Genomic DNA, 288,021 nt, shown 5'->3' with positions numbered 1-288,021 from the left:
TTTTTTATTAAGTGATTTTCCTACAGTGTGTAGGGAGTGTGTGCCGAAGCAGAAAGAGAGCCTCCTACCTACAGGGTGGTAGTGAAATGATAATGAGAAAGAATAATAATAGAAAAACAAAAATCCTCTGGACACTGAGCCCTTTTCCCTCGTGTTTTCTAGCATGATGCTCGCTACGACAAATCTTAATCAGGGTCAACTGAATGTGAGAGGAGGAAGGGGGAGTGGCATCGCTGTGAGACTTTCAGTGGCAGCTGAACGTCTCCTGCTTACAGAAGCTCAGCTCCTGAAGCTCCGCCCCCTCCGAACCTCCTGCCTGCTCAAAATCACCATCCAAACCACTCTGAACCTGTCACAAAAAAAGCACATTCACACCCAGCACTTACTCGTTTGGGAGATTCACTGGCAGTTGCGCTCTGACTACGAATTTTGTGTATCTGAAGCTTGTAGAACTTTGACCATCGGTTGTGTCACATCTGTTCAGTTGAGGATGGAATGTGTGGACATTCTAGAACACTGAGAAATGTACTTGATAAACAAAAACAAAAGACCTAAACCAAACAAATATGAACCTCGTCACCTTTCAACCTCCGCTCAGAAACACAAAATTATTCTGTACTTTTGAAACACACTGACTCACATCACCGTCTCTAAATTCTACGCTCTGAATGTCCTCAAAAATGCTCTATGTATTTATGGCATAAATGCTTGTTTGTTCCTTTGTCATATGGTATGAATCTATGGCCAATTTGCTTGATGCAAATTAAAAAAAAAAAAAGTACACACCTTGTACAACAACCCCGTTGGCAGGGACCTCTGGGACAGTTGGCCCTGGCTGGTTATGAGCTCTGTCTGTTGAGTGTGTATGAGACCTGTACAAAGTTCCCTATAGGAGGAATGTATGCCACCGTGGCGCAGGCTCTTTAACAGAAGAGTACTCATTTTCTCAGACTGCAGCAGTCTAGCTTAACTGCATCACAAAACAATGTTGTTCAGAAAAGAAAGCATTGACGTACAACGACAGAAAAAAGCGCAGACACCAAGTCGGGACACGAAAAGCCCAAGGATGAATGTCTGAATTTAGATAATTATCATCAAGTGTTTTGTTTTGATTGCTGCTTGGTTTTTCACAGCTCTCAAACGTTGACAAGATGTCTGAGAGCCGTCATCACTAGCTTTTACCATAAATACCTTGTTTCCCAAAAGCATCATAGCATGCTGGCCTGTGTACTTTTCAGACTGCAGCAAGAACGTGAGTAAAGGTGGCGTGGTGATTTTAAGATGGCGGCCAAACAGACTTAAAATAAAGCCACTTTGAGATGCCTTTCAGGAAAACGAGGCCCTGCTGACTAATCTGTGCCGACTTTGTGTCTCAGCTCACTCATGCTAAAGGTTGTAGCATCCTGTACCACCGATGGATCAACATCTTAAGAAAACCTTTACGGGCTGCGCGTGCCAAAGCCAACTCGACACTGAAAACATCTCCACCGATTCCCGTGCTGAGATGGTTTTGAAAAACGCAGCTCTCATTGTTAAACAGAGCCTGTCCGGAGGCTATCCCACTATAGATGTTTGTTACCATACTGATATTAATGGAAAACAAAAAATACAAAATTGTAATAACAATAACAATAATATGGAGTACGACTGACCCAGCAGTGAGTGTATAGTGTCTATGTCTGTTACTGACAACAAATGAAGTAACATCTAACGTCCGAATGAAAAGGCTAATAGTAGTTAAGATTGAAATGCTTAAAAACATTAATAGATACCAGCTATTAAAAACAAAAACAAAGAAAAACATGCATGTGTAAAAGCATTAGTTTACCCTTCAAACTTTGTAGAGATCTACCAAACCACAGTGTGTAAGAGAGGGAGGGGTCGCAGGGTGTAAGCCAAATATAATTACAACACCCGTGTTCAAAGAGATACAAAAACAAAGGCGTGTTTGAAGAGATGTGAATAATCTTCTCTCCCCCGGTCGAGAAACCAGACTTTTTTTTTTTTCAACCACAAAGTGACATGCAGCTTCATCTATCCCCTCATCGCTGTCAGCAGTTAAGCCTGTGAAACACATCAAAGCTCATTGTTCAGTAAGCAACACGCTGCAAGTCGTACAGCTGTGTTTTCAGCCCCTGACCTGCTCTCATAATGGCTCTGACGTCCATCGACACCGCAGTCGGCTGATTTGATGCTCTCACTGTGCTTGTGAAATGAAATGCAACAGTTTGGCACTATTTAAGCATGTGAAGGAGTGTAGACCTGTCAGTGAGTGGCTGCCAGGGGTGGCAATACAAGCAGCCTTTTGTTTTTTAGCGCCCACCTAACAGCAGCTCTACTCAACATGCAGTGATGTGACAAAATTCACTTTATACTGAAACACAAGGGCCCAATCCCATTTCTAATTTTTAAGGGCATTGCAAATATGCAGTCTATTGTTATAGTGATTTTTCTTGCGCAGGTGACACGGATTCTTTTGCAGTTGTCAGGACGTTCGCAATTGGTTCACATTTTAAGTTTCCAGCTATCAATCCATCAAATAAGTCATCAACATTGCTTCATTAGTGAGCAACCAGCAGTGCTCTGTAAGCTAACGTTAGCAACCGGTGCTGCTGCCCTGTCAGTCTGCACTGATATTAGAGGAGTAAGAACAAGTGCAGCATCTTCACAGCTGGACCTATGATAAATTTCGGGGTCAGATGACGTCAAAAGGGGGGAAAGTGACATGAAATTATGTCTGATTTCAGGACTGTCATGCACAAATACGCACTAACAATGTAACATTAGCTAGCAAGCTAGTTAGCTACCAAGATATTGGCATGGTAGCAATTTCTTTGTCGCCATAATACATTAAAACAACATTAAAATACAGGAATCAGGACACCCTACCGTTAGATGAACACGCAATATGGAGGAGTAACGCTAAGTGGCAGGGGCCAGGGGATTGGGATTGGGCCTTGGTTTCCAAATCCATATTACTTTGCATATCTCTAACATTTTACACTGCCCGGCCTCACTGGTATGAATTTTCCACTTTTCCAAAATGCATTCAAAAAATTATGTATCATAATGTGGCTTGTACTTTTCTATCAGGGCCAGGATGAAAGTTACGCCCAGGTGAATTTCAAACAGTAAATGGGATCAAATAGAGGTTCCAACAAAAGATGGATTATAACCAGACTGCGTCAAAACCAGCTTTATCAGTCCCAGTGTGTGCAGTGCCAGATTACCATATTGACATGCCACCTTTTACCCTCTACGGCAGTAGTGCAAATCAGACCAAGTCGATCACCCAAGTATACACATACAGTAACAAAACCCCCAGAACACATACACAGGAGCGAGAGGGAGAGAGAAGGAAGGTGAGAAGAGATGAAAACAGAGAGAGATCACAAGATGGCTTTTTGTTGTTGTTGTTTTCGAGGCGGGCGTAGATAAACATCAGTGTCTGAGGTTTCTTTGGTAGCACAGTCAGGTGGTTTGTGATGATTTTCTCCAAAGTGTTTCTCACTTATCTTTTCTTTCAAATGTCGGGCATCTCGTAACACAAAAGCAGAACACAAAACTACTGTTAAAGAAACAAACAAACAAACAAAAAAAAAAAAACAAAGAAGAAAATTAATAATTAAAACACCGCCTTTCCTCTCTCTCTTTATGTACATATAACTACAGACACTTGCTCAGCTCCAAGCTGGACATGCAGGGAGGATGAATGATTGGAAGGAGCAGCTCGATGCTCCTGTCGAGTCCCAAAGTCGAACCCTCATCACTTGTTACTGATTATTCTCTGGCGTTACCACACCAGAGGACAGAAGGGGAAAAAGAAACGGCCATGTTGTTATTGCTTGATTGATCCTCTATGAGTGCATAGAGAGAGAGAGCAGGCTCGAGGGTTTAAATGTTCTTAGCAGACCAGCAGGCAGGCATTCCCTCTGGGATGCTGGTGACAGAGCAAAGTGACAAGGACATGGGTGTTGGAGCCAGGATGATCGGGAGGGCTGGGGGAACAGGGGCAAATCCCTCTTCAACCCCTCCTCCTTCAGGAGACCACAGAAGGGGAGTGGTTGTGATTGACCATGTGACTGTCGGGGGAGGAGTTTGGGCTGCTGCCGGACGACGAGGGACTCCCCTTGTTCTTAATCTGCAGCCAGGTCTCGCCCAGCGCCTTGGCGAAGTGGTCGTCCACTGAGCCTGTGATGGACACAGAGTTGGTGGGCTCGGGCTCCTTGTAGTTCTTTCCGAGACTGCGGCGGAAGTGCTCCTCTATCACCGGGTCGCAGGCTGTGTTGGCTAGGACAGGGAGGTAAGACAATAGAGAAAGAGAGATTTTAGTTCTCATAATAAAAACAGAAACATCTCTAAAACTCACTTCTATAAAGTTCAGTGGCCAATTTATTGCCTAGCATCAGTTTAAACACTGGTAATGTGCATTTTAAGTCAACGGAAAAATACCAACTCCAACATCTACTTCACTTTTTCATTGCAGTTTTTTTAATATTAAATCACTGTTTTAAATTTCACTGTTAACCTCAATGAGATCATAGGGATTTCACTGGGATCATAAAAATGGCCACAGTTAAGTTATCAACCCACAGAAAACATGACCCACACTCACAGACAGGCTGAATAAAACAGACATGAGTTTGGCTCAGGCCTCCTTTACAGTACAAAGATAACAGACAAGGTAGTAAATAAAGCATGTTGAGGCCTCTGAGACTCTCTGACAGGAAACTGGATGATTTTTTTTTTTTTTTTTTTAGTATCACTAGTTATATAAGTCGGTCTGAATGTGGAGAGTATGAGCGGTTGTGTTTTCTCTGGAGGGTGATTTGCACTCATGGAGAGGTTTCCCACAAACTGCACTGTATGGGAAACTCATTTTTCCAAAATTATATCCAATTTTAGGGACAAATGGGCCCAGCAAAGGTTACTTAGTAACAATCTGTGTCAATTAATTACTGAGATACGTTCATCCATCACCGTTCCCTCTGCCATGAAGCTAAAACTGAATAAGTAAAGAGAACTAGGATGTTGTGTGTTTTGTGTTTGTTGATCAGGACGCATGAGTGCACTCACTGTTGATTCTCCTGTAGTTGTTAGCGAGGCTGGCGCAGCCGTTGTGGGACACTGGACAGTGAGACAGGTTGCAGTTACGGTTGTTGGCCGGGGCGCATGTGATCACTGAAGGACGATTCTACAACACAAAAACACAATTCTACATTCAGAGATCACAAACACAACATAGACAATTGTAATTACGGGGTGTGCAAGAAGAATAAGTAAAAAGAGACCGCATTAGAAAAATGGCAAATATTCAAGTAAAGACGGCAGACCAAAGGGAGGTTTGAAGCTTGAGGGAGAGCGAATGATTCAGTGACCACCAGGGTTTTAAAACATTTTTGGTTAACAAGCCGAATAGGAAATTTATACTCCCCACCATCCAAAGAGCCTGGCTATTGAGAGCACATTAGTCACATCATGTGGGGGACCTACCAGAGATGAGGTTTTACCCAGCAATTTGCAAAAAGATGTGTAGTCAGTACCAGAACCAAAGGAACAGGATGTGCAAGTTACCTGCTGGCGTTCCACTGCGCTGACTGTGTGCGGCACTGTGGCCATAGCTGCTGTGCTGCTGCGTGCAGACTCCACCATGCTGTTTTTGGTGAGCGCCAGTGGCTGGTCCATGCCGGCTAAGCTGGCCAGGTGGTGGTGGTGGTGGTGGGCATGGCTGTACAGGTGATTGCTGTGGACTCCCAGAGCGCTGGGCACCACCACGCGCTCGATGGGGCTCCGGCTCCGGTCCTTGGAGATGGGGGAGCTGCGGTAGTCTCCGTTAGGTTTCCTGGGAAACAGAGAGAGGCACATGAATTTAACCTGCACACTGGGTTGTGTATGTATGTGTATTTATTTTATGAGTGGGATCTGATAGCGCTCTACTGACTATGCATCCAGTTACAAGACGTACTGAATCAATTTTGGTTTAGCCTCAAACAATTCTAAGTAAAAAAGAAAACTCAAGTTTTGTTTAATAGTTAACATATTTGCTCTTTGGATTAAAGACAACCCCAATGTTTTCCAATTTGCTCTTTACTACTACAAAGAGGAGATTTCATAAGAAATCCAGAGCTTAAACAAATCTTTCTATTTTACCAACATGACCCCAAGTTACCCAAAACCCAATCCTCGGTTTGTGGGATGAGCTCAAAGAAAGATGAGGAAAGACTGGTGGCAGATGGTGTGTCAAAGCAGAAAGATGGACAGAGGAAAAAAAAGATGAGCAGAGGAGAGACGAATAAAGACAGCGAGATAAAGAGGGGCTCAGAGAAAGAGAGAGCTGAGATGAGGCAGAAAAGAGGGAAGATAAACAAAAGAGCAATTGTAAATGGGGCTCTGTGTCAAACACTGCAGGACCAGCAGAAGCTATTAATACTGACCTCACACACACACTCTTCTCAGATTGCTGTGGGGTTTGATAAGACTGTTTTATACAAGCACATGCTCACACACACACACTCTCTAAGTCTAAGAAGGAGGAAGGAACACTCTCCTAACTTTATCTAACATGGATGGACTCCAAGCGTGTCCCTGCACAGAGGGGCAAATGGGCACAAAGTTCAAAGCTCTAAAGTGGTTTCCTCAGTAAAGTGAATCAACTTTATCTCTCCAGTGAGCCTGGAGCCGGCTGCACGTACTGCTGTGCGATCCGAAAATCCTGCAGTCCTAATAACAGCATAGACGCGAGCTGACGAGTTGTCTCCCTGCATCTCAACACTTGAAGTTTACATCCCTCTTTGTATATTTCTCATTCTTCTACTCCACAACACATCGTCCACACTCACAACCATGACAGCCGGCTGGCCACACACTTTCCATATGAAAGAAAATGACTTCCCACCACAAAGAAATCGCTCCGCTCTCCCCAAACTGTGAGCTCATATTGTAATCATTGAAAAAGCAGAGATAAGGGTAAGGGATTAAAGCAACGACAGTTTGACACAACACAGATTTTGGCCTCTTTTATTTCCCTCCTCCCAGCTCTGACGATAGTGACTTTGAAATGTTTGATATGTGTTGAAGTGGTGGTGCCTGATACCGTGCACCTGCTTGCAGTTTAACAGGTAGCAATTATTTTTCTCAGTGCGTCAAATGTGGTCTGTGTTCTGTGCGTGTGTGTTCAACTGTGTATTACACCCTTACTGCAGCTCCACTCCCCTTCTACACTTTGAGGCCCAGTTACAGGGAGCAGGATTTACTGTACTCCTCTCTCGCTATCTCCTCTTTTCTCTCCAACTCCATACACACATGCATAGACACATCCATTCACAAATTAATACATCCTCACTGACAAAAACACTACACATAAACACTCAAGTCTCAACTGGGGGGAAAAGCAGTCACATTTACTATACAGAATGGACAGAATACTACGTGAAATTCCCTCTTTATTCTTCACCATGTGGAGGCATTTCTCCAGAAGAAGTCTGAATGGGAACACACAACAGACTTGGAATGAAAAAGCTGCAGCAGCCCTTTAAGGTTTGTTTGGATGCAAACAACAAGTTCAGGCAAACAGTTGTAGATCCATGTGACCAGGCAACCTGACTGCTGGGTCAAGCATCTGGAGCCCACAGCAGCGTCCTACACAAATAAATAGTCTCCACAGAATACAGAGCAGGAGAGAGGAAGAGCTGAGGGGAGGAGAGGGGGGGCGGGGGGGGGGGGTGGGGGGGTTGCTGCATGTGAATGGTCCGGACCTCTACTATAAGAAAGACTGAGGTCGGTAGTTTCCTTCGTTTGTGCCGAGCGCTTACATTAGCAGAGACCCCCCTCTTTCTTTTTCTCTCTTTGTCTTTCTTTCTCTTTTTTTCCTCACAATCGGCTGCAAACTTCCTGAGGGTTAAAGAGGGAGAGACTTGGCAGCCCTTTTATAAACCCTGGCCGACGGCTCACCAACAAGCTTTTATGTTTTCCCATAGTGGCATCACTTTTCTGTTTCATTCTTTATCAAATAGTCAAAAAATAACTGCACTGTAGAGTTAATCACATAAATATCGGGTCGGAATAATCACAAGTGTGCTCCAGTGAATATACTGTTTGAATTATTTCTAGAGAGAACATCAACTTTTAATCAAATGCTACAAACCACAGCACTCCTGTATAACTCTGTTATCTTCAAATAAAAACAATCATCAGATTAGCTTGGAGGCAAACAGATAATAACGCTCTCCCTCTCTCATCCCCCTCCCAGCAGCTGGGTCTCGAGTTAGGTTGTGGAAGTTGTTCCAAACTTTAATCATTGCCAAAGAGCAGGCATGCCCACATCCTCACACAAGAGGGGCCGTCGCAGAAGCCAGTGAACGGGATCAACAAATCCGACCAATGAATGGCGTAGCTGTCGAATCCACCGCCCCCGCCTTCCCCTCGCCTGATTGCCCACCAAACCCAGGACCGCATTTCATGCCAGGGATCAGGCTTTCAAAACCCACCCCGAGTCTTTGTCTCTCTTACTCACCTCTCAATTATTGTTAGGGTCGCAGCTGGGGAGAGAGGGAGAGGACGCAAAGGGCGGACAACGAGGGGTAGACAGAAGACATGGGCATGGGGGTGGTAACGAGGGCTAGAGCTGAACAGAGAGGGTTGCCAGGTCTGGGGCTAGAGGAGAGGATGAGAGCTAAAAGTGGAGGAGAGAGGGGGACAGCCTTTGAAAAGTAGAGAACTCTGGGACTTGGCATCTACAAGTGGTATGGGGAGACAAACTGAATTTAAAAAGAGGCAAGAGGAGTGGAGACGGGGGAAGAGGTTGGGGACGCAGCTTAATCTTATTTCACAATAAATGTTCACTGGGTTACTTATAACTCTTGGATCAAGCATCAATATGGAGTTAACATCACACAGCAGTGGGGCAGACAAAGAGGAGCTCAGATCTAACAATGCATGTATAGACTGAGAGAAAGCACTCAATTATACAAAACCCAAGTGAGCTCTCATTACCAGCATGTAGACTGCAGGTATTTATAGCAAGAAACCTCCTGCTGAAGTGACTGTCCCTGCAGATTGTACCAGCTGTGGCTAAATATCTCTACTCATTCACTTCTATCTGTATTTCAGATACTCAATAGTTCACTCAAAGGTGAGCAGTAAGTTGAGATTTCAGACACTAATCATTTTGTGTCATCACTCAACACTCCTTTTCACATCTGTAAAAAGTGGGGCATTGTATTGTAGGATTATTAGGAGGAACTTCTGTGTCTGTAACATGATGCCATGGGGCCAAAAAATATCTTTTCCTCAAAGACTTACATTGTGAAAGCGATGTCTGTAAATCAGCGGATACATTTTTTTTTTTAAATGTCAGTACCCCCGCATATGCCTTGTTTCAAGATCGGGATTTGATTCCTGCAATCAGATAACATTTTGAAAGTCTAGAGGAGCTGAAAAATTAAATCATTTTTACCCCAATGTAAGTAAGAGGAGGGCTTAACTGGAAGTTAGCTGCTTGACTGGTAGAAGTTAGCTGCTCGGCTGTGCTTGGTTGCTGTAGGTCTCCAGTGCCCTTGCTTTCTGAGGCTAACAATGCGGAAGATCTTGCCAGTTTCATACTATGGGAATTGAGCTTTTTTGGCTTCATGTGCCACTAAGCAACCTTCATATGAATGAGTGGGGGCCGGCCTCCGACGCTTTATCTGATTCTCTTTATACATACAAATAAAATGGCAAACAGTAAATATGTATTTCATATTTAAATATGGGAGCACAACCTTAGTCACAATGTTCTGATAATAAGTGATATGTATTTATTGTTCATGGGAGATTTCAATAGATAGTTCTTATAGGTTATAAATATTAATGAGCAACATAGTGGTGTTTGTATCTCAACAAAAGCTGGTGACAGATCTGGCTTGATTACTGATCGGTTTTAGAGTGTAGAATAGATTCAGATTCATACTATGTGATCACATTGGAGTGCACTGTTCACCTACAGATGAATAATTTGATTTTATCATTCATGACACTGTCCTTATCCAACTGGTAGAACACTGAGTGCATTTTGTTTTATTCACCCATTCTATATAAATTTCAGACTTGTCAAGAGGTGTCAGCTTTTGATTCTGAATGATAAATTCACCTAAATGAGCTTTAGATTTTTGATACTCAAAATCAAAACCAGGATCTGTAATTCTGCCAGATACCATGTAACCAATCTTTTGAAAGAAGGATTTGAAAATGTGTATGACGGTTCTAAATAAAATCAATAATCTGTTTATCTTCATGAATCAAGACTCAAATTTGGATAAAATCATGACCTTAAAATTGAAAGTCTAATCAAATTTTGGATTTGGAGAATCGTGACACTCCTAGTGTCAACACCTATAAAACCTAGCTTGACAGTTTTTTACATTTTGGATTTACTGTGGACCACCTCTATGTTGTATGCAATTATATGTACAAAGAGTGCAGAGGCGTGATCCTCCCCATCTCAGACTGACTTTTTCACCAGTTCATGTTTTGACATTGAGAACCGTGTGACTGACGTCAGAATGGACATCTTGACACAATGAACCAGAGAGCAGATATCTATTTGATTCTATTTTACTAGAGCCTGGGTTATGTGTAGCCTGACATTAGTGGTAGTCACTGTGGTGGGCATTCACTGGAAGATCCCTTAATTTAAAACCCAGAGAGTCCAACCCTCAATACATAAATGATATAGTCATATATCTCGAACAATATTACACCGCTCAGATCTGTCATTAAGTACAGCCTTTTAAGTAACCATTCACATGACACCCTGTCTTCAAGTCGACCTCAAACTAAAGATCACAACTGTGATCATGTGTTTGAATGACTTAAAAAGAAAAAAAAACTGTTGCAGGGCTGTACTCGTGTAAAATCTCAAAACTTGTAATTTGTTCTTGCTGGCTTAACAAGCAGCTTTGTATGAGCTAACTCGCCTAATTATCACAATGAAATGCTAAATAAAGCAAATATAAACATATATACTGAATACTTTAAAAATATGGTGTAGTTTTCCAGCTTTAGCTCGACAGTGCACTGCCAATTTGGTGAGTTAGCTATATTTTACTTTGAGGCAAAGATACAGGAGCTATAAAAGTTCTATGCCTTTTCTCACAATTGTGCTCTAAGGTCTTCAGAGAAAACCTCACTATAAATCTTTGGTTGGGCAGAGGTTCATATCCTACTCCTTTAAGAAATAAATAAAGAGCGAGAACACAGAGAGAGAGGGAGATACACACAGGAAACATCTGGGAAGAATCAGGGCATAGAGAGCAGAGGACGACAAAAAAGAAAAAAAGCAGAGGAGGATGAAGGCTCGACCACAGGTTACAACCAGGCCCAAGCTCAGCAAGGTCTGCACAAACTCACAAAATGGATATATATATACACACACACACACACACACACACACACACAGTAAGCCACAGGGCCTACCCAGGCTATGTATATAAAGTATACAAACATCTCAACACAGTTTACTCTGCTCAGTCCAGGTTTTAGTAGCAGGACTGAGCGGAAGTTAGCAATAATATTTGTATCCTTTAAAAAAGAAAAGTCAAAACCCAGAGGAAATATATCCTAACAGACATCATTTACAGACTATGACTGGTATAAATCAAGTGATCGTCCTTGACATAGAACAATATTAAAATGAATTCATCAAATGCCCTGTTAAATCATGCATTACATTCAACATCTACAACAAGTGAGATATTTCCAAACATCTTTTCACACAGCCATTTTAAATCTGTCAGATTTCCATTCATGCAGAACTACTGATAAAAATCAAGCCTATATTTGACAGTTAACTGACTGCAGAGAAAGAGAACTGAAGAAAATCCTTTGTTATCAAAGCTGGGACCGATCGGATATGGGAACCACCACAACAAGAAGGCAAAGAAAACAACATGAGAGCACACACACACACACACACACACACACACACACACATAGATGCACACACTCTCTCTCTCACACACACACACACACACTGGAAACAAAAACACCCACATGCTCTCCCCTCCTTTTCTCACATGCTCACACACTACATAAATAGTCCAGTCCCATGTAAAACAAGAGGGTAACAATGACTTCACCTGGCTTGGCCACACTCACTCACACAGACTCCTCCTCCTCTCTCATTTTCTCCCCATTTGGCCTATGGGGAAACTTCCATGAGAACAACTTACTGATGAAGTTCCCAGTAGAAAGCAGCTGTAGTTTGTGTCCTACAGTACTTACTGCATTACACTGACTGAATTAGGGTTTGCTTTTAGCTCCTATATCTACAGAATTACCTCTCAGAGTAGCATGTGAAAGAAAGATTATATACTACTGTGAAAAACATGTGGCTTGATTTCAAATCTCTGAATCATTGTCCATATGTCGGATTTTTAACGACTCAAATAATGGTGTGAAAAGAAAAGCCAGTTCCTCATGATTATCACGCTAAAGAGCAAGAACAAGAACTCGAAAAAGGAACATTTGCTCCGAGCAATGACTACCAGACACTGTTTGCTGAAAGTCTGTGTTACTATGTGTTACTAGTAATTTACTGAACAAAACAGTTAATATTGAAAAAAACAATGTGGTTATGATGAAAGACAATAAATGTTTTGTTTTGTCTGAGAAAATTAACAAACCTAGCACCCACTTAGTCACATGTAACAGGCTGCTGCAAATACACTTTCCTGCAGCCATATTCCCCAATTAAAAGCCTGAACAAAACCTCGCTCTGTGACTGGCTCTTATTCTTGAGGAGGAATGAAACAGCTGAGCAAGAGGACTTTTTTTATACTGGTGGGTCTACAACTGCGGAGTGGCGGGCAGGCGAGCAGGCAGCAGCAAGCTTCCAGCCCGCAGGCTCCAGTGGACAGGATAAGGCTTCTTTGTTCAAGACTCCTCCTACTCCTCAGAGAAAATGAGAAAGTAGCCCCTTCTGCCTGACAAGGAGTCCTCTCAGCACGCACGCACACACACACACACACATAATCACAGATGGGCAAGCACACATGCATGTATGGACAGTATACAGGACGACACATGAGCATGCATACCTGCACAAACACATGCAATCCGCATGTGTTTGTGCAGGTAGTATAGACGTACTGATCACATCCACATATCAGCCTGCCACTGGGACTGCCTATGTTTTCAATCAGACTTTTATATGCAGATTTATCATGCCATAAACTTTTTTGTACTGCAATAGTGACTTCGCTATTAAAACACTTAAATACACAGGCTGATGATAAAAGCAAACCCACTCATTTAACATGCCTGTTAATACTGTCCCACATTTAAAAAGAAGCTTGAGCTGGATCAGAAAGTTTTCTGTCTCTCACTCCGGCCTGTGCCTCCCCCACTGATTTCAGCTTGTAGTGATTGGACAACAAAAGAAACCCGAGCTTCCTCCTTCACAGCCCCGCCTCGAGTCTAAGGTGTCAGGTGTCCGTCTGTGTGTACAGTCACCAAAAATATGACTAAACTTGCAGACAAAACTACAAGCAGCTCGACAAAGTGCGTTATTTAGTGACTGGTGTTGTCAGCAGAAAGAAAAACTGCCGTTCGAGCAAAACAGAGAACGTTTTTTTGTTTTTTAAAAAGGAGAATGAACACAAAAGCTCCTATACATGCAGGAACAGTCAACACTGAGCAGAGCAATCAGTGCAGACAAAAAAAGACAAGCTACACAGACAGAAGCAGCCAGCAAACTCCAACAGCTAGAATGGTGTCAGATAACCATCTCCGGACATTTGAACTGAGTGTGTGTGCTTGTACGTGTGTGTGTGTGTGTGTGTGTGTGTGTGTGCACGCATTGCGGGGTTGCAGGGGTTCATTTTCTGGTTTTCTGTCTAGCTATTTCCCAAGAATCAAGTCCATCATTTTCAAATTAAACCTAATCACTGTTCCTACAATTGACAGATGAGTTAAACGAAGCAGAAAGCTCAGAGACGTTAAATAAAGACGAGTCGACGGTGAAGTACCCTACAGTGTTTTCTATAGAGGCTGTTTTTACCCGCTATTTTTAGCTTGCCTTTTTCTGTAACAACAACCCATCATTCTCCACTTTAGCGTAATCACTGTTCTTTGGCCGGGCGCAGCAGTTCAAACAAGGAGGGAAACTTTTCAGAGGCTGTCTCTGACTGCAGGTTTCAACAAGTCCCTTAGCAGTTACCTTTGCCAGGGAAAGAATGCCCTCAGAGAAACCTCAAATTAAATACTAAAAATAAAAGATACATTTATGATGGCCCCGAGGCAAATGTTTTTTTTGTTGTTTTTTTTTGAAAAAAAAAAAAAAAAAAAAATTATATCTTGATGAAGCTTTAGAGAAAGCCCTGGATTTAGCTTCAAGTTGCAGCAAGTCAACTAGCAATTGACTTTTCTTGGGTAGAGATTAACCCACAGCACCTAGAGTCAAATGACTTCAAGGTTATAATTAAAATAAAGATTAAGTAAAGGGATTATGGCTTATCACGGGTTACTTCTAGGAAATAATCATGGTACAATGAGCAGTTTGAGAAGTCTTTAACATCAGACTTTTTATATAACTTTTACTTTCACAGAACCTAACTTTAATTCCACAAAATGGTTGCATTTAGAAGCTGTGGCAGGGAGTTGCAACACAAACTGTAAGCTGATATGACAATAAGTCCCATTGTACTTTGTCAGAGCGACTTACAAAATAAAATCCAACTCGTGACACATGAGTAGGAGCATTTGCTTATCAATGTATGCAGAAGTTAACCACAGCGTCTGTGAAAAAATGTCTTGCATAGAGCGAAAAACAACTGAGACAACAGAATAAAAAAACAAGTGGGAAGATGGATTTACTGCCTAGTTAAAGAGTATAATGATAATTCTCCCACCACTGACACATCCATAACAAGATGACTCTGCACAAATGTCAAGATGCACAAGCTAATCCTTTGTTATGTGAGCCCAGACGGTCACAAGATGAAGGAACAAAGACCATTCCCCCTGTGCCACTAGAACTCTTGATTCAGAAGTCATAGATTTCCCACCTGCACCACAAGCTGTGCCAAAATACCCCTGCACTGAACATATGCAACTTTTGTCATGGTGAGACTCACCAGGTAAAAGCTCTTAAAAACTGGATCCTCTCAGATATATTGCCAATTTATTTATCATCTGTATGCCATGTTGTGAAGTGCTGGGAACACGTTGAACATACAGATCATTTGGCAGAGGGGTGGATTATACTGCAGGAGTGATTTTCAACATTTGCTGCCTCTGTGTCTATTACAATTAATTGTAATTGCAGTGAGCACAAGCCGACTACAGCTGCAAACTTTCCACTTACCTTTAAAGTCTAAATGTGTTTGACACTATGAAGAAGTACTGGCTGTTACTTTAACAGTGATTTTAATTTAGGTATTTGCCTAATGTGCAAATGTGCAGCAGAAAGTGTTGGTGCAAGCATACACACAAGACAGTATGTGTGTGCATCTACACATGCATCTGTGTGTTTGCACATGCCTAACCACATAAATACACTGCCAGTAACTGTGCTCTTTTCTTAATCCCTGGGCTTCCAGTATATCCAGCATATCATCTACTGTGTTCCATTGTGTCACCTCGGAGCCATGTTGACTGACAAACATAACTGCGATGAAACGAGTGACATACAAACAACAGCTGTCACTAATTCGTAATATTACTTGTATTTTCAGCAGCGGGACATATTGAAGAATTAGCATGCATGCAAAACTGCACAGCTCTATCTAACACCTCCTTGACTGCCTCTGCAATAAATAGCAATGGCTGGATTCCCATGACTGACTCAGTCAAACCGAGAAAGAGCAGGAGGGGGGGCCTCTGACACCACTGCCCCCGGCCCCAGCACTCCTTCACCGCCAATCAGCGCTCCAGAATCTCTGGAATCTCTGGAAGTGGGAATGTGGGAACGTTGGAGATGTGAGTAATCTTTCTGTTGTGCAGTCCCTGTTTCCAAGCTTCCAGAGTTCTGCGGCTATAAGGAGAACTGTGGAGCCGGCTAAACCTGGCGTAGAACCCTGGAGTCCAAACTGGGACTTCTGAGAACGCCCGCCTGTGCACAGCTTCAGCGAGCGAGGAGCCCGCAAACACATGGCCAAAAGAAACACTGGCATACATGAGTAAAAAAAAAATGTGTACGTGTGATCGAGACAGAAGACAGAGACAGAAAAGATTAGAATATTAGAGATCCATATTTAGTAGCACCTCAGGAAATGAGCATCTAGAGAATACTTTATTAAAAAGTGTCTGAGTGCCTGCCCACTTGTGCGACAACAGATGTGAGTTCCTCAGTGTGTGTACTCACAGCTGTGTGGCAAACAGTCGGCTCATCTTTGCCACATGCTCGTTGTCATCCATGTCGCTGTCTCCCTGGTCCCCGCTCAGCTTCCTCTTGGTGGGGCTGATGGGAGGAGGACCTGTCCGGTGGTTGGAGATGGAGGAGGAAGATGAGGACGACGATGATGAAGAGGATGATGATGAGGAAGAGGATGATGACAGAGACAGGGATTGGAGTCTGGGGTCCCCCCTCAAAGCTGCTTCACCTGAGAAGGGGAGAGTGAAGAAGAGAAACGATAAAGGAAAGACAGAGAGTTTTTAGTGATGTTGAACCTCTATTTTGAGAAGTTTGAGAATTTAAACATCAATTTGAGGGGGAGACTGGATGAGCACTACCTTTGCACAAAGATGAAAATACAGTAAAACAAGAACAAATTTAAAAGTATAGCACCGGTGCAGTAAGCAAAGAACTGTGTTATTATACAGTCAGATTATTTATGAAGTTTGCAGAACAACATTTGGCTCTACTTTTGGTCATTTCAAACATGACTGTCAGAATGAACTGACACTTGTGTCGTTGCTGTCAACTCTGCTTACAACACATCGCTTAACCATGGGTGTAAATTATGGTAATTAGTCAAAATTATGGTATTTTCAAGTAGAACTGTTTTATTGCCACTTTAAACAAGCTGACCACATAAACTACTTCTCGACAGTGTTACTATACATGTTGTGTTCCAGCTCAAACTTTGGATTTTGTTGACTTATACAGTTTGCTGAGTGAGGCACAAACTTTTGGCACAAGCAGAGGAGTATCTGGTTAGGAATGTTTTGGAAGAAATAGTTGTGGATGGGCTCTGCATACGTTTGTGTGTGTGGTGTGAACTATTTCTCTCTGTGTGTACGACTCTCTCTGCGAACCCCCAGTCTTGTCCTGGGTACAGGAGGCCTACAGAGGCGTCAGTGAGTGGGAGTAAGAGCAAAAAGAGAATCAGGAAAACTACCACTGGCTCTGTCTCAGCACGGGGACTTTCCACTGCTTCGACCTCATGTATCTGTCTGACTTTTCCCAAACAAAACACAAAGCCCAGACCAGAACTCCCATGCTACGTGCAGCTTTCTCCATAACTACTCCCATACAACATTTAGTTACTAACACAACCCCTTGGACTGCAACACCAATTGGTTACTCCGGTTTGATTTCAGTTTTATATTACAAAATAATGTTCAAATGTATTGTTGATTATGTTTCAGAGATTTGTTTCACAGCAGTGATTATTTCACAGTTGAGATGAAATCATTCAAACAGTACTGTTTACATTTCTACATTAGGGATGTCAATTTTGCTTTCAGTAGCCCGACATCCATGAACCAGTATCTAACCTAAAAAAAAAAAAAGACCGGAAATACAAGCAGCACTGTTCCTTTTGGTCCAGCATGCTGTTGATTCCATGAGCTTTAGCGCCACATTTCGAAGCACTGTCCATTTAGAAGATACCCATTTAACATACCCATGATTTAACAGGTTTTGCAGGTCAAAATTAAGCCACTGGGGCAACCAGAGGGGAGACCAGAGGGTGGCCACAATGTTTCCAAAGCAATGCCACCACTGGTTGGGATGGAGTAACCAGTGATAATCGCCAGATGAGCAACAATTGATCTACGGTTAACCACTAACATCCCTAGTCTGAATGTCCGAATGTTATTCTACTCTGGACAAAAAATACATGACTTAGGCCTACCATTTGGACAATCAGTCATAAATAAACCAAAGGCACTAAGTACTAATTAACCTGCTGGATATTGCTCATTTAAAAAAAAAAAAAGATTCCAGTGAGCTAAATAAACAGCATTTATTTCATTTTTATTTTGTACGTTTTTAAAAAATTCAATATGAATGAAATTGGCACTTTAATTACTGTTGGCAGTAGGGGTGAGATTCACCAGAGGATCCACGATACGATATTATCACCAATATCACAATACTATGCTGTATCAATTGTCCCCCCACCCCTGGTTAGCAGTATAACACTATACTGTTTGTTCACTGCTAACATTTTCTCAGCCATGTTAACTGCCAGAGGAAGTTTCCTGTAAGTTACAGTCGACAGTTTTTTTGTAAGAGGAGAGACCTCTTGATGCACGAAGCCATAAAATCAGGGTAAATACCAGTTTAAACTGATCTGAAAACAATTACATCATTAAGTCATTCAGAAGGCCGGCGTGCACGCACACACACACTGAAAAGGCTTTGTACTGTAATAAAATGTGTGCCCTATTCCTCCACTGTTCCTCCATGTATGTTTAGTTTTAGCATGGCCTCCCAAACAACACGGCAGCTCCTCCCCTCTCTCCTTCTCTCCCTCTCTCTGGCATGTTCCTGCTCGCCCCATTGTGTACCATGGCAACAAGGGTGACATCATTGTTTTTGGCAGGACAGAGGGATGGCAATAAAAGAAGGGAGACTGTGACACCACTCTGTCCAATCAGGACCCAGGATACATAATGGCTTGTTAGAGGTTCAGGAGTGAATCTGTGAGGGTTTCCCCGGCCAACAAATAAGACATTTGACCGTATAGAGTCAGACGCTGTTGACCTAACTGCTGCTCAACAGTGAACCTGCATTACACTCAGTTACCACTTAGGTTCACCTATCTAAAACTAATGCAGCCCTGCAATAACTCCTACATTCATGAAGGTTATAATGTTCAGTTTTTTGCTGACAGTTGACGTTTTAATTTTAATTAACCAATATGAGGCATGGCTCTTTCACAATAACAGACTTTTACTGGTAAAAATTTGTGTACTGGTGATTCTGAAATGATATCTGCACAGCAGCAGGAAAAATAAAATGCAGAAAGCTCTCTCAGCTCTACCCTACTGTCTATCTATTCAATATATTTGTTCAGTACATAAGAAATACTGCAATGTTGTGATTTTTTTTCCAACCGGCAGACAATCAGTGGAATGACGGCTGCAGCACAGAAGTAAAACTCCTCTCTATCCCCTCTCTGCTCCCTCAGTTCATTAGGTCCACATGATCAAAGCCTATTTCTCTTGACAGAACTTCAAACAGCTTGGAATCAGAATGAGATTGGATTACAAACAGAGGTGAACCTCTCTATCTCTTCATTTCCCTCTCTCCTTCTCCCACTCTCCTTTCCCCCCTTCAGATACTTAAAAAAAGGATGAGTCCAAGCATGTCCTCCTCTCTCTCTCTGCAAAGCAGCAAAGTGATTATTTTTGGCAGGGTTCCTCAGTAACCTGAACTTAGCCCACTGGGTTGTCTTTATTTTCTAAGTCCATAGAGGTTTTAGGCTTTAAATACATAAAGGACATACAAAAGGGTTCTTCCACAGGAGTTCTTGCCTGTGTGAGCTGAACTTTTTAACCGGATGTTAGATTGGTTTGATCTCTGACATAGAGAGGAAAGAGGAGAGCAAGACAGGCGTACAAAGAGGGAGAGAAGTTGACAGAAGTACAGTACGTGGCTTTGAGGAGGTTTTCAACCTTGTTTATTTTCTACTGCTCAGCTGCAAAAAGGGACAGTCAGCATTCCCCTGTACCGCTCCCTGCCAGGCTACAACTGATAGCAGCTTTACAGAAAGAGAAAGGGAGAGCTGGAGAGAACAGACAAACAGGGAAAGAGAGAGATAACATTGCATATAGCACATATCCTCCAACAGAGTCTGGGAGCAAATCCCTCACACAACTGACTAAAAACATCATCATATAATTTCTAAAAATACAAACAACAGCACAGTTAAATGTGGTTGGGAGATACAATGATTTGAAATTAAATTTCAGCAATCAGCTGGTGTGGGATTGCAGGATACTGGAGCAATTGTTTACCATGCTGCACATGTAGTGGAATTGCTGAACAGCTAATCAACAAGCTTCCTTCCTCAGTTACTGTAACAACGTTATTGTGTGATTCCATGTGATGTAATGGGTGCTAAAGTGCACACTGGGAAAGGTTACATTCACCATGGTTTGACTCTTTAGCAAGACACCATGGTTTGACTTCAGAGCTCCTTTCCTGCCATGCTACCTGGCATCATAAGCACCGAATGCCAGCAGCTCAAGGGCAACAACAACTTATGACTTTATTACTTAATCCACAGAACTGGTTCCTATTCAAAGCCAATTTTCAGTATGCAAAAGCACTCCATCTATCCAGTAAAGACTTTCACACAAGGGGTAAAAACAGGCCCAAACAGATAAGAGAAAGTCATTTTTCTATTATATTAACCAAACTCAGTCAGTCAAATTAAAGTCAGAATTGAGCGACTATAACCCAGTTCACACACCTGGGATTACTATCAATCTTTCTTTTTACTATAGCAAATATATACACCCAAGTCTGATTCACTATGTCGTTTCATTTTACATTCATGCACCAGAAAAATTGTGGAGGGAACTGGAGTAATACCAAAGTCTTCTTACTTAACTTTAACTATTAATGCATCAGCCAAGAGACAAAATAGACCTCAATAAATTTGTTCTATTTATCTTGTTTCTTTTTCATGGCACTGACATTATGCTTACTGTATGTCACTTCACATCCTTCCACAAATCGACCTGATCTTCAAACAAATCATTAAACCACAGGTTACTGGGAAAGACAGGATAATGCAAGCTAACTACACACTTAAATCAAATTTTTAGATTAATATATTTATACAAGCATCAGATTATGTAGACTGATTTGCAGTATGTAGTTGTAAATATGCTGCATACTGTATTAACACACCTAACACTTGTCTTGATCAGGGTATGAGATAACTGGTCATGTGTCACATCTGCACTTGCTAATAAATGTTGATGATGACAGCAGCGTGAAAGCGTCAGAACAGATCTGAAGCTCTTGAGACAGTGTACCACTATGTGTGAGCAGCTACGTGTGCATTTGTCGGAGAATGTATGAGTTCGAGTGCTCAAGCATACAATAACAAGTCAGCACACCCACACTATCACAAAGCTCCTCCAACCCCCTTCTTGGCTCAACATGTTTGAACATGAAGGGCTTTTCTTTCACTCTTTCTACTGGTTGGCTCTTTTCCCTCTTCTTTTATCTTTTGTTTTCTTATCATGAGGCACATGATGGAGTCAGATTTTAGCTCAGTCAGCTAAAAGCAACACTCACAAAACCAGAAAAAAACAATAAATGGGCCTGCAGAGATGTGCTTCCCGAGATAGAAATAAAGCATTGTGTCTAACCCATCACATGCAAGAGACACCCAGAGGATATACAAGGATAGGAACACCACTAAAAGTAGTCCCCTCCCCTCTTCACTCCTGTAATTTTCTTCACTGAGATGGACAGGATGAAACATGAGAAAGCCCAAGCTTTGCAGTGACACAGCGAACCCTTCAGATTGGCTTCAATTCCAGGCCTGGGGCAGTCCTATCTGCAGCACTATCACCACACTAAAGAGAAAGTTTTACAGTCACTGAAATGTCTCAAAAATGGCATGCGTGCCCAAACTCCTGAGCTAAACTTGAAAAGTCACATGCTTAAAGCTACAGTTTGGTGTCACACAATTGTCAAACAGGAATTACAGCAACACAACAAAGCATTAGAAACAGACAAAAGTACATGTATGTTGACAGACACAATAATCACATGCACAACTACTTAAAGAGAAACATGTTCCCACTACCTGCTCCTGTAAAATGGTAAATTGGCCACCTGCCAAACTGCCTCTCTGACCCTCCCTGCAAATCTGTGAAATGGTTTTCAGTTGTACAGTCCGAATAGGAGAGCTATTAAAAGTTCATTATATGTTAGATGTAGAGAGGAGGTGCTAACTGTGGCACAGTGGCATTAAGGGGAAAGTAGGCTAATGCACAGCAGAGAGGGGGAGAAGAGATGAAAAGGAAGCCTGCTGATCAGCTTCTCAGGAAAATGTTTTTGGCTGGAGCTTTTGTGTTTTGTATCAACCTGGGATGGAGATTAATCATTAGTCACCGTTTTTCAACAACAATCCTATCATGCAATCCAAACATTTTTGCTCCTACTATGTCCTGCGTAGTAAATTCCTTGCTTATAAAGATATCAGTTGCGGTTCATGACAGAATCTAAAAATTGTGATTGGACTTTTTCTCTTTTCAATGCTGGAGTTGGTTGTGAATCAGGAGTTGGAAATTAGCACCAAATATTCAAGTGGCTGCTAGATTAGCTTCACTCTCCAACCAAAAAAGACAAAACAATCTATTGAGTGGCTGGTGGATTTGGCAAGCCACCAGCCACAGTTGCAGGTGGACAAAAAAAGTTAATTTCCAACCCTGTTCTGCAGAACAACTCCCATCTACTCTTCCCCCCTGCAGAGGGACACAGAAAGCAATTTGTATTCAGCCCCCAAAAAGACTGGATGATATTACAACGCCTGACATGTGAGCATTCACTGTAGGGCACAGGACTGGAGTTACAATCCTCCAAAGCCAGTCACATTGCAAATATATGGAAGCTCCTGCTCTGTGCATTCATGCCGTAACACAAAATCCAACACTGCGTATGTAGAAATAACACATGGTGCATGCTAGGAAAAACAGAGCAAAGACAAGATAAACCCCAGCCTTATCAGAAAGACACTGGGTCAGATCACTAAACGACACACTGAGTCAATCCTTCAGACTCTGTCACAATCTGATTCAGCTCAAGCCAGACATATAACCACGAATATCACAAAGTCAGGAATGCAGGAGGATGATGAATAATAGAGAGCAGAGAGTCTAAATAGCTGAGCTACTAGTAATATGGAGTGAGTCAGCCATAGGAGGAGAGCCATGAAATTCACACACACAACTTGCAGCCTGTTCGTCAGCCTTTGATCTCAACCATTAGCCGGATCCTCCTTTCGGAAAATGGGTCAATAATGGCACAGAAAAATGATAAAGACAGGCTTTAAAAAGCACTTCCGGTTGTTTTCAGATAAACTAGCAAGTGAAATTTTAAGCTAACGTTAACTACGTTGCTAACGGTTAAAACAACGTCCCGTGGAGGAAAGAAGTTGGCACCACGTTCAAACCCTTTAAAAGTCATTAAAAATGTGAAGTAGATTTAATTATAAATCGAGCAAACATTTATTAAATTAACATATATGTTTAAAGAAACAGGTTACTCTGCGTAGCTTGAATAAAGTAAGTTAACGGCTAACGTTAGCTTAAAAAGTTGAGTGAAAACTTCGAGCAGCGTTGCTGACGTTCACTCACAACGTTAACGGCCACAAACAAACAGCTCTCCTTCACTTTACCTTCGTAGCAGAGAATGCCAATGTTGTTGTTCATCTTGTCCAGGTACTGGTAGTTCAACAGGTCCATTTTCGTTAGTAGCATTTATCGAGTTTTTACAACAACACCACAAAAAAGACCAGCTTCTTTTTTTCTTCTTCTTCTTCTTCTCTCAAGTCGACGGTCAAAAAGCTAAAGGCCCAGCCTCCAACTTAAGTTTTCTACAAACCCCCCTTTAATAAAATAAAAACCCCGTGCGCAGAGTTTATGATACTTTTTTTGAAATATGAGTACAATAAACGTATCGCGGTGATAGAGAGGTGGAAAAAAAGAGTAGCGTCAGTTCTCCTCACAGCCAGCTGTAAGTCGACTGCACTGACACGCAGGCTATGCTTGGTATGACTCCTATGCTGCACCAGTGGTTTCCTCTGGTGCTGAGAGGGGCGCACTGGGCATGCTCGCTAAATCCCTGGAGCGCCTCAAATATCAGGGATGTTTTACGCGCAAGATCAGCCTCTCCAAACACATCCAGACACCCAAAGAGCTGCAGTAATCCCATATTAAATTTATAGGAAGGCATAAAGCATATAAAAATGTGCAACCAGCACCAATACTGCAGTTTTGCAAGTATGCCCTATATAGTTGAAATACACCATTAAGTGCTGTTAGGAATGAAGACATGATAGGTGGGGAGATTACAAAGTGCCATAAAAGTATGTTAAGACTGCTATAAACTTATATGACTGCATGAGTCTCTGTCTGCTGTGAATATTATAGTGAAAGCATAGGAGCTATAAAGTCTGATAAGTCAGTGTAAGCCTGTCTGAATGGGAATAATGTAATGATTGTTTAAAGCAAAATGGTAGATGATAAGAGAAGGAAAAGATTTAAATTAATAAGAAGTGGGGGAGATAGCAAGGAAACTGTGCTTCTCTTAAAGGTTTCTACATCGTTTTTCTTACTTCAATTAATTTTTTCAATCCCAATTTGCCTCAAAGGGCTTTACAACATATGACACCCTCTATCCCTGGACCCTCACAGCAAATTAAGGAAAACTCCTCCTGAAAAACCCCTGGAGAGTTTATGTGCCATGTTTGTTACAACAGCACAAAAACTAGAGTAGACGGACTTTTCTTGTACCATGATCCCGCCTCAAATAGGAATAGGAAAAATAACAGTGTATCTTTATATTCTATGTGTAATATGACAACAAAAATCTGTGCAAATGTCTTATAGTTGTCTTATAAATGAAGGAAAAGCTGAAGTTGATGTTAACAGATATACAAAGTTACCCAGGCCCTGTAAAGCCTCCACAGTTTCAGAGTGGTTCTCTCCTGCCCCCTGGTGTTTGAGATGGGCTAAACCCACGTTCAGTCTTCAATAAAGGGGACTGATGTGGATTAAAGCAGCAGGCACATGGGATGAGAAGAGGATAAAGGTATAGACTGTGAATATAGCTGTAATCAGATGACATGGTTTGTGTGTAGAGGGGTAAAGAACAGCTTCTTCTGGGTATCTGAGTGAGAACATAATGAGCAGGGTGTGCCCGCGCTGCAGAGCGTGAGCTTATACACAAACACACGTTTGCCATGTGCATGTTTTCATGTGACACGTACCCCGCAAAACACACAGACCGGGAAATGAGAGGTGTCAAGGAAAGCTCAAAGTAGGATAGTAAATACCTGCGATGTCAGTGCAAACTCAAGAGGTTAGCCGTAGCTTTGAAGTCAAAGTAGTGGAAATGACTCAGAGAGACAGAAAATGTAAAATCCAGTCATACACAACAAGGAAAAACAGCAAGGGAGACAGTGAATTATGGGGAACCTAAAGGAGAGGTGAAGTTTTCAGCCAGGTGGATTTGCTTTTATACCCTGGGCTCCATGCAGCACTGTAGACTACGTCTATCAGACAAAGTTATGGCTGGTTCACTGACCTCTGTCTCACTAACACAGGCCTCTCCTAACTTCTAACACAGCTCCACACTGGATTAACAGACTAATTACACTGAGGACTTTACCCCCTGTCTCACCCTCTCTCTCACGTACACACGCAGAACACAACTTCAAAACAACACGAAGACGGAGTGTACCCATCTATTTACACATGCACATCTACCCTAACTCCCCCTTACGCCTCCCCCTTTATTTCTCCTACACTCACAAACACACACAAAAGGCCTCTCCCCTCCCACCCCTCTAACAGGGGCTCTGAACTAAAGGAACATGGCTCTTGTCTCATTGGATACCCATTGTTTTCAGTTTCACACACACACACACACACTCAGAGAGCAGCAGACAGAGAGTCCATTCAGTGTGGCTGCTTCTACTACAGCTGGTGCTGCATGTCACAACTAACTCAAAGGCTGAAACTCAGAGCAGTGCATCTGAAACAGTATGAGGCTGAAGCCGAGACATGTTGCTCATGTGTGAAATAACATACAAAAAAGTTGTTGCAGGAAGTCAGAATTAAATTGTTGCAGGCTTTGTAAAGTTCCACATTTTACAATTTTTCAGGAACAATAAACCACAAAGCTGCGATCAAACCGCTCAACTGGTTCAGGTGGGAGGCAAAGTCCATCCATGCACACAAATGTCACATGAACATCTTTACACTAGGTCAACAGAGGTCAGCAGAAAAATATCAGAGCCAAAACTCATCCTCTTCGTCTAAAAGCTGCCAAACCAGTGCAGTGAATGAACAAGTAAAATAATGTGAAACCACACCCACACCTGTGACAATTACTGCCAGGAGTGAAAGTGACCAAAAGAATGTGTGCGGCCTGCACAAATAATAAACAGAGGTTAAATAGACATTCTGACTCCCACAAAAACAACAAAGTAGACATGACAACTCCACCTTTAAATGTTGGATTCCTTCAAATTTAATTTGTTATACGGTGCAGTTAAAAATGTTTTTAAGAGGTAAACCAATTTAACCTGAAGCAACTTTTAGAAGAGTCTAAAACAGACAAACAAAGAGAAAAAAGATACAAAGTGTAAACAATTTAACAGATAAGATCTGTCCTTGGCCATGCAACGAGGCATTTTGGAGCTCCCTCAGGCAGATAAAGACTTAATAGCTCTCCAAAATCTTCTTCTGGATGATTAAGACTGTCAAAGATGGCAAAATGTCCCATCTCCATTCTGAGCTGTTGACCACCTGTCTGGCTCCTCAACTGCCCAACCTTTGTGTCTCTCATGCAGTGAATTAGTCAACTCAGAAGTAAATCATCAACAATCCTTTCATCTATATTTACAACAAAAGGTGAGTTTCAAAAAGCACTAACGATGCCATTATACATAAAAAGACACCATGCAGTTTTCACATTCTCAGTTAGGGCTGAGCGATATAGAGAAAATCAATTATCACAATATTTTTGACCAGAAACCTCAATATCGATATTGAAATTTTACAGTAGGGTTGACTCTTAGTGCTCTTACAAAATATTTAGCCTGCACAATTAGATTTTTTATAAATAATAATCAGTAATGTGGACACAAGGACTAAGTGGCAGAGAGCTGCATCAGGTCGGATATCCAGCAGCTGACCCTCAAAAAGGGGATTCATAGGTGGTGTTTTGTCTTAATTTCATATCCAGGTTCGGTTCTGGGTGACAAAACAAGGAGCATGCAGGTGGGACTGTGGGTGTGGATGATGAATATATTACAATAAACTGAGAATAATAATTTAATTTGATGTTTTAACATTTAATCCTTTGACTGGTGACTCTGTGTGTCTGCTCTGTCTTCTGTGCCGGCTGGAATATAAAAGCATCAGGTGCATTATGAGCAGACATAGCCATTGTGGAGATGTGCTGCTCCATATTACAAAAATAAGCAAAAAATAATTTAATTACTTTCATTTTAAACTAAAATATCTTAGATTTACTGTCCTATAATGATCACTATAAACATTTTGCCTAACCAAATTACTTGAAAAGTGCATCTGAGTATAGGATTAGATCTGGTGTCAGAGGGCTGGGTCAGGTTACAGAACAAACTGTGCTAAGCAGGCACATAATAATACAGTTAGAACAGTCTGGTAAGAAAAATTACATAACGTCACTGTAATGCAGCCTTTAAAACCAGGAAAAGACACCACTTAGGATATTACGATATCCAAAGTCTCAGGTGATATCTAGGTTCATATCACAGTAAACATCACAATCTAAATAAAACAAATCAAGTATACACTGTTTTTAAAATCACATGCATTGAAATTTTTAGACCTGGTCAAATTTAAAACTGCAATGATCATGTTTAAAGCGAGAAATAATTCACTTGACAAGGAGAGGTTGTGTTAGGGGAGTACATATTTATCTTGTAACACTGGGTGGTACTTGGACTGTAAATAAACTGGGTTTATTACTTATTTATTTAATTTGGTGGTAAATAGACTGGGGATAGTTGAAAATAAATTTGGGAATTTGTTGAAATAATATATGAGTTAAAAGAAGAAATGTGAGAAAGGGGCAGGGACTTGTAAGTTTTACTTCTACTGTACCTACTCCTTTTTGGACACTGTTATCTTTGTCTTGTTCATATTTGTTTATATTTTATTGTGTTTTGTGGTTCAAAATAAAGTCAATCATTGATTCATTCATATAAAATTGTTTTACTGCCTTTTGTCTCATATAACGTTTAATAAAAGCTTACTTTTGGGAGCCTTTCTACATCAGTTCAGTTTGGTGTTGCTGCTGGTTATTAGCTTCTTAATTTGTTTCCCTGTGGCTGCCGCGTTTACTTCAGCGCACTCATTTGTCTTGCAATTACCACACACACACACACACACACACACACACACACACACACACACACACACACTTGACTTCAAATTAGCTTAAAAAGTGGAAACAGTCTCTAACACAAAGTCTTTGTTCTGGGGCTGGCATGCTGTAAGACTGAATAAGTACACTAAGGAGATTAATGGTTACACAACAAGTTGGTGAAATTCCACATCTTTCTTCCATAGGCAGGGACACGCTGTTACACATAACTTAGCCCACTGTGGTAATAACCATTTCTCCTCACTGTTTCCCCAAATTGCTCCATTCAGCATGACTCAGATGTGGAGAGAGAGGTGCTTGCTGTGAGGCTGATGACCCACAGTGATGTCAGCTGTAGAGGAAGGCGGGCTGTGGCATCACCGCTGCTATAAAAAATTCAAGTGTCCACGTAATTGAATGCAAAGCTTTGTGGAAAAGCATCACTGGCTCACTTAACCTCATTTTACTGATGAATAATTCATCTGCTACAGACATGAGCAGGTTTATAATATCCTCTGTCCTTATAAAATAAGCTCTGGACCTCGTTCATCCCTTAAGTTTACTTTAAAATGAGATGGGTTTAGGATCTATGACTGCGCCCACCCATTCACCCATCTTTCAATAAGTAGTGTGGGTATACAACTGCTTTTCATCACTCCCTTCCTGTCATTATCCCCCTTACTTCCTGCCTGTATATTTATTTATCTAATCTATCACGCCACGGCGCAACCACACCCACTAAATCCCCTGCAGTGTTGTGTGTCTCTCTGAACAGGTCTGGGCTTCTCTGTAGAGTGGGTGTGTCTGGATAACAACACCGCACAGGCCAGGTGGTGATTCATCGTAATGCTTATTAACACGCTCCCGTGTTGTGACACAAACACTGACAGAATAAAAGATCGTAAAATGATGGTTGAGTGGAACAAAAAAGTGCTTCAGAGTTTCCCAACCTTGAATTTTGTCTTTCAGTTTACTTAATCAAACTTTATGCCTTGTTGAAAATGAATAAAGGAGGAATAGCTTGTTGCAGGTTTCTCAAGAGGGCCCAAACTTTATCACAAACACAATCTTTATTAACCCACGGTGGATTAACAACTTTCACTGTGGCAGAGATCAAAGGTCAAATCCTTGTTTACTTTATGGCGCCCTCTGTTGAAATACCACCACACCATTATCAGCTTTGTTTACATGGTGACATCATGCACTGAAGACATTTATCCCCTCTAAAATTCATTGTCTCAGCTCTTAGCGTCAGGGCGGTTACTCAGCTGTGACTTTTACACAAACTTCGAGGCCGTAAAAGGTTTGATTACACGTATAATGCTGAATAGGACAGACCGGTATTACAAGTTAGGATACTGTGGTGTTCCACAATTTTCAAATCATCTAGAAGTCAAACTTTTGACAAAGTCCATACAGATAAATCCCACCAGCAAACAAACACAAGGTTGGCTTTCTGTGAAGACATTTACATCACCTCTGTGGCACTCAAAAGCACAATTACACAGCAGCAACCAGACACCAAAAGGTTGTTGGGAGTGTTTGGGTAGAAAAGATCCTCAACACACACACACACACACACACACACACACACACACACAGGAGAGGAAATATCAGGTTGCTCCACCGAAACAATGACAACAACAGGTGATTGTGTGGAAGTGACGCTATTCGTCATTTCCCACCTTTGTTGTCTGTGTGTGTGTGTGTGTGTGTGTGTGTGTGTCAAATATTGAAACCTAGTGTTAACAAATCCAAAGTTTTGTTTGCTGTAATCATTTCCTTTTTATTTCTTGTAAAACTAGGTACAGTATCACTACAGTAGAATCTGAGGCTTTATTGGCCTAGTGTGGTGTGTGTGTGTGTGTGTGTGCGTGTACATACACACACGCAGACACACACATATGTATATAATATATTACATATGTATATAGGAGAAATGAATAACATTGATTATCTTGTTACAGTGCAATGCTCTGCTGGGAAACTTTGCGTCCTGGCATATATATGGATGCTACTTGACGCGCTCCACTCACTCAAACACCGTTGCAGACCAAGCAAACCCCCTCATGGCAACATCACTCCCCGATGGCAGCGGCCCCGATGGCAGCGGCCCCGATGGCAGCGGCCCTGATGGCAGCGGCCTCGATGGCAGCGGCCCCGCAAGCAGGACAATGCACTATGCCACACAGCAAAAACTGTTCAGGAATGGCCCAAAGAACATGAGGTCAAAACATTGACCTGGCCTCAAAACTCCCCAGTTCCCAATTCAACTGAGCATCTGTAGCACAAGAGTAAGATATAAAACACAGCTTCATATATGAGGATTTTCCTTCATCACCAGTACAGATATTGACACGCTGTACTCGGCTGATACTCATACTCAGAAGAAGTACATTTCCTGTACTGGATACTCGTTTCATCCAAGTACTCGGCTCAACCCTACTAACTAAGCTAACTGCCGGGCTAACTTCCAAGTATTCACTGTAGACACTGTAGGCTCTTTCTGAGGATCTTGAGAGCCACCTTGGGTCGGAGGTGAGTCAGCAGATAGTCTGCCACAACGAGTCCTCATGTGTGAACAAGCCTACGAGCAAGTCGCCCCCTCGTCTGTGACTGGGACTGGATATCTGGCATGCAAGAAAACTGGAGAAGTCTGACACGACTGACAAAGAGCATCAGCCAATGAGAGGCGGGATACGTCCCACGCCAGCACGCAGGAGGACGGAAGAAATGTGAGGAGGACAAGCCGCAGGGTTGCCACTTGCCAGGTCCGCTTATTAGCCGTGACTTTGGGCTTGTTTCTAAAGTGGAGTTGCTTATTTGGGCTTGCTCTCTAAACGTTACCTTTCTCTCTACGTCTAATTAGTTATTTAAACGCATGATAGTCGCATCTTTTGGGCTTGTTTCCATAGCTCTGGTTGCTTGTTTCTCTCCCAAGATCTGGCAACACTGACAAGCCAGCGAGCAATAACAACAATGGCGGCATCCACAGAATCACAGGGAGCGCGTTGTGTTTGCACCCAGGCCCTGGAGGCAGATCTGATTCAACACTGGGAAGAATATCCATGCCTTTACGATGTGTCGTCTCCAAGTTTGGTGACATCACCGCGTTATCTGGGGCTCTGTCGGAGAGGGCTGAGTGGAGAAATCTTGCGGTGTGCACACACAGGTCGTAACGCAGCTGGCGAGACTCCCGCTGACAGAAACACACATCACCAGGTATGAACACTCAAAAGATTACGATAGTTTCCACGACACAAAATCAGGGTGAAAATCGTGTAATGTGAACTAGCCTTTATGGTCTCGCACCTGGTTGCTAACTTTTTCCGACCTCACCTGCGCAGTGTGGGGGTACATGCCAAGAAACATTACGAACACAGAAAATAAGAAAATACAGCCAGTGGGCAGAGTCTCTGCAGAAAAATAGGCCGCCACACACTTGGTGTGGGTCGTAACCGATGATTCACAGAGATTACTTTGGAATGAGTTAATTGTTTTTTTTTAATGGAAATCCTGCATAGTAAATCTTTAACCACTAGTCCATAAGGCGCCCTCTCATATAAAGTGTGTGTATGCCTTATGAGAGTTTGGTCAGCATTAGTGACCCTCCATTTAATCATCAATGCTGGTACAACATCTGATCTGTTCATATAAAGATTGAAGTCATAATATTGTTCTTCTAAGTCTCATTAAAGTCCGAAGCTGTGATCCTCAACCAGAGTCGACACATTTCATCCAGCTGGAATGAGGACCACATGGACACATGGCAAAATGTTCTCACAGCCAAGACATCATCTGTGTCCTATAGTCTGTCTGTTTGCTGAGCAAACTGCCTCACTCTTCTTTCAAACTGACCTGCTGTCTGCGTGTACTTTTTTTCTCCTCTCTTATACAGTCTGAACTCACTGCTCTATTGATTGAACTCCACTCTTCCCTCACAATGCAACATTGAGCCTTGGCAGCCTTTGTTAAATGTTCATCTTGAGCCTCTTCTTTCCTCTAAATCTTTTTTTTCTTCCAACTCTCCGACTCTAATTGTAAGTGCTCTCCGTCCCTCCACCTCCTCCTACCTCCTAGCCTGCCAAATTTTGTTTACAGCACAAACAAAACACACATAAGGCAGACGGTTGCTGTGCTCTCACCGTTTGGCGATGCAAGGTTGGCTATCGACTGTGTTATTACAAGTATGCAACTGCCTGGAACACAACTCAGATCTGATTGTGAGATGCAAATCTTTTCTTAGCAGCAGGCTGAGATTCTCACGTCTCGCATGATGACAGGACAGGTGTAAAGGAGAAGTCTCTTTCAAACTAAAATTTGGGAAAATAATGTTATCTAACTTTGACATAGACAAATTCTGGTCAGTGTCTGTTTTGTTTCTAACTAAAGGAAGATCAAGCATTTCATATACACAACATCAAGCAGATCTTATTTCTGGTAATGGAAAATGAGCCGTGCCTCCATAAGCGGGTGAGACCAATGACAACATTCTCGCCGTGCTAACAATTAGCTGGTACAAACTGACCCCAGAGGGCTTATCATTTATTGGCCAAGACAGCTCCTACGTGGGACAGTAGGCTCGGTGCCATTACCACTCATGTTCTGCATCTGTGCCTGGATTACAGCCTCGGCATGTTCAGATGCCGTCAACACAACCTTATCGCTGGATGCCAAGACTACAAATACAATACATACTTCTCTGAGAGGAGTATGTTCACACAGACTATCAGGTATTACCATGTACCACCCGTCCTATCTTCTTTAAAGGAATGTATATTCTTGCACAAAATAACCTTGAGAATACTTTCTGAATACCATATACTGGAGTCATTAATCAAATAAACTGACCTCATTAATCACAAAAAAAAAAACTCTCAGCAGGAATATTTTTTAGCACTATGAAAGGTTAACTTTTTCCTTTGTGGGAGGCTTTGCAGTCCTGTTTGATTTCATTCTCAGTAACTATGGCGAATGCTATCAAAAAGAGAGGAATGTAAAGTATGTGTGGTCAGCACGGCTCTGAGAAAAGTTCCCTCGCTAAGACAGCAGAGCTGGTATGGGACCAGTAAGCGTGGCATTTACTGAGAGCAAATGTAGGACATGAGTTCTTACACATTTTCAGTCCAGCAGCCAATATTGAGAGAGGTAGTTGGAGCCCTGAGTACAAGAAGCAATCACTCTTGTCAGGTGAGGACACATAAAAACCTGAGCATCTGACTATTTGACTCAGACAACTGTTAATAAAAAAGTGCATACTCCAATTAACGTGCCCTAACATGTTGTTTATCACGTCAAAATATGGAAAAGTGGAACAGTCATTGCCAGGATTTTTTTAAACAAAGTTTTCCACCATTGGCAAACACAGCCTCCTTCCTTCATTCCTCCAACAACCTTTTAGAAAAGGTCAGAATAATGATATTTGCACTTATCCAAAACCTACTGTTATCTAGGTCTTTCATAATGTTTAAAAGTGTGTTTCTCCTTCCAACCAGAAATGTGGGCTTTTCTTGTGAGCATGCATCTCTACCCCACAGCCTTGCAAACTGTTGCTGAGTTGGCTTGTGTACAACAAATCCATGACATTACACAGAGCTGACCATGAACATGCAAGATGCCGTGTGTGGCAAACTGCGGTAAAAACTCAGCTGACATGCATATTCTGAATGCACTGTATACATGTCATAATAACATCAGCATATCCCACGTCTTCATCGGAAAATGTTTCATTTGGAAAAGTCCTGATTCGGAAAATCCACACAGAATACGCTGTTTTCATTAAATTCGGAATATTGTCATATTTGTAATATTAGTGGAATATTAGTGTCCACAGAAACTTCTTGCTGTCAGGTGGAAAGCATCAGCTGGGGCAAAAAGTGTTCTGTGAGTTCACAATGACAGGGAAGGCATTACAAAGGAATTTAACAAATTAAATTTGGGAGGGGAAAAAAAATCACTTACTGTTTATATCTAAACGCAGATGGAACAACAAACAGCCGGTAAAAGTAAATCATTTAAACCACATGTTTTCAAGCTACACACAAGTATTTAAGAAATGAGACAATTGTCTTTCCACAAGTGAGAAAAACATGAACAAACCATTAAACAGTGTGAAGTGATTACTGGTGTGTAAATGTATACGTCTGGAGAAAAAGCAACACAGTTTTACTTTTTTTTGTTTTTTGTCGAAGTGCAAAACAGAAATGCTTGAACAACAGGGGTCGATTGTATTTAACCTTGTGACTTGCAACCTTGTGACCCTCTGACACTTGACCTTTGACCCCGTGACCATGGTGACCCTCTGCCCCTCTTAATTCTTAATGGCCGCCCACTGAACCAAGACACTAACAAAGCTGTGACACTAACGTAAGTGCCTGTGTGTGTGTGTGTGTGTGTGTGTGTGCAGAGTAGTGAGTTAAACTGCAGTGGGAGGTGTATCTAGAGGCACAGAGAGATGAATGTGGGAGGGTAAGACAACAAGAGATAGACTGATGGTGAGGAGGAGTGACTGGGAAACTGTCACTTCCCACAACCAGCTTTTCAGTTATCTCGAATAGGAAGCACTGAACAGATTTATTTACACAATGTTCACATTTAAACCAAGTCAAGCGCTCTTTGAGCAGCATGACTGTCCAGTTAGCTGCACAGACAACTCACCTCTAGAGAGACCTGTGCATGTAACGACTTAAATCCCCATTCTTTTTGATAGAAACTACATATACACTTATAAATAAATAAATATACACTTGTTATAGTGCTTCACAATCGTTTCACATTTTGAGAAATGCACTTACTGAGGGGATCCATATCTCTCTCATGTCTGTCTGCTAAATATGAAGCTATCAGCCAGTTAGCGTAGCTTAGCATAGGCTGCATTTTAAATCCCATACTATCATGCTATTTAGTTTGTTTGTTAATGTCAATAACTAATAAAAACTTCTAGGAGTAAATAACTTTGGTCATGAGTCTGCTGCCTGATGTGCAATTTAGGAAACACTATATAAAGTGTTGTGATAGGGTTACCATTACAGATGGATGACATGTTACATGATTATTGAGCTTTGCTTTGGGTACAACATGGTTTGGGCTTTTTGTTAGCCATGCTAGTGGTCCGACTTCAGGGATGTCAGCACACCAACTTTGGTGTGAACTTTGGCACACACATAAACTTTATGTCTGCTAAACATCAGCTTGTTAGCATTTAGCAAACTGAAGCGTTATCTAGTGGCAAGAATGCCGAGGAAATACACAAGTTCACCTGCAGTTCGCATAACAGCCCTAGTAACATTATTCCTATGGATGTGATGAAAAAACAAAACTCCAGAGGGTCATCATTCTTGCAGGTGCCAGTAGAGCTGAACAGGTATGGATTATCATGGTAATGCGTATCCAGCTAGCAAGGAGGCTCTCAGGAACTGGCATGGTAAACACAGCGCAGTGGGTCCAAAAAGATACTGCTGTGTATGTACACAAAAGAAGGTTGAACAACATATTGGCCGTGTGGTGCATATGCAATTTCGTCTGCAGCAGAAGTGGGTGCATTCCGAATCTTTTACCTTTTACTTTTAGTAGGCACTGCAGCTGCCCTTAATAAGTACGTACTGTTGCATGCAGTGTGCACACAGTCGGGACATACTACTTTCTCATAACGTTACACCCTGAACTTTGACCCTCTTGCTTTTATATCCGTCATTTTTGAAATAAAACAAACTCCACTCACCGGGTTTGCCAGAGACGGAGAGCTCTGCTTACTTTGCAGTGTATGTTTAACTTTAAAGTTATAACTGCACCGATTGTAGATTTTAATATATTTGCGACAGTGAAATTACATCTGCAGTTCTCTTTCATTGTTATTTTTATAGTAATGTCCTTTGGTTGTTTGTAATATTTATGATTATTTTGTTCCCTTCAACAATCAATATTCCTATTATTACTATTCCACTGGTCATCAGTCCTCAGTCAGTGTATCGTTCATGGCATGAAATTTGAAGTTAAAATAAAGAGTATGAGATTTGGAATGCAGCAGATCTTAACATTATCACTGAATGTTACCTATTTTGTTACGTATATCTTCCACTGCGCAGAGGATTGTGGGTCTGAATAGCCAGAAAAGCATGCTGGCTTGCATACTGCAAAATCGGACTGGATGTAGTAGAACATCGTGGTACTTTTGGCATACTGTATTTGACATAATATGTGTTGGGACATACTGAAACATTTTCTAGCATACTATATAGTGTGTTAGTATGGGTATTGGAACACACAAAGTGTTTCTTGGGGACAGCACAGTGACTTCCTGGAGTCTTGTTGTCAGTGTGAGGTTACCAGCAGACTCCAGGAAGAAGCCAGGCAGGCTGTTTCCTCCTGTTTGCAGTCGTTATACTGTACTAAGCTGAGCTAACTGGCTGCAGGCTCCAGCTTCAGACTGAAAAGACACATAGAAGAGTGTTTTCAACACTGAAAAATGTTCTGCCATTAAAAAGTTTTTTTACCAATAGTACGACGAACAAGATAAAAAGTTACTTCAGTTTTTTTCTTAACAGTCAGGAGTCCACAAAAAGAGCAGAGTGACCAATTATACAAAGTACAACCCAGCAAACATTTGTCTGTGGGGCCCATGTGGGTGGTAAATGGGACAGAAAATGGGTCTTATATTGGATTGTACGCAGGTTCCATATTGCTCCAATGCCAATTGCCCACATGGGTAGGTTTACCCAAGTGAGCCCCGGAACTGATGCCTATTTCGGGCCCATACCCACTTGGTACCTAGGTAGCCCTAGCGTAACCAACATGGGGCCCACTTGGGTAAACCCACTCTTGGGCATGTGGCATGGAGCCAATATGGTGCCTGTGAACAGTCACATATAGGGCCCATTTTTTCAGCCCATTTGCTACCCACAAGGGGCCTGCATACAAATGTTGGCTGGGAAGTACTGAATTGAAAATGTTCTAACAAACAACAAATAGTTGATGAACTGGACAACAAGTCATTATCATGTGTTAAAGTAAAACAGTTTGACCCTGAGAAAGATCAATGTGTGGCCAGTGCATTATGGTCTTACTGTCTTTTAACAGACGCAGTGTGCCCTTGCTGCACTGTGATTCATAACAGTGAACTTCTGTGATACTTTATTATTTGACCCACAAAAACCATTTAGAAGCAGAGGGGTGGACACCACAGTCCCTCACCTCCTGTTTAAAGGAGTAGTGTCTCAGCCAAGGGCAATGGCAGCATTCCTACAGTAATACCTCACACACAGTAAATGTCTTCTGTGATGAGTAAAAAGGGAGATAAAGCTGGTGTGAGAGAACAACAGCAGGAGTGTAATAATGAAGTCAGTGTTAAAGTGGGACAAGCGTTACTCTGTACACCGTCTGTACATCACTTTGACCTGTTCAGCCATGACATCGTTATAGCCTAGCGCTCATAAAACTTAACTGATAACCAGGATTTATCTCCTGCAGACTCCTTGACCCACACAGACACTGATAACAGCCGATAACTCAAACACTGTTAACAGTTAATGACATCATAGTGCTCCATTTATCAATAAACAGCAACAGGCACTGACTGCAGGACTGATAGGGGAGTAGGTAATAAAACACTGGTGGTGTTCAAGACAATAGAGCATGCAGTCTTTCATGCATACACCTGTGTTTTCAACTTTTATTGCACACACACAGAGCCACAGTGTTCATGCACGAACACACAAGATGCCAGTGTGCGCCACACTGCCCCCTACTGTTTTGTTCATGACTGTTGTGTTTTGTGCTGCAGACTTTCCACTATCAGTTTTTAGGCACGAATTACAGTCACTCACCGATTCCCACACTGGATGGCGTGACACCAAAACAAGACACCTGCCAAGCTGCAGACCACTGTTGGAAACCAACACACAACAAGCCCGGCTGGTTATATAGCACAGTGGTTCCCAACTGGTGCGTCGCCGGTCCATTCTGAATGACCGCAAGTGACTTGCAAATGTATCAAGTTTGTAAAAAAACACACTTTATTTTGAATCACAGTGAATTTCCAGCACTGAGCTTTTATTTTGAAGTGCCGTTTCCTGCTGTAGAGTGAGTGACTAAAAGAAAGCTACTTGACAGAGACAGCAAACTAATGCAAGTATGATGCTGAATATATTACACTGTGTGGCCACTGAACTAATGACTAAGAAGAAATCTGGATCCTGTGGCTGAAACCAGTTGGAAGGAACCACTGATATAGCAAGTTACTGCTTTGCTGCTTTTTAAGTATAAAACGTGGGCATTTTTATTGACCCGTCACTGTTTTTCCAGCAGCTTTTTTGGTGGCAGGGACTGTGCTCCCCAAAAAATGTATTTTGAGCCAAAAGATGTTTTTTCCTAACCATAACCAAGTGTTTTTTTAACCTAGACGTAACCACACATTAACCACAGCATTGTTACAACATAAAATTTCAATGTATCTGCTACATAATAACATGCAAATGTAACGTATGCATTCCTTGCAGAAACATACAATGCCAACAATTTTCTGGCAGTTCGGATGACAATGACAGATGAGTGAAAAAATAAGTTAGTCTATAATACTCCGGGAAAAAAACAAACCAAACCAATCAACTTTCGGGTGCAAAGAATTATTTAAAAGAGCAATGTAGCTGCAGTCGATTCCTTCTCAGGAATCAGTGGGCAACATTAGGGAGGTTTTTAGCTTTACTGACAAAGACTGGAAGATAAAGTTTAAAAGTACAACACAGTAAATGTCACGGTGTGTAAAGAGTCAATACTGACAGGACCTTCACACACACTGCTCACACTCTGGGCCAAGACAAGTTATATTACATCTGAATGGGTCACTTGGCTTTAAGTGGGCTATCTGTAAAAGTACTACAAGCTGTGCCATCTCCTGTGAGGGAACAGTTCGACATTTTGTGAAACATGCTTATTCACTATGTGGTCAAGATTTAGAAGACGAGAAGACTGATACCACTTTCATATACGTGCAGTACTGGAGCTACAGCCAGAGAGCCATTAGCTTACCTTCAAGCACCTCTGAGCTCACAAGCTGTTTAATTCATACAAAAACCAATGCATAAAAAACACATGTTGCAGTTTTACAGAAGGTTATGTGCTGGACTGGCTGGGCTGGAGTATTGTTATCATGCAGTTGCAACAGACCAGCAGAGACTCCAGGAAGTATTCCCTTACTGTTGAACAGATAAACACACTCACACTGCTCACACAGGTTTTAGCGGTCCTGCAAAAAAAGATCATTGGCTGCCTGAATTTCCTCAAAGCTCACCATCTTATCTGTGTTACTAAAACATCCACAGACCACACCATGTGTTAAAGTTTAATCTCCCCTAACTTCAAAAACACCTTAACAAGCCCTGCAGGGGAGAGGAGTTACAGAGGTAGAGTTGCTGCTCACCATCTGCACGCTGACACTATTACGTCTCCTTGTTTAACACCTGTGTCACGTTACACTGAGGAATACCTGTCAGAAACGTGGACAAGCCAGAGGGCAAACCCACTCCTTGCTGTAAAGCTCCACACACACACCCAAAAACCCAACCCATCCCACCCACAGGCATGAGTCCTCGGTCAAATTACCTCTTACACTGAATGATGTTCGCCTCCAGCAGGGTTTAGACAAAGTGCAATGATGCAATCGCTCTGATTTCACTTTCAGTGTTGATCTGACTTCACACCACTGAGCACTGACAAGCTCTGACGAGTCTCGACTGCTTACTTACTGAGAGGGCGTCCATACAACACTAAAAGATTCATAATGTGGAAAGTCTGATTAACCAAGATTACAGTAGTTCATGCGTACGCTTTGAGTGAGGGCATCTGAGACTAAGACTACGGCAGGAGTGAATTAGGGTTTGCCTGCTTGCCCAGTGTCAGAATCTGATTTCATACAATCTGTTCAATGCAAAACATAGTCCCTACACCACAGTCCAAATTTTGCCCCAAGTTGGCCATCAAACGAAATTTAAATGTTACAATCCTAACCCTTTGCCCTAAAGCCTGTCCATGTTTGACAAGTATTCAGTTAAATGTTTGTAAAACAGTTCAGTTGTTCAGTCATAACTTGTGCTTCCAATGAGCTGCTTCATGTTAAAATGTGTTAAATGTGTATTTAAGTCATATTTAATAGGTATCCTCCCCTAGAGACTATACACGTCTGGCATCCCCTGAAGCATGCAGCTAGCATGGCCTAAAAACATGAAAGAAGGTTCATAAGGCCATGGCGATGTTAACCCCTCTGAATCATTCTGAGCTGAGAAATATCATGTTAGTGTGTGAGTACATTTTTAACTAGATTACCCACAATGCTAAAGGGAAACATTTTAACACCATGTCAACAGTGATGAGGAAATTTAGACAGTGGGTATGAATTATTTGCAACACATTCTCACTCCCTACGCTTGGTTAGTGGCCCGTCACATCAAAATATGACGCTCTCCTTACCCCTACTGTGTCAGTTTCTGTCGTTCAGGGACAGTAGGTCAATTTATGCTCCTTACATGCATGGTCTCTTTTTTAAATAACTTTCACAGGAACACTTGTTAAATGTATAGTCTTTTTCAAAATAGACTTACAACATGGAAAAAAAAACTTTGTATTTAGGGTTACTTCCCGAGGATGAGGCAACAAAAGCAGTGGTTATGTTTAGAAAAAACATCATGGATTGACTTAAAATAAGTACGTTTGTTCCAAACATATTATAATGCCGCGTGATAGAACTGAGGTGACACGGTGCTACAGTGGGTAGCATTGTCGCCTCACTGCAAGAGGGTTCCTGGTTCAAACCCAGGGTGAGGGAGTCCTTCTGTGCGGTGTTTGCATGTTCTCCCTGTGTCAGCGTGGGTTATCTCTGGGTACTCCGGCTTCCTCCCACAGTCCATGCAGGTTAACTGGTGACTCTAAATTGCCCGTAGGTGTGAATGTGAGCGTGATGTGTCAGCCCTGTGATAGTCTGGTGACCTGTCCAGGGTGTACCCCACCTCTTGCTCAATGTCAGCTGAGATAGCCCCCTGCGACCCCTAACAGGATAAGCAGTTATGGAAAATGAATGAATGAATGAACGTGATACAACAGCATGTGACATACATATGACATACGTCTTGACTGACTTATGGATTCGCAACACGAACAGTGCACTCCTGGGTGAAAGTCTGGAATTCGTCTGACCCATACACCTCCCCTCCCACCAACCCTACGTGGAATTTCTTGCTCTTTACACTGTGGTAGTTGCCCAGAGTGTCAACAGATGCCAGGGCTGTTTCACACTGCCGCTAAAGGGTGCCTCTGCCTGTTGGAGACTGACGGGCCACTGACCAAGCTTCAGTATTTGATGAGTTGGGATTGAGATCAGGTTGGCATTAACGACATGTACCCAAGTGGCTAAAATCACACAGTCCAATGCAGCCTTGCAGTGAACACAATACATTTAAAGGTCCAGTGTGTAGGATTTAGTGGCATCTAGTGTTGAGGTTACAGACTGCAACCAACTGAAATTTCTCGTGTAGAAGAAATACGGTGGCTGATGCAATAACACAAATGGCCCTATCTGGAGCCAGTGTTTGGTTTGTTTGTTCTAGACTGCTGTAGAACAACGTTGTGGACTCTGTTGTTATGGTTGTTTGTCCATAACCTACAGTATGGACTTCTCATAGTGTTATTCAGCACCAGAATGAGACTGAGCAATATAGAAGGGTCTGTTTTAATGGACTGCTTCCCTTCACCGAGAGCTAGGAAAACTGGGGGTGTTTGAACAAACCATGGAAACTATAACAATGAAGGGGGGATTCTGTAAATGTGTGTGTGTGTGTGTGTGTGTGTGTGTGTGTGTACTTTCTCCAAACAAACAAGCAGGATCTCAGAGTACAGCATGTGAATCTATGCGCGTGCAGAAGTAGAGCAGAGGGCACCGTACAGATCTCAGCCAACCACCTTCTCTTGGCACCACTTCATCTTTTGTTGTGGTTCCTGTCAGAAACAAAAGGTCCATATTCCATGTCTTCAGTTGGGCCCTAAACCACCAGCTCTGTTTGGAAAGACTGGCTTTGATCTGACATCCAAGACCCAACTAACAGAGTGAGGGCTTACTGCCTGGGAATGTCTCTCAATTCACACTAAAACCAGAAAAAAATTACTCTGAAAACGTCTATATTCTAGAGAACTCTGAGGTACAAACAAGAATATTTCGATGTGTCCTTGGAGCTTGGCCTGCAGTGAAAACAGACTGTTTAAGGTTGATCTCAAATACAGGTTTGCTCCCAGGGAAGGGTGGAGCGCACGGCAAGATCTTCCAAGTAGCCACCAAAATTGCTATGGAGGGGTGACGGCAAGTATTAAGCATTTCTCCGCATTCACCATTAAATATAAGGCACAGATTACTTCACTGCTTTTTTAGTGTGTGTGTAATTACTGTACACTCAAGGTCGCTGCTATTTGACTTAAGACCTGTGATTAGTGTTGTTCACAGACAGCCTGTCCTCCAGCCAGAAGGTGGGAATTCAAACTCAATGACAGCAAAGATGTGCATGTGTGTGTGTGTGTGTGTGTGTGTGTAGAGGAGATTTCACTTATTTGTGTACACTCAAATCAATGTAGAAAATAAACTATGATGGCATTTTTGTCACGCTTTTTCTATTCGAACAAAGCATAAAAAAAGGTTGCGTAAATTGCTGCCCTATAACATCAACTTTAGTTTTGCTGATGACTTTTTAAGCCCCGAGTGTTGCCTGCAGGTGTTAAAAAAAGACATTTTGACATCTCCTCCTAAACCATATATCCGATTCGTACCAAATTTTCAGTGGATCATTACTGGACAAAGGTTGTCAAAAATTATCAAAAGCTTGTTGATGATTCATCAAGCTTTGATGATATTGACCAATCAACTTTTGAGCCAATCATCACAAAACTTGCAGGAAATGAATCTCAAGCGAAAGCTCTGTCAGGAAGACGACACTTTTTCATGCTTAGGCTGTAACTTTCTTTCTCACCCGGCCATTCACTCACATGCTCATGCTCTATCTCACGCTGTCAGTGTTCAGGGCTGTCAATCAAGTCATCTGCTGTTCTACAGCTGATTTACAATCAACCAGTAGCAGAGCGACACACCTTCTCCATCAGCCTATCATCTTACTGCTCCTCATTTGGTTCATTTTCTGCCCGCAGTCCTTGCTGGATGCTGCAGCTGTGCGTACCCTCCACCTCCCCATCACCACCTAGTCTTCCCGAATGCAGCCTCATTTTGCCTCATCAGTCATCAACCAAAGTCATCAGCCACCACCTCCTCCACCAGTGTCTAGACTCCATGGGGTGATTTATATTTATATTGCTGCCAATCAGATGTCCCATGATCACAAATAATTTCCCTCCGGTGTCTAAGTGCCAAAGACTTATGTTAAATCTTGTCAGCTGAAATCATCAGTTAATCTGTCAGCCACTAGGGGGCATCACAAATGTAAAAATAAATAAATAAATAAATAAATAAATAAAAATTTAAAAAAAGTGGGATAATACAAATCATACTATAAATAACAAATTGTTGATCCAGTCATTACAGCACTTGCAGGGTGTGTTGATTTCTAATGTTGAACCGCATGTGTAGAATTATTTTGAAATCAGTCCACATGGGGGCGCCACCAGTGCCATCACTTCCAATAGCCTTTTGCAAAATTTGGCCATTAATCAGTGAACATTTGTTCAAACATCACCAAACTCAGTGGACGTTTTAAACTAAGACATTATAGCATCTCCCCAAAATGTTTCTGCACTTAACCAGTAAATAGTTTTCTTTTTACTTTCACTACGAACTGCAGCAGTGCTTACAAAATATGTACTGTCACATGGAGTATGCATACAGTTGGAACATACTACTTTGTCATAATATTGCACCTAGAACTTTGACCCTCTAGCTCATATATACGACACAATCCATGGCACGAAATCTGAAGTGGAAATAATGAGAATGGGATTATGAACGCAGCAGATCTTAACATTATCACTGAATGTTACCTATTTTGTTACGTATATCTTCCACTGCACAGAGGATTGTGGGTCTGAACAGCCAGAAAAGCATGCTGGCTTTTATACTGCAAAATGCTACCAGATACAGATTGGCATACTGCATTTGATCTAGTATGTATTGGGACATACATCATCAACTGGCAAACCCCAGGGAAAAAAACACTCACTGTTACTTCCTGTTAAATCTTGAGTCCTGTGAGCACATTGTAATAATAATAACAAACATTCCTGTCACCTCCGCTCTTTCCTCATCTGGGTTATGGTGGCTGGTTAGACAACACAAGAGAATTTAGTGAGTGTACCAAACTGAAGTGTTAAAGTAAGATGGACACACACTTCCTGCTGCTATCAACCTATTTTAATTATTTTGTGTGCAAATAGCAATTTGAAATTTGACAGCAGAAAAAATCTCAAAGGTTTAACAAAAGTCCAAACTTTAATAAAAGCTATCGTGGACAGAGTTTTCATTTTAGATAAGTGCTCATATCAAAGCAGCCTTAATTAATCCAGACCAGGCCAACAGTTCTGTTTTAGGAAATTACTGTGGTATATTTCCCCCTTTGGAGCCGAGCAGAGCGACCTGGGACCAATATAATATTCATGACCTGTAATTCCATTTTCCTCAAGACAGCATTTGTGTAATTTTCTGAGAAATTCATTTCCAGCAGAGATGGGTTATCTGCAGGAGTGCCGTTTAAATAAACTCAACAATGATTTTCACTTCAGCCTCTAAATGCTGTGAGCTGCAGCGCCGGCCCTGACAAGCCCCACTCGGTTTTGCTGAGTTACAGCGGCTGTCGTGAAGGCAAGCCTCTCCCTGTTCTGCGCTCTGCTATTAAGTCCTGCACAGGCAGCACAAAGGCTTGTCATAAATGCAAACAAGCAGCCAGAGGCTATTGACTCAACTGCCTGGTCGACCTAGTTGGCCGACTGACTCGATGTTAGTTTGGCAGACTAGCTGGTTGGTTGACTAGCTGAGTGGGTTGGCCGGCTCGCCTGTTCCTCCTGCACTATTGTGGAAACAGGTCGAGTGCATTGTCTTTGGACAAAGAGGCCATGCACGACCCAAAACAAAAAGTGACATCAGCCCAGAGGAAAAAACAAAAACACTGCAGGGGAGCGAGGGAGCAGAGGAGGAGGGGAGGAGAGCTCCCAGGCCATTTTACTCATGAGTGCAAGGAAGCTCATATTCAGCTCATTTAAGCTGAAGCATTATGGGAACAAAGCGGTGACACGGGAGACATTACAGCTGAAGCTCTTTCTAAATATTCCCAGTGTCTCCATACGCCAATGAACACAAGTTGATTATCTATAACTTCTCTATATATATATAGTTGTTCAATTATTTTGCATCTCTGAAAAAGACTTTCTATGCAGAATTAAAAAAAAAAAGAAAAACAGTGTACAGACTTTTACAAAAGCAATCTCTCTCAGTCATCACTTACGACCCACTAGAGATGTGTACCAGTGTATCTATCTGCACAGACTCCGCCCTCTGCCTGTATTTTCTTATTTTTTCTTATACCCCTTTTTCCACAAAAAAATTAGCACATGTACGCAGGAAATTTAAAGCAGGAAAATCCACTAACAATAGCCGACAGACTCCTTTGCCTGTAGACCAGAGCCGTGTTCAGCGTCATTAACACGCTGGAGAACAGGGCTAGTAAACAGTAGACTGCAGCTTGGAGGCCAGTGAAAATGTGACAACTCCTTGATGTATGGACTCTTTGAAGAGAAGACACCCCCAAAATATAAAAAACTATTTTAACTCATTGTTAGTACTGTGTGTTTCAAATTATGGAAAACCAAATGTGCGATGGTCACACAACAGACTGTCATAGTTTCTTTAAAACTTAGTGCAGATCAATAGTATTAGTAACAGTATTTTGTGGAGGCGCATCTTTGACAATGTAATGATGTGCCGGAAAAGGGGTGAAAATTTCAAGTTTCATGTTTCTACCATTGCGATTCGGAGCCAACAGGAGCTGGAGCTGACAAATATCCATGACTGCTGCAGTGTCATTTGTCCTGGAAATGATTGCTAATTGTAAACTTTCCTTTTAGATACCAAAGCCAGATGTTAGCGGGTGTTAGTGGGTTTTTTCTCCACTGGGAAAGAAGCTATATTTTGCTGTGTTCGGGGCGTTCCTGGGCACAGCCACAGGTAAGGTCAGGACTTTATAAAAAGGTAGCGACCAGGTGCCAGTAAGCAGCACGCATCTGAGAGGAAGCTATGAATCTCTCAGACACAGCGCCAAAAAAAAACATAAATATAGAGGGGCAATATGCCAAGCAGACAAAGCTGGGGTTGCTTTTACTTTGACTTTTGTTGGCGATACTGTAAACAGAAAGTGGTTAACAATTCCTTCATTTACTTTTATATAAGGAACGTGAAAAACTTGTTTTCTCAGTGTGAAATGGTCGTAACAACAGCTAGCCTGCACTTCTTCCAGATTTCAAAATTCATTTCTTTTAATGGAGTTAAGTAAATTTGTTCCTGTGATGCTTGAGGGATTTCAAATTCCCTCACACCAACAAATTCACACGTATATACAAAAAAAGTCACAAATCCACCTGCTTGTCACTCCCAGCTTCTTTAAATGTCTCCTCTACAACAGTCAATAAAGTGCTGCACAGCCACAGAGCAATTATTAAATCCATGACACACCATCTGCCAAGCTGTCAAAGAGAATACTATAAAACAACAAACTAAACTTTCAGCTCCAAACGGTGCTGATTGATTATGATTAGTATCTACTGAATGTTAGGTGTCCTATAGGCTTCACTCCACTGGCCGTGGAGAGGCCTGCTGACAAGGATTGGCCATTTCTCCTTAATCTAGGAAGGAATTTTGATGGAGCCAGAAAGACGCTGAAACTGAGGTAGAGACAGATAATGAGACAGACAAGCACCCCACCCTGATTCCAGTGAGAGCAGGTTAACACAGGCAGGCAGCTGAGTTGTTTAAAAACAGGGCTGATAGCCGTTGAGTGCAGTTGGTCTTATTTGCCTGCGTATCAGCAACCTCAAGCTTGCACTGCACAAAGACGGCTTTTGTCTTATGGCAGAAAACAGGGCCGAGGCTTATGCCTGAACATTATGCTGCACTTCATCAATATGCAGCGCGACTGTAATCATAGAGATGGTTCCTCCACAGGATGACTTTTGACAGCAGGACAGAGACAGAGGGAGCGAAACTTCTTCTGACACACAAACACAAGAGGAAACTTACTTTCTTCTTCATTCGCATGAACAAATGATGCTGCTCTTGACAGAACATCCAGTGGTGTCTCCATGCTTGGATACCTGCGGGACAAGAGGGGAGGACGCTGTGCTGAACATGAGAGCTGTGTGGCTTTTTGTCTCCACGGAGCATTTTATACAAAAGAGGAGTTCACATTTGATAGATGTCACGTCATTAAGAGCTCCACAGGCCTGCCATTACAATCACAAAGGAAATTACTATTATCCTATTAGGCATGGGATGCTAAAGAAATCTCATGTCACAATTATTCCTGGCCAAAATAACTGCAATTCATGATATTAGGCCCATAATCATCAAAATGAAACTCTCAAAAAGGCACACAGGAAACATACAGGAATCACTTTACCTTACATTTTGTTAACTTTTTTTTTTTTTTGCATCACAGAGAAGACGGATACCTTTCTTAGTAAAAAACAAACAAACTTTTATTTCAAATGTCAGCATCTTTTGATATGAAATATGCCGATGTTTGATTTTGTGTTTGTTTTTTTAGGTTGTCGTGTATGCAGCCTGTTTTTGCAGAGTCTCTTTTACTGTTGACTGCTGCTGCTGGACACAATATTCGTGATCATTCCAATACTGGAATTTCATCATGATCAACTTCTTGTGACTGCTTGTTATCACTTTCCAAATTAAAATCTCGAATCATCCCATCCCTAATTCTTATTAAGAGGTTTGATGTTTGTCAGCACCCAAACCAATATGATACCTGAGTTTTAATACAGACACCAAAATTACTTTTTTTTGGTGGCATAGTTGTACAAGAATTATGTTTTTCTCCACAACCGTTTCACAAAATATGCCAAACTTCTCAGCGCAGCAGTTTTAAGTGTTGTCTTCATGGGATAGTTTGTGGGATTTAGTGACATCTAGTGGTGGCGTTGCAGAATTTAAACATCTCCTGTATGTGTAGGAGAACTACATCGGCCGATGCCAAAGTGTGAAAAAGCAAATGGCCCTATCTCGAGCCAATAGCCAATTTTACACTGCCTGTTGAAGGCAGGAATATCTTGCTGTTATGCCACCTCGCCATTCTGTACATAAGGTACGATGGCGAAAAGAGGGGACAGAGTTGTCTCGCCTCTGAGCCCCCCCAAAACAAGGTCTGTATCAAACATAAAGCCGGAAAGATGTAACCATGGGTGGAGCAGGCGTTTTATTATGTTGGTGACCCACAACGGGAGATTTAAAAAGCTGTTAGCTGTTAGCAGTTAGCAGCTAACTCATAGAAGGAGAACAGCGGTGGTAAATTTGTCAAAACTGAGATTCGGGAGCTCCTCACCCTCCAAGCAGAGGATGAGATCAGCTGCCATATAACAGAGAAGGTAAATGATTGTGACTGGCATGTTCTGCCATTGTTGTTGTTTAGAAAGCGCTACCGATGTGTATGTTACATGCACACGTCACACCCGTCATGCCTCTTTTGATTTCAGGATGCCAGTGTATAAACACACACTGGAGGGGAGTGAAAGTTAAGGCAGCAAAAATCCAAATAGAGCAGGCAGGAGGGGTGGTTGATGGGTCCAACAAACATTGACTTTCGCCCAAGAGAGCCGTGTTTGCGTCTTGTAAGATTCTAAAGCCAAACCCTGTTCTATTTTCCTACACCTTACCACATTTTTTTGTTCCCTAAACCTAACCATGTGTTTTTGTTGCCTAAACCTAACCAGGTGTTTTGTTGCCTAAACCTAACCACGTGCTCTCGTTGCCTAAACCTAACCACGTGCTTTCGTTGCCTAAACCTTACCAGGTGTTTTTGTTGCCTAAACCTTACCAGGTGTTTTTGTTGCCTAAACCTTACCAGGTGTTTTTGTTGCCTAAACCTAACCACGTGCTTTTGTTGCCTAAACCTTACCAGGTGTTTTCGTTGCCTAACCAGGTGTTCTTGTTGCCTAAACCTTACCCAATGCTTGTGGTTGGGCTTGTTGTTGAAGTAAAAAATATGTCAATTTGCAGTGTTGCACCGATGTAGTGCGTTTATTTCCTGTGAAAAGAAGTGTATTTTGAAAGAAGACAATGCATGTAACAGGTAGAACTTGACAAGGTGTCCCAGAATGTCAACAACCCACGCACCCAGGGTACCTTTCACAGCGTATGTGGACGTGGAAAGTCTAGACCAAAACGTTAATGTGTGACGAGGTCGGAGTGAGAATGTGTCTTAACAAGATTCGGGGAGCAGTACATATTTGTCATTTTAGCTTAAAAAATACTTCAAGTTTAATCATTATTATCATCTAATCTTTAAACAATTAGTAAAATAATTGTTGATTAATTTTCTGATAATCAACTAATTGATTAATTGACTAATCAATGCAGTTCAAATACAGACTTGCAGGGACCACTCTGCATGAGTACTGCCGATGATACTTCTTTACTTACACTTAAGTTATGTTTGAATGTGGAACTGTATGAATTTCTTGATGAGGGTTAAGGTCAGCCTTGCTCCTTTGACAGGGTATAAACAACCTACATATTTACTGTTACTGTCCTACAGTTTGTTACATAAATAATGACCTTCCTGTGATGTTTTGGACCCCATCCTTCCAAAAATGTCCGCATTTTTTGGTGGATTTTTGTCCCTCAGTGCTGAGCCTTCAGTGTAGCTGTGCTATGAGAGGTATTTATGGAGAAAAACGCTCCAGCGCGCTTCTCTTCCCTCTTTCTGCATTCCTGAGATACCTTTCCCTCATTTCTTCAGGAAAACAGCGTTTGCGGAAGATTATCATTAAAAACTCTTCCTGCAGCCTCAAACTAAGCTGCAAACACTTTCAGGGTTGTTGTCCTGCAACTCGTCACAACAACACAACTCTGTCTACGTGGTGCGCGTGAAGAAAGGTGACAAACTTTTACTGAAAACGTGCGTAAAAATGACGCCGATTATTGTTATTATTATTAGAAATAGGAGCAAGTGCGTCTCTTGTTATTCCCACCAGTGTTGTATTTATATCGGCGTGACTCAGTGCTTCCTTATCGGTCCCTTAAGAGGTGTCCAGACAGAATAAAAGGCGAAATACAGCTTTAACTTCAATGTGTCCTCCACGCACAGTACAAGAGACACCGTAAATGTCCCCAGATCCCCGCAGGAGGACAACATGTGGCTTAAAGGGGGTTTCTTGACGTGACAAAGTTTGGGAACCCGCCAGACCCGCTTCATATCGTGAATGAAATGTTCACCCGTCACATTACGAGGCAGATATTATTCCAGCTCTGCCCTGTGTGTGTTTACACCCCAGTCTTTTTTATTTACAAGCTGAATATTCCACAACTCTCTGAATGTGCAGAAAGAGCGCACTCTCATCCTACAACCCCCGAAACAATGTCAGTCAGACACAACTTCATGTTTACAGCACACATACCTCCTTCAAGCGCCACTTTGGTATCTTCCAGTGTGATAATATCCACACAGAAAAAACAAACAAACAAACAAAAACAAAGCAGTATATTCCACAGAGACACGGGACACAAGCCGCGGTCACACGGAGCTGTACGGGCAGAGACAATAGTAGCAGAGCTGTCGGGACAAACTTGGTTGTAGGCTAAACGAGGAAGAGGAGGAGGAGGGAGGAGGAGGAGGAGGGAGGGAGGAGGGAGGAGGGAGGAGGGCAGGAATGCCTGGAATGATGGAATTCAGTTCCTAGCAGGTGGTGAAAGTGAAGCGCGCTGATTGGTGGAGGGCCGCAGCGATGATATCAGCATGTATTATGATAATGACGCATTGCATCACATCCTCTGAAGGTTAGGCTGCTGTCACCGTGTTTACTGCACAGGGAGGCGTGTGTGTGTCTGTGTGTGTGTGTGTGTGTGTGAGAGAGAGAGAGCTGATGAAACATTTAGGAGGTGAGTAAGCACAGCTCCCGCCCTTAACAACCACTTTATGTGCACCTTTGATCATGGCTGTAAACAATTAGCTTCTCTGTTTGTTTGTCTGAATGCACATTGATCGTTATCAATGGGGATTAATCGTTATTTAGATCTACATTAAACATAATGTATATTATTGAATATTTAATAAATGAGCAATAACACACTATAATGTGGTTGCACACAGATTTACAGTCATTTCTGAGTGCTTTGTGTGTTTATTATACATTAAGAAACAGTTAACAGTTAAGCATGACTTGCACTTTCACTCTCACACTCCTGTTGTTTTAAAAATGTATGAGCTTTTATCCTTGGGGTCCATCTGACCTCAGCAAGTTAAAGATACAGTGTGTAGGATTTAGGGGGATACATTCAAAAAATATCTGAAAATTAATTTGTAATTTTTTAATTATACATCTTTATTGAATTAATGGATATATAGGTAAAGTTGTTCTTGATGTTTATTTAGAGCTGGTGCCTTAACTTTTGCTATCTATCAATAACTAATCTGTTTAATACTTTTGTATTTCAACATTGTTGAGTATGGTGAACTAAAAAAATGTGTATTATACTGAAATGTGGTAGAATATATAGTGGCTGTTGTCATGTGATTGGCTGTAGCTCCTCGTGCCTGGTGCCTATCCCAGCTGACACTGGGCGAGAGGCAGGGTACACCCTGGACAGGTCACCAGACTATCACAGGGCTGACACATAGAGACAGACAACCATTCACACTCACATTCACACCTATGGCCAATTTAGAGTCACCAATTAACCTGCATGTCTTTGGACTGTGGGAGGAAGCTGGAGTACCTGGAGAAAACCCACGCTGTCACAGGGAGAACATGCAAACTCCGCACAGAAGGGCTCCCACAACCCTCTTGCTGTGAGGCAGCAGTGCTAACCACTGCAGCACCGTGCCACCAGAAATGGAATATAATAATGTAATTAATATAATTCTTCAGTGTATGAGCTCCTGAAAATAAGAATTGTTGTGTTTTTCGTTACCTTAGAATGAGACGTTTACATCTACATAGGGAGCGGGTCTGCGTCTGCTGAGATCACCATGTTGTACCGCCATGTTTCTACAGTAGCCCAGAACAGACAAGCCAAACACCACAGTGAGTGAGCCAGGTTATGAAGCCAGTTTTTGAAATGGTTAAACAACAGTGGTACTGCAACACCTGTGTCCGTCACGTGATGCCATTGTGCCCCAAATAGCTTTTTCTACCCTAACCTTTTCTTTCACATTGGGAAAGAGACATCTGTGAGTCAGTGGCTAATTCTTTTTCAGTGTCACAATGTCCGTGAAATGGCTCATTAAATTTTGGAAAGTCTAGAAGAGCTGCAAGATTAAAACATTTTATTCCCATTTAAGTTAGCAGAGTACTAAACACGAAGTAGCCAGCTCGACCAGCGGTAATATGTAGTGCGTCTGCTCTATGGGTCCGATGATGTGGAAGCAGTGCCAGTCATCCAGGTAATTTCATACCGCGGAGATAACTTTTTTGGCTGTATCCTCCAGTGAGCAACTTTCATAGGAACAAACAGGATGTCCCATCCAATACTGTATCCAGGGGTCTCATTTATAAAACAATATGTAGGATCCATACTTCTATTTTTTGACTGGAGTATGTCATCAGAGTAATTCATGCATTTATTATAGTAATCTATTTCAGATTTAAGCATAGATATCATGGACAGTATCAATATCTAGAACAAACTCTAGCAGAATTGAAGCATGGTTGAGTCAGGTGTGTTAAGGTGTGGCATGGGAGGACTCTTGTGAGTAAGACACCTCACAAAATGGCGCTCATCAGACAAACTTTAACATGACATGAGGTCAACTTCACATTCTCCATTATATGTAACAAAAAAGTCACAGTATAGTTTCTCTAGGTTTTTTTTATCTTTTTGAGCAACACGCACACAAAAGTGTTCCATTAAACTCATCAGCAGTATCAAAGTCTGCTCACTCAAAACTTACTTAAACCTGGATCTATCTGCATGACTGCAGTCCTGCAGGCACACGCCCGTTTAACTTCTCTACCTTGCATGCGTGCCAGTTTGTGGGCGGGCACATTGGCACATACCTGTTGTGCTAAGCTGTGCCAACTTATCTGTGCACGTACCTCCTAACCACAGACGGTGTGATTGTGTTGAGGAGGAAAGTTGACTGCACTTTTACTACTTAAGAAAGTTTAAATGAAGTCCTGAAGGCCATGTGGTTACTTTTTCTCAACAGGTTGGAGAAATGGCCTCAGATATGATGGCGGCTGCGGCCCTGGGTCGACCTTTCACCCTAGGAATGCTCTATGACGCGCGTAAAGATGAAGTGATCCCAGGTAAGTCTCGACTGAGACTACAGTGTTATTAAAGAACTAACTATATCTGCCTGTCACAGCTCTGCTTACAGGAAATCATTTAATAAAGCAGTAACACTATTTTAACCTCACCTGTTTAACTTTCATGCACACTTTAATAACAATTAGCAAATACTTCTTAATTCTGTAATGTAGTTGTGACCATTCTAGGAATCCATGATATATTGGTGACCGATGTATTATCCTGCAGCAAATGGGAAAACTAAAGTCATTATTGTTGCAGAATTTCAGGTCATAATTACGTCCATTGAGCTATTTCACAACAGCCCCAGTATAGGGTTACCCTGTGAAACTAGACTGTGAGTAGGGGTCGACTCTATATCAGTGAAAACATATTTTTAGGGTGAGTTGATTTAGTAGGCCCTACTGGAGAAACGTTTAAACAGGGAGTGAGAAGAGCTCAAAACATTTCGGTGCAATTGTTTATTGTGTGTGCAGTCTGGCTGCTCTTCCTCTCTTCTATGCTCCCTGGCTTGATGTCGTTATTTGCATGAGTTTGGGGCCGAGCTCCTCTACCCAGCAACACACACACACACACACACACACACACACACACACACACAGAGCATCGGCTGAGACCATGGCAGAGAGAATGATGCGATTATATTTTACTCGAGTTGATTACTCACTGTGTTTTCAAAAATACTGTGATACCCAACTATTGTGAAATGTTTTCAAATGATCCCATTGTAATCAGAGGTCTAAAGGTACATACAGGAAGTCTTATTGTTCAGTTCTTATTGTTGTCATATTAGGTTTCCATACGCCCTGTATCCTGTACTTCTTTGCAATAAATATATAAGCTGCTGGCAGGATAAGCTGCAACATTCCAGAAATGTAAATGATTATCAGGGCTCCCTGACACGATACAATATCACAATACTTTAGTCTCGATACAATATTATTGCGATTTTAAACGTGTTGTGATATGCTGAGTATTGCGATAAAATATTTACTGATATATTGAGATTTATAACGTGTTTTCACCTGCAAATAATGTCTCCAAAGGAAAACTAAGATAAAGCAATTGATTTTATTATTCAAGTAGGCTACCTAAAGTTTATCTGTATTCGTCATATTAATAATTTACGTAATAAAAAATCGATACGTGGCATTGTGTGACGATACGGTATTACTACAAAAAAATATTGCGATACGATGCTGTATCATTTTTTTTACCCCACACTTAATGATTATGTTTATTTCCCTGTGACATTATATGAAAGGAGCTCTATGCGACATCCAGAACATTAATAATACCAGCAACAAATATTTCTATGTTAAGTTATAGTAGAGTAATGAGCAGAGAATAGTCACGCTCCCTCTGTGTGTGTTGTAATCCGAGCTTCTCTGTTTGTTGTTGTGGCTGCGCTTATGTTACATGTTACATGCAATTGTGTCCATCAGCAAAATTCACCACAAATTCACACACAGTGACAGGACTGACTGTTCGGCATCACACAGCTCACATTACCTAATGGTTATTAATGGCTTTAATGACAAAATGTAGCTGTTTCGGTGATGGTGTCGTTAAATGGCTCGGAGACGGATGTTAGCCGCCGCTGCTGTGTTAGCTTGTGCTAACCAGGCAAAGAGAGCAGGAGTGTGGCTCACCTTCAGCGCTGCGTCGAATGGTAGCAACAGCTGCTGATCACAGTTATAGTCTAATTCTAGGAAACACAGAATGCTGAAGCCAGGATAGCACCACAGCTATTTTTGCAATTTTTTCTTCTTCTTTTTTCTGTTAGCTCTGTCAGCACTGTTACCGTTGCTAGCATCATTAGCTGCTAGGCGCAAGCTCAGCCACCTCTGTGTTGAGAGCAGTGTCCAGACAGCCCCTCAATCATACATGTGCTCTGCATGTCGCATACTGCTGCTTTAACAAAATAGTTTTCTTGCTTTATCAAATGTTTTTTCCGCAGGTTTTAGACTGTGGGACGGTAAAGCTCTACAGGAGAGGATAACTGAAAGTCCTCAGCGCAGCAGTGCCTTTGCCATTTCTGCATCTGACTCCATTGAATCCAAGTCCTCTCTGCTGAAGGTCGATGCTTCTCTGAAGGCCAGTTTCATGTGTGGACTGTTTGAAGTGGAGGGATCTGCTGAGTATCTGAATGACAAGAAGAAATTTAAGAATCAGAGCAGAGTGACGTTTCAGTACAAAGCTACCACCCACTTCAAGGAGCTGTCACTGACACACCTTTCAGTTATGAACCCACAACAGATAAATGTCATTAAGAAGGGCTTGGCAACACATGTAGTCACGGGCATCCTTTATGGAGCAAATGCTTTCTTTGTATTTGACAGTGAGAAGCTAGAAGCCAGCAGCGTCAGGGACAAAGAGGTCAAAATGAAAGCTGTGATACAGAAGATTCCTGATTTTAATATTCAGGGAAAAGTTGACATCAAGCTGACTGAAGCAGAAAAAGCCCTGACCCAGACTTTCTCCTGTAAATTCTACGGAGACTTCATTCTTGAAAGCAATCCTGCAACATTTGAAGAGGCAGTGAAGACCTACGCACAACTGCCAAAGCTACTGGGGCAAAATGGAGAGAATGCGGTTCCAGTGAAGGTCTGGCTGATGCCGTTGAAGAATTTGGACTCTGAGGCTGCTGAGCTGACGAGTGGGATCAGCGTTGGACTGGTGAGGAAGGCTCAGGACACCCTGGAAGATTTGAGGGAAATAGGAATCAGATGCAACGATTCTCAGGAAGACAGAGTGGTGGAGAAGTTTCAACACATTCAAGAAGAGTTAAGCACTTTCCAAAAACTGTGTGGCGATTACGTATGTAAACTCCAGAACACAATGGCAGAGAAACTTCCCTCTATCCGTGAGGGTAAAGAAGATGAGAGATCAGTTGAACAGCTCTTTGAAGACAGAGACAAGTCACTGTTCAGTCATGACAAACTAAGCAAGTGGCTGGATCGCAAAGAGAGAGAGATTAACGTCATCAGATCCTGTGTGGACACCATGGAGGGAGCAAAGGTCGTCCTGAATCAGTCCGAGCTGGACAGAGAGATTCTGGCTCCAGGTGTAGAGCACGTTCTGTGCTTTGTTTTCACCTCCATGAAAAGGGGTGACACCTTAAACTCACCGAAAATGGGAAGTACTGATGAAGAGCAGTGGTACTCCTCAGATGGTGTTGTGATGAAAATGAGAAAAAAAGCCAAAGCTTTCAGGGACCTCGCCAAAGCACTGAAGAAAAACAGTAGATTCTGTTTCCTTGTTGCAGCCATAGAAAATAAGAAATACACAGGAGCAACAATCTACCACTACAAGGACGGCATTCTGGACACTGAGGATTTTTCAAAGCCTGACCTCCCTGATGTGGAGACCATCACTGACAGAAGAGATCTGATCTGGTGTAAGTCATTTTCATGCTCCTTTGAGTCATAGTCTACGTTCACATTATAAGCAAATGTTGCTCTCATGTGACACAGATCTGATTTTTTTCAAAGCAGTGTGGTCACAGAAACCCAATTTTTTTTCCAATTAAATCCAGGCCACTCTCATATGTGGTCCTAAATCTGATACATATTCAATCACTGGCCATGCATCCCTGCCTCATGTGAGTACTGTGGATCCCCAGAAAAGGAACAGAGACACGAGTCAGAACTGAGACACCTCATGAACTAAGTGGCCTAGGAACTGTGGTATGTTGAAACGGCCACCTTAATTTCATTTAGTCTTTTTCTTAGAAATGAATAAAATGCTGAGATATAAGCCTACTGTATATTTTTTTAAAACTTTCCTTACACCCCTTAAAATCAAGAAGGTACCACTACCCCCCCCCCCCCCCCCCCCCCCCCATGAAGCTTTGGTGACCCCTAGTGGGGGTCGAGACCTCCAGGTTTGGACCAAAAGCCCACTTGTACCACAGCTTATTAACCCCAAAACAAACCCACATTGTTCCAAAGGGCCATTTCTCCGAAAATGCCCTACACACTCTCTCATACTGAAGCACATGGCTATTTTTTATGCAGAATGGTGTCATCGGTCATTAGGGCAGACATCCGTTCACACTGATGTCACATCTGGGTCACTTTAAACATGAATGTGAACCGTCGAGGCAGATCTGGGGAAATCAGAATGGAGCACTGAGGCCTTTAATGTGAACATAGCCGCAAATACACTGTACAGATTACAGAAACCTGTTCAACCATCAGAATGCCTGATACCGTATTTTGCTGTGGTCTCTCCATCAGATGCCTGCGATCTCACCCTGGACCCGAACACTGCAAACAACTACATCACTCTGTCCGAGGGCAACAAGAAGGCAACGTGTGGAGCATGGCAGACATATCCTGATCACCCAGAGAGGTTCAGTAAATACCCTCAGGCGCTGTGCAAAGAGAAGTTAAATAAGCGCCATTACTGGGAGGTAGAGTTGAGCACTGGTTCCATTGAATCTTCTTATGTCGCTGCTTCGTACAAGAGAATTGAAAGAAAAGGAAGCGGCCCAGAGAGCGTCTTTGGATCTAATACCATATCGTGGACTTTTGGCCAATATTTATCATCTAAAATACGCTCACTTAGGGCGTGGCATGATGGTATGGTGTGGGAAATTCCTTTTCCCTCAAGCTGCTGCAATGTAATTGGGGTGTTTCTGGACTGGCCTGCTGGCACTATGTCCTTCTACAGAGTCTCTTCTAACACACTGAGTCACCTCTACACCTTCCACAACACATTCACTGAGCCTGTTTACCCCGGCATCTGGGCTAATAAATATAACAATTTTGTGTACCTGCGTCCAGTTGAATAAGAGCAACGAAGAAGACTTAGATTCCTGGTCTGTTAATGGGGATATGAGTTTACATTTTAAGTTTAGTTAGTCTGTCCCTCAAGGATGTTGCCACTGCATCATTTAACACAAATTCAGCCAATGCCCGTCAATTCTTCATGACCTTGCAATTTTGTCCAATCACTGCAAATTTGGTAAAATCTCATTTCACTGTTGTGCTGCAGGCAGTGTATTGAATTACTCAGCATCCCCCTCTCTTTCTCTGTTTATCATGAAACTGCTGCTGTGGGAGTGTGAGCTCCACATGTGGGACAGAGTCACACACATACACGCAATGACAGAGCTAACTGTTAGCATCACATGGCTAATGTCACCAATGGTTATTAACAGGTCGAATGACAGAGTCGAGCCATTTCAGTGTGAGATTACGGTGAGATTCGGTGACAGGTATTGAACGCTGCTGCGCGGCTTCGGCTCAAGCAGCAAAATATGACAAATGTTGATGAGATCACGTTGTGTTGTGAGCAGCTAATGCAGTGGGTCGTTTAGCTGCCCCCTTCCATCCACCCCCGCCATCACAAATAGATTCTAATTCTGTGGGAAACACTGATTCCCATAATAATAAGCTCTACATAATGTACGTGACAGCATCACAACTATTCTTGCAATTTTCCCTTGCCCCACAATTTCATTGCAAAAAAAAACCAAAACCATATAACTATACATTACAACATGCATTACATTTTTGTAGAAAAGCTGCAGTGAAATCAGGCATTTCAGACTGCAACAATCTCAACTTTTTTGGTCTTTTTGCCTTTTAATTATAGGACAGCTTGAGGTTGGCAGGACAGGGGGGCAGAGAGAAGGGGGATGACATGCAGCAAAGGGCCGCAGACTGAATTTAAACAAATGCTGCTGCAAGGATTCAGCCTACATGGAGAACACAAACTACTAGGTGAGGTCGCCCCAGTTTAAGTACCACATTTTTCCTTAAACATGCTTCAAGGTAAAAGATGCAGTATTGTCAGTTACTGTTTGTAGACACACTTGTCAATTTTTTTTATGAAATGCATTCAAAAATTGCTGATGTAACTAGAGACCATTTGCAGTGTGATCAGAAGAGCCGCAATGCCAATCTGCAACCCTAAAACGAAGGTGGGCCAGGATGTAAAGTGGCGGCAAATGGCCCCTTCCATACTTCCTACCCCCCTACTTATAGCATCCTTGCTCTGACCACACCCATCTTCAAACTGGGCCTTCATTATGATCTCAACTACACACCTCTGAAGTATCGTGACAGCATCTTGCATGGTTGTGACGCAATGGTGGTGAAAAAAAACTGTCCACAGAGAGACATATAAACGTGGCAGAATACTCAAAACAGCTTCTGTGGTAGTTCCCACTATGATAAGTGTCACCAGGACCAGATTTTACCATGACACACACACATATTCACAAGGTGAAAACAACACCAGCCCGGCTGTCGCATCTGGTAACAGACTGACCGTAATTTTCTGTTGATCAGTTCATGCTGATTCTGTGCGCAGCCTTCCTCTCCAACTGGTCTGTGCTTCACAGCTTCACAATCAGTTAAACATCTGAGTGCTTCATCCACCGCTGAGAAGAAGTACTTATAATGCAGACAGTGATCCCCGTCCCTGTTCAGCTGGCTTGTTACTGATGCATCACTGTGTATGGAGTATTTCATGCTGTAGCTGGTTTCAGAAAAGCTCATTTTTGCTATGTTATATACTGACTGGTAGTTTAATCTACCTCAATACATGTTTAACAAAATGATTGTCAGTTTTGTGTATAAAATTTTATCCTGCAAAGTAACTAATAACTACAGCTGTCAGAACACTTCCCTCTGAAATGTACTAAAGGAGAAGTGTTGGATTGACTGTGGACTGCACAAATGTTAAACTGAATCATGTCAGTGAAAGACGTGTGTGGTCAGCACACTGTGATCATAAATAAAAGCTGTACAAACTGCCGAGCACTGATTTAATGTCTTTATATTTGAGGTAAATCTAAAAAAAAAATCCTTTAAACCTCTCTGGTGTGTGCGCTGTTGTTATGGTTGTTTCCATGGTGTCGAACTGAACAGAGGTACATTAACCTTTTCTTTTCTTTTCTTTTTGGAGCCTGAAAAGGTTTTGTGAGATTTTGCATCCTTCTTTTTTAAACCTTTGATTTTTTTCCTTCATGTCTCTCCCTCAGTTTTCAGTCTGCTTGAACCTTGTGCAGCGTTTTGTTCTCCACGTACAAAGCATTACTTTGATTGAAAACTCTTTACACAAAATAACAAAATATCCTTTTGTAAAGAGAACTTTCTACAACCAAAAAGCATTTCTGACTGGCTGATCAAACTTTCCAAACTTTTGAACAGCAGTGTGTATGATTGAGTGAAGCAGTAGTGACGTAACTTGGAGGAAAAGTTTGAGTTTTAACTTCAGATGGCGACAATGTTTAACAGCACAGACTTTTCTGATCATTTCCTCACATTTAGGACTTAACATGAGGTAAAAATAAAATCATGCTACTGAAAACAGAGTCATAATAGATGCTGTTGTATTAAAATATTTATTAAACCCATTTCTTTGAACTGAATTAGACCACAGCCAGTATTGGTGACCTCCAGTTGTGACTATGACCAGTTCATAACAGCAGGGCAGCAAAGAGATAAAATGTAACAGTGAGGAACATTTTCATGATAAAATAAATGTGATCCTATTTTCTATTTCATGAATACAGACATAAATATCGGACAACCTTTTTGAGATGGTGTTGAAGAGCAAAGAGATGAAATATTCTTGATCTTTGGCAATGTGAGAGGAGGATAACAAGTGTGTGTGACATGTAACAGTGGTCCACATCTGAAAGAGTTCAACGAAACCCTCTCACAACACTCAATTCAAAACGTGGCAGAAGACACCAAAGTATTTTCTTCATTATACTTGTGGTACTTGATGTACGCTGTGCTCACGCTGATTTAGTGCTGTGGCTCCAGAGATAGCCGATTCAGCAGCTCCCCGCCAGTCACTGTAGTCATCTCGCAGAAAGGTCCTTAGTACCATTAAATGTCAGCCGTAATTCAGTCACGCTCGTAAAATGTCACCCTTTTTTCTTCAGCTTTCATGAACTGCATGATAACAGGCAGCTGTATAGACGATTCTACGCTATTCAAGACACGGATTTACACCCTGCTCAGCGATCCCATTCATAGAGGCGACGCAGTGATAGAACCAAAGGAGAGGTGAGTGTGTGGTTCTTCCAGCCACAGTTTGTCGGGGTAAAAATCAGAGGATGGACGTGGATTATCTGGCTGAGAGTTCAAAGAGAAAGACCTGGAACAGGATCAGGACATCTGTGAGACTGACGGCTTCCTCCTCCAGCCCCTCCACATCTTCATCAGTTTCTTGGAGCTGTACGACACCGTCTTCCACATTCCTGAGAAGGACACACAGGACATTAACTTTAGCAACCACATTAGAAGAACACTATTTCTATATTAAACTAGTTCTTGGGAAATTTAATGAAACACTTTAAAGAGGTGGTGTCTGCAAATATCAGACATATTGAGCATAGCGTTAGTTCAGGCACGTCACTGCTCTGGCCTGCCTACTGTTGCTGCTTCCTCTGCAAGCCACTCTGCAACCCGCCTCCACACCAGCTCCTCCTTTTCATGCTGTGTCTGACTTATCAATGTCATTTCTGTTTGTCATTGATGCTGCTCTGTCCTGTTCCCGAGGGGTCTTTGCTGCTGCTGTCCCTGCCTTAGGCTTTACATGTATGCGCATGGAAGGGCAGGGAGATTTGCTTTCTTTGCCTCTGGCTTTCCTCGTTTGCACGTGGAAGGGCAGAGAGGTGTGCTCTCTCTGCCTTATGCTTTCCACATAGGCATGTGGAAGAGGCTTTCTGCGTAGGCCCCGAGGAAAAGTAGAGAGGCCCCAGAACAGAGCCATGCCGCCAAATATAATACTGCAAACACAAATAAGTTTTCTTTGACTAAAGTGTTCCTGACTGAACTTAATCTGATGCTTTTTAAGACCTTTTCAAGATAATTTTTAACCAAATATGAGACAGATTTTTGGACAAATCATATTTTTCTTATTCAAGCATTGCAGGTAAGTAGAAAGGTAAGCAGTGTATATATGTAGTTCCCTGCAGATGTAGGTTTTATTTAGGAATATGCTTATCAGGTTGAGTTTTGCCACCAGGTAAGTGAAAAAACAATGTAAAAATATGACAACAATATAATGCTCTGTGGTAGGTTTAAAGATTCGTAACATCAGAAATGTGGACAAAGAGCTTGACTCAGTTTGACAAAAAAAATAGAAGAATAAATTATATTACATAGAATGTTTGTTGCAATTAAGATTTCACAAAATTTAAGAGTATTTAATTAATTTTAAGGCCTAATATTTTATATTTTTTAAAGGACCTGCAGACACCCTCATACATGTCCAATTTATCCATTATATCATTTCCATTTCTTTTCTAATTAGAAGGTAAGGCCGTGTTAAAGCAATAGTTTGACATTTTGGTGAATAAGCTACTTGGCTGTCCTGCCATGAGTTACATGAGAAGATTGATACCACTCTCATATCTGTACAGTATGAAGCAACACCCAGCAATCAGTCAGTTTAGCACAAAGACTAGAAACAGGGGGAAACTACTAACCTGACTCTGTCCAAAGATAACAAAATTCACCTTGCAGCATGAAGCCATATATTGTGATTTTTGCACCTTGTTTCTTTTACAAATGCAATATAATGTGTAAATTAGAAAGCTTTAGAGGTGCTGGTAGGTTATATCTCCAAAGACAGCATACAGAAATAGTCACTCTTTTTATGTATTTATCTGCGAGAAAGCAAATAAGTAAAGAGATCTGGAGAACCGAATCAGCCTTTACAAACAAAACATGACAATGTCTAATTTAGGATTTTTCCCCAAACATCAAACAAAGAAGAAGAAGGTGCCTACCAGCTGTTGCAATGCATTTGATACTCTGTGTTATACTGGAGGTTTTCACAATCGATGCAATACCTGAGGAGAAACAAGAACATGCTCAAACATGCAGTTATACAACAACTAATATCTAATAACTCTGAAATATGATTGTATGATATGATACTTGTGGCTACAGACCATATGATGAGACAAAGTCAACACAAGAATCGATAAAGGATAAATTGTTTGCCATTTACTTGATCTTTACTCTGAATCAGCTTAATTCTTTCAACATGACGTGAAACAGCTACACACTCATAATGTCCTAAAAAATGACACTGTTCAATCTAGCGACAGATTAACATGATTACATAATGTTAGATTTGTTTATTCAGATGTGAAGCTGTATCTCAGACAGCACTGGGACAATCGGGAATACATTTTAAGGAATGTGCTCCCATAATTAAAATTACATTTACTGCTCAAAATGACAACCTGATCTGCTACAGTACAGATTTAAATGAACCCAGGAGTGATGATGCATCTTGGAACTAATGGGCCTTAGTTTCCAAAGGATGACATGTTTATTTGATTTACTACTTGTTTTGTTTTCCTGTCCATTATCACAGCACATCTATTCCGAGCACGTTTTAATAATATATTATCTTTGTTAATATACTGAGTCAATGGATTCCTATCATTATTCATTTTGTCACATAATCGTACTTTATTTAATATTCACCACACACGATATCACCTTTGATCTGTACACGCAAAATGTATCTCAAATCGCATTGTGTGAGTTTTAATGAAACATCAGAGAGCAATGACTTTTTCCCATCCATCTATCTATCCCTCTCTCTGCCTGCCTCTCCCTCTATTTGACATCCCTCCACCCATTCTGTAGCCCAAACCTTGCTGCACGACAGCTCCGCAGTCTGGGTCCTGAGCAACCTGCAGCAGGATCTCCTCCACGTCTCGGTTTTTCCCCGGAGGATCCACCAGCTTCGTGATCCTTTGCTGGAGGGTCCGAGGCAATGCCATCAGCTGAGTAAACTGTCCCTCTGGGCTTTTGTCAACCTGCAGACAGAATGAGAAACAAGAAAAATGTAGACAGAGATACACACAGTGGACTGAATACCAGCAGCAGAGCCGACAGCCACATCCATGTCACATGTGAGTGGTCAGACACAATGTAGTCCAACATAGAAATCAAATACTATCAAATACAGGACTGATCTTAAGGTTCTTTTATTTGTTTTTAAAGCCATACATGGGCTGGCACCCCAGTATGTTGCTGAACTTCTCTGCCCCTACTCCAACTCCTGACCTCCTAGATCTTCGGAACAATGTCTTTTAACTGTCCCGCGATCAAGGCTGGTGGGTAAGGGAGATCGTACTTTGTGGTAGCTGCTACAAAGCTTTGGAATAGGCTACACCCCTAATTTCCCATATGCAGGGCTCACAGCGCACACTTTCCAAAAGCATTATTCACTGCAAAATGTGTTACTCACACACTTAAACACGCCTAACCACTTATTCCTGTTACTCCAGGATAGTGTGATGAGTCGTTCCTTGTTGGTGTAAACATTTAATAATAAAAAAATATAAGATAAAACCTTACAATTATAAAACATGGAGAGGAATATATATTCATGCCATTCAATGTGCAAACACAGACACATTTTCCAGGTTGTATTAGTTGATAATGTATGGAACGCAGGTAACGGGGCAAAGTGCCAGGTGAGTCACACCCCATTTAATGTTTACTACCGAGGCTGTGAGTACACTCTGTACTGTTCAGGTCAAACCAGTGTTCCTGTTAGTTATCTCGGCCAGGTGTAAGCCTGGAGGGAATCATGTGCTCGGTTGTTTGTGTGTAGCTGTCTGTCTGTCTGACCGCAGCTTATTTCACAAACTACTGGACCCAACAGCCTAATATGTTTTGTTCAAATTTATGACTGTAGGCTCAAGGACCTCTTGTTGCAGTAATTCACAGTTTACCTGTTTTACTGACTACTCTCCTCCTCTAGGCAACAAAATCACATTGCAAAAGGCATGTCCCGCAATCACTTAGCCTAAGAACAAGCCTTACCGTGTGCTGCAAGCCACATTTTCCCCTTTGACGTGGCTAAAAACCTAACATCCATAGAAAATTTAAGTCTCATTTTGAACTGGAGCATCTTCTAACTAATTCCACATCTGAATTGTTATGATCCACTAAAGTTAGGCAAAATAAAGGATGAATTAATCCCTGTATTTGTTATTTCCACCGCCATCTTGACTGTAAGGGAGCTGGGAGGGACAAATGAGTGAGATTCAACCCGTCTTTGTTTGTGAGGAGAGAGACGTAGGTAGGGTTTTATTGGACATTGTGTCTTAGGTTTGTCTCCATATAACCTGTCTGCTCCAGTTACACCTTGATAACGTAACTTTCTTATGTAACATATCATCTTCCCTTCATCTCACCACTGTCATGTATACACACACTGGATACACAGCCTGCCCTGCACTCTCTGTTCCCCACACATGTCCCACACACACCTGGCACTGAGACGTTTTTATGTAAGAGTTTCAAGGTATCACATTATACATTTTAATTTTAGATGTATTTCAGATTTTGCAGCAGACGCCTTGTAACTCCGCAAACTTAACTTCTGAGGAATAAATCTCGAGATTAATTTGTCACCATGACACCCATGGAATTTTGACTCACACTTTTGGCCCACAGGTAATAAAATGTAAGTGTTAAACGAGGAAAAACTGTAGATGCAGCGCACAATGTACTCTCTGTTGCTCACATATTACGTGAGATTATAAAAGTGTGTGAGTGTGTGTGTGTGTGTGTGTTCGGAGCCATATTTTGTATTTTACCTCCAGTTTCCCGTGGTGTGGTTTGTAGACCACTTGAGGGCAGTCTCGTAGGATGTTGCTGTACAGGATCCGGAAGTGCTGAACGTTGTCTTTGACGATATTGACCACCTTGGATTTATCTTCTCCGATCACCATTCTAAAATCCCCTGAAGAGGCACAGACAAAATGTTTTCCCCTAAGTGTAATATATTGGCTTTGAAGTGTTTAATCTCTTGCTGTAGGAACTGAGATAAGATACGTCTTTATTGATCCCAAGAGAGGAAACGGAGACCTTTGTGATAACTCTCCCCAGATTAGCATACTGTTTGCATGCCAACAGTCGTAGGGTCAGCATTCATTTATCTGCTTCAATTTCACGTTTGTATTTGTATATATTAACCAGATAAGTTTTGTGTCATGAGGAACTTTCACCATCAGTCTAATTACTTTCATTCATCCATCAGAAAACTAACTCAGCTGCTAAGAGATGGGTTACCAATAATGTCCAGCATGTTGAATCACACTGTACTTGCATTTAAAAGTTTTGAACCACATAGGCCAGACTGTTATTACAAACAGTATTTGTGTGTGTGTGCACTATGTGGGAGAGAAAGAATAGAAAGGAAAATTATTTTTTGTGTCTATAATCTGATTTGGTAGATTTGTGTCTCAGCGTGCCTGCATCTTAGAAATGTGTACATGTTCAATCTTATCCTGTGGTTACCAGCATAAGAAAGACCAGCTATCTGCAGGAAGAGGTCTTCCTCAGTGAAGCTCTCTGGCAGCATGAGGAAGGAGGCTATCACAGCACTCTTCAGGTTGGAAACCAGAGCAGCGCGGAGCTTTCCGTTCTCATTCTGCACCAACATCTTCACCTGCGATGGGTGGGAACACATAAAAAAATGTGCGAACACACATGAGTATGGAAGCAAACATTTGTGCACATGAGCAAAACCTGAAGATTTAACTGAATAGGTAGTGATTATGGAAAACATAGGAATATAAGAAAACATCTGACTGGTTTGACAAAAATTATTTTGTCCAATAAATGATTCAGGGTTCCCACACATTTTTATGGACAGGATTTTAAAACTGTTCCATGACTACTTGCCCTGTGTTTTTTTTTTTATATCAGATTCAAACTCTATTCAAACATAATTTCAGCTGGCATACATGAGTAGGGAGGGAAAATGAAGAAACATGTGATGGTAAACAAAACGTCACATATCGATACATGTTAGAGCCATGTTAGGTAAACAGCTACAGAATATACATTTGCTGTTGTGCTACATTATGTGTAGGGTTATCCATGGATGATAACTGTAACAATTTCATTACACAAACAAATAAATTCCATGACTTTTCAAAAACTTTCAATGATTTTTACTAATTCCATAACTTTTCCAGGCCTGGACAATGTGAATTTTCCAGCTTTTCCTTGACCATGAGAACCCTGATGATTGCACAATAAAATAATGAGTTTTAAACAGCTTGGTTGTTAGGATTGATCCATAACAGTCTGATCAAACAATAAATAAATGTAATGATTGTGATACTGACTGGTTTGTGAAGGCGTCCAGCAACATACATGGTGTTCCAGTGCATCAGGTCATCTATGAGAGACTCTGTACTGATCACACCATATTTAATTATCTGAGAAGAAGAGGAGAAGGTCATTAAATTACATAGTTAATAAAGTCTAGTAAGATAAAATAATACAACAAGCTTAAATAAAGTTTAATAAATAAGAGCAAGAGATGAAGTGAATTACTGTTATCCATAAGTTTTATGCCTCAAACTCAGGAGCTAATCGTACTTTATCTCCACTTAAAACGAATATTGTTTGTCAAAACAAACACTAAAATCAGAACAATAACAACAGTGAATTCCTGTGAGAAACAGACACCACAAACTGTGACGACTGAAGAAACGCATGTGAAGATTTTAATATTAAGTGAGAACTGGACTAGTTCAGTCATGGTGGACTGAGTTGGTTGGTTTAGAAAAGATGCTGAAATATAGAAACTAGAGTCATTTACCCTCCCATCCACAGGCACCAGTGTGTTGTAGTACACCGAAGCCCCGTGATCGTTTTGTATGGAGCTGATCATCGTGGGCCCGAGCAGCTTGAGGATGGAGTAGTGTTTGCGATTCTGCAGCAGATTCATGGTGTGCCACGTCACTGGGTCGTCCACCGCAAACACAAAGTCAAGCATGTTCTTCTACATGTATCAAAGGCAAATACAACAGCATCACATTTTCTTATCAAAGGAATACAGATACAGCTTCAAATTCTAACACTCAATATTGTTATTTATTAGCTTTCACTGGAATCAAATTGTGATGACATGATGACACTGTGTTAATTAGATTCTGTTGCTCAAATTAAGAAAACTGAGCAAACTGTTACAAAAGACGATAAAACAAATTAAACTAATTAAATGAATTATTGTTACACATATGTGAAGAGGTGTGTCTGACATAATGCGTAACAGTGGAGCAGAGCTCATGACATTGTAAACATTTGGATTATTTTAGTAGTAGTAGATAGTTAGATTTATGGAATAGGTGTTTGGACGATAGATATTTGTAATACTGTGATGCACAATGAATTTAGGCCTATATCAGAGAAATATTCATAATAACACAGTAAGATTGATTTCAAAAAGTCAGGATAATACAGTGATATTGATTCAAATATTATTATTCATAGAATGAGACTGATTTAAAATATTGATATTTATATAGTGATATTGACTTTAACCACATTGCCATCCCTTCATGGACTCAGGGTGTCTACAGGTATCAGACAGTTCAATTTAATGCTTCATAAAACCTGTTCAAGACCACTTCAGGACAAATTCAGGACAGATTTTTTTGGACAAAACATGTTTTACTTATTTAAGCATTGCAGGTAATTAGTACATATGTGGTCTTGAGCAGAAGTAAGTGTTATGTAGGAATATGGTTATTACAGTAAGTTAAGTCCATCTACATTTTGCCAACAGGTAAGTGCAAGTATGAAGTAAAAATGACAGTATTATAGATTTTTCAAGATTTGTAACATTATAAATGTGGACTTTTACAAAGAAAGCCTTCACTCATTTTCACATAAAGACATTAAAAAATGTATAAATGATACTGGATAAAATGTTTGTAGAAGTTAAGACCTCACAAATTCAAATTTAAGACTATTTAATGACTTTTAAGGCTGTTGTAACACTGAATTTAAGACATTTTCAGGCTTTTTAAGGACCTGTAGACACCCTGGTACTAGGGCAGTGCCTAGCTCCTGACATGTAATTAGTTTGTGAGTGAGGCGCTGAAAAACTATCATGATAAGTGTCCTTCTTCAAGGAAAATGGACCATTGGTGTGGCTGAAAAAGACTACACAACAATATCCAATGTGACTTAGTGAACTGGCAGGACAGGTGTCACCTACCTCCATTTGACCTTGGTTGGTCCCGTGTTGTTTGAAAACGCCAGACCCATAAGCAAAAGCTAAACTGATGTCCTGAGGAAACTGAGCCAGAATCCGTCTGTAGAGCACACCGGTGTTGAACACAGCTGGAAGAGTCATTTTGAACTAGCTAAGACAGCTTTCCAGCAATAACACGAGCTGGTTTATGAGCGGAATAACTAACCAAATAAAATATAAACTGAAGTTTCGGCCGCATAAAATAACAGATACATGTCAGACTGAGTGGCTGACTGCCACCAAACACGGCCACCGCCACTGAATAGCACTAAAATTGACACTTTCAGTGTTTTAATACGTCCATCAGGTCAGTTTGTTTCTGTGGTGTGTTTGACAGTCGACTAAAGTTGACGTCACGGAGTGCGCTGCGGGCTGGAGGCTCACGGGAAATGGAGTCAGAGATGGAAGGTACGCAAACTGAGCCGTTTAACGCCTAAAATAAGCACTAATTTGTGCGTTATTTTGCACGGAACTACATTTATGATTAAATGTAGTCGTGAAATATAAACTGGGCAACACACTGCATCGTTTTAGTACTTTTTCAAGTTCAAACAGCTCTAAATGTAGCCAGTAGAGGGTGGTTTTTGACCAAGTTTAGCTGGTTGGCGATGAGGTAATGCTGATTAATATGGATGGTTGTGTACACCCAGATCAGATCAGTCACCTTGCAACTGCAACAATCAGCTTCTCCCGTATTATGCAGTGAGAAAGTCCTATCAAAGGAGAAATTATTTTAAAAGACATCAATCATATGAAGTCAACATGAAGCTTTTGACTAATGCCTTTATTTCCCTCTGTCTGGTAAACATGTCACTGTTTATTTTCTCCTCTTTTGACTGATTGCATGCATTGTTCAGAGGTTATTGAAATACACACAGATATGCCTATGTTTGACTTACATTTAGCAGCATAAAAAGTGCTATTAAGTGCTAAAGAGTCAGATTTTGTTTTGTTTTTTGTGAGAGAACAGGATGACTCCGTAAAAGTCAGGGCAGGTCATTCATTTAGATTCAGTTAGGTTTCCTCTATCCTCAAGTTTCATTTTCTCAGGTGTTTAATTTCCCTATTGCATTACACATCTTGGGAAATAAATCTATGAGAATCTAATCATCCTGACTTGATGATGATGATCACTCCTGTCAGGATCCAGCCACATTTGGCGTCAGTGTTTGGGGCTTTAACTGCAGCTGGGAATATTAAATAAAACCTGTGAGAGCAAATAACGGCAAATACTGCATTTAAAGGAACAGTGTGTGAGATTTAGGGGGGGATTTAGTGTGATCTGACAGTGAGAGCTGCAGATTTCAACCCATTAAAACTTCTTCCCGTTAGAATTCCTTCAGTGTTCATTGGGCAGGAGGTTTTCACCTGGAGCCGAATTATCCGTAGAGGCCTCTTGTTCTTCAAAACAAACAGACCAGGTGATTAAAACCGGTAATAACACTTAATTAAGCAGTGTCACATTACAAATCAGTGTTTTTCCAACACTACGCAGCATGTTATCCAGAGCCAGTGTTTGGTTTGTCCATTCTGAGCTACTGTAGAAACATGGCGGTGCAACATGACGTACTCTGTGGACAAGAGCCTGCCCCCTATGTAGATATAAATGGCTCATTCTAAAGTAACAAATACAGTCTTATTTTCAGGTGATTATACACCAAAGAAAACAGACTTATATTTAATCCTACACACTTGATCTTTAAACCTGTATATTCATATTTTGACAGCTTAAAAAGTCTCTCTTTTCTTAACAACCAAATACCTGCTTAAAATGAAAAGACACAACGCACATCCGTGAAAGTAGAATTAATCGTGACAGTGGGAATCCTGTGAAATTACTACTGCAGCTGTAAAAGCCAGAAAGCTTCTGAGGCCATCATCCGTCTTCTCCCCTGCATTAGTCGCTACTCTTATGGGCCCGATTCTCACATCTATTTGAATGAATTAATATTGAATGTGAACCCATGACAGCCAGTGATACATCTGCAGCTCATTATGGGATTGTCAAGAGTAGAACAAATATTATCTTCTTAGTAATTGCCATGAGCCATCTTTTTCAGCCAGATGAATATTTATAAGGTCACTGAATCCTGACTAACAAGCTCTCTCACTCTGTGAAAGGACCGTAATTCAGGGACTGTGAAGCAGCAGTAGGAATAAAAAGGTAGTTTTGGATTTGTTCATCCTATGCTACATCATGTACGTGTTGAATTAATGCTTAACCCTGGAGAAGTACTTAAGTCCAATATGCTTTCTGCTAGCCTCCAGTTATGTCTTCCTCCCTGCGTTTTATAGTCAGTGTGACTCTGTGAATCTATATCATCATCCTCACAGGAGTCTTTCTGTTGTGTATTCTCAAGGTAAAACTTTTTATTCACTTAAAGTTTAAAGCTACAGTTGGTAACTTTTATATATATATATATATATATATATATATATAAACTTTTTGTCTTATTTGCCTAAACTGTGAAAATAAAACATATTCTTCTGCCTCCTCACAGTGTTCCTAATGGCAACAACAGGAAACAGCTGTCAGTCATGTCAATTACTGCTAGTGAACTGCAGTCAACCTTTCAAATTAGGCAGCGCTGATCAAATATGACTCAAGATTATGTCATTGGATTAGATATTTCTCACCTCAGATATTTTGAGAAACATATTTTAGTGTACTGTTTAGCTGTAAAATAAGAATGTTGTCCTCCAGCTGGTGGGCAGTGATTGGTTTATACTCAACTGTTTTAAATATGGCGGCCAGGTCACAAACGTTTTCATTTTACAGCTAAACAGTACACTAAAATATGTTCCTGAAAACATTTGAAATCTTGATTCATATTTGATCAGCGCTGACTTATTTGACAGTTTGACCACAATTCACGAGCAGTGATCCTCAGTTCTTACTGGTTGTTTTTGTTTATGTGCGATGGAGTCATGCAAATGCCATTAAAGGCAGACAGACGAATGTGATTGCTTTTCACAAATGATCTGTCTCATGTACTACTGTCAGGATTTAGTGACAGTTTCATCAAATATGACAAAGGCTGAAGGGTTTTTTAGGAAGTATACAGACAAAGATGGATTATGCTGATGGGCTGGTTTATTTATTCATCTTGGCTCTGGATGTTATTTAGGATGTCAATAAAGTTAAGATGGGGTTTGTATATTTAATATCTGCGATTGTTGTTTATTTATCTATATTAATGGTTGTTAAGTACATTTGGGATAGCTGTTGACATCTTCATTTTTAAATGAGAGATGAATAGTGAGAAGGGGCTAAGATTTTATAAGTATAGCCTACACTTCTTCCTTTTGCAACATGGTGGTGCAGTGGTTAGCATCGTCGCCTCACAGCAAGAGGGTTCCTGGTTTGGACCCAGGATGGGGGCCTCGCCACCATACTGAAACACCAAACATTGCCCACCAGCAAGAGGAAACTTTCTCATTTTACAACTAAACAGTACACTAAAATATGCTTACATGTCCTCCCCGTGTATTCCGGCTTCCTGCCACAGTCCAAAGACATGCAGGTTAGGTTATATTCACTCTCACAATATTCACTCCTCTGTTAGCTCTGGTTTGCTCTCCTCTGTTAGCTCTTCCCTTCTCAAAGAAAATATCAGACTTTTTAGCAACTGTGTACACGAGCTAATCGCTAACTTTGTGTGTCAGCCATTTGGTGCTGAGCATGAAACATATAGAGGGTTAAAATACAGTCGGTAAAGGCAGTGAGAGTCACCCAAAACAGTAAAGTAGCAGACTGTAGAACCAAAAGTTGTAAGGCACTAAAATCCTCTGTAGAGCTGGAGGGAACTGCAGAGCTGGGTGATGAACTCATGACACATGGATTTTTTTTTACATTGTTAATGTAAACATATTCTTTAGTGCAGTTTTATTCATTCATTCATTCATTTACCGTAACCACTTATCCTGTTAGAGGTTGCAGGGGAGCTGGAGCCAGCTGACATTGGGCGAAGGACAGGGTACACCCTAGACAGGTCACCAGACTATCACAGTGCTAGTGCAGTTTTAAACCTACAAAAACGTTTTGTCTACTGAGTCTCTTATTTAGACCTCCAGCAAATAAAGAGCAACATTGTTTTCGAGTCAAGTCCAGTATTAACTCGTGTTTAGTTTTGTTTTCAGTCTGCCAGCTCCTGAAGGAAATATGTGGCTCTATGGCTGCGAAGTGCTCCACTGTGTTCACCATCTGGGTTCCTATTGAGTCTGGCTGCTGTTTGGTGTTGAGCAGGTAGTGTATAGTGTTTTGTTTGGTTTTTTGCTTTTTCACTGGAAACAGCTGTGTGATGTGGCAGAAAATGGCACTATGAGAATGGTGGAAGCGAAACAGCAAATCAGCTTCTGTAAACAATGAGCTGAAACTCGCCAAAGCTCGATGTCAAGGGGAGCCACAGATTCAGGTGATAATGGACATTTTCCACAGCAGACATTTGAACCTGTCATGGTGGGAAAAGCACAGGTGTATTCAATAACAATAATAATAGCTGCATTCCACTGAGGGAGGTCCTTGTATTATCCACGCTGTCTCACCGGACACTTACTGGAATTGAGCCATTGTTAATGTCCCCAATTTCACCTGTGCTTTTCCTGCTATGACAAGTCAAAATGTCTGCTGTGGAAAAGGTCTATTCTCTGTCAGTTCATCAACATGCACCACCCCTTTCCCCTTCACCTATCCTCTTCAAGCTGCCATTTGATACATTGTTATTGAAAAAATATTGATTACAGATGCTATAAAGAAACCACACAATCAGGGTCGGCCCTCAACTTTTGGGAGCTCTAAGCAGGATTTGGCACAGATTATTGTAACGCCTACCACTACACATGGCACCAAACCAACTTGTGCATTGTAGTTTAAGCACAACTTAAAACTTAACTACACAATCAACTCCAATTGGCACAGTGATTATTTGCCAACCCTTGCCAGCCCACAAAAAGAGCACGCTCAGACTTGCTAACAGCATTTCCACTGACCCCTCGCATGCTCTAAACAGACACTACCAACTGCTGCCCTCCAACAGGTGATTCAGAGTCCCACCTTTGAAACACAACAGGCTGAAATATTTGTTTATGCATCAGTCTGTTGTTAAACCAAAATCAGTGTGCCGCTAATCAAGATCTGAATCTGAGGACATTATTTGATGTGTTCCATGGTCATGACTGTATGGTGTGTATTTATGGGTATGTGTTGTTTGTGTAATTGTATGTCTAATTTGTTGGTGAACTTTTGGAGCAGAGTTCTCTGAGGGCGCAAAATAGATTTCAGAATAAACTGACGATAAAGTTGTATCACATTGTATTGCATTGTATCGTATCATATCGTATCATAAAGTGGAACCTCTTAGCAGCAACACTGTCTTTAAATAGACTGTAGAAACTACAGCATTTGTCTGTTACCCCCCACCCCATGAAAGGTCCTTCTCAGGGCCTTTTTTGTTTTATCTGGTTGTTTAGTCTTATAACCTCAGCAGAGAGAGCACCTATGAGGAGCACCATTAATCTCATATATTCGCTAGACTGATCTCCACAGAGGGTGACACTATGGTGCAGTGGTAAGCGGGGTTCCAGGTTCTGTGGTTCCTCCCACAGTCCAAAGACATGTACGTTAGGTTAACTGATTACTCTACATTGCTGTAAGTGTGTATGGAAGCGTGAATGGTTGTCTGTCTTCGTGTGTCTGCCCTGTGATAGTCTGGTGTCCTGTCCAGGGTGTCCCCCGCCTCTCACCCAATGACAGCCGGAATATGCACCAGCAGCTGGTCACAGAGTCACAGAACACAGTCTGAAGGTGACAGGTAAGCAGGACACAGACAGACCAAGACATGCACTGCCCAGCTAGGTTAGCAAGAAGGATGAGAGAGAGATGCACTGCAAGCTAACACATCAACCTAACATGACTGTTACTATTATGGTTACTGTTATTTGCTGACCTCAGACTTGGAGAGGAGAGAACAGATACCTCCGTTACATCCTCTCATCAAAATTGTTGCTTTTTTCGACAAATCCTCCAAAAAGCAGCAGGTATTGTAGCTTCCTCTGGACATGGTCTTGCAGTTCTTGCTTGTGGGACATTTCAAGCGCTCTTGGGGGCCCTCTTTTAACCAGGAGGGGCCCTAGGCAGCAGCTTAGTTCACTTATGCACCAACTGGCTCTGCACACAACATAGTCATAAATGTGTGAAAATGAAGACTAAAATAGCTTCACTTTTCAACACCTTTCATGCTCAGTGTTACCAGTACTTAACCATAGGAGTTAGAGGGCTTAACACAGTGAGATAAAGAAGAAGAATAAAACTATTGATCATGGTTTCACAGTGTTTTCTTTCAAGCTGAGTCTATTTGTCTTCTTTTGTAAAGCTTATAAAGCAGCATCAATGTGGTTGCAAGCAAGTAAACAGGAACAAAGGCTTGTAAATATACATAGCTAACTCCTGTGATAATCCTTCCCATCACACAGTGTTTGTGTGGGCCAGTGTGAAAATGAAAAGTGAGGGGACTGGAGTGAAAGAGAAGACTGCCTTTGTAACTTTTTGTTTGGCTCCAGAACAAGTAATTAAATCCAATCAATGTTCGTGGTGATTGCAAATTGATTTTCTAATTTGAAGTGATTTGGCCGATGTGTCTGTCCCCTGGATTGGTCTGGAGTGGCACATGATTTACAGTTTACAGTATCTCTCCTTGAGTTTGAGTGGCCGCCTCAGGAGCAGTTAATTTGGATGTCAGCAGCTTCAATTGTATGGCTTGGCCAAGACCCAGACTCAAGTTTACTGCTGCTGTTGAAACATAAATAGTTGATCTCTTAGTTCACAGGAATTTCAGCAGGTGTATTATAATACAACTACAGGAAGAGGAATAAATTATAGTGAATGGTGTAAATCCTCTGAGGCACGCTAAAGCTCACCTGACAGAAATAATACACCAGCTTGCACACACACACACATCTGTCATGTATGACTACAAACACAGATACAAACACACACGCACACATGCACTTACTAGGGGAATCTTTTCAGCTTTTGCATGCCTGTTGCCATGGAGATTGCCATTGCTGCCCATGCCTGGTGAAAGAACATCAAAAGAAAATGCACCATTAACCACACAAACAGTCACACAGAGACACACGCCTCTGTAGATGCACAGCTGTTCCAGGCACAAGAAGACACAAACAGAAGCAGCCACTTTTATCTCACTCCACCGAAGGGTTACAGTGTCACTGAGCAGAGAGTGAGCCAAAGATATTCATGCTGCTGGAGTCAGGAGCTGAACCGAAATGCACACTCAAGGTAAAATTAGTATCTGGAGTGATAATGTTAATAGGATACTTGAATGTCCTACCAAAATTAGATTAAAATAGCTTCAGATGATTTTTAATGACATCGATGCTTAGCTGATAGACCTTCCTCACAGCAGACACTTCTACTTGTAGTAGCTAGAAGCTTAAATGTTAACAATCACACTAACGATGGCTCTATTCTGTTCAAGTAAGAGAGGCAGTCACTACTTTTACACAGACAAAATATTCTGTTTTTTGCCTTTGTTACAAAAAAAGACAATAGTCCTACTAAGCTGGTTACATGGCTAATGAAAATGAATATTTCACTTATACTCCTAAAGTGGCTTTCTACGAAGTCACTGCGTTGTTGCATGTCAATGAGTTCTAACTGACGTGTGTGTAGGCATCAGCTGTTCTGTTCATTCATTGAGTCCACATGTTTCTCTTACTTTTCTTGCTTTTATTAACTTACATTCAACACAACTTTTTATCCAGAGATGGTCAAACAGAGTTAGGTAGCTTAAACGCATTGATAACCGCCTCACTATCTTTCTCCCTGACGCCGTGACCACAGTAAAAAAAAAATCATGTGTCTCCCAGGCATGCAACACACCTGACTGCATTTCCCTGTCCATCTAAATAAGACCCTGTGTGTAGGTGACTGCAACACTGTGTTCATTAGTGGTATTACAGGAAACAAAAACAGGCAAACACAAGGAAAATTGGCTCTTACAACCTTGTTACATGCAGCTATGCATATTCTGATTAACATGCCCTAACATGTGGTTATCACATCGCAATATAGTACAGTGGATCGACTGGAACTGCTTGTGCCTTTTTGCTTCTCTGCATTAAAATACGAGTTTTTCAAAGTTTCCTAATGGTGGCAGATTTGTTGGACTGTAAAAATAACAGACATAGCTACCATGACGTCACTCCTGTTTTGAAGCCTCAAGTTCGGTATTTGGGTCATCCCCATCTTGGTTTTTTGGAGTCAGAAGTGATCTTACTTGGGAGAGGTTGGTGCTATGGAGTAGTGAGGGGTGGATCTGACTGAGAAGATAAGGAGCCTGCCACTCAATGCAGCCCTCCCTCAACAATGCATGAATTTAAGCTGTAAAAAAAATGTAAACAGATAGTTATATAAAAATGCTACCCCCGTACAGTTATGGTGAACGAGGGCATTAGTTTTTTGTGCCAGGCTGTAAACGTGCTTATATCTGCTGTAAAGTTGGCCATTTTAACACGGGGGGTCCACAGGGACTGACTCACTTCTGGAGCCAGCCTCAAGTGGCCGTTCAAAGAACTGCAGTTTTTGGATCTTCCATCTTGGCTTCATTTTTCTGCCATAGATGGACCGTACAAACTCAGCCTCCCTCTTTCATTCTTTAACCACCTTGAAAAGTCGGGTGTTGCAATACTTTTCTTCAAAAGCCTTGTAAACTGTTGGCAAGTTAGTTTGTGTATAACGTCTCCATGACATCACTCAGAGCTGACCATAGATAGGCTGGAGGCCATGTGTCACAAACTGTGGTAAAAAACATCAACAAACAAACACAATGTGTTTTGAATTACGTGACTATTATGACGTGCAAAATTCAGCTGGAAGCAGGAAGTGATGAATCCATAGGCTATACTGCATGATTTGCATATAGAGGGAAGTGACTACATTAAAGGGTTGGATGAACCTGAAGGCAGCAGGTATTGTAGAAAATTGAAACTCATGTTGACTACAAGAGTCTGGTGGACTATACAATTTTGTGTACAGTTGGGTCCTGCTGTCTTGTTTTTGGCAGAGTTTGTAGTCTTTGCCTCCAGTTGCCTGCCCTACATCTGGAGAGTGCACCGATGTATGGTGTCATATGCAAAGAAGCTATGAAGATGCATATTCCACATGTCTTAATGGGTGTAATGCTACATTTGGAAAAAGGTCTAATTTAGATTATACAAATAGAGCATGCTTTTACATGACTTGTATCACAGTTTGAATATTGTCATATTCGTATTAATAGGAGAATGTTAGTGTACATGTAAATTTACCCAGTGAGCCAGCGTGCACCATACCAGGAAACTGAAATCATATTAGCTAAATGGAATTCAGCCATCATTAATTTCATTATTTACACCTGCGCTTTTCCTACTGTAATAAGTCAAAATGTCTTCGGTGAATAAGGTTTGTTGTGTTTAAATGCATTTTATGGGTAAACATTGTAGTGGAAAAAAAATCAATGTAACAATAAGACAGAGGCACATAATAGAAATTGCCATAAAATCAATAGCTGATGTGATTCCAGGCTGCATTGTTCCAAGTACATTGGTTCATCACACACACACACACACACACACACACACACACACCTGTCAGACCCAATGAATTTTCCACCTCCTCCAGCAGGCAGCTGCTTGTTTTCTCGTATCAATCACCTGAATGTCTTTGTCAACACTAAGACCCTTTATCCATAGTTGACAGCTCTGAAGATAGATATGCATATTGAGTGCATAATTTAGTGCATGTCAGGTCAGTGGCTTGAACACCTTTATTCTGACTATGCAATACATTTTAAGGCTGTCCTCTGAAAGTCAAAGATTCGAATCATCAGTCAGAGACCCTTCAGTTGACTGAAGTCGAGCAGTTCCCCAGATGTAGCTGCAGAGTGAGCGCTTCCACGCTGCTCTCTGGTGGCATTCAGGCCCATAGGTAACGTTATCTTCTGCTTTCTGTGTAGAGGTGGTAAATTTACAGCTCACAACACCTTAAACTAAACAGTCTATGGCTTTTGTTTATTATCTGATGTTGGCAAAAACATTTCCCATCTGTTATTAGCATAGTTAGCACTCATTAGCTTAAAGAGCTAACTTCCTTGTTTACTATATTACGTAATCATAGTTGTAACCCTGAATGTCCTGCCGAACCCTGTTCAACTCTATATGGAAGACTGACCACTAGCTTCTACCCACAGGCCATCAGACTGCTGAATAATAGCGTGAAACACAGCCCAGTTGGATGCTCAGTTTGGTCAGTGGCATTATTGTTACATGGTCTCATCTCTGTAGTATTATACATATTTTCTCTTCAAGCATTTTAAGATCAATGTAGCTCCTGTTGATTAGTGATGAGAAAACTTTGAGAATAGGCTGGGCGATATGGAGAAAATCAAATATGACAGTATTTTGGACCAAATACCTCATTCAGTCAGGTGAAACAGCGCAAAAATCATAACAGCCTTTGAATATTGCTCTGTTATGGTGGACGTGTGGGGATCATATTACAGCCAACCAGCATTGTTTTAAATGATGATCTCATCATATTGCCCAAGCCCAGACGATATCCAGTCTCATATCATGATTACAGTGTAATATTATTGTGGTGTCACATGTAAAAAGGTATTAAACCCTTAACTCTTAAAAACTGGATAAGCACTGGACCTCTAATGCAAATATTTGGTAAAATACTGTGTACTGTAAAGGTCTAATATGTTAGATTAATTGGCATTTAGTGGTGGTGCTACAGATTAACACCAACTGAAACTTCTCCTGTGTACAAAGAGTGTAGGAGAACTACAGCGGCTGAAATGAAAACATGAATGGCCCTGTCTAGAGCTGTGTTTGGTTTGTCCATTCTGGGCTTCTGTAGAATAACATGGCCGACAATTCTTTGTTTCAGGTGATTATAAACGCAAAATTTTAATGAAAGCATAGTTATAAATATTAGATGCTATTTCTGCTAATAAATGCGCCTGTATCCTACACACTGGACCTTTAAGTAGTCTGTAAACAATTTTGTCTTTTTTCATATGCCATTTTATTTAATCAGTGGACTCATGGAAATGCTCTTTAATGTTCCACTGTTGCATGCAGTGAGTGTGTAATGCCTGGGCATCTTTATATTTTCAGTCATGTTTAAGTCCAACAAACCTTTTCACAGTACGCTGTTATATTTCAGCTCCACCTCGCCCGCTGCTGCACCACTGACCTGAAAGCTTTGCCGCTGCTCCGCCTCCACCTCCACCTCCACCCCAGCATCCACCTGTAGGTCTGTTCTCCAGGGAGGACAGTCATTATCACTGCTCTCCAAATCTCTGCTGTGCTGAGCTTTGTGTATCATGGTAGGTGACAAAGTCAGGGGCCCCAAACACCGGCAGTTATTTATAGATATTCTGCATTCATATGATATTCCACTCCAGGTTAGCTGAGAAATGTTTGTGATGCATGGAGGTGTTACTAAATCTTTGCTTCTGCCTCTCTTTGCTTGTGGTATGAAAACGGCTCATCAGTATGCTGATTTATCATTCCTGTTGTGCTTTTTATTGTTATCCCTCCCAAGCCAATTCCTCTTCTAGTCGTTGCCATGGCAGTTTTGAATCTTGAATTTTGGGTTGTGCCTAAAAATGCACAACACAACTCGGCCTATCGCAGAAATATCAACATCATCTCTCTTCCCCGCTGCAACACACTCTGCAGAGTAACTTCTGCTGTATGTGTGTGTGTACATGTGCATGCAGGTGTGGTGCGCACACGCCTGGTTAAATGGTGTTTTGGGGGGATTTGCTGCAGATATCTGAGTCGTGTGTGTGGGTGTTTTAATCTTGTAGCTCCATCCATCCACACAGAGCTGTTAAAGTTCATTCAGAGAGCTATCTTTTATTTTTTATAGCTCGGCTGAATCCACATTATTCTCTGAAGTAGCTTCAGAGGCTAGGACAGACATTTCAATCCATGTTTTTTTTACTTGTTTTTCAACGGAGTCATAGCATCAAGACTCATGTCTAATGCAGGAGGCACAGTTAGGCCTCTGTGAAGGTTGACCATTGTAAGGCTTTGTGTTCAGAAAGACTCAGACTGTAACTTTATAATAGCACAGGCGCATAATAACGCTGTTGTTTCCTGGGTTGAGCCCCCCGTGTTTTCAATTAACCTGCTGGTGCATCTGAGGTTGCTCCCAGCAATAAAACTTCCATTTATTCACTTTTATGCTTCAGTGTTAGCTGCCCCATTACAGTTAGTCATTAAAAAGTTATGTATCAATTGAATAAAACTTGGATTGAGTTGAAATCGACTTGAATTATTCATTAAAATTTGGGAATTTGCATTCATACACGTGCCCCCACTGAGGTTTTAGTGTGTATTACACCGTGTCATGAGCACCTACTGTCGATGCCAGATGTGCACAGAGCCCAAATGCACTGATTTCTCATGGATTATCTAAATTGAGTCAGTGAAGCCACAGGAGGTTTGACCCTGGCATACTCACCCACACACGCTCGGATATCTGCAGAAAATCCCTCAAAGCAGCATTTAACCAGGCCTGTGCACACACACATGCATGCACACACACACACCAAATGCTCTACCTCCATCAAAAAAAGTGCTTTATATTCTAAATTTCTCATCTCATCTGCTGATAAAAATGATCACATTAGTATTTTCATTACTAAATGACTTAATAATGATTCATTTCATTCATTTCTGTTAAATAATGAATTAAATTACCCACCCTTTCACTCAGCTACATGCTGGTCTTAATAAGGACACTTAAAAGGGGAAGACAATGTGTTTGTTTGTCAGCATCTGTGTGTGCGTGTGTGTGTGTGCACACATGTGTATCTCAGTCTCTGTCGTATATGCGTGCCTGTGTTGACAGATGAGTGATGCTCCCAGCATTGTGGATCTGCTGTTTGTGTATTCTTTCTGTGTTTCCTCCAACGCAGCAGCACAAGGCAGAATATATCACACTCTCCTCTCAGCTATACCGTAGCTACACAATACTTATCAACACAAACTCAAAAGTGGGGAGGTGAGGAAGGTCGGGAGGCCGTAATCTTTCTCAGTCAGGGTACCACTTTGTTAGAAGGAGATTATTTATGCCGTAAATTCCAGAGTGTGTCTTCTAATACACAAATTGCCGCTCTTTAATCTTTGGCTCCGTCGCCTGCGTGAATTCATGCACACACGTATTATATAATAGCTGTTTGGAAATGTGCTATGTGTTGTGTATGTGTGTCATGAAACATGTAGGCCAGGATGAGCTTAGGATGTCGCTACAGTTCACACTGCAGCTCTGTGACTCACTCGGCTCTCTTCTGGTTGACTAAACACGGCCCCCCCTTCCTCACTGGGCTCGACACATCGTGACTACAAATGTGCATCCTGCATGTTATGCAGAAAAAAGAAGAAAAAAGAAACCTTTTGAGGTCGATTTATTCATTATTTTACAACACTGTATTCGACAGCAGCGCTGTGTGACTTGAGTCTGAAGAACAATTTATGTCTCTTTGGATGTTTTTTATGACAAGAAAAGTGGCTTCCCCACATTTTGTGTCATCCTGCGTGCCATAAATTTGGATGCACCCTCGAGGCATTTGTTTTCAATAAATTTAAAAGCACAGTCCACATCTCTGTAGCAGTTCAGTCGTTAAACACTAAACATAAGGTGCGAATGAAAAGTGCGTGCTGGTGGCTGATGGAATGCGGTGCAATATTGTGCAGTAAGAGATGTGGCCGTGTGAGTGGTTTAGAGTGCAGCTGAAAAGCAGCCCTTTGATGGCATAAAGGTCAAGGAATACATTTCCATCAATTGAGATAGCATCAGTGTAAACCCAATCTGTACTGAAAGCTGCTCGCTTCTAGAAATCTCAAAGCTCGATACTGAGTGTGTCAGATCTGATAAATGCTCAGAGAATATTTCTAAATTAGTGAAAACTCAACATCCTTTAAGGAATAATTGACCTTCGAAGTCAATATGGAAGTTCTGTGAGTCTATATTTTCTTCCACTGCAGTCTCTTTTCTACTTCATGTGCTTCAGACGTGTGTGGGATTTTCTTCCCGCTTGAATAATCTCCTTTCTCCCTCTTTTGTACTGTCATCGTCGGCTGTGTTTTTTTTTTTCTGAAGCAAAGCTTGGAGCTGCACACAGTGCGGACGCAGCCTGCTGCTGGCATTTAGGAAGAATACTCCTCTCATGCCCTGAAATAGTGACTGTATAATGAAGCCAGGCATAGGGAGGAGATGTTTGTTAGGGAATAAGAAGTGGGAGAGACACCAAAACAAAAAGCGTGACGCATTAAGGGGTGTAGAAAATAAACTGTATCTCCTTAACCGAGAGGAGCGTATGTATTTGAGTTTGTGATGTGTCGTCAGTTGTTTGGAGTGTTTTGTTTCGAAGTTAAAGTTTGCTGAAACTGTGGATTTGCTGGCTAAACAGATGTAGAAAATATATTATTTGCATTTGATTTTCATAGACTTTACACGCTTATGCTACATTTTCTTTAAAGGAACAGTTCACTCCAAAATCAAACATGCACGTTTCCTCTTACCTGTAGAGCAATTTATCAGGCTAGATTGTTTTGGTGTGAGTTGCCGAGTGTTGGAGGTATCGGCTGTAGAGACGTCTGCCTTCTGTCAAATATAATGGAACCAGATGGCACTCGGCTTGCTGTGCTTAAAGTGCCAAAAAAAACAAAACAAATTGCATATGACAAACTCCATGCAGAGGGAAGCATGCATCTAGGCTACTGCTAGCTCTCCTAGCACCACTGAGCTAGCTAACATTAACTTAGCAGAGGAGGACACCAATAATGTTTTCATCTTACACCGTCAGAAGCACGCTTCCTGCTGCACAGTGATAAGGTTGACAGGTGTAGTTTGGTAGAAAGGAAATAGTTCCTACATGAAACTGCTCACAACAAGGTCCGTGGATTATGCGTCATGATTTCTAGAAAGAGGCATTGATGTTGAGTTTTTCAAATGTATTTTTGGTGCTTTGAGCACCACAAGCCGAGTGCCATGTAGTTGCAATATATTGAATAGGCAGCAGGCACATGTACAGCTGTTACGCTGCTATGCTAAACCCGGCTGGTAAAACGTCATCAACTAAGTCTAGCAAGCCCATTACTTAGTGCCTCTCTCTACGTGTTGCATCAGACTTGAGAAGTGTGCCTTGACTTCCTTGGGTGAGTGTGACCTCTCCTATCTGGGGGTGTGTGTGGTTGACTCCCTGCCAGGCCACTGCTCTCGCTCCTCGCCGTTCTGTCGGACCAGTCGGCTGGGCAAGCTCGCTCTTCTTCATGGTTGTTCGGAGTGAATGTGTATTTACATGGATTATTTGTAGTGTCAAACCCTTTCTCAGTCTCTTTTGTCTTCAGAGTGTCTTGCCTCCAGCGTCTCCCTTGTGGCTGCCCGCTCAGCCCAAAAGCCTCTCCAGCTCTCCCTCCAGGTGTGGCTAATTGTGGCTAATGAGTCATTACCACCAACCCCCAAGTGTGACATCAGTGCGGACCCTGCCTCTTACCACCTGCCTAAACCGCACCCAGAAGACATTCATTAAACTACCAATAAAGCTATCATAACAACGGCGAATATCTCCAGCACTCAGCAAATCACACCAAAACAGCCTAGACTGATAAATAGCACTACAGGTGAGAGGACCAATATGTATTTTCGATTTTGGGGTGGACTGTCCCTTTAAGTAACGCCATCATCACCTCCATGTGCTGTTTCTTTATGCTGCAGAAGAGCGCACATTACTGAGGAGCAACACGTTTTACTGGAGGGAATCATCTGACTGATTAAATCAGTCAATAGAAACCATGAGAGAGCAATGAATCTCTGTCCTTCGCCTCTCGTCCTGTCTCTATTTTCCTGCCATCCTCTACCCAGAGCGGTCTGAATTACAAATCAGCCGTGCCCTCAGTTATGCCACATGCTTTCAATAGCAAAATATTGGTATGAGCACATTCTCAGAGGGGAGTGGGGGGGCGGGGGGGGGGGGGGGGATTTTTCAGCTCTATGAGAATGAATCCACGAGAAAATGTGTCAGCACTGTGACATACACGAGCCCACAGTGGCAGGAAAAAGGATGAAAGGAAGACAGGTTGAGAATGAGGGTGGAAAGATGGATGGAAAGATGGCGGGAGAAGGAGGAGGGGCTTGCAGAGCAGGGTGGATGGTGTTTCCATCTCTGAACTCCACCTTATGCGTGCTCGCAGGAAACCCCTTCCAGTGGCTGCACACGGCACGCAGCGCTACAAGGCTGCAGCACGACACACGCACACGTAGCCTATGATGTAGGAGGATGATGACAGGAGGGAGGAGGAGGAGGCGAGGGGGGTGGGGAGGGGGAGTCAGCCAGTGAGCGTGCCGAGCGAGGGAGTAAGGGCAGAGTGAAAGGGTGAGATAAGAAGAGAGAGCAGCATCTCTTGAGCACATTCAGCTCACAGCAGCTCAGGAGGCAGGACGGCAGAGCAGAGGGGGGAGAGCACCTGCACCTCACCAAAGGGGGCGACACCACACCTCTCTGTCTCTCTCTTTCTCGGACACACACTCTCACGCGTCACACACACACGCATTAGTGAGGAGGCGTGAGGCTCAGGAGGAGGAACATCACATACACGCACGCTGTTTTGCTGGCTTAGCTGCGCTTTGGAGAGCTGTCTGTTGAAGACTGGACCAGAGCTGTATCCATCGCTTCATCCATCCTTTTCCTTCCTTCCTGCTTTCCATTTCTCCAACTCTGGAGCAGCTCTCCGTCACGCACTCCTCGATCATTTGGAGCGATTTGTTCTCTGTCATTCATCTAACCTCTGATCAGTGTGTCTCCCTGTGCAGCCACCTCTGCTTTTAGTTCATTCAAGAAGAAATCAAGAGACACACTTGGAGGGCAACTAACCGACCGACCTTTCAACCGCAATCATGAACTTCCTCCGACGCCGTCTCTCCGACAGCAGCTTCATGTCCAACCTGCCCAATGGCTACATGACAGACCTCCAGAGGCCTGACCCACCTGCTCCTCCTCCCCCAACTGCCACCTCTCCTTCCCAGCAAGGTGCACCCCCAGCTACGGCGCCCGCCCCTGCCCTGTCGCCGACCAAAGCTCCAGCGCCAGCCCAGGCACCCACCAGCTCCCCCGCAGCACAGGAGCGGCGTCTGAACCAGCCGGCTCAACAGCCTCAACAGGCCCAGTCCACCTCCTCCTCTGGCGGCTCCTCTGGCTTCTTCAGCTCCTTCAGCTCCATCACCAGCGTGGTCAAACAGACGGCTGCGTCCGCCGCCGGGTTCGTGGAGCAGTCGGCTCCCTCTCCGTCGCTCTCTAAGAAGTTCAAGATCCTGTTGGTCATTGATGAGCCCCAGCATGAGTGGTAAGATGCAAATGACTTTAGTGACGGGTTGAGTGTTGGCCAAATGATGATGGGAAGTTGGGTGGTTGTGTTGGCTGGCAAGCTGTTTCTTATCATTTTTTGGGAAGCTCTTCAAATTTGGTGTAAAAAATATTTGGGTTAAAGTCAGCCAGAAGGAATATGATTTACTGTTAATTTGAAAAGCAAACTCAAGTGTGGGTGCATTGGCCTAAAGCTGACTGACACATGTAATTGAGGTTGATTTTAATCTTGCGCGAATCCTGAAATGAATCCCTACTCCCTTTTTTGTTTGTGTTCTGTCTTTGTATTCAAATGTCTCCTCTCCTCTCACTAAAGCTGCTCCCAAAATAGAAACAGCTCCATTAATCTAAACAGACAGGACAGCTTTTCTCTGGGGTTCGGATTCACACATCCCACCACCAAGCTCTGTCACCTGCTTCTGTTTTTGTGTGTTTATGTGAACCTTTATGACGCCATGTGCGCGCATGCTTATGCTAATATCTGTGTGTTTGAGAGCTATGAGTAAGTGTTTCCATCACTTGACTGCACAAGTTGGCTACCAGGATATTATCCTTAAGCCATCAACTCGTATATCATACGCTGTCATAAAGGAGCATGTAGCTCTGAATAAAACATCACAAACACAAGTGAAATGTAACCCCTCGGCTGTGTAATAATGTTTGCCATCCCATTCGCTGCTGTCTGTTTCAGCAAAATCACATTTTCAGGCTATAAAGCTTTTCTGTGTGGATGTTGATGATGGATTTTACAGCCGTTCATTGCTGTCATTATCTCGATGTAGTTTCATCCTGTCAGCCCTGTGTTGGATGGCTATGTGACAAAGTGGCGACACTTTTGACCTTTTCAGTTTAATGGACATTCTGGAGTGTTGTCATGTGGCCATTATTGTGTACTAGCCCACATAAAACTGAGTGTGTTTACTGTTGCAGACAAAATGTGATATGGTCAACAACAATGACAAACTGTTTCCAAAGTCAAGAGTGGAGATGCTTTTAAGCCATTACGCCCGAAAAGTTCAGTGACAACTGAGTAAACTCCATCTGTGGAGGAAGACTGTGTGATCTGGCTAAAAGCTCTATGTGAGTAAGGCCCAGTTCAGACCAAAGATTTGCTATGAGACGAGCTAAAACCTGCTAAAACTGCACGCAATGGTGAAACCTGCTAGTTTATACCAATGCAACTAGACGAGATGGTGTACCGTCTCCATAGCAACAACTCTCTGCACTTCCATTCTAACTTCCGGCTTTTCAGGTGCAAGTTAACGACTCCAAAGCCAAGTCAAGACCAAAGATTGCCGACGAGAGGAGTTGAAACAGGCAACTACCTGCGACACGCCGTTCTGCAACGTTGTAAAAACCTGCCGATTCACACCAATGCAACAAGATGAGACAGTATATCATCACTATGCTTTTCAGGCTTATTTTGTGGCTGAATATAATATGTAACTTCCTAAAATATGAATGAAGATAGTGATAGTGAGATACTGGCTACAGTTGCATTTGTAGTAGTGATGAAACTGCGAAAAACAAAAACAAACGAGCATCAGATGGACTGTATTCATAATAAATACGCCACGATAAGTAAGTAGCACCAAGAGGTTAGTCAGCGAGAGTAGTACAGCCAGCAGCAGCAACCCACCGCCCAACACCAGCACCCCATGAGAATGGAAACCAAGGGCTAGGCGGGGACGGAGCACCTGCGAACATGCCGTCTGTGGTCATTTTGACTTGTACAGCGGACTTCACTGCAAGCCAACTGGGGAACAGGTGATGAGCTTTACTTTCTAAAACTAGCTGCCGGCGGAGTCGCAGGTGACACCATCATCCGGCTTGAGCGGAGCTCAGAAGGCCAGTTCACACCACTGCAACTTTTCTCTGCTACGTTCCAAAACAGTTTCATCTCGTTGCGAATCTTTGGTCTGAAAAAGGCTAAAGCATACTTTGTATTTTTGAGTATGTCTCTGCGACATGCGCACATGCAGCCAACCAAACAACACCAACACACCGTGAGAACATATGTGTTAACAGCTGCAGGGATGTAAATGGGACGGACTGGCGGGGACGGAGGGCTGTAGTCAGAGAATGCCACAGCAAGCGAACAAGCTGCCTGCGGACAGTTCGCAACTGACTCGACCAGCTGACTTCGCTACAAGCTAATCAGCTGTTGAAACAAGGGACGTGCCTTTCATTCTAAAACCAGTCGCTGGCAGGTGACATCAGCAGCCGGCTTGAGTCAAGCTGTAGCAGGCCAGGTTTTGTCTCATCACAAATCTTTGAACTGGGCTTACACAGAGCTTGAGTTGAGATTGGTTTGTCAACTTTGGTGGGAAAGCTGGCTGTACTCTATTTGAAAATTTGAATATGCTTCAGTGCACAGAAAGTATATGAATACGTCCCTTGTTGGAATTTTGTCACTGTAGGTGTCTGATCCCAAGATTTAAGTGTCTGAACAGTGTAAACTGCAAATACAGCTTGTGAATGCGATGCCCCATTACCCAGTTTGGCCCACATTCCATTCTCTTTAGTATTCCAATGCCACAACACTACTATCTATAATCTTGTCTGTACTGATGGCATTTTCTTCCAAATAAACTGGTGCCACATACTATTGATGAACCAGCGTCAGAGTTACAGACACTTGTATATAAAACAGCCTGAATGCTAATCCACTGCACTAATGTGTTTAGTGCAGTGGATATTATTCCCAGCACAGGATTATCTCTCCAGCATTATGCATGTGTGGATACATGCATGACTGCTGAAGTTCCACCACACTGTACTTGCTGAATGTGACTGTCAGCTCTACATTATGCTAATCCTGCATCTCTCACTGTGAGTGTTTTTGGTGGCTTATGATTGGATGGCTGCCACCATCATGATGCGGCGATGTCTGAATGTCAGACACTGTATGTGAATGCATGTTGCCTTAACAGTGAATGTACATCAAGATCGCATATATGTATGAGGATATGAAACGCTTTTTCAGACTGTGATTTTAAGCTGTAAAATCTGAATGGAAAAAGATTTGTGTTTACTACCTCTTTGCACCTGCTGAACACATGAACCAGTGCCAACTGTACATAGAAAACAAATAAACGTCTGAGAGTTTATTCTTACACAGCAGCTGATTTTACAACCAGATTGTTGCCTTCTAAAATCACTGCAGCCTGTCGTTGCTGAAGCCTCTCTTGGCGTACGACAATCATTTAGAGTGATTTGTAACCACCACTGATGATGTGGTTTGACTTTGTATTGTGGCTTCACAAAGAGGGGATGTGATTGCTCTACATTTGTGAGATATGCACAATATGCATATATACTGCGGGTATTAAGTGAGCATAATTTGAAGCCAATGTAGAAATACATTTTTAGGTATATATACACAGATGCAAGCTTCACATATAAGAAATGTAATGCAATGAATTCGCAGCTTCACTGGCATCAGGCCTTGTTTCCAGAAGTCCTCCCATCTTGTTTATAAACAATATTTCATCCAAAGAGCTCAACATAAATATTAATGTTGATTCTTTGGAAGGGGGGGGAGGGGGGGGGGGTGGCGCTTGCAGACAGAGCTTCCCTTAAAGCATCTAGGCCAGAGAGGCCTTCTGCTAAATGTTATTGATTTTCCACTCAGCAAAGAGCGGAGCCCGAGACTCTCTGTAATATATCCTCGAAAAACAAAAAGTCCCCCTTGTAAAGATTCTGTGTGTCGTTCACATCTAGGCTGTTCTGATCAATCAGAAATGAGAGGACCTATTTGTCTGTTTGACTTCAGCACACACAGATTAAGTTTTTGATGGATAGCATCAGGCTGAAGCCAGACTTTTACTCATCATCATGAACGTCTGTCCTTCAGTTTGAATGAAATTGAAAAGTTCGACTACAAATTAGTGCACATTGTGGTTTCTGAGGTTTGATGCCATCACTTTACTACTTTACAACTACTTTGTTACTACATTACACTCAATACAACTTTCTTGCATGATTTAAGAACTCCAACGGGGTTGATGGGCAGGTTTAGGCAACAAAACTCTTTGTTAAGGGTTTGGAAAAGATCGTGTTTGACATGAGTCACATGAGCCGTCTCATGTGACTAACAACATAAAAGTGCAAAAGACTGCAGTTCCTTGAGTGGCCACTTGAGGCTGGCTCTGAAAGCACGTCAATCCCTGTAGACCCCCATGTCAAAATGCCCAACTGTACAGCAAAAATAAACATGTTTACAGCCTGGTACAAAAAATTATTGTGGTCTCTATTGCTAATTTCCCTTTCTCACCTATTTACATTTTTATTAAGGCCTAAAGTAATGCATACTTAGGGGGTTTGTTACATCCACTCCTCGCTCCTCTACAGCACCAGCCTCTCACACAAATATGCTCAATTTTGACTCTAAAACATCAAGATGCGGTGGCTGAAATGCTGAACTTGAGGCTTCAAAATGGGAGCCGACAAAGCAATGGGTGAGGTCACAATAGCAATATTCATTATTTTTACAGTCTATGCAAACAACTCATGTGACAAATGAGTGACTTATGACTCCCTCAACTACAACTAACTAACGACTGACTAACGTCAGACTAACAACTCACGTGACGAACAAGTGACTAGCGAGTTACTAACGAGTGACTAAACAGTGACTAAGGTTTGACAAACAACTTACGTGGCTAACGACTGACAAATGGCTGACATGTCAAAATCACTCAACGCTGATTCTCAGTTTTTCATGGGACATAAATACTGGTCTCCTGAGTTAAAGTCCTGTGCTTGTTGGACCAATCCACCTCCTCTCCCACCCATTCTGCAGACTGTCACACTCTTTATACTACGGCTGTTATTCTGAACGTCCTATAATGACCAGGCCCCCAGGAAGTGCACTGGGCTTTGAAGCCAGTTTTCATAGTGGCCAAACATAGTACTGCAACTTCAGGATCTGTCATGTGATGCCACTGGGCCCAAAAAGACCTATTTACCTACAGACTTACAATGTGAAAAGACGTCCATAAATTAGTGGAAGAATTTTTTGAGTGTCACAACCCTTTCACTATCAAGATTTAATCCATTCGGTCCAATAACATTTGAGAAGTCTAAAACAGCTGCAAGATGAAATTATTTTATCCCCATTCAAGTTAGTGGAGCCCTAAACCGGAGGTCAGCAACTTAGCTGGCGGAAGTTGGCTGCTTGGCCGTGCTCGGCCCAGTTGGCGGTCTTAAGTCTCCAGTGTGCCTGCTCTGTTGGCCCAATGATGCAGAAGCAAAGCTGATCATCTGGGTAATTTCATACACGGAATGATTTAGGCATGTGTCACTGAGCAACCTTCATAGGAGTGAACAGAGCCCTGCCACCAGTGCTGTGTCCAAGTCTCTTAATACATCCATGATAATGACACAGATAGGTTTACATTAGAGTTGTCTGAAAGCCCGGTGCATCTCATTCAGATGCTAAAGAGTCCATTGTGCATCCGTTCCTGATGCAGACGGCTGCTGACCAAGCAGCTGTTTTGATGCCCTGGGAAAGAGACCAGGCTGCTGGGAATCACATTTGGTATAGAACAAGTTTCTATGAATGAAGCAATGTAATACTACTGAGTACCAGACCACTTGTCATCCAAGAATCTGATACAAACACGGCCATTTTACACTCTCACTAATGAATTACAAGTTTGACGAACAGATTGATTGAAAGGCTAAATGGGAAGGACATGCAGTCATTATTGGTCATTTCCACCTGTCAGTTTCAATTACCTAAAACACCATAATACACACTCTCACAGTGGTTCTGATGATATGTTTGTAGTGGATGATAGCAATAAGAAGAGATGAGGCTTTTATTTTCTCTTGCTCTGTCTGTCTTCTTTTAGTCCTGTGTGCCTTCATTTACCTTTCCCTGAAATTAAACTTCTTCTATTGGCAAATTTGAACTTTACTCTCTAAATTGATGTAAACTTTGCATCTTGAAATCGACAGGTAAACTAGACAGGCAGCTAACAACATGCCATAACTCCAAATAACACTGGCATCCCCTTTGGCAAGCAGTAGCAGGTAGTTACATGAGTACAACTACAGGTATCAGGACTCTTTCTGCGTCTGCTCATTCCTTTTGCACTCAAATATCGACTGTGATGCTATGATGGCGTACTCTGACTGTGCCACAAAAACAGACCACAATGGGACTCTGGCAATAAAGTGGCGAGATGAAAGAGTGAATGCATTTTGGAGGCAATTCAGAATGTGTGTGCATGTGTGGCCTCATGTCGTCCTTATGTAACAGACCCGAGCCAAAGAGGTTGCTGAGGGAAGAGACGGTGTCCTCCAGGGCCTTTCAAGGTGATATCGGCACAGAGGGGAGGATGAAGGAAGATGGAGGGAGAATATCTGGGAATCTCCCTTTATCAGCTGTCTAAGTGATGCTCTTTCCTGTTTGTCTCTGTGTGTTATTCTCTGCCTCTTTTCTCCTTGCCTCCCTCTCCCTGCCTTTTATCGTGACAGTCTGTGTGTATGTGTGTGTGTGGCTCCAGAGAAAGTGCTCCGGGTTCCTGATGTGATGAAGTAATGAGAAGAGACGTGGTGATTCAGCAGTTTCAGCCCAAAGGCCACATCTGCTCTCTTTCTTTTGCTCTCTATATCTCTCTGCATCTCTCTCGCTGACTTTTTATGCTCTGCGTTTCTTTATCTCTCTGTTTATCTATTGAGTATGTTCTCTGCAGCTTGTGCCCGAGTACCAGTGAGCATATTTATCACCTATATTGCATAAGTACCCATCAGAGGAGATTATTTTGGACTGTTGGCTTTTGTTATGACTCATGGCGAGGGGGGGTTGTTGGTTTGACTGCAGGTTGACGCACAGTTCGCCGCCGACCAGGGGTTGATGGTGAATGTCATCCAATCGCCCTGCAGTTAAAAGCTCAAGCTCTAACTGGTTGGTATTTAAGAGCGTACTGATAAGCCAACAAGTAGAAACATTTGAAACTGCCTCACAGAAATGGTGGGGGGTGTAAACGTTCCTTTAATCAGTTATTCCTACTGTGTCGTTTTCTCACAAACTGTCTGAGAAGCATCAAAACTAAAACATATGAGAAAATGCATCACATTTCTGTTGGGGTTATTTTGGCTTCCTGTGGTTGCACAGCAGAAAAGTGCTGTTTTAATCAACTTAAATTATTTTTAGTATGATGACAACAACCTGCATTGAACTTAAACAAGAACATTAATGGGAACCTGTTTTGCTTTTACTTATTTTTTATATATATATATATGATGTTGCAGAGTCAGATATTCATATTAAACATGGACAAAGTTTTAAAAAATGTGGTAAATATGTAAAAGTGAGCAAGAACCTCCAGTGTTTTTTTGTTTGCTTTTTCTGACTTTTGAGACAAGCTGGCGTCAGCTCATGCCAGATTTCTTTTTATGGTCATCTCCTCCAGGCATGCCACTGTAACTGGTGACACTCCATGCTAAAGTCAAGGAAACACAGTCTTGTTTGCGGATGTTGTTAATTTCTCCCCGATTTCACATCATATTCCTGCTGGAACATGTCCGGTTGTGTTTACAAGCTTTTATTGGAAAGTGCTGCTTTTCTCCGTTACAGTCATTCCTCATTTGCAGTGCCTGTGCAGAGATATGGAAGACCTGGAAACGCTGACCAATTATAGCAGACCGGGCTTTTTCGGGAGGGGGACAGGCACTAAATGAAGTGTCTCAGACAGCCCGTCACAATGACGTCAGTTTGTTAACTGGAGACAAAACATGACTCCAGGGCTGAAGGCTACATAAGAGTCTTAAAATGTTGTCTTGGTGTGTTGTTGAGCCAGAATAGAAGGAGTCATGGTTCAAAACATAATTTTTAGTGCATAGCAGCCACTACAAACTGTCAACAAAAACAAAGACAACTCGGGTTAAATGTGATAAGACGAAAGAAGTGGGCGGAGGCGATCATCAAAAATGCTCACATGTGCAGCACACACTTCATATCAGGTTAGGGAAGAAGTATTTACTGTTGCAGGGATGAATAACGTTATGTGTATTAAGAGTGTTAAGAAGAATATTGGATTTCTCTGTAACGCTAACCTTTTAGTGCATTAGCTTCGATAGCACAACAAACTGGAGGAAACTGTTCAAGTGTCGTAAGATTGGCATAGTAATCAACCACAAAGCCGACCATCCCACCTTCAGCAACCCTGTCAAATCATCCATCCACTGAGTGAGAGCATAGGGTCGGCCAGTCTGGTCCTGTTGCTCAGCGTTTACTTATTCAAGTAACAATCGGAGTTCCCGAGAGTGAGTGACCTGACATGGTGCGTTCGAAATTCAGTTTGCCGCTCTACACTAAAATGAGAGCCCTCTTGGTCGATCACACATTCGCTCCATTCGGCTGCTGCTTCATCTCCCCAGACAGAGTGCCGAGAGAGTGTTCTGCCTTTCTTAGAGTGCGGTGCTCTGAATAACGGAACTGTACATTCTGACAGTGTTACGAATTTACAAACAGTCCACTTTGTGCCAGAGTGTGCTCCGGCACTTGGAACGAGTATTTCTGAATGCACCACTCGCATCATCTTTCTACATTGTCTAAAACAAGCCAAAAGAACTCCCTAGCTAGCGTTGGCTAATGTCTGTGGAGAATTGTTTTGCCTCCAGCTAAGCCCCACCCACCAAAATACAAAATATGTCATGCTGTTTACAGTAAAAGCGTCTATACGTGGTATAGACTCTATACAACTGAGACATCGCCGTTCACACTTGTGTCCATCATGCGTTTCCTGCTGACCACTTGTGTTTGGATTACATTACTGCCTATATCACTTCACATCACCTCAAAGGTCAAGAGGCCAGTCGCACAGTTATTACATCCACACTCTCGCTAGCTGCCTGCTAGTCATGTAAGTGCTTGTGTTGGTGCAGCTTAGATTTCACGTCAGCAGAATTCAACATGTCTCCTTACATAGGGCAAAACATTGGACAGTTACACAACACTCAGTCCAACTTGTAAAATGAGGACATTATAGAGTGTCAGCACCCTGTCACCAAAACAGCCAACACGTCCTACATTGATGATGTGGTTCTTGAAGGGGACGCATCAGGACACATTAGTGTTCAGGGTTTCCTACACATTCATCTTTGGAGCTGGACCATTTGTTAAGAGTGCTGTTGGCATACCATGTACAACCCCCCCTATCATCTACTGCTAAACATAGATTCTAATTCTCTGGGAAACACTGAATGAGATGTTTTCAAATGTGAGTGGTTTAAGTGATCAGATAATAATGCATCTTGGTGTTTGTTTGCACTTGTATTTAGCGCTTTCCGCTTGTAAAATGATTACCCAAGATGCATTAATACCAGGTGTAAACAGGCTCAGACGGGGAGTGAACACAGACAGTATGAGGAAAATATAGTGTTTTTGAACATTAAAGCATGTAAACATGATGTGGTAGAAAATCAAAATACAAGTATGAACCAGAAAATGAGCATAACAGGTCCCCTTTAGGTTTGTGCATCTCTGTGTGGTTGCATTCATGCATGAGTTTAAAAAAAGCCTTTAATTTTCTCCATCACCTGCAGAGACAGGAGTACACAGTGAGAGCAGGTGGGGAGGTGGAGCTGAGTATACCTCCATCAACATCACACACAAACACACACACACACACACACACACACACACACACATGAATTTACAAGCACCTGCATGCTCTGGTTCTTTTCCCCGTCATCTAATTATAAACGACGGGAAAACAAAAAGTGTTTTCACACAGAATTCAGCATTTTTTGGTGATATGCAGTTCTTCGTGTCTGCTGACCGAGTTTACTATAAAACTGTGGTTTGGGAATAAAGCACGTCATTCTTAAAGGTTATTTGCCAGAAAAACACTTTTTCACAACACACCCACATGCAGTGCAGCACATTCACTATAAACAGTAAACAGGTCACGCTGTTTAAAGGGTGCTCGTGATTTCTTCTGGATGTAGTTATGATTTTATGGCCGTTATTAGGAATTATCGGTGCCATTAGGGTTCTCTGCTGCTTGTTCACACACACACACACACACACACAGGCTGAGAACTGACCTTATTACAGCCGGTGGCGATGTCATGTTGACTTTATAGGGTCCTCATGGTTTCGACCTTCTGATGTCTTGTACATCTCAGCTGTTACAAGACCAGTGGCATTTTCAGCCCATTGGATGATACAGAAACAACTCCAAGGTAAAATTTGTAATCTTCTAGTTTTGGGGGTTCAAATGGGTCTGTCCTGATAAGAAAAATGAAAGCATTTATCGGTTGGCTAATATGATCTAATTCACATTATCTAATGCCTAGCTCACACGACATGACCTGATTTTTTTCTTTGGAGCTGCCCAGCAAAAGATCAGAGATCAGAGGCAAATCAGCGTTGGCTCAACGTTCGCAAAACAGCACACAAGCCCTGTGTGTGACCTGTTCAAAGACCAAAGCTTAGAAGCTACTGATGCATTACAGAAACATCCAGCAGGTTAAACATCCGGACCTGTTTGGGACTTTGTCAGGGAGCTACAGCCAATGAGCGCACAAAATATAGGTTGAGGGGGAAACAGACATACTTACATACATACCCCCAGGAGGGGGCGTTTGTTTCCTGTATGCTTTGCATTTGCATCATGGATTGAAGTTGTTGTGTGCCAATGAAAACAAAACATCCTGTCTCTCACGTCTTGTCACATCTCGTGCATATTTGTGATAAAACATAGTTTAGAAATCAGACATACTCACTGGGGATTCCTCCTGGTAAAAGATCTTGTAGCATGTGACCCCTCCATCACTGGTCAGTCATGTAGTGTGAAAACAACAACTCCTGATTTCGAGAAAGCAAGTTGAGTAGTGTGAATAGCACAGCAATCTGACACTTTTTAAGACTGTGTTGTGTAAACTTGGCTTAACAAGGACCTCTAGTGGCTGTGTGAGTTATGTCTCAGCCATTTAACCACTGGAAATCATTAATCATTAACGAAGCGCTAAGAATCATTGATCAACAAATCATTTATTTGCCACATGAATACACAATGTAGCTCCAGTGAAATGTGGTCCCATCAGCTCCTTTAACTTGTGCACTGTAGTTAAATCCTTTTTTTTTTGCGTCTTCTTACATTGTTGGCTTTTATAATTGCCCATGTTTCCTGATGGTTCTGGTAATCCATGGTTTCTGGTTGTGGAATGATTTAACCATCCACACATGCCGACTCCAACAAGACGGCTGCATGGTCGCTCCTCCTCAACACGAGCAGCGTCACTCTGCAGCCACCTCTGAACAGCGTATAGCAGTGATCCACAGCAGGAAAGTGACGGCGTCTCACATTCACTGTTAGGGCCCATTTATGCTCAACGTTAAATACGGATCTGGATACGGACGGAGCCTTCTGTCCATGCTCCGCGTTCATTTCGTCCGTATTTCTGCATGTTTCCATAAAGCTTCTGGATACGAGCCAAACGGAGCAGTACCACCGGGAACCATGGGGGCAGTGTTGCTGTCACTACCCGATACGTAGCTCTAGTGAGACACAAAGAAGAAATAACAATTCAATTTCTCTCATCGGCAGTACTAGAGAAAAGAATTCTCCGTCCTCCAGTCGCGATGTATTTAACGGTATCACCGACCATTGCCTCCTACAACGCTGCCTCTGTTTTTGTCTTTTATGCAAGAGGTACATTATCAATATCTCCTCCACAGTCGCCATGTTTGTTTTTGAGTTTGTTGTTGTCATAAACTTTTGACTCTGGGCTGCCTCCTGGTGGAAATATTGGTTAACATCCATGCCAACGTAAAGGGTGCATGGAAGTATGTGGGCAGTGACGGTAACATCGTTTGAAACGGACGTATACATTTTCGTACGTAAAGGGAGCATAAATGAGCCCTTACACCAGGCCTTATTCACAATAAAGCACACATCTTCTTTTGCTTGCCTGCACAATGGCTAGCAGGATGCTAGTTTGACTGGTGATCATCTACTCCATCTTTTCCTCCATGTTTTTATTCGAAAAGCTCAAACTGGCTAGCTTGCAGAAGTAGGCAGGAGGAGAGTTTAAAGACCCCTGAGTGAGACAAAAAGCAACACTTGCAAAATAAGAGCATAAAATTGGCACAAATTCAGTGGAGCTGGAGAGACGACTGGAAACATCCACGCCTACGTCATGGCCTGACCGATCCTAAACTTTGACCTTCGGTAATCAAAAACAGAATCTTTTCCTGACCTTAACCAAGTAATTTTTGTGCCCAACCCAACCAAACTTTTACTGCAGCAGTGGCAGATCAGGAACAAGTATATTGCTGTGAGGAAGAATTTCCCTTTGGGGACAATAGAAGTCAAATTCAAAATTCAAAGCGGTCATGTGAATAATTATTTTAACATTTGCAATGTTTTTGTAAGGCACTCAGAGAACATCCTGCCTACAGTGAAGTCAGATCAAAAACCCCTCATGTAAGATGTTTTACAATGAAAAATAACATTTGTTGTTTAGTTTGGAGGACTTGTTCCTTGTAAACATATTATCTTTAGATGGCATCTCAGAAACAAACAGCCCTGAGGTGTCAGATTGTAAACATAATCACTGGCATTACAAAATAAGACCCACTGACCAAGTTGTAGTTCTCTAAAAAATCAACTAAATCCATAAATAATTTATATGTTGTGTTCTTGAGAGTCTTTGAACACTCATATATATTCATATTTTACTGAACGGTAGAAACATATGCTGGTTTCACTGGGCAGCTTTCATGCATTTTAATTAAAATGCTTATGCATCCATACTGTCTCTGCGAGGAGTACCTAGATAAACAGAAGGCTTATGCTCGCTCCCTGGAGACCAGACTAATAGTGAATGCAGATGTAGCACTGGCTGTGTCAATACCGACTGACTAATAACCAGCGTTAAGGAGAGCTTTTATCCCTGTGGCCTGGTGGGGCTAAAGATCACCCATTGCATTTATGTCAGGGAAAGCAGTTAGCCTCTTAGCTAATTTAGACGTGACAGGAAGTTAAATATCTTCTCTGTGTGTATACAGTATGTAAGTATGTTTTCTTTTACATTTTCATATCTGTGCTGTTTTTTTTCTTCCTCCTCACTGTGGCAGACATTTTGTAAAGACAATTAGATAAGCACAGCACTTACTGCCCGTGTCCTACTATCTCCATAAATTTACACCTCAACAGGCTGTTTAACTACAAGAGCCAAACAGCTTGAGTGGTTTTATTCCAAAAAGTATAATGTAACCAAGAAGCCACATTACAGGCTGAATGACTGGTTAAATGAATGATGCCAATACAAAACTAACAAGGAGCAAAGGACCCGATTGGGATCCTTTAAAGGAGTATACACCAATAAATGAAATTGTACTCAAAATCCACATTTTGAGGTTTGGTTGTCTTACTATAAAATTATGAAAACTCTGTGTTTTCTCCTCACTGACTTGGTCAATCCATGTGAAATTTGGCACAGTGGCAGAGGGTCATGGGAGGATGCGAATGAAGCAATATTACATCAATTGGCCAAAGGGAGGTGCTATAGCAACTGATTGAAATTGCAAACTTTGAATGGGCATATCTCATGCTCCGTATGTTGTAGAGACATGAAACTTTGCACAGAGATGCCTCTCCTCATGAGGAACAAATTTGCCTCAAGAACCCATAACTTCTGGTTATATAGATTTTCCGCCATTTTGAATTTTTTGAAAAACACTTAAAATCGATCTCTTCCTAGGAAGTTTGACCGATCTGCATGAAACTCGGTGAACATAATCTAGGGACCAATATCTAAAGTTCCCTCTTGGCAAACGTTGGAAAACTTACTAAAACTGAGCTTCTATAAGGCAATGAATATTGTGGAGGGCGTGGCTCATCACATAAAGGTGTATAACATCTCAAGGGTTTCACCAATCACCACGCAACTTTGTAGGCATATGACCACACATAATCTGAGGGGACCCCCCCATTATTGACCCCATCAAACAAAATGCGGGCGCTAGATAGCTAATTTCTTATCTAGGCCTAACCGCCATATTGATTTTTACTAAACTTGGTAGATATGTAGAACAGGACGCCTCAAGGTGACTGGAGAAATTTAACTCTAATTGGCAATTGGGTGGCGCTATGACAACAGAAAAATGCTTAAAAATGGCTAAAATGTGACCGATCGCTGTGGCTCCCCCTGTGGCCCAATGTTTGGGGTTTTTTTTTTTCTAATTTTTGGTATGACTAAGTCATGGTATGGTATGCTGTACATAATCACGGATACTGTCAGTGTGTCATTCTGTCAGTCAGTCATTCTGTCTGTCCCACGTTTTTCTACTCACTGACGGGGTCAATCTATGTGAAACTGCACATAGGCATTGAGGATTGGCATAGGTAGAAGGTGACAAAGCTACCAATGGGTATGGATTAGTTGAGCTAATGTAACAGATACAGGGTAATGAAGATATCTATCTGTTGGCTTGTTACTTTAGCTGGGGATGGGCGGTTTGATAAATATCAATACTCTCAATACTATGTTTTCATAGATTGATCCTAGCATCAATAGGATGATACCAAAAAGGATTAGTTTCTCTCTTTGGTGTCCAACATATTCATATTTTAAAGTTAGAACTGTCTATGCAAGCAATACTCTGTGGTCGTGAACACATGTAGTGCACTTCAGACCCAGCAGCTTCTTCTTAATTTCACTTTCACCTGATGTTGGCAGAAGGAGGATGGTGAGCTCACCTCCCAGCCTTCCCGTTTGCTGCTGGGAGCTGACGCCTAACCACCAACTGTGTCATGAATAAAACTGCATGTGCATCTGTATGACTGTAGCTGTCCGCAGACGTTCAGTGCAGAAAGCATGTTTGAGCCGGACTACTTCAATCCAGCACGTAATAGTCATGATGGGTTATTGAAAGAGCAAATAAACATGAGAGAGAGAGAGAGCTTGGAGCTGCCACCAAAAAGAAGAGAGGAGAAGGAGAAAGCCTCAGCATCCAGACATCTGACACAGAGACAGAGTTCACTGGCAGAGTCTGTTCAGAGAGGCTCAGGCAAGGAATATTCAGGCATACAGCAGCCTGGTAAAATGAATATTTCAGTTAAATCAGATCCTCAGCACTGGTTATTGTTACCTTTTCAAACTGTAATTGGTCAGCACTTGCTGTAACTTAAGCAGACTAATTATTTACCTCATATATCATGACACACTGCTTTCCCCCACAAAAAAATAGCCAATTTTGATAATAAAAAGTGTAGTATCAGTATTCAGATATTCTAACTTGTCATACTTGGTATCGTCTCATGTTGCTATTAGCCTATTTTCCTTCTCATTACTACTACAACATATTGTAGTGTAATGCCCTCTCCTTGTGATACACAAAACATTTAAAATATCTACAACTCTTAAAAACAGCTGCTGGATGGTGGGTAAAGAACTATCAATAGCTAACATGTTAGCTGAAAGCTATTTTTGCCCATTAAAAAGAGTCATTTAGACTGGTGAAAACTGTTTGGCCACCACTGTCTGTCTGTGCTGCTGAAAGGACTGGAGTGGAGAAATGGACACCAGGAGTGAGACGTTTGTTGTGAATTTAGGCTAAGCAGGCATTAATATACTCATTAAACCCTATAATGCTAATCCTATTTTGCTGTATTGTTTGCTTGCACTGTTTTTCCCCTCTTTTTTAAATAGGGAATACCTTACTTAATAGAAACATGTAACATGTGGGTCTGTACTTTATATGTCTAATGTATGTCTAAATGGAGGCTTATTGTAACGATCTGGTACCAAACTGGGACTCAGTTGCAGAGGAAAACATAAAACACCAAGAACAGTTTATCAAATCCAGATCTTTTCTTAGGAGGTCAGGGGTCAAACAGGTGAAGGCAGTCAGCCTTAAATCCAAGAGTCAAAAACCAAGAAATAATCACAAGGAAGAGGCTTGAAAGCATGAACACAGTAGGGCGGCAATTACAATCTGGCAACTGAATGGGGGGAAACACTGGGCTTTAAATACACTGGGTTTGATTCCTAACTACACACAGGTGAGTGGAACAAGACACAGGTGAAACACATGAGGTAATTAACAAAGGCAGGAAAACTCAGGAAGTAAAAGACACACTAAACACAAAATAAAACAAGAAGTGGACACAAACACATGAGCATAAACTTGACAGAAAATCACACTCATTCAGTATTGACTACTGAAAAATGGATTCCCCGTATTAGAATATAATCCTTTTTAAGATTTAATTTGAGAAAAACAAACGCCTGGACATTCTTGTGTCAATACGTACAAGAAAAACCTCAAAGACTTTGATAAACCCAGGCAAAATTTACTTAAAATGTAGTCGAAATATGTCTGTAGTTTTCACAGATGGTTATGCAGGGCAGTGGTGACAGAATTCAAATGCAGACTGAGAAGCAGCAGGATGAATGCAGTGATTTATTGATGACATAGCTCACAGGCAGGTACAGGTAGGCAGAGAGGCCGGGAGGTAGCCTACAGGTCCAGGTAAATATTAAGATAACACATGCTCAAACCGGGAGGCACAAAACAAGACACCAACAAAGACACTAGGACTGAGTGACAAGGGGTGGATAAAACTGGGCTGGATGAATAGCAGACCGAGCAGCAATATACACAAGTGAAGCTGACACTGTGACAGGACTTACCATACTACTTTTTAAGTCAGCTGTCAGGCAAAATATTCTACTCAAGGATAGCGTCGCTGCGGATGGAATATTTTGCAGAGTAAATATATAAAAGCGCTGCACTTCAAAGAGCATTTGATGCACATTAGTGATTATCAATGATAGAAAAAATCAACTTATCGCCAGTGATAAGAGCATCAGATGAAAGATCAGTGCCCCATGGGACAGCCTGAAATGTATTTTTCCTAATTTGATCTTGCATTTTGACCTTTAGCCTGATTATAGCATGTGCACATTGTACAAACAGACCTCTTCAGTCCTCCTTTATTTAATAGCCTCTCCAGGAGGATGAGGAGGCACTAGTAATGAGCGGATCTGAACAGTTGATTTTTTTGGAGCTGCTACATAAAAGCCTGTCACTCTGTCAGAACACAAGATACTTCTATTGAATCTATAGTTAGATATAGGAGACACAAGCATAGATGAGTTGTAGATCTCATTACTTTTATAATAAGAAACCTGTTTTATCAACCAAGATAATTCATAAATGATGAGGCAGTGTAGATCGTCACTGTGGGTGCTGCAGTGGACTTACTGAACCGACACATTGACCTTTACTATCTGCTGCTTGCAACTAAGAACACATAGAAAAAGGTCACCTGGGAGAAGGGATTTGTCGCATAACACAAAGAAACAGGAATTGTATTGATGTATTGCTGCTTGTGTTTGTGTTGGGTGTTACCCCAACTCCTCTGCAGGATTCCAGTGATAAACTCCCTCACTATGCACGAGGCGCGCAGATACCTTGGAGGGCCATAAACGAGACCAATCAGCACCACAACCTCTGGTGAAATACTCCACTGTTGCTATGGCAACAGGTAATCCTCTTCAATAATCGTGAAAACGTGTGGTTGAGAGGAGGCATTTGTGTGACCACAAGAACACTGTTTGCATTTAGTTTCTCTGGATGAGTCGCACAAATAAATTTAATACTTAAGACATCAAAGTGTTACGGTCGCACACTTAAAATTAAGCTTCCTCATCTCACACCTCTCTTCTTGATGTCTCTCTACAGCTCACCTTGACCTCTGTAGACATTTTATGAGCAAGAAAAACAAAAGAACAATAAGATCAAGTGATGACAAATTTAGTTAGGTGCCCTGACTAAATTGGGAATGATTAATAGTTGATAAACTCATGTGTTTACAGACATGATTTGTTACATTATTTAAAAATTTGTTAGACAAATCTACTGGCTTTCCACAAACCTAAATGAATAGAGAATAATACTGACATGGCTGTGTCAAACAGACCCTTATTTGCTTTAGAACGATTCCATGATTTTAGTTTTTGTGGCTGTGGACACATTTTAAAGTTTGCCAAAATCACCTCACAGCTAAGGCAGAGTTAGACTTGACTATACTAGCGACATGCAGCCATGTCAGAGGTGTTCATACTGTAGTTGTTCCAAACAGCCGAACTCATAGGTGCGGTAAAAACACACTCTTAGCCCACAGCTATCTTTAAAAATTCAAACTGAACTTCTACTAGCCCTAGGTTGAATGTCAGTTGAAACCATAGACTGCAATAAAGATGGACGACGTGACAGCTCCCCAAAAGTGAAGCCAACGCATCTTGATCAACCCGTGCTTACTGGCTGCAGTATAGGTCATAAATCCTGGCCCCTCCATATTAGTGGATGAGACATAGGCCAAACTAAAATCTCAGTATCTGGCGAAAAGGTCTAGAAATGTCTGACAGTTAAGATGAAGTTAGAAGCCAAACATGTTTAGTAACATTGAATAATCCTGAATGGTCTCACTCTGGGGTGAAGTTCTGGGATATGCCAGGAAATCACACACACACACATACACACACACGTAAAGTTAGGTATGATGTTTGTCTGAGGAGGAGTATAAGAATGTTTGGTGAACTGCTCTACGGTGCTGTCTCATTGTTGCGGCAATTGAAGTTGTAAGCTGTGTCTTCAACAAAGTATCTCACAAGGCTACGATTGTCCCTGTGTCCTGAAGAGTCTTTTTTCAACATATAAAACACTTTCTGTGTAACTGCATCCTAAAGCCCAGTTCAGACCAAAGATTTGCAATGAGACGAGTTGAAACAGGCAACTACTTGCGATGCGTCGCTCTGCAACGCTCTAAAAACCTGCCGGCTCACACCAATGCAACCAGATGAGACAGTGTATCATCTCTATGCAACAACTCTCTGTACCTCTGTTCTGATTTCCAGCTTTTCAGGCTTATTTTGTGGCTGAATATAATTTATAGCTTCGTAAAATATGGATCAGGATAGTGATATAGAAATACTGGCTACGGTTGTGTTTGTAGTAGCCATGAAATGGTGACCCAGTGTTCGACACTGGCACACTGTGAGGACGGACACAGAGGGCTTAGTGGGGATGGAGCACCTGTGGTAGCAAGCAAACACACCCTCTGCAGTCATTGTGACTTGACCAGTGGCCATCACTACACGCTGATTGGCTACTGAAACAGGTGATGTACTTTCTGAGCAGCAGTAGCTTAGTCTATAGGGACTTGGGTTGAGAACAAGAGAGTCGCTGGTTCCAGTCCCCATCCAGACTAAATATGGAGTCTAAATTGGCAGCTGGAGAGGTGCCAGTTTGCCTCCTGGGCACTGCCGAGGTGCCCCTGAGCAAGGCACCAAAACCCGAACTGCTCAGGGCGCCCGTCAAAAGCAGCTCCCTTGGTCTGACATCTCTCTATTCATTGCACGTATATGTGCTGTTTGTGCATGTGTTTGTATTTCGACCTGTGTGTATATGACAACACGGTGAAAAAAAATTGGATTTCGCCTCAAGGATTAATAAAGTATATCTTCTTAATCTGCTCTTCTTACGTTCGACCAGCCATCGGCGAATTGACCAGATGAGCTGCGAGTGACACAATCAGCCGGCTTGAGTCGAGCTCAGATGAGCCAGTTAATACCGCAGCAGCTTTTCTCTGCAGTGCTCTAAAACAGTTTTGTCTCGTCGCAAATCATTGGTCTGAACTGGACATAACGGAGTTCAAAGCCTGCCCGTATTTTTCCTTTTTTAACACACGCAAGAATAACAGTAAACAAAACACAAACACAAAACAATAAGCCCAACAATAATTAAGTAGTTACTTAGAAACCAATCTGGAAATCCATCGGTAAAACAAACAAACAAAAAAAAACAACTTTTTTTTTTCTTCCTTTACCTCTGGAGGCACAGCCCGGAGTTTTTCGACTAACGGAAGTGCAGGGGCCTCGGCGATCGCTCACGCCCTTCACTTCCAGCGGTGCCCCCAGGGAATCGCCGTGTTGTTTACAAATACTTAGGGTAGAAAACCAGCAGAGTTTATATCACATTTTCCACATCACTATATCACCGTGTAGACTAATCTGATGTTTGTTAAGTCTATAAACACAATGACTGAACAAACTATTTCTGTATGCACGCTTTGTAAATAATAACAATAATAACATCGTAGATTAGCTGGGCTAACCGTTAGCTGTTAACGTTAGCCGTTAACGGTGTCTGTAATAACCATAGACTGTATACAAATAAGGTAATAACTCAATAAACGGTCCGTGAATAAAATATTTTTTCCAGCAGATATCTTAGTTACAACATGATTGAGCTAGCAAAGCAGTTTTGTGTTGCTATGTGTGGTATTTATTCAGCTATGGGAAAGCACGATGTCTAGAAAGCATCAGTGGCTGCAGCAGACAGGGACAGTTAGCAAAGCTAACATCAGGATGTCATCTGTTAAAAGCCTCCTGTTGTCGGATACGACATGACACTACTCCAGTTAGCTCAATCATGTTGTAACTAAGACATCCGCTGGAAAAAATATTTTTTTCACGATGATGAGACGGCATTTTGGGTGGAGCGGTCGCTATGGACACGGAGCTTGCTGTTTCTGTAGGTACACATTTCTTGGGGACACCTGCACATCTCTGCCACGCCCCCTTCATTGTGATTGGCTAAAGCGCAGCATCGTTCAAACTCAAAGCCCCGCCTCCCCCCCCCTCTCTAGTCGTCTTTCACACAGGCCTGCCGACAGATTCTACAATGTAAATTGCAGAATCTGTCTTGAGAGATTACTTAGAAACTAGCATTAGCCTTCACAACACATAAGCTCCAAACAGCTCATAAAGAGGCTTTCTTGGTTAGCTGTAAACTGATCATAGAAAAAAAATTCAAAACCAAAAAATAGGTAATCACGAACCAGCTGTGATCAAAGGAGCACCTACAGATGATGCTCCGACAAGAGCATGTGAAGAAACAGTCAAAGATGCCTGTCAGTAGCTAGTATCTAGTCAATAGGCGTTGCCGCTGGCAACAGAACACCCAACTGAAACCAACTGCTTCTGGCAGAATGTGTCCATCTCCATGACAACAGAGTAACCTCCATCTGCTCACGACTTCATGACCCAGTAATACAGCTGAGAGCCCTCAGAGAAAGCCAACAAGTCCTTGACCTTGGGCTGTGATTATTTTGACAATTCATTTTTATTAGTCTAGGTACTACAATCCAGGCTGAAGTGCGTCAAATTGGATTGTTCTCAACGTCCACGTGTATTTTTTTATTTATTATGTAAAGTAGGTTTTTGAATGGAACTTGCAACTCATTCACAAACTCATACATTCACATTTAATTATCCGACAGGCTGTGGTGCTATCTACAATGTTGAGTTGTTAGCTGTAATGGAGAGTTCCTTTTCTATTCATCACAAAAAGGGCGACCTTGAACATGTTTTCCTGCTCCTGCTGAACATAATTTCTTAACAAGAGGGAAAATGGCTGCTCAGTTCCTTAATACAAAAATTGGCCGGCTAACCGTTGTGTCAGATTAAAGCCAATACAAATTCTAACTGCAGCAGTGGAACAATTAGCACAATCGATAACTTGTGGTCCACGTCTCGCTTAAGCACTTTTGTTTTGTTTTATTACTGTACATATTTACTACTCTATGTGCTTACACTAACTGTGTAGACTGTGCCGTCTAATAACAATAATCCTTTAGCTTGAGTCTGACACGACCGACTCAGGCATGGATTTTCCACACTTCCCTTTCACTTCTGAATACGCAGACTGAGTGTTTGTGTGTTTCTGAGAGATCAGAGAGCAGTGCTGGCACTTGCTGTGATAATATCACCAGCAGAGGAGAGAGAGTTATTATGCAAACACAATGGTTTAACTAATTTCCTGACTCCAATTACAGCTGAGCAAAGTAGCCGGCAATTACATGCAGTATAGTTTTTAATAATAGTCGACCACATGCTGTAGGTGTTGTGTGTAGAATAATTGTATATCCTTGTTGAAGGTTAAGCAATTGAACTATAAACTGTAATTAGCAACATCTACAGCAACTGAAAAATACACTTACTAGGATATAGCTGTGTCAAGGCTGCAGCTATCCCTCTCTTCAAACGCTCCATCTTTTCATAATTGACGTGTGTTAATTATAAATTCCAACCTAATGGGATTTACAAGATGGATGTCTTGCTGTATAACTGCCTCCAGGCTTATAGGCATGGTTATAGTGTCTGATTAATCACACATCTCTAACTTTGTGCGCAAAATTACAGCAGAGGAGGCATCATTGACGTCACACACACACACACACACACACACACAGGGCATGATGTTATTATTATCCATAAAGTCAACCCCACCGTCTGGACAGTTGTGGTCCAGGCGAGGGGACATTTGACCTCCTTATTATTTGACCCCATTGAGCACAGTTCATGAGGGACTGCATTTTGTGTACAGCAGCTGGGGTACTTTTCTCACACACATCCACACACACACACAGACACATTTTAAAATACAATTTAAAAAAAAAGGTGACTTGATAACAATGCTTTTTCACCGCTTTCATAACTGATTCCCAAAATCCTGTTTTTCTCTTCCATCTAACAGCAACACAAACACACACATGGTCTATCTCTTCCATCCTAGTTGCCATGGAAACTAATTAGGTTGTTTCCTTTTTTTTATTTCAGAGGCTGACACACAATATGTGCTGTGTTGTTGTTGTCATTAGTGTAGAGTTGCAGCCTATTAAAAGTGCTCATGGTGCAGCACAGTTTCCCTGAGCCTCATAGAAGTTGGGTCTCGACTATAACACCTATTCCCTATAACACCAGCCCGACTATTAGCTGAATGTAGTTACCACTGCACAGTTTCTGTAGGCGTATCTAAAGACACTCCAAACATCTTCATATTCTTATCCTGAACCTCTCTTATGGTTATCTGTGAGGTTTGTCAAAAAAAACATCCGGAACATGCAGGTAACTAAAAGTCCGAATGAAAGCAGAACAAAACTAAATTGAAAACCAACCAGGAAAAGTACAATGAACACATGTGAAAAATCCAAACACAAGATATCAGGAAGAAAACGGAGCACAGAACGACATCAAGAACACAGGGATGAACACATGATGAACTGATGAGGAACAAAGGGAAACACACAGGCATATATATGCAGAAAACTAATCACAAGAACGAGACACAGCTGGAGTACAAGGACACGGGTAAAAGGAGGGAGATGGGGGTTGGCTATCAACAAGGGTGTGGAGGAGAACACTAGGGTGGAGCAAACAAGACACAGGTGTGAAGGGAACTCTGGAAACAGGGAAGGACTAACGAGACAGGTGTGACAGACAACAGGCGGGAAAATACACAATGACAGGAAGTAAAACCAGACATGACACACGAGGAGAGAATCTACAAAATAAAACAGGAAGCAGATTAAACATGAATGACTAACATGGAACAAGGAACGCAAACAGAAAACTCCAATGCAAAGCCGAAGGCTCAAAACAAGGCTGTCTGGTTTGCAGTGAGTCTGAAGCATGGAACAAAAGAAAATGGAAAATCCAGACCGTGCTCTAAAGCTTCCTGTTCCACACTGTGTGTAGGGAAGTTTCATTCACAAAAATGTGAGCAAAGAGTCAATCTCTGAACCCATCAGCTATTAGGCTTAAGATGATTTAGCTTCCTGTGGCAACTACCAATATTTGTGGGATTCAAGTGTTGCCATCCCATACCCCATGGAGTGGGGTGGCTGGGCTCAGCCTTAGAGATAGATTAAGGAGCTCGGACATGCGGAAGGAGCTCAGAGTAGAGCTGCTGCTTCTTTGCATCGAAAGGGGTCAGTTCAGGTGGTTCAGGCATCTGATCAGGATGCGTCCTGGGAGCCTCCCGTTAGAGGTGTTCCAGGCACGTCCCACTGGTAGGAGGCCCTGGGGTAGACCTAGGACACACTGGAAGGATTACATATCTCATCTGGCCTGGGAACACCTTAGGGTCCCCCAGGAGGAGCTGGAAAGCAATGCTGGGGAGAGGGACGTCTGGGGTGCTTTGCTCAGCCTGCTGCCCACGTGACCCGGCCCGAGATAAGCAGATGAAAATGGATGGATGGAAGTGTTGGCAGCGGATATCCAGATAATGGTTTTCCGGGCCAAGACTTCCTCTTCTGTGTGCTGTCCATTGTTTACAGACCAAGTAGCAACTTGAGATCCAAGAATGTAGTTTTAGATGAGAGACGACTTATCTCTAAAAACTGATATCTGCATATGAATGCAGATCTTTTTTTTTTAATCAAATAAAAAGCTAAGTTGTCATCTGACAGTATCCAGTGGGTTCCCAGATTGCATTTCTGCCAAAGCATTCCACCTCTTTTGTTCTCCACACAGACAGACCTGTTACTGTACCTGTTGTTAACCAAAGCCCACTCAAATGCAACTGGTCAATACTACTTGGACTGCAAACCGAGATTACAACTACAAATGCAGGACAGAAACCCTGCCATGACAGAGTCTTGTTCCATTTCCTACAGTTTCTTTGTACAGATATCTGTTCATTGAGGTTACCGACAAGTGAGACGAATAATTTGACGCGGCAGTTTCAGGTCCTACTGTTGGAAATTAGCAGATAAAAAGAAGTTGAGCAGAGTCAGTGGTGGTGGGAATATTAACAATACAGCTGTGCATGAACCGGCATCAGAGCAGTGCTGTACTGTGGCAGTCACAAGCAAGGTTGGCACAGTTTGACATGAGGTCTAATGCAAAAATATATGTCTTTTTAAAGCAAAGTGGTCCATGACTAATATGAGAAGTGATCAAAGGGGATGTGACAGTAACAGAGATATAATGAGAGCATATTATAGCCTATACAGCAGGTGTTCATACACTGTCAGGTGGAGCAGAGGATAATACTGGTCATCAACCTGCACACAGACCATGAGGCAGCTGTCGGAGTGAGAAATATGCCAATTAAAAAATCTAAATGCCAACTAAAAAAATCTGTTCGTCCGAGTGGCTCCTACATGAGGCCCAGTGTTCCTTGTATCCTGCAGCTCATGCCATTAAGTTATACTCTAATTGTACTGAAAGTACACATAATTTGATCAGCTCAGGAGAAGTGCAATGCAATAAGCTGACTAAGCGATGGTTTTCCCCCTCGAGCCTGCCCCGTACGTACCCAGAGCACTGTACAGACAGAAGCACCTACCTAATGGCATATAAGTCTGCTGTGTGATTAAACACTGGGCTGAGGGCTTCCCAAATTAATTCTGAGGTTCTGTGAATTCCCCCAAGCAGAGTTTAGATGGAGAGTCTTGTCTGTTTGGTGTATCCCTTCTCTCTGCGAGCTGAGGGAGGAGTCAGTTCAGACTGCCTCTGGTTGTCCTCCATTAGGCGACGGTCGATGTGAAGCACTGTTAGTTTTGGAAGTCAGCAGGGAATCAGGGTTATCTGACAGATAGAGGAAGTGAGGAATAATGGGGAGAAGAGAGAAACCAGACACAGGAAGTAACTTTCAGTAAATAAGAGGTCCATGAAGTAAAGTAGAGGAATAAAAATAGAAACTATGCAACAGTAATCTCTATAAACAGATGTATGCAGAATCTATAGATGACGGGACGAGAGTTTGGTATCGAAATTTGTTATTCGTTTGTAGTCTGAGTAGTACTGACCAATCACGTTTGAATGGCAGGTAAACAGTTACTGTGGAGAGGCAGAACACATTGGCTGAAATTCAATCTCGGAACCCATCGGCTATCATCTGATGACTTTATATTAGCTTCCTCTAAATCAGCTGAAATTAGTTCCACATGGAAGAGGAAGTCTTGACCCACATATCTACTAGCTACAACAGATCAACCCGAAATACTGCCTCTGGCTCCCAGAGGCTGTATCGTCGACAGACAGTAGCCGATGGGTTTGGAGACTGATACAAAAGCATTTAGAGACAAATGACATGGTATAGGAAGTGGCGCTGATGAAGTGACAGTGGTGTGATTAGTAGCAGCAGAGTAAACAGGTCTATGTCAACAGTGTACACGAGGCTAATATGATATGATGAAGTGATGGTACTCAGTGTTTGTCCGTATTAACATAATAGAATATAGTGCAAGAGTCAATGTAACATATTAATATATTATAGTGTGGTACATTATGATATAGGATGGGATACTGGACACAGTATAAGGTGTAAGATTGTGGTAATAATATAACATAATCTATAGTATAGTATAGTACAAACAGTTTATGGTGTAATGTAGCATAGTATATATTACAGTATATATTACAATACAGTGTAACATAATATCAAAATCACCTTTATTGGCCAAGTATGTGCACACATACAAAGAATTTTACTTTCAATTAACTTACACAGAAACAGACAAAACAGCCAGAAACAATGACAACAGAGCTGGACAAATTAAAGCAAATAGACAGGACTAATTTGAACACAAATATGTGGAAAAATAGATGTTGCAGTGTAAATTTTATATATAGCAATAATATAGAAAGGCACCAATGACCAAAAATAAAAGCTACAAGTACAAGATATACAGACAAGTAATATGAGTGAGTTTTTTTGCATTACTCTCAGTGACTTAGAAAAAAAATAGGGGTGGAACGATCCATGGATCTGGATCGATTCACCACTTCAATAATTCAACGATCCAGTGTCATTGATGCAAAGCGGAAATATCGATCTTCCATTGATCATTGTCTTTAGGATACCCCTTTATTTTTAAATTCTGTGTCACCGTCAAACAGCAGCAGCCAAATGGCAAGCGGCCAAGAGAAAGAAAATGGGGATAACGTTATTTATCTGCTAACTTCTTACATTAATGCAGTAACATTAGCTGCTCTGTTTCATTCAGCTGAAAAAACGTGCATTCAGGCTAAAATTCAACTGTGCTGTTCTGTCAGGAGACACGGTGACTTTAACCACCAGTGAGTTATAAAAAGTATGAATAATACATGTAAGTTGTTAAGCTATGAGTAGAGGAAAACTCCACTTACTGCTAGGCTAATTTATGCAGTGTTATGTGCTTGAGCTAATAATGAGTGACCAGCAAAAAACAGTTGTTTTATCTGAACCATGAACCTTGGCAGTTATTACTGTGCTGAATTTTATACTTCAGTTAACTGGCTGTTGAGAGGTGTCTGCCTTCTGGGCTTTACACCAGATAGGCCTGAAGTTTTAGGAGAAAGATGATGGTTTGGGTTAAGATGAAAGTATTTCTTCCAGAAAGGTTTTTCTGGCAGAAAGCCCTTGAGGTTTACTTATCCTATGTGCTGTTTTATGTGTGTTTGTGGAGTCAACTTAAAATATTTTACCACTCTTTCAATTATTTACATTATTCATGTGTTGTTTTTATCTTTCATGGCCAAAAGCAAAAAAGAAAGGGGTGGCAGCTTCTTCTGTAGCGGACTGTGTTAAATGGACACGTCAGATATACTGTAATATGGTGTCATATGGTGCAGTATCATATGTAACAAAAATGTACGGAGTCAACAGTATGGCGAGATATATATCTGTCCACCGAGAGACAACGGAGAGAGGGATAAGTGAGTGTCTCGAGAGATGTGTGTGTGTGTTTGTGTGTGTGTGCATGTGTGTGTGTGTGTAATGGCAGATAAAGCTGGTTAGAAAGGCAGATTGACATGAAAGAGAAAGGATGGAGGGAAATGAGCTCGGCAGAAGCAAAGATTCCTGATTTCTATCCATAACCATTAGCTGCTTATGGTGTATAACAAGAAGCTGCATCAAATAGAGCTCCAGGCTCTTTTTCCCTCTGGTAACTATCCTTCAGTGTCTGTTGCTCTTTCCCCTCCTTGCTTTCTCTTGCCGTCTCAGTTCAAGCCATATAATGAGAAGCTCCAATCCATCAAAGGATCAGATAGGCTTAAAGCCAGTCTGAGCCGCTGGCTGCTCGGCTCACTACCGTCTCTTGGTGTTGCCCACATATGAGCTGCCAGGCAGCACCTTGTTTTACAGCAAAAAGTGGGATGCAGAACAATGCATTTTTTTATGCTTAGTGTTTATTTATGTACATAAACAAAGATTGTCTCGAAATACATTATCTGTTTAACCAGCTGGCCACAATGGCAGCACAGAGTAGTCAACACACTGGGTCCTATTTAGAGGATCCACACCACATGGTCTTAAGTGGGGCGTGTCCAATTCCACTTTTGCTAGTTAAAGTCTGGGTAAAGCAAAAATATGATGAATTTGTCACACCACAGAAAAATGTGTTATTAACACCCGGCCGAATCTGAATTGTTAATTGTTAACTAACGTTTGAGCTTCTAATATTATATATTAATGTCTTTTAATTCACCCTCTCTGTGTGAGTGGTGAGTTTGCTATGTTCTACAAGTCGTCTTAGCTCTTTCAGACTAATAAATACATGAATAAACATCTCTATTAAATGCCACAATGATATAAACACAAACTAGCCTTTCAGTTGTTTTAGCCGGAATCAGCTACCCAGCCTGGCAACAGTTACTGCTCACTGCTGTGGGTGTGTGCTTTGTGCTAAGGTTAGGGTAGGTAACGGGAGATTTAAAAAGCAGCTGATAGCAGTTAGCGGCTAACTCAAAGAAGAAGAACATTTGCCATAAATGTCCACAAGTTGGGAAAATTATGCAGTTTGGGAGTCCCTTAGCCTTTAAGCAGCGGACGAGATCAGCCACCATATAACAGAGATGGTAAATGATTGTTATTGACACGTTAATGCCATTGTTGTTGTTTAGAAAACGCTACTGATGCTCATGTGACATGTCACACTATAGGCCGATGCTGTTTTGTTACATGCCATGCCTTTTGATTGTGAGGTGCCGGGATGTGTATAATCACCGACGTCATTTGGTTCTGTGTTAAAATGCAGACAAGGCATAAAGTAGGGACTTTGTAGCAGCCCTGTAATGCAATCTCTTTGAACAATGGCTTCTCTTAATGGGGAGCCAGACAACAGCTCTGTAGCCGTGCTCACATTTTAGAGAATGGAGTTAATTTTTTCCTCATTAATGATCTATCATTTTACCCACATGCAGCCCATCCATGCTTGGACATCCGCCCCCTTAACTTACTTGTTGCTCCGCCGCGTTTCCCCCTGATGCCACCAGGCCCTGTCAAAACAATACTGGCAACTGGGCACGTACCATGCTGTTGTGAAAGGACAGCTTTTTTTGTAGGGATCTGACAGCAGAAGTCAGTGATAAAACACCAGTATTTGACGACTTCAGAGTGAGACTAGGTTGTGTAGGCTCATCTTACTATCTGAATAATGCGCCCTTTAAATAGCAGGAAAAATCTGTGCTATGGTTTTTATTGGTCAACGGTGCAACTGCTTTGCTGCCTTGGAATAGCAATAGGCCAACAGTGCGCCTGACCACAACTCATTTCAAGACTTACAAGCCCATGGGTGCAGAGATAAGTGCCGTTACATTTGCTGCTTAAACAACATGGGTGCTGGCTGTGAAAATTACCACTGCGTTGAGTGGCAGTTTGGACCGGGTGTAAGATTGTGCTCATAGTCACACAAAAACACATAATTACTCAAACATTTATGTTCCTTTGGAACACAACTTGAATGTCTGATATGAAGGCAGTGTTTGCAATTCAAGTCAAGTTTATCTTGTGAATAATGCAAAGAACAAAAATGCAGTTTTGCCAAGTTTATAACAAACTCTAGGGACAGCAGCGATTATCCATCTTGAATATCTAGTATGATATCAGTTAGACTCAAGAGAGAGCATGTTTTATCTTCCAAAATCTGTCTTTAATTTTTTATAATACATATTAGGGGTGGATGGTGATATAGATAAACTCTTGTGCCACAGTGTATTAAATTTTAGATTATTATAGGGATATACTGTGTATGGAAATACAGCAATTTCCTCCAAGACTGAATTATTGAACGAACAATATGCTTTTGGCTAATCGAGTGAATCAAATACAAATTGTGGTGCTTCATCATTTGAGGCAAATTCACTAACTCCTATGTTGCCATAAAATCTCTGCAGTTGACTCACAGCATACCTTTATACCACCCAAACCTCAGCGACATCAGTGGCATGAAATTATCGGCTCTGACAGTGTTTGAGAGGTGACGTCCTGCAGGGGCCGCTCGCACACTCTAATATTAATCAGATAAAGTGTTTTGTGAAAGATGAAGAGGTTTAGATAATGAGACAGCTCTGACCTTGGTTCCACAGTGTTTTGTCATCACTTTCTGCAGCAGGCCACATGCCATCAGCAGAGAGCACATAAAGCACCACATGGCAACAGGGAGACTGCAGACCCTATACATATACTGGTACACAATACAGGAGCAGCATCTGTCTTCCGATAGCTCTGCAGCGTCTGCCGAAAACCTGCTCCTCTCTCTCAAAACTGAGATGACACATTGTAAAGGAGCCATTTTTCACTATGTGGAGAAAAAAATGATAATTTACACACAAGTCATCACTCTGTAGTACAGCAGGAGTGGAGACAGGAAGTGGAGAGTGGGACTAGCTGAGTCTGACTGTGACTTTAAATTCAGCGAGGCCTGATTCACTCACCAGGCTTTTAGGGTTTTAGCCAGCTTCAGTATAGCGTCAAATAGTAATTCTCCCAGGTCTTAAATGGTTCAGTTGACCATATGGTGTACGGTGCAGTGGTGCATTTTGGCAGGAAACACAGCACAGTTAACACAAACACACACTCACACACATATCTGCACTTCTACATTTGTGAGGTCCTCGGACATAATGCACCCTACAGCACCAAATCATTATCTTAAAGGGACAGTTCACCCAGAATCAAAAACACGTAGTTTTCCTCTCACCTGTGGTGCTATTTATCAATCTAGATTGTTTTGGTGTGAGATGCCGAGTGCTGGAGATATCGACAGTAGAGATGTCTATCTTCTCTTGAATATAATGGAACTAGATGGCATTTGGCTTGTGGTGCTCAAAGCACCAAAAAAATACATTTGAAAAACTTGACAGTGATGTTCCTTTCTATAAATCATGTCCCACTTACTCAAGATAATCCACAGACCTTGTTGTGAGCAGTTCCATGTAGGAACTATTTTCTCTCTGCCAAACTACCCCAGCCTACCATATCACCGTGCAGAAGAAAGCGTGCATCTACCACTAGCTCACCTAGCACCACTGAGCTAGCTAATGTTACAGCTCAGCCAAGAAGGACGCCATAAATGTTTACATCTCCTGCTGTCATGAGCGTGAGCCTCTCGTCCATGAGTAGATGCACACCTCCTTCTGTGCAGTGATATGACTGGCAGGTGTAGTTTAGTGGAAAGAAAATATTTCCTACATGAAACTGTTTACAACAAGGTCTGTGGGTTATCTAATTTTGGGGTGAACTGTCCCTTTAACCATTGCAACTACATGCCTTGCAGCAGGAAAGCACTGAGTAGTTTACTTTACCTTCACGAGTGAATCCACTGGTCACTACAATTCAATCTAAATCATCTGATTTAATTCCAAACTGCTCCTTTAAAGAAGAGAACTGGCTAAAATATCCTGACTCTGTAAACTGGGCCTCAACAGCACACAAACACACTATTTTTTTTTTTTTTTTTAAAGATATTTTTTTGGGCATTTTTAGCCTTTAATGGATAGGACAGACAAGTGTGAAAGGGGGAGAGAGAGGGGGAGTGACATGCAGCAAAGGGCCACAGGCTGGAGTCGAACCCAGGCTGCTGCAGCAACAGCCTTGTACATGGAGCGCCTGCTCTACCACTAAGCCACCAACGCCCCACAAACACACTATTATTGATGTTATACACACCACATATGGTGCATGGCTTGCTCGTGACGTGCAGCTCTGTGGTAGGTGGAAGTGTCAAACTGTCAATATGGAGACACAACAAACTGAAAAGGCCAAGCGGGAGATCACTTCCTCTCTGTGTAAACAGACAGCACACACACATACACACACTTAAATCCACATTCTCACACTAGAATAAATACTAACACTTTAACTGTAATACAGTGATACATGATGTCATCAGCGATGTAACTGTTAACTCAAACCTGCTTTCAGATTACCTTACCACCTTTGTTGGCTAAAATGCCGCTGTAAGAACAACAATGACTCTAAAAAAAACAACTGGTTTTGTTGTTTGTTGGTCTTGAGCAGTGGTTGGCAGTTTGGCAGCCATCTCGCCTAGATGACACTCCATCCACCATCCCCTTCACTGATGACAAACTCAGCTCAATACTGCATCACTTTCAAACAATCAATCAACCATTGTTTATTCAGGGAAAACTGACTGAGCATTAAGCTCTTTTACAGCAATGCCCTGAGTTCCCAGTCAGTGAAGTATAGCAACTGCAATGAAGTGATGAAAAAAAAAGTCCACAAAATCAAATAGGTAACAGCAATGTCTATCAATAATTCTGAACAGCAAAAACAAAAACAGTAACATGGCAAAAAAAGTTTAAAAATAAGAATAGAGTCTGCCATAAAAGACCGATACATAACAACAACAATAAAAACAGAAATATGTAGAAAATTATGTCTGTCAACTAACCAAAGCAGGAACACTGTAAAATAAGCATATCATCTAGCATACACTTGAAATGATCTGAGGACACATACCTGTCTAATTTAAATACCTCTTGTAACGTGTTCTATTTATTTGGTGCAAAAAAACTAAAAACGAATTTACTGAGCTCAGTACTGATCTGAGGGGTTTCAAGGGATAAAAATCCATGTAAGTGTGTGTGGAGAGAAGTGAGGTAGCAAGCAATGGAAACTTTAGAAATGCTGACATGATTTGTATGAAATCTACAAATGTAACATACTTCAGTCAGGAACACTTTTGTCAAAGAAAACTTTATTTCCATTTGCAGTATCATATTTGGCCATATGGCTCTGTACTGCAGAAAGCCTCTCTCACATGCCTACATGGAAAGCCTAAGGCAGAGAGAGCACACCTGTCTGCCCTTCCATGTGCAAACAAGGAAAGCCTAAGGCAGGGAGAGCAGCAGCAAAGACCCCCCAGGAACAGAACAGAGCAGCATCAGTGACAAACAAAAATGACATTGATAAGTCAGACACAGCATGAAAAGGAGGAGCTGGGGTGGAGGCGGGTTGCAAAGTGGTTTGCAGAGGAAGCAGCAACAGTAGGCAGGCCAGAGCAGTTTAAATAGGGCGCCCTGAATGAGATTCGCCAATTGGTTGCATAGAAAGGAATCATGTGATCTATCAGCTGACTCCCTTCCATCAATCAGCTGCTCCATCAGCTGATGTAGCTGGGATGCATGCTGAGCTTGACATCATGCCCTGCCTGAACTAACGCTATGCTCAATATGTGATTTGCAGAAATGTAAAATTCCAACATTATCTTCTGGTGACAGGGATGATATAGTATAAGCAAATGGTTATAGGTATGATCAGTAACTAGGCTACAATATGTACATGACAGTATGATAAAGTAAATAATGTCGTATAAGCTCCTTTTTGGGTTTTTAATGTCTTTTAAAAAAATTTGCCATTGACCACAAAGAACATCACAACTCCACCTTATTTGTCCTCCTGCTTTTTCTCAGTCATTTTCTAATTGACAGTCATTGTTTCAGTGTCTCCCTGCAACTCACAGTTATCTCACAGAGTCCAGATAGATCAGTGGGTAAGTAACTGAACTACTGTACGTGATGGCTGGTGGCGGATGTCACTACTTCTAAGCTATCCTCTAAAGGAATAATTACTGCTACGCTAAACAGATTAGGAAAGAAGAAGGGATGCGTCAAAGATGCCTCTTTTTTTTAAACCTGAAAACTAATTGTGAGGGCTGTTTTCTGTTCTCTGTAGATAAGTGTGTGTGTGTTTGTGTGTGCGTGTGATTCCATAAGTGCATGCACTGTGGGTGTGGGGCTTGTGTGGGTGGAATTGCAGCCACTGACTGTGTGTGCTACGGGCTTCCTTCTGCGTATATATCCACCCATGGGCAGTCATATGACATGTCTAAGCAAGCACTTCTCCAAAATGGCTTAAAGAATTATGACAGAAACACATCAACATGTAGCTCAATGTGTTTGTGTGTGTGTGTGTGTGTGTGTGGGTGTGTGTGTGTGTGTGCTTGTGTGTGCTTGTGTGTGTGTGTTTACATATTCAAAGTGCGCTGCCTTTGAGTCGTGACCAGAAAATATCCTCCTTCCTGAGCTCGTCTCAAACACCCACATTGAGGTTTTGCTGCTGCCGACAGGGAGCTGCAGTATATACTGCGCTGTGCATGTATTACATGATGTAGCGGGAGTAAAGGGCATAGAGGGAGCTTTGGTGAAACAGTGGCCTACTCTCTTCTGTACTGCAGGAATCCTCGAAACATCGACCTCAAACTGGCACGCTTAAAGCAGTAGAAAAGAGGTTTGATTGGCCCTCATCATCTGCTTCCAGTTTCTTCCTCACAGGTGGTGGAGCTGCTGTGGAGGATGCTGCTGTCTCTAAGAGACCCTCTGGTTTAACCCTATAGTGCACTAACAAACCATTTATCATGGACGACACTGATGTGAAGTGGTCCTCGGGGCCCGGACCAAGGTCCTGTCTGATCTGTCTGAAGATCCACATTTCACTTCGTTGGCTTTTAACCACAAGACAAGTCATAGATGCAGTGTCTTATAGATCATCTTCCTCATCTGTTTTTCTACTCAGCCTCCTTGGTTTGTCCTTTTTCTAATCATCATACCCATCTTTATCCTTCTCAACCCAGTGGTAATAAAGTGTCAGCCATGCATTTCCTCATGACAAAGAGCTGTAATAAAACAAAGAGAGAAAAGAGGTCGCCCAGAGGGGGGAAATCATCTTCAAGCTCAATTATTTCCAAGAGGTGGTATATTATGTTTCACAAAATCTTGTTCTGAGGTCCCTTTAGGATCTGCAAATTAGGGACAGTTTATTGGTTTTGTTCCCATGTAATAGCCTGTTTTTTGGGTCTACATGATGGGTAAAATGGTCTCACTTTATTTTGAAAGTCAGTAGACTGGCTGCACATGTTCACATTCACATCACCGCTCCTCTATAGCATTTTCTTCATATTTTTTTGTTTGACTGGCTCTTGATGATGTTCCTGTCTCTTGTATTATGAGCTGTTACTCTTGTAGAACTGCATGGATTAGTCTATTAATGGACTAATTGGTAACTATTTTGATAACTGTTTCATAATTTCAGTAGTTTCAAGCAAAAGTGAGAATGATTCACTCAAAAGTGATTATTTGCTGTTTTTTTTATGGTGGTCTATGATATTAAAGCTGGGGTACGCACTGTATTTTTAAATTCATTGGGCAAAAATCTCAAAATAACCATTGAGCATATTGTAATTCAAGTGGTCTGAGAAAACTAGACTTCTGCACCTCCTCTCGGCTCTATTTTCAGGCTTTAGAAAATCTAGCCTGTGATAGGAGGCTGTCAATCACAGGTCACTTTAGAGAGAGGGTGTTCCTATTGGCTGTGCTAAAACTGCAAATGCACACGCACGTACCTTCAGATACATATGCACTTCGCCAGGAGGAAAGCGATCAGCAGCTCTGAAGTCGGACCCCCAATCAATGACCATAGCAACCCAAATCCAGCATTGGGTTGGATCAGCGAACTTTCTGTTGCTGCCATTACACAGGTGAGACCTAGTGCTGCCGATAGCCATCAACCTGCTTTAACCTCTGGACAAATTCATGCTGCTACCGCTGCTAACAGGAAGTTACAGTGCTCTCACACCTGCCCTGTTTAGTTCAGTTGAACTGAACCCAAGTTTGTTTGCCCCCTGAGTGCGGTTTGTTTAATGGACCAAACTATTAATCAAAAACATAATTATTAGTTGCATGTTGTCTCACTTAGCATTTCACTTTTCTAGTCCACGAAAAGACCTCAGAGTCAGTGAGTATTTTGGTATTTGTACCCAGCGTCATCTTTAACAACCAAACTTGTCATCAAAACCAGAATACTGGAGCTGTAAGAGAACAACTGTTTTCAGTAAAGAAAAGATAAAGATTGAAAGACAAACAGACTCTTTCTCATTTAGCTACACAATGTCAGGGTATCAGACTTAAATCACTGGTGATTAACAAGGCAATTAAACGAGCTACAAGTCCCACAGAAAGCAGAGGTCGGGGAAAATTAATCTTGTTTGAGCCCCTGAGACACTTGCATGATTTTGTTTTATTAGTGTTCATTTAGCAGAGGTTGGAGGAATCTGCTCTGCATCATATTACACTATTAGGTTTTACCTCCCAAGAGACCAAAATGTTCACACAGACTGACTGAATGGTAGTAATTTGGAAATTATCCATCATGTGCACAACAATACAATTCATTCTAAATGTCTCACCCTGTGAGTAAAATCCACATTATTATTTATATAGATAAGTCAAGAATTAACTGTCAGTCTTAACTTTTAAGACTTTAGGTCTTTATAGAATTATGCATTTGGACATCTACAATTGACCCATGACCTTGTGCTGAGATTGTGTGTGCAGCAATTTGCATATTCTGCTAATAGGGAATAGAAGTGACTCCTGTCTGGATGGTAAAACTCAGATTTGCGAATACTCCCACAAGATTTCATGTCCCATGTGTCAAGTGATCATTTTAACCCGAACCAAGATCATTATCTAACCCCAACTTTTTTGCCTAAACCTATCCAGACCTTAAAGAGCATTGCCACACCATAAAACAGCAAGACAAGAACATTTTGAAGAGGCTCGCTCGCAAATCTACAGCTACCATCTAGCCACGACCATGGCATGTGGCGTCATTAATTACGAGTATACCACATTTGAAGGGTAAGATCTGCTGGCTGTTTACAGACAGTGACACATAGAACTGCTTAACTAACACAAAACACTACTAAACAGTGAATACAATTTTAAACACTAAAATGTAGACTAATGTGATACGTTTAATTTTGATAGATGCTGACAGATTAATTATTCATGATTAACTGATGTTATGTTAGCATTAAGTTAGCAGAACATGTTATCTTGTCATTGTCCGGGTGACTGTGTAGGTGGCATTTGGCTTGTAGATCTAAAGGTCCTGTACCCACCTGTTTGTAAACTTGGCTTGGGCTTCCAAAGATTTAAAGATACAGTGTGCAGGATTTTCCTAAAAACAATCTATAGACTCTCAATCATCGCTTATGACCAACTAAGGGTGTGGTGTTTTTCTGCAGAGACGCTGCCCTCTGCCTGTAATTTCTTTTTATTTATTGCGTGTTTACAATCAGTAACTCACAATTCTGCATAATATACCTTTAAAGATTTTAAATTGCTGACAGGTGTAGGCACTTACACCAGACACCACGTGGACATTAGTTACCTTGAAGGTCTAACTGTCACGATCCTTTGAACATTTTAGATTTTCAGGATGTTCATTTGTAAGGATCAATGTCACGAGCTTGTCTTTATTTTGACATCTGTCTTTTGCATGTACTTAGACATTTCTCATGATGAACAATTGATAGATTACATGACTAGTCCGATGACTGTTAATGACAGCTACAGCAGCTACGGGCGCTTATCCACCAAAACTGGAGGCACTGCACAAGAATCCTCCATGACTCCCCATTCCTTGAATATCATTTATTTGTTCATTCATTTTCCATAACCACTTGTCCTCTTAGGGGTTGCAGGGGGGCTGGAGCCTATCGCTGCTGACATTGGGCATGAGGAAGGGTACACCCTGGACAGGTCACCAGACTATCACAGGGTCCTTATAAGATCATCGACCATGAAATGTTTCCGTGAATAAACTGAAACTGAACTGAAGCTTTTGAAGCAAAATACTGTAAATGAGTCGATCTGAAGTTGATGCAGATACATTAGGAAACATGAGCATTTTTAAAAGATGAGCTTGACATGTGCTTACTGATCCATTTAGAGGCTACTGAATCTTATATTTACATTTAACATACAGGCTTAAGGATGTCAAAATAGTTTAGTGAGTTTAATGTCACAAAAGGTTATTAGGTGAAATAAATTTTGTGCTCAGCAGCTTCAGGAATTCTTGAAAAGCACTAAGTGAGCAAATGACAAACACTAAAGGGATACCATGAAAATAATGCAGTTGATTCTTACTCTAATTTTCATGTGGGAGAACTGCACACAGAAAGTGTCCTTGGTCCATGAAAAAATGCACTGTGATAAAATAGTGTGAAAAAAATCAGAGGTGTCGTTTTCTTCCTATGTTAGTTTAATTCAGACACTATCACACAAAGCTGTGATTTCTGACAAAAGAATGTATTTTTAGTTTATTATTTGTCCTATTGAAATTAAAGTGTAACTGTTTTCACATTGGTGTGAGATAGATAGGATTCTCCGACTTGTAATTGTGTGATAAATCCTCATAAGTGACAAAAAAAACCAAGAGGAAACAGATTTTACTGGAACAGGAAGGTGCAATTTATTTATTAAACCCTGCGGCTACTAAGCATAAGTGAACACAGAATATTTAGCATCACCATCATGTGGCCAGTGAGGATGCAAGACGAATAATTACATTCCAGCCTTCAGGAGAGAGAGGAGAGGAGACTGAGGCGAGGACAGGCAGGAGGAGGGATGATAATCGGTATGCAGAGGCCAGGATTTGAGAGACAAAAATAAAACCTGTGACGAGAGGAGGGTAGGAAGGGGCTTCACCTCCTGTCTGTGATGTCACTAGGTGTTAGTAAAATGAGAGTAGAGGATGATCGGAAGTGAGCAGGGGACATGAGAACTGCAGGGACGTGTTTTAGAGGGGATTGAAGAGTTTGGGGAAAAAACACTTAAAAATTGAAAGGGTGGACTGAGACAGAAATAAATGAAGGAGGACAGGGGAGGAAAGATGCTGAGGAAGCAGCAAAAAGCATGGCTCAGACGGACATAAAGGATAAATGAATGGAGAGAGAGAGAGAGAGTGTGTGTGTGTGTGTGTGTGTGTGTGTGTACGAGACAGAGGGCTTAAGAGAGAGAGACAGGTTAGCGCTGAATGGTAACCGGAAAGATTTGCGACACGTGTCTCCATCGTCCGACTGTGCACCATGGCGCATGACTGCCCCAGGGCCGCTGCACTCAGCCATGCCATGGCTCAACGATCTCACACACACACACACACACAAACACAGTATGAGAGCCTGACTGGAGGATGAAAGGGTGAGTGAGAGGAACAGAGCGGATAGAGGAAATGGAGATTGAGGTGTGGCGAGAAGTCAAGTGAGGGAGTGAGATGAGGCGGGGGAGGAGGGGCGAGGCGAAGGCGGAGGCACCTTCAGCTTCAGATGTTCAAATGGAGAGACAGATATTTCCACTGTACTGTCCTGTATGTGTGCACCAACTGCTGCAGCTGTGTTACGCTATTCCCTGGACTCATGTATTATTGTTGCCCAGGTGAGCCTTAATATCCTGATTAATCAAAGCTCAGATATTTAATGGAGTGTGACAGCTGGTTCAGTAATGAGAGTACAGCAGGTCTCTAATGTGAAGCCACAGTGAGGCCACCGAGGCTCAGAGGGACTGCCACTGCCTGTGGCTTGTTGGGCTCCAAAACATTTATTATCCTATATGTGTTTTATACCTTTTGTACATTGTGAGTTTCAAAGACTGCAGCGATGCACAGAGCTTTAGAGAATATTAGATTAGCAAAGCAAACTGTGTGTACTCAGGGCTTTGTATTTTTTATGGATATTACCTTCTTGTGTTGTTTGTTTTTTACTTTTAGCAAAAAAAAAAGTGGAAAGTCTCTGTTTGTTGACATGCATATTCAGCACAATGGTCACAATTCTCTTTTTACTGTAATAAGTATGAATATATTTCAAAGAACAGCTTAAAACATGGTGTGTTATAGTCTATTTCTAAAGTCCTTCAGGTCATTATGTGTTTCCCTGGAGTGTTAGAAAAGAAACTCAACTCAATGTTTGTATAGTTTAAGAAGAGAAGTTATGTAGCCTATACTTGGTTCTGTTCTTGCTCCCAGTTCTGAAATCAGATAGACTTGTCTTTGGGCCTTTTTTAAATATATTAAGCCTCCTACAGACTGTGAGATTTAAGCAATCTTATAATTTTAGTGCAGCCAACCAATTGGTGAATCTCATTCAGGGCACCATATTTAAATTGCTCTGGCCTGCCTACTGTTGCTGCTTCCTCTGCAAGCCACTTTGCAACCCGCCTCCACCCCAACTCCTCCTCTTTATGATGTGTCTGACTTATCGATGTCATTTCTGTTTGTCATTGATACTGCTCTGTTCTGTTCCCGGGGGGTCTTTGCTGCTGCTCTCCGCATGCGCATGGAAGGGCAGACAGCTGTGCTTTCTCTGCCTTATGTTTTCCACGTAGGTGCGTGGAAGAGGCTTTTTGCATAGGCCCGAGGAAAGTCAGAGAGGCCCCAGGACAGAGCCATACCGGCAAATATAATACTGCAAATGGAAATTAAGTTTGTTTGACTAAAGTGTTCCTGACTGAACTGAGTGCGCATGGATGCTGCGTGGGTTATTACTTCTCCAACTATGAGGCACAACATAGGCACTATATACTGTGGTGTGTCTCGGTGTGTGTGTTTGGTAGCTGCTAGGTTGCTCACCTGGCACCTGCAACTCCACCACTATTTCCTTCCATGCTTTGTCCTTTTTTACGCGACCATGGTAAGAGCTGGAGGACACATTATACAGGCAAGGCTTCTACTGCCACAACTCGACAAGGTTTTCCTCTTTGCTGGAATCCCACACATTACTTTTTATAAGTTCTCCCTAAAATCCATTTGACTCTGAAAATACTGTACAACAACATTAGAGAGCGGCAAAATAATCACCTCTGTAGGATCCTTCCTTGGAAGGACTCGTCCTACCAAGGAAGGATCCTTGACTTTGAGAAACACCAAGGCGATAAAAGCAGACATGACACATACACTGTGAATCTCCAAAATGACACAGGGAACAGTTTAAACATGAAAAAAGGGAGAATTCAAACAGAAAACCCTACAAACAAAATCCTAGAGATAAGACTGCAAACCAGAAACCCTGGATCATGACAAGGGGTGCGTCCCCTGACAGAGATCTGGGCTAATTACTTACATATTAATTGTCAATGTTTGTGTATTTACTGGCCCCTGGCCTCCTGTCATTTTGCAAAAGTGGCCCCCACGCAAAGCAAGTTGAATATCCCTGCTTCAGAGAGTCACCACTGTGACAGCTAGACTTGATTTGAGTTGTGATGAGTCATGTTTTTCACACATCACCCCACTCCATTGCTCTGGCTGCCAACCTCTTTTAGAATTCATTTTCAAGTGCTGTTAATAACATACAAGGCTTTGCACGGTCTGCTGCCGGAGTATAAAACGTATTCTCTGACCGCTTATTATCCTATGAAGCCCCACAGATCCATCAGGTCGGCCATTTTAAATGTGAACTGTCTCCAAGTCCAGGTTAAAGATATATTCTGCAGGGTTTTCCTGAAGACAATGCCTACACTCATACAGAAGTAATCCCTCTCAATCATCACTTATGACAAGTTTGAAGTGTGTAGTGGTGTATTTATCTGCAGAGACTTTGCCCTCTATAGTCTTATTTTCTGTATTCAGGATATTTATGGGCATGTTATGGGAATTTATAAACAGTATCCTGCATAATGTACCTTCACAGGTGCCAAATGGAGTTTTCTCGGAGACAAAATAATGACTACACTGAGTGTTACTCAGCAAAGTGCATGTGCCCTTGAGCTCGAAGAAATGTGTTGAACGCATTTCCTTCCTTGTGAAATCTCATAAAACCTAAAAAAAAAAATTTAAAAAATCCAGTTTTTAAAGTATTTAAAAACCAGCGTTGTTTACATCCTTGTTCACCAGCTTGCAGCCTCACAGTCTGACCTAATGGTTATATCAGACACCTGTTTTTTATTTAACGTGTACATAAAAATAAATTCAGAAAGATGGTGAATAAATAATTGAATGAATGAGACATACTCACAGAAATCAAATGCCTAATAAAATAATCTGGTGCCAGGACGATGCTGCTGGAATCCTAAGGTATGATATCTATGATAATGTTTAGGTTTATTCTGACAGTACACTCACTCATACTGGAGCCATTTGTTTGTTTTGCTGTTGTTTGGACATATAGAAAGTGGACAAGATACAAAGGAAAACCTTGGCTAGCTTCTATCAGACAGGAGGATCACTGCTGTCTCTTGTCATCACCTCCATGCATCTTCTTTTCTGACCTCCTCTATGCCTGCACACACTAATACTGTATGTGAGTGCAATACATCTGCACTCCATGTGATCCCATGTGCCAATACTAATGGCCCAAAACTCCCTCTAATCATACAAGAGTCGAACATTTCAGAGCTCTCTATGTACTTATTCTATATAAGCACATTTTCAGATGGAGGGGCACAAACAACTTCTCTTTGACATGCTGTACATCCACTCTCTCCTTTTAAACTCTTTCTCTCTATCTCTGACACACACACACACACACACACACACACACAACAGCAAAGCTGGGTGCCTTCCAAGACGCAATTAATAAGTTGCACTGAACCACAAAGAAGCAGAGGTCCTTGGTATTACCATTTATGTGACAGCCATTATGCAGAATAATGAGAGAATGAATCCACATTAAGGGACTGTGTGTGATTGGGCATGCGCTGAGCGTACACGCAGAGCTGAGCAACCCCAGTGAGTCTCTTGCTTTGGATCTTTGCTCTAATGCTGACATATAACAGACTGTGTGTGTCACCGTCTTTTTTAGTCAGCTGAGTGATCCTGCAGTGCCCCCGCGCAGTGGATCAGGAGGACCTTGGATTGTTTCTGATGTTTCCGTATGGCCAGAGTATCCGCATCATGTGACTCCAAGATAACTGAAGTTTGTAATGAGCAGGATTTTTTTTCCTCTTACATATTCTACATTATGAAGATGAACCAACAAGCCTGTAAACTAAAGCTGTAGTTGATACCTTCAGCTATACAATGACAAAGCTCATGACCCAGCCCCCATTTCAGAAACAGTTGAGCAGAAAACTATGAACTGCCCACTGGCTGGAGCAAATGCTCTCATTTTACAGCCAAACAGTACACTAACATATGGTTCTGAAAGCATGTGAGGCGAGAAATAAGCAATGCAGTAACAGATTATTGATTCATATTTGATCAGTGCCTAGTTGGAAATTTTGGCCACAGTTCACGAGCCACGATTAACATGATTGACAGCTGCTTTAGAGACTCCTCTGCTCTGACTGGTTGTTTTCCTTCAGCCGTGTGGAATCTAGCAAATGCCATTAAGCTGCTTTCACACTGCAGCATGGTAATTGCCCTGACAACCGTTAACCTGCTAGAGTGTTCCCCAAAAAGCAAAGCTCTTTTAAAAGCAGATACCACTAAGGTCCACGGCTCTGATGCCAGGCAGGTGCTTCGGTGAACACTCGCAGAAGTACAAGGTAGCTTGTAGCTGCTATACTATAGCACGACAACAGAAATCACTGAAATCACCAAAAAATGTCTCCATATATGGACAATTTACCAGTCATCTGAAGTTGGGTGGGAATGTTATCCCAGGCCCAGTTTTCCTTATAAGCTGCTAGAGCCGTAACTCCATTTATTCAGACACAAACATTATCAGCTTCTCCATCTTGTTTTCTTTCTGCTTATGTGATGCCCGCTATTTTATTGACCAAAGCCAGGGAGCAACTGCCAGAAGTTTAACAAGGTGAACTCAGTGCGGCAGAGCAAAATCTGTGCGTGTGTACCCCTACCGCCACGTTGGAAACCCGTTCCACTCTACCACCTTCCCCTCACTGAAATGACAGGAAGTGGTGAGTTACTGTGCGGCGGTGTGAAGCCCCTTTAAAAGAGGAGGAGAAAGACTGACATGATTTTTTTTTTCAAATACTATTGTGTCTCTTCTAATACTGTGTGATGGTTAATGGGATATTTAAACATAGCTGGTTTGTGCATTTAGTCCTTCTAAGGCAAGCTCAGGGGTTTAGCGTTGCTGTAGCCCACAGGAACAACGCTTAGCAACACTATCTTTTCTCCAAGTGAGGATTGGGATATATGCAGCTCTCATAATCTGGTCAAAATTAATATATATATATATATATATGTTTAAATGCTTGAAGATCCACTCATTACTAAAAGTGTATGTCATCCAAGAAAGACAATAAAAACTAAAGTAATGATCAAAGTTGTCAGATTGAAATTTAAAGTGTGCTGATGGATCCACCTTGTCAACTCATGCATTGAGTGACATGACAAGTTCTGTAAAAGTTCCACCTCAAAAGTTGCCGGCAGTCAGTCCAGTGAATTAAGTTATTTTTTTCTCAGTCTACAGCTGCTACAAGAGCCAGCAAAACATCCTTTATTTTTATAGTTACAGTGTATTAATATAGCCTATGTAAATATCTTTATGGTATGAACAGTGGCCTCAACACCAGCCACAGCTCAGCCCTGAGCAGAGTGACCGTCCGCTATTGACCAATCAACAGACTGCAGTGTTCACAGCTCCACCTTTTAGTACCAGATCTGTGTGCTAGGTACCCCAACAGAGGGGGGACCAAAAATTGGGGCAGTACGGAACGGTTCCATTGGTACCATCCACAACTTTTCGCAGCGGAAATGGAAAAAAATCATACTGAACTGAACCATACTGTACTGCTCTGTGGGAACACGGCTTTAGTGGCTGAAGTGTCTCTTTACCTTTCACTTGATCTGTCGTTTGTTACACAGGAAAATAGGGTCCAGGTTGAAAAATGCCGAAGTTATACTTTAAGGGTCCTTGACAAGACAATGTCTGAGAACCAGTGGTTTAGGCAACTGAAGTGACTTGATAAAGGTTAGGGAAAGATTATGGTCTTTTAGAACAAACCAACTTTAATTTGTTGTAGAAGACCGGATGCAAACCATAGTCTGGTCACATAGTCAGAGATTCACAACCAAGAAGTTGGTTGTCAGATAAACACAGTGTTTAAACAAACAGTTGTTGCTGTGTTTATGTTCAGGACTGAGAGAGAACTAGACACTTCCACTCTCTCCTACACACTTCTTTTCACCTGTAGTTTTATCAGCACAAACCAGGAGTTACTTCAACCTACTACTTCAGCGACACGTCTTCCCACCCACAAAGACCGCCTGCTGCATTTGATCGAGCCAGATTAATCTATTCGTCTGTGTGGTTCAGAGTATTGTAAACAAACCGGCACATTCATCATGACTGTTAACGTTGTGTACTCTCCTCCTGTACGGAGGGATGCAGGTTAGGTTGTTGTTGCCTCTCAGGTCGCACCTGCTAACAATAAACAACAGCAGGCATCTGAATATAATTACCATGTCCTCATATTGTCTTCTGTGTGCCTTTTTGTGTTTGTGTGTTTTTATGTGTGTGATGGCGTAAGATGTTAATTATCTTGCAGTGATAAATGGTAACATGCAGCTCAGGTTTAATCTCTATTAACCCTACTTCCAGCGCTCCCCGGTTCAACAGACTAAACTGATAAATCCATTACAAAGTGTAAGACAGCTCTTTCATGGTTTCTTTTCATCTAACTCTCCCTTCTCACTGTTAACACCTTCTCTTGTCGTCTTTGTCCTCCACTCTCCCTCCCTCCCTCTCTCTGTTGGAGAGTTTGAAACTTTAAACAAACCAGTGAAGGGAGACTGAATCATCTGTTCGGTTACTTAATCAGCAATTTGGAGGCTATATAAGCTATAAAGCTTGGTGAGATATGGATCCAGTGGGGTTTATACAGTGTGAAATGCTGCAGATGCCCTGTAGTGTTCTTTTAAAAATGGCATTGTTAATGGTAGCTGTTACACACAGATGACCTTCAACATGTTCACATACACACACACACACTAAAGGAAAGACCCCTTTCTGTTACATTTACCCTTCATGAGGCTGTATCTATTTTTTCATACCTTCTTATTTTTCTGTACAGCCCTAACCATGGAGTCAACATTTCAAAATTTTTAAACTCATTTCCTACTGTATTAATTTATTTCTTCATAAAAAAAATACATCTGCAGTATACTACAATAATATGCAACGCATGAAAGCTACTACTGTCTACATAAAATACTCATGCAGCTCAACATAAACGATTGACACTTTACTCAGACTTCACCTGGCCTAACTGACCAATATAACATGATAAAGACACTAATGTTAGACGAATAAGCCTGTGAGTCGTGCTCTGTTTGGGTACAGCAACACCTCCTAGACAAACCACACACAGAACTACATTACACTGAACCAGCAGTAAAACAATGGCAGTTTGTTAGGTTCATTCATGATGAACACTTCCTTATGTTGTGTTCACACCAGGCACAAATAAAACAGTATTCGCACGTGAATTACATGTAAAATCAATGTAAAGACGCAAATAGATGCAAATAAATGTGACACAAATGACGCAAAATATGCGAATTAAGCGACATGAATTAGGCAAGTAGCCCCATTTTGCATCATATGCTTATTCACAAGAGTTAAAAAATCTAAACTTCAGCAACCAATGCACGCCGCGACAGCCAATCAGCATTGAGATCCTCCGGGGCCGTATGACGCAGAGGACGTACCACAGGAAGTTCATCAATTCAGCAATTTCACATGTATGACGCGAGTTATTTATGCATATGAAGCGAGTCAGCACAAAATATTCTACCGTTCAAACTCGAGTGAGTAACAACGTGAAAAATTTGGATGGCGTTTGATGTGAACACAACATGGTGCCTGGTTGCCTTTGGTCGGATGGCATTTTTTAAATTAATATACTGGGATTAATTTTTTTTTTATCATTTTTTAAGATATATATATATATATATATATATATATATATATTTATTATATATGCAGAGGTTCACTTAGACAAGTCTTGATGAGTTTCAATATTTATGGCCCACAGAATAGTGAATACATAGGAAATAATACCAACACTTGGAGAATGGAATGGAGATGATATGTTCAACAAAATCATGGGGCAAATAAACTGCTTTTGTAGTTAAATGTGACAGTACTCCCAAATAGGGGCAGAGGCAGTTTTCCTTTTCACTCGTCCTGTAACGTTATCCCCACCACTTATGGTCACCATTTTTCTCAGCTCAGCTGCCTGTTCCACCAGTAGAGACTGACCTCTGGTGGTGTCTGCTCAACACTACATCACCTCAATACATCATCTCCCTATTAGTTTAATAGAAAGAGGACTGTCTGTATTTTTGAAGGTATAGTTTAAGCTACAGTAGGTGTACCTAACAAACTAGCAACTGAGTGTGAATGCCTGATGGTATTATCCTCACATACTTCACATTCTCAGAAAGATGAACTGATTTAAATTAGTTTGTTGCTTCAGAAATTGATTCTTTTTTTCATTATTCATAGATAAACTCTAAACTAAATTAATAATATCCCTGAGGTCTGTAATTTTCTATGATTAAGGTATGAATTAGTGACATGTAATAATAATAATAACTGGTCCAGATGAACGAGCACCTCCGTTCATCTGTATTATAAAATGCATTACATGTCTGAGCTGGATCGGGAGGTGTTCTCTGCAGAAGGGAACACATTTACAAATGGGTTATAGAGTCTTTCTGTAATTTTTTTTCGATCATTTTAGACAGGATTATCTTGCCATCATGATGAGATGAATGAGGTATCTGTAGCCTCAAGGAATAATCCATCGGTACATTTTATCTTGGCACACACAGGACAGACTGCTTAGCCATGCAAATTGCATTTGGGAGATGGTTGGCACATTAAGTAAAGCTCAGACACTACCTGAGCTCCAGCAGATTTATACTGTGGACAAAACCCTGCGCACAGCAGTGATTACTGTGATGCAGTACACGATGTAAGCACAACAGCACTAACGATAATCAAGGGTGTACTTTGTGTTGGTTGGTACACGTTGTACCGACCACTCTGTTGATAATATGGTTAACTTAAACAGCAGGGTTCTTGGATCACTTTCATATCAGCTCCACGTTGGTAATTTAAACATCCACAAAGCAGAGCGGCACCAGCACTTATTAATCCATGTCCCAATAGCACTGCAGCTATATTCCCTTTGTCATTATTCACTCCAGTCTGTCTGTGTTCAGTTTAATCAGTACAATATACAATATAGTATAATCATTTGAGGGGTCTGTTGGTAGAAAGAAAACAGTCCCTTATTAATTTGTACATTTACGATACAAACACAAAATGTTTTGTCAGTGGCACCTGAGAGCAACGTTTCCACAACAGTTCTGAGTGGTCACGAGATGAGTAGCGGAGGAGGAACAAAGAAAAAACATATTTTTTCTACACAAATTTATGCTAATTTTTCCAGATTTTCAGACTCAATTCTTTGTTGGAAGAAGAAATACATAAAAGAAGGAAGAGACATTAAGTCGTATTGAATTTGTATTTCAATTTTGCATTGATATCAGGCTTTGGTGACACTTCTTTTCCCATGTAACCCATCACGTCTGCGTTGTTTCACCTAAAAAAAAATTCACATTATGTGATGTTGGCTGATGTTTTTAATCTAAATGTGCACATTGGTTTTCCTTGTTATGGGTCTCCAAACAGATCATGGCTCTGTCCTGCAGCTGCAGAGCTCAATTCCCCTTTTTGGTCCAATGCGTCATGATGCATGACCAAACAGGGCAGGTCCGACCTTTTATCGCTTACCAGACTGCAATTATGACCAGATTAATTTATTAAAGGCTCTGATTAAAACTGGCTGGACTGTCAGAGTAAAGTCCTTGAGCCAAACCAGGACTTGACCATATGCTACAATCCCTTGTAGTTTGCCTCTGTGTTACATTTGTACTAGTCAGTGAGCCTTAGATCTACAATAATAACTAGATGCTGGATCCTAAGGTGGAGTTGCTGTAGATGGTGGCATATAAAATGAATCAATAAGCGTCCCCTTCTGACAATAATAGGAAACATTATTGAGAGAGCTGACCAATGTTAGCCCTCCTGAATAGCTATTATCATTTATACAACAGTTAGTTCCGGCCCTGCAATCTGATTGGTCGAGAGACAGTAAAACCGTGACAATATTGGAGTACAACATCACGGTTATTTCACTGTGTATGTATCACTCTGCCTCACAGCTGATTGCAATCAACAATCAAATCAAAACTGACGGTTAGTGTCAGTTAGGTCAGCAGTTGCGTTGTAGGCTAATTAATTCATCCACTGTCAAACAGCCAAAAATATGGATTTATTTCCTAAAATAAGTTTTGAATTGAACTATGAATGGTCATCAGAGGAAGATGAGGGAGAGGAGAAGCTGAATCCATCTGAGCACACATCCAGGTTTGTCAGTGTTTCATCAGCGGAGCTCAATGACTTGGAGAAAAGCAACATACTGTCAGATCAGAAGGCAGAGTCGGCTGTGCCTGTGAAGCGACAGTCCACCATGCAGTCACCAGAGACTTATTTCACCGGCTGCACAATTAATGGAAACGTGCAGATAAATGTGTATAAAGAGTAAGTGCCTGGCGCACCATGTCTGCATTACATAGCAACGGTGACAGCGGAGTCCTGAGGGACCTATTTTTGGTGGCGGAAGACAAATAAAATGCTTAAATTATCTATTTTGTCCTCATTTTTCAACATTTCTTAATCAGCCTTGCTTATTTAACTGTTGAACTGTTGTATAAAAGCAATATCACACTCGAGCTCGTGATGTTGTACTGTGATGTTGTACTCGGCCTGCCGCCTCGTGCCTACGACCGAATCACAGCCGTGACGATATCACAGTACAACATCACTCCCTCTCGTGTGATATTGCTTAATTATCATTAACAGTTTGAAGGTTGGTTAGTTATTGATAATCAAAGACATGTACAATACTGCCTGCTAAAGGAGGCAGATTGGCACCAATGTGTGTTAGAGCGCTACGCAATGACGTATCACTCCTAGGGATGGGTATCATTAAGATTTTAACAATACTACTACTCTTACCAATAGTGCTTATCGATACGGTACTTTAAAGGTTCTTCTGGAGGTTTTTAAGAGAAAAAAATGAAGCAGAAATAAGAAGAGAATTAACATATTTTCTGTGTATGTTAGTCCACCTGTATGTGATGCACTTTCACTAGATGTTTCAAAGATTGCCTGTGTTTCTGCCCTTGCATGCACAGCAGTTGTGGAACCTGTGGCAACAAGCAGTGTCGGCATCAACTCTTGTGAAGTATAACTATACTTAGTAGCATTTTGCTGTGTATGTGTGTGTGTGTGTGTGTGTGTGACGCAGAGCAGCAGAGCTGACCCCGCCCCTTGCATGTGCAGCAGGCTGTGAAGCTGCGACACAGCGAGCTCTCCTCTGGATTGAAGAGCAAAAATGCATCAGTGTTGAATGTCTTAATCTTACTGCAAATTAGAAACGGAGTTGATGAGATGAAAACTGTACATGTAACTTAAATGAACAAGAAATATATGTTCTGAATTTCTCCAATACCGTGAGCAGAACTGTTAACACTGGAACTTATCATCACTACGGCCTTTAATAATTCAGCCCCAGGACCTGTTTATTACCAGGTTTCAGTACCCATCTCTAATTGTCCTGTTTGGGTTGAACTCATCTCAACCCACTGATGAGAGGTCACAAAAAGGCACTACTTTCTTTAGAGGGGTCGTAAACCAGAAGGTTGGGAACCACTTCCTTCGTTCCTCCACTCTCTGTGGACAGAAAGACGGTAGCCCAACAGCGTGCACTGTGTTGTTGTTTTGGAGCAGGATTTCCAGCCCTCTGGTCAAGTATCTAATTCCTGTACTCAATGACCAAATAAAGGGAGCTGGATATAGGTCATAATTCCAAGTCAAGTCAAGTTAAGTTCAACTTTATTGTCATTTCCCTCTCCAGTGCCACTGTTGCCTCCTACCACGGGCGGCTGTGTCAGGGGGCATTGTGTTGTAGGTTAGGGCTGCGCAGCTCGTCCAACAGTGTTGTCTACAGCTGCGGTTTGTCAATTTTACTGGAGATTTCTTTGCCCTAAGTCCATGTCCAGAAGCGTCTCACATTCGTAGGTCAGATGGGAGTCTTAGGGGCTGCTGCATCTGTGCGCACCACCATCTTTGCTTTACATGTCAAATATTAGTTAAGATGACCATGTTTTAGGTGTCACAGCTTAGTAGGATGTGGACTGATTCACTGAAGAGAAGTAAAAATAAAAAAAAGTTATTTTATGTCAGGTGGCTGCAGCTGATTGATGTCAGAGGCCCTCTGGCTTCATCTATACTCACCACACTTACACTAGATAAACACTTTTTAAATCACTTCAGAGTTTACTCATCTTTGCATAAAATTTCATGCTAATGTCAGCCTTAAAAGCTTGTTTCCGACATGACATCCATATTAAAATGTATCCCTCTGAAAATGCAAGTTTTGCAAGTTTATCTCCTCAGTGTCTGGAAAAACAGTAATTCGTGAGACCCTTCTGGTTGGTCTGGTGAGGCTTTTAATGGGCTTCAGTGTTACCCCTGGAAAACAGTAATTGGGGAATCGACTGGAAAACAAACAGGCCAGTTAAAAGCCTGGCTTACTGCCAATACCCAGGAACGACATAGGATTGATAGCATGCTGTGCAATAGAGCAGTAAATTGCCAAAGCTTTCATCACTATATTTCCTTTTGGTACTATATCAGTATCTTTAACTCTGCAGTGTAATATTGGACTGTGCAGGATATTTAGCTTTTGTTTTGCTTATTTTAGTGATGTAGATGTAAATCTGTCTGATAAAATCACGACAGGAGGATAACACAGGTAATAACTTTAAGCTGCAACAATCAGTTGGCACCGTTTTTGTGCAGGTGCAAAGCTGGCAAGGCAAATGAATGGTCATTTTGTTTGGTTATTTTGCTCTGTCACTCCAAACAAACTCATTGGTGCCAAGGTAACTATTGTGATTCAGCTGAATATCTGTTTATGTAGATTGGGTGGTCAAGTGCAGTTTTGGTACCCATTTTGACATGAAATTGTGTTTCCACTGGATCAAAATCCTTTTTTTGGAAGCACCTTAAAGGGAGGGTTCACCCCCAAATCAAAAATACGTATTTTCCCTCCTACCTGTAGTGCTGTTTATCAGTCTAGATAGTTTTGGTGTGAGTTGCCAAGTATTGGAGATATCAGCCTTAGAGATGTCTGTCTTCTCTCCAATATAATGGAACTAGATGGCACTCGGCTTGTGGTGTTCAAAGTGCCAAAAAAATACATTTGAAAAACTTAACAGCAATGTCTCTTTGCAGAAATCATGACCCAGTTACCCAAGATAATCCACAGACCTTGTTGTGAGCAGTTTCATGTAGGAACTTTTTTCTTCCTACACCTGCTACAACTGACCATAGGTGAGGGTTGGGACGTAGATGGACCAATAACTCAAAAGCTTAGCCTTCCTACTGTGTATGCCGCACCAAACTGCTGATCCATGTCAATAATGAGGTCGCGGATACAAGCGGCCAAAATGAGTTTCCGCTGTGGGGTGGCTGGGCTCAGCCTTAGAGATAAGGTAAGGAGCTCGGACATCCAGGGGGAGCTCGGAGTAGAGCCGCTGCTGCTTCGTGTCGAAAGGTGTCAGTTGAGGTGGTTCAGGCATCTGATGAGGATGCCTCCTGGGCGCCTCCTCTTAGTGTTGTTCCGGGGAACTCCAACTGGTAAGAGGCCCCAGGGCATGCCCATCACAAGCTAGAGGAATTGCATATCTCCTCTGGCCTGGGAACACCTTGGGATCCCCCAGTGGGCTGGAAAGCTTTGTTTGGGACAGGGGAGTCTGGGATTTGCTCAGCCTACTGCCCCTGCAACCTGGCTTCGGATAAGTGGTTGAAAATGGATGAATGGATGGACCCACCAACTGTATCACTGCACAGAGGGAACTGTATATCAACTGCTAGCTCACCTAGCACCACTGAGCTAGCTAAAGACCCAGCTCAGCCAAGGTGGACGTCATTAATGTATACATCTCTTGCTATCACAAGCCTCTCGTCCATGAGCAGATGTACGCTCCCTTCTGCACGGTGACACTTGGGGGGTGTAGTTTGGTAGAAAGAAAATAGTTCCAACATAAAACTGCTCACAACAAGGTCTGTGGATTATCTTGAGAAACTGGGTCATGATTTCTGGAAGGAGACATTGTTGTTGAGCTTTTCAATCACACTAATCACAATGACCGATATCTCCAAAACAATCAAGACTGAAAAGCACTACACGTAAGAGGAAAAAAATGTATTTTTAATGTGTGGGTGAACTGTCCCTTTAAGCACTTTCTTTGGATTTGGTTGGTGGTTGGTTCTTAAATCACCTAAATCCTTTTCATGAGTTTTGTTTCCTTCCACTTGATTTAACATTTTCATCTAATATGTTTAATGAGTGTAAATCTTCGTGTTTAATATGACTGAGGAGTATGTACTGATTCAGTTTACACAACTACAAACATCTAATTTAAAAATTATCATCAGTCTTTGGAGGTAATTTGGAGCGCTGTATATTTTGTGCTTTGGGACTTTGTACCTTCTTGACAAAAACAGTTCCCTCTGAGGCAAAGCCAACTGGACTCCCCACATGGCCCATTAGTAAAATGTCTGCTGCTGCTTCTAAAGATGGAGCCCACGTCACCAGTTGGTGCCTGTTCCAGCTCCACTTGCTGATAATGTATTCCTTCTTGCAAACAATGTAAGGTATTCATCTTGCTCCAGACACTTCTTCAGATTACACCATGCTGTGCCAACAATACCCTCAGGTCTGATAATGTATAACCATTTCCACAAGAATAGAGCCCAGTACGTTCCTTATTCTGCTGAGCCACAGGTCACTCTAATCCATGAGGGAGGGAAAAAGAAAGCTACAGTAATATTTGTTGTTGGGGTTTTTGGCCAGTAGGTGGCAGATCTCCAAAACAATAGACCGTATAAAATAATTGACGTAGCCACCATGACAGAAAATGTAAAAAAAAAAAAAAAAAAAAAGCGTACTAAACTGCACTGCACTGTACCGTACTGTACTGTACTGCTGAGTAAAAATGGGGCTTTGCCTTTGGACCCAGTCTCAAATGACCTTTTGACGAGCTGCAGTTTTTGGCACTTCCACGTTGACTTAATGTATGGATAATGCGTTTGCAGGCAGTTGATTATTTACACTTATTGCAAATATAACAGCAACATTATCATTCGTTTAAAGTCGTGTCTCCGGCACTTCAGTGTCCACCAACTCGTGAGGGAAGTGTATGTCTCTTTAGGTTTCACTACAACTCCTACAGTCACATTATAGTAAAACAGTAAAGTCACACAGCAGCATCACCTCTGATGTATATGGTTGCTATTTCATGGGCCTCTCAGTGTCTGAGTGCATTTGTCAGATCATTGCAAAAAGCACTTATGTAATGCTGTAAATGGAGTGAAGGCGACCTCTGTAAACGTATCATTTACTACATATCTCCTCTGCGTTTACCTTTTTATCCAGCTGGTTGTTGTAACCTGGAACTTTGTGTTTGTGACTCTGCCTATCAGGCAAAGTGCCAATAGGTGGATCAGCAGTTCCCATGTCCTCTTTGTCTCTGTCTCCCTCTAAAATTAAACACCATGCTTCAAGCGTTGTCACGACAAATAGGCGGTGTGGGCGGAGGACGAACATGTGCGCACACACACACACACACACACACACAATCACACACACACACACACACGAAACCACACACAGCAGTGCACTGCACACATTCTGAACAAAAGCAGAACAATAAGTGAAGTGATGATGACTTTCCAAACAGTTTGATTGTGTCAATTAGATAGTGATGAGTGTGTGGGAGCTGTTTGTAGGTGTGTACTGTTATAATCTGTATGCGTTAATATGTATGTGAGATAAAAGGGGGATGGGAGGCTTCACCTCACATAGGCAGATGTTGTATAATCTGTCATGTCGGCTCTTCATGATGCCGACATTAGATGCAGCTCAGAACATGGAGAAAGTCTTTGGATGGTGAATTTAGCCGAGACCCTTCAGTATTTGTTTCCGGTTTTCTGTGCGGCTGATTTGGCGAAACCTGTGTTTGCCAATTATTCTACCGGTCTCAGAATTCAGGGAGCAAAACAGACAGTGTGACTGTGGCTCAGAAGGTGAAACAGGTCATTCACTAATCAGAAGATCAGCAGGGTTCGATCCCCCGCTCCTTCAGTCCACATGTCGAACATGTCCAACTTGCTGGGCTAGTTGGTAAACCTGAGTCTGTGTAAATTAACAAAGCTGTCTTATATAGTAGCTTTGGCCACCAGCGTATGAGTGGTTGGAAGGCTCAAGAGGTGCTATACAGATTCAAGTCCATTCACCAAAGACTTGTTGAGCAGATACCTTGTTATAAATAAACCAGCAACAGGTGTATCTCTTTACAGTGCAGCCAAACAAATTCATGTTATTTTGATAAAGCAGTGGGCTTTTTTGTCATGCCACGAGCAAACAGGATCTGATTTCTGGTCGCAATGTAAGTAGTTGTCAGCAGTGCAATGTGTTCTTTTTCATTATTTTTTAAAAAACGGTTCCACTGTCAAAAAAAAAAAAAAAAAAAGATGAAATTGATTTCCTCTGACTGCTGTGTGCATTTTTGCCCGAGAGTTTCCTCGTGTGTAGGGAGGCTATTTTAAACCTACAAAGGACTGGTGGACTTTGACGCTGGTGATGAAAACTCCCCTCTGGTTCAAGGGTAGAGCAAGTCATCCGCCAATCGGAAGATCAGCAGTTTGATCCCTGGCTCCTCCAGTCCACATGTCGAAGTATCCTTGAGCAAGATACTGAACCCCAAATTGCTCCCGATGGCTGTTGTGAGTGTGTTAAAAACTGAGTAGCAGGTGGTACCCTGTATGGTAGCCAGTGTGTGAATGTGTGTGTGAATGGGTGAATGTGACTCATCATGTAAAAAGCACTTTGAGTGGTCAGATGACTAGAAAGGCGCTATACAAGTGCAGGTTCATGACTATCTGGGGTTGTTCCTTATTCACTGTGAGGGTCCATGGACAGACGGATGTCATATGCTTAAAAGCCCTCAAAGGCTAATTGTGATCTGTGCCATTGGACTTCATGGATCAAATTCAAATTGAAATCTGAAATGAAATTACTATACGTGCAGCCCTTTGAGGCATGCTTTACGATTGGGCCACAAGGAACTTTTGACTTGACTAATCTGTAAAGCACTTGGGGTTGCCTTTGGGTATGAAATGTGCGATATAAAATAAATTTGCCTTGCCTTGTGTTGTCCTGCTCTTTTGAGATCTTTGCCTTTAAAACTTAAGCTGCAACTCCCATAAATGAAACAGAAGGGTACATAGTTTGCTCCTTTGCGCTGCTCGAAGGATATAAAAATTAAAAAAAAGCAACATTTCCTGTCTGAAATAATGCCCTGATTACTCAGAATAATCCTGACACCTCCCCAACAACTGTTTTCTCCAACAGCTATTTTCTACTGAAACACAACCTCTAACTGTCTGCTTCTCTGTGCTGAAACACATGCCCCAGTGCTCCTGCTACACTGCCTGAGAGCACCCTGAGAGGGCCTGGTTAATCTTATCATCAAACTGAGAAACGACATTAAACATGGGACCTGAACAGAGACTGAAATCCTGTTTTTACTCAAGTGACAATGAGCCGACTGCAGATATGAACCCGAACTTGTTGCCAAGTGATGAACTCGAGTGCTGCTTCAAGACACCATTTTGTGGCTGACTTCTTCAAAACCTCAGTCACCCTTGAAACAGTCCTCTTGACTATTTCTGTGATTAGGCTGCGTGCTTTTTAAACAGTGTTCGCAGGTGTGTCCAGACAGACAGCGAGACAGAAGAAGACAATAGGTAGACAGACATCGGGATGAGGTGAACATAAAGTCTCATCTGTGCCAAGCCACAGCAGGGTTGTCTGCAATAATTTATCTTCTCTCCATCTTACTGCGGACAGACACTCTGTCTTAACCCACCATGAAACCAGGGAGAGCACTCACCTCAGTTTTACCTCACGGAGGAATGAATCAGACTTTCAAGACTGGTCATCTCATCGGAAGGATCAGGGGCATAAGGGACACTTTTGTGACTGGAGATATAAAACTGTAATAACCTATACATCTCCCTGCTACAGTGGGATGGATTGTCCACCTGGTACAGTTGCTGAGGAATACAGTGACATCTGGTTTGTGGAACTGCTTCTCGTGACACTATTCCCAGCGGAAAAAAAGGCAGTGAGTCACTAAAAAAACACCTTCGTTTGGTGGCTAAAAAAGCTGCCGGAAACACAGCAATGACTCTTATGACACAACCTGTTTTGTTGTTTGTTGGTCTCAAACAGTGGTCTGCAGCTTGGCAGGTGGCTCACGTAGGTGACACGCCATCCAGTATATGAGCTGTCTTTTTCTTGGAAGTTGAGGAGAATGGCGGATGGTGTGTCATCTGGTGAGATGCCTGCCAGGCTGCAGACTTCTGTAGAGCACTTTTCGACAGCAACAAACAACAAAACCGGAAGCAATTTAACGAGTCACTGCTGTGTTTCTGTTTGTGACCTGTGGCTGTTTTACCAGAGGCTTTTCAACCTCAAACGTGGGTATTTTTAAGCACCCATCACTGTATCTCCTACTGCGTTTTACCATGCAAACATGGGTGTTTTTCCGGAACTGGTAGCTGTTTATAGCCCTGAGACATTGCTGCTTTTCCAGCAGGAATTGGTCCCCCAAAAATGGGTATTTTGAGTCAAAACATTATATTTTCATAACATAACCAAGTGGGTTTGTGCTTAAACATAACTGCATGTTAACCACAACATATCTGCTACCAGCCATACCAACCTGCAAATGTAATGTATATGTACAATTGGCACATTTGACTTGTGTAAAACATTTGACGTGCAAACCCGTTAAACCATATTTGCAAATGTATGTTAACAGTTGTAGGACTCCCTATCACCTTTCTTATCTCTATTTGTCCTGACGTGCAGCCAAGCTGATCACACTCAGCCGTCAGATCTAGCTGTTGCTCTCCTCTTTGACCATTTATGGATATAAGCTTCACTAACTACACCTGACCATTTACTGAAGTGATATGAGAAGTTATTAATGTACAAGTAATGTGAGTATGCTGGGTTTATACCATGTCCATGACAAAAAAGGAGCACATAATCTCCATTCTGCCTTTACTGGGTAAAAGAGACTGGTTGCCATGGCAACAGACGCACAGACGGAGTACATCAGTGGCTGCAAAAAAAATTGAACACTAATCATGAAGTTGATAAACTTACAGAAATCTAAGAACCATTTTTGTCAAGCTGTTTTAGAGTGATCCAGGCTTTTGATGCACATTGTGATTTGTCAAAACTGACCTTAGACACCTTAATCATCTGACAGCAGCATGAGACACGAGAGTAGCCTTACTGTGACATTCGGTCCGAGGCTTTCAAAATAAAATTATCTCTGCGCTCCAATATGTCTGTTAGTGTAAAGCTCTCACGATATGGCGTGGAGTACAGAAGCCTACTAATTGCACAAAAAAATGTGAAATGACTGGATAGCCTACCTAATGTTGTGTGCGAAAAATGCAAAAATTCGCATAGCATTTGGTGTGAACACTAGAATATGTTGTGTGGACTCACTTCATACACCATAAGCGCGTGAAAATGCTGATGAACTGCCATCGGTACATCCTTGTCATTGCGTCCATCGCGCTGCCCAGATAGAATTTGTGTCTAATCACGTCTTTACATTGACTTTATATGTAATTAACTCATGCAAATTGTTTTATTCGTGCCAGGTGTAAACACATCATTAGACAGTGACAGCATGCAGCAGTCACTAGGTGATAAGGTAAACTTGCTGATTTCAGCTACCAATTAAAAAGAGGTGTAGGTATATGGCCAATCGTCGCTATGTTCTACTCATTTTTTACCTGTTTGCAGACATGGGATTGGATGTCTAAACGTAAAGAGGAAAAAACAGAATAGCAGTAGAAGAATCCAGTCATTTTCTGGAGCAGTTACTCAAAAAAGAGAACAATCCCGGGAAAACCAGAACGTGTGGCAACCCTACCTATACGTGATTGGCAGAAACTTACAATACTAGCATTTTTTCTGGTGACTGGCTCGTCCTCCACCTTCTGAAAACAAATTTAGCTCATATATTTTGACACTTTAGAAATGCTGATAAAATACTTATGAAAGAAACACACAATGCCAGCATTTTCTTCTGGTGACTGAGCTTGTTTTCCAACGCAATTTATTTGTGGAGAATCCTTGGATTTAAACAAGTGTCTCCTCAGCTCCGTATCCATCTCATAAAACATTCACTAAAACATTCAGCAGGAGTGGAAAGCCCAATCTTTCAAACTGAGAACACAACTCTCTTAATCTTAAAAGCCCACAGTGACTGCAGGGCATGTATTCTGGCAGTGTATATCTTACTTTTGTAACAGATAAAAGGCAGACTCAGAGTTGAATCTGAGTTTAGCCTGTGAACTTTTAACCAGTTGTAGTCAAGCTTTCTCCTGAGCATATCCTGCCTTGCGCGAACACTTCTGTCAAATCCTTTGTGTTATTGTTTCTCTGATGTTAAACGCAAACATCGAGTTTGCATCCGCAGAGCCTCTGGCTGTTTTGTAGTAACTCTGGAAGTGACACATATTTTTTTATCTGATTTAAAAAATAACAGGTCATAACTGGGACAAATGTATATCAATTGAGAATATCAGGGTAACACAGTTAAGTTATGAGATTAATTATTTACATTGTCTTTTTCAGGAGGACCACAGTAGCAACACATGTCCCAGATGACAAGGGTACCATCACATAGGCTACATACATTTCTGAGTCAGTCTCTCATTTTGGTCATGTTTCCTCACAATAGAGGCAGATGAAAAGCTAAATTAAACAGAAATGTCAAACAACAAAGAAATATGTTTGATGGAACCTACTGCAAAACTGTCAGACAGAAAATGAGCTCTGAGAGGCAGAGACGTCAACACCTGGTGGTATAATGGTTGAACTGACAACCCTCTCAACCTCGCTCAGAAGTGATACATCGTTCAGATGTTATGAGACAGAGTTGCATCTGTGTTTCATCTGTTGTCTGTGCTTTACTGAAAATGAATCAAGTCCTCCACTTTGGTTCAGACAAAAATATCTCACCAACTGTTGGACGGAGTGCCATTAAATTTGTTACACACATTCATGGTTCCCAGATGATGTATCCACATTACTTAGGTGAGCCTCTGACTTTTCCTCTAGCGCAGCCATGAGGCTCACATTTGTTGTTTTGATCAATATCTCAACACCTATTGAAAGGATTGCCATCTCATTTAAAATCATTCATGTGCCCTTCAGGATGAACTGTAATAATTGTTGTGATCCCTTCATTTTTCATCTACCACCCTCATCTGGTCAATTATGCACAATACTTTAGTTTGTGACCAAATATTTGCTAATGTCACTTCCAGCAGCCTCGGCTGTACTTTGTGTTTAGTGCTAATTAGCAAATGTTAGCTAGGATGCTAACATGCTAAATTTAGATGGTGAACATGGTCAGCTATGGCCCAGTGTCCACCAAAGCACTTTTCCTGAGGCCAACATACAATTATTTTTCTATTATTTGCATTTAGAGTGGTGTATTTACACTATGCTACCAATGCTAGCAGCATGACACAGCACTGAGCGTCTGTTCTGTGCTGAATGCTGCACATTTAGTATTTTTTTTCTGTGTGCTCAGAGTTGAAAAATGTTCAACTTTGGGTTAAATGCCAGACCTGTCCAGTCGTCCGATCACAAGGGAGGAGCAGCGGGACAAATATCACAAACGCTGCACATCTAATGCGCCATCAAGCCCTCCCAGCTGAGCGTTTCCTGGGGCTTTGGTAGACATGGGGACTGTACCTGTGAAACACCAGCATGTTATTAGCAAGCCCTCAGGAACACTGCTCGGCCTTGCAGCCAATTTTTCCCAGTGGCCACTCATGGTATAGCTAGGAAACTTTTTTGGTGTACACATTTATAAACATTGTGTACGCACAAAATGAGGCCTAAAGAGGTGCACGCCACTTCCCATAAAAAAAAAGTTGTGATGTATAAACACAGACTTGATGGGAGAACTTTGACCCATGCTTACGAATATTTTTTGACGACAGGAAATTGGTGACGCAGATGGTGAGGTCAAAGCCTGATTGTAGAAATTGTTGAATATTTTTGGGCGCATGCCATTTTTGGCTTTTGTCTGTATGCACATTTTTAGTATGGACCCTACGCACTGTTTTTTAAATGAGACCCCTAGTTAAAAAAAAAAAACTTCACTGGAATGAATAGGTGCCAAATTGGCGTCCAGTGCCTAGTTGTTATTAAAATCTATGGTCATTAGCATCACTGTGAGCATGTTAGCATACTGATGCATTTAGTTCAAAGCAGCACCGTGTCTTAACAACTTCACAGAGCCCTGTGACTGTTTACTCTTGTTCAGAAAAAACTGACTGCTGGTCAGATACAATGACAATTTGAAAATGCCACTTTGAGCTCTTAAAAACTATTGTGAACATATTTTCATTTTATAGGCAAAACGATTACGTAGTTAAACAGGAATAAAATTGACAGATGAGTCAATGATAAAACTAACCGCCTGTTGCAGCCTTAATCTGCTGTGTGTGCCTCATTGAAAATCAATTAGAAATTCAATGGCCAGTAATGCTGACTTAATGACAGCTGAGGACAGATCCTGGCCTGTACGGAAGTACAACACAATCACAATCAGACTGTTTTACCACAGTCATAGAGGCTTTTCTGACACAGCCAACAATTTGCGGTAATGAGGAGGCTGGTTTTCTTCTTCATGCCCCATATTTGTCTGTAATTGTTCGGATTTATCACTCCTGCTAATTAGTGAACTGAAAACCAAATAGTATTGCATTCAGTCTGGGCAAGAAATTCTGGCTAATTGGTCATGTTGGTCATGTTTGGATGGGAGTGAGGATGGCAGGATGTAAACACCAAAGCAGATAACATGTGAACAGAAAATAAAAAACGGCTTATCATGCTGTTAACAGTCACTTTATTAGACTTTTTAGTTCCAGTGCATCATCTTAAATCCTTGGAGTTCAATCAGTGTACGTTTTGTCTTTTCATAAATGGATCAAATATTTCATCATTACCATCACTGCTCTCAGCGGAGTGCTCAGTTTGTCAGTTTCTGTACTCTCATATTCATTTGCATATTGATATCAATATTAATGACTGTATGCCATTATGGGCTGACACCGCTGATCAGTTTCAAAGTCCCTCCCCATCTTGTCTCCAAAACGTTGCGAACAAACTTGTAATCTAGCCACTGTGACAAACAAATCAATCACAAATTCAGCAAATGTTGCTGTTTTTCATGCCTGAGATGCCTTTAGGGGAGGTGAAACCATAGATTGTGTCTGGACCAGCTGTCATGTTTTGCTGGTTTGAAATCCACGGACAGATTGATTTCTGGTGGCTTTCTGCTGCTGCTGTCAAGCTGCCATTCAGAAGTTGACTGTGGACCTGGTAAATACAAAACTGCTGTTTGGAAATGTGTCGTTTGTAGCAGCAGTACCACTGTGTGGGTCTTAAGGAAGGTCCACACCAAGAACTATAACTATAAAGATATCACCCATTTTCAGTGTTCATATGTTATTCCTATGGTCAAAGACAGTCAAAAAATTAAGGTAACACGAACAACTCTCTTTCAAACCCAAAAACTAGAGAGCTAAAACTGGTATAAAATCTGGAGCTGCTCCATCGACAATGAATTGGGAAAGATATTATAGATGATACTGAGAGCAGCGCGGGGAATTATCTGGGTTTATGGGCACATTTTCTGTTTCAGGACTGGGAACACTTCAATAGAATAAAGCTCATCTGGGTATAATAAAAGAAAACAAACATTCATCCTATTCATCGTCTGTTGAGCAGCTTGAAACTTTATACTTGATGATATCAAAAGTTTGACACTCACTTCTCTGGTTTCAGGCTTTGAGAGAGAGAGTAGCTCACGTTCACAAATAGTGACTGAATATCAGGCCATGGAAATAACATATTGGAGATCTTAATTTAGGTGGTGTTCATCTTGCTCTAACTCAGGGGGATGGTGGAGACCACACCACAAATATAACAATGACAGTGGCAAACAAATTGTTGGATTTACCTGCAGAGCAACTTGATGAACAACAGAAACACTCACCTTTAGCTGTTGCCAGTCACAGCTGAAACACGTAGCATGTGCTTGGCGCCGGGAACTGCGCATTGGTCTGACATCCCATTGTTCCGACCATATTAAACTGATTGTTATGAAGTCCGTTCCGAAATCATCATGATGCCCTGTGGTTAAGGTCTGGTTAGGTTTAGGCAGCAAAAACAACTTGGTTAGGGTTAGGAAAAAATCATGGTGTGGGTTAAAATGAAAAAGAAAGTGACAAACACATAAGCTGTGAGCCTGCTTCACCTCAAGCCTTTCCCAGCTGACCCAGAGCCGGTCGGGGTGCACCATCAAGGTCGAAATACGCCCACTGGGAGCCATTCAGCACCGTGGACCGTCAGACTAATGGGCTGTCGGACCAATGACATGGACCCCTTGGCGCCACCGTTTACAGCAGTGGTTTTCAAACTTTTTGAGCCCAAGGCACATTAAAGTGCAAGCCAAAATGTCAAGGCACACCTGTATTTATATCTGTTTACAATAGCTTCTTTAACCGTGTTATCACTCTTATCACGACTTGAGACAATCAAAAAAAGAAAAAATAAGACAGGTAGCTTTTGTGATACTGTCTACTGACAGTTTTTTAGGTCTACTCTGCTGGTGCTTTATTGCAATTTTCTCTGTTCAACAAAGTGATCCATTGTTCCGCTCACAGCTTTCTCCTTTTAAATGTTATTATCACTCACACTGGCTGCCGATCAGGGCTTTTGATGTGTCACACAGTTATAATTCCCACATGCGAACGGCTGCTCGCATTGTTATTGTTACATTATCATTCTTAGTATGGACTGCCCTTTACATTAAAACCTCTTCTTAAGTTAAAGTAAGTTAAACATTTAAAGCAAAATGTACTAAATGTATCAAAAGTAAGTTTTAACAACTTCATTTATTTGTAGGGAGCTCAGCCTACACAAGGCATTATAGTTCATGAACTAAAGAAATTAGTTCTTAAGAAAATCAGTGAAGCTTTCCAGCAAACTGCATCACAGAAGGGTTCATTTCTTGAGTCTTAAGGCCCTGACACACCAAGCCAACGGTCGGCCGTCGACCCAACGTCGGGCTGTCGGTGAGCATCTGGCGGCCTAGTTTTTGCGGTGTGTCCCGCACCGTCAGCACTTTGGCGTCTGCGTCAGCAGCTTTTCGGCCGATTGAACATGTTGAATCGGCGGCGGAGCTTGTCGGTGAGAGAGATCACTCTGATTGGCTGTTCAGGCTTTATATCCTCGCCCCTGTAGCGAGTGAATCTGCCTGTAGTGAAACCGGGGCTAACCAGTGCTTCCTCCTCAGGCTCCACTTCACTCAACTGCCCGAATGATCCGCTGCTTCTTCCCACTTTAACCTGAATAACAAACCGGAGCTAGCTGGGAGCGGCTAGCGGAGCGTTAGCCGCAGCATGACTGGAGGGACACACAGCTAGTTAGCCTCCGCTGGCTTCCCAGCTAGCCCCGGCTCTCCATTTGGATCCAACCAGAGCACTGAGCCCGGGTTTGTTATTCAGGTTAAAGTGGGAAGAAGCAGCGGGTTTGTCAGGCAGCTGAGTGACGTGGAGCCTGCGGCGGAAACACCGGGACCGTCTGGATGTAATAGTCCGTGGAGGTGCTGCGGTGCTCGGCCGCATAGATAGGAAACCCCTCGGCTGACAGGATGTATCACTCTCTCACTCCGCTACTTTTTTTATCTCATGCATTCCTCGGACTTCCGGTTTCCCTTTTTGCGTTATTTCCTCTCACGCAGGTGCAGAATGTACAAGCTACTTGGCCGTGGGATGTAGTCCGTGTAGTGTGTTCAAATGCAACTGACACAGGGTGACGTGAGGCGACGTAGACGATGCAACAGTTGGCTTTCGTCGCCACTAGTTCTTCGATGTCAGTTTGGTGTGTCCGCACCTTAATGTTCACACAAAACCACTTGTTGGCCAAAGAGTGTAGAAGAGGCAGATTTATCTTCCAGATGATCTCTGCTGTGTGATCTGTAGTACACTATATCATGTGGCAGTAAAGCGTTGGGGATAATGACTGTCAACAATGTAAAAAAGTGGGGCGTCGGTAGCATAGTGGATAGTGCCGGCGCTCCATGTACAGGGGCATTGCCTCACCGCAGCGGCCGCGGGCTCGAATCCGGCTCGCGGCCCCTTGCTGCATGTCAGTCCCCACTCTCTCTCTGTCTGTCTCCCCATCTCACTCTCTGTCCTGTCAATAAAGGCAAAAAGTCCATAAAAATAATCTTAAAAAAAAACAAAAAACAATGTAAAAAAGTAATGCATTAAATATGTGTAAATCAATCCCTTGGTAAATTATAGTATCATGTGGCAGGACAGGATATATAAGTGTTCTAAAACCAGAGAGTGGCGGTGGGTAGTAAATTTGCTTGTGTCACTAGAAAAATGACGCAGAGGTCAGACTTAATCATTTATATTCAGGAACATAATTTTTCAACAGCTTAATGGCTTTGTACCCTGGCAAGACCATCCTGATGACGTGAGTTCATCAGTCTGGCCCCGCTATCGCCCCAAACACTTTCAGTGGGCGGGAGTACTCAGCTTGACAGACAAAGTCCTTCAGCCAGTCAGCGTAACGAAACACTGGCTGAACATCTTTATTACCAGCAGAGTGAGTTGATAAATCAAGCTTTTGCCAAATCTTAGCCAGGTCTTTTCCTGCAAAAAGAAAATGATACAGGAGGTGAATGTCAAAGATACTACAGGAGACCCTGATGGAGAAACTGTGAGGTGGTGAGTGGGCAACAAACGACAGAAGGTGCCAGAGAGAGGCAAAGAAAGTTGCAGCGTGAGGTAAAAAATCAAAGCTCTCAAATTACAGGGAAAAGACAAAATGGATTATTGTTACTCCTTCCTGCTTTCCAAGGACACGCAGCACAATAACTGTGCTGTCATAAACACACACACAGACACAGAACCATCCCACTCTCAGCACACACACACACACACACACACACACACACACACACACACACGTCTCTGTGTATCTGCAGGCCAGATTCAGTGAAACCTCAAGAAAACAATCAACTCTACTGTTAGTTCCAAGATGTTCCCTATAGACGAGCTTTTTCAGTGAAGCAGATGTGCTGTGTGGGTGCTCTAACACACTCACACACACACACACACACACACACAAACAAACAAACAAACCCACACAAACCCACACGTACACAAACCTCTGAGCATGCATGTGCGTGTACATGAGAACACAGCCAGCCCTGTAGGTCATCATTTATCACAGTAATGTAATAACAGCACACAAACAAACCACAGACACACACTCTTCTACCTTCTAATGCTCATTTGTTGAAAGATGCAGGAAAATCTGAAAATTAATGCCAGTCACGTATTTCTGTCTTGTAGTGTTTAAGTGTACAACAAAATATTTTTGTTGTTAATCATCTGGAGTCTATTTCATTTTATCCCGCTAGACATTATTTATTTTCAAGGCAGTAAATGTAAATAAGGGCAGCATGGTGGTGTGGTGGTTAGCACTGTCGCCTCACAGCAAGAGGGTTGCCGGTTCAATCCCGGGTGTGGGAGCTCTTCTGTGCGGAGTTTGCATGTTCTCCCCGTGTCAGCGTGGGTTCTCTCCGGGCACTCCGGCTTCCTCCCACAGTCCAAAGACATGCAGATTGGGGATTAGGTTTATTGATAACTCTAAATTGTCCGTAGATGTGAATGTGAGTGTGAATGGTTGTCTGTCTCTATGTGTCAGCCCTGCGATAGTCTGGTGACCTGTCCAGGGTGTACCCCGCCTCTCGCCCGATGTCAGCTGGGATAGGCTCCAGCCCCCCCGCGACCCTCAAGAGGATGAAGCGGTTAGAAGATGAATGAATGAATGAAATGTAAATAATAAACTAAAAACTAAGACATCCATGATGTGAATCTTCCGTTCCACCACATCCCAAAGGTGCTCTATTGGATTGAGATCTGGTGACTGTGGAGGCCATTGGAGTACAGTGAACCCATTGTCATGTTCAAGAATCCAGTTTGAGATGATTTGAGCTTTGTGACATGGTGCGTTATCCTGCTGGAAGTAGCCATCAGAAGATGGGTACACTGTGGTCATAAAGGGATGGACACGGTCAGCAACAATACTCACGTAGGCTGTGGTGTTTAAACAATGCTCACACCACCAACACCAGCCTGAACCGTTGATACAAGGCAGGATGGATCCACGCGTTCATGTTGTTTACTCCAAATTCTGAAGAATGTCGCAGCAGAAATCCAGACTCATCAGACCAGGCAACGTTTTTCCAATCTTCTATTGTCCAGTTTTGGTGAGCCTGTGTGAATTGTAGCCTCAGTTTCCTGTTGTTGGCTGACAGGAGTGGCACCTGGTGTGGTCTTCTGCTGCTGTAGCCCATCTGCTTCAAGGTTGGACGTGTTGTTGGTTCAGAGATGGTCGTCTTCATACCTTGGTTGTAATGAGTGGTTATTTGAGTTACTGTTGCCTTTCTATCATCTTGAACCAGTCTGGTCATTCTCCTCTGACCTCTGGCATCAACAAGGCATTTTCACCCAGAGAACTGCCGCTCACTGGATATTTTCTCTTTTTCAGACCATCCTCTGTAAACCCTAGAGATGGTTGTGTGTGCAAATCCTAGTAGATGAGCAGTTTCTGAAATACTCAGACCAGCCCATCTGGCACCAACAACCATGTCATGTTCGAAGTCACTTAAATCACCTTTCTTCCCCATTCTGATGTTTGGTTTGAACTTCAGCAGGTCGTCTTGACCATGTCTACATGCCTAAATGCATTGAGTTGCTGCCATGTAATTGGCTGATTAGCTAGCTATTTGCATTAACATGTAGTTGAGTGAGTATAAAGATGAAAGATGAAAAGGATGAAAAAATAATTACATATCAGTAACTTTATTCATTACTCAACAGCACAAATATTTACATTATTCACAGTGGTGGAAAAAGTACTCAGATCCTTTACTGAGGTAAAGTAAAAATATCATATCACATACACATCATATCAAAAACAACTCCACTACAAATTGTAATTCCTGAATTAAAAATGATAGGTCACTCAAGTAAAGGTACAGAGGAATGATATTATCATCAATATGGAGGCCTACCTAAAGTATCAAGAGTAAAATTATGCAGAGTAGCTCCTTTCAAAGATTTATAAAAATAGAATATTATATTATTCTTTTTTTTAATTAACTAACTAACCATTACCTTAACTGTTGTTCGTCAACCTGGGAAAAAAATTGAGATATTTGTATATAACTGGACAGATTAGCAATATAATAGGCTGTTGCATCATATTGTGCGTGTATGTATATAACTAACTTTTTTAAAAAATTAACTAGCAACTACTAATGTCAAATAAATATGTACTTTAGTGTTGTAAAAGTACAATATATTCCTTTGAAATGTGGAGTAAGCATAATGTACATGTGCAGTACAAATACAGGGTTACAAGTATGTCAAAATGGTACTCGAGTATAAACATACTTAGTTACATTTCACCTCTGATTATGTGTTACATAAAATTCATTCATGTCAAAGGTATGTTAACTCCACACATTTTATTTTCTGCATTTAACTCTAAAGAGAAAACAACACATTGTGGCACAGTCGACCGTTAGCTATCTAGCTAGCTTGTCCTGCTAACAGCATGTAGCCCTCCAGCAGCCCTGTCCTCAGACTGAAGCTGTGGGGTTCACACAACCTCCACCTCTGGACAAAAACCAGACGGTTCATAAACCAGTGTCTAGTTAGGCAGCTAAGAAGACACAACATGTAAACAACACAGCTTTGGAGTTGCTGTGAGATTTAATTTCTCCTCTTTTGGCTGATGCTAGCTGCCTCTGCGCCAAGCTAACGTTACCATGTCAAACCCACGAAGACACAACTGAAGTCAACCCTCCATCCAGCTCCTGGTAAGACAGAAAAGACAGCCAACAAACTAACTCTTAAACAGTAAAGCAACAGTGTTACTCTCACTTTTACTGAAAAAGTAATGCCATTAGGTAAAGTTAGTAAAGTCTAAATGAATCACTTGCCAACAACTGCTAACTGCAGACTGCATGGGTCTCATTAACGTTAGCTTTGCATTCATTAATCTTATATTAAGTCCAACCTTGCATATTAATTCTGTAAAATGCTATCAATTTAAGTTATCAACAGGGTTACAGGATAAACATCAGCTAAAGCAATTTTTCAAAACGTGGCAGTCCCAAAAATGTTCTTCTTCATGACCTTTATAACTATCTATTAACCAAAGTAAAGCCAGTAGTTGGTAAGTTGTTGCTTTTTTTTTCTTTGTTGGTTTTTGTTTGTTTGTTTGTTTTATAGCTGTAACGTTTATCATATGTGCTCAGTTAGGTTTTCTTTTTGGGTAGACCCCCCAGGGGTTATTAAGGGAGTTGCTATTTAATTAACTATAGAAGTGTGCCCAACATGAGTAGGGCCCGATCTCACAGAAAGCATTTTAGCAGCTTGAGGCGACTTTATGTAATTGTTTTTAATGAGAATTAAGCTTTTTGCTTGCTGTTTTCATGATGCTATGTGTGTCTACGCTTTAGGTGCCTGGCGTTTTTGAGTTAAAAAACTTCAACTTAGAGCACAAAAGTGCCCCAAGTCAAGGTCTGCTGTTTCCCCCCATTGTCCATGGCATGACAACATACAACAGGTTTTCAAACTGCCCTGAAATATGCCTCAAAACGGCCATCACTGAGGCAAAGCTCCTGGACCTACTGGTGGTGCTCCCTGTGATCCACCTTCATTTTTAGGGTCTCATATACCCACACAGGTCTCTGTTTCCCTGTGCTGACAGCCTCTCACCCTCAACCAGAGCTGCAGCAAGTACCCTCTGCCTGAGAAATAAATAAATAAATAAATAAATAAATAAACAGTAAGTTGATTACATGGAAGGGTTACAGTAAGGAGGTGATGGCGTGGTTGCTGGGCAACAATAAAGGAGCAGCAAGCTTTTTTTTACTAGTGCAATTTATTCAGCATTCAATTTAAAAAACACTTTCTGTGTGATTGGGGCTGATTTACTGTTCTGATCATAGGTATCACTTCCTCCATGGTTATCTCCTCAGCAGCAGTTGACAGCTCTAGGGTACGTTTTTCAGATTATTTTGGGGCGTTATTGATAGGACAGCTGAAGAGAGGCAGGAAACGTGGAAGAGAGGGGGAGATGACACGCAGCAAAGGGCCAGAATCAAACCTGGGCTGCTGCGAAGGACTGGAGTCCACGCTCTACCAGGTTGGCTAGAGGTCGCCCCTAAAATACTGGTCTTGATCATATCTAAAAATCAAAATCTTTTCAGATGGAGGTCCCTGAAGTGAAATCTTACCTGATGGGGTCTGTGACCTAATGTGTATCAATTTAGGGGTCCTGACATGAAAAACATTCCGAACCACAGGTGTAGACGAGATGAAAGGGGAGAATCGTGACCCCTTATGTAGTTGTAGCTGATATTACATTCGCACACACAATGTACTGTGTGTGTGTGTGTGTGTGTGTGTGTGTGTGTGTGTAATGTCTAAGGGGGTTGCAGTGTCTGGGACACCTGCAGGACTAGAAGGAGAGGGAGGATCATGGCAGGAGGAGGTGTTACAGCCTCCCATGCTGCAGCTGAATAATTCAGACCATAGCTTCACCTCAGTGCAGAATACATGAACAAAATACCACTGATTTAAAGCTTTGTATGCTGCTCGTGTTCAGTCAGTGCAGAGCTCCGGGTCTTCTGGCTGATTTTGTTTTTTCTTCACGCGTAATGTGCATTGTACACAAATGGCCCACTCAAATACTCGCAGACAGTGAAGGACAAATGTCAGACTGAACACTGATCCTCTGCCTTGGAGAGCAAAAGCTGAAAATTGAAAATTCTTTGTTTGTTCGTGTTTGCCTTTGTCTGAGCATCGAGTGTGTCTGTGTCTGATTAGTCTGATTTTCTCTAAACTACTACAGTGTCATCAGATAGCTGGCTGGCTCATCTTTACACATTGTTAGAACAAGCTTAAAACAGGCAGTATGATCAGTGTAGACTGGATCAGTAAGTCAGGTCAAGTAGAGTTTGTGATGGTAATCAGATAATCAGCGGACAATTTTGATCAATATTGACGGTTACCCTGCAATACAAACATATCTTTGTAAACTTATCATGATCTCTTTATTTGCTCTCAGCCTTTCCATCTTTAGTCCAACATGACTGAAGAGCCTCTGAGTCTGTGGCGTGCTGCTGAACCAGTCGCTCATTAACATGTACAACATTATGTATAGGTGCATTATTTATAGTGTTGCTAGGTAAAATCCAGCCAGCTCTTTTCAGTCTGCAGCATGCTGTTTCTTACAACCTTCTCTTCCTCCTGTGAGTGGCATTTACTCATTTTTAGTAATATATTACAGAATTACTGATAGTTGAAGTTTGTTGTACTTATATACTGTATCATATCCCAACCAGTCACTTCAGAGTAGTTGTTTTACATCTGTTATAAATAGTAATATATATACCTTTAGTACATTAACTCAATAATATACTTAAGTAGCCTAAAATTTTGAGGTATTTAGAGTATTTCTGTTGAAGTTACTTTGTCTTTAAATATTAAATTAATCATATATTATATTTGTATATTTATTTTACACACACACACACACACACACATATATTTATATATATATATATATATACAGTACAGGCCAAAAGTTTGGACACACCTTCTCATTCAATGCGTTTTCTTTATTTTCATGACTATTTACATTGTAGATTCTCACTGAAGGCATCAAACATATGAATGAACACATGTGGAGTTATGTACTTAACAAAAAAAGGTGAAATAACTGAAAACATGTTTTATATTCTAGTTTCTTCAAAATAGCCACCCTTTGCTCTGATTACTGCTTTGCACACTCTTGGCATTCTCTCCATGAGCTTCAAGAGGTAGTCACCTGAAATGGTTTCCACTTCACAGGTGTGCCTTATCAGGGTTAATTAGTGGAATTTCTTGCTTTATCAATGGGGTTGGGACCATCAGTTGTGTTGTGCAGAAGTCAGGTTAATACACAGCCGACAGCCCTATTGGACAACTGTTAAAATTCATATTATGGCAAGAACCAATCAGCTAACTAAAGAAAAACGAGTGGCCATCATTACTTTAAGAAATGAAGGTCAGTCAGTCCGGAAAATTGCAAAAACTTTAAATGTGTCCCCAAGTGGAGTCGCAAAAACCATCAAGCGCTACAACCAAACTGGCACACATGAGGACCGACCCAGGAAAGGAAGACCAAGAGTCACCTCTGCTTCTGAGGATAAGTTCATCCGAGTCACCAGCCTCAGAAATCGCAAGTTAACAGCAGCTCAGATCAGAGACCAGATGAATGCCACACAGAGTTCTAGCAGCAGACCCATCTCTAGAACAACTGTTAAGAGGAGACTGCGCCAATCAGGCCTTCATGGTCAAATAGCTGCTAGGAAACCACTGCTAAGGAGAGGCAACAAGCAGAAGAGATTTCAAGGAATGGACATTAGACCAGTGGAAATCTGTGCTTTGGTCTGATGAGTCCAAATTTGAGATCTTTGGTTCCAACCGCCGTGTCTTATTATTATTTCACCTTTTTTTGTTAAGTACATAACTCCACATGTGTTCATTCATAGTTTTGATGCCTTCAGTGAGAATCTACAATGTAAATAGTCATGAAAATAAAGAAAACGCATTGAATGAGAAGGTGTGTCCAAACTTTTGGCCTGTACTGTATATATATATATATATATATATATATATATATATATATATATATATGTATTCATATTGTAGCAGCAGTATCTCAATCAATAGGGAATTAGTTTAGGAACTGGAGGTTCACCAGTTTAAGTCCCTGTATGGACCACATGTGGAGTGTGGAATGGTAGCTGCAGAGGTGCCAGTTCACCTCCTGGGCACTGCCGAGGTGCTCTTGAGCGAGGCACTGAACCCTTAACTGCTCAGGGCACCTGTACGTGTGCAGTAAACCCTCTGACATCTCTCCATTTAATGCATGTATAGGTCCTGTTTGTGCATGTGTGTATATTTTGAGCCCGGACTCACTCCGAAGTCGTCAAAATCCGGCACTTGGGCAGTGACTTGTGGTGTCAACGAGTCCTTTAAGGCAGCATGACACGTGGCCTGTTGCCGTTATAGTTTAACAGCTCCTGGTGGCAGCAGGGGGAAACGTGATGGGACAAGGACAAAAGTAAACTCGGCGAATGTCCGATTGGGGCAGGCAGTACAACAAACACCGACTTTCATCTCGCGTTCTGTAAGACTCTAAAGCCAAACCCTGTTCTTTTTTTCCCAAACCTAACCACATGCTTTTGTTGCCTAAACCTAACCATGTGTGTCTGTTGTTGTAGGGAAAAAAAAACATCAATTCGCAGTGTTGTACCAACGTAGTGCATTTATTTTTAAAGAGTCTATATGTAAATGTTCAATTTCCTGTGAAAACAGAAGTATATTTTGAAAGAACTTGACACAGTCTCCGAGAACATCAACAACCAACACAACTAGGATACCTTGCACGTTGAATGTGGACGTGGAAAGTCTCTGACCAAACGTCACTATGTGACCAGTTCGGAGTGAGAATGTGTTGCCTACACACTTGGCACACAGGAGAAGTCTCAGTTCTGCAGCCTCACACTGAACCTTTAAGTAAATGAAACCACTGCCCGTGACATTCAGTAACAAGAAAACCTTGAAAAACTTTCAGTAAAAAGTAGCAAGCAGTCAGAAAGTGTCCACAGAGACAGAAAATGAGTTCTTGAGTTCTTGGTCTACAGCCAGCGCTGTCTTCTGCCTCATGTTATTCCTCCCACTGTACTCTCATTTTCATGCCCCTACATTGTCATGCCAGCTCGCCAAATAATTACGCTCCTGCTATCACCCACCACACTATAGCTGAGAGGACAGCTCTAACACTTTCTGTGCCCTCTCACCCCAGTTGTCAGAGTCTTGTTTTACACAATTTGCACTCCACTTCTGGATCAAGTGATGAGAAGGACGAGGCGTGTACAGACTTGTCTTGCCAGAACCAACCTGTGTGCCAGAAAAGGGGGATGGTCATTATATTTTTGTGCAGGTTTTGATAAAGCAGTCTGGGTTTTAAACAGCATAAAAACACAGTCTGCCTTGCTTGAAAACTCGTCTCACTAAACCCATTACAATGCTTATCACACATGGTTCATACATATGCATATATTCCATTAATGTGTTTTTGCATTGGATCTCTTATGATAACCACAGAGGGCAGATGGGTGGAAAAAGCAGGGATTAACTTTAGCTATGATAAAAGAATGAGGAGAAAAATAGCAAAGACGTGGGAGAGAGTGACAAGGTATGTCACCTGTCATAAAGGGCAGCTGTGTGGCAGAGTGTGTCGCCCACTGATCAGAAGATCAGCAGCTCGATCAGACCTTAGGCAACATATTGAACCCCAAATTGGCTCGATGTCTGTTCTACTATTGTGTGAAAGTGGGTGAATGTGATGAGCAGGTGGCACCTTGTATTGTAGCTTCAGCCGCCACTGTATGAAAATGTTTCTGAATGGATGGATGTGACAAGGGAGCGGTTGAGTGGTCGGTAGAATAGAAAGGCGCTATACAAATGCAAATTCCATATCATGCTTTAATGAGCAGCAGTCATTATATCATGATCATGGTGTCTATTCTTGTCAACTGTGACTCACTGTGTGATACAGGACGTCAGTCATGTGAAATATAGCTTGGGGACGATATTTCTCGGGCTAACTCTGACCGTTTGACGACCCTTTAGCAACCATGCAATCACGTGTACTTTAAGAGAGTTGAACATTATCTTTTTCATGTTTAAAGCAGTTGATTTGCAGTATTGATTTATTTCCATAATTTGCAACACACACCGCTTCTTTGTATTTTTCTCTATCTTTGTCGTCTGTCTCTCAACGTCTCTTTCTGTCTGTCATTACCATGCATTGATTTTAAAGGCTTAATTTCTACAGGAGTGTGCGGCGGTTTCAGACTCATGGACTCCACGGATCGATAATGAAAATGGGATCGCATCAAATGACCCTGAAAAGATTGAGTCAACAGAGCTCATCTGTTGAATTCAGCTCAGCACAACCTTTGGTAATGTTGCTGTCATCTCCAACAACCTGCAGCACGGCTGGTACTAAAGTTTAGAGCTGCAACGATTAGTCGATTAATCCATTGAAAGAAAATTTAGCGCCAACTATTTTGATAATCAATCCATAGTTTGTCATTTATTAAGCAAAAATGTCAAATATTTGCAGGTTCCAGCTTCTTAAATGTGAGAATTTGCAGCTTTTCTTTGACATTTATAAAAGTAAATGAAGGTTTTGAGCTGTTGGTTGGACAAAGGAAAAGAAAAAGCAAATTAAGGATGCCCACAGTTAAAATTTACTCCAGTATCTCCACACCTGCCTTTTTTAAATTACTTGTTATTTTAGGTTCACTTTAGCCATAACCATTAGTAATTACTGTGCCCCACATGCTACTTATTTTGCACAATTTTCTGATATATTAATTTGCACTTAACATTCTGTTATGCCTAGATATCTACAAATTAGTCTCGCCCTCAAAACTCCATTCCTCCGTTATTTACTCCAGATGTGTCTGCTTGAGATGCTGAATTAAAGAGATTTAAATTCACCTTTATATCCGCCTCTCAGACGAGCTTTGCACCCTGCACTTTATGTTATGTAGTGCTTTCAGCTGCATTTGAATAATAGAGTCAGATCTAAATCGTAATATCACCCACACAATGCCCGAGTAAAACAGACCTGCAGCAGTTACTATAGAAACTTAAATGGTTTCCAATTTAAGCCAAAATGCCAGGGCAATTTGGGATTAGAAAAATATTATTTTGCCTCAGACTTCTTGGGTAGCGGTGGTGATGGAGGAGTTTAATTTGCTTCATCTTAAAATCATTTAAATGACAATTCATTACATGCGTGCATCTACAGGATCTGTATTTATTTTCAATCCTTAACATCTTTGAATGGAATACCAGTTATTTAACTTTAGGGACAGTTCACCCCAAAATCAAATATACATATTTTTTTTTGTCTTACCTGTAGTGCAGTCTAGATTGTTTTGGTGTGTGTTGCTGAGTGTTGGAGGTATTGGCTGTAGAGATGTCTGCCTTCTCTTGAATTTAACAGAACTATATGGCGCTCGGCTTTTGAAAACTCAACAGCAATGTCTCTTTCCAGAAATCATGACCTGGTTACTCAAGATAATCCACAGACTTTGTTGTGAGCAGTTTCATGTAGGAACTATTTTCTTTCGACCAAACTAGAACCACCACAGTATCACTGCGCAGAAGTAAGTGTGCATCTACTCATGGATGAGAGGCTCATGATCATAATAGCTTGAGAAGTAAACATTAATGGCTTCCTCCAGCTAGCTCAGTGGTGCTAGGTGAGCTAGCAGTAGATGCATGCTGATGCTTCCCTCTGTACGGTGATACAGTTCATTTCTGATGCATTAAATCAGTGGTTCTCAAATGGTGTGCCGTGGGATTTTGTGATAACCACAAATTATTATTGCAATACTCAACTGGGCCTATACAAAAAGTTATGGATTCATTTTTATTTGACTGTATCAGTATGTGCACATCTGATTCCTAATAAAGAGGCAAACTCTAGCTAAAAAAATGTAATTAAATTTAATCAAATTTGAAAAACCTCCACTTGGAACCTATTCATCATCGTTTGCATGTGGGAATTATTAGTGTGTGACACATCAAAAGCCCTGATTGGCAGCCAGTGTGAGGGATGATAACATTTAAAAGGAGAAAGCCGTGGACAGGACAATGGATCGCTTTACTGTACAGAGCAAATTACAACAAAGCACCAGCAAAGGCGACCTACCACCAAAAGAAAACAGAAAGGTAGTCAGTAGACAGTATTTCTTATTTTATTGTCTTATGTTGCCATAAGAGTGACAACACACATTATAGAAGCTGTACAGATATAAATGCAGGTGTGCCTTGAGATTTTGGCTTGCCTGTTGGTATACCCTGGGCACAAAAAGTTTGAAACCACTGCACTAAATAACATAAGTGCTGTACCACATGTAACACAGTTACGCTGACAAAACATGTAGGTATCTGTCTCTGACGATTAATCATCTCTCCGTATTAAAGTAGTTGTTTTTGCTTAATTTCCTTTTTCTGCCTCATTGAAAGTTCAAAAATCAAATTATAGCCAAGTGTTAAAGATAGTGGGTCTACTCTTTATCAGATCAAAACTGCCCTGAGTGAAGGCAGTCGTGCTGACTTGCTTTTCTTGAAGTTTTCAAGTCTTGTTATAAGACACTAGTGGGTGCTAGAAATTGAATACAGGGAATGACCTGTCGGAGATGATGTATCGCTTGTAACTTCCTGAAGTGAGGCATCCTTTAGGCTAACAGGGCTAAACTAAAATCTATGGCCATGTTAGCTGCCCGGTGAGGCTGTAATGATGGCTACACACCAGAAACGAATGGATGAAATAAGGAGAAAACTTTTCAGTTCCCACATCTTTACCACTGTGTGGGGTGAAACTTTGACCTGAGGGTGAAAGCGGTTGTAAATTTGTGTTGGCATTTGGCAGGGCCTGTTGCCAAAGTGCTGCTTTATCGATTCAGACACAAGTGTGGTAAAGACAGGCTTTTGGTGTAAACTGTTTTCCAGCTTTCAACATTTTTCTTCTGCAGTCTGAAATGGATTCTACAGATCGAACAAGATTGTGTCCTCAAATTGTTTGCCGAGCAGGATGGCGGAGGTGTCTGATAGAAGTCACAGACCATTGGGTTACATGCCACAGGTGATATGTATCAGGTTACATGATGCATGTGATGCAGCTTTAAAGCATTAAAGCATCAGGTAGATGTCTGGTAAAACAAGATTTTGTCATCCAGAAAAGTTCGATAACAATGTTTTCTTTATTGGTGTGTGTGTGTGTGTAGCGTGTGTGTTCTGTATTCTTTTACAGCTTTCCCCTGAACTTAATCGGGTCCATCACCCTTTTAACGTCCCCTTAACGATGATGTTTTTAGTGTTGTTTTATTTTTAATTATTATTTTATTTGCTTGCTGTATGCTTTGTGCTATGCAGGGGTGTTGTGGTATACCAATATTGATGATAACTGTGATATTTAAAACTTAAGTATTGATACAATTCTAACATATGCTATAATCGTGTAGATAATCTTCTTGAATCATTTCTGTTTCTTTCTGTTCTTGCTTGGTCTCCCTCCCCTGACACCATCCAGTTGTTTTATGACTATCCATTAATTGTAATGGTCACAGTCGTGATGCGTCACGCAGGTGGGGCAAAGGAGGGGTTTGTACTTGGAACGCAGACTCTGCAGCGTGTGGTTGCTGCCAGCTTTACTGTGTGCATATTGAATTTTGCCACGTGATAATGCAGTTGTTTATGCAGGGTTTAGAAGCACAGACTATATTAACTGGTTCTGAATTAATGAACTGAATCGTTATAACTACAGGATGTACTGATTTGATGGATTTATTTTAATGTGAAATGTAAAAATGTAAATCAATCACAAGGTTGCTGTGCTGCTTCCCATTACCTCTGGTACAATGAAGTATTCATTTGAGTCCTTGTTAAACAGATTGCACTCATTTTCTACAGAGTTTTATGTAGTTTTTACCTGTTGGAGGGCCGTGGAGCCGTGCTGTGCAAAATAGAGAAGAGCTGTGTGAAGCCCACATGGGCAAGGGTGGCTGGCTCCTGTGGTCAGTGTTGCAGCTTCAGCTCATTGTAATAGAGATGCTCTGCTGCGGGCATGCTGGGAGTACATATAACTACAGCAAGAGCACCTACAGTACGTGACCCGCCCTCTAGCTACATGACTTGCGTATCATATCTGCACATCAGTCCATGATCAGTCCCCTTCGCTCCTTGGCCTGGGAGCAGAAGTCCCACTGAAATTGTTAAGTTAGCAATTAGCTCACAATGAAATTTCATGTTAAAAAAGAGATGGTTATGGTTAGGGTAAAGGTAATGGTGAGGCATTTGGCCTCATTTTTTCACTACAGTGTAGCATAGTGGCAGGGTCCATTGTTATGTTGGTGGGTTTGTCTTGTACTAGTGACGGGCGCAATTTGTAAATGGTAAATGGATCTGCATTTGTATAGCGCCTTTCTAGTCATTTGTAGTCAAAGCTCTTTTTACACTATGAGTCACATTCACCCATTCACACGCATATTAATACACTGGTGGCCAAGGCTACCATACAAAGTTCCACCTGCTGCTCAGTTTTTAACACACACACACACACAGATGGAACAGCCATCGGGAGCAATTTGGGGTTCAGTATCTTGCTCAAGGATATTTTAACATGCAGACTGGAGGAGCCAGGATCTAACTGCTGATCTTCCGATTGGTGGACGACCCGCTCTACCTCTGAGCCACAGAGGGTGTTGTAGGGGTGTGTCGTGTCTTGCTGTGCACTTTTTTATACAGTTATGCTTACAGACTCTCTCTCATCACCCTACACTTATATTTAAAGTGTGAATCATTTGCCAAAACAAGGAGACAAAACGCACAATAGATGAACTGAAAGATGAATTTGACTGATTGCATCATTATTATCATTATTATTATTATTTTTAAATGTTCAATAGATATTGTATCCTAGCTGTTCCTAGTTGGAATCCAGGGTGGAGTTTGCATGTTCCCTCCGTGTCAGCGTGGGTTTTCTGTGGGTACTCCAGCTTCCTCCCACAGTCCAAAGACATGCAGGTTAATTGGAAACTCTAAATTGTCCGTAGGTGTGAATGTGAGCGTGAATGGTTGTCTGTCTCTATGTGTCAGCCCTGTGATAGTCTGGTGACCTATCCAGGGTGTGCCCTGCCCCACACCCAGTGTCAGCTGGGATAGGCTCCAGCATACCCACAACCCTCAAGAGAATAAGTGGTTACAGGAAATGAATGAATGAATGAATAGATAATGCAATGTTATCGTGAATTCTTTTGTCCACAATAACAGTGTAGTGAAAATCTGATATGGTGCCAGCCCCAGTCTCATGTATTCTTTTTAATTATAAAGTGTGTTGGGACCATGCTGCATGGTGATTCTGCACACTAAATAAAACTGATTGATTGACTAATCTTTGTCCCGAAAAAGACGTCTCTCATTCTTTTGCTTACAGCTCCATTAGCATGTGGTGTGTTTTGCTATGTCGCAGATACATTGTGTAGGAAGCTAAATCAGCAGCCTCTCGATAATTGTCCATTACCGCGTTGGCCTCACATCCCATGTCTTTGTGTACGGTTTTGCATTGTGCATTGCAGATGCTGAAAACACATGCTGAATGTGGAGCCTCTTTAGACCCATTCAGTGCCAATGGGATTAGAGACAGTTGCATTTGAATTATCTCCCTCCGAGAAACAGCAATGTAACTTTGGAATTAAAGCTCCGGGGACTGATTGCATTTTTTCATTTAGAGAGATGATGTGTTTTTCGTGTGTGCTGTTGTTTTTAATAATAATGTTTGAGTATCATTGTACCAACATCGCAGTGTGTTTGAGCAGCTGCCCATGCTAAAAACAATACACGCTAATTGAATTGCACCTTCTAGCAGGAGTGGAAAAGAGATATATTGCTGTAATTCTAAGGTCAACATTTTTTGCTGCCATGGCTATTGATTGGTGGAAGTTAAGGCATTATACCCTCAGAGTGTTTCTCTCACAGATGGTCTGATCCTAATGAACCAGACTAACGAGCCAGATGCCTCTGTGCTGCACTACACAAGGTCCTGTGAGGTGATATGGAAGAAACCATACATACATTCTTAATGGATGACAGAGAGAAACCATGAGGGCACATGCAATTTGATTTAACGTCATATTGTGGTACTTAGGCTCGCCTACTGTTTGGACGTGAATGATTTTAATGGAGGATTGAAGTGGGGTTCAGGGACCTGTTGAAGAAGACATTTGATTACATTTTACAGACTACATTGTAGCTGGTGAAAAGGGAAAATAGATTCTTGACGGTCAGATGCTGTAGAGTCTCTGTTTTTATTATCAACCAGAACTTCAAAAACATATATCCTCTTTCTGGTTCGTGCTGGTTATTTCTTTATTTAGCTTCAGTGTATGGGATGATGACGAATGCAGTGCAAACCATCTGTGATCCATTTACAGTGTTGTGTAAAATGAGACGTCCTGAGCATTTTGTGTTTTGGCTGGCAGCCTGCGCCTCTCTGCTTGACTTGCCGTCAGTCTGTCTTTGTCTGTCTGCTCTCCATCTGCCTGCCTGTGTGTGTGTGTGTAATCCATTTCTACATCACTCTCCTTGAGCAAGTGGCATCTGAGATATTAAAAAGTCAACATCAGACCACGCTTTTATTGGATACGTTCATCAGTCAAGGCGGCATTTAATTTGGCACAGAATTCTAATCAGAATTTAATGTTACCAGCCATTGAGATGACACTAATTGCAGCTTGGTGTGGCCACACTGATCTGATGCCTCTTCTTTTAAGCAGTTCAAAAAGCTCATTAGAATAAACAGTTTTAGTACAGCTGACAAAGTTTGGCCATTTAAAGTGCACAAGCAGGCATCCATTTTCTCTCTCTCATGTGCTCCACAGGGCGTGTGACGTCCAGTAGAGGGCAGCATACAGTGTGCAATGGAAAACTAAAATCTCCTCTCTTCTCTTCCAGGGCTAAAGTGTTTCGGGGAAAGAAGGTCCTTGGAGACTACGACATCAAAGTGGAGCAGGTATCATATTGATTTTATAGAGCGATGACGCTGCAGAATCATTTCTTTAAGGCTGAGGGGGATCAGAGCAGAGATGAAAGTGAACTGACACCATATACACGTTTGATATGGAAATACATAGGTTTCCACTGACAAGCTGAGACACTGGTGCCCTGACACATTTTCAATAACAGCATAAGACTCTTTCAGAGACTTCTACTTGTCTGTTGCTTACACAGCAGGTTATAAGTTCCTAGAAAAACAGTGTGAGCTAAAGTGTAACAGAAGTCAAAGGTGTCACTCTAGAAGAGTGTGAATACCATGTGATGCTGCTGTGTAGTGGGGGCAGAGACAGGAGGTCACAGGTTTAGCAAACGTCTCTGCCTGTATATGCAACATAGGGCTGTAATCAACCAAGGAACATCTTGGTCGACTGAAATTCTTCCTTCTCTTTGACCAATCAATTGGTCAGTGGGGGAGAAATATCTGCACAGGTTATCTCTAGATTAACTAAATCACCACAGTGCCCTCGACCTGGTAGCGATGTGTGTCAACTAAAGCTTCTTTTTCCTGTCACAGGGCTTGACAGTAACACTTGCCCAGGGCAAGTTAAATGTCTGTTCAGGAATACCCTAAGTGAAATCTAAATGTGATCTCCGATGTAATAATGTCCAAAAATAAACTGCATACGTTTAACTCTGTTCAGCCTGACCTGCTTGTGTGAGTCCGTCTCACCATTAAGTGTCCACATATTGGACACTACAGAAGTTAACTTTGGGATTGCTGATGTCATATACAACAAAACATTACAAATGTTAAATATCTCTGTAACGATACATGCGAGAGAGAGACTTATTAATTTTAGCCCCGTCGCTAACATTAGCCATCCTGCCGCTCCAACAAGAGCTCCAATGTGATCGTATCCGTTCCAGAAGCTTTATAATCCAGCCTTGAACTGTGGTGTCTTTTCATAGATTTAGTAAAATAAATCCATAGTGATAAATCCCACACTGAATTTCTTCTGTGATTATTTATCCATTTTGTCAGATAAATATGAGAGTTGAAACACTCTGGTGGACACACGGCCTTATTAAAGTAACACCAGCACCAGAGCATAACGACAAAACAATCGACCTACCGACAAAAACTTTACAGCCCTAGTGCAAAAGGTTCTCCAGAGTCAATGTTGGTCAGCGGTCCAGAGTGATTCCCATTCCCATTAAATTCGTGGGCCCCAGAGAATGAATCCTAAAGACTGTTTTGAGCTCCTCACATTTCATCTGTAAGTTTACACTTACTCAGTGTAATATCGCCGCATCTGCAACATAAATTGGCACAAAAGTTGCTACAGACATTTGTGATCCCCAGAGGATGAATCCTAATGACTTAAGTGAACCCCTGATGTTTCCTTTAGCCACCATGACATTTACATGTTTGATTTTGAGTGAAATATCCTGACAACTACAAGAGGAGTTGTCACAAAATTTGCCACAGATATTCTAGGTGCAGCTTTAAAGGAGCTGTATACAACATTCAGAGCTTATCTATGCAGGTGAACCAGGAGGGTGGGTGTGAGGCTTCCCCGAAGATGCCGTTTTGATATCAGCGGTAACTGGCGCATGAGCACAGTGTGTAGCAGCGATTAGTTAGCCAGTGGGATTCACTCACAGGTGTTCGTTAACATGCATGTGTCCACAACAGAAAAGCACACACAGAGGTGGCGTGATGCCATTACTCCATTATACAAAGCAAAAGTTGACTGACATTTTCCTCTAGAGTCATCAGCAGGTCAACAGTCGCTTAACAATTTGCTTTATGATCAAAATACCAGCAAAACTATTGACACCATTAGCCTCAGCTGCATTTTGTGTTTAGCTCAAAAAGAATTTGTGTCCTTTGTCCAATTTTATTTGAAAACTCTCAACTCTCCTTGAAATTTATCAAAGAAAAACAGCAACAATCTGCAGTGGTGACTTTTGGCAGAGAAAGGAGTGACTGAGAGGAAACAAGCTGTTCAGGGTTCACCAGTAGTAGCAGTGACTACAGACTGCAGTGGCATGACCAGAAGTAGCATTTCCTCTCTACTCTGTCGCCTTTTTGTAAAAGGAAAAAAAAAAGAAAAAATAAAAGGCTATAACTGACTTAACTAAGATGGTAAAGCTGGTAAATATTACCTCCCAGCATTGGCACTGTGAGCTCTATCATGCTAATGTTAGCATTTATCTCAAAGCACCTCTGAACCACAGGCATGGCTGTAGACTCTTACTGTGGTCTTATATTGAACAGGAAGATGGTAGTTTGGAGCCATGTCTACCCTATAGAAAGTGCTGCGTATGTTAACCCCTGTATACATTTATAGTATAACCACACACTTTTAAAACCACAAGCACTTAATATGTAGAAAAACACCAGTATCTTGATATCATTTTGTAGTTACTGTACATAGTTAAGTTATTACATATAATAAATTAACAGAATCTGACATATTGTTTTCATGTTGGTTAAACCATGCTAACCAGCAAACCAGTTTGATTTTGCAATACTTGGTGTACTGCATCTGAAATGACTTTTCTCTGGGGTTTCACACCTAATAGATGGTGACAGTGAAATTACAACCTCAAGTCTCACCACAGAAACAAAAACACACACAGGAGGAGACACGAGTCAGCAGCTATGAGTCACAGAGAAACCCTCACCATGTTTGCAACCACACGAAAGACAAGCACACATGCATCATTTTACTAGAATAACTGTAAGTGGTCTATATAAACAATGATATATATCTGTCTATTCCAATAAATATAAAGTATATTGAGAGTATGCAAATAAATAACAGCTTCAAAGTGTTTTTCGTCAACTCCTTTCACTGCTATGCTAAGGAAGTTTTGTAAAAGAGAAGATAATCCAGTGTTTGTTCAAATGATAAATGATGTGTAGTTATGGAAAAGAGTTGAAATATTTCACCTTTTCTGACCTTAACTATTGAGAAAATAATAATTCTGCTTCTTGCACATTTGATTATACAGTTGTTTATTTTAAGCTGTTGGAGCCCTTTACAAAATTAAGGCGTACGATTATGCAACATTCAGCATTTAAAGGGATTCATGTGGACTTCATCTCTTCTGTATAAAGACTTAATGTGTGCAGCCGATTAAACCATGTCTTGTTCTCTTTCCGCCCTCGCAGGCTGAGTTCTCAGAGGTCAACCTCGTTGCACATTCAAATGGAACCTGTAACGTGGACATGCAGGTCATGAGGAGCGGGACCAAAGTGGTCAGGTCAGCACCACCCACACACACGCACACTCAGTGATTCAGAGAAGATTGAATTATTCTCTTCATAATGGAGTCAAATCCTTCTTCCCAGACTCCACATCCTAATGTTATACCCTTCTTTAACCCAAACCATTATCCTGACTTTGACAGTAAAATGAAACCCAAAATACAACCACAAAATACAAACCTAACCTCACCCCCTAACCAGCCACATGGACCTCATCCCCCCTGACACTAACCTAAACCCACTGCAGAAATAACCCTCTGTCCTTACAAAGGTGTCCCCGCTTTGGAGATGAAATTTAGACTTTTGGTCCGCAAAAAATGTTATTGTTTTATTTTAGAGCTAAATTACAAATTCCACAATACCACTAAAATATGCAAAACCAACTTCAACTATTGATCTTTTCACTAAACCTAATGCTCTGACGGTATAAGTGTCCTGGCACAGGCCTATTGTAATTATCTATCACTAGCTGGTGCGCTGTGTCCCGCACTGTTTTCCCTTGTGGTCCCCATTGGCTTTTTTTTTTTTTTCTTTTTTTTTTTTGGTAGCCAATTCAACATATTCATTCAGCGACGACAAAGTCCATTGGTGAATGAAATGACTCTGATTGGCAGTTCATCTCAGTGCATGGCAAGTGAGGAACGTAAACAAAGAGCTAAAGTCAAGAGGGAGTGAGACAGATGGTGTGTCTCAAATTGCATACTTCCGTTAGTACACTTCTAGTAGTAGTATACTATGTGCACTATGTACTTATTGGCATAGTGCGCAAATTTCGACAGGTTAGTGTTGTCTCAAACCAACACGGCCGTTGTGCACTCACCGGAAATGACGACTGCAAATTAGCTAGTTAGCAAACTAGCATTAGCATTCGCGTTATTGTGGTCCCTCCCCTTCCTCTGTGTAGCCAAGATGGCGACCATTGAGGGCGAGAAGTGTCCATAGTTCCACACTCAACTTTTTGACCGTTTTGAGTGCACCATCTGGGTACTCATAGTGCACTGCATTTTTCCATACTTCTCAGTGTGAACGCACTTATGCACTCAGAATAGTAAGTGTAAGTACAGAAGTACGCGATTTGAGACAGCACAAGATAAGATTGTTTTTCTTTAGCCACTGAGCAGAAACATTTCACGATGGTTTTTGTTATTGTTCACTGGTGCACAGTAAACATGCTTTGTTCTTTCAACACTGGATTGCGTTGTTAATGTGTTAACTGGCTAACTAGCATCAAAACGGTCGTCCTGGTTCTCTGTTTGAATGACGATTACAGACTACCGCCGTCTGCTGGCATGGAGAATTATTTTCTCTGGTGTAGGTGCAGTACATACATGCTGGTTGGTCATCAGCTGTACTCTTTGCAGTGTGTTCATGTGCAATGTTTTGCAGCAGAGAGCCTTCATTGCAGCTAATTCTCTGAACTGAGCGGTTTTGTGTGTCTGGGCCTTAATAGAAAACCGTCCTCTGAGTCCCCACAGAAAAAGTTAATTTACCATTTTAGATTGATAAATGCACTTCCACTTTTTGCCTTTTTGACATAATGTACTTTGTCAGATATTTCTTCAGACATTATTTATATTACTGATTATTTTCTGTGTAAATTATTGTTTTGTGTGTGTAACATGATATGATTATTGTATGATAAAACAATAAAAACAAGAGAAATCAAATAAAATTGAATTAAAACAGACAAGATAAACCAACCAACACGTAGAAACACTGTGTGCGTCATAAGATTTTATTTGAAAGTGCTGACAGATTTAGAGCCGTAAGGACCTTCAGGCAGACTGTTCCAGAGTTTTGCGGCGTAATTAACAAAGACTGCCTCTCCGTGCCTTTAAATTCTGACCTTGGGCACAATACAGCTAAGAAATACTGACCTCAAGTGACTCTAAATCCAAAACCCATTCCTTAAATAACATCACAAAACTGTCCCCACTTTCGAGGACATTTGGTCCTTATCAAAAAGAATAACAACAAACAGACTTGCATTCATTTTCAAACTCCAACACAGTGCTGCTGCATCATGTTTCTGCATCAATTAAAGAAAATCCAGAGACATTTCTGTGAGATCAGACAGAAAAACCTCAGACTGCACTTGGAAATAATAGATACACTTGTTTACCATAAAGCCCTGATCAGTGGAAAAAGGGCAGAGGCGTACTGCCGCAGTCATTACCCACAGACTGGCACAGTACAAACACGTGAACGTACCGTAACCCAGACAATCACACAGATCCACTCACACACCACAAACCACACTGACACAGACACCAGTGTCCCAGCTGAAGACTGTCAGTGATTAAGCAAGGCTGTAAACTCCCACTGTTCACCAACAAAACCAACAGGAAATGAAGATGGCAGCCTGAGTCTGATTATCAGCATCTCTGCCCTGTAATTATGCTTTATGAGGGGTTGGTCCACACATGCTCACACACACATACAAACAGTGACCATTGCCTGAAATAGAGTGGCTTCAGGGAAACTTAAATTCATGGCAGCAGACAGTGATTCACCTTCACCTGTCCTGACAGTTTCATGTCTGAAGAGAAATCATTCTAACATGTCAGCTCCTCGAAGACCCCCAGAATCGTATCAAGGCCTCAGGTTGACCCAAACACGGACCTGCTGTGGAGAAAATTAATGTGTTTACAACATAAGTGTCAGTCTGTCTTGTTGTCTTCCTGTCTGAATTCATTGCAGGCTTTTTAAACTTGGACGTTTTTAACTATCTACATTTGTCTCTGTAATTACACTGTGTCCATCGATTTCAAGTCAAAGCAGTGATTTTGCTAACTGCTCTGAGTCTGTGTGTTGCTTAGTAACCCTCGCCCAGAAGAAGATGTAATTTTCCAGACTCTGAGCGCATGTCACTGCGCAATCTCCGGCTCCACTTATCTCTATTCTTCCTTTATGGCTTTATAGCTTCCTTTTTTTGACTGACTACAAGTCAAAAAGTACAAGTACAAGTACAAATACTGCAAAAAGACCCTGAGACTTATTAACAATGTTTTAAAGTTAGTGTAAAAGGCGCAGTTGGAACCTGAACAGTCAGCACATTTGGTTATAAAGGAGAAGAAGAGGCTGTGAATCATCACAGGGATTAGAGTGTATTAACTGTCATACTTCATCACACAGCAACACACAAGTCATTTACAGGATAAGTCTGGTGTTGTTCTATTTTTTCCTCTTGTTAACAAATCCAGTGAAAAGATCCAAACCAACAATATTTTAGTCCGTCTCGTCTCATCACTTCCCAATCCCGTCTGTGGCTCTCAGCTCGTTTGTTCCCACTGAAAACATTAATCTTTCAAAGCTGATACAGCACAGTGAAATTATTTTAAAGGCTAAATAATTTCTTTAGACAGCTGGGGCTGCAAACATCCAGCAAGAGTAAATGTTGCCTTTGTTGGGAACTATTTTCAGCTGTGGATTGATACACAGGAAGTGCTTGAGTGAGTATTTATGGTCATGATCACCGTAAAGATGGAACGTGTCGCCCACTGTAAATTTTTTTCAACAAAAATTTTGATGATAAGTATCCGTTGACATCCTTTTATTTCATAATAATAATAATGAACTTTATTCATTTAGCACCTTTCCTACAAGAAATGTGGCACAAAGTGCTTTACAACAAGAGGACTATAAGCACTGAGTGCCTCACATTAAAATTAACATCATAAAATCATAGAATTGTAAAACCATAAATCATACAACCATATAAAATACAATATTTTAAAAGAGTTGCAGCAGTGTGTAGTGTAAAAAGAAAGAGGTTCAGACCTGTATCAGGAAAGTCAGAGCTGAACATATTCGGTTTTAGCTTTACTTTTAAGCTGGCTTCCCTGATATATATAAGTAGTGTGTTCCATAGTGTTGTGGCATAATTGACAAAGGCTGCATCCCAGATCTTCTTCCAGCTGTTACTGGGAACCTCCAGTAAACCAGCAGCAGATGATCGCAGTGTTCTTGGAGGCAGATAGTTAACCAGGGAATTAGGAGTGTAGCTTGGTCTGAGCCCATTTAGGGTTTTGTATACATGGACGAAGACCTTAAAATCAATTCTAAATGTAACAGGAAGCTCTCAGTTTTGGTTAATAGCTGAGCTGCAGAGTTTTGAATGAGCTGAAGTATCTCAGTAGTGTTTTTTGGGAAGCCAGTAACATTAGTCGAGGCAGCTTGAAATAAAGGCATGATTTCTGATCAATGATCAATTTCTCTGCATCTTTTTCATTCAGAAATGGTCGTACTTTAGCTATGTTTCTGAGGTGGAAAAATTATGTTTTCTTCACCTTGTCAATGTGGGACTTGAAGCTTAGATCTGAATCTAGAATCACACCAAGACTTGTCACGTCAGATTTAATCCAGGGAGTTAAATTCTCCAGATTATTAAACAGCACTTCTCTTTATGTTTCAGGACCAACATGCAGGATTTCAGTTTTGTCTTCATTTAACTTAAAGAAATTATTGCTCATCCATTTATCTATTGCCAAAAGACTGGTAGTAATGGAGTTTATGGCTGCAGCATCGCTTGGCTCAGCGGACGTACAGTTGCATGTCATCAGCATAACCATAGAAATGTATGTACACTGAGAATAATAATGGATCAAGGCAGCTCCCTTGTGCAACCCCAAAACAGATGTCATGTTTTTCAGACACATGATCTCCAAGACTGACTACGAGTTGCATGAAAAAAATATTGACAACAAAATGTACAGCGATAGCTCTGTTCCTTATGCCCTGACGAGTAAAGACAAGATGAAAAAGTTGGCTCTGTTTGGGTGGGGATCACGGTAACATCTCAAAACATTGGTTGTTTTCCTTTTTAACCAATCACATGAGCAATTGGTCTGCATTGCTCCCTTAACATATTGTTAAATTTAACAGAGCCAAGTTCGCGGCAAATATCTACTCTGTCTAAAAGATGATTCATGTTTTTTTGTTACGACTCATAAACAGACACTTACACATTCGGCAAACATTTCCCATAATTCAGAATTAATTCTAGCTCCATATATAGTGTATAAATGTTGTTTCTCTCTTTTCTAACTGCTGATTTAGTAAATCAGAGTTCTACTGAGTGAAAATGACGTAATTTAGCAGAACATCTCAGTAACATCAGCAATATAAAGTAAAAGTAATGAATAATTTAAGGCACTTGTATGCTATGAAAGAAGTACGGTATGTCAGTAACACATTCTCAGCCTAGATGACTAAACACATAATTCAAAGTTTCTTCTCAGTGGAATTTCTTTACAGCCAGAGAAAATATCCTCCAGCAAAATCCAAAACAGTATCAAGAAACTATTTCAGAAACACTGACTAAAGTTAGACTGAAGTTAAACTCCACTGACTAAATCTTAACTAAAACAAATCAAAAATGACTCGGGCATTTCCCTATTGACCTAGGTGTGTGTGATTCATACCATGTCTGCATATGATTGCCCCCCTTTCCACTCCCCTGCCACTCAGCTGTCACATTAGTGTTGTTGTTATGTACCTGAGTACACTTGTGTCATCATCTATGTGACATTTATGTCGTGCTACAGTGTAATAAAGTGTGCTGCAGACAGACCGTCAGCAGGGACCGGTGGATCAGCAAGGCAGAGCTCTGCCCCTGAATGGAGGGCAGCAGCAAGGAGCTCTCCGCCTCCCACCAGAGGTCAGTCTGCAGGTCAAGGGCAGCAGCAAAGCCATAAATGGGTCTTTCTGAGGTGGGCTGCTGCTCGTATATAGAGGCACCAGTATTGAATTGAGACTGTTTCATAACAGGTTAAAAACTCCTTGTAGTCATGTTAAATAACCGTCCACTGCCATGTTTTGGTACGGTCGTGTTCACATCTTACCAAGGTACACATGAACCATACTCAAGACCATATTTTCAAGTGAACCCAAGTACTGATTGTAATGTGCCCAGGTACAGTACACAGTGCTCACACTAGTCAAACAAACTGGACTTTGGGAAGTGAAGTGTACTCGAATCCAGGCCCTGATACTTAAGCCCCCTAAAATGTGACTTTGAAACAATTCAATTATCAGTAAGCGACTAAGGCTAAAACTAAATTCAAAATTCTTGTCACTGATGTCACCCTTTGATGGCAGTATATGGCACAGAGGAGTTGTCTGTGTAGGTTTTGACAGTACTTGTAAGAAAAATGACTTTGGTGGCTATCCCCTGTTCTTTCATGTAGCACCATCATTAGGTCAAATTTTCAATTTGTCAAATTCTTGCCTGCAAAACTGAGGACATCAGCCTCAGCTGTGCTTTCTGTGTAGTGCTAATTAGCAGATGTTAGCATGCTAACATGCTAAACTATGATGCTGAACATCGTAAACATTATACATATTTATCAGCATGTCAGCAATGTCATTTTAGCATTTTAGCATTTGACTATGCAGATGAGTTGCTGGTCCAACACTGCCTTGAACGGTTACTCTGTTTGTGCTACCATGTGACTTTTGCTTTAAAAGTGTTGGTTCAGATTCACCAAAGTCACACAATAGCACACACAGTATCACAAACTAACTACCTGATTGAAGTGGCGGTAGACCAGCAGCTCCTGGTGTTCAGTGAACTAAAATGACTGTTTGTCAGTGGAGTCTGGGTGCTTTGACGAGAATATAGGTGAGAAACTGAAGCCATTAACGGCTTCCCCCGTCGGAATAGGCTGTCTGACGGAAAGGTAAAATGGTGAAAATACTCTCAATATAGCGTACACTTAAACTGATGTGTTATTTTTTAGGTGGAACTTTCTTTGGATGGCTAAAATACATGTTGTTGTTGCTCACCCGTCTGTAGCAGTAGATTGATTTAGCTTGTTTATCTTGTTTCATACTCGGTTCAGGGTATCAGGTTGAAAGGTGCGCAGTGAAACCTCCAAGGTAAAAGCTACATCAGATGGCCGTGGCCCTGCTGGCAACACTGATTCAAGGCTTTAAATTGAAAGTCATGACCATGTTGATCTTCACAGCCCGCTGTCAGCAATGAAGAGATTACAGTCACATTAATTGCTGTGTCCTCTCTGCCAGAGTCTTTTTTAGTTTCTTGGAGAGTCTGATTAGTATTCTCTCTGCATGACGAGCTGGTGGTGGTCACACTGTGCCAGAGTTTTCTCTCTCTCTGTCTCTTTTCTCTCACTCCTCTCTACATCTCTTTTACTCTGTATTTTTTCCTCTCTGTCTCTTTTCTCTCACACCTCTCCCTTCTCTCTCTCTCTGTGCTTCCTCACATTCCCTCTCTCTCACACACACACATTTGGAGACAAAAGGAAAAATAACAGGAGTCGTGCCCTATCACCATCAACCTTTCATTGAGCTGAACTGCACTGAATATGGTATTTGCCCTTAACCTGCTGGTCACTAATTGCGTCTGTGAGCTCCAGAGCTGCGGTTTTTAGTGTTTTGCTGCGGAGGCTGATACATTTTAAAGTAAAACATTAAAAATTAATACCAATCCTACACAACGGTAATAATGACTATAAAACCCCAAACTTGGAGCCCATTACTGTCTGCCATTTAGCGTTTGTTTTCTATTCGCTTGTGTAGACTCATCCCCCATTTTCTCTCAAGTTTTAAATGCCAGATTCCCTCTGCACTGCAGTCCCTGTCTCTGTTAACTCCGTTGGCCCCCGGAGGGCTGCAGACACACACCTCTGTGACACACACATGTCCCCAGCAGCTTCATTTCACCTGCCAATGATGAGCTGCACCGGGAGGGCAAAATGTGTGGGAGGTTCACACCACTTCCTCTGCAGCCAGTTCCACCTCCAGCTAGGGCTAGGCAACACCTCAGAATGAATGAAAAACAGTACAGATACTTGTTATTATCAATTAAAAGCGGCTAATATACAACAAGTTCTCCAAATTACACAACAGAATACGTTGTTTGTCTGTGCTCTTTAGATCAGTGGTTCCCAAATGGTGGGTCACGGTCCAAATGTGGAGTCAGTGAACAAGTTAATGGAGACGATGACTTGTAACTCCTGAGTCAGTAAAAAGAATCTTAGGTTTCAAACTCTTCGTTCATGACCATGACTGGTACATCACTATTTAACAGAGACAGCAAGCTAACTCAACAACATGGCCAAACTGTGTGGAACTTGAACTAATGACTAATGAGAAATCTTGACCCTGTGGCTGGACCAGTTGGGAACCACTGCTCTAAAACGTCATGGAGGCATTTTCTAATCTGACACCCCTCAACATTTTATGATGTGACAACCTAATGGTAAAGATTTGTCGAAGTCAAGACCTTTGAAACATTGATTATCTGTAGGTATTATGTTGCTGCCATAGTCTCTGTGGCCACTAGAGTTGTCACTTGATCATAAGCATGTGTTGTTCTGGGGCGGTTGATGAAATGTCTTGGTAGGACAGTGTCCTAATGAACTATCATGTAGGGGAGAGGGGTGAGTGCATCAGTTATCGGCAACTTATGACTACATTTTCATCATCACAAACTGATTTTCCAATCATCTGTTCTCTATTAATTACTTCATTACGGGCATGTTAGAACATACATTTTTTATTAAGTAATATACAAGAAGAAGTGCATGAGGCTGCAGGTCGAGTGCCAAAGATAATCAACTCAAGTGTAATGCCTTTTAAGTTTGCTCATTGTTGTAACATTAAATTTAACACTTTTCATGGACCTGTAGACACTCTAGGCCCGTTTCCACTGAAGAAGTTCTTGGTACTATTTGGGGGGCAGGAACTACTACAGGAACGTCCTCTCGCTCGGCCCTCTCAACTGCTGTGTCTCCACTGAGAGAGCGGAGTAGGAGGAAGGTTCCTGTAAAGTTACCAGGCTCTGTATGTGACGTAATCGTTGGGCGACCATTTTGACCGGGGCGACGTAGGGGTGTAGGGACGCCGTTAGCCGTTAGCGGTTACTGTAATAACTCCGGCCACGGTCCGTGAAAAAATTTTTTTTTCCAGCAGATGTCTTAGTTACAACATGATTGAGGTAACTGGAGTAGTTTCATGTCGTATCCGACAACGGGAGGCTTTTAACAGATGACGTCCTGATGTTAGCTTTGCTGCTGCTGTTAGCTGTCCCTGTCAGCTGATGCTTTCTAGACATCGTGATTTCCCAAAACTGAATAAATACCACACATAGCAACAAAAAACTGCTTTGCTAGTTCAATCATGTTGTAACTAAGATATCTGGTGGAAAAAATATTTTTTTCACGGACCATTTATTGAGTTATTACAGACACCACTAACAGCTAACGGTTAGCCCAGCTAATCTATGATAACCATGTTATTAATTACAAAACATCCCGCCTTGAGTATATCCAATCAGCACCAAGTAATCCCCAAGCCCCAGCCAGGAGTTTCTCGGGCCGTTCTGAGTACCTACCCTGAGGCAGGGACTTGTTTAGCCCCTGTAAAAGTTCCAGAACTCTGTCCTTCGGGGGTGGTTCCTGCGGTGGAGACACGCACCAACGGCCCCGGCCCCATATAATTACCCCGAAGTTCCTGCGGTGGAAACAGGCCTCCTGTCTATGTTTTCATTTTTTGTCCGACCACTGAAATAAGGGTCTGTTGACATTGTGTGACATTGTGTTGCTTTGGTGGCGTACCTGTGATTTTGTTGAGTTAACAGCTTGGTCAGACAGTAGGTTACGATATCAGCTGATGTCATATAAGCATACCTGGAGGTTTGTGATGAAGTATCCAAGCTTCTTTCCCTCGCCTTTATCCTCCTCTGATGACCTTTTGTAATATATCTCAAACGTTATTTGTGGAAATATGTTCCTCTTTGTGGTGCAAAGTTTTAACAGCAAGCTTTTAACGGTTTAGAGCACCTGAAAAGCAGAGTGATACCTGCATAGATAACAGTCCCAGTGATGCTGTACTGTATATCAGCACTCATGGAATACTTCCTGTCCAATTGAAGGACTTGGTCGGGACTGACTGTTGTATAATGGTAAATAAAACATAATTGTCTGAGTTGGCAAGGTCTTCACTGGCGCTCAACAGCAGCAAAAGATTAAAGAAGATTGATGCTAGTATCAATAAACAAGACTCAGTATTGATACTTTAGGCATCGATCTGCTCAGTCCTGCCCTGACCAAACAGGAGTCATTAGTGAAGGGACAATGGCTAACGCAGCCAGTTGTGTTTGTTGGGAATTGAACTGAGGGTCTTTGATCTTTACTTTTGCACCAGTCATGTGCCCCACTATAACATTTTAGTGTGTTTATGTGACATCCATGTAATTATAAAGGACTTTGGCAACAGCAAACAACTGAAGACGAATCCTCCAAAATCATTTAAAGACTGATTTTGAAACCCTTCCTTTCATATACAACAACATGAGCAGTGTCTGTTTACTAGAGCCTTTGTGTTGTGTTCATTATAACTACAGCTGCACCGAGTTACCTGCTGACTGTCTTACCAAGTAATGCATTAGAACATGAAGGGTCATCCGTCATTTTGTTCAAGACTCACTGCTTAATTTTGTTAAAGTGTCCCAGATCCTCAGGTTTCTGTCCACTCTCACTGTGAGGTAAATTCAGTTTGGAAAATATCTGACATCATCTGAGGTGAGAATCCAACTGAAGCAAAACATTTTAGAAATAAAACTCCATGTGGAAATAACATGCTGGCAGAAAGCAGGTCAGAGAAATTCAACTTCAAACACGCAGGTTACACTTATTATTCATGTCATAGATAGATCTGCCACTAATAGGATGCTTGTGAAATTATACATTATGAAGTCCAGTGATTTGAATGGTTGTGTCATTTTAATTACAGATGATGAGAAAATAAATGTGACACCAATTACCCACTTCAGGCTTCATTTTTAATCAAATTTCAAGTGTTTAATAAGTCAGGAAATGGGGTCCTCTTTTCTCTTTGCAATCCAAAACACAGAGCTGAGTGAGAATCCTTCACAGATGATGAGCTGTTTTAAGACAAAGAGATATGACCACTCCATTGTCTCTCTGTCATAGTCCAATTTTAGTTCTTTATGTGGCCAGACAGACTTACTCTCTCAGCATCCCCAGCGTAAAAGACAAATGTACTACCTTTCACTTGTGGCTTTGTGGGTTTTCCCTCCATACCATGACCTTTATTGAATGCCACTCCGTCTCTTTGTTCCACGGAAAAATGCAGGTCAATGACATCTGCCGTCCACTAATGTCTGTTCGATGTTTTCTAACAACACAGTGAGGTATAATAAGACTATAAATGCACTCTTATTTTAACCTTTTGTATTTCTTTGCTGTCACACCAGGTCTTTCAGGCCCGACTTCGTCTTGGTGCGCCAGCACGCCTTCAGCATGGCCCAGAATGAGGACTTTAGGAACTTGATCATCGGCCTGCAGTATGCTGGCATCCCCTCAGTCAACTCTCTGGACTCCATCTATAACCTCTGCGACAAACCCTGGGCTGTAAGCAATTTCAGCAAAACCAATTTACACCTACAGCAACCTGCAAAGTATTTTTTCCACCATAGTGTACATTACATCAATGTGGAGAGATGTGTTTAACAGAGCCTGCAGCTGTTAGTTCATTTCTAATCAAGATAGTTTGGCGGATTTATTTTTTGTGACTTTTTGTAGAACCATGCACAGTTTAAAAACACTTTGGTATTTATTATTACCATATGAATAATATGACTGTCATGTATCATATTACTGTTAGAAGACTTGTTACACACATTATTAACTCTCTGTTATTGTTCTCTCTCCTTCCATTGTCATCGTCTCCACCAGTTCTCCCAGCTGATCAATAATCAGAAGCGGCTGGGTTCAGATAAGATTCCTCTCATTGATCAGACTTTCTACCCCAACTACAAAGACATGGTAAGATTTTCTCATTGCATATTGTCAATAACCCCCCAGCAATTACACAACTTCTACCCCTCAACAAATGACAAAATGTTTCCATTAATGATTTAGATATTTATATTACTGTGCTCAACTATTTGTGTCATGGTGGTGAAACATTCTCTAAAAGCAGGAGACAGTGTTGTCTGCCAGTTACTGTAAGTTTTAGAATATAACTCGTCAAATAAAACATAATATTTTATTTTGAATTATTTCCAAAATGACATTTAACATATTTTAGCTTAATTACTTTCACGTTTGGTATATACAAGTGATTGCCACAAAGCTGAGAATACGCTTTTATGAGTAAAAGCACGAGTCATGTTACCTTACTGAGAATTTTTTTAAACATAATATAAATCTACTGCTGAAACTCCAATTCCTTAAATTGAATTTATTACAGTTACTATGTCATACTTTCATGTTTTCTTGTCTCACACTCCATGAGATGAATTTTTTTTACACAAATGTGTGGAGGTCACTAAAAGGTTGAGTAGGATAAATATAAAATGAGTACAAAATAATATAAAATATTTGGGCTGGAGGGGAAAAATCAATAGTATCCCATATTATGCATGGCAATATTGTATTGATACACATACGCCAAGTATCAACTTTCTAATTCTATAAATTATTAATAATCTGAATTTAAAACAAACTTTTGGTAGCCTACTAGAATAGTAAAATTACTTGTTTTTTCTTTTGGGAACATAATCTGCAGTTGAATAAATTCGCAATAAATGTTATTACAATACTCAGCATATTGCAAAACATTTAAAAGTGTTTTGATAATATTATATCATGAGGCCTCTGGTGATTCCCACCCCTATGAAATGCAGTATCTTACTGTATATTACACTCATGAGAGAGGTGAACTTGTTTATTTTCTTTATGCAGTTTACTTACTATGTTCACTTAAGTGTTTATGAGGTATATTATAGAGGTGAAGTACTTATATTCTCTGCTCTGTAAATCTTTTTAGTTACTCCTCTGGCTTTTTAGAGATATTCTGTACCAGCTCTCACTGAGGTACCGAAAACTGTTGTTTTCTAACATTTTGGTTGCTGAAGAGAAGAAAAAAAGAGTCAGTGTGACACTATTCCATTGAGATATTTTATATACAATCTTTTTTGGTACATGGAAATAGAAAACTCTATATAGACAGAAACAGAGACATAAATACAAACCCAAACAATTCTTTCAGTATAAAACAAACATGAAATTGTTTGATAATGCTTCACTAAAGCCATACAGTTATTATGCGTTGTTAACCGTAACAGTCATGTAAGTCTAAATTAATTATTAATATATTTCAGAATCGTAAGTTTCAAATATGTCAGCCAAATAAGGAAGTATTTCTTTTCATATAACTGGGCTGTCTATGCAGCAGAAAGATGCAGATACTTTTGACATTGTTGCTATGTGACACGAGAAAACTGAGGAAGAGGGCTGTGGCGCTCGCTTTTGCTCAAGAGGTAGAAAATCTACAACTACCAGAATGCACTGTGCAGCAACGGATCAATAAATGCTCTGTTGGGTGGGTAAAGTAATGTGAGTTTCCTGTCCAAAAGCAATATGGCGGCCAACTGTTAAACAATCTTTTAATACAGTTAAACAGTGAGTTAAAATATGTTTCTGAAAACATTTGAGAAATGTGCAACACTTTGACAGAATCTTGGTTCAAATTTAATGAGCTCTGTGTAGTTTTACCCTTTCGTCTCAGTTTCAGCCACGTTTACACAATACAGGAAACAAAATGGCGCCCACTTCCTGTTTACAAATTCTAATATTCAGCCAAACTGTGCACTGAAATGTGTTTCTGAAGACATTTTAGGTGTAACAGAATCCTGGATTATACTCCATCAGCACTGCCTAGTTTAATCAGATCAAATCAGATCAATTGTTTGATCGGAGTTTGCTTTCCAGTCTCTTAATCTGCTTGTATCCTTTCACTGCTAATGCGGAAGTGCAATCTGTAGCTCCAGCAACAGCCACAGAGCCAGACAAAAAAAACAAACACATCATCTGGTGGATTTTAACTGAGAGATGAACAGGGAGATCTGGGCTCTGGCGAAATGGATGGAAGTTTATCACAGTTCATTTACACACACTACTCACATTGTTATGATTATCATTATGAAAGTTACTGTTAGAACAAAAAGCTGGTTTAAAATTTAAATTTAAATGTTTTACTGTTGAATGTGACCCTAATATTATCTGTGAATAGTTTCTCGTACATGAAGATAACAATAATGCATTTTAATCTGTATGACTTCAGTGAAGTGATCCAGTAACAAGACAGGGGTCAATTCAGATTTGGGTCTTTTAATAAACTTTAAGTCATTATATATTAAATAATGCCTATAAAACAACTATTAAATCACTAATAACAGCTCATTTATCAGTTATTTCTCTCTTTGCTGGCTGGTTAACATCTTGTGCCAAAGTTTTTACTACTTTTTTCTTTAACCTGGAACATTGAGGAGAATCCACTTCCTGTTTTTACAGAGTTACAAAAAAAACAACTGTGAATTGAACCGTGTCCTGTTACATCATTTCCTCTAAGGAGAGGTGGCTTGGCTTCTACAGGTGGCAGTGCTGTTGTTAAAGCGCTGGATTAGATTTTTGGCACAGAACCGAGAAAACTACACACACGAATCCACAAGATCACAACCGCTACGCTATAAGACAAGATCCGGGTTAGCCTTTAAAATGTTAATTCTTACTCAAGTACAATATTTACATTCTCAGCAATTTGAGAGTATAAACTGTGATGATTTAGATGTACAAGAATTATGGTCATGTATAATTAATGTGTCAATTTTTGTCAAAATGTAATTACTTGGGGAATGTCTGGTGTTGATTTGCTCTCTATATATATATATACAGTGCATTTTCATTTGCTTGGGACCAGAGTACAAAATTAGCATCATCCACCAGCCAAATGCTTGTAAAATATGCAAGTGGCTGCTAGATTTGCTTCCCTCGCCAGCCCAAAAAAACACTGATTATCTATTGAGTAGCTGATAAAATTTGAACATTCACTAGCCACTTGGCTGGCGGACAACAAAGCTAATTTTGCACCCTGCATGGGACAGTTATTCGATACTATTTAAAGGTAAAAATTCAACACCAGAATATGTGGGGGAAATGTGTCAGTGCTGCAGTCTACCTGCAAAAATTTTGTGCACATAGGATTTGTTTACAGTATGTACCAGATTGTGGCAGAAGCTGGCACTAGTTTCCTCCTATTGTTTGACAGCAAACGTCCAACTTCCTACTACTGTCAGTAAATGCATAACCTAAATTACTTTCGTGGGTTATGCGTGAACAAATACGAGGTCTTGAGTATTCGTCAGAGTTATGCATTTACCACCAGGGCATCAGAAATGAAGAAAAGATTCACTCCTGGGTGAATAATGTGCAGTGGAAGGTCTGCTGCTATTATTCTGTGGAAAACAGCAAGTGAAGTGGAAATGTGTGAGAGCGAGAAATGGAGGAATGCTGAAAGCCCCTGCAGTTTACAAAGATTTTCCTAGCATTGCTGTAGCAACCACCTGAGCTCTGCTAAAAGAAGCTCGGCGTTGAATTAAACCCCCTCAAGCGTAAAAAATCTGCCAATTTTTCAGTGAAATCAGTTGCTACTTTGTGCACCAAATTTGAGCTACATGAACAAAAGCAGGAGATGTTTCTTGGGACTTTGCAGGAGAGAAATGGAGTAAGATGAATATCAGAATTTACAGGTCAAGGGTCAGACATATCCAGGAAGTCTTTCTCCGGTGGGGGTCCACCTCGGTACCAGCTACAGGTTGTGTCAGAGCGGCGGATGCAGGCGTACTGCCGAGCCTGCTCCCCGTTTAGGCTGTTATCCAGCAGCCAGTCAGTCCACAAGCACTCGTTTTCTCCTGTAGACGCACACGGGACTGTGTAACAGGTGTTGATCTGTGGATACAAGAGTTTTTGAGTCATCAGTTTGCTCACTCACTGATCTTATAATATGCTGCTGAATTGCCTCCAATAGTGTTATAAATAAGAGTTTTGTTGGGGTGGAAGTTGGAATGTGTCTTCAGACACATGATGCTTGACTGGAAACAAACCAACCTGTTCTGGCTTTTCATTTCAGTACAAAAGACTTTCAAATGTGCTGCTCAGCCTCTTCTCATCCCCAGGTAGTCAAATACAGACACTTTGTCTCACATTGCGGCATTTTATAGTAACACACAGGGCACCTTTTAGTATCTGCATGTGACGCACAGCTGAAACACGTTGTAGTTAGATTAAGGCAACAAACTGCTTGGTTAGGTGTAGAAAAAATGTTTGTTACGTAACACTAACATGACATGACAGTGAGTGAAGTCATTGCACAACAACTGTTTGTACATTATGTAAATAGACCTGCACTTGTATAGAGCCTTTCTAGTCTTCCCCTTAAAGCACTTTTTACACTACGAGACACATTCAGCCATTCAGCCACACACACATTCACACACTGGTGGCTGAGGCTACCATACATAGTGCCACCTGCTACTCTGTTTTAACACACTCACACACCGATGGAACAGCCATCGAGAGCAATTTGGGTTCCGGTATCTTGCTCAAGGATACTCTGACATGCGGACTGCAGGAGCAAGGGATCGAAGCACTGATCTTCCGATTAGTGGCCGACCCGCTCTAACTTCTGAGCCACAGCCGCCCAACTAATGTTACGTTAAAACAATACTGACTTTTGATTTCACACAGGACACAAACTGCAGTCTCCTGGGTGAAAGTCTTGTTTTCTTTGACCCATCCACCTCCCCTCCTATGCAGACTTTCTCACTTTTTATACTACATCAGTCGCTTTCAGCGTCAAGTATTTCTGCAAATGGGTTTACACTGGAGTTAGTTGAAAACCTGGCGTGTCTCATAAAGATGGTAGTGGTTGCCTTTGGCGTCAATATCAAATGCTGAGGAGCATGACAAAGTGTCTGTATTTGACGACCTGGGGATAAGAACAGGCTGAAGAAAAACTATATATTTGAAAGTCTATTGCACTGAAATGGAAAAAAAAATATCAGAATATTTTCTAAAATGTGTCTTGCCTCTCAGGACCTACACTGTTTCAGATAAATACAAAAGTACAAAACACACCATTGAACCAAACAACAGAACCATACTACAAATGCTACATATCACATCTGACACAATGAGACATGGATGCAGTGTAAACAAATTTAATCGCTCTCATTTAAATTCAGTGTTTGACCCAGGTACGCTGAGGCCTACTGAGAACCCACACTCTGATTTAGTAGTCTGACAGACTAAAGGAACAAAAGAGTTCTTTAATCTGCTCAGTCTTGCCTGTGGGGCTCTAAATGTTCTGTGTGATGGCAATGCTGATATTCTTCAAATAAAATGTGAGAGGGGCCAGAGACAACATTCTTTTAGTATACGCACTTTGAAAACTTAACTCACTGACAGGATGGGAAAAGTGACCTATTGTCTTCCTGCCGCTTTGTTTCCTGAGGCATCTCTAAGGCAGATAGATGAGTGGGACACAGATAAATATGCATGACTAGAGAACGAACAGTCCTTACTCACTCTGCATTCACAGCCCATCTGGTATCTGTAGTTGAGATTCTTCTTCTGCGACAGTGATAAGTTGTCCCAGGACTCTACCAGGTCACATTGGCCGATAGAAATTCTCCCATCACTCCACATACTTCCTGTTTAGTGACATCACAACAACAACATTTAAAAGGCTCATCTTGCATGAAGCAAAAACATTTTATAATGCTGTATTTAACAGCCTCAGGGGATTATCATTTCATAACAAACATTAGTTCACAGCTGTTCACGGCTAATAGAACTCGGCTTGAGTGATATAACTGTGACTGCCAAAAATATGGCCAATAATTTACTTTGTTTACAAAACATCTGCTTGTTAGAAGACAGAAATACATATCTGCTTTCTTCCTGGTACCCCTTTTCCACCAAAATTACCATGTATATGCTGGTTCTTTAGATGTGGTGAAACACACTAAAATACGGGATAGACTTCTGTCCCCCTGCCAACAGATGAGTGTGCCTTTTTTTCTGGTGTGTCACAGTAAGTAAATGGTAGAAAGCAGCATGGAGGTCAGTGCAAATGCCACTGTAGTTACTTCTTTTTTACATCTGTTACTTATTCAGTCTCTTTCAAATGCAGCGCCAACGATGTTCAAGAGTCACAGAAGTTACTGGCCGTCGCACCTGAAAAGTGCCGAAAATTAGCGCATCCATCCGGGTGTCATGTTTCCATCACTGCTGATCAGAGCTGGAGCAAATAAATACCAGTGACTAATGTCATTTTTCCCGACAGTGAATGCTGATTGAAACCCTCCCAATAAAGACAATAGCCAGATGTGACTAGACTTTTTAGTCCAGTGGGAAAGGAGCTTAAGAGTTACAAGAAAAGATGGATACCACTTTCAAGTCCATGTACCACTACTACTTTCCCACCTCCAGTAGCCAAGTATGCCTTTTTTTTCTGGTGTGTCACGTTTGACGTCATGACTGCACCAGAAAACAGGTTAGTAAACAGTAGAGAGCAGCATGGAGGTCAGTTAAAATATCACAGTAGTTTTAAATCTGTTACTGAACTGTTGCACCTGAAAATTGGCGAAAAGTAGCGCATCCATCCGGGTTTCATGTTTCCATCACTGCTCATCAGAGACAGAGCCGATAAATACCTGTGACTACTGTCATTTGTCCTGACAGGGAATGCCGATTGTAACCGTTCCCACTAAAGACCAAGCTAGATGTTAGCTGGCTTTTTTTTCCAGTGGGAAAAGGGCTGAAGAGTTACATGAGAAGATGGATACCACTCTTAAGTCTGGCCTGGTTCTTGATTTTTGTTCAGATTAAACAACAGAGATATAACATTTAAATTAAAGAGCTCTAGCGACCCTGTTTTGTCAATTTTGTTACATTTGGACAGAGCCAGGTTAGCTGTTTCTCTCTGTTTCCATTCTGTATGCAAAGCTAAGCTAACCAGCTGCTGCCTGTAGCCTCATATTTAATGTACAGACGGCACGTGGTATTTGATGATACTGATGTTCTCATCTAACACTTAGCAAGAAAGCAAATGAGTGTATATTTCCCAAAATATCTTCTAAGTATTACATTTGGGACAAAACAATCATCCTACCGCTATCCCTGCATATTTCTACTGAAACTGATGTACCACTTTATTACTTTACATAGCCCATCCTTTGTCAGACTGTCTGTACAATATTAAAGCAAACCACTGCGTACTGTACCTGAGAGCAGATAGCCTGCTTTGTTGTTGGAGTCCAGTTTGACTCCACACAGTGAGGAAAAGACTGGGGTGTACACATACTGGATGTCCTTGGCCTTATCAAATCCTTTGAACATCTGAACACAGAGACACACAGGGAGAAGAGAGTGGAGAGGAAAAATGAGGGAATAAGCCTGGCCTAATATAAAATAAACACACCATAGACAAAAACTTCTATATTTCTCAAAAGTATAGCATATATTTAAAGGTTCAGTATGCACTCAGGCGAGTTAACGAGTCTCATTCGCAGGTCATCAAATACCGATGACCTTGGGTTGGTAGTTGGGCCGAACCGCTAACACAAAGCGTTGGAAAACAGCAAAACTGTCTTTCTCCAGAATTGCCTACTGAACATTTAATGCCTCAAACAGATTTGAAGTCAACTCCAAATTGTAGAAATAAAACTGGCTGCAAATCAAACAAATAGAAATTTTGATTATTTCGCAGACAGTTCTGCTGAGTATTCATTATTAACACCATATGGTGAAATGGAGACGGACATTTGGACCATTTAAACTAGACTGTTTCTTGTGTGCTTGAGTGTTCCCAACTGCAGACTAATCAGAGTGTGTTTACTTTTCCCCGCAGACAATATGTAGCCAATACCCACATAAATAATAAATCTATCCACACAGCGGCATAAGCAGTAAAAATGATGTTATGTCTGCACCGCCAGCAGCAGCTGGTGCTGCTGTCCAGAGATCTCACCTTGATCATTTTGATTTCATATTGGATCATCTTCATGTAAGGTGAGGAGCTGTTGCTAGGCGACACAATCTTCTCTCCGGAGATCTTTGCCCTTATCACTGTCGGGAAAAGAAGGGGAAAAAAACAGAAATAAAGGAGGATTAAGATTAATTGAAATGCCAAATAAATGCGAGAGGAGAGATAAGAAGGTGATTTACATGCCTGAGACAATGGCAACACTCTGAATTATGTTTATGATCAAGTTAGAAGGTTTTCCCTTTTCTCTAGTTCATAGATAGATAGATAGATAGACGTCTTTCTTCCTGTCCCCCCTCCTTTTCTCTCACTTTGCCTGTCACTCGTCTTCCTTCCTGCACAGACAGTGTAGCTGTCCCTCTCAGTAGTGATACAGGATGTGTCCCTCCTCTCCTCTGGGAGGGAAATCACAACCCACATGGAATAACAAGTAGCTCTCTGCTTGCACACTCCCATTAACTGACTCCACACACACACACACACACACACACACACACACACACACACAGTCACGCACATTTATGCATACAGTAGATTACATACCACCCACACACAAACTCAAGCCAAACCACGTCTGGCATAGAAGTGTCCTCACATTACTTTATGGTGAATCAGGCAGAGGGGTACAGTATCAGGATAATTGGTCTGTGGTTCTCAACAGGAAGGTAACCCTGAAGTCGTATAATTTTACAACCTGTCATTTAGAGACAAAACACTCGTTGCCTTTTAAATATTATTAATGTTGTACGTTTTACTCACACAGACCACAACATGCCGTTCACACTGTGCCAAATCAAACAGCGTTATTCCAGACATCATTGCTACAGAACCACTTTTTTTTCTCCTGCCATCGAACCCATACAAATCTGCAGTTTTATTAGACATCTGCATGACTCATTATGTTAACTGCCAAATTAATCCCTCTGTCAAACATTTCCTTTGAACTAATAACACTGCCGTAGCTCAATCAATCAAACATAATTAAATTTATTATTATAGCTTTCTCTCAGTTTGTCAAAAAGTCCTACAAAGTGACTTTGAACATAGCAGACAACTGCATTAACTATTATCTTACATTAACAGAGAAGCAGTGGCACCACAGTACAATGCAGACTGTAAACACTGCGTACTTATCAAACAGCATCATATACTCAAAACTGTGGTAAGACTGTAGTAAAACCAAAAATACGACAGCAACAGCAAAAGTGTAAGGCGTTGATTAAATGGTGTGTTTGTCTGCTTTAACGCAAGCACATACTTAGCTTGTGTCAACCACGGACCTTATTCCAGGCAAAAACCCATTTAAAAAACACATTGACTTCAAGATGAAGGGACTGAGAATGCTAAAATGCTAACTCATTTCTGGGTGTTAGGACTGATTCCTGCACCACTCTATTGTGGATGTGCTTTTTTAAACGTAACCTCTAAAAGACTTTCACGTTTTGTACTACGACATGAAATATGTCTGTAAACACCCCACTTGTGAGTTTTGATGCCTTTATGTGTCTTAAAAAAGTTGGTTGCAAACGAGTGGCAAAATTAGACTACAGAACATCATCACACCAAACATGGATTTACAGCCTCGTTGTGATGGTGACGTTGCCTCAGATCTTAGTTCTGCAATAATCCAAAATCCAATGGAAAAATATCATAAGCTTTTTGCTGAAGAAACCAGAGTGATGCTAACTTCCATGTTGGCCTACAAATAAACATCCCTGCACCTCTCTATCGGAGTTGGTCCTGCAAGCTACTATTTAGGATAACCTCAGCAGCTCTGTTCTGCTTATGGGGTTTGCACCAGACTTCAATATGACGTTAAATTAAATTTTGGTTGGAATGAAAATCAATTTGACGATATTTTAAATGACCAACAATGTTATAATTTCACGTTGTGTGGTGAAGTTTTACAGTCATTGGATTTTGTTCTCCATACCTTATGACTAAATGTTGTTCTACGTCAAAATGACTTCGGCATTAGATGTTTGAAAAACATTGGATTTTGGTTACTTAACAACATACCTTAAAACCAACCAAATAACAACGTCATCTGTCGTTGGTAGTCTACGTCAAACTGACGGTGGCAATATACTTTGCCCTTACATTGAGTTTTGGTCACCCGATGTCACAACTGAAATTCATCCAAATATGAGCGTCTACGCCAGCTGGGTACCCTCGAGCAAATCCAGGCTAACTTGTTATCTGAGATAGCATTACGTTCAGCAAACAGATTGGTTAAGATTAGTCCTCAACGAAAATGCTATTTCTTGTATATGGTCCAAATTTGAACATTCTGTTTAAATATGGACATAAAAGCATAAATCTAATCTCTGTCTTGCTCATTAAAGTACGTAAGCTGAGCAGCTGAACAGTACAGCCCTACGCTGAAATACAAAAACACATCATGTATGCAGCCTTCAACTGCATACTAAAGACAACTTTACAAGTACACTGGAAACATTACACAGTCAGCCAGACTGTGCTCGTGCAGATAATGTTTACTTAATTAGCTAGCTAGAAATGATAAGCTTACTTTTGTCCACCACTGTAAGACATCAAGGACCCATTGCTTCAAAAACGTAGTAAAAATTGTAAACTGCATTATGTGCTGTGCGAGAAAGGAAAGCTTGAGTTGAAAGCTTGAAACATCTCACTCTTAACTTGTGAAATACAACAGCTTGGTCTTTGGCCTTACGCTTAAAACGAGGGACGCCTCTAACGACAGTTTTCACAAGAAATGTAGGTTTTGCCACTAAAATTACTTTAGGTTTAAACAATAAAATTACATGGTTAGGTTTAGAAAAACAATCATGGTATGTCGCATGACGACAATGTATACACTTGACATACTCCAGTAACTCAAGTTGACTTTGGGTGTCACACAGGACATGTACTGTATAGTGGTCCAGTGTTTGACCCATCAACTGTCTCTCACTCCCACCCTGCTTGGACTTTCTTACTTTCTACTACGGTATTGCCACAGATATGATTAAATTTCAGTCAGTTGGAAGTCTGATGAGTCTCTTACAGGCTGCTGTGTTTGACGCCCTGGGAATGAGAACAGGTTGAAAATCAACAACATAAATGTTATGTACTTAAATGTCTTATTGCTTGACCTGGTGAGCGATAACAGTAAGCTGTCTGTACAGCTCATTAACTCTGCTGTACAACTGTCATTCCTTGTCTTCCACATTGATATCTCTAAAAGAAAGAAAACAGTCTCCTGTAGCGGCACCAGAGTGAGAAGGAAAAAGAGAAGGGAAGAAACAGATGGGCAGAAGCAGAGCGATTGACCTTGGTATAACCATGAAGGAAAGGAAAAGCTACAGTATAAAAGACGGAGAGAATGTGTGACCCAGCACCCCTCCTAACCCTCACCCTCTCACACAGCTACGCAAACCACCCCCTTGTTTTTGCTTTTCGCCTCATCACATAACTACACCACAGAGCTCAGTGTGTTCTGTGAAATTGGTTCAAGAGAAGAAGAGACTTTCTTCTCAGTTGAACACACAAGTAGATAAAAAGGCAGGCGGGCAAACAAACATACAGACAGAAAGTTAATGAGAACTTGTGTGAGGTGTCATACTTTAATCAGAGTGCATCGCATCGCCCACAACAAGACAGCTGGTCCAAGGACGTTTACTTTATAGAAAATGTCAGGGAGCACAAGATGCTATCTTAGTATAACATCCTTATTTTTCAAACTTACATTGCATGGCCTAATTTAAAGCATGAAGCTCAAATAAAGCATGGCAGTATATCTGAAAACATTAGACCTGCACCCGTCAGTAGATTAATACTGTATTGTTGTAGATGAGACAATACAAGTGAAGTAGAAATCATCTTGAGGTTACTAAAAATTTAACAAAGGAGGGTTGGAAGCAGTACACACTAGATGGAAACGTCTACTGACCTATGGCATATCAGAAACAAGCAGATATAAAATGCAGCAAGCACGTGGATGCGGTATGATATTTTACAACACATTTTACAGTGTCTGACCTCACAAGGACACACCTGCCTGTAAAGTCACCTACACACATGTAGAAAAAAGCTAATTTCTGTATTTTATTCCTGCAACACTCTGTTGTGACCAAGAAATGTACAGAGCAAAACATTTTAAAGCTGAAAGATAAACCTGTCACCTTGTAATAAACTTTATCTCTGGAGTACAAACTTTGTAATAGAGACGTTGTTATAAAAATTACCTTGAGATATCCAAGGCATTTGTTCTGCAATTTGTTGTTACTTTTTGACCCACATATACACCAGTACCATTTATCTTTGGCCAGAGTTTCCAAACTAGTTCTGTTTGAGCCCTAATACTTACCTATACCCTCCTAAGACCCTGTTGCCTCATATGAGGACATCACATTTTGGGTTTACTTGACCTTTTACTTCATTCTACTTAACTTAGACCTGTTGTCCTCGTTCATGAGCACTTTTTCTCCCATCTAGTGGTGGTAACATTACAGTGATCCATGTAAAATTAAGATGGCTGCCATCTCTGCCAACTCAGTCTGCAGCTCATCCTGACACTTAGGTGGACAAGGTATATAATGTTTGATTTATAATGTTAGTAGTTTGATATGACAACCAATGTGACTAATTTCAGTAACAGTAACAAGCTCATCTTGTTTGAGGACATTAGGACCGTATTACCGTTGACAGTGTTTCGTTTTTTATACTTATCAGGTCCTACTGATCCCAAATAGTGCAGAGAAATTAAAAATGCATACCAAACAAAAGTACAGGTATCAGGAGGATATATAAACCCAGCCAATGTCACAGTCTAGCTTCACTAAAGGAATATTGTTACTTTTACTTAAGTAAAAGAATATCTGAATACTCACACCACTGGTTAAGGGTATTGTATTGTTTTTATAGGCCAATGTCACATCTTCTATTGAGCAGTGAAGCATCAGCACACCCACATCCTCAACTGCTATTACACCGCTGAATAAGGCTGTCATGGTCACCACACAGACGTAAACTGTACCAACGATGACCATCATAATATTGCGCTCTTTGTTCAGCGCAGCTCTTTGATCTGCACTTCCTTTGGCAACAAGAAACATATCTGAAAGCAGATGAAGTGCTCTGGCAAATTAGCCATCCCATTTAAATCTTCCCTTTTACCAGTATAATGGGTCTATGTGGCCTGTTAATGGTAAGCAATCAAATAGGGATCAAATACTTGGCAGTCTGAGTACTGGCCATGTATCAGTGCAGCATGGAAGAGGACAGAAGTTGCTGTAGCCAATTAGCCAAGAATAGTACAATCATTTTTTATTACACTGAGATCAGTGGTTTTTAGTTGGATCACCTTCCATACGTAATAGTGTTTGGGCACTGATTGTATATTTTAGTGATATTTATTGTAGAAAATAGATGAAATAACTGAACAGCAAAACTCCTTTTATTCCAAGTTTGTTATCTCTTCCTAAAATGATTCTCGTGGCCCAGATTCTCTGAAATATTTACCCCCCACCTGGACGTCTTTGAACTGCGCAGTCTAGGTTACCCACTCAATTCAGTTGCTGCAGCTGTGTTATGAACAGGAATAAGGACAGGCACGTCTGCAGTGTTAAAGTGGCTGTGCATCTGCCTCACAGCTACATAACCAAAGAGAAATATTGCAAACTTGTACCATGAGAACTGATGTAGTAAGTAACTTCCCCCCTCCCTGATGAATCGGCACCCTTGTCATGCTCACAAAGCTGGACTGTCAGTGGGCTTTCACACTGATATTGTTAGTATGCAGACCATTAGACCAAGCCTATAGACATGGAAATGAAGTGGGGAGAGAGAGGGAAAGAAAAAGAGAGAGATGGAGTAGGCTGTGTTGGCATGGCTTGGCCTCCGTCCAACACACACACACTCACACTCATACACACAATCCCAAATACACAAACACAGGCCAGGGAATCGTCCAAGGTTTGTCCAGATGGGATATTGCTCAGATGTACAGCTTTATTCAAAGGGCTCATCGACTCTGACAACGCTGTCAGGTCAACTAAAGGCCACCACTGGCCTATGCCTAGAAAACAACCGGGACAGTGTAAAACAGATGCCACTGAATGAAAAGTTTTCTTAGACACACTTAGTGTAAGTGAGGGATTTTCTTTATTTGTTATTCATGGGTCTAAAAAGTTGCAGCATTCCTAAAAGGGACCAAAGAGTCTTGAATCCATTCAGCAGTGGACTCATACATTTAATACTAAACGCAGACTTGAGCACTGAGCGTACCCTGAGGAAATGGGATCCAATTATATAAGAACCTGTGGTTAACTGATCATTTGTAAAGTCCCACCCCCTAGTTACTGTTGCTATGCCTGTCAAGCTTTCTGCTCCTGCACAGTGTGCGAATTCTAGCATTGTGAAGGCATGGCCCACCCCACTCTGCATCTGGATTGGGAGCCCAGTCTAGCTCCAAAGTTGTCAAAATCCGGCGTTTCGGCAGTGACTTGCGGCATCAGAAACCAACGAAAGAAGGCTTCCTTAAACGTTGGACATGATACGTGGCCGGTTGCATTTATAGTTTAATGGTGCCCTGTGGCGTCAGGGGGAACGCGTAGGAACAAGGACGAAAGTTATGTGGCAAAAGTCCGAGTGGGGTAGGCGGGAGTGGTGGTGGATGGGTCCAACACTGACTTTCACCCCAGAGAGTGGTGTTCGTGTCCCGTAAGATACTAAAGCCAAACCCTGTTATTTTTTCCTAAACCCAACGGTGTGTTTTTGTTGTTGAAGGGGGAAAAAAGTCAATTTGCAGTGCTGTACCGATGTAGTGCATTTATTTTGAAAGAGACACTATGTAAACGTTAAATTTCCTGTTAAAACAGAGGTGTATTTTGAAAGAAAAGAACTTGACGTGGTGTCCCAGAACATTAACAACCAAAGCACTCAGGGTACCTTGCACATTGTATGTGGATGTGAAAAGTCCATGACCAAAACGTCAATATGTGAAGAGGTCAGAGTGAGAATGTGTTGGGATTGACCCTAACCAATTCAACCAACAAAGGCAACAAGTACTAGCCAATCAGAGGGAGAATAGGGTGGGTTATGCCTTCACTATCCTGGGATTTAAATATTTCAAACAGTGCATATGAAGTTTAAAATGTTAATGGCGGCAGACTTAACACTAGAATTTTTTTTAAACAGCAGATACACAACCTTGATTAGACGTAGACAGAAACAGCCTCTAAATTCTAGCCGGTAACCACTGAATTTACCAGCTGAAAACTATCACTTGCATATTTGACTGTAGCTAGCTAGCTAACTAATTATGATTAGCTCCATCACACCTGCATGATATGCTAAAAAGACTGAGCAGCATTTTTTTTTTTACTGCAAAGTAGAAGTGGTTAGCCCTGGTATTACATGCAGTGCTGTATGTTAGGGGGAAAATTAAACTTTAAATTGTTTAAAGCTAAATCTTACAAATTAGCACCCCTGCCAGTGAGGTTAGGTTTAGGAAAAGAATCATGGTTGGGCATTATCATGTAATGTAACCAATAACCAAATGAAGTGATGACTTCATTTGCCAAGCCATCTCTGGGGACACAGACCCCAGTCTCCTGGGTCAAAGTCCTGTGTTTGTTTGACCCCTCCGTCACTCAAACATTCCTCTGTACACAGACTTTGTTGCTCTTTATAATATGTGACCTGATTTACTCCTCCACTCCCGTCATGTTACAGAGGACAGCCTGCAGTGCATAAGTCATGTGATCGCAGCTTCTTGACTCAAGATTACAGGGGTTATAAATTAATTATAGTGCATTCATTTTTGTGCGTATAAAACGAAATGCAAATGAAAACAGCCTGACTTGGACAAGACAAAAGTTATGATGGTTATGAGATTTTGAGGCCTATTTAATGCATCTCTATGTTGGGAAACAAATGTGCTGAGGTTCCTGAAGTGTGTGTGTCCTCAGATCAGGACAGAGCTGCTAACATTATACTAATCTCTCATAGCAGCATCCAAAAACAACTCCCTGACTAAATACTACACAGCAGATGACTTAGTCCTAAATGAGGCTTTTTCTAGTGTAACCTGTAATCCCACAAAATTATGTAGTTAGTTGATGATATGTTGCTTGGCTTTGGAGGTAATGTTAGTAAATTAGTTAGCCAAATGTGCTAATGTTTGAGGCTCACTTCGGAGCAGAAACACACAGTTTAATCTTTTCTTTAAACTTTTGCTCCTGTGTTTTTGGTTAGGAAAGAATAAAATAAAAAATTACAACTCTCCAATCTCACATTCCCATACACACGTGGAGAAGTAGTTACAGTTGCTAAACTATGATTGGACAAATAAGGGAGGGGTTTAGAAAACAGTCAAGTGGAATCCATTTTGATTGGGTCCAGTGGTTCACAAACTGAGAAAAAGTGGTTCAACATGTCACGTCTGCATTGCTTCATAACACTTTTGTTTCAATAGTTCAGTATTTTTTTGGGTTCTAATGTTACCCGAGAGAACGAAGGACCAAAACATGGTTATAAACCTGGACCCAGTGCTAAACCAGCGTAGACTTGAAAGTCAAGATTGAGACCTGGTTCAGGTCTGTTTCAGTCTAACTCATCGGGCAAAGTCAGGCCTGTATGAAAACCTCAGATTGTTCATTTCAAGAACAGAGAATGATCGTACAGTCATCTCGGTCTTTGATGACACACTTCATATGTAAAACTCTGTCCTAAAACCACTGCCCCACATACTTTCATTGTGTTCTCATAACCCAGATCTAATTTGGCGTTATGGCGGTTTTGAAAACAGGTCTCAGCCTCCATCTTATCCTGACTATTTTTTTTTCTTTTGAGACACATTTTCAGACCCTCTCTTAACCTGAAGGAAGAAACAGACCAATTAGAAGACTAAAATCCTTTTAAAAGCAGTTTACTCGTCTACTTTCTCTTTCTCTGTGTCCTTCTCCTCTGCTGGAGTGTAACCTTTGACAGAAGCACATACTCCAGCTTTCCACAGTCTGGAGCCAAGTACTCAAAGTCAGAGCAGAGTGTTGGTTTTGGCCTGTGCTTAAACAAGAAAGAACTGGATGATGGGAGGAGGAGGGGGGGTGTCAGACAGAGAGACAGGCAGACAACATGACAGACAGACAGACAGATAGAAAGTAGGCCGGGGCCACTTGGTGTTGGCTGTTTTTTTAGGGTTTGTTTTTAAGTGATTAAGAGCAAGAAGACTCAATTATGTAACGAGGAAAAAACAGATACCAGGCTGCCCTGTTTTCAGATAATAACACAAGAGCTGGTAAGTAACACAAAGGCCAGTCGGGAAACAACTACATGTGTGCATGTAATTCTCATGAATGTCGTTCACTTGTAGTTACCAATAATTGATGCTCTAACAGTCCACCACACTTATATTTTATATTGCCTTACTATATATATTGCTATAAATCAACATTTCTTTCACTTAACCCACAAGAAAAGCTTAATCCCGAGGCTCTATCGATTAGTTGTCACAGTAGGTTTTAACTGTGGATTGGATTTTTTTTTTTCCTCTTGGAAAATCCAATTAAGTTGATCAATAAGCCAAATCATCAATCAGTCAGTTCATAGGGGAGGGCCATTCCTCCATTTTTAAACTCATACACTCCCTTTGTGTTATTGCTCCATCTTAAGAACTTACAATCAGATTTCAGCTTTTTCAAACAGAACCGAAATAGGTCTCCAGTTATTAACTCACCGATCTCAGCGCTGCAGAAAAGCTGCTGCGGGTGTGCCGGGTTGCAGCTGCATCCCTCCACAACTTCCTCCATGCCTGCACCAAGCAAAAGGAGCACCCAGAGCCCCAGACACGCACTCCGCTTCTGGGACATGGCCATGATGACTCTGGCTGCCACTGACTGCTCCACCACTCGACGAACACTGGGCAACCTCTCCTGATCCTGTTAAGTTCCGCGGGAAAGGCAAATCAGACAACAGCGTGGGAAGGATGAGACAGAAGAGTCGAAGTGGTGGGATGAGCTCTGCTGAGCTGAAAGGCAGCTGTGGATAGAAATGTTTTCATAAGTTTAAAGTACACGTCTGAATTCAAGCTGGAGCAAAATAACTTGAGTTGAAGGGAAGTGCTGCTGCCACTGCTCTCCCTCTTTCTCCGTCTCTCTCCCTCTCCCCTCTCTGTAGACAACACACTGAGAAACTTACAATAGTTGGATCCCCTCACACTCTGGTCTTGAATGCTGAGAGGGTCGCACACAGGGAGCCTCTTATGTACTCAACAATTTAGGGACAGCCTCCTCAAATGCAGGAGGAAAAAAAAAAAACTACCATCCTTTGCCTCTTCTTGTCCCCTCTTTTGATGTCCTCCCTCTTCTCCCATTGGCTGCCGTAGGTGTATTCATGCAGTTAGTCATGAAAATTATGACTGTTTAAAGTTGGACAGGGTGGTGAGGCAGAAATTAAATATGACCTTTAAAAACAATGCTCTTAAAATAACTTGTGCAGGTTTTTTGTTCATGATTAATGTTCTTTTCAGATTCAGCTTATGTGATCATTGGTGCAGCATCTGAGTCATAAATGCAAACGACGATCATAAAAAATAACCGTTAGTTAGTTGTAGAGTACAAGTATTGCTGTAGTGGTGTCAACACAGCACTGCATGACTAATTAAATAAATTACTGATGTGACTTCCTGTACCGATCTGAATGGTCAATAATTCAGATATCCTGTATCTGCATCCGTGTCCTTGTTTAAACTTTGTACTGTATTTGTTTCACTGTGTCAATATGACAATCAGCAAGGGACCATGTCAACATATGAAAGGTGTGACGTGTCCACAAACTGTACGTAAACATGGCAAGGTGTCTCCATTTAATTCCACTGTAAATTGAAGCTAAAATAACCCAGGACACAGTCGCTGCCATCTTTCACTGGCAATGACATTTAGAGCCAAAAGCCCCTTTTACACTGCCTCTTCAAGGCGGGAATATCGCACTGTTATTCTGCCTCACTTTATTATAAAAGTAACAATTGCGAATGGGGGGGCCAGAGTTCTCTCGCCTTGAAGCTAGCAGCGGAGGTAGTAACAGCACCAAATCAATGTTTGAATAAAAGGGACAGCTGGCAGGATAGGACCATGGATGGGTTTGACTTTTTGACAATATGTTATGTGTGCAACTAGGGATGGGAATTGATAGGATTTTATTGATATCAATGCCATTATCAATTCTGCTTATCGATCCGATTCTTTATCGATTCCCTTATCGATTCCTCCTGTGAATTAATGATATCACCTCCTGTTGTTTGTAACCCAAGACATCTGCTTTCATAACGTTTTATTATGAACCTCAAAGCCATGGTCTAGTTTAGAAAGACGATGAGAAAGATTTGAAAAAAAGCACCCCACACACACACACACCCACACACACCCACACACCCTCCCCTCTGAGCTCGTGTCCCTCTCTCCTCGGAGCCTCCTAATGACACACCTCCTCCTGCATAGACATGTTTCGACGTCGTCTAACCACACAAAAAACTAACGGCAGCTTTCACAGTCATAAGCCAGCATTGGCATACACTTATCTATGTCACAACAACAGCCACAATGAGTTGTCATTAATGTTACTCCTAGCTGGTGATCTAGAGATAAACCCCGGCCCACAGCCTGAGTGTGTCAACACCACACAGCTAGTGCAGCTAACTCAGGTGAGGCAGCTAAGGCAACTAGCCCAGCATATTATAACAACAAATGGTGTGCAAATCAACTCAACTGCCCTCATCTTACCATCCTTGGTGTTCCCATGAAATCCGACAACAGGAGCCGGGACGTGCCGAGGCTCCACAGTGGGCTAGCAGCTCCAGTGAGGCTAACAACAACAGCGTCCTGCCGCCATGTACCTGGAGCGGGGATGCGCGAGGCTCCACAGCGGGCTAGCAGCTTCAGGGAACAGCGTCCTGCCGCCGTCTACCTGGAGCGGGGATGCACCAAAGTTCCACAGCGAGCTAGCGGCTCCAGTGAGGCTAACAACAACAGCGTCCTGCCGCCGTGTACCTGGAGCGGGGATGCGTGAGGCTCCACAGTGGGCTAGCAGCTTCAGGGAGGCTGTTAACAGCGTGAAGTGAAGCCACAGCTTTGACCGCTTCTCTCTCTCCGCCATTACGTCTTCTTTGTTGTTGAACGTGCTGCTGACTGACGAGCATAGATTCGGCGTAATGAAAAGAATCGATAAGGGAATCGTTAAGCATAAAGGCTAATGATGTCGATGAATTGAACCAGTTGGAACCGGTTCTTAACAGGAACCGGTTCTCGATTCCCATCCCTATGTGCAACCCACCTCTGGGAGATTTAGAGAGCAGCAAATAACAGTTAGCAGCTAACTCAATGAAGAGGAACAGCCAAAAATGGCCACAAATTGGGAAAACAATGAGGTCTGGGAGCGCCTTACCCTCAGAGCAGAAGATGAGATCAGCTGCCACATAATAGGAATGGCGTTGTGTTATACTGTATGTCATGTTTGGCACACCTATCACATCTTTTTAGCCTCTGGGTAGCAGATATGCTATCTAAAATTACAACACCTGAGCGGCATGATGATGCTGTCATTTTGTTCTGTGTAAAAAAGAAAAGCTAGCATAATTAATGGTCTTGGTAGGAGCCCTGTAGCGTGATCGCTGTGTAAAAAGGGCTTAAGTCTGCGAAGTAGTGATCTCTGCTGTATTGATGTCCTGCCCATACACATGTCTGATTAATCATGAGCAGCGCTATTGATTGCAAGCACACGGAATAGCACATATAGGTGTCAATCATGAGGTCAAACCCCTTTTTTATAGCATCAAAAAACTAGTTTAAACCAAACTTATCAGAAATAATGAACACTTAAACAAGATTTATCTGAAATGACAGACACCATTTTTGAGAAAGATTTTTTTAGATTTGGCTCATGTCCCCTCCACTAAGAATTTCCCAGTTTGGGATCAATAAAGTATAAAAGTACTATCTATCTATCTAATGAGGAGGGGGAGGGGTTTATGATCTATACTGCAGCCAACCACCAGGGGGTGATCTAGATGATTTGGCTTCACTTCTGGGAAGCTGTCATGTTGTCCATCTTTATTACACAGTCTTTGGTTGCAATGAACCCAAAATTATTATTCAAGTCTTGAGGTTACCTTCATTCTACAGAGTGCTTTAGCAGCTTTCAGCTCATTGTTTTGGTTTTATGGCCCTCAACTTTACTGCTCTGGTACACTCTTTCTGCTCTCATAGCATAGCTTTGAGCAGCAGCAGGCAGCTGTTTTGAGCAAAAAACTAAACTCACTATGGAGCGAGTTTAGTTACTCAGAATGAGTTAGCAAATAGCTAGTGAGCATAATGGAGAATTTGTGGCTTAAGAGCCAAATATCTCCGTCAAATTCATGCTAATGCAACTCCGTGTCTGCTGGATTTGTGTGGAGCTGCTCTGGGGTCACATGTTAGAAAAAAAAAGGATGTAAAAATGTGTGCGAACGGATTTTTACAATTAGAAAATGTAAGAATCACTGGAGGCCTGCAACAGTGACACTTCCATATGATGTTTTAGTCAAAGCCAGACAGAGCCACTAGAGAGGGGCTAAAGAGCCGCATGCAGCTCCAGTGCTGCAGGTTTCCCCTGGTTTAATGAAATGTACCAAAATATGACACAATAACTTCTGTGCCATCACTTCCTGGCAGACCTACACTGCTCAAAAGCATTAAGGGAACAGGGATTAGTTGAGATTGTCTATTTTTGCAGTGCTATAACCATAAAGGCCCACTTACCGGAAGAGATCTATGCCTGGTGACAGTTGCCATGAACACTCTGTCATTTTTCACCTCAGGGTCTTTCCAATGTGTTGATATCTGTAGTCACTCTGTATTGTTCATCATCATTCACCCTTTAATTATTCTGTTGTTTTTCAGATTACAACACCGAGTTTCCCAGTAGTGGTGAAGATTGGGCACGCCCACTCTGGAATGGGAAAGGTAATGTTGATTCATTTGATTTGGCCAAGTTAAAATGCTAAAGTGATGGCTTATCTAAACACATGAAAGATTTCACCTCTTGCTAATTAGCAAATATTTAAGGCCCCTCAGTTAACATTTTTCAAATTCCCAAGTTTCATGTCGGTTGCAGACCTCCACTGACAAATGAGCAGGAGGCTCCAAGCACTGGTTGCATGGAAGAAGGCTATACATGGTTCATGTGCACACACTATGATGATACAGAGCTGGTTAAAAATAAGCAAAGTTTCCCTTTACACAGCCTACTGTAGTCTGAAGATGTTAACTTAGCTTCATACACAAAGTGTGAAAAAGTTTGTTTTATAGTGATGTGCTTGGTTCAAAAACTAAAGAAACAGTCCACAGGGTCCCAAAATGAAGGTCATGGTCTTGTTTTGCCCGTGACTCAAACAACCCCACGCCCATGCTCTGCAGGTGTAGCCAGTAGAAAAATACATTCCATGGCACATCTGCTTCGGGAACGGTCTGCATGTGTTACATCAGAGATGGTTCAGAAAGGAGACAGCTCACTTTGGGGTCATTTCCTGTATCTGAGCGTGAGCACAGGTTATGAAAAGATTCTTTCACCCCATTGGCACCAAAGTAAATATTGGGCCCTTTTTTTTAACAAGCCCTAGCCCTTCCGAACATTCTGACTTTAAAATGGCATTTTCCAGAGGAATTAACTTCGTTCAAGACCTGTCTCTGTCTCATCAACACACTCTCACAACAGCTGATTTGGTCTTGTATTGGGTTTATATCAGATATTACTGTAAAACTTACTAGCCTGGACTGTTACTTGCTTAGATGACTGAAATCAACAGGCCTGTCTTTGGGACAGGCAATTAATTCCTTTCACACGAAACTGTTGCTCAGCAAAGATCAGGAAATACAATCAAATTCTTTATTTAAACTAGTATGAATAATACTTGTTTAAAAACTATTTTCTTTGAAAATCTCTTGATTCTTTTGATCTGAGGACCCTTGCGGAAGGAATAAGAATGACTTAAAGGGTAACTGGGGAATGGACAATGGATTTGAAGTAGCCAATAACCCGAAGTTTCTATTTAAAAAACAATAACTGCTTGGCATCCAGACCTGGCGTCAAACTGTTTAGTCTTGTTTGATTGGAAGACACATTCATGTATTAGTAAAGCAGAGGAAGTAGCTGTACGGTGGACTGAAGCCCACCTGTTAGACTGTGTCTCATTTGACAACATGCCATTGTGAAGTGCTTTGAAATCTCCCTGTGCACCAAGAGTTAGTCAGTTTCCACTGAGCACCATCACGTCTGGAACCACATCATATGTGCTGCATAAAGCTTTCTCTGTCATACACCACCACTCCTGTCACCTGTCTTTCTTTATCCTGTCTTCCTTTCAAACTGCAACACATCCTTTTTTATTCTCTCTCCCTCCGTAGTTTCTCCTCTCATTGTGCTCGTATTGATTGACAACTGTGTTAATATTTTCTGCGTGAAATCAGAGTGAAGTGTTTATCCTCTCTCCAGCACTCCTCATCGATCCTTCGCACATCATTCCCCCGGACTGCCCAATCTGATATTGTATGATTGTCCACACGCTCTGTCTAACCTAACCTCTTATCGGCCTGTAACTCTCCTTTATCTCACCATCTCATCTCTAACACACCTGGACTGTGCTACACAATAGCTTCCACAGAAATACAACATTTTGTCTGTTTCAGATAGAGGCATTTATGATAAGTGCTATATTAGATAGTTTCCACTTTGCTTTTTGATTGAAGTGGATTGTCACCTCTAGGACATTGACTGGGGCTTGTGCAAAGAAACATAACATCATCATTTCATGTCCTCCATATTGACAGGCAGCTAATAGGAAGATCGACCAGTCTGCATGTCAAAGTATCCTTAAGCAAGATACTGAATCCCATATTGCTCTTGATGGCTGTTCCATTGGTGCGTGACCTTGTTAAAAAAAAACAGAATAGCAGGTGGCACCTTGTATGGAAGCCTCGGCCACCAGTGTATAATGTGTGAATACGACTCATAGTGTAAAAGCACTTTGAGTTATCAGAAGACTAGACGAGTGCTATACAAGAGCAAGTTCATTTTCTATTTCATAACAGGATGGGGTCATTTCAGACACGTAGCACCCGCCCTCCAGTCCAGCCCCAGATTAAAAATATTAGCTCTGTCAGCACTGTTTTTATTGTCAGAGCTGTTTATTGTGTTATGCCGTGCTCAAGTCAAAGTTGAAGGTCAGAATTGGTACTAGCTACTGCTAACTAGCTGCTGGCTCAGCCACCTCCATGCTGAGACAATCCAGCCCCTGAGTGGTATAAGTGGTATCAGTAAGAGTGGTATAAACTTTTTCGTCTAACTCTCAGTAAAAAATCAAACACTGAACCACAGTTGTAGTAAAGAAAGAAACTGTAAAGGTTTATGCAACCTGCAAATACAAAAAAGTGAGAACACTGTTGTGTTATGCTTGGACACTTATCATGCAACAATAGAACACTGCTGAGGATCATTTACATAAAATGAACAATATCTTTATAATTGAAAATGAATACACAGCCCAGCCCTACTTTAAATTAATTGTGTATATGTGTGTGTTATTCCTTTGTAGGTCAAAGTGGACAACGTGAGTGACTTCCAGGACATTGCCAGTGTGGTAGCCATCACTCAGACCTACTGCACCACAGAGCCATTTGTAGATGCCAAGTACGACATCAGGGTCCAGAAGATTGGCGCCGACTACAAAGCATACATGTGCATTTTTTTCTTATTTATTCATTGGGTTCGGGGAAGAGTTTTCTTTTATATAGTGTGTGTGGTCATGTGTGTGCTGCACAACATGTGTTTGTAACACATTGTATTTTGGGCTCAGGACAAGTACATCAGTAGACAGGAGACAGTGACATACGTATAATAGAGTGTAAACGTAGCAAAGTGAAATGTAAAGCTGTCATTTAACCCTTTAATGTGACTGTGTTTTTTTAAACATTGCTACATATCTCAGGTCTTCAGCGGGCTGGTACTACCATAAAGCAGATTAAGCCATAAATTTAAATTATATTGCTTGTTAACTTTTGTATCATTAACAATAACACAAAAATTGATTGACTCAAATACATGACTCTGGAGACAGTTCGGGTAAAATAACAGTAACAGAAGAACTATCAGTGGAGGCAAATCCAATAGGGATGAGGCAGAGGCAGAGTCAATCAACAGGCTAAATTAAAAAAACAAAAACAAAAAACAAGTAAAGGACGTAGGGAAACAAAAGGCTGGAGTGAGAGAAAACAAGACACACACACTCTGGTAAGGGGAAGGATAACGAGACACAGGTGAGGCTAATCAAGGTGGGACAGACAATCAGACACAGGTGAAGTCATCAAAAGGGAGAGAAAACACACAGGGACAGGAAGTGAAGTGATCTGAAACAAGAGGAGATGTGAGTTTCAAAGTAAAACAGGAAACAACATGAATGAATGAAAAAAAGTTCAGCAGCTGAAGTGGTTCTGTTTCATCATACAAAGACTTTTAAAGCATCCATTATGTGCAACTTTGGTGAATCCAAACTAACCCTTTAAAACACCAAAGTCACACAGTAACTTAAACAAACTAAACATCTGAGGCAATGGTAGGGCAGCAGCTGCCATGTTAGAAAGGTAGAATTACTGTTTTTGTCAATGGAGATTTTTTTATTTTTGGTGACTAAAATTTGTTTTGCTGCTGCTCCTGTCCACAGCAGTAATAAGATTAAGAATCTCATAAAACCCCAGTTCAAGAATCCAGAGTATCCCTTTAACTGAATGAAATTAATTAATTGGACAGGATATTTTATGGTTCCAGATCTTTAGTTATTTGTTGTGTGTACACCTGAGCATCCACTATGAAACAAAGCCTGTGGTAACTAGCCAATTTATCAGGACACTAATCAGCCTGATAATGTTCAGCTGCATACGCTGGCTTTTTACCTACAGCTAGTGCTGAAAATATCCCTCCTGCTACAAGGCTGTCTGACTCCCTCTCGCCTGTATTTACAGTTCCTACAAGTGAAGTTTGGTATCTGTTATGATTTAACACACAGTTTCCTCTTCTTTTCCAGGCGAACATCCATCTCTGGTAATTGGAAGAGCAACACTGGATCTGCCATGTTGGAACAAGTAGCCATGACTGACAAGTGAGCACCGCTTCTACATTAGTGCTGCTGCGGCTGCCCCTGTGCCGCACATGTCACAGTTAGTCACAATGCTCTCACGCAGCAGATTCATCGAGCTGAAACCAGTTCACATGGTCAAACACACAGATGTTTGATAAATCAGTTGATGTTGGTAGAGGACTGATGCTGCACAGTGCATTTATTTTCTCCTTTGGCTGAGGATGATGATCTAGTTTTCACATCGAGCTGTTCTGCTCGTGGCTGTAATCTGGAATATAGACCTTTTCCAAAGTGTGTGTTTTGACCTTTTACGGCAGGAAAAGCACGGGTATAATTTATAACATTAATAATGCATGGCATGCTGGGCTCACTGACATGGCTTACAGAGATACCAAAATGGATCAGAGCCGCCATTAATGTTAAGCTACAGCCTTGTTTCCTCTTCTATGACAAGCCAGAAGGACAGCTGTGAAAAAGGTCTGTTGTCAGATATAGGAGATATCACCCATATGGAGCACCACTAAAGAATAGCTCTGAATTAATTAATAAATGCTAACCTTAAGTATATAAAACGGTAGTTCAGTAGTTATTTGTCTGATTCTACAAACAGATTTTAGCTATACTTGATAATATTTGAGCTCTCCAAACACTGCTGCTTACACAACCCCCAACAGAATATGGAATTAATCCCTTTACTCATCAAAGTCAGTCTTGTCAATCATCAAATTACCTTACCACCATGCACTGAGCACTCCCACACACTGACTTGCACAGGGCTCGCACTGATGCTGCCATCGCCTCTATGTTCATTGAATCACCATGCACCTATATATTATAAATCTACCCATATACACATACTGTACACTGTGTACACTGCATTATACTTCATTACACTATTATTCTTCTCTCATATCATAATCATAATGTGTACCAGGCTTGGGTGGGATCACGTTATGCCAGGGTATTCAGAAATCCCATAAAAAATACATTCAATACGTTCGTCCTTCTATGAAACTTATCCACCTTATTTTCAAATACAGAAGTAAATAGTGATCAACTTCCATTTTTTTGTGCATGACTTCCGGTCAGCCGCTTTCCCTCATGCTTTCCCTTACCGGAGCTAACGGTGCAAGCTAATTTTTTTCAATTTTCAGTTGTTTATGTTAGTCAATCAGTTAGTTAGTTAGTTAGTCTGTGTATTTTATACAGATAACTGTGCCCACCTTTCCGTTATAACAGAAATTTATTCCCTCTAAACGCGAATAAATCGCATGTCAATCAAAAACTATGAACCAAAAAAGCACAATCTATCACGAGTGAGACAAACTGGTTGATCCCCGTCTCCAGTGTACCAGCAGAGAACCTCCAGAACCAAATCAGCGAAAAAACACACCGGGCTACACAGCCTCTCCACCTGAGCAGCTGAAGCTGCAGCTCGCACTCTCGACACACAGACGGCACTTCAGCATGCCAGCCAAATGTGTGCGCAACTGTGAGAAATAAATATGTGAGGTGTACGCTGCTTTTCTATCTTTTTTTCCCTTTTCTTTCTTTCTTTCTTTCTGTCAGCGACATACACTCCTAACACAGGACGGGTTGTTTTAATTGACTGAGCTGATCATTAAGCCATAGTGATGCGTGGATCGGCTCTGATAGCACCCGAATCAGCATGTACGCATCAACCATCCAGCCATTACAACATGATTGAGCTAGCAAATCCGTTTTTTTCTGTTGCTATGTGTGGTATTTATTCAGTTTTGGGAAATTACGATGTCTAGAAAGCATCAGTGGCTGCAGCTGACAGGGACAGCTAACACTAGCAGCAAAGCTAACATCAGGACGTCATCCGTTAAAAGCCTCCTGTTGTCGGATACGACATGAAACTACTCCAGTTAGCTCAATCATGTTGTAACTAAGACATCCGCTGGAAAAAAAAAAATTCACGGACCGTTTATTGAGTTATTGAGTTACAGACACCGCTAATGGCTAACAGCTAACGGTTAGCCCAGCTAACTTTTATTTGTACGATAACCATGTTATTAATTACAAACAAAACGTGCACACAGAAATAGTAACGTTTTTTCGATCATTGTGTTTATAGACTTTACAAACATCAGATTAGTCTAAACGGTGATATAGTGACGTGTAAAATGTGATATATATATATATATATATATATATATAGCTAAACTCAACAAGGTAAACAACAAGGCGATTCCCATTTATACAGTGGTCAAGAGTTTTGCCTCCGTGTTTCCGTGAAAAATAAGGTGGATATGGAGATGTTGTATTTAGGATGTATTGTATGTAATGTACATCACATGCCACCAAAGGTCAGTGTACTAGTGGAATGTGTGTTGAAAAACATGGTGAAGTGTTGGGGTAACAGGACAAGTAAACAGCCAACAGAAACAGCAGAGAAATGCTGCATATTTTTTATCTGACTCGGGTTGAATTTGAACAAATCAGAGGTGGGGATTGTTGGAACAGTGGACGAACTACCTAGGTGAATAATAGGAGTAGCTAAGATGGTTTTGTTGAGTTTTATTTTGTTGTTCTGTGAAGTTTGAATGAAGTGTGTTTTACGGTGAGTTGAGGCAGTTAGGCTAATGTTACTCTTGGTTCCCACCTACGTATGTGTACTGAGAAGACACAACCGGACAGCGAGTCAATGGAGCTCTTCACAGCCAACAGCACCTTTGTGGGCTGCAGCCAACATGGCCCCGAGCTAGAGACGCTCTGTAACAGGTTTACTGCTGGGATAAATGCCCTGAAGAGCAACATTTGCACTGACTTACTGTGCTGAAGTGATACATTATTCAGTTTTATTGATAAAGTTGTGTAGAAGAGTAAAACCTTTTTTTTACTATGATAAGTAAGATGCAGCAAGGCAGGACAAGTTCTGTTTTCATCCTCAGCTCTGCTCTGTAGAAAACAGTCAGATTCCTGCAACATTTTATGAACCACCTCAACTGCTAACTTTGCAACAACACAAAATAATTATTGTACATACAGGAGTGGAACCCTGTGAGAATTTTTATTTTTCTGTAAACAGATCATGACTCTTTTTGGACCTAATCCAGCTTCTCTTTGTGACAGGTTTAAGCTGTGGGTTGATACCTGCTCAGAGATCTTCGGAGGTTTGGATATCTGTGCCGTCAAAGCCATCTGTGGCAAGGATGGTAATGACTACATTACTGAGGTGAGAAAAAACACATACACAACAACAGGGGGGGAGTGGGGATGTGTGGCTTCTGGGGCTCCAGCCCCAATGTTCTCTCAAAAGCCCTGAATATATGCTGTTTGTGATTATTCTATGTTCTCTTGTTGGCCTAATGTTCACTTCAGAGTATTGAAGACCACATGTACATGTACACTTAGAGCAGCCCAGATAATGATTTAAATGCAGCTGATTTGTCAGCTGAACATTAATTCTGTGAACTCTGCTCCAACATAGTATAACAAAGAAAGGTTTCAAGATTAGTAATGCTGTTTACAACAGATTCCTACTTATGTAACTTAAATCGGAACATCAGACAATTTTTGCCTCTTTTACGTGGCAGAAGTGAAAATGAGTCATCCTCAACATTTGTTGTGTTACGGTTTCAGAATGATGGGTTGTACTAGAACATTTTTTTTCCTTAGCGACTATCATGTTTTTCCAAAATGATGTTCATGCTATTATCTTAAATGTCTTGAAAAATAGTGCATATAACTGCAGTTAACGAGGAAACAATCCCCTCCCAGGGAAACAGGCCCCCTGACCCTCCAAGCCCTGAGTGTTTTTACAAAATCTGGTTCCACCCCTGGTTTATTTATTTCATTTTATTTGCACGCATATTAAACTGCACAAAATCCAAATAGTAAAAAAGACAAAAAGAAATGTGTCAGGGGAGGTCAAGGTTTATACAAACAGACCTCCCCTCAACTTTAAGGATGAAAACAGACAATTACAAAAGTAGAAAGAAAAGTAGACAAAAGAGCTAAACTAGCATTATACAGAAAAATACAACCAAAGATAAACAACAACAGGAAACACATTGAGCAGTCAGTGAAAAATAAAAACCAAGAAATATATAGAACACAGTGCAGTGAAAAAAAATCATCTAGTGGGCCGGATTGGACCCTTTGGCGGACCGGTTCTGGCCCGCCAAACCCTACACTAAAGCAAAAAAGTCAAAAACTCAAACTCTTATTTTACAGCTGCTTTACATATTTACTGACTCCTACCTTTTGTTTGAAAACTTCCGGCATGTTGACATCAGCCTGTGGGAGTTGTGTTTCATAAGAAAATAATAAGGTCTTTGAGTCTTAAATTTAGCATGTCTGGCCTAATTCATACTGCTGGGGCCTCAGATTGTCTGGCTGGGAATAAACTGATTGAACCTAACCTGAATACACATTATGAGTTTGATAACTAACATCTGGTGATATTTCATGGGTAAGTATGGCTATTCTCTGTAGCCCACCTGTCGCAGAATTTGTTCTATTCAGCTACAATACCCTCCTCTTGTCTTTCACTCTGTTTCTTAGCGTACTGGTTTCATGCATCACAGTCTTTAATCTTGCAGTCATGGCCACAATAGTGGAGAATAACACATTAATGCAGGAATGTGCTTCGCTGTAATGACACGTTTCCTAAAAGTCAAGTGGTTACGTCTCAGTGTGGAAAATTATTAAATGCTCTGCTCCCATCATCTTCACTGAAAATATAGTTTGCAACATAACGAGTACAAAGACCAAAATGATCACAGTTATCAGTATTATCACAGTATTGTTTAAATGTGCTAAAAATGTACTGATAGGCACACTAAATTAATTTCACCAAGTTTTATATTAAAAACAACAAATAAATAAGCAGCACTGCATAAAAAATTAGAATTATAGCATAGCCAATAATTTATGTGGACATATGAAAACATATCAAATGTAACATTAAAGATAGCCTGTCATTAAAATGTTGGCTTGAGTGTCTCATCATTGGGTTTGCCTGCTGCGCGCCCACTCTGTAAACAAGTGACTGGCAAAACAAATGCACGTTGCATGACGCACCTGTGACTGGAAGACCAGTGCTAACTTTGGTTGATGTTGGACAGTTTTTACTGTGAGTTTTTCAAAGCATAGTAATTAAACATGCCTTTAATGATAGTTTAAATTTCGAACAGTAACACTAACCGTCTGGAATTTTATTGTGGTTTATCGTGAAATTGGCAGGCGTCTCATCCGTCCAGCATATGGTGATGTTGATTAAGGATATGTCACTGCTAAATGGGGTCACCTCTACCCACCTATTATGGGTCTGGCTTAAAAGCAGCACCCAAATGCACTGTGACACAGCTGGTAGAGTTAAATCTGAAGAGACAGGTCATGCGATGGCCAACGAGGCTCATAACATGGAGCTGGTGTGCAGTGACGGTAGCGAGGAGGAGATCCAACGAGACAAATAAACAAGCAGGAATGGTCAGGTGGGCAGGACTGTGGAAGAACGGAGACAGAGAGACAGGTACAACTTCAGACCAAAAGACAAATACTTGCAGAGAGAGGCTCATTCTCTGACAGAGAGACAGGTTCAGACTCAGGCTCAGAAAGACAGTTCAGTCAGGAACACTCAAGTCAAAGAAAACTTTATTTCCATTTGCAGTATTATATTTGGCGGTATGGCTCTGTTCTTGGGCCTCTCTGCCTTTCCATGTGCCTACGCAGAAAGCCTTTTCCACGTGCCTACGTAGAAAGCCTTAAGGCAGAGAGAGCACACCTGTCTGCCCTTCCACGTGCAAAAATGAGGAAAGTCTGAGGCAGAGAGAACAAACCTCCCTGCCCTTCCATGCACCTACATGGACAGCCTAAGGCAGGGAGAGCAGCAGTTTATTGCTGTTTACTTCCACTGTGCATTCTGCAACACTCTCCCTTGATGATACATCCATTACAGTGGTTTCACTCATAGATGTGGAAACATAGGCTGGTTTGTTAGATAGCACCAAGGTTCCAATAATCCTTTACGAAACCAGTTCAAGAACCAGTGCTAATTTAGTGGTAAAAGGGTTACAGAAAGACAGGCTCAGGATTGGATTGAAACAGGCTCAGGTTCAGACAGAGAGATAGGTTCAAGTTAAAGCTGAAATAGAGAGATAGGATCAGAAAAAACAGAGACTGACAGAGGAGCAGAGTCTCTGAACTTAAAGGAAAGATGATTCCTGGTCGACTGGATGACTGCTGGGGTGGGTGACAGTGGAGTCTCTGGAGTGCTGGGCCATCGAGGCATTAAAGCGATGGGCAGTGGAGTGACCAGAGAATGACCCCTGGGAGCCAGTGGAAATACACTTGCACTCAGGAGGCTGGAGTTGATTTCATTCCCAAAATGTGAACAGCCTGCAATTGATCCTTGCTTGGACTCAGGGTGGTTCTTCACAGAGGCAGCAGGGAACAAGACTGCAGAGGCTGAGAGGGCAGCCGCTATCCAAAGAAGGCAGCGAAGCAGGTAGAAGGTTAGCAGCGAGCTTGTCAAAAGGGTAAGGTAAAGTTCCACTGATTGTCACACACCTGAATGTGTGAAATTTGTTCTCCGCATTTGACCCATCCCCTGAGGGAGCGGTGAGCAGCAGCGGTGCCACGCTCGGGAATCATGTGGTGATCTAACCCCCCAATTCCAACCCCTGATGCTGAGTGCCAAGCAGGGAGGCAATGGGTGCCATTTTTATAGTCTTTGGTATGACCTGGCCGGGGATCGAACCCACGACCTCCCAGTCTCAGGGCGGACACTCTACCACAAGGCCACTGAGCTGGTAGGCCACTGAGCTGCTGGGAAGCTCTGGAAGTAACCAAGCAGGAACAGAAAGACACTTGAGAAGAATTTGGAGACTCAGGATCTGCAGCAGGGACTAATTTGGCCACAGGATTGGGCTGTTAAGTGTCCAAGATTTCTGCCAGCTCAGGGAGCAACTTTACAAGCCAGGGTTTGTAGGACACAAGATGGAGTGCTATAGAGAGAGCTGCTTCTATCTGGATGCATTTTGGCAGTAAGTACAGAGCCACTCAATGGTGCGGGTCAACGCAGCCCCCTCAGTGGAAGAAGCAGCATCAATTTTTGCCAAAATTCTGGCAGCTGGCGATGACTGACTGGACCACAATATAGACAGTGATGCTGCACATATTGTTAAAGACAGTTTCTATGTCTGAAAGTCAATAAACAAGATTACAGTTGGTCTTTGGCTTACATTCAAAACAAACAAATCCAATGGTGCTGGAGACATGTTTATATAGAGTAAACAGGTGAGACAGGTGGCGGAGGAGAACAGACAACTGTCAGGAGCAGGAAACTCTATGAAGACATTGAGCGGAGAAGTGAGGCATGACAAAGTTTGGGCAGTTATGATTACAAATCCCAGTGAGACAGTCAGACGCTGAGGAGGGAGGTGATACAGGAGCCACAATGACACCCACACCCGGTCACTGCGGTATCCAAGTAATGTTTCTAAACATCCCACTTACACTTTGAAGTAGGCGGACTGTCAGAATGAAATATTCAGTAGTTAAGTGGAAGGTAGATTAGATACTAAAGTGGGAAAGATGTGAAAAACATGTCTCCCCGTGAGTCATCTCAGCTGGAAAAGTGCTTTGGTTTTTATAATGATGCAGTGAAATTGCTGAGTGGAGATCCGTTTACATGGATGTTGACATAGTATCTGCAGTTTTATTTAGCAGCAGACTGACCGCCACAATGATAAAACATCTGGGTTACTGAAAATAATGATGATGACTATATCATATGCCATAATAAATTACCATGTGTTTCACATATTAAAGGGATAGTTCTGATTTTTTAAATTCTTTTTAGGTACTTGTGCATTGCCAGTGTATTATCTACAGTAGATGGTGGTTGGCTTGGAGAAGCAGGCAGGAGTACCACCAGGGAAGCAAAGCAATGTACTGCTGTGGATGGGGGCAGCAGCAAAACATATTTTAGCCACCTCAACAAATCTATTATCTTAAGTGTACGCTATATTAAGAATATTTCCACTGCTTTACCTTACCATCAGAAAGCCCTTCCAATGGTGAACTGAAGACATTATCTATGCTCTTTCCAAAGCCACCAGACTCCTTTGACAAAACCGTAATTTAACCTTGCAGAACACAAGAGTTGTTTGTCTACGGCCGCCTTGATCGATGAGTTTGCTTGTGTTATTGTGTGACTTGGGTCTTTTAAGGGGTTGGTTTGGATTGACCAAAAGGTGTACCAGGTGAGAGTTGACTTACATGACTCTGGAGACAGTTTGGGTAAAATAACTCTGTCTTTACTGATCAAAAGGTAGATTCAGTGCACAGGAGGTCTATCAGTGGGGCAAAACAAATCCAATAGGAGTGGGGCAGAGGCAGAGTCAATAAACAAGCTAAATTCAAAACAACAAGAAAAGGACACTGGGGAACAAAAGGCTGGAACACTGAGACAAATTGGCACTGAGAGAAAACAAGACATACACTAAATACTCTGGTGAGGGGAAGGATAACGAGACACAAGTGAGGCTAATCAAGGCAGGACAGACAATCAGACACAGGTGAAGTCATGAAAATGGAGTTAAAACACACAGGGACAGGAAGTGAAGTGATCTGAAACGAGAGGAGATGTGTTTCAAAGTAAATCAGGAAACATAAAAAAAAACATAACCTAAGAAGCTTGAGCTGTGACAGTCAGACAGTAACACAAACTAACTATCTTGAGACAGCGGTAGATCAGCAGCTCTCGTGTTCTGCGAGGTAAAATTGTTGTTTTCTGTCAATGGAGTCTGGTGACTTCGATGAGAGCATAGATGGATAAAATGGTGTCATTTCCCCATCAGAAACTGCTGCCTGAATACATTTAATATAGTGAATGGCATTGTGACTTGAAAAAGTGGTTTCTCAGTTTGAATAGAAACCAACCAATCAGCACTGCAGGGGGATTAACGATTAGCCAATTGACGCCACAGGCAGAACTAATACTGTTGTCAAGCGGGGCACCAGAACCAGTGAGAAGTAATGGCAATGGTGAGCACTGTAGACAAGATAGAGGCTGCTATCGAGGTTGTTCTAAATGGACATGTCTTCGCAATATCGCCCAAAGTCGTAGTTTGTTTTGACTCTGCTCCACTCCGCACCAAAAACCCTGGCAAAACAGATGCATTGGCACGGCTATGCATCAGTGTAGACTTGACATTAGATTCAGGTGGATGCGTTGGTCTCTATTGTTTGGTTAGACAAAATCAAATCCCCCTCCCCAACAGAAATCAGTTAGAGTGGATGCAATGACAGACTGGGGATAAAAAATTAAGTATAACAAGGTGGGAATTTGTCTGATATCAGGAAAGTGTACAATTAAAATGATATTGATTTTTTTAAGTGGCTAAAATACGTTTTGCTGTTGCCTCATCCACAGCAGTATATCACTGTGCCTCGGTGGCTGTGCTCTTGCCTGTTTCTCCAAACTGGGGTGTGTTGTTGCTGTCCTCTGTAGGTAGTACACTGACTATGAATTATACAGCCACACTTAAAAAAATCCAATTTATCCTTTTAACATATGCATATATGTAAGAACAAAACCTTTGACAGTATTCATAAAAAGCCTACAATATAAAGTAAAACCACACTGACCATAAAAACATAAACTCTAATCAAATTTGACACAAATTTTCTATCTGGGAGAAGACATAACAGTCTTATAAAGACGCCAGGAGCTATTACCACACATAAAATGTTGACCACTGTGTCGACCTCCTTTATTTGTCTGTCCTGACTTTATTATCCCGTCTGGGTCAGAAACATTTCAGTCATGTAACCTTTTCAATAAAAAAGGCCCACATTTTTCTGAGATGCTGTCTGTGCCCTCTTTGTCCAGGTTGTGGGTTCATCTATGCAGCTGATTGGTGATCACCAGGCCGAGGACCGCCAGCTCATTTCTGAGGTGGTGTTGGCTAAGATGAATCAAGCACTGGCTACCAGGTCATCCAGTGCTTCACGTTCACCTGCTCGCTCCCCTCAAGGACAGAAGCCAACTACTGTGCAGCCCCAACAGGTAGAGTCTGATATGAAACCTGTGAATTCGTTTTTTAATTATTAGATTAAGTATAAGATTAAGGTCTTTTTTTTGGTATTTAAGGTCATACAAAATGCTGGAAGATACAATAATACCCCCCCCCCCCCCACACACACACACACACACACACACACACTCACACATATGCATGTTTCTGTTCCAACAGAGCCCCATCCCCACTTTACTATTGAGCAATCAAACAGAATCAATTGCACAAACAATTACAACTACGTATAAACAAATTCAAATGGACAAAAAAAGAAAATTAATAAGAAATCCTTTACATAAAAAAGAGACAAAAATGGTAGATGAGACAAAATAAATTAAATTTAAAAAGTGCAATAGACTGCAATAGATAAAAAATAATGAATAGAAAAGAAGAAAAAATAAATAAGAAATAAAAATAAGAAAATAAAAAATAAATTAATTAAAAATGAGTAGTAAGGAAAACTTACCAAAATAAATAATAATAAATGAGTAAACTATATATAACATGGGGTCAGTATTACAAGACAATATCAGTGGTGTCCATTTTTTCTTTATAGGTTAAAAAGGTTGCTTAATAGCATACATTTTCTGAGCACAACCTCTTGTAGAATGGCAAATGGTGCATAAGGTCTTTAATTCATTTCTTAAACTCTGGAGGTAATGTCTCCTTCCACTTAAGCAGTATAAGTCATTTTGCTACAAGAGTTGCAAAAGCGATCACATTTTTTACCTGACGACTAAGCTCTACATCTTGTGGAGCTCCAAATACTGCAGTTGTAGCAGAGGGTTCTTTGGGTACTTCCAAAGCATCGAAAAAGGTTTTAAAAAATGTTTGCCAGAAGCTATTTAGTTTTGGACAAAGTCAAAACATATGTGAAAGGGTGGCTGGTGCCAGCCTCGACACTAGACATCAACTGTGCTATGGACCAGTGAAGACAATGCCAACTAAACCCATGTATTTGTAATGTACGACCCAGAATAAACAGCTACAGTGACACATGCTCATACAACATTTATCTCTGTTCTCCTCTTGAGTGTAAGGACAGAAATCCAAGAGATTAATGTCTGCAGGAAAATCACTTTGTTGTAGCCCTTTAGAGTTCACTGCACATTCTTTACCAAAACCCGCTTAACCATGTTTGCCTTTCTTTCCCACTCTCTCCCACTTTGTTTTTCTTTCTTTCTGTCTGTCTCCCGCCCCCTCACTCTCTCCCAGAGTGCTGCTCTTAAGGAAGGACTGGCAGATCCAAACAGGACCTCGGGCCAGCGCCCTCAGCCTCAAGGTTGTCTGAACACTGCTCTCCATTGTAATACAAGTGCTGCCACTGTAGGGCCAAAGCATGTCTAGGAAACAGTCGTGGGACAGTTTGCGCTTACGGATTTTTCTGAGATAAACTATCCAGTGAAAGTTTCCCTGTCGAAATAAGCACTGCCACTAGAGAAACAAAAGTCACTGAGAAAGCTCTCTAATGTTGGTTAACTCGTAGAATTTATTTAAATTAAAAAAGAGAGTGAAACCAAGATATAACCTTTTAATTAGAGGTGCTGGTGGACGTACTTTGCTACCTTGGACAGAGCCAGGCTAGTAGTTTCCCCCTCTATTGTGCTAAAATAAGCTAAGCTAAGCTAACCAGCTGCTGTGCTGTGGCTTCAGACATGAGAGTGGTATCAATCTCCTCATCTAATTCTAAGCAAGAAAATTATTTGTATTTCCCAAAATGTCTGACTGTTTCTTAAAGAGACAGAGAAGTTTATATTTTGTCTGCATCTATATCTCTGTTCCTTGAACGTAACATCGTTCAAGAATGGAAACCTCTGCTGTCTGTTTGATCTGCGGCCTTGTCTCTGTTTAACTTGTGACTTGAATTATGAAGCAAATATCCAGTGCATTTCGCCGCCTGTGAGTTTAATTGCAGCCATATTGTGTGTGTTAGTGGTGTGATGTTTGTGCTCAGGGCTGATGTGTTACAACTAAATGTGCCTACTAAAAGCAGCGGTAAAACAGCGTATTATGTGGTAATTTAACAAAGCCATTATTATTTGATATGTTTTGTTTGTGTGTGTGTGTGTGTGTGTGTGCATGTTTGTTTATTATATTAAATTCCTATTTCTCATCTTGCATGGACGTGGCCAGTGCTCCATGTCGTGTGCTGGTTGTTTTAGTGATGCCAGCTTTTTATGGAGTAGGAGTTGGAGTTGTGAGAGATGAACATGTGTCAACAGTGTTGAGATGTTAAGATGTGCAAATCGGATTGCAGCTCAGTTTATTTGAATTTCACATTAACGACGATGCCGTTCCAAGACAGTAATCTAACACTGTGAAACATGATTGCACAGCGGTAGACGAGCTTATTTATAGATGGATGTTCTGTTTGTTTTCTGTGCATTCTTATATGGAGAGTAAAATCGCTTCTTTAATGTGCTGCAAATGATCACTGTGCTAGTTCTGGTCAGCTCAGTTGTGTTTCTTAGCTTTGTGATTAATGCTGGGCTTTTGAATTCTTTGTAATTATCTTTAAACTCTGTACATTGTGATGGTGCAAATCAGTTTGTGGTCTCCAGATAGATTTTTCCTTTTGTCAAGAAACAAAGCCCCCTCTGCAAGACCTGAATGTTTTGTGAATAACTGCTCAGTGTTGTCTTTGGTTGTAAATTAACTCCCATTGTTCTGTGTTATAATACCTGAGACAAGACAAAGTGGCTCTATACGGTACACAATACATATTTTCCTTGGCAATTAAAAAAAAAACCTGCTTACGTGATCAATGAAAAGTTTCAAAGAAAATAAGCATCTTTTTCTTTCTCTGCATGTTCATTTCCAAATTTGCTTGGATCCAGATGACTGAATTATTGATTTTTGATCTTCATACATTGTCTGGCTACAAATATTGGTTTAGTGATACTTAATTTACAGCCTGTGGGCCAAATCAGGCTCAGGACAGGGTGCCATGAGGCCCGCTGACCATCTTCTAATTCACGATAAAAATAAATTGATTCACACTGGGATGTTTTTGTACTTTGAATGTAAATGAGGTGCCGCAGTGCATTAAAAAAAGCATCAAAATAGAGCTTGTTTATTTTAAATAAAGTGGCAGAGGAGGATCCTGTGATCCCCTGACAGAGGTCTGGGCTAATCATTTATATATTAATTATTAATGCTTGTTCATTAACTAGCCCCTGGCCTCCTGCCATTATGCAGAAGTGGCCCCTGGGCAGAGGAAATTTAGTTTCCCTGTGTTAGTCTGACATTTAGTTTAAAGTTGGTAACTTTGTGTTATATTTGCTGAAAATGTCACTATATTCTAAAAGAAGTACACGAGACAGTCTGAGAAAAAAACTTGTCCCTCTTCCTCTTCTTACTGCTTCTAATGGCATTTGCTAGAATCTGCCGCAGTGCACTGAAAACAACCAATCAGAGCCAAGGGGGAGCTGTCAGTCATGTCAAACACTTTGTAAACTGCAGTAAAGCTGTAAAGCTCGACAGCGCTGATCAAATGTAAATCAAGATGCTGTTACTGCATTGCCTATTTCTCATCACAGAATGTTTCCAGAAACATATTTTAGTGTACTGTTTAGCTGTTAAGTGAGAAAGTGTGTGACCCAGTCGCCATGTTGGATACAGTCGACAGAAGCACCAAAAACCACCACTGAAACATATTTTAGTGTACTGTTTAATGAGAAAGTTGGTCCCACCAGTGGCAGTTTTTGGTGCTTCAGTCAACTGTATCCAACATGGCGGCCAGCTCACAAGCTTTCTCATCTAAAAGCTAAACAGTACACTAAAATATGTTTCCAAAACCATCTGAGGTGAGAAATAGGCAATGCAGTAACAGAATCTTGATTCATATTTGTTCAGCGCTGCCTAGTTTGACCGCAGTTCACGAGGCATGATTGACATGACTGACAGCTGCATTGAGAATCTTCGGTTCTGATTGGTTGTTTTGGTTGACATGCTGTAAGGCCATTAGAAGCACCACAAAGCAGTGGAGAAGACAGAGGAATTTGTTTGTTTGTCTTATTTAGTGCTGTGTGAATATAATAGTTACATCATATGAAAAAGAAAAAAAAGATATGGTTTAATAAAAGTTACCAGCTGTAGCTTTAACACACATTAAAGGCTTTACCAGTTTGTTTACTTGCATGGCTGAACTGCCTCTTCAGATAAAGTTGTCACCCAAGTGACTAAATCTGATCAGCACAAAATCTAATAAAAGAAAGTAATTCAATGTTTGTATCCAAGCAAATTGTTATTGTGTCACCCTTTATGAATTATGTTTCTACAAATGGTATTTTCTTTGGTTTTTATGCGTCGTGAGTCCCAAGCAACCATTGGGATGCTTTATGACAAACTCGTAAAAACGTAAGATTTACTGCAGCTGCCTCACAGTAATGACTCTCTGAGAATGCCTGGGATGAATTTTCATGAAGGTTTGTTAGTGGTCATATCATGTCATCATGTATGATCTTATATCTTGTGTCATAAAATGTATACAGTAACACAAATTAACACACACTTTAGAAGTTGTCTTCAAATAAACCTTTTCATAGAGGTTTCAGCATATAATTTACATACCCAGCTACAATCCTGCATCCTGGAAAGTAAATTATCAGCCGTTGGAAACTCATCCCTGCCCAGTCACCTCCCTCTCAGCATGTGTAATCATATGTTTCTGTTGAGATGCATGATGGGTTGCTTTGCTGCCTGTGTTTGAGTCACTGAATTGTTTGATCCTCTCTTGGTTGTAACATCTCTGCTTTTGTTATTTATTTATTTCATTCTCATCTTCGACTCTTTCATTTCCTCTCGTTGCCTCTGTTTTTTTTCCCACCACACTACCTCCTAATGGTCACGAGTTGTTGTGCATAAAAGCAACCCAACACTTGGCATGTCAGACTAGTTACCACACCTTCTCTTAACTGTTGATCTGCTGCCCCCTGCTGGTCATTGCAGTCCAAACATTCAGAGCCTGCTTTGCCCTGTTCTTGACAGATGAGTTGGTGAGGATTTTTATGAATGTGACAGCTCCTTATGTGAATGGGCATGTCTAGATTCAAAATCATTATCTGTATCATGTTCTGCCTCGGTCATTGGTGAGTGTTACAGGCGACTGGTTTTCTAACTGCTGCACTATAAAAACAGGTGCTCCATCTAAGAAATAATGATGCTTATTTATTCAACCCAATAGCCAGTATAAATGTTGGCTTTATATGTTTTTGTAAAACACAGATATGTTACATTTATACATTTTTGTGTAGCAAATATGTTAGACTTTATGTTTCAATTTTCAATTTTATGTTGCAACAATGATATGATTAATGTGTGGTTAATGTTTAAGCACAAAAACCACTTGATTAGAATTAGAAAAACATCATGTTTTGGCTTAAAATACCCAGTTGGGTTGCTACAAGCACTGCTGGACATGTCCCAAACTGTTGTTAAAAACACCCTCGTTAACCACTACAAACACCACTGGACATGTCCCACACTGTCATTAAAAAATAACCGCATTTGTCCTTAGAAACACCACTGGACATGTCCCGAACTGTCATTAGAAAATAACTGCATTTGTCGCTACAATCACCACTGGACATGTCCCAAACTGTTGTTAAAAACACCTGCTTTTATCACTACAAACACTGCTGGGCATGTCCTGAACTGCCATTAAAAAATAACTGCATTTATTGCTAGAAACACCACTGGACATGTCCCAAAGTGACAAATACTGAAAGCACCTATCATTTCTGACAGCGGGCAAGCTCTCTGCCAGCCGGCACGGCTGCCTGCGCTGCAATGCGCGCCTTGAAAAAAAAATAAAATAAAATAAAGACAGGCAGGCCAGAGCAGACCACTTGCGGGCCAGGCCAACAGGGAACTCTCCAGTTCTCCCATAGGCCAGTGGAAAAAAAAAACACCCGCTTTTGTCACTACAAACACCACTGGACATGTCCCAAACATTCAAAAAAACACCTGCTTTTATCGCTACAAACACCTCTGGACATGTCCCAAACATTCAAAAAAACACCTGCTTTTATCGCTACAAACACCTCTGGACATGTCCCAAACATTCAAAAAATCACCCGCTTTTAGCACTACAAACACCTCTGGACATGTCCCAAACTGTTAAAAAATACTCACTTTTGTTGATAACAGTGGTTGGCTGCTGCTTGATGCTCGGTAGCCATCTTCCCCATCCAATGTGCCCTCCGGCTCTTGAAGAGAATGTGAACTACCTCACAGGTATAAAATGTACAAATGTAACATATCCATGGTTTTCAAAAAAGGTACAATGCCAAGATTTTATTATGGTGACTTGGCTGATTTATTTATTTCCTTTATCCTTTGCTTTTTTGTTTGTCTTGGGTGTATGTGTTACAAAGCCATGGAGCACTCATATAATATAACTATGTTTAATCTTTTAGGTGCACCAGTGAAATCACAGAGTGTGGATACATCATCAGAGACAGCTAAGAGGGCATCTGAACCAGTACCAAAGCCCAGCCAGGCCCAGAAACCTAGTCCTGGTCCAGCTCAGAAATCAGCTCAGGCTCAGAAGGTCCCGGTCCAGAGGGCCACCTCAGTCACAAAGCCTCCAGTGCCGAGGCCTCCCCCAATGACGAGAGCCCCATCCGTTGCAAAGTCAGTCCCAGATTCCACCCCAGCCCCAGCCAAAGCTTCACCATCATCCCCAGCTAAAGCAGCAGCAGCAGCCGCAGCAGCTCCAGGCTCTCCCCCGACCAAAGCAGCAGCAGCAGCAGCCACAGCTCCAGCCTCATCTCCAGCCTCGGCTCCAGCCCCAGGCTCTACCGCAGCCACAGCTCCTACCACAGAGCAGCCCAAGCCCCAGCCTCAGGGCTCCCCATCCCCAGCCCCTGGCAAACCAAAAGAGCTGCCCCCAAAACCCACACCACCTGCAAAGCCCATCCCTCCTGTACGCAGGAATTCAAAGCCGCAGCTCCAGCCAAAGCCACAAACCCCGCCGCCTCCCAAAGCTTCACCTAAACCCCAGCCCGCTGCCCAAGCCCCAGCACCCACTCAGGCCGCAGATATTGCCTCAGCCCCTGCCCCTGCACAGGTCCAGTCCCCAGCCAAAGCCAGCCAATCTCCACCTAGTGTCCAGTCTCCAGCTAAGGCTCAGCCCCAGGCCAAGCCGCCCTCTCCCTCCCAAAACCCTGAGCCTGTCCCAGATGAAGCAGCTGCGGCCCCCGCTGAGGGAGAGGCCCCTGTGGAAGAACAGCCAGGAACCCAGCAAAAGACCCATCCTCTGCTGAAGTAAGCATTATCAACACACTGTTGAGAATGCAAAGACATGCATTTCAATGGGCCATACTTTGTGTTTAGGATCCAAAATTAAACATCAATATTCATTCTTCTGTAGAAAAATAATATGTGTAATTACAGTCATATGCAACACTTAAAGTATCGATACATTTTTTTGTTTTAAAAGTGTTTCTTAGTGTGCCAGTCCAAGACGTAACCTGTTGAAAGAAGATTATCATCCATTTGGACAGTTTTAACTGTCCCTATTTTAGCACTTATGAGCAGTATATAAACATTTAATATGATGTTTACTGTAAAGTTGTTGTAAGCAGATATAAAGACTTTTTAAAGGTTATATATACGAGATTTTGAACATTGATATATCAGCAAACCACTATTTGCTATGTGAAGATGTGGTGGAGTAATGGTGAGCAGAGAGTGAAGTCACACTCCCTCTCTATGAGTTGTGATCCGAACTTCTCTGTTCTTTGTTCTGGTAGCCGGGCCGACCGCGCCTGTGTGTTAGTACATGTGGGTACCTCCCTTCATGTCCCACTGATTAGCTAATCGCCACTGCTCTGCACAACGCTCATACAGCGTTTACAATTGAAAGACAACATAATAGAAAACAGTTTTAATTATAAAATATGTCTTCATAAGAAGTTATTCAATCATTCATTCATTTGCCATAACCACTTAAACTCTTGAGGGTCATGGGGGCGGGCTGGAACCTATCCCAGCTGCGATTAGGCGAGAGGTGGGGTACACCCTGGACAGGTCGCCATAGTAATATATAGAGACCATTCACACTCACATTCACACCTACAGACAATTTAGAGTCACCAGTTAACCTGCATGTCTTTGGACTGTGGGAAGAAGCCAGAGAACCCGGAGAAAACCCACGCTGACACGGGGAGAACATGCAAACTCCATACAGAGGGGCTCCAGCTAGCCAGCCAGCAGGTACAACCCAGAACCTCTTGCTGTGAAGCGACATTGCTAACCACTGCATCACCTTGCCGCCCTTATAGGAAGTAATGATCAATGAAGATACTGCTTGCAAGTTTGCCATTTTGACCGTCGCCATCTTGGTTTTTTGGAGCCAGAAGTGATCATATTTGGATGAGAGGTTGGGGCTGTGGTGGAGCAAAGGGTGAATCTGACTCACAGATTGCAGTGTTGCCTTGCAGACAGCCTGTCACTCAAAGTGACCCGTCTTTAATTATGCGTAACTTTCTGCCTTAATAAAATGTAAACGGTAAGTTGTGTAAAAATTCACCTGCTGTGCAGTTGTCATGAAGGGGCATCCGGCTATAGAGAAAGCCTTTTTTTTTTGAACCAGGCTGCAAAGTTGAGCATTTTAACATAGAGGTCTACTGGGATTGACTCACCTCTGGAGCCAGCCTCTAGTGGCCATTGGAGGAACTGCAGTTTTTTTGGCACTTTTGCGTTAGCTTCATTTTTCAACCTTGGAGGTTGCCGCTTGCAATAAACACTTAAAATGTCCTTGTATCTACTTATAACCACATTATAATGTGTTATACCTAGGGTTGGGACTCGTTAGGATTTTAACAATTCCGATTCCTTACCGATTCCTTCTTAACGGTCCGATTCCTTACCGATTCCTCTTACCGATTCTGTATTTCAGATTTAGAGCTTGTATCATCTCCCTGAGAATATATAACAACAAAAAGTGATTTCTCTGATTTCTACAGTAACACTGTTACCTCAAATTAACCACAGCAATGTAATAAAAAATACTTATATGCATTCATGCTTGGGCACTGTTATTTACGTGACAACACCTGAACAGAACTCACACACACATTGGCTGTTTGTTTCTACCGCTCCCCTCGCTGGAAGCGGACCTCCCGCCGCCCGCCTCCGCCTTGATTAAACACTGAAAATTAAATAAAAGAGGGAGACAGGTGTCTCCTATTTTATCTTATTTTGTTATATTTTTCCCTCTCCCCTTGCTGGAAGTGTGGGACCTCCCACCGCCCACTCCCGTCTCAAACACGGAGGTCTCCCTCTCCGCTGAGCAGGCACGCCCGGCCTGTTAAATAGCCTGTAACCATGACAACTGTGTGACACAAACTCAGTGCTTTAGTGATTAGATAATGTCGGGCTCGGTCGGGTTCGGACAGAAATATGCGCAATCTAGGAACCGTTTGCAGGAACCGTTACGCCAAATGTGATGGAACCGGTTCCGGAACCAGAACTTTGGACCCGGTTCCAAAAAAGAACCAGATCCGGATCCCAACCCTAGTTATACCTGATCTAGCACTTGTTCATATACTGCTCATATATGATAAATAGCGGGGGTTAAAGCACAGTGCTAATATTGTGGAATGTTTTCTAAAGATCTTTGTACAAATATTGTGTTTGTGACTTTTTGGCCCTCTTACACATTTCCCTGTTTGTCTTATATCCTTACATTTCAAACTTACTCCATTAACACTCACATAATCCTTCATTCCTCCCTGAACCCCATCCTACCTTCCCTCCCTCCTTGCCCACTTGCTCTCCTCCCTCTCTTTTTCCCCTCCTCCTCCTCCCTTCCCAGTAAGTCCCAGTCCTTGACCAATGCCTTCAACGCCTTCAGCGACTCCTCTTTCTTCCGCGGGGTCTCGAGCTCCGGAGGTGACGGCCAAGACGAGGCAAAGGCCGAGACCATTCGCAACCTCCGAAAGTCCTTCGCCAGCCTTTTTTCTGACTAGCCACAGCCGAACCGTAGTCAGCCCCCTTATTGATTCTGGCCCCTTCCTTTTACCGTTGGCCAGTGATGACTTGATTGACATTAAATGTGAACCAGTCTGAGATTAAACTTTGTGTGTTAACTGTACTGTATTCCCTCCGTCCCCGGTCCCTCTTCTCCTCCACTTTCAGCTTCTCTGTGTGAATAACAGTGAGGCCTGCTGGGTAGGATGTTCAGTGAGTGATGCTGTGCCAGAGTAATTGGACTGAAGGAGTTACGTCATTGATAGAGAATAGAATAGAATAACAAAATATTTATTTTTCCCAGAGCACACTTTAAGAAACTCGTTCTGAAGTATATAAAAAAAGTATATTCAAGATTACAGAATGTACAAATATATATATAATATATTTATATATATATACAGTATATAAATATAAACACAGATAACTATAAAGGGAGATAAGCCAATGATTAAAAAAATCCAGTAGCATTTTTCAATCGTTGTCAGTGACATAACTCTTTCATTCAGAGGCTGGATTCATACACGTTTGAAAAAAAAAAATCAGATATGTGATGTTTGATGGTGTCCCCTACAGTGAGTCAGTCAGTAAGTGAAAGTATGCAAGTTTAAAAAAAAAAAAAAAGGATGTGTTTGTGTAAATCCAGCCGTTGTGTCTCTGGTCCTTGACTACGGACTTCTGGGCTCGTCATCACCGGCCTCCTTTTTTGTCTACAAGCCTTGAAGTTCATTGTCGTGTGAGGGAGTCAGAAATCTGTGTATGTTCATCTGTGTTCAATTCTTATGCATGGCTCCTCCAAGTGGCTCGGTGTGAATTTTGGAGCAGAAGGGAGCTCTATTAGTGTTGAGTTTTGCCCTCCGTTGCCTCTCTCTTTCTCTTTCTCTCTCTATCTCTCTCTCTAGATGTTGTAGCCTTATTGTGAACATGTTTTCAATCCACAGCTATGTTCGTTAGCTGTGCAGACCTGGGTCGATTACAACTCGAAATTCATTCATTTATTTCAAGTGTTTAAATGAGTTAACAAGTGAGGGTGAGATTTATTGCAGCTGTTGCTGGGAGCTTTGGGACTGGGCCCAGTGCGCCAGAGCGAATAAATCAATCCTAAAAACTAACTGAATGCATTTCAAAGAGTAACAAGACTCATGTCTGTAGCTGTGACTGGTGATTTCTTGTTCCACCTCTGTGTAGATCTATCAACAGTATTGTAATTTGTTGATTATTCTCATGAAAAGACATTGAGACAGTAGTGCAATAACACCTCGACATGACTGTTGAGCGCTGTCATTATGAATATAAATATGATCATACATACAGGACCTGTGTATCTGTTAAATACCTTACTCTTACATTCCCTTTAAGATTCCTTTCAGTCGCGACTCTCCAGGTTGCTTTTCACTGCAGTCAGATGCTGGGTTTCAGATTAATACGCCATATCAAACTGCTGGTTTCTGTGATCAATCCTGTTTGTGGGACTGACTGTAAAGCAACCTGGAATTAATCCTGTACCTTAATTAATCAGTTGATTTGCTGCATTTTACAGAGCCACTAAAGTCCCAGAAAGTAAACAATTTTTTTTATCCTGTGCACACAAGTTATTTATCTTGTGGGAACAAGTTCATTACCTTGTGGGAACAACTTATTTATCTTGTGTGCACAAGTTATTATCTTATGAGAACCAGTTATCATCTTGCATTCACAAGATGTTGACTTGTTCCCAAAAGATAAATAATTTGTGTGCACAACATAAATAAGTTGTTCCCACATAATAATTATCTTGTGCGCACAAGGTATTATCTTGTGTTGACAAGTTATTATCTTATGGGAACAAGTTACTATTTTGCAGGCACAAGATGCTGACTTGTTCCCACAAGATAAATATTTTGTTTACACAAGATATATAAGTTGTTCCCACAAAACAATTATCTTGTGCACACAAGTTATGTTATGGGAACAAGTTATCTTGCACACGAGAGATGATTACTTGTTCCCACAAGATAAATAAGTTCCCATAAGATAATTAACTTGTTCCCAAAAGGTAAACAAGTTCCCACATGATGAGTAATTTGTTCCCACGATGTAAATATAACGTGCACATAAGATAAATAAGTTCCAACATGGCAATCAACTTGTTCCCTTAAGATAAATAAGTTCCCACATGATGATTAACTTGTTCCTATGAGGTAAATAAGTTCTCACATGGTAATTTACTTGCTCCTTCAAGATAAATAAGTTCCCACAAAATAATTAACTTGTTCCCAAGAGATAATTTACTTGTTCCCACAGGGTAAATAAGTTCCCACAAAATAATTAACTTGTTCCCAAGAGATAATTAACTTGTTCCCATGAGGTAAATAAGTTCCCACAAAATAATTAGCTTGTTCCCACAGGGTAAATAAGTTCCCACATGACTTACCTGCAAGGTAAGTAAGTCCTCACAAGATAATTAACTTGTTCCTACAAGGTAAATGTGTTTTCACATGATAATTAACTAATTCCGACTGGGTAAATAATTTGTGCACACAAGATATATAAGTTCCCACATGATAATTAACTTCTCCCAGCGTGATAATTAATCAGTTGCCATGAGATAAGTAACTTGTGCACACAAGACAGTTAATTTGTTCCCACAAGAGAACTTGGGCGCACAAGTCGATTATAATTGAGATAAATAAAAATTCACCTTTCGGGACTTTGGGGGCTCCGTAGAATTTCGAGTTCATATGTGTAAAAAAAATCTGAACATTTAAGAAGTGCATATCAACCTCTCTGCTTATCCATTTCCAGTACTATGTTGCGAGTAAATTATAACATATTGTATTTGTATGTATGTATGTGTCATCTCTCAGGAGTTTATTTTTTGTAATATATTGATTGATTGATTTTTTTTTTTTTTTTTTTTTTTTGAGGCTCCATATTTATGGTACAGTATATATTGTTTGTTTTGTATTGTGTTTTTATCTGTAACGCAATACTGCTTTGCATGATCTGGTGACTGATGATGGGTTTTTTTTCTGTACAGATAAAAGTTAATAAAGATGTGGTTCCATCATTCCACTGATTCACTAAGTAAGATTCATGCTGATGTCTGTGCCTTTTGTTTGTTTTCTTCAAATGGGAGCGGCAGTAGCTCAGTCCATAGGGACTTGGCTTGGGATCCGGAGGGTCACCGGCTGAAGTCCCCATCCGGACCAAATATGGAGCGTGGACTGGTAGCTGGAGAGATGCCAGTTCTCCTCCTGGGCACTGCCCAGATGCCCCTGAGCAACCCACTGAACCCCCAACTGCCCAGGGCGCCTATCCAAGGCAGCCCCCTCACTCTGGCATCTCTCCATGTAACGCGTGTATAGGTCCTGTTTGTGCATGTGTGTATTTTGGGCCTGTGTGTACATGACAACAGAGTGAAAAAAATGTAATTTCCCCTCAGAGATTAATAAAGTATATCCTCTTCTTCTTCTAAGAGCCACATAGTCTTCACACATACAGATCACTTTATTCATCACAGGGGGAAAGCCTGTGTTACAAACTGGGGACATGGAAAGATATGGGTGCTTACCAAGCAGTGAGTGTACAAAGAAAATATGCTATTGACTTGCATTATGGGAAATGTAGGATCAAAGGAGCGGTCACCCCCCCTCGTGGCCCAATTGTTGAAAAAGGCGTGCTAAAGTGCCCTCCTGGGAGCCAAAACGCACGCTAAAGTGCCCTCCTGGGAGCCAAAACGCACGCTAAAGTGCCCTCTTGGGAGCCAAAATGCGTGCTAAAGTGCCCTCTTGGCAGCCAAAATGCCCTCCTGGGAGCCAAAACGCACGCTAAAGTGCCCTCTTGGGAGCCAAAACATGTGCTAAAGTGCCCTCCTGGGAACCAAAAAGCACGCTAAAGTGCCCTCTTGGGAGCCAAAATATGCGCTAAAGTGCCCTCCTGGGAACCAAAAAGCACGCTAAAGTGCCCTCTTGGGAGCCAAAATATGCGCTAAAGTGCCCTCCTGGGAACCAAAAAGCACGCTAAAGTGCCCTCTTGGGAGCCAAAACACGCGCTAAAGTGCCCTCCTGGGAACCAAAACGTGCGCTAAAGTGCCCTTCTGGGAGCCAAAACGCATGCTAAAGTGCCCTCTTGGCAGCCAAATCGCACGCTAAAGTGCCCTCTTGGGAGCCAAAACGCGCACTAAAGTGCCCTCTTGGCAGCCAAAATGCCCTCCTGGGAGCCAAAAGGCATGCTAAAGTGCCCTCTTGGCAGCCAAAATTCCCTCCTGGGAGCCAAAACGCATGCTAAAGTGCCCTCTTAGGAGCCAAAAAAAACACCAAACTGCCCTCTTGGCTGGTTAAAACATGATAAACTTAGTGCCCTCTTCAGTGGCGAGAATGTGCTGTATGTGCCCTTTTTTTTTCTTTTCGCCCCTGCCCCTCAAAAAGTCTGTGCACTGCAGACTGCCTTGATTAAAGTGTAGCCTGCTGTTAAGTGATGATAACTATCAAGGTTTAAGGCTCACTAGTGCTAAAAGCATGCATCAGTCTCAGTGTCTGCCCATTAGAGATATTGCAGTACTTTGGCCATATTGCCAGTATCACAATAAAGGCAGAGAACACATACAGCTGTGACAATGAGCAACTTGAATTCAGTCAGCACAAGACTCAGCGCCAGGAGTCTAGTCCTGGACTCCATTGCTGTTGTTACACAGTCCTGGTGCTGGGGTTAGCTAGAATTTGAATTTGAATTAGAGTTACTGCAGCCACAAAGTGAAGGTCCGTCTGTGCAGCTGTTGTCCACTCTCTTCCTGGTGAAGAAGTCTCCTACAGTGGTGGAGAGTAAGGGGGAGGGACCGTAGGCTGCACTAGCTGGCTCATGTGTAGTCCCATAAGCAGTGAAGTCATTAAATTCAGTGTTCACATCACTGTTTTGGCAGATGTAAAGGTACACTTACCCCTATGGAGTGCAAGCATGAGCAACAGGATGTCGACGCATTTTATTTTAAACCCACCGATGTCATTATTTAAATGATTTTCTGAAAGTTTACATGTAAAACCTCTGAGCTGTACTGACACCAGGTGAATCTGTGCCCTTAAACTGTCATAGTAATAAAGTGAGAGAGTTCACAGTGTGAGGTCAATGACAGCTCTGTTTGTTCTGTGGTCTTAAGGACACATCAGCAGGGCAGGTGGATGTTGCCTGAACTAGACCTTGGACCCATTTCCTTCACCTGGAAAATAGTCTGTGCATCTACAAAGGCATCCACGACTTTATAATCACAGAACAATCTCAAAGAGAGTAGTGATTGTCACACTATTTGGCTGCAACGTCACTGTCACAATTTTAACTTTCTCACTATATTAGAAGTGTATTTCATTTATATTATACTAGGGAAAATTGACACTTCAGTATATATCTTAGAAAGCCTAAGAACCATGCAAACATGCAACTTAAAAAATCTTTGCTCCAGATACTGCTCGACTGATCTGTTGCTGTTGTTCCGATTCACATCAGAGCTGATTTCATATAGTGGCATACTGGAATCTCAGTTAATCAATGCGTGATCTGAGCAGAATCAGCATACTGAAAATGTGTTTGTCATGTCAACAAGTGATTTTCACAAAGTTGCAAACATGCGTCAAACACTCAGACTGTCTTGTGCTCCTAAATGGAGGGATGGGTTGAACTACCTGTGCTAAGCCAGCAGATGGCACTATATACATGTAGAAACATTACATGTATGAGTACCTATGTACAGTATATTTGGGCTGTGCGGTGTTTGCTTTTGTGTTGCAGATTCATGTAATAATGTGGGGTCATCCACTTCAGCTGACTTGCAGCAGCTGGGTCCAATGCTCCTATGCAGTCACTATAAAAGCTGCTACCTCTCTCAGAGAAACTCTCTCCATTCACCTTATTTGGATCCTTTATTTTTCCTGCACGTCTCTGACGTCACTGCCATCCACATCGAATCTCTTTGTGCAATTTAATTTATATTTTTTTATAAGTCGTGTCAGTCATGATAATAAGACAGATCTATCATATTCTTTTCTTTGGCAGCAGTAGCTCAGTCTGGTGGGAACCTGGTTCAAGTCCCCAAGTACGGAGTGTGGACTGGCAGCAGGAGAGGTGCAAATCCTCCTCCTGTGCACTGCCAAGGTGCCCTTGAACAAAGCACCGAACACCAAAACTGCTCCAGGGGCACTGTAATATGGCTGAACCTGCAATGACACCCCTCTGAAATGCATTTATATGGTGTGTTGGGACACGTGCAGCTTTGTGTTACGAAAGACTGCCTTGTGTTAATTGACAAATAAGGACATATTATATTGTTGTTATTATTTAAATGACCTTGCACATGTCAAAAACCATCACTGGTGTCAATATGGGCCCTATTATTAATATTATTGTCATTAGAAGTATGAGGTGTTGATAGAAAAGGTTATAAGGGGGCAACGTAATGATAGTAATAATGACTATTATTACTTGTTTTGCTTACATCACACTGTTCAGCTCTCATATTGTCGTGGCCGCCTTCCTCAAAACTTCATACAAATCAACACATCTATGGCATCCAATCAGCAATGCCCTCGTTCACCACAGCCCTTTTCCCCTGATGCCTACGTGCTCTTTCTCTCCTACCTTGTTTCTCACATTTTTTTTCTCATTCATTTCTTTCATGTCCTACCTTTGATTCAATTACATAAAGCTGTGGGAAAAGTGACCTTTCAATATGTGCCACTGACAGAGTTACATCTGTAACATAAACCGTGCCATGTACAACAGATGTGAAACATAACGGGCAAATAGAAGACACATACTCTTGCACAAAGTCTTTCGATGTACAACAAAGACAGAGGAAACACGCTCTGGTTCTCGGTTCTTGGTCCATGGGAGCACCAGTCAGCAGAGATCTGTGGGAACGTCTACATCACACTGCTCATAGGGACACAGACGTGGGCGGCTAACGCACCAAAGCAAGCCTATACAAGCCAAACACTATTTGTCTTGGTGCTCATCCCAACCAGCTGGAGCCAGACTGAGAGGGAGGGAGTATATGAATGTCAGAAGAAAAGCCAATCGGTACCTATCAGTCCATTGGTTAAACGTTATAACATCCAGATTGAGTTCTTGTCCAATGTGTTTGAGGATGGAAGAAAAATCAAGCCTGTTTCCTGGTGTCGAGCACCGTCGCTGATTTCAAGGGTTTCATTTTCATCAGCTCGCTCCCCTCCTCGGCCTAAAAACATGCCAGATCCACTTTATAATAATTACAGTGTCATGACAGTAGTAAGAGAGTCTTGTAAAGATGCACAAGGACTCAAATGATGAAAAATTTTAGACATCAGAGCTCCAGTCTCCAGGGGCTCAGTCGTATAAACAGTCAGAAATTATTGCTTTATTTTTTTGTGACAGCAAAACTCTCAAGAGTGTCATTTTTTTTAGTTCATTGCAGATGAATTCTGCGTGGGGAGGACTGTAATACATGTGTGAGAGAGAGAGAGAGAGAGAGAATGTGTGTGTGTATGTGTGTGGGTGTGGGTGGGTGGGTGTGTGTGTGTGTGTGTGTGTGTGCCTGTAAATAAGAAAAGTGTGTTAGCTGTCTCAGTTCACAGTATCAAGTTATGTTAGATCAAAGGCGGCTGAAATCAAGTTGCGTGCCGCACAGTGAGCGTACCAGGACTGAACTTAGATTCTGCTGATTTTAAAAGTGATTACATGAGACTGTGACCTTTTGACCTTTCAATGCTCTGAAAACAGGATTAGGAGATACACATAGGGATTAAATCTAAACTAAAAAAAAAATTAAATCAACTAAAACTAAATTTTTTTAGGACACATCACTATCAAGCATCTGTTCACAGGTTTTGTTCTGAGTGTTTTTTTTACTCTGAATTTGTCATTTGTTTTTAATGGTGGCTGATTATTTGAAACTTTAGATTTTGTGTTCCTGTGTACAAAATAAATTAATGAATATTAATTTGTTGCAAATCAAATGACACATTCACTTCCGACAACAGACTACAACAAAGACTGTGTTGTGAATTAAATATTATGGCCTGTTCTTCTTTAAATAAATTCCTGTAAAACCATGAATGTAAACTATGCCATGCACATGTTAGTAATAATGTCCTTTCTTTTCGTACTGAGCCACCACGATGTGTCATTTAGGAGCTGCATCACCGGAGCAGACAGAAGGTCAGAGGCCGGTCAAGTGACACTGACTGACAAAAAACGGGAACATTTATTTCTTCATGGGCTGAACTTTTCGGTTACGGAAACATTTATTCACCAGGCTGCCTGTTGCATGTCTCTGTGAGCTTCCGGAGGTTTAAAACCAAATCTTACCAGAATCTGTCTGCTTGTCGGGTGAACATTGAGCCAGCACGCCTTCAGTCTGAAGATCCTCCCAGTTTGATGTGTCGGTGGTCATTTAATGATTAATGTTTACCTCTAAAGTGACGTGTAGGTTGAAAAAACATTTTAGTTTGTGGTTGAATACCTTGAGATAACTACATGACTTCAAGATAACTGAAAAACCATGACTGCTTTCAGTCCACCGAGTTTAAAAAAAACAAAAAACAATGAAGATTTCAGAGTATGGTTTAGTGTTAAAAATAGAGTGAGGTTTAGGTTGGGGCGAGTCAACAAAGGTCCTCAAGATGCAGCACAGAGGCAAACAGCTTTCAGTTGTGCATCTATTTCTGCACCTGATAAGTTTCAATGGTTGACAGTCCAGATTCAATTGTATTAAAGAATCAGTACAGTGGGCTGGATTACAATTTAGAGGAAACTTTTTCTAGTTTAATTTGTAGCCTATTTGTGACTTTTTTTTTTTATTTTAAGACTTATTAAACCACTCAGACAATGACTGACAGATTGAGAGGGCCGTCCTTCACTAAACAAGCTGTTCGCCAATGAACACTCATGTGATTTTCTTGTCTGTTAACTTGGTCTGATTAAAATGCAGAATCTGTCAAATTGTCTCTACTATTACTGTCTTTCGGCAGATGAATTCAGTCACACCTAATGAGCCCAAAGCTTATGTGTAAACATGATAGTGATACCAAGAGTGTGACTATAAGGGCCCCATTAGTCAAAATTACACCACTAATTGACTAAGAAAGGGGATAACCCTGTCAGCTAAGAAAACAAGCAGTCATTCACTGACTTCAAGGAATGGGTTAACATTTTGGGAAATACACTTACAGAGTGCTCCAGTGATGACGTTTTTCTGTAGGCTGACATGGAAGTTAGCATCGCCTTGTTTCCCTCGTCAAAAAGCCTATGGAATTTTTCCATTGGATTTTGGATTATGGCAGAAGATAAACTCAGTGGTTAGCAAACGTGATATTGTTAAGTTTTGATCAGCAAGATAATCTTCACAAATGAACACCACTTTAATGATTTTTGAAACCTAAAAGCAATTACCAGAAGTAAAAAGCTAATATTAGGCTATATGAACTAGGCCGACAACTACAGTTATGGCTTAGGGCCGTTTCATAGTCGACGCACGCAACACGAGCAATGCACTTCCTTTCATAGTCAACACATTGAATGCAAGCGACGCAGACGACACTTGAAATGCAATATATCGCTCGTGCAATAGGGGGTAGCAGAGTCACCGGTACATTCTAGCTAGTACTAGCTAGTACTGCTGTAGCTAGCTAGTACTGCTATTTTATTAGAGTGCAGGGCACTAGAACTGTCATATAAATGGGGGTGTGCCCGTACGAGTTCACAAAGTTTATCCTCCTTGCTCTCCATATTTCATACCTGCTTCTTCTGTGAATAACAAAAAGTGGTTAATTTCAAGTACGTCGCGTGCTCAGCATGATGACTTTCTGTAGTCTCATTTGGCCACTTGTTAGCGACCACCTTCTTTAAAACACATAAAAGCTTCAAAATTCACTAGTTGGGTGTTTACTGGCGCTTGTGTTAACCACAGACCTTATTTCAGGCATCTAACCAAAAACCCATTGACTTAAAGACAAGGGAATTTTGAGTGACAAACTGCTAACTCATTTCCAGGTTTTAGGACTCATTCCTTGGGCACTCTATTTGCTTTCTTGTCTAAAGTTAACTAGCTAACCTGGCTAGGTGAGAGATGGTTGCTATCACTTTCGGGTCTGTAAAAGTAGCCTGGTGAAGTTAGCTTAGCGCAAAGGCTGAACACTGGAGGAAACAGCTAGCCTAGCTGCAACTCTAAAGCCCAGAAATTAATATATCTCCTTTCTTAATTCCTATAACAAGTGAATAATAAAAATATGACAATTTACCATTTTACGGCAGGGAGCAGTAAGTTAACTTTCCATGTCTGTTGGTTGCCTAGCAACAGCTCCTGGCACATAAGCTGTATTCATGTGGTGTGAGAATTATTGGAAAAAATGAGTTCCCAACTGGGACTATTTGAAGACATGTATAGCTGCAACCACATTCTGTCTGACGCCTACACAACCCAAATTCAGTGGAAAAATCCCAAAGGCTTTTTGACGAGTGTGATGCTGATGTCCACAACGGCCTAGAGAAAAACGTCATCCCTGAGGCACTCAATGGCAGTGGCTCCCAACTGGTGGGTCATGGTCCAAAAGTGGATCACAGGTACATTCCGAATGGACCGCAAGTGACTTGCGAAAGTGTCAAATTTGTAAAAAAACACACTTTATTTTGAAGTACAGTGAATTTCCAGCACAAAGCTTTTATTTTAAGGTGCCGTTTTCTGCTGTACAGTGAGTGAATAACAGACAGCTACTTAACGAAGACAGCAAACTAGCTAACATGGCCAAACGCAAGTATGACGCTGAATATATTAAACTAAGTGGACCTTGAACTAATGGCTAAGGAGAAATTTTGACCCCGTGGCTGAAACCGGTTGGGAACCACTGCTCTATGGCATCACGACAGACCCCAGAAATTGCAGTACCACTCTTTGGCCACTACGAAAATCGGCTTCACTGCCTGGCTCACTTCCTGGGGACCTGATCTATACCTATTTAAAAATTCAGAAAATTCAGGTGAACACCCCTTCAAGTCAAAACAACTCAGAAAGTTAAAGAAAATTTTGATACCGCTGCTGAGCTAATTTTATACATGCATTAACATGGCAGATTAAAGTAACGTTAGCCTATAATATGTTCAGTTGATGGTAATAGACTTTTTTAAATTCACACATTCTATGCAAATTTTTGTTCACATGAATTTTATTTTGTAATAAAATACAACACATCTTTTTTTGCAGTATCCATGTTGTTTCCACATTATGATTTACAAGTTCACGAACACAACAAAGTCGGATAACGACTTTTCAACTCTGAAATACGTCCTTCCGAGGAGCACCTAAATGCAGCAACAGTTTAAGGTTACGTTACTAATGGTTCAGTCCGTTCAACCGCAACTGACGGTTTTTCGGTTTTGGTGAGTTCAATGTCAGAAAAGAGATATAAAAACGTAAACTTTGGGTAACCCGGTAAGTGCAATTTTGTCACCTTTAAACAGAGAGATACCTTGCCGCTTTCCCCTTTCTTACAGTGTTTCTGCTAAGCTAATTTAGCCGGCTGCTAGCTTCAGCTATTTCACTATGCTATGTTGGCGCTAGCTTAATTCTCGGTAAACGGGCGAGCATTTCCGAAAAAAGTCGAACTGTTCCTGTTATCAATTTGGCAAAATTCAGCGTAGGAACAATTAAAAAAATAAAATAGCACATAAACAACCGTGTCTTCATTTTAAACGTTTTAAATAACCTGCTCAAAGAAGTTCACATGAAGTAAACCAGAGTTGTAGTTAAAGGGTAATTTGATGCCTCTGCGTGTGTCCTCAGGATCCCGGGCTGAGCTGAGCTGAGAGGAGGGAGGAGAGAGGCAGAGGCAGGCAGACACCGACCACAGCAGCAGCAACAGCAGCAGCATGACCAGAAACCTCCACTGCAAATAGACCTGACCACTTTGACACTGAGCTCCCGAGGAAGCGACGAGGCGACGCCACGGTTTCACGCACATTTCACGCAAGCCAAGAGGACGATCGGACTTCAGAAAGCGAGTGGGCTCTGTCAGCTCTACGCCTCAGAAACACTGATCAGGTCAGTCACCTTCCGCTCGGTTCACTGTTTGCTGCGCTGTGTGTGTGTGTGTGTGTGTGTGTTGTGGCTGCTGGTTGGACTGTAACGCACTGCAAACCACCTTAAAAGTAAATTAATCAACATCAACATTTAGTCTGCTGTTATTGAATGCAGAGTACTACACAGTCTGCCTCTGATATTAAATAGTTATGCGTCTTTTCAAAGTTATTGATACACAGACACTCAAACAGGAAACTTCTTCATTTATCCATCCTTGTCAAATCTCCCTCTTGTTTTAAGGAGCTCTGTTAGACTGCCGGATGTAATATTTTCTGAAGGTGGACACTTTTTTGCAGTGTGACGGGCTACCAGTGGCGTATAGATTGGGGGTGGTGATGGTGGGCGGGGGGGTGCGGTCACAGCACTGACAACTGGCACACAGTCAGGTGTTGGTCCATAGTGTGTCTGCGGGACCACAAGCGTGAGTGTCAGTTTGACATGCAAACACCAGGCAGAGATTTTCACCATCAAAGTGGTCACAACTTCTCAGGTGAGTACAGGAGACTGTCTGTGTCTCACTCCCTCTTATATAAGGTTTATACTGCTGAGCAACTTTAATGGGTAACTCCAGACTGTTTATATATATAATCTATACACTATTTTCTAATGTCTTTATTCTCAGTGTCATGTGAGGGATTTGTAGATATTGCTCAACATTCAGGCAGTTCTGTGTTTTTCAATTGAGTGGAAAATCTTGGTCATGACTCAGCATTAATTGTGTGATCACAAGCTCAGGGGCCAAGAGTGATTTCTCTCTGAGGTTTGCTGTGTGACTCCACAGTAGCTGATGTGAACTGGCCTAATGCTGCTTTAAATGAAATGATAATGGCACTTGGAAAGAGAGCGAACATGTTTGCTGTACAAGACTCAGGCTGTCAGTGCCAACCGTAGGTCTGGTTGTTCACCACATCCGTGGAAATCTTCCTTCATCACTCTGTATGATGTTAATGTCAGTGATCTGACAAGACAGTGAGCAGTCAGGTAAAACTTACAGCAAATTATTTTGCTACCTTAAACTAAATGTTACACATATCTAAAGCAATTTAAGTAATTTGTGTTCTTAATATTCATAGGTCTAAAGCTATAATTCAGTCAAGTTTACTTAAGAAGTTATGGTGCGCACTTGCCAACTAATTTAAGTAATTTCATTTTTAAGAGGAAAAAAGGTCAAAATTCTCTGATTCCAGCTTCCAAAATGTGAATATTTTGTGGTTTCTTTATTCCTTAAACTAAACTATCTTTAGGTTTTGAACAAATCAAAATATCTGGGGACGTCGTCTTGGGTTTGCGGAAACACTGATCAACATTGCTCACCATTTTCTGCCATTTTATAGACCAAACTACTAATCAATCAATAGACTAACTAATCAATAGAATAATTGATAATGAATATAATTGTTAGTTGCAGCCCTACTCACCATTATGTCTGCTTTTATTTTTGTCAAATTTTATGTTATTGTGGTGATGCAGCTCAAAGAGCAAACGGCACTACATTATAAAAAGAATAATAAATCTATATTCATGTTCACTGTGATAAATGATCTGTCAAGCAAGTTTAAAGTCTCGGCAAGTTTATTTTAACAGTGTATTGACAGTACTTCAAACCAATCGCTGCCTGGCACACAGGAAATCAGTCCACAGGGGCTCTGAAACAGATGCTGCAGTAAAGTACAGTAGTAGTATATGGTAGATATTGTTGGAAATAAATGAGGTAAAACATGCTGAACCATTTGTGCTGTTTTTAAGTTATGCTGTTATGTCACTTAACACTCAGTGGTACAAATGTTAGTGGAAATCAATATCTCTGTAAAATATCAGAACATATAAGGGGCAATCTCGAGTTCGCCGGGTAGAATGTGCGCCCCATATAGGCTGAGGCCTTTGCAGCGGCCCCGGTTTGATTCCAACCCGTGACCCTTTGTTGCATGTTATTCCCCCTCTCACTCCCATAATTTCCTGTCAATTTGTAGCTGTCCTGTTATTAAAGGGAAAATCCCCAATGGAGATTTAAAAAAATCAGAACATATGATAAGAAGGAAAACATTCAAAAAAATCACAGAAAGTCAGATAAACAATGCACAAGTAGTTGTCCAGAAGTAAGATGCCCTCTGTCCTTAAAGCCAACCAGACTGATGAGACTAAATGACAGAAAAAGAAAGAAAATCATACTTCTTAAAGATTAAATACTTAGAGATACAAGTTTATACAAACAACCCCATAATGATTAAATAACTGACATTACCCATCAAGGTGATGCTATATAAATTATGAGGTTTTCAGAAGTAGATCAATTCAGTTCTAAGTTTATTAAAGGTTAAAACTTCATCCCTGATGTAACGTGGCTATTTTAGAGTAGGAGAACATATGATGAGGTTGTGGTTGAGAAATTTCTCTATTTTGGAGAAGTTATAAAAGGTCATTTCTCTGATTAACAGTGCTCATCCAGATTAATGTCACAATATACCTTTCACATTTTTAACTCAATAACTTGCTTAATTAGGGAATTATGTGGCATTAATCTTTTTGTTTCAAGCATGAGTTATGTTTTTTTCACTGAGTGTAGAAAGTTGCGTCTGATGGATTGTAATCTGTGCGTGAGTTGCTTTAAGTGTGACTGCCTGGGTAAGTGTGTTGATACAGCGCCAGTCAGTGAATTATTGCTTATCAAGTTATATAATTCCTAAAGAGAGGTGTGTGCATGTATGCGTGTGTGTAAATGACTGAGACAAACGTGGACTTTGCTCCGTTGTCGTAAAAGAAAGGAGTGTCTCGAGATACCATGCTATGTTTATGTTGTCCCTCACATGGCATGAAAGTTATGTTTAACTATCTGCAGACATCACACTCCCACACTAGGCTTTGTTTGAGTCGGTGCAAAAACCAAATTCAGGTTTTTGGAGACGCCTCCACACCAAGAGTTGGGTTGGGTTTTAAAATCTGTGTTAATTTAAAGCAACAGCTGTCAATCTTCTAAGCAGTTGTTTGCAGTGGCTTTAAAAAGGTATATGTGAAACCTCTGTGAGAGCTAAACATAATCACTGCATGAAAGGAAGGAAGATGTTCAACTGCGTGTTTTCTACATGTATAAATAAGCAGATAAAAAGAGAGTGACACACTCAGCCCACAGAAAGTTACCCACTTTTGCCTCCATGCCGCCGACATCCTGGTTTGTTTACTATAATTCAGTCTTTCTTATTGTTATTGTGAACGTTTTCACCTCTGATTTGATTTTATCAGATGACATTGAGGCCATGTTGACTCAGTTAAGCCTAAAGGTCATCAATTAGCCTTTTTAAATTGGGTGTAATTATTAACTTCAAGGCCAATCATTTCAACATTTACCATCAAGTTACAGCAACTTTTTTTTCTTTGCTGGATTTATGTAGACATAAAACTAAACTTACCACACAAACAGCTTGTTTGCTGATAAAAAAATTTTAAAAATCAGCTCTACTAGTTAATCTTTTATGGCTCCGTCATACCACAGCATCCTTTTTGTCTTTACAGAACAATCTTAAAAAGTATCTTTCTGGTTCTAGTGACTTTATTGTAATTACTGAGAATCTGGTTTTTATTATAAGTGTATTTTATCAGGATATGTTGTTTGTTTTTTTTTGTTTTGTTTTTTTTGCAGTATTGAAGCGTAAAATTCACATTCAGCTACTGTACAGTTTAAAAAGTCTATAAACGGGAGATGGAGTTTAACAAAGTGACGTAATCCTATCGTAACCTCTCAGGCAAACATGTTTACGTTAGTTTAATTTAAAAGTTGAGTATGTTGCATATGTTTAGAGGGTTTTTCCTTGTTCTTTTTTGAATATATTGACAACAGAAATAAAACAAGTATAACCGTTACACCTGTTGACATTTTCTCTCCCAATAATAACAAGACGCTGTGGAGAAAATGCGCTTCAATCACAATAACACCTGCCGTCTGAGAGGTGATTCATGTTCAGGGAAAAGTCAAAGCAAGTTTCCAGTTTTCATCTCTTCAATCATAAAATTAAATGTGTAAAAGTCTGTGTCTGGGTGAGACAAGATGCAGACGGTGACTCTTGGGCCATGCGTTATCAATTTAAAATCATATCTGTTTCTGTAACATTGTCTCATATCCACACTTTTATTTATCGAAATCCTTTCTCAAAATGATGCCACCTGCCTGCTGAAGACTGGATGCTGTGTAGCAGTAATGTTAGGAAGCGGACTTTAGTGAAGAAGTTACAGCAACAAAAGACGATGTTTCTGTTCTGTTGGCCCTTTCTTCAGTACAAAAAAAACATGTAGAGGATGTTTAGTAAGACGCTAACTCTTTTCCTCCTCCCCGTAGCTTGTTTTGGATTGTGAACATGAAAAACAGTCCAGCTGTTCACTGTGAACATCATTACAATATACAGACCAACTGTCTGATCCAATTATGATCTACTTACAATAGTTATGCACGTAAACCATTTCCCTCTGCAGTAGGGATGCACTCATTGTGAAATTCTGGGACGATACAGATGTTTTTGGTTGTTATTTGTATTGTTTTTTGTTGTTGCTTATCCCCTCTAAATGCCAGAGAAACAATTAAATCTTTATCACAAAAAATAACAGCCATTTCAGAGTCATTCAGGCCTTCATTACACTTCCTTCGAATGAGCACAAATTCAATCAAATATATGAAACAACCTTTAAAATAACCTTTTTTTTTATGTGAATTTTTTTTAAAAAAACATAACTGCTTCCAAAGTCTTTTTATCATATATAATTTATGATAATTCCCTCTGTACAACTGTATTTATTCAGGTTTCTCGCCAAAAAATATATTTTACATGACTAGTTTGAACACATTATAGGACATTATAATTTACCTTGGCCCAATACTCAATTTTACTGAATAAAGCTTACACCCATCATAATGTAACTCAATGTAACCTGCGTCAACAATTAGTTCCTGTCACTGACTGCTAACAGCTGACTTTAACTAGCTCTCCTCCTGCCAATGTCAACAGGGATTTGTTTGTTGTTCACAGTGTAACTTTAGCATTATCAGGGAAACAATAGGGTGCATCCCCTGGCACACTGATCCTGAGTTTACTGCTTCCTTTCAACCCAGGGAAGATCTCTGATCGTCCCAAACGCATTTCCTATTGTGCCCTGGACAATGCTAGTTTTTGAGCCCTACTTTTTAAGCCCATGCAAAATTGATGTGAGACAACGAAAAACATCGAACACTGCCACAGGTGAATGCCATGTTATTTGTGGATAGGCTGATGACAGTCAACAAGGCAAATATCAGGGGGAACAGATGTGCAGAGGTGCATCCGTTCTGTGCAGTCAGGTATTGTTATTGTCATTTTGGGAACAGCTACTTGTGGTTTTAATATTAAACAAAGTGGTTTAGAAAATGTGTTGCTTTTTTACAATCTGTGTGATCGTCTGACCGGTTGTCTTTGTTGTCCAGACTCTGTTGTAACAATGTCACCATGTTTTCAGATATTAGCAATTACTCATGTAGGTACAAAACAGAAAGAAATGATAGGCAAACTTATAAAAAAGGAGAGAAAAAAATGAAATATCCTCATAATGATAAGGCAGGACCCTTCTAAAGACCCAAATCATTTCAGCTACTGTTGTGCTTGACTTTTGCATTCTCCCAAACAAATTCCCAATCAGTCAAAATCACATAAATCGTCTGACACATTGTGAAACTGGAGATTTTGAGGCAGTTTCTGGTTTGGGCACATTAAAAAGACAGACGTCAACCAACGTTAACACACAAATATACACTATATACAGAGGAGTTTTCTTTGCCAATGCACTTTAACATAGTTATTAGTCAACAGACAGTAGAGATATCTGGCAACCTTTGGCCCAATTTCCCTTTAAGAAAGATGTGGGAGCAAACAGCAGCTCCTCGGGTCAAAACCTCGGTCTCCAATGGGAACTAAAGACTGACTCAGACTCGATGTGCACAAGGTTCTGCGTTGGTTCACTAGATGTGGCACTGTTGGAGACATCACCAGTTCAGGTTTAGCTAGAGATGATGCATGTAATCCACCCCCTCAATTTAAAATGAGCTAATAATGGTTAAATGCCAAAGGATCTCAGAAATTAAACAAGAACAAAGACTATTGATAGCTTTTGCTCGCTGTTATATTCTCTCATCTTTGAGCTCCAGTTGCATTTACCTTTGGCGTTAGTTATTTTGTGGTGATTTTGAATGAATTGACTGTTTGTTGTGAACAATTTTGCCTTACAGCCTATAGTCCATTCCTTAATCTTTTGCCCATGTGAATTTGGTTTTAACTCTGTTCTCTTGAAATGCAGAGTTTCCCTCTCACTACGGCCCTGTGCACACAGGTTCAACATTTGGAGAAAGCCAAAGCTTGACGGGCCTGCTGTGTTCACTTACGGTCGATTGGACATTCGCAGGGAGGGGGATAGTTGTTGAGCCAACTCTAACAGTTGTTTTGTTGATTTCAATCCCTCATTGAAACTTCCTTTTTCACAGACAATTCAAAATCCGTTTTCATTTGCGTACGCCTTTCCCGGCACACGTATGTACATTGCATTCTGTGAATTAGAGTCACGTCATGTGTTGTTTTGTTATTGTCGGGCTGAACAGCAGCTGAAAGGAGCACACTCCCGTCTTTTCCTCTCCACTTCGAGGAACAGGGCATGACCCTTCCCACATTGCACCTCTCCCTCTTCCTACCATGCTGCTCTCCTCTCACTCCCTGTCTCCTGTCAAAACACAGGTTGAGCTATAAATCATCACCCCTGTGATTTCTCACAGGACTGCTGAGATCAGACTCGCATAAAGTGATCATTAAGGGTTGGGTTAGGGTTACATAATCTTAAATGAGGATTGTATAGACTGAATCAGGTGTTTATCTCCATGTCTTTCTCTGTCATCCTCATCCTCCTTCCCCTCTTAACTCGTATGCGCCGTTTTTAATGCAACACTTCTCAGGCACAGAGGTGCATGTGTGTGTATGTCGGTGTGTGTGTGAGACAAAAATAGATTTTTACCTTGTTCTTCTGTCATAAATGGAAGGAGTGCCCCGAACTATGCTTTGTTTATGCTACACAAATGTGTCCTCACACATTTGTCTTTCACCGTGACATCGTGACCACATGGCACATACATGTATTTATGTGTGTGTGTGTTAGAGGCCTTGACAGCATGCACCACTCCTTCCCCTTATCCAGTGAGGAAGCTCTTGAGGCTCAAGAGACTCATCAACTATTAACTCATAACTATTTAAAGGAATTAGGGGAAAGTTCATGTCCTCAGATTATTGTTAAACTCCAGATTCCCAGAGAGCAGCATATGGAGTACGCACACACACATACACACACACACACACAGATTTAGCCTATATACTACAACAGTCGATGCTCTTGCTCTGTCTCTTGTCTCTTTAGCTTTAGGCTAAGGGAGCTGTTAGTCTGGGGCTACAAAATCTTTCACACTGGCACAATCCTGGCACACTCCAAAGTGGGATAACCTCGACGTGGAGCAGGGCTTGGAGCGGGGTTAGTCTCCAGTTTGGGATTTGGGATATCTCCTGAAAATCAACTAAACCATGGTAACTACTACTAACTGAAACCAAATGTAGCCTAGCTAGCAATCTAGCTAACTTAAAGCACTGTATGTCCATAAAAGACTTAAAAACATCAAGAAAAAGGTTTTCCCCCATCTGTTAGCGAAGCTAGCTGAGGCAGGATTCAGTAGGAACAATAATACAATGGAAACATTAGTCACATGTGCCAGTGGACATTTAACCCAGGTGCAGTGTCAATCATATAGCCACAGGCTTAGGTTAACCATGGGTTAACAATCTGTGTGTGAAAAGGGGCTAAGTTGGTCTTGGGCTAAGATGCGTGCATGTATACTGACCTGCTCATAGTGAGTCCATTGTGCTTACATGCCCTTGTATGTGCAGACATATACAGCATAATGTGTGTGTGTTTGTTCTTAAATGTTTCTTTGCATGAAAGGGTTTGATAATGTCTCTTTAAAAATTCCTCAGAGTGCTGTTCATTAGAGTTCAGTCACCCTATCGTCTGATAATACAAAGCCCACCTCATATCCCACTCATATAATTATTCTGACAGCCATGTAGAACATATCCTGAATATCAGTGTGTGTGTGTGTGTGTGTGTGTGTGTAAATCTGGCACGCCCAGCCTTCCCACCACAATGGATAGTTAAATTACGTTACAATGATCAAAAGCTTGGTTGACAGATTGAAGAGTCAGATTAGCTCTTTTTGTTTAATAAACTGTTGTGGCTATTTTTGCCAGCTTAGGACAGGGACATGCGTTAAGATTGTTGGGCTGATTATAACCGTGAATTGGGTGTGACAACTGAACAGAACAGTCTCACCGAAACTGTTTAAATCAGTTAATATAGACAGAGATAAAATCATACAGTGTGTGGTGTTTAGTGATTGTAGTTATTTGTCTCCTGGTTTATGATACTCTTCAACTGGTTGTAGTCCTGAGCCACTGTTCACTTTAAAGGAGTAGTTCAATATTTTTGGTGATACGCTTATTCTCTTTCTTGTCAAGAGCAGATGAGAACAATGCCCTATTTCCCCATAAAACCATAACATCATTTAACATTTTTTTTTTTTTTGCATTTAAATAAGAAAATGTTACAGTATGTTAGTTGGTGAGCTTTAGAGGTGCCTTAAGATGTATTTTATCTATTTTTAACTAGCTATTTCTCTGGTTTGCAAAACGAAACTACACCCACTCGTGCATGATGACAGCGGGCTGCCAGACATCAGGCCCGAGGACTGGCTGCCAGCCTACTGCTGTGTCTCATAGGAAGTCTGTTGCGAGCTTAAAGAGGCGTCTTAAAGCTGGGTGCCCTGTGAAATGGCACAGCTTAAGTTTATTAGTAGCTGTGAACACCACCTTTATCTGTTTTTACTCGCCCTTAAAGGGAAACTTTGCTGATTTCCAACCAGATTTGTCATTGCGGTGTGGGCAGTGTGTGCAGATGAAAGGTGTTTGGATCCATCTGTGATGTCAGCACCCGCAGTTACCCGCTCCTCTGCAGGAAGAAGCCAAACGCTGTTCGTCTGCACACACATTGCGATGATGCAGAGCTGGTTAAATATCAGCAAAGTTTCGCTACAGGTACCTATATTGCTATTTTCCAAGCTACTGTAGTTGTCGTTTTTTGGAGACGGACCTTCAATGGCTATGGCAACTCAAGTTGAGCCAGCTCAAACCGCCCCCGACTTTCCGCCAGATCAGCAGACTTTCCAACTTTGTAGTCTCTGAGTGGCGAGGAGTGAGGTGAAGGGTGCTCTAGCTAACTAGCAGCAGTCTCTTTCAGTGGTGCTGGCTAGCAGCCAGTCATTGGGCCTTGACATCAGGCAAGCAGGCAAGCAGGCAGGCTTTCATCACATGGACATAGGCGTGGTTTCATCTAAAGTGGATTTGAAAAATGATAGATGCCCATTGTTTCCAGTTTATATGCTAAGCTAAGCTAATTGCCACTTGTCTTTAGCTCCATAGTTAATGCAAAGACAAGAAAGTGATACTGACTCTGCCATCTAACTTAAAAAAAGCAAAGAAGCACATTTCCTGAAATGCTGAACTGTTTCTTTCAGTTCACTTCACACACAATTGTGACCTAACCTACGTGTTGCCCACAGTGTTATCTCTATATGTACTTGCTCACTATGTGTTTCGTTCTGTAAAGACTCAAAATGCTGTGGTTATTTGTGGAAACAGCTGTTGTGTGTGTTTGTCTGGTCTTCAGGTCTGTCTCGAGCTTTCCCCAGTGTTCAGTGCTCTAGTTCCACTTTTTCACTAGCTCACCAAAACAACATTGTGCAGCCCCTCTGTGACCACGGCTAGAGGTTTAGCAACAAGCAGCTAACAACCACACTGTCTGCTCCCACTTATGAATGTTTTAGTGAGAACACAGAAAGAGTTTAACTCAGTTGGTGAAGCTCAGTAGGTGATTCTCAGCAGAGGTAGTAAAGAGGCATTTTTATGTGTTTACAGCTGAGAGTGCAAAAGCTTTTCTTTTTACTTTGTTTGGGCACTTGTCACATTGTGTTATATTGAATGTTGGGCTCAGACTAATATATGGTTACACTTATAATGGATTCTCTTTGGCACATGATTAGTTTCAGCACACACTACATAAACAAACATACAGAATTTGGTGTGATGAAACACAAGCCTCTTGTTAGATGGAAAACAGTTGTATGATGTGATCTGATGAGTCATTTTCAGAGTTTGTTTCCATACCTGAGTTTTCCAGATGCAGTTTGAACTTGTACCTGAGATTCATGTTTCAACCTACAGTGCTATATCTTTTTGAAACTGTTGAACATTGCGGCACATCTGTCCTGGTGTGCGCAGCCTTTAGGTTAACATTTGCATGACCTTCAAATCGCCCCAAAGCAACAAGTTATTTTGTGAGAAGAGTTACATCTACAGATGCAAATGCTATTCCAGAGAAGTTGTGAACATCAGAATAACATACCAGATACCTAACTGTCATCTCAGCTAACCTGTTTCCTCATCTAAACATCATCATATGCTTTTTGTGTCTCTTTCAAAGGACTGACAGCCTTTCCTCCTGGAAAATGTGCAGTTCAATATTCTTTCTATTTGTCTCTGCATTACTGGAGGGATTATTGTCCCCAGTGTACACTTGTAGTACGAGAGTAGTGAAAGCTACTGTCAAGCTAATGGGAGAGCACTTGACCTTACCTCTTCAACCTTGACCCTTTGGGGTAAAATAACACAGTTATGAGTGAATGATTGATGGTTGCAGACAAGCTGAGACTTTTTGTCTCTGCAATGTTCAGTTAGTCCGTCTTTTCTGTCTCATTTCGTTGGTAAGTGAGTGAGCTTTTTCAGTTCAAAGTTATGTTTTCAGGATCACTGTTTGTTACATAAGTTTTGCTCTGTAATTTTCTGTGTATCCCTGTATAGTCACGTTACCTATGTACAAATGGAAAGGAAGGCAGAAATTCCCCATTGTCTCAACCAATAAGAAGAAACCACTTCTCTTTGGTTTGGTCTGAGATCATGCGTGAGCATTACACATTTTACAGTAAGAGACAAAGTACTCTACCAGATGCTGTGTTGTCTTGGTTTACTAGTTATTTATTTATTGATTTATACTTCCAAAATGACAATGCACATTGATCAACATTGTCGAAAAAAATACCTGTGTTGTCCCCCAGCCAGATGTTTATTTATCGTTGAAAATAATGATAAATAAGACAGTAAACAAGATATTAAAGCAGGTAGATTCCACAATTTCGGTATTTTTGTTTTCAAAAATGGCCCATCATTATTACTGCCCATATATTGTATAAAAGAAGCAGACATAGTCTCCAGGTCTGAACAGTAAAGCCACTCCATAAGTGTCTTACACTTGCTTTCTGTCTAAAGACCAGCGGGGGCCGTCTCTACTGGTTGCAAAGTGAAGTCTAATTGTATAGAAGTCTGTGAGAAAATGATTACTTCTCACCTGATTTATTACCTCAGTCAACATTTTCCGACTTTATGGTCTCAGTCGCTAGTTTCAATTCTTCTTCAATACAGCATGATGTTTATTTTATGAATTATCGTCCCAGTTAGAGTAAAATAGATGATGAAACAGGGTATACTTTGGGCGTGGTTGCCTTTTGATTGACAAGTAACTATGATGGCAACCTGTCAGTCAGGATAGAGGTGTAGCAATGCGTATCCTGCCAGATCCACCCCGTGCTGCCCCACAGCTCTATCCTGTCATCCAAAATGGCCACTTCTGGCTTTATAAAACCAAGATGGCGACAGTCAAAAAGCCAGACGTGAGGCTTGAAAAACAGTAGACAAAAAAATCAGTGGGTGATGTCACAGTGGCTTTGTCCTATATTTTATACGGTCTATGTGACTGCCCTAAAAACTGCCCATTAATATTATTACTATTATAGTGCTGTATACTGTATAGTAGGGCTGCCTCCTGAAAGTCGAGTAGTCTTTTTTGTTTTTAATTTTTTGCCAGTCAGTGTGCTGTTTACTTCTGAGGAGGTTTTAGTCCTCTGATTTGGCTACAGAGTGAGCACTCCTTTCTTTCATGCCGCTCTTTGGTACAGGCAGCTGCCTAGAGTAGGAGAGGCTTTGCACCTTACGGCTCAGAAATAACGTTAGAAGTGGTGAATTTACAGCTCACGGCAACTTAATATGATATCGTCTCTGGCTTTTTTTGTTTTGTTTTGTTTTTTTACATCTAGTGTCAGCAAAATAGTGTTATTGCACATTTCCGGTCCGTTGTGAGTGCAGCTACCTTGTTTACTATATTACGTGAATGTCACTGGCACCCTGAACGTCCTGTTGAGCCCTGTTTAAACTGTCAAACCCTATATGGAAAAAAAGGGACACAGTCGAGTCGAGTCCGGCCCTGTTGTTTACTAAATCTGCCGTATTTGAATGAAAATAAGAGTGCGTTGATGTTTCTGCTACGTGTGTACGAGAGATAACAGCTCTAATACTCTGGTTATGAATTGATATCCATGAGTAACCACTATTTTCTTTTTATATTAGATTAGAGAACTTGCAGGTTTATACTGTTGGTATTGCATGAGGAGGCAAAAGTGAGTGCGTCACAGCTGTCACATCCACACTGAGTGACTGAGCGGAGGGAGAGAAGTGCAACTAGAGAGGCATGATGAGGTTGCCTGTCAGAGTGAAGCAACAGGAAGTCATCTGCATCTGATGTCTACCACCTTACACACACACACACACACACACACACACACACACACACACACACACACACATAGACACTTAGCACACACAGGAGAGCACACACATACAATAAAACTCTTTTAAGCATACTGGCACAAATACACAAGTATTTTCTTTATCGTTACACAGAGACATGCACACTAAAAAAAGAGGAATGAAAGACACACACATACACACACACACACACACACACACACACACACACACACACACACACAGACCACATGATAGTTAGCTGTCTGAACTTTTGCTGAGCCCAGACTCTGTCAGAGAGAGAAAATGTGTGTGTGTAGTTCCCTTTCTACCGGTCATCACTTCCTGAGGAAAAGTATGACCACACACACACACACACACACACCAGTCTCCCCTTCTGTCACTGTCACTCGGTTGTTGGTCAGTGAGCTGACACTGAACACTTTCTGAAGTGAGACAGGAGAAACAGGGTGAGTGGACTGTTCTGTACCCTGTGTGTGTGTGTGTGTGTGTGTGTCACTGTCACTGGAACACATTGAATCAATGCATGAGCAACAACGATGCAAAGATCGTCTACTGCTACATCTGATAAAGGCTTTAGGTTGTGTGATAGCTGCAGTAAATACATTTGTGCTTTTAAACGTGGTGTGTGGCGGGTCGGTCTCCACTTTTATTCTTTTATTCTATTCAGTGCTTATCAGTAAGACACTGTAGGTCAACCTGTTTTGTGTGATACAGAGTGTGCCGTCTCGCAGACAGTCTCTTAAGCGTGCTACGGTTTGTGTGCAAGATTTTTGTGATATTTGGTAGCACCTGCAAGCTTAAAAATACACAATTGACAGACTTTCGTTCACCTGTTTTTTTTTCCCCCAAAAGAGCCAAGTAAGCAAAATGAATATCTGTAACTAGGTCATGTGAGGCAGCTCCATATTCTTCAGACAGTCTCCTGTGTGTTACGTTGTATTCTTGTGTGTGTAAATGCATAAACCAGGGGCTCAGGTGAAAGAAAGAAGTTTAAGTACATAGTAGTTTTGATATTTTAGGATTATGAGTTTCCTTTAACTGCATAATAACTCAAACCAGTCTGTGCATGTTTGTTAAATATGCAGAAACTTTGTAAAATGTAGAAAAGCACAATTTCTTTAATTTGTGCCCATTTGTAAACAGTGTTGGGGAAGTTACTTTTAAAAAGTAGTGTTTGCTCGTTACTCGTTACTTCTTAAAAAAAAGTAATCCCTTACTTTACTTAGTTACCCTCTGTGAAAAGTAACTTTTTACATTTCTTGTTACTTTTACGTTACTTTTATGGTGCTTGACTTTGGGTAGAACCCCATCTCATTTCCTAAATGTGAAAAAATCTGAGTTTCCCACTGGTATTTACCACTTTGGTGATAAAATAAAGATTAAAGAGTGAGAGTTAATTTGTGTTAACTAGGCTACATGAATTTGTTACATGACAGATTACTACTACTAATAGCCTATTTGCCAGACCTGCTGCATCACTGAATGAGGAAAATATTAATATTCACACACACTATCTTTGAACAAATAGTGTCATATTCATGAATAAATCATTTTCTGTTCTGTTATTACGTGTGTAACTGTGAGACTGTGTTTGTGTAACAGACTCATACTTTGCAGTAAGCTACAGACCTGCACAAATAAATTAATTCATTTTCTCTTCTGGTATGGTATGGTAGGTACTTTATTAACCCCTCGGGGGGAAATTTCAGTGTCACAGCAGCAATTTAAAATACACAAAATAGGAGCTGCTGCAACAGGCTGCCGTTCACACAGCGCCAGGAAGGTAGGCAGGTTATGATTGTTGTTTTCTGTTAACACAATGCTGCATTTTATTGATGTTTTGGGGGTCGTTTTGATTTCCTTTGAGGTTCCGGGGTCATATGTTGCCCATGTCTGAGGTCTGACTAGCGAAGGTTAACGATACATTAAACAACACTTACCCAGCCATACAAGTGCAGTTCGCTGTCAATATATAGTTGGTTGACTTGTTCAGAATCGCCCAGGTCTTGTACATTAGTTAACGTTACTGTTTAGTGTCCTTGTCGCTGGCTCTGCAGTACTTCGGTCCGTAGAGCACAAAATCCATCAGATTATTACCATAAGCTAACCTGTCTTCGGTTGACAAACCATTAAAATAATCCGAGGAGGCGTGTGTATTTTCCATATTCCTCATACGATTCTTGATTTTGGCGCTCCTGTCTGTACTGTTGACATGGCAACTGTCACAGTTCCTGCCTAGTGCGCAGCTGAGGCAGACAGGCAGTGTCACCGTCAAATCTGTCCCCGGGAAAAGTAACGTTGTGCCCAACTGACAAAGTAACTATGTTCCGTTACCATATTTTCAGTAGTAACGCGTTACACTACTTTTTACCCAATAAAAGTAGTTACGTTACTGTAACGCGTTACTTTGTAAATCTGCTGAATAACTGTTTGTAACGCGTTTCACACAACACTGTTTGTAAGAAGGGTTGCCTCCTCCTCAATCTGACCTCAGGTTGACCTGATGTTTATCAGCGCTCTACTTTCCTAGCCTTGCAAGGTGAAACACAAAATTGGATGAAAAAATCAAATAGAAATCAGAGAGTGGGTGCTGTTTTACTCAGAGCTGTGCCAAGCAGACAGAGATTATGGTTTCTAACCTCCCACTGTGCTGAGCTTTGAAGTTTCATGAGTAAATTCAGTACCAGCCGAACAAGTGGGTTTTCAGACGCGAGGAGACTCTCGTTTCTGTCGAGAGGGCAGTCCAGACCTCTGGCTGACACTTTGTGTGCAGTTGGTGTTCCATTACTCCCCTGTTTGATCATTTAGGTGCAGAAGGGGAAGGCCCTTTCAGGTAAATTCTGTCTTTAGCGGCTTCACACCACCAAAGTTCTTAAAAAAAAGTGCCAATTTCCTGAAGAGGCAAGTTTTTGACATCCTGCTGACACTGAGCATCTGCTGAATAACTGATTTCATAAAATCAGCTACACACAAGTAAAGCACAGCATTATCACACTGTGATCATCCACTGTATCCCACAGTTTCCTTGAGCAGGACTAACCAGGCAAAGATCAAGCACACAAAGTCTTTTCAAAGAAATTGTGGGGACTGTGAGGCAGACGTGCAGGCGGGCATATCTTTGTTTTAGTCACTGAACCACATGCTGTTTTTCATGAAGAGGTCAGGAAGTCACGGAGCTAACACTCTCCCTCTCTCTGTCTATGTGTTACACATACACATTCATATACATGGGACAACTGTGATAACACAAATAGCTTACTGTGCAGAAAAAAACAACTACAAAAAACACAATTTCATCTAGAGGGGAGTCTCTGTACAACATGCCACTTTGTTGTCAGGATGTTATAAAGGCAAGAGCAAGAAAAGTGTCAAGTGTTAGACTGAGCATATGCACAGCTGTAGTAGAGGGCACATATTTATACCTGCATGCATTTTACTTCTCCTACTTAAGATGTATGAAAAACACACGGTATTAAAACATCGTAAACATGTTTTCATTTGTATATATTGTATCCAAATTTTACAGTTCTCATAGCAACCTAATTAATTTCCAACATGTGTTCAGTTGTGCTTCAGATGGAGTGAGTGTCTGCCCTGACCGTAGTGGTGTAGTTCTCACCCTCAGAGCGGGAGCATAGTTTTTATTCAAACGGAGAAGATAAGAGTGGTAAGCCTCTGAATGCAGCGGGGCAGGTTTTGCCTTTTGTCTCTCACTTTACTAAATATACCAGACCGGCTTCTGTGTTTGCTTCTGCCATGTCCTAAACTGCTCCTCACCCTGTGCATTTTTTTTGCTTGACTGTGAAATGATTGACTGTGTAGGAGTGGAGGATGCCTCTACACCCGCGGAAGAAATTATGATGATGCTGGGTGTTTTCTAACTGCAGGGCTTATTCATGGTGAGCTTTTTGCATTCGCTTAGGCTTTTTTGTTGAGTTTGTGGGGAGCTGTGTTTTTCTTCTTTGGACTTTTTTTGTGAATAAACTGATAAAATAACAGCTCACTGAGCTGCTACTACCGCTGCTTCGATCTGTTAGTTTGTCTTATTGTGTGACTTTGGTAAATCCGAAATAACCCTTTTAATTGCCAAAGTCACAATAATGCAAACAAGTAAATGTTTGAGGCAGCAGTAGACCAGCAGCTCCCGTGTTAAATCACTGTTTTTCTCCATGCAGTCTGGCTTTGAAGAGAGCAATATAACAGAGTAATTTTCCCGTTTGAAATCACTGTCTGACAGCAAGGTACAGTGGTGAAAACACTCTCAGTATAGCGTACACTTAAACTGATACTGATTTTTTTTAGGTGGGGCTTTTTCAGGTGGCCAAACTATGTAGAACAGTAGAACATTGCTTAGCCTCCATGTCTGACTCCAGCCTGCCTCTCCAAACTTTAGGTGTACCGACAGACATCTACCCCATACAACCCCACTTCAAAAAGTCTGAACTGAATAAAACTTTGCCTTCCATGATACAAATAGGACTCAAGACACTTTCCGTGCAGTAATCTGATCCCCAGCCTTTGCGTCAGTCTGTTCTGGACAGAATCATTGCTGTTGTGGAGAAATATGAAAGTTAAAAAACATTTCATACGTTTTGCAACCTTGTCCCTGAAGAGAAGATTTCACATCGTTCTGTTTGACCTCTTAGTTTAACCTTTTTTTTCCCTTAACTGTTGCTGAACATCATTCCCCCTCCTGAAGTTAACATCACAGTATTATAATTTTATTTAATGATCCAGCTGCTGTGCCTTTATTCATTACACTCCTGCCTCAATTACTGTCTTTGTCCATTCAAAGATCCTTGAGAGGTTTTACGTGAAAAGCTTGATGCTCTTTATTGTATGTGTTGGCTCAAACACACACACAGTGTTGGTCTGCCTCGTCGGTACAGTAGCTTGCCAAACCTGCCTGCCAGTTTGCCGTTGGCCTTTTGTTATTATGTCATGACTGAGGCAATAGCTGATAGAAAGTACTCCTACACGCTGTAGTCTTACCTGGAGGACAAGTTCTGACATGTGGACATCTGAGAACTGGCAGGAGACACCACTGCAAATGTCACGCACGTGCTCACACACACTCGTACACACACACCTTTTTAAACACAATACACACTGCATAAACATTACTAATCATCTGTCACCTTTTATAATGTCTGACAGGGTGTTTGCCCACACAGCACTCACTGATACAATGTTGAATTCAGTGGATTCTCTACAACAGAGTTTCCACGAACTCTCTTCGGAGTGTAGTTACAGTACAAACTTGTTTTCACCTTCGATTACGACATGATTTAAGTACCTTGGTGTAACTGCCAGGCTGCAGTGGCCTTCCTTTTTTACTCTCTAATTTGTGTTTAAGAGCCTGCTGAGTACAGAGCATGAATTTCCTCAGATAAGGGGTTTTTCGCGAAGCCTCTAGGGTGCAGTTTAATTTCTTGAAGTGGTCTGGGGACTCGCTCTCTGTCACCGGTTTCACTTTATCTCTCTCACTCTTCATCTCCAGAGCTCTCTCCCACTACATTTCTGTCTCCATATGATAACTTGATGCCAACCGGGACACAAGTCGCTCCAGTGCTCCGTCTATTTTAGGTTGCATTGACTGGCAGCCGGCCAACAAATGGAAAAATAACCAGGTTTCTCTGGTTATTAATAGTCAGCATTTTCCCCTGCAGCAGCTTCCAAGACAGTGGAAGCTACAGCCTGCGGACACACACACACACACACACACACACACATACGCTCCGCTTTCTCTCGCTTGTTCTGAAACAATGTCACAGTTGGTTTGAATTTTAAGTGGCTGCGCCGCTGATTTTCATAGCTGTGGTCCAACAAGTAAAAAGGAAACAATAAGTAATTGAGAGAAGAGGATGTTTGCTGCTCGGGGATGTTTTGAAAAGTAATTTGGAGCCATTTCAAGCCATTTTTATACCTGGTGCTGCTGTGCCATCCGAGTATTGCTATTTTTGTTTTGTACTGTTACATAATACATGGCATTCTTTGTCACACTCGAGGTTGATTAGAGGAGGTTTATTTCAAGACTTGTGTCGTTTACAAAAGATTGTTTGGCAGGCCAGGTGGTTCAGTGAAAGGACCTTTTACACTATTGATTATTTATAAACTTATACCAGTTTATCTTTTCCTGTTCACAGTTCCTTTAGTTTAAATGGAGGTCAGAATTCAAAAATGGCTTCTTCCTTCTCAAAAAAAAAAAAAGGAAAAAGCCGTGGGAAAACTAGTTCGCTGTATTAATATTCAGAAAGACACATGGATCAGAATTTTTCTCCCCAGAAAAAATATTCTGCCTTTGTGAGAAGACTTTTAATGTAAATCTTTAACAAAAATCATGATATTTTTAATGACAAGTCAGCTAATGTTTTATATTCTTATTTCTCTCAACAAATTTCATTAAAGATCAAAACCAACAATGAATTGATCCAACTTACAAGAATCTTCTAAGTATCCAAAACCTGACTTAGCTTATTCCTCTGTGCCGTAGATCATCATTGTTGTACACAAACTGTAAAAACACGTAAGTGAACCTCTTTTGTTTCAAGAAAAATGCCCAAATATTTAATAAATGAAAGTGTGTTATCCATTTTAAAGGTTTACTGTATGTTTCAGTAGAAACAAAGTGCTACACCTAAATTCAAACAATTTAAAAGGCCACTTTAACAATTAAATGCATCACAAGGTGTTCTACTAATTTCTACTAATAATCACTGAAGAACCTTGTACAAACTTGCCTGTGATTATATGCGTAGCTGTGTATGTGGTTTGCTTTCATGTGGTCTGTAGTAACCTTTGATGACTGGACTTTGACCATCTCGGCTCACCTCTCTCCAACAATGTCTGACCATCAGAGTTAGATTTTAAAACGACTGAAGAGCCTTCATTCATTAGTATCAACAAAAGTAAACATCTAGAGAGAGCTGTTGGTAGAGAATCTGTTTTCAATACTTTCTGAAATGATAGTGGTGTTGAGAGAATTTGTCAACAAATTCATGAAAAGATCAAAAGCAAAAATGAACTGATCTGATGAGTATTTTGTGTGTAGCCAGAGTCTGATATTGTTTATTCCTCTGTGCCATAAAGCTCCACTGCTGTTCAGAGACTATTAGAAACACATCACTAAGCCACACAGCTGCACTGGCTGATGTGTTCCTTCATTACAGTGTTCATGGGCACTGTCAGTTATTTTGAGTCAGTCCCTCATACACACTAACAGTAACCAATCTCACAGCTAAAATAACATAGCTCCCAACAAATCTATTCACACCTGTTTGAATGTTTCCTTAAAAAACACAGTGACCATCTCTTTTAAGAAATTAGATACCCATGCATCTTCACTAGTAACTGTAAGAGTGCACTTGGTAGAGTGCAGATCTTGGCTAGGTGGTGGGGGTGGGGGAAACCAATACAGCATGGTATCACAGTACTTTTCCATGGCAATATTGTATCAATACCCAGACTGGCAGACCAAGTTTCCATTTTTTTTAATTATATACATAAATAATATTACCAATGTAAGATGAACTTTTGGTAGCCTACTAGAATAACCCCCGAGGCGTTCCCAGGCCAGCCGGGTGATGTAGTCCCTCCAGCGTGTTCTGGGGCGGCCCCGAGGTCTCCTCCCGGTTGGACATGCCCGAAACACCTCCCAAGGGCGGCGTCCAGAAGGCATCCTTACCAGATGCCCGAACCACCTCAACTGGCTCCTCTCGATGTGGAGGAGCAGCGGCTCTACTCCGAGTCCCTCCCGGATGTCTGAGCTCCTCGCCCTATCCCTAAGGCTGAGCCCAGCCACCCTGCGGAGGAAACTTTAGTGTCATGACAATATCATATCTCTGTTGATTCCTGCCCCGACCAGGCAGCTGCTAAAGCTGATCGTGGCCACTCTAGACAATACACACAGTGCAGCTGCGCCTGGTGGAATTGTCTCTGCTGGCTTCCTTACAGTCAAGATGGCGATAAAGATAACAAAACAGGGCTTTTTTTGCACCACATATCGTGCTTAATTTTAGGGGATCATAACATATTAAGTGTGGCATTAATTTGCAGATGCTGTGGTTCAAAATGAGGCCAAACTTTTCTCTGGATGTCAATTTTTGAGCCACAGCGAAGGCCAAAACATAGCCCGCAACAGTGTGGCTTCTTGTTTTTAGCTTAGCTGGTTGCAAGAAATGCCTTTTGCTCTTTGCTTTAGCTACATGACTTTGTTGAAAATTGCCAGCTGGTTAAGAGCATCGAGGGGTCAGCAGTCAATGACAGTATTAAACAGTCAATAAAACAGGTTTTTCAACAAGGTCCTTGCGCATGCAGTTATAAATGTGCACAGAAAATTCAGTAGGTTGTAGACAGACAGATAGAAACACTCTCACACACATGCAGGCACATGCACGACTAAATGCATGATCTCCTCCATGCTTACATTTGCCAGAGATAATAAATGGGGGATTAGCTGAGAGACACAGATGAAGATAAAGAGCAAATGCATTGTTGGTATTAATTTTTACATGGGATTTGTAGTCAGCAAAAAACATGTAGAATATCACCAGCCATATACTTTAATCGTGCCGACTATAACACGCCATTTCTAGGAAATAATAGAACTATAAGTTGGAAATTGCTCACAATGTTGAAGCACACAGTTCATAAATAACAATCAGTAACCGATTCAGTACACAGAAGTGCAATCCGCTCCACAAAATAAAGCTTTTTTTTTTTTCTTTTTTTCTTTTTTTGCAAAAGCTGAAATCCTACATCCTTGACCCCAGACAGACTGAGGCTCAAACAGTCCTGCTCTCTGTGTCCTTTAGTTGGGCAATCACACAGTTAGCCACCCAAACAGCAACAGAGGAAGGCAGTGTTTTGAGCAGAAGAGACGTTCCTCAGTGCCAGAGTTCGTCTTGTACTCGCTGTGACACAATCTGCCTCCCTGTTTACTAGATAACAGACAGACTGCAGGAACGAGCTGGAGGACCAGGGGTTCTCAACATGGTGTGAAGTGTGTGTGTGTGTGTGTTTGTGTCCACTTTGTGGAAGGTGGCATGTAGGCTTGTCTGTGAATATTGTCATTGTCATCTTTATTTCGCCTCACTTCTGTTTGTCTGCTCTTTTTTTTATCTCATCTTCTCTCTTCCTCCCCACCATTCTCTCATTCCTCTAGTGTTATTTTCATTTAACAAGGCCACATTCAGTCAGCAAAGGATATTGCATCAGCTGTAGCGTCACTGCTTCATCTCTCTCCACAGCAGACATGGTGGATACCCAGCAGCTCCTAGCGTGGCCTGTAGGTTTCAGTCTGAGTGCCGTGGACCTGTCAGAGCTGGATGACAGCTCCCACTCCCTGGACATGAAGCATTTGTCTACATTAGACTACGCCTCCATCTCCTCGTCCTCCATCCAGTCCTCCCTGTCTCCCCCGCTTGTATCCTCCATCTCCTCTGCCGGTGTGGCTTATGACCCCGGTCCGCCGCAGCACGAAGAACAGCTGACCAACATGGACTACACAAACATGCACAGCTACAGGACAGCGCCAGACACACACAGTAAGTCCAGTCTGTGTAACGTGTTAACTAGAGTTTGTTTTTGCTGATTAAAGCTTAGCAGCAAAATTTACTTGCAGGAGAAAGAAACTGAACCATATGCTCAAGACCTCATGGCAAAAAGTTTCAGTGTAAAGATGCATCAAGTGTAGCACATTTAGAGGACAGTTGTAAAGATACTGTAAAATGTTCTGTAAAACATGAGAATAGTGGTTATAACCTGTTAAAGACCTGAAAACTGAAAATGCACTTAAGAGTTCAAGTAGGGGAGTTTTAATACTACTTGATATCCTGACTGCCTATGATTTTACTTTCTTTAGATTTGATCAAGCTGGAGCCAGAGTCGCCTCCACAGTACTCTGACAGCCCCGTGTTCTCCAAGCTCCAGGACGATACGTCAACAGCAGCGCTAAACATCGAGTGTCGTGTGTGTGGAGACAAAGCTTCAGGGTTTCACTATGGCGTCCACGCCTGTGAGGGCTGTAAGGTAGGAGTGAAAGATTATTATGCAAAAAGATGAAAATAAGATGTGAAAACAAACTTGGGAACTTTGTATAGTCAGTGTTAAAACTGCATATCCTCATACAACCATTTGTATCCTATCTTAGGAACTGGTATTGTCAAGTTACAGACCTCATGCAAAGTCACGTACTTAACATCAAGTTACGTACTTGTCATAAAGTTATATAGGTAAGGTTTAGGCAAGTAAGGTTACGTAAGTCAGGTTTAGGAAAAGAGACATGGTTGGGTGACGTTACGTTGAGTACTTAATGTGAAGTTACGCAGGTTAGAGTTAGGAGAGTGACGATGTTCGTTAAAATAACTCAAAGTTTACTTGGTTTCACCCGGGACATGAACACTGGTCTCATGGGGAAAAGGCCTGTGTTTTTTTTGTTTTTTTGTTTTTTACCATCCACCACCCCAACCTGCCATTTCATGTGAACTTTCAGTCACATTAGTCATGTGAACACAGCCAACCCAGTTACATGGGATATATATGAACTGTGGTGTATTACTTTTGGTAGGTATATGCAAAAATGGTGCACGAGAACAACTTAGTTTAAAACACTAGATTACATCAGACAAGGTCTGCAGCTAACAGCTATCTACATTATCAAATAATCTGTAAATTATTTCAATTGATTAATCATGTTTAATTGGCTTCCTTGTGTGGTTGAAGCCCAAATATGTTCAATTTATTATCCCAGAAGACAAAGAAAAGTAGTAAATCCTCACAATTATGAGGCTGATTGTAATTTTCGTTTGTCATTTTTGCTTGGAAAATGACTTAAATTATGAATCAGCAATCATAATAGTTTAAGCTATAGATTGCACATCACACTGAGCAAACTGCCTTCTACTTTGTGGGGCTTCAGACATCTCAAACAAAGGTTTTGTACTGTACTGTATTTTAAAGGTGAACACCACCTAAATTAAGGATTCCAACATGTTATTTCCATGGCCTAATCAATATTTGTGAACATGAGCTAGAAACTGGAGAAGTAAGTCTCAAATGTGTAATGTCATCGAGTATAAAGTCTGAAGCTGCTCCATTGACAGTGAATGGGAGACTCATTTTTTTTTCTTCTTTATGCCCAAATGAGCTTTATTCTATTGTAGCGTTCTCAGTTCTGAAACAGAAAATGTACCTATACACTCAGAAAATTCCACTGTCACTGTCATTTATAACATTTTTTCCAATGCATTGTTTAAGGAGCAGCTCCAGACTTTATACTCGATGGCATCACAAATTTGTTTCAGCACTCTAGTTTTTGGATTTGGGTGAAAGTTGTTCATATTTACTAATTATTTTGGACAGTCTTAGACCATAGGAATAACATGTATGAATTCTGAAAATGGGTGTAGTTCCACTTTCAGGGTAATGTTGTCAATCTGTATTTGAATAAGTGCACACAGTACAACCAGCAGGGCTCCGCTGTCGTATTGTTGTTCAGATTTCAAAATGAACTGTTTGGACAAAATCCAATATTTATTTTTTTAAATTCTGGCTACCAGTCATTTGACAGATGCCTATTGTGGCTTAAATAGCAGTGCACAGCAGTAGAGAATAAATTGATTGCTGCTCTGAAAAAGTAATGCTCAAGATCAAAGGAAAAAAAGAATTGACAGTCATACCACCCTAGAGTCATGTCAGGAAGTGGTGATGCTTGTAACAACTTCTACTGCAAATTGTTAGGTTTTGTTTCCTTGCTAGTCTTCCTTTTTCTGTCACCATATGTCAGCCTCAGGTGACATGTTGGTGGAATAAATAAATCTATAATTCATTTTATCATCTCTTTGATGTCTGTCACTCTAACCACAAGCCCCATACATTTTCCACTCTGCGAGGGCTCAACCCCAAGCCTGTGCCTCTACAGACGCATAGGCAGCCCCTTAAACTCTCTGTTAGTCTGTCAGTATAGAGTATAAATAACTAATAGAGAGCGGGGGAAGTTTCACACATATTTCCATTTTCTTTGAAACATCGAGGCATTATATGAAGAGCTATAAATTGAGACATTGTCCTTCAAACACATGTGAAATGGATTTTCAGAAAAGGCAGCAGCAGTACAACGTATGCTTTTTTCAGTTTGGTCCCAAGAAGGTAAAAAAGGCTCCTTCGCGTGCACTGTGTTTCTGTCAACTTCAAAAAGTTTCTGCAGTGAGAGACAAGCTCACCCTAACAGTAGCTCTTTTAATAGAACATGGTAGATTTTTATTATCATAAAAAGTAAGCTGCCTTTTGAAAACATAGATACAACTTAGTCTTATATATTCAACATAGCATTATTACAGCAACATTATATGTATATAATTATGACATTTATTGTAATTATTATATTATATATTATTATTATTATATGTATATATGTATATGTATATGTCATAGCGACAAAACCTTGACTTTGATACCATCAAGAAAAAAAACCTTGACACTGAATGACCAAAACATGACAAAATGACTTGGTTTTTCCTGTGTGGTTATAGAAACCACTTGTATGATGCAACTCAGTGCAATACGCTTGACGACAACATTACTCAAAGGATAAGTCTGGTGATAGTCTCTGTTTTTGCCATTGTCAGTAAATCCCATGAAAAGACGTTTCCTCTCACTAACATGTACTATCTGTGTTGCCAAAGCCTGATTTATCTTATTTCTCCAAAGATTGTTAAAAACACAGTGAGCCACAGTTTTAGTCTTGGCGACATGTTTCTTCAAAGCCATTAACGTGGACACTGTGGTTTGTTTTGACTCTGTCCCACAAAACACCATTTTGCTGCCATAAGTGCAGAACTTGTCAGCAAACCAAGCCACAAGTTTCAGGTTATTTATTGTCAAACACACAACAGTTACAGAAGAGCAGTTGTTGGCTCCCTCCAACAATGCTCATTAAAGGTATACTATGCAGGAATTCTCAGTTACTGTTTGTAAGCAGTTTTGCCAGAGAAAGTGAAAGTAAAAGCCATCCCTAGACTGGTGTTTTGTTTCACTAATGTTCTGTTTTTGGCGCTTGGCTCGGTGTTGCACATAAACGTCCTCAACCCAAGATGAATACACCACCACCCACTGCTAGTGGGTCATAAATGATGATGATTGAGAGGAATTACTTTTGTATAAGTTCACACCAACAGACAGTGGTAGTTTGCACTTGTCATTCAAAAAGGGAAACTAGAAGACCATCATGATACTAGTTAGCCAGTGAGCACATAAACAATACAATCCAGTGTTGAAAGGACAAAGTATATACTGTGCGTCAGTTAACAATAACACAAACCATCACGAAATGTTTCAGCTAATGAGCTCAATAACTAAAGAAAATACCTTGTGTAACAAGTTTGTTGACTCTTGACTTTATCTGTAAATCTAGCAGCCACAGCGTTTTGCTGGCGGCTGGTGCTAATTTCCAACCCTGGTATACACACAATGGATAGTCGAGGTGGTTTGTCCCACAAATACAATACCTACTCCTGTTTGATTAAAAAGTTTATTAAAACTACAGTGCCTCGCTGTTTTAGGAAAATTTTGTCAGCTGTTTTAAAAAAGAAAGTACGTATGTATTTGTGATGAGTAGATTTCCCTTTTATTTATATATTTAACCAAGAAGTTACACTGAGATTGAAAATCTCTTTTACAAGAGAGACCTGGGCAAGGTAGCAGCCAATTAAAACACATTTAAATGCACCAAATACAACATGTAATACAAAAATCCACAATAAAACAACAGTTATTCAAACATAGTGGCCTAGTGTGTGTTGAGTCAGTGTGATTAATTTGTAGGCTCTACATTGTGGTGGTAATTTAATGAACGGCAGTATATTGAAATGTGTTTTTAATGTTAGTGCCACACAAGTATTAGAAACTAGTTATATAATAAAATCAATAGTAATATATTAAGAAATGCAACATGACCCCGAACTACAGCTTTGAGCATTACCATAGAGTTGATTCAGCACCTCTGTGACACTGTCAGGGCTGTTGTGTTGGATTTACTACAAAGTACAAGGCACTTAAGTCATACTGTACCTTCGGAGGCTGAATGAAGGTAGGGTACAGTAGTCATTGTTCTGCTAAGGTCTCAGGGGAGACTCACCAGAAGAGGGGGTCAGCCAAGCAGGCAAACACTTAATTGTTTCAAAACAGAAAACATTCTTTATTGAGGTGGGGCCTTGACCCCCTTTAACTTCCTCCTTCTTTAAATAGCCGACAATTAAAAAAAAGAACATCTGTGGATTGTAGGAATGCAGATGCCAAACACACCAGCCTTCACGTAGTACGAGTCCAGATGTGGATTTTTATGCCTTATCAAAAAAAAAGTCAAATACTATTCGCCCTGTGAGGCTCACAGACCACAGGGTTATTCTTTTTGTATCTATTCAACTCATGTTTTCATTAGCTTTCTTAGTCAGCATAGACAAACACAACAGCCATTAAGAAACCTGTGACTATGTGTAGGAGTGTGTGTTAGCAGTTTGACCATGACTGCATTACTAACTGAGATAAGCACACATCTTATGGCTCCTTTGGTCCTAAGGTTGAAAACATCAAAGCACAAATCCACCCTGAAATGCAGCCTGCTTTTAAACCCAATATGAGTGACTTCCTCACAGATTAGAAATAACCAGGTATCTGATCTGCATCTATCAGTCAATAGATGCTCTGTGGAGCTACTCCACCAACAACACACTGTAATCAGAGGGTGAATATTAAAACAGGAAATGGAAAATCAAAAGAATTTTTTTCTGAATATAATCAATATCTGTTTTATCTTTACTCTTTCCACTCCCACCTTCTCCTGTCGTGTCTTACACACAGTGCTAGGAACTAGTTTTTTTTCCTTGACTTTATCTGTTATCATACTTTAAATGTCTTAATTTGCCAACACAAATAGTCTCTCAATCCTTTTCCCCCATTTTCTCAAAGAGAATAGTCACATTAAATAAGTACATGCATAAGCCCTGCTCTAGTGTAAATCTCTTGGCAATTATTATAGAATTAGCTGAACTAACAGTGTAGAGCAAATGTCAGGGTTTCCAAGGTTATTAAAATACTTTAAGATTCAGGAAATTAGGAAAAAACATTTTCCAGACATGAATATCTTTTGGAAGTAAAAGAAGGTTTGAATTTAAATTGTTTTGTCTGTTGTCTAAAATTTGTTTTTAAAAGTAATTAAACGTGTCTAATATTACAAGAAATATCTTCCTTGTATTACTAATTCAAAAATCTAGTTTCGTGTGATTCACATAGACCAGACCACATTGTATCATCGCCAAGGCTACGCCCCCTGTTTGGGGGAAAGAAACGTGCTGTCACATGAAGAGAGAAACAAGAAAATGCCTTTAAAATATGTTGTGTAGCGGGTAAAGGCTTTCATATTGAGATTTGAGGCTCATAAGAAACTGAATACTCACTGTCAGTGTGGTAAATCTCTAAATGATTCTGGTTACAGTCACTACTGATGGAAAGGCAATGTGAACTTGAGTGGGAGGCCACAGTAGTACAGTCATACAGTAAAGCAGCTTCAGACTGTTGTCTCTTACTAGATTTCAGCCTGTGGATCAAACAGTTTGTGTTTACAGGTTGGTTATTTGCAGACAGCACTACCTAACCTAACAATACCAGGTAAAAGTGTGTGTGTATTAATGTATGGTTGTATCACTGTACATGCCTACCCAGTTTAAAGTACCTAAATAAAGTCATGGAAATGGGGTAAAATATATGGAAAAGTTTTGAAAATTCATTGGTAAAAATGTGTGGGAATCCTGAAATGTAAAAGGTGGGATATTGTTAGTGACTGTATCTAAAGTATCTGTGTCTCTGTCTTTCTTTCTCTCTCTTAGGGTTTCTTCAGACGCACAATCAGGTTAAAGTTGGTGTATGATCACTGTGATCTTCACTGTCGCATTCACAAGAAGTCCCGCAACAAATGCCAATACTGTCGTTTCCAGAAGTGCCTCAATGTCGGCATGTCACACAACGGTAAGATATGTGATGCAGTCACACTCACACAATGTGCTCGAGTCACTTTTATTAAAGGAAAACTTGGGTGTGAAATGAAAACATTTACAGTTAGGACATGAAAAGCTTCACTACGTGACTAACAGAAGTCAAAGCATTTGTACATTCAGGTGTTTTTGTTTTCATGCCTTGTCTTCAGACACCAATGAACCCCCCATTTACGCTCACTATAAATAAGCAGGCACAGGTTAAAAGGTTGATTCTTCTTTGAAATCCTGGCCTCCTTGCTGACCTACTATTGTGCCTCTAATGCCCTCTGAGAACAGCAGATACATCTTCACCACACTGCTGCCAATTTGGTCTTCGAGGTGTGGTGTGTACGTAGTGATGTACACCGCTGCCTTATATGTTGCCAGTTGCTTCCTCTGTGGTCTTCAACCTGTATTGTATGTTTCAGTTCCCATCACTAGTGCAGTGTACCTGCCACCCCAGCAGCATGATCAGAAATGAATTTAGTTATAGGTTAATTTTAACCAGTTTATTTACAGTGTGTTTTTATCTTTTTATTCTCACCTTAGTAAACAGTGTTGTGAATTCGCCAAAAGGCCTTTTTTCATCTGTGGTCACTTAAGATTAAAATGAAAACAGTTACTGAGATACTTAATGAGCTTGCAGTAACGATATAACACACAATATCTTTATGATACATTGTCATCTTACAATTTACAAGCAATTATATGCTTTGCTAATGAGGTTTATCAGTGACCACACAGTCCCCATTGTGCACACACTGTTGATTTAAGAATTTTAAAGGTATACAATGCAGGGTTGTCTGTAACTGTTTGTAAACTCACTAGCCAGGGTGAGTGAAAGTAAAAGCCAACCCCAGATTCACTCTTATTTGGCATTTTGCCTTGCTACGTTTGCTTTTTTACGGTGCTGTGTTTCCTGGATGCCTGCAGCTTACAGTCTGGCACCTGGTCGCTACCTCTCTATGAAGGCCTGACCTCACCTGAGAGCTGTGGGGGTACACACCCATACACGTCCTGAACATAGAAAATAAGAAGAAAATAGGAAAATACAGGCAGAGGGCAGAGTCTCTGCAGATGAATACACCACCACACACTTCTAATGGGTCATAAGTGACGATTTAGAATGTATTACTTATGTATGAGTCTATACATTGTATTTTAAGAAAGTCCTACATAATATATCTTTAATTAGAATGGTCAAAATTAGACTACATTAAAACACGAGCAGAGATCAAATGAAATCAGCAATTCCACATGTACAAGCCTAGTTTAGCCATGGAACATCCACACCGGTATTTTTACTAACACAGGTGGAAATTTACCAAGTACTGCAAGGCCGCTGGGAACTGTTGACACCTCCCACGCTCAGCCACCTGTGAGCCGATCGGTTGTGCGTCAATTTAAATGCAGTTTAGTGCAGCTTCCGCTGTTCATGTAGTTTCCATTTATTCACAAAAAATATACAGCTGATCTCAGGTATGATTGTATTGCAGTGTGTAGTGGTAACACAGTTTGTTTATATGAATCCTCCACGCTGTCTGCCATCTGCCACACATTCTGTTTCTACCCTCTGGTTTTAAGTAAGTGTAGTTAGCCACTGAATCCAAGGTAAAAGCGATCAGACTACAGCACAAGGAGCTTCACTACAGACATACAATGTCTACAGAAATACTGTACTTGACAATAAAATTCATTTTCCATTAAATATCTCTGCCCTCACCCTTGACTGTTAAGCTGTAGGATGGTTTTGTTTTGTCAGCCATTGTTGGTCACTGGAGCGCATCAGCAGGCACAGCTGTAGTCCATTTTTAAATGAAGTGCTGTCTCCGCCTCCCCAGATGAGTTTCAGCACGGACCTCGTGACTGTGTGGGCGTGCACAGGTTGAGCTTGATTGACATCTCACTGTCTCTCCTGTTAGTTTTGTTGCTCCTGTTAGGGCGGGACGACTTACAGCATTCACTCTTTTGATGTATGATCTTGTTGATCCATGAAAATTCTCAGCATAGTTTTGCACAACTGGAGTCTTAAGGTCCAATCACATTTGCCTTTTGTCCAACTCTATTGCTTCCCGCTGTGCACTAAAAAATCCAGAGTAACTGCAGCTGAAGATGTGTAATAAATAATTGAAAACACCTGTGTGGGTAACAGGGCCTCGAGACTAGACCTGGTATCACCACACCATCTGTGTCTACTTCTGTTACATTATGCACTCAGTAGTTTACTTTATAGTAAGCATAAACTGAGATTTTGCATCTTCGCTGACAGGTATAGAGTCACACAAATGTGGATTTTTGCATCTATAAAAGAGCATTGCATTGTGGGATTGTTTGCAGAAAGTCTACACACTACGTTTTTGTTCCATTGTGGGACTTTTTTGAGGGCATGTCAAAAATCTGCCTTAATCTGCACAGTGCCTGTTTGCATGTGGGTGGTATGATTAAATTTACTGGTTATCTCCCTGCATTTTACGAGCACCCAGAGCTCCTTGCTCATCTCTTAGTTTAAAACTTGATATCCGCCCCGTTTTTCACTGGTTTTAGGACTGTTGCTCGAAAGAGAGTGCTACTACATCTTAGTATGCCTGCCATCATGGACCAAACTAGGCAGTGCTGATCAAATATAAACCAAACCTCTGTTACTGCTTTGCCTATTTTTCTTCACAAAATGTCTTCAGAAACAGATTTCAGCGAACGGTTTGGCTGTAATATGAGAATCTGTGAACAGGAAGCAGGTGCTATACTATTTCCTGTATTGTTAAAATGGATCCAACAGTAAAATGAAGCAGTGCTGATAGGATATAAACCAAGTTCTGTTACTGTGTTGCCTATTTCTCTGCTCAAATGTTTTCAGAAACATGTCATAGCTTACTGTTAGACTGTAATTTAAGACCATTTGTCACCAGCTGACTGCCATATTGTTTCCCGTGCAGCCAAGCTTGCGTTATGTTAGCCACCGACGGGAGCGTTTATGGTCCAGTGCGGTGCAGTTTTTTCTGGTAGTGGTAGGTTTTCTATTTCTTGAGCGAAAGCAAACTCCACAGCTCTTTTATTCTGTTTTCTCAGGTCATGTAGCACCAGTTTTAAAAGTATTTGCATCCTTTTCCTGCAGACCATCTTTCCACTAGTGAAATACATCTTTAAGACATCCATTCTAGCTGAAATGCAAGTTGGTTTATTACAGATACTACAACCTCTGCTTAAGCAAGACGCTGGAGCTGCAGTTTGAGCTGGTTTAAGGAACTTTAAGGTGATATGCGCTAAAGTCTGTCAGCAAAAGTGAGCACCATTTTTTTTAGTTAATCTCAGATTTAGAGCACTGAGGATTTGAGGCTCAACAGCATAACTGCTTTACATTTACAGTATGCGACAGGCACCTACTGTAGTTAGTTTGTCTCTCCTCTCCTGCCACTAATCTCACTGTCCCTCTCTGTGCCTCCTCCTCCCCTCATATCACTCTACTGTTATTTCACTTGCTACAGCCGATTCTTTGAACGTGCGCGCTGTGTTTTTTTTTTAATTTATCAATGATTGACATCTCAGAGTACATAGACCACAACTGATTTCACCAACCTGCTGTGTCACCGTTGCGGGCTTGTTGCCAGTTGGTGGTAGGCCACTTCAGTTCATTTGTTTAAGGTGTGCATTCATCACACAATCAGCATTACACAATCACATTGCATAGGCTTGAATGGGGGATAATTAATGACTTCCACTAACAGAAAAAAAGGGGGGTTTCACCATTTCGCAACTTAGCATCAAATTTCAGTTAGATGACAATGAACATTTTCACCACATTCAGCATAAAACCTAGATTACAATTATACCTTTGTCTGCTGTAATGAAACTTGGGTAATGGAAAAATCAAACGGGAAGAAAAGTATCATCAGTTTGTCTTTCACTGAAAGAAAAACGCTTTTGGAAAAGTTTTCAAAGTGGTGTAGCTATTTTTAAAATTAGTATGAAGCTAAAAAGAAAAAGTAAAACCAGTAAAAAGTGTCATTAATATAATGTAAAGTTACGAATACAATTACATTTCAAACAGCATCCATAAATAATTTATAAGGTTATCATGAATACGGCATAACACCATAAAATAGATCCTAAAATACATAAACGTATGTTGTTGCACACAAACCAACCCATCTTCTTAGAAACAGAAATCAGATCCAGCTCCACCTATGTGTGTTTGTAAAAGCACACTGTAATATAACCTGCAGCGTATAACCTGCAGGAACAGGTGGGAAAGGGAGGAGAAACTGTGAGACTTGTATAAATGTATAAGATAGTATTTCAGGTTTTGCAGTGAACTGTGAAACACCATTACCAATCAAACTACATAAACATGTTATTAAAGGGAACTACATTTTGTAATTGCTTGATGAGGCACGCCTCATAAAATCATAGGAGGAGAGTTTGTTGCTTGTTGTTGCCAGTGGATTTTCCCATTCACTGAATGACGGTATGAGCCGTAACTCATTTGTAGAAGTTGTCTGAGCAAGGAGTGCGTGTTTCTCAAACTTCTTTGAAATCTTTGATTTCCTTAGTTTAATCTTGAGCAACAGCTTAAAACATTTCCTCTGTCTGAACTGAATTCTTCCATATTGTAATACATGGATTCCTCAACGTTTGTTTGTTTGCTGTAGATAGCAGGTCATTTTGTGGACATTAGCTGGTCGATCTGGTTCATTGATCTCTGTCCAAATATTAGAGATGCGATAAAGAAATGAAACAACAATGACAGTCACTCACCAGTGTCACTCACCAGTAGACATAAAGTGAATAGTTTAGTAATAAATTAATTTCAACAGCATTGAAATTCCATATTTCTGATGTTACAAAACATTTAAACCTACCACTGAACATAATACTGTCTTTTTACTTTATACTTGCAACTTACCTGTTGGTAAAATGTACATTAACCTCACTCACTTTCACAACCGTATTCCTACATAAAACCTGCCACTGCACGGAACCACATCTATACTGCTTACTTTTATATTTACCTGCAATGCTTGAATAAGAAAAAGATGGTTTGTCAAAAAAGTAGTCTTAAATTTGGTCTTAACAGAAGGACTATACATTAATGTTTTGTGTGTGTCGTGTGCATTGAAGTGCAAACATATTGCTTGCAATATGTTTCTGTGTGTGCTCTTACATACTGGATCTGCCGAGTGCCTCTGTGCACTAATGTGTGTGTCTGTTTCCTTTCCCAGCCATTCGTTTTGGCCGAATGCCCCAGGCGGAGAAGGAGAAACTGCTGGCTGAGTTCTCATCCGACATGGTGCACATGCACCCGGAGGCGGCAGATCTGAGAGCTCTGTCCCGGCATCTGTACGAGGCATATCTGAAATACTTCCCCCTCACCAAGGCCAAGGCCAGGGCCATCCTCTCTGGGAAGGCAGGAGACATTGTGGTAAGCAGCACTGCTTTTATTCTACTTTACTTCTTTTTACTTGTATATATACTGGTGGGGGAGTGCTGCCTTTGGCCTGTGTAAGCTTAAGACCATTTATTATATTTTCTACTGCACATTGAATGACGTTTTCATCTCATACTCAACCAAAAATCAGATACAGGACATAAAAACGCCTCATTGACTATGAAAAATGTGTCTTTACTTACACATATATTAAAGCACAGAACTCTCTCCCATGTGCAGCCTTGAGTTTTAAATGAAACAAGACATTTCTGAGGGTAAAACAATAATAAACGATACAAGTTTGAAGTGCAGGAGTTGAGAAGCTTTAAACTTACAGCAGTTCAGCTCACTGCATGTGTTAACATTTTTTTGCCACGCTCAGTTTAGTTCAGATGAGGTCTTTCCAGGCTGTTATTGCTGCTCTAACAGGAAAAGCGGATCGACTGGTTTCTACATGTCTTGGCTGTTAGAAACACCTCAGATTACAGTGGTCAAGCTGTGCAACAGGATCACACGGCTTCTCAGCAGTCTGATGTACAGTAATGGCTTCGACATTCCCACTCAACAAGTCAAAGTAATTTATGAAGACATTTGGTGGTTTACACAAGCGGGCCGTAGGAAAATGTGTTGGCCACAAGCATGAACATGTGAGATATCATCTATTTCTGTGTTTTTGTATGTGAGGTTTGGAGATATTGAATCTCAGTATTCAAAAGAGACCTAATCAGGAAATCCACATCAACTGAATTACAAGTGGCAGACAAAAGAAAACTGTGGTAGATGTTTAAAAATGATCCACAGAGCATTTGTGGCTCAGAACGACAGACGTGATACTGTTGATGCTGATGCTATTAAAGGTTAATGGTTAAAATAAGGTGCACAAGATAAAATATCCTTTCTTTATCATCTTCCTTTGCAAAAATGTAAAAACTCATTCTAAAAGTAATCTTCATCAGTTAAACCTTATTAAAAGTGCGGTAGAATAAATCTGAATAATACTAAATAACAGCCGAACCTAACAACGTATCCTCATACCGCAGTTCGAATGATATCCTATGAATTAGCGCCTCACGAGTGACGTTACATACCTCACATAAAGTTACTGTGGTTAAGTTTCAGAAAAGAAATAAGTGAGGATGTACCTTAAAATGACTCACTCAGTGTGTTCACTCAGTTCCAGACACTAGTCTCCTGAGGAAAGTCTTGTGTTTTGTGACGTATCCACCCCCCAATATGCCTCCGAATGAACCACTTCCTCCTTTACTCCCGTCAGCACATTGGTCACAGGATCGCAGCCTTCCAAAATACATACACAAGAGATATGTACAATTTTGGTGCATTACTTTTCGTAGGAAACTGTACGAACACTATATGGGAACAGCTTGAACCTGACCAACTGAACCTGTTAATTAAATTGTCATTAAGTAGAAATAGTGAATTATCGCTAATGGCCAGTAGCTTTTGATAGATTTTGATAGGTAGAACCGAGCACATGGACCTTTAAAATGTATTTATATTTAATTAGATTATGCGAATAGTGTCCAATGAATGATGAAAATGAGAGAGCAAATGAACCCTCAATAGTCATTATAATTATTACTGTCATTGTTGTTGTTATTATTGGCTCTACAACTCAGGACCAACTGTACAGCAGCATCTGAGTCTTCTCCCGTTCTGTTGCTTCTCTCTCTGTAAAGTCAGATGAGTTCAAGGCCGCTCCGCCTCTCTTTCGTCTGATTGTTTTGACTGTTCATCACAGCGATAGCAGCCAAATGGCTCAGAATTATCTGTTTGAGAAAGTCTCGGGTTATTTACTAAACCACAGCAAACCTCTTGAAACAAATTGGGAGTCAATGATTGTATCTTCTGTAGAATATTTACATTTTTTGAACACATGGGGCCATGAGTTGATGTGTAATCAACGTTTAACTTCAGCAGCACTGGAGACGGGTCATCAGAGGTGACGGGAGAAGAGTTTTTACAATTCTTACCCTCAGTGATTAATGACACATTTATTGCTAAATTAGTTTGATGGAGAACAATTTGTGCAGTGAATTAGAGAGTAAACGTGGAGAACTGTGGTGAGGCACTGTGGCTACAAGTAACTGAATAATGATGAATGATAAAAATGTAGCTTAACAGAAACACAAGCAGAAGAGGGTTACAGAGTCAACAAATGTCTGTCATATCAACCTCTAGCTAAAAAATAGCCAACTTAATAAGGCCTTTGCACACTTTACACATTTAAATAAGTGACATTGGGCCTCATGCAGCAAAGTCTCTTTCATTTCTCATATTTTCTGTTAAGAGAAAAAATAAGAGATGTCAACTCAGGATGCACCAAACCGTCTGAACCATCCAAATCTGCTCTCAGCCAGGTGTGCTGAATGATGAATCCCACTTGATCATAAGTAACCTATCTGTTACACACCCTCAGCACTATATATGGGCAGGTGTAGTGCCGTGTGCAAAGACTCTGACACATGCCTCGAGAACTGGAGCCAAAAACACACTGTAAGAAGAACTTCAGCCGTAGTAAAAATGACTTACTGTTAAATAAACAAAGTGAACATGTGATTTTCCAGAGTGTCAGTGCTCGTGTTACATGAAAATCAAAAACCCAGAGATGGCAAAACTTAACTGATTCTGTGTCAGCTGCAGGGGTGAAGGAAGTATTCAGATCCTTTACTGAAGTAAAAGTACTGATACCACACTGTAAAAATACTCTGTTACTAATAACAGTCCTGTATTGAAAATGTTGCTTAAAAAATATTTAAGTACAATCAGGAAAATGTATTCAAGTATTAATATAAATGTAAAAATTAAGTTAATTTAATAAATCAAAATGATACATTATCTCATATTTAAGAGACTGTAACCATGAAATGTTATGCATGAAAATGATTTAAATAATTATTGTATATTTTAACAAGTAACTAAAGTTTCAAATAGCTGTAGTGGAGTAAAAAGTACAATGTTTCCTTCTGAAGTGGAGCAGAAGTAGAAAGTTGCATTAGATCAAAATACTTGAGGAAAAATTGCTCAAATTTGTACTTGAGTGTAGTAATTAAGTAAATGTACTCAGTTACATTCCACTGGTCAGCAGAGGGACGCACAGTTACTGAAATTACAGTGACTGGGATCAATAGATCAAGTATAGAGGTATTTCTTTAGCCCTGAAATGTAATCATCCAATCATTATAATTACTCTAAAACATGATCTAAATGTGGTTATATGATTTTCATGTTTTTTTTTGTTTGTTTGTTTGTTTTTGCTTGTTTTTTTTTTTAAGTGTTCCTCAGATTTAAAATGTGTGTTTCTCTGTGGACTGTGAAAACAGGATGTTTTTCTCTTATCTTGGAAGGAGTGCTCAAGACCAGTTGTAAAATTTTCTCTTATCTAAGAGAAGAGCAAACCCAAGAAAAACACTGGTGAATCCCAGAAGTCAGTGGCTACTAACCAACTAAGAACAAATCATAGATATGAACAAAAATAAAAGAAATTTTGTTTGTATATAACTTCTTGCATGAGGCCCAAAGAGTTGTGACATCGGTGCCAGACAATGAGATTGGTTGATGCCTTTACATGTGGTTTGAAGTTCAGAAGACTTGACCTCATTCCAGAATAAACAAGGTCACTTTTTTGCTGCACAATATTTGCGTTGTGCCCCTGGTTTTTAAAGACATTTAGACAACTGCTCATTTAGTTTGTAGCAGCAAAACACCCTGTACTGAACAGAGCCCGGGTGCGTTTTGATGATTGTCAGCTTTTCCTTTATAAGAGAATGAACGTGCGATTTCGTCTTTCAAAAGTTACATAGTTGTGCTTTAAATGTTTATATCTGAAACTGGCAGCCTTGAACTTCCATACAAACGCTGCATAGACTATACTAAGATTCTTGAGCAGGCAGCACATGTACATCGATTTCATTCACTCACATAAGAAATTATTTTGTATTTCATAACATTTAATGATGACTGTTTGCTGTACCTTTCTGTAGGATGTCTCACTATTCATTTCACCACTATGCAAAAAGGAAGATTTAAGTATGTGAATAGCTCCATTCATCATTCAGGCCGCTGCATGTCCGCCAGTTTTTTGTTTTTTTGTCCTACCAAACTGTAAGAGCGGCTTTAACTTAGTTATGCTTCATTTACCTGGAAATAGTGTTTGTGTCTGCCTCAACCTGCAGCTCAGATTTATTTCCACTGTCCATCAGACATATGAGATGTGCAGTGTTTGCTTTTACAAGTCTGATGAATGAGCCATGACCAAAGTGCACACACAGTATATGTGATTACATCTGCAGATCACGTGTGCTGTCCTCAGAAGACCTACAGTCCGAGGAGCTAATGTTGTTTCCTTTGTCTTTGTTTCTTCCTTTTCTCTTCCTCTGCCTTCTACATCCTTTGTACCTGCACAAATCTCTTTTCCTCCATTTTCTTTCTTCTCTACCTGCAGCCTTTTGTCATCCATGACATGAAGTCTCTAATGGAGGGAGAGCAGTTTATTAACTGTAGGCAGATACCCATACAGGAGCACCAGCAGCAGGAATCCGCCATCACAGCCGGGCTCGGAGGTTAGAAACTCAAAATACTCACTATGTTACCTTCCTTGTTGAGTTAGTTTTAAACTCTGGCTGCTCTTTGTGCTGAAGATATTTAAAACATGTTCTAGTATGTAATCCTGCAACTGAGCCACCTCGCTTAAGTTTTTGTCTGTGCACATCTCATCTGATTCCAGGTAACACAGGAGTTCACCCGGGGTCAGAGTATGGCTATTTGGGAATGGCGAGCATCAACGGACAGGTGCCATCAGACGCTCTAGAGCTGCGCTTCTTTCAAAGCTGTCAATCACGTTCGGCCGAAGCAGTGAGAGAAGTGACAGAGTTCGCCAAAAGTATCCCGGGATTTATCGAACTGGATCTCAATGATCAGGTAAGAGGCAAAAACACTGCAGCTCATCAATTCTGTCACTCACATCTGGACCTACCATCACTGTATCAGGCGACACTGGAAACACTTCAGAAACATTACTTTTATCCTGAAGATCTAATCAGCATTAACCCTTCACCTCTATCCCAGGTCACTCTGCTCAAGTATGGCGTGATCGAGGTCTTAATCATTATGATGGCGCCTCTGATGAACAAAGACGGGACCCTGATCTCCTATGGACAGATCTTCATGACGCGGGAGTTCCTCAAGAGTCTCAGGAAACCTTTTTGTCAAATGATGGAACCAAAGTTTGAGTTCTCAGTCAAGTTCAACACGCTGGAGCTGGACGACAGCGACATGGCGCTGTTTCTGGCTGTCATTATCCTCAGCGGGGGTGAGTGGGCTTTTTGTTTGTTGTTGTTTCTCTTTCCTGCAGGATGTGTTAGGTCATAGTAACCTAGTCTTAGTAGTGTTGAGGGAATAAATTGATGCGACTGTCGTACATTAATATGAAGCTGCAGCCAAGAGAATGTTGTCTTGGGTTACATGATAGCTGTACAGTCTTTGTGCTAATGGCCACTGTACAGGAGAAAACTCTGAGAAGACTTGGAAAACTAAAGTCAGACACATTCTCACATCCAAAGACAATGTGAGTTTTTTGTCAAACACTATATAATTTTACAAAGACTGGGGGTCTTGAAGGGTCACTGATTCCATAGTCTCTATATACAGACTCTACATTCATGTAGAGTCTGTAGGCAAACCCCGAGATCTTGCCTCCGGAAGAAGAGCGGAAGAGCCCTAGTTTCCGGTTGTAGGCTGTTTGTAGTCCGCGTGATATTGACCAATCACGTTTGAGCCGGCTGCAGTTGTTGCCAGGTTAAACGGTCCGTGCGGTGAACTAACGTGGTGGAACATAATTGGCGTCACTGCAAACTCTGAATCCATCGCAGTGGTTCAGCATATTTACTTATATATAAATGGAAGTGGAAATTCGCCTCCTCTGCCCAAATCAAACCAGAATGCCAAAAAATCGGGGGTCTGCTCCCAGAAGCTGCATCGCCGTCTGCCGGAAGTCAGATGCCGAATACAGCCGGTAGGTTCCGAGAATGCTGATTCCAAGACTACAACTAGATCCTTTTAAGATTAAATCCCATCCTGCTCCTGGTGGAAAATACTACACCAAACTCCCTTTAAGAAATATGACATATTAACATTTGCCTTCATGTCCGCAGAAACACATAACTCTAGAATCCCAACACCCAAGATGACACCCTCAAATGTCTCGTTTTGTGCACAACCCAAAGAGATTCAGTTTAATGTTATAAAGGAGAAAAGAAACCAGAAAATATTCACATTTCAGAGAATTTTGACTTTTTTTTTTAAATAAGTTTTTAAATAAGTTGGTGATTAATTTAATAGTTGACAACTAATTGATTACTCGATTAATTGTTGCATCAGGTTGTGTAATTAAAACAAAAGATATTTTATGGCAGACATGTGGCATCAGAACAATTTATATTACTGTGAATGTCAAGCATCTGCTGTTAACAATCTGTGTCATTGACCCACTGCATTATGTACGCTATCGATGGTCAGCCTTGACCCCGTTATCCGTTTACTGGAAGGTTTCACGTGGGATCAAGAAACAGCAACTTTAACATATGTGTCAAGTTTTGAAAACAGCAGAGCTTTGACCCATTTTAAAAAGAGGAGGTGATGTCACAGACAACTGAGAGTCACTCAACTTTCTTTGTTTCTTCACATTTTTCCTCTGTTACTGATCATTAATAAAAAAAAAGAAAAGTACGAGAGAGTGAGGCGTGAAGGTTTTTGTACTGTCACTCCTCTGTCTTTATAATAAAGTAAAGACTTTTTAGGAACTACTGATTAAACAATTCCAAAGTTTCAATGATTGTGTAACAGTAAATCAATCCTCACTCACAAACCCAAACTATTTGATCTAATATTGCTGGTTAGCGTGTGGATGCTTGATAAAAGTCCGGCCTTGAACCTGATGAGGATGAAAATCAGACATTTAAGTTAATAATTAACGTAAATGACTGAGATTACAGCCTGAGTAAAGATAAGACGGCTTTTGTAAATAGCAATAACACAGTTCAGTCGGGTAATAAGGGACGGCTAAATTAAGTCTTCTCAGATAATAGAAATGTTGACCTCATAGATGCTTAACATGTCACCAGAAATATCATTGATGTATCCTCCGTGTCTCTGTAACCCATCCAGACCGCCCTGGCCTGCTGAACGTGAAGCCCATCGAGCAGCTCCAGGAGACGGTGCTCCACTCGCTGGAGCTGCAGCTGAAGCTAAACCACCCAGACTCTCTGCAGCTGTTTGCCAAGCTGCTACAGAAAATGACCGACCTGCGTCAGATTGTCACCGACCACGTTCACCTCATCCAGCTGCTGAAGAAGACGGAGGTGGACATGTGCTTACACCCGCTGCTGCAGGAGATCATGAAGGACTTGTATTAGAAATTCAACAGGAGAAAAGGACGAGTAGAGAAAGAGGAATAAAAGAGAGATTTTATTTTTAAAATCACGACTTGTGAAATTAACGATGAGCACTTTGTGCTGCTGGTGTGTTGAAATAAAGGGAGGTAGCCAGACAGGCTGACTGAAATTGAGAAAGAGATGAGGAAGAACGGGGAAAAGAGAAATCAAGGAAAGAAGGACAGAATCTGAGTGTTAAATCTCGTCTAGACAGCAGCGCATGAATAACTTGTGGCACACAGTCATTTAGCCACTGCTGAGCCCGGACATTCTGTGAATGAGTCGGCTGCCAAGTTAAATAAGAAACTACCACCTATGCACCAACCAGGATGAGTGTCTGCGGCTCGCTGACAGAGCGGGGACTTTCTTTTTGGCAGAGCTGAAGCTTAGAATGGCAAGTGCTCAACGCAGCCTGCTTCAAGTGCCTTCAGGAGAAATCACTGTGAATATTTCTTACACCGTGCGTAACACAGCAGAGGGCGTGTTGTCCATCTGCAGCTTATCTACATGTTGCGCTACCACCGCCGTGTCAGCAGCAGCCGTGTGTACGTGCTTCAATACCTCTGTGAATGCACACAAAAATGCATGAACGCCCGCACGCACACACACAAAACAATGCACAGAGACAGCCATTTTCTGTTTTGGCATCAGGGTGAAGGTGCTATCTCTTGTTAATCAGCTTTATCCAAAGACACAAATCAGATTATTGCCTGTAACATATTTTTGTCTCGGCCACCTGCAGAAACTGTGAGAAAGTGAGACGCCAACAAAAGGCACGCTGCCAGATGACTTCCTTTTGTTTGGAATGAACGCCATTTAGAAAAAGATATGTGACACATGTATAATGTATATTCTTATGTATTATTTTTGTATGGATGAAATTGTCAAACACGCTTTTCAGCTTTGTTTTATTTGAAATTCTTTAAAGTGGTTGAGTTATAATTTTTACTATGAAATTATTTTTTATCTATGCAAACTGTCCAATATGTCTGTGTTCATGTCGGGGGGTCTGCAGACAAAGGGGTCGGATTAATACAAGTGGGGGGAAAGAATTGTTGTAAATAAAATATTTTCTAACTTTTTATTCGGAGTCTGTCTCCTGCTTGAAGTCAGCCGGGTGGACCTGCGATGTACGGGCAAAAAACATTTTCTAATAATGATCCTTCTTGAAAGCATTCCAGTCACCCAGACTGGAAATCTGTTTTGCAGTCATTACATCAGCTGTCCTCAGCGTCTCTTACCAAACACACACACACACCCTGTTGGAACGATTGCAACATCTGAACTCTGCTGAACCGCGCCAGGAAACTAAACTCTGTGGATTCACATCTGATCAGCGAGTGGAGAGGTGGTGTTATCTTCTAATAGTATAATGTTTTTTGACATGCTGTTTTTTCTTTGTTTGTTTGTGGACAGAGCAGTTTACAGAGAGACAAGGAATGAGAAGAATAGGTAAGAGATGTGACAGCAACAACAAGGTCAGAGTCAAACTCAGGACATACCTCAACACACGTTGCAGGTTCACTGACACAGGCTCGCTACTGTCAGGCTCTTTGCCAAGTTACAAGTCTGTAAATACACAAACTCTCAGTAGATGATTCCCTTCATATGAGGAACAGAAGGTGAGCGATAGGGCCAAAAACAATATTAAGATATTTAATATTTTTGGGATAATGATAAAAAAAAAAGATAAAGAAATACTTCTTCACGAACGTAATAGCAAGAAAGTAAGTGTGGTTTCATATGTCAGCATAAACAGTTTGCTTTTAAAAGTTCAGTAAAAACGGTTTGTAAACAACCATAATAACCCTCTGAGTAAGATTCTGTTTCTGTATAAAATATAAATAACAAGTACAACAAAATAAAATCAGCCACAAGTGCACATCTAAACACTTGCCAGATAAAAAGATAACCTTAAATCTTAAGTGCAAATGTAAGTAGAGGGTATTCCAAAAATAAACAGTGATACAAATGTCCCTTAAATCTTTGTTGTAAATAAATGTTGTGAACAGTGATAACAAAATTAGGTATAATGTGCAAAACATGCACCTGATGCTGCCAGTCACAGGCAGAAGTAGCTCTCCGGTTGGCTTTACATGCAAAAACATTCATAGACACGTTCTTTGAATGTAAAACACGAGCATATTCACTGAAGCAGGCCTCAGCACTGACCTTTGGCAGCTCATGTTATTGCCTCCTGTGAGGAATTTATGTTCAGTAAAATCCACCACTGTGATCAGGCTCTATCAGTGTTAGAATCAGTGTCACTTAGATATGAGTCAGTAAAATATATGTTGGACCTAAAGGGTGCTTTAAAAACACCTATATGTTTTTTATACACAATAGAGTGTGAAGATGTGTTTTGTCTCTTGTGAAAAAAACTTTAAACCTTGAACCTTGTTCTGAAAATCTGTCAATCAAAAATGATCAGGTATCAGTAGTGTCTTCTTTGTGTTTTTCAGATGTGTTTTAAAAATCTTGGTCGTCATTTTTTGGTTTCTCATTCTGTGTATAACATCAGGAAACAGCTGCACTTTCTGCCTCAGATATACAGCACATTATTCTACAAGGACCGAGCTTGTTGGCTCTGAACATGTAACATATACAGAACTCTCAGACCTGACTGTGGGATCAGTTCTTCCTCTTCATCGTAGCCCTTAAGCTCACCATCCTCACTATCAGCAGGAAAATACCATCAGGATCCTTTTGCCTCTTTGGACCATAAAAAGTACCTTTATTATGTCCTTACATTATATCCAGTGAGTGTTTAGATTAACGTTAACCAGGGTCATTTTATATCATAATACATCTCCACCACAATTTTGCCTTAAGAAGAAACCAAACTGCACAAAACAACCCCGAGGCACCAAATGGAAAATAACAGTTAAAGAGTGTTTATATAATACATCTTAAAACCTGCAATAACTGATTGAAGTAACGGCTGGGATATAAAAACACTGAGATGAAAGATGTTAAAAAGTTCTGCATAGCGGAGGAGAACTGAAGAATCAGGTGTGAATCAATCTCTGAACCCGCTGGCCATCATCTTTGTTGATAATAAACCTCAGGATATCCAGGCCAAGACTTCCTCTTCCATGTACAAGAATTGAAAAAAAAAAGAAAGACAAAAAAGAGTAACCTAACCATTAATAAGAAAAGCTCATCAGACTTTTCCATAATAATAATAATTCTAATAAAAAGCTAAAAAAAAAGATCACTTTTTAAATAATAATTATAATAAGCTAAAAAAATAGAAAATAAAAAAGTAACTTTGCTATTTATAGGAAAAGATCTTCCAACTTAAAAAAATAATAAAAAGCTAAAAAAAAAAGTTATAACTACTCATTAAGATCTTCCCACTTCAATAAAAAAAATATATGAAAAGAATAATAATAATAAAAAGTTTTTATTATTCATTTTTAGAATCTTCCAACTTAAAAAAAATAATAGTATTAATAAAAAGTAAAAGAAAAGTTACAACTATTCATTAAAATCACTTTTTAATAATAATGATAATAAGCTAAAAAAAATATATAAAATAAAAAAGTAACCTAACTATTTATTAGAAAAGCTCTTCAGACTTTTCCATAATAATAATTCTAATAAAAAGCTTAAAAAAATATCACTTTTTAAATAATAATTAAAATAAGCTAAAAAAAATTTAAAAAAGTAACCTAACTATTAATAAGAAAAGCTCCTCAAATGTTTCCATAATAATAATAATAATAATAATGACAATAATTAAAAGGCTAAAAAAAGTAACCCAGCAATTCTTTGAAAAAGATCTTCCAACTTAAAAAAAATAATAAAAAGCTAAAAATAAAAGTTATAATT

General features: G+C 41.2%; 6 protein-coding genes across 9 annotated transcripts; 3 read left to right on the top strand and 3 right to left on the bottom strand.

Annotated features, from left to right (window-relative positions):
- Positions 1-3,841: 3,841 nt before the first annotated feature.
- vgll4b (vestigial-like family member 4b) lies at positions 3,842-51,097 on the bottom strand. Of its 2 annotated transcripts, XM_033627370.2 has the most exons (6): positions 50,960-51,097; positions 47,571-47,644; positions 16,340-16,577; positions 5,575-5,842; positions 5,077-5,194; positions 3,842-4,290 (listed from the first exon to the last, which is right to left on the bottom strand). In XM_033627370.2, exons 2-6 carry the CDS (start codon positions 47,632-47,634, stop codon positions 4,040-4,042), a joined length of 939 nt encoding a protein of 312 aa, XP_033483261.1. In that variant the 5' UTR covers positions 47,635-47,644; positions 50,960-51,097; the 3' UTR covers positions 3,842-4,039. The 2 variants fall into 2 exon arrangements, with proteins under 2 accessions (XP_033483261.1, XP_033483260.1); XM_033627369.2 differs by lacking the exons at positions 47,571-47,644; positions 50,960-51,097 and adding an exon at positions 23,568-23,924.
- Positions 51,098-51,333: 236 nt separating this feature from the next.
- On the top strand, positions 51,334-61,072 carry LOC117257367 (neoverrucotoxin subunit beta-like). Of its 2 annotated transcripts, XM_078169455.1 has the most exons (4): positions 51,334-51,440; positions 53,710-53,809; positions 55,771-57,210; positions 58,052-61,072. In XM_078169455.1, exons 2-4 carry the CDS (start codon positions 53,719-53,721, stop codon positions 58,606-58,608), a joined length of 2,088 nt encoding a protein of 695 aa, XP_078025581.1. In that variant the 5' UTR covers positions 51,334-51,440; positions 53,710-53,718; the 3' UTR covers positions 58,609-61,072. The 2 variants fall into 2 exon arrangements, with proteins under 2 accessions (XP_078025581.1, XP_033483415.2); XM_033627524.2 differs by lacking the exon at positions 51,334-51,440 and having other exon boundaries at positions 53,650-53,809.
- Positions 61,073-61,151: 79 nt separating this feature from the next.
- tamm41 (TAM41 mitochondrial translocator assembly and maintenance homolog) lies at positions 61,152-70,206 on the bottom strand. The gene is made up of 8 exons (XM_033625838.2): positions 69,837-70,206; positions 68,433-68,615; positions 67,954-68,046; positions 67,118-67,268; positions 66,415-66,560; positions 64,455-64,620; positions 63,574-63,636; positions 61,152-62,037 (listed from the first exon to the last, which is right to left on the bottom strand). The coding sequence occupies exons 1-8, from the start codon at positions 69,972-69,974 to the stop codon at positions 61,946-61,948; spliced, it is 1,032 nt and encodes a 343-aa protein (XP_033481729.2). The 5' UTR covers positions 69,975-70,206; the 3' UTR covers positions 61,152-61,945.
- Positions 70,207-86,262: 16,056 nt separating this feature from the next.
- syn2b (synapsin IIb) lies at positions 86,263-233,525 on the top strand. Its single transcript, XM_033625947.2, has 13 exons — positions 86,263-87,293; positions 169,105-169,162; positions 172,328-172,419; positions 183,666-183,822; positions 184,147-184,236; positions 206,194-206,256; positions 208,884-209,026; positions 210,369-210,443; positions 213,522-213,624; positions 220,291-220,467; positions 221,693-221,759; positions 226,897-227,746; positions 230,301-233,525. Exons 1-13 carry the CDS (start codon positions 86,848-86,850, stop codon positions 230,452-230,454), a joined length of 2,475 nt encoding a protein of 824 aa, XP_033481838.2. The 5' UTR covers positions 86,263-86,847; the 3' UTR covers positions 230,455-233,525.
- LOC117256502 (metalloproteinase inhibitor 4-like) lies at positions 185,352-202,440 on the bottom strand. Its single transcript, XM_033625948.2, has 5 exons — positions 201,999-202,440; positions 192,287-192,384; positions 191,541-191,655; positions 189,841-189,965; positions 185,352-188,202 (listed from the first exon to the last, which is right to left on the bottom strand). The coding sequence occupies exons 1-5, from the start codon at positions 202,135-202,137 to the stop codon at positions 188,005-188,007; spliced, it is 675 nt and encodes a 224-aa protein (XP_033481839.1). The 5' UTR covers positions 202,138-202,440; the 3' UTR covers positions 185,352-188,004.
- An 8,732-nt stretch (positions 233,526-242,257) lies between the features above and the next one.
- On the top strand, positions 242,258-285,268 carry pparg (peroxisome proliferator-activated receptor gamma). Of its 2 annotated transcripts, none has more exons than XM_078169442.1 (9): positions 242,258-242,495; positions 264,538-264,834; positions 265,152-265,318; positions 271,171-271,309; positions 276,534-276,733; positions 281,202-281,319; positions 281,484-281,677; positions 281,825-282,068; positions 283,922-285,268. In XM_078169442.1, exons 2-9 carry the CDS (start codon positions 264,543-264,545, stop codon positions 284,167-284,169), a joined length of 1,602 nt encoding a protein of 533 aa, XP_078025568.1. In that variant the 5' UTR covers positions 242,258-242,495; positions 264,538-264,542; the 3' UTR covers positions 284,170-285,268. The 2 variants fall into 2 exon arrangements, with proteins under 2 accessions (XP_078025568.1, XP_033483114.1); XM_033627223.2 differs by lacking the exon at positions 242,258-242,495 and adding an exon at positions 242,873-243,024.
- Positions 285,269-288,021: the final 2,753 nt, after the last annotated feature.

This window comes from Epinephelus lanceolatus, chromosome 1 (assembly GCF_041903045.1).
Source record: "Epinephelus lanceolatus isolate andai-2023 chromosome 1, ASM4190304v1, whole genome shotgun sequence".
NCBI lineage: Eukaryota > Metazoa > Chordata > Actinopteri > Perciformes > Serranidae > Epinephelus > Epinephelus lanceolatus.
Note: the sequence above shows the minus strand (reverse complement) of the source record. Positions and strands in the feature narration are given on the sequence as shown.

Bases quoted from the DNA above. Each gene is read 5' to 3' on its own strand.
- tamm41 (XM_033625838.2), bottom strand. From the start codon at position 69,974: ATGACTCTTCCAGCTGTGTTCAACACCGGTGTGCTCTACAGACGGATT. The intron at 63,637-64,454 runs GTTTGGGCTACA...GTTTCTCCTCAG, and splicing joins CGGAGCTGTCGTGCAGCAAG to GTATTGCATCGATTGTGAAA. The intron at 62,038-63,573 runs GTAGGCACCTTC...TGTCCTTCTCAG, and splicing joins CAAATGCATTGCAACAGCTG to GAATGTGGAAGACGGTGTCG.
- LOC117256502 (XM_033625948.2), bottom strand. From the start codon at position 202,137: ATGGCCATGTCCCAGAAGCGGAGTGCGTGTCTGGGGCTCTGGGTGCTC. The intron at 189,966-191,540 runs GTACAGTACGCA...GTCACTAAACAG, and splicing joins AGCAGGCTATCTGCTCTCAG to GAAGTATGTGGAGTGATGGG. The intron at 188,203-189,840 runs GTGAGTAAGGAC...TTGTATCCACAG, and splicing joins AGATGGGCTGTGAATGCAGA to ATCAACACCTGTTACACAGT.
- LOC117257367 (XM_078169455.1), top strand. From the start codon at position 53,719: ATGGCCTCAGATATGATGGCGGCTGCGGCCCTGGGTCGACCTTTCACC. The intron at 53,810-55,770 runs GTAAGTCTCGAC...TTTTTTCCGCAG, and splicing joins TAAAGATGAAGTGATCCCAG to GTTTTAGACTGTGGGACGGT. The intron at 57,211-58,051 runs GTAAGTCATTTT...TCTCTCCATCAG, and splicing joins CAGAAGAGATCTGATCTGGT to ATGCCTGCGATCTCACCCTG.
- syn2b (XM_033625947.2), top strand. From the start codon at position 86,848: ATGAACTTCCTCCGACGCCGTCTCTCCGACAGCAGCTTCATGTCCAAC. The intron at 87,294-169,104 runs GTAAGATGCAAA...CTTCTCTTCCAG, and splicing joins GATGAGCCCCAGCATGAGTG to GGCTAAAGTGTTTCGGGGAA. The intron at 210,444-213,521 runs GTGAGCACCGCT...TCTTTGTGACAG, and splicing joins CAAGTAGCCATGACTGACAA to GTTTAAGCTGTGGGTTGATA.
- pparg (XM_033627223.2), top strand. From the start codon at position 242,973: ATGCAAACACCAGGCAGAGATTTTCACCATCAAAGTGGTCACAACTTC. The intron at 264,835-265,151 runs GTAAGTCCAGTC...TACTTTCTTTAG, and splicing joins GACAGCGCCAGACACACACA to ATTTGATCAAGCTGGAGCCA. The intron at 282,069-283,921 runs GTGAGTGGGCTT...TAACCCATCCAG, and splicing joins TGTCATTATCCTCAGCGGGG to ACCGCCCTGGCCTGCTGAAC.
- vgll4b (XM_033627369.2), bottom strand. From the start codon at position 23,649: ATGCTACTAACGAAAATGGACCTGTTGAACTACCAGTACCTGGACAAG. The intron at 5,843-16,339 runs GTGAGTACACAC...TCTGTTTCCCAG, and splicing joins CGACTGTTTGCCACACAGCT to GAAACCTAACGGAGACTACC. The intron at 5,195-5,574 runs GTAACTTGCACA...TTTGTGTTGTAG, and splicing joins GCGCAGTGGAACGCCAGCAG to AATCGTCCTTCAGTGATCAC.